Source organism: Bidens hawaiensis, unplaced genomic scaffold (assembly GCF_021521415.1).
Source record: "Bidens hawaiensis isolate Kalapana, Puna unplaced genomic scaffold, B.hawaiensis_p1.1 tig00003356_1, whole genome shotgun sequence".
Classification (NCBI taxonomy): Eukaryota; Viridiplantae; Streptophyta; class Magnoliopsida; order Asterales; family Asteraceae; genus Bidens; species Bidens hawaiensis.
The window spans coordinates 1015269-1272800 of record NW_027491185.1 but is presented as its reverse complement, the minus strand read 5'-3'; the positions used below and the strand labels follow the sequence as shown (position 1 = coordinate 1272800).

General features: G+C 36.0%; 18 protein-coding genes, 1 long non-coding RNA gene and 1 other non-coding gene across 22 annotated transcripts; 10 read left to right on the top strand and 10 right to left on the bottom strand.

The window, feature by feature from the left end:
- Positions 1 to 11009: 11009 nt before the first annotated feature.
- On the bottom strand, positions 11010 to 16657 carry LOC143623265 (homeobox-leucine zipper protein HDG1-like). Its single transcript, XM_077094218.1, has 9 exons — positions 16417 to 16657; positions 16089 to 16327; positions 15901 to 16018; positions 15078 to 15788; positions 14875 to 14976; positions 14595 to 14801; positions 13330 to 13504; positions 12866 to 13233; positions 11010 to 11898 (listed from the first exon to the last, which is right to left on the bottom strand). Exons 1-9 carry the CDS (start codon positions 16555 to 16557, stop codon positions 11521 to 11523), a joined length of 2439 nt encoding a protein of 812 aa, XP_076950333.1. The 5' UTR covers positions 16558 to 16657; the 3' UTR covers positions 11010 to 11520.
- Positions 16658 to 36996: 20339 nt separating this feature from the next.
- Positions 36997 to 42584, bottom strand: LOC143623264 (putative pectin methyltransferase QUA3). The gene is made up of 7 exons (XM_077094217.1): positions 42114 to 42584; positions 40650 to 40853; positions 40352 to 40562; positions 39997 to 40258; positions 38415 to 38789; positions 38225 to 38320; positions 36997 to 37521 (listed from the first exon to the last, which is right to left on the bottom strand). Exons 1-7 carry the CDS (start codon positions 42549 to 42551, stop codon positions 37311 to 37313), a joined length of 1797 nt encoding a protein of 598 aa, XP_076950332.1. The 5' UTR covers positions 42552 to 42584; the 3' UTR covers positions 36997 to 37310.
- Positions 42585 to 44187: 1603 nt separating this feature from the next.
- On the top strand, positions 44188 to 44290 carry LOC143623289 (U6 spliceosomal RNA). The gene has a single exon (XR_013151866.1). It is a non-coding gene; the product is annotated as a U6 spliceosomal RNA (small nuclear RNA).
- Positions 44291 to 45784: 1494 nt separating this feature from the next.
- On the bottom strand, positions 45785 to 50336 carry LOC143623263 (COP9 signalosome complex subunit 1-like). Its single transcript, XM_077094216.1, has 6 exons — positions 49928 to 50336; positions 47429 to 47749; positions 47225 to 47341; positions 47064 to 47149; positions 46130 to 46364; positions 45785 to 46046 (listed from the first exon to the last, which is right to left on the bottom strand). Exons 1-6 carry the CDS (start codon positions 50306 to 50308, stop codon positions 45870 to 45872), a joined length of 1317 nt encoding a protein of 438 aa, XP_076950331.1. The 5' UTR covers positions 50309 to 50336; the 3' UTR covers positions 45785 to 45869.
- Positions 50337 to 53031: 2695 nt separating this feature from the next.
- On the bottom strand, positions 53032 to 200248 carry LOC143623262 (calcium-dependent lipid-binding protein-like). 2 transcript variants are annotated; one of them, XM_077094214.1, is made up of 12 exons: positions 200024 to 200211; positions 198920 to 199021; positions 198757 to 198807; positions 198558 to 198678; positions 198374 to 198495; positions 198192 to 198290; positions 198039 to 198119; positions 197877 to 197962; positions 197587 to 197812; positions 197328 to 197492; positions 196236 to 196597; positions 53032 to 53044 (listed from the first exon to the last, which is right to left on the bottom strand). In XM_077094214.1, the coding sequence occupies exons 1-11, from the start codon at positions 200126 to 200128 to the stop codon at positions 196241 to 196243; spliced, it is 1515 nt and encodes a 504-aa protein (XP_076950329.1). In that variant the 5' UTR covers positions 200129 to 200211; the 3' UTR covers positions 53032 to 53044; positions 196236 to 196240. The 2 variants fall into 2 exon arrangements, with proteins under 2 accessions (XP_076950329.1, XP_076950330.1); XM_077094215.1 differs by lacking the exon at positions 53032 to 53044 and adding an exon at positions 200231 to 200248 and having other exon boundaries at positions 196069 to 196597; positions 200024 to 200153.
- On the bottom strand, positions 71915 to 83769 carry LOC143623162 (uncharacterized). The gene is made up of 10 exons (XM_077094130.1): positions 83750 to 83769; positions 83569 to 83674; positions 83471 to 83475; positions 80795 to 80930; positions 80683 to 80715; positions 80539 to 80594; positions 80307 to 80427; positions 72426 to 72605; positions 72279 to 72323; positions 71915 to 72172 (listed from the first exon to the last, which is right to left on the bottom strand). Exons 1-10 carry the CDS (start codon positions 83767 to 83769, stop codon positions 71915 to 71917), a joined length of 960 nt encoding a protein of 319 aa, XP_076950245.1.
- On the top strand, positions 105786 to 113548 carry LOC143623209 (F-box protein PP2-A13-like). The gene is made up of 2 exons (XM_077094167.1): positions 105786 to 106112; positions 112830 to 113548. Exons 1-2 carry the CDS (start codon positions 105786 to 105788, stop codon positions 113370 to 113372), a joined length of 870 nt encoding a protein of 289 aa, XP_076950282.1. The 3' UTR covers positions 113373 to 113548.
- LOC143623208 (F-box protein At4g00755-like) lies at positions 115557 to 117970 on the top strand. Its single transcript, XM_077094166.1, has 6 exons — positions 115557 to 115668; positions 116332 to 116461; positions 116557 to 116946; positions 117017 to 117191; positions 117272 to 117382; positions 117457 to 117970. Exons 2-6 carry the CDS (start codon positions 116335 to 116337, stop codon positions 117734 to 117736), a joined length of 1083 nt encoding a protein of 360 aa, XP_076950281.1. The 5' UTR covers positions 115557 to 115668; positions 116332 to 116334; the 3' UTR covers positions 117737 to 117970.
- LOC143623161 (F-box protein At4g00755-like) lies at positions 118867 to 121838 on the top strand. The gene is made up of 6 exons (XM_077094129.1): positions 118867 to 118969; positions 120138 to 120267; positions 120383 to 120772; positions 120841 to 121007; positions 121511 to 121629; positions 121709 to 121838. The coding sequence occupies exons 2-6, from the start codon at positions 120141 to 120143 to the stop codon at positions 121836 to 121838; spliced, it is 933 nt and encodes a 310-aa protein (XP_076950244.1). The 5' UTR covers positions 118867 to 118969; positions 120138 to 120140.
- LOC143623160 (phospholipase D beta 1-like) lies at positions 123601 to 127793 on the bottom strand. The gene is made up of 10 exons (XM_077094128.1): positions 126765 to 127793; positions 126578 to 126694; positions 126257 to 126451; positions 125896 to 126144; positions 125689 to 125757; positions 125467 to 125614; positions 125218 to 125366; positions 124991 to 125152; positions 123998 to 124195; positions 123601 to 123894 (listed from the first exon to the last, which is right to left on the bottom strand). The coding sequence occupies exons 1-10, from the start codon at positions 127791 to 127793 to the stop codon at positions 123601 to 123603; spliced, it is 2610 nt and encodes an 869-aa protein (XP_076950243.1).
- Positions 140359 to 144943, top strand: LOC143623261 (lysophospholipid acyltransferase LPEAT2-like). The gene is made up of 14 exons (XM_077094213.1): positions 140359 to 140948; positions 141494 to 141674; positions 141766 to 141825; positions 142736 to 142899; positions 142978 to 143041; positions 143132 to 143200; positions 143278 to 143373; positions 143456 to 143500; positions 143612 to 143682; positions 144006 to 144072; positions 144159 to 144209; positions 144283 to 144393; positions 144503 to 144550; positions 144627 to 144943. Exons 1-14 carry the CDS (start codon positions 140518 to 140520, stop codon positions 144798 to 144800), a joined length of 1632 nt encoding a protein of 543 aa, XP_076950328.1. The 5' UTR covers positions 140359 to 140517; the 3' UTR covers positions 144801 to 144943.
- LOC143623207 (MADS-box protein SOC1-like) lies at positions 177318 to 182141 on the top strand. Its single transcript, XM_077094165.1, has 7 exons — positions 177318 to 177815; positions 180874 to 180955; positions 181058 to 181125; positions 181227 to 181326; positions 181442 to 181483; positions 181758 to 181799; positions 181931 to 182141. The coding sequence occupies exons 1-7, from the start codon at positions 177634 to 177636 to the stop codon at positions 182060 to 182062; spliced, it is 648 nt and encodes a 215-aa protein (XP_076950280.1). The 5' UTR covers positions 177318 to 177633; the 3' UTR covers positions 182063 to 182141.
- LOC143623206 (putative fructokinase-7) lies at positions 182262 to 183749 on the bottom strand. Its single transcript, XM_077094164.1, has 5 exons — positions 183560 to 183749; positions 183287 to 183484; positions 183077 to 183217; positions 182850 to 182966; positions 182262 to 182692 (listed from the first exon to the last, which is right to left on the bottom strand). Exons 1-5 carry the CDS (start codon positions 183746 to 183748, stop codon positions 182558 to 182560), a joined length of 780 nt encoding a protein of 259 aa, XP_076950279.1. The 5' UTR covers position 183749; the 3' UTR covers positions 182262 to 182557.
- On the top strand, positions 187521 to 192882 carry LOC143623260 (polygalacturonate 4-alpha-galacturonosyltransferase-like). 2 transcript variants are annotated; one of them, XM_077094212.1, is made up of 9 exons: positions 187521 to 187653; positions 187776 to 187959; positions 188678 to 188775; positions 188853 to 189021; positions 189110 to 189156; positions 189895 to 190229; positions 190936 to 191293; positions 191791 to 192378; positions 192466 to 192882. In XM_077094212.1, the coding sequence occupies exons 2-9, from the start codon at positions 187818 to 187820 to the stop codon at positions 192739 to 192741; spliced, it is 2013 nt and encodes a 670-aa protein (XP_076950327.1). In that variant the 5' UTR covers positions 187521 to 187653; positions 187776 to 187817; the 3' UTR covers positions 192742 to 192882. The 2 variants fall into 2 exon arrangements, with proteins under 2 accessions (XP_076950327.1, XP_076950326.1); XM_077094211.1 differs by having other exon boundaries at positions 187773 to 187959.
- LOC143623205 (glyoxylate/hydroxypyruvate reductase HPR3-like) lies at positions 192939 to 194564 on the bottom strand. Its single transcript, XM_077094163.1, has 2 exons — positions 193945 to 194564; positions 192939 to 193463 (listed from the first exon to the last, which is right to left on the bottom strand). The coding sequence occupies exons 1-2, from the start codon at positions 194446 to 194448 to the stop codon at positions 192939 to 192941; spliced, it is 1029 nt and encodes a 342-aa protein (XP_076950278.1). The 5' UTR covers positions 194449 to 194564.
- A 4484-nt stretch (positions 200249 to 204732) lies between the features above and the next one.
- Positions 204733 to 205300, bottom strand: LOC143623159 (early nodulin-like protein 18). The gene is made up of 2 exons (XM_077094127.1): positions 205267 to 205300; positions 204733 to 205169 (listed from the first exon to the last, which is right to left on the bottom strand). Exons 1-2 carry the CDS (start codon positions 205298 to 205300, stop codon positions 204733 to 204735), a joined length of 471 nt encoding a protein of 156 aa, XP_076950242.1.
- Positions 205301 to 208126: 2826 nt separating this feature from the next.
- LOC143623204 (uncharacterized) lies at positions 208127 to 209939 on the bottom strand. The gene is made up of 2 exons (XR_013151851.1): positions 209067 to 209939; positions 208127 to 208959 (listed from the first exon to the last, which is right to left on the bottom strand). It is a non-coding gene; the product is annotated as an uncharacterized LOC143623204 (long non-coding RNA).
- Positions 209940 to 229143: 19204 nt separating this feature from the next.
- LOC143623203 (uncharacterized) lies at positions 229144 to 233576 on the top strand. Its single transcript, XM_077094162.1, has 3 exons — positions 229144 to 229342; positions 229557 to 229632; positions 232917 to 233576. The coding sequence occupies exons 1-3, from the start codon at positions 229151 to 229153 to the stop codon at positions 233444 to 233446; spliced, it is 798 nt and encodes a 265-aa protein (XP_076950277.1). The 5' UTR covers positions 229144 to 229150; the 3' UTR covers positions 233447 to 233576.
- A 9086-nt stretch (positions 233577 to 242662) lies between these two features.
- LOC143623202 (WRKY transcription factor 22-like) lies at positions 242663 to 244276 on the top strand. Its single transcript, XM_077094161.1, has 3 exons — positions 242663 to 243212; positions 243462 to 243572; positions 243910 to 244276. The coding sequence occupies exons 1-3, from the start codon at positions 242776 to 242778 to the stop codon at positions 244241 to 244243; spliced, it is 882 nt and encodes a 293-aa protein (XP_076950276.1). The 5' UTR covers positions 242663 to 242775; the 3' UTR covers positions 244244 to 244276.
- Positions 244277 to 252481: 8205 nt separating this feature from the next.
- On the top strand, positions 252482 to 254002 carry LOC143623201 (late embryogenesis abundant protein Lea14-A-like). The gene is made up of 2 exons (XM_077094160.1): positions 252482 to 252761; positions 253595 to 254002. Exons 1-2 carry the CDS (start codon positions 252556 to 252558, stop codon positions 253848 to 253850), a joined length of 462 nt encoding a protein of 153 aa, XP_076950275.1. The 5' UTR covers positions 252482 to 252555; the 3' UTR covers positions 253851 to 254002.
- The last annotated feature ends 3530 nt before the right edge of the window (positions 254003 to 257532 follow it).

Genomic DNA, 257532 nt, shown 5'->3' with positions numbered 1-257532 from the left:
ATATGAAGTATGAAATAAAGAATATATGAAATATGTTTTAGTTAGCAAATGAATAAATAAATATGATTGGAAATGAAAAAAAAAAGTGAAACCAATGCCAACCATCCCGTCTATTTCGTTGGTTAATATAACCGACAACCAACATATTCAAGGCAATTCAAATGGACTCAACTAGGCCGTATATATAGTTGCTCCAGATCATACAGTCGTTCAGATTCCAACAACTTTGCAAAAAGACCAAACAAATCGTAGAAAACTAGAGGGTGAATACCTCACTAAGTTCTTCATTAAGCCGATAATACCATAGTCTTTACAAACCTGTCTATATAAGCTTTGCACATGGATACATTCATTACTCCAAAAACGCTTTCGGTTTTTGATTAGTTCTAAAAAAATAGATAAAATTTTGCAAACACATCCGTCGGTGCAATCTTTAAGTTATCTTAAGATCAAATCACATTAACGTTAAACAACATCTTGTATTCTTAAACCAATGATCATATATTCAAGAAGACAAAGATGAGGTTTGGACTTGTTATGAGGTGCATTAATTGCATGAAGCCAAGACACACCGAATACGAATCGACCAACAAACACCTTCTTCGCATCTGCATTTTCTCATTAATTGCACCTCAACCCCACCCCCATTCCCTTGCCACCCGACCACACTGCTCCTTTCTTTGTCATAAACCAATTACATTATTACATTTTGTTTTATTAAAAAGAATAATTTTATATTATCACTATCATATAGGAATTACATTGCATACTTTATCCTATAATGTGTGTTTTCATGTAGAGATGCATTATAACCAGGGCCGGCTCAACGAATGTAAAAGCCTAAATCAAAACAAGATTTTGGGGCATTTTCAAAACAATTGTTAAGAAAAAAAACTGTTTATTACAAGTTTTGAACTCATAAGATTTACGTTAGTAACAACCAAGCTTACCACCACACTATTACATTACTTTGAGTTTACTATACCATTATAATATATCTATATATAATGTTTTTTTTTTTATTTGGAGGCCCTAACCAAGTGTGGGCCTAAAGCCCTAACTTGTTTTCGCTGTCCTACGAGCCACCCCATTTATACCGTTATAGATTAGTTAAAGACAGCCGCAAAATATTAGGACATAAGTTCAAGCCTTCATATCAAGTCAAACGAAACAACTTAATTATTTGATTTTGGTATTACAGAACTTTACGTAGACTCAACGTTCTCGAAGGCATAAAACTAACTAAAATGTTTAGGCTTTTTTATTTTCTTTTTTCTACGCGTATAACGCTAAAGCGTATACAAGAATAATAAAATATGGATGATATGTAGTGATAATGGATATAAAACAATCTTCCTTGGCTTATAGCTCATCAATAAGTTACTAACTCAAAAGAACTCTAATTTCAAAATCTCATAATACATAACTCCTATTTTAGATGAAGACCCTATAAAACTAGATGTCTAAAGGGTAAAGCTATGACCTCATTTAGCTTACCCACGAGACAGCTCAAAGTAGATCGGATTTGGTTCTGCTTATTATATCTATTTAATGTGAGGTGTATACAGCCTTTTCAAAATGTATAAATTCGTCGGCACATGTTTATATTTTCTCTTAGTAAATATAGTTGTGACTTGTGAATACTCACAAAATGTATCAATGTCACTACACATGTAAACATGTCCCACACGAAAAATAACGTCCCTATACAGATAAATATGTCCCACACGAACAAGGAAACATTTTTTACTGAATAGATCATTTTAATTAGACAGAATTACAAATTTTGTCCTTTGAAAAAAGCCAAATTACGGTTCGTGTCCTTTTTTGAGTTTCCTTGCAGGCGATGTCCTTTAAACATTTTTTTCCTACACGTTATGTCCTTTACGCTAATTGGGTTAGAAAAACTCAGTTAAATGACATGTGCATGGCATGTGAGGGCTTTTTGGTCATTACAACGAAGTAGTTCAAATATACACACACGCTCTCTCTCTCTTCTCATCTTCTTTCTCTTCTCGTCTTCTTCTCTCTCTACACCACCACCACCACTACCAACCCCCTTATCTCAGCCGTGACCACCACCAAACCAACCCCCTTTCCCGTCGTTGTCTACTTAGATTGAAGGCACAACCTCAATCGTTAAATTTCGTGGTGGTTCGAGATCTACCCGGAGCTCGACGGAAAATCAATGGTGGTTCGAGATCTGCCCGGATTACCACCACCACAAATCTCAGCAACGGTTTCCATTAACACATCCTCCTCAGCAACGGTTTCCATTAAACACATACCCGTTATTAACCACTGCCCGCCGTAAAACACTGGTTCCGGTGGGTAAATTGACCGATAAGTTGACCAATTTTGACTTCCACCCGTCGGATGAAAGCTTGAAGAACATGGCGTCAAACTTGTTAATGTGACGGACCCACATGATTCGTATACCCGGTCGGATAATAACCGGAGTGATGACTCGATTTGGGACTTGGATAGTATTTGACTCGGGGGGCTTTTTGGGGATTTCAGATTCGTATACCCAGTCGGATAATAACCAAGCTCCTTTGCCTTTGATTGCCTTTGTACGGACTATTACGAGTCCTTCGTATCGTTTGGTGAGTGTGTTTGCCGCCGTTGACTCTGTTGACTCCGATGGTGGTGGTGGTGACTGTTGTGTCGCCGTGGACATTATTATCTAGAGGTTGAAGACTTTTTGATTCCGACAAGGTGTAAGTTTTTTAAGTTAGCCGCAATTGAAAAGTGAAGGTGGCCGGAATCGGAAGAGACGGCGGAGAACCATGGTGGCTCCGACGGGGTGAAGGTGTGGTGATGGTGGCTCCGGCGGAAAAGGGTATGTTGGCCGGAGTGGTTAATGGAAACCGTTGTGGAGGATGCGGAGGATGTGTTAATGGAAACCGTTGCTGAGATTTGTGGTGGTAATTTGCAGGTGATGGTGTGGTGATGGTGGTGGCTTAGAGAGAGAAAGAAGAGAGAAATGAGGGGAAAGTGTTATAAATTTGCAGGTACTGACGAAAAGACAAAATGCCATCACATGCGTCTCACGTGAGGGTATTTAACTGAGTTTTTCTAACTCAGTTAGCGTAAAGGACATAACGTGTAGGAAAAAAATGTTTAAAGGATATTGCCTGCAAAGAAACTAAAAAAAGGACACGAACCGTAATTTGGCTTTTTTTAAAGGACAAAATTTGTAATTCTGTCTTTTAATTAAATATAAAATGATTGATCCATTTTATGTCACTTTCATAAGTTTCCTTTCGTTATATCAATTTGTGTGCCATTTCTTTTTGGTGATATCATTTTGAAAGTTTTAATCTCGTAATTATTAATCAATTTATTAGCAAACGTACTAAATCATTATTATTTATTAATCTTAAAACAAATATTTAAACTAAACTATAAAATCCATGCTTTTGAAATTAATAAGCTATATTCAATTCGTTTCTGAAAAGAATTAAAAGAAATTAGCCGTTTACTCGATTAAAAACTTATAAAAGATTTGTGTGTTTTTCTTTATCGATTTCAAAGTCATAATTGAAGGTCGAAATAATCAAGTGGTCCTTATAAGTGGTCAATAAAAAGTACATTAAGTTGAAGAAATGCAAATTGAGCCGATAAAGTCTTGTAACGTACTTGTAAGAGTTGTGGAAAATACGATAGGTTGCTATCTTTTTGGAAAATATTGATACATTATTAGCATTTAAGTACGTAAGCTTTTACAAGTGTAAGATGAACTATAAACTCTATCCAAATGACATATGTAATGTATTAGTTTTGTAATTAAATAATCAATATGTGGTTAGTGTTTAGCTAAATTATCTAATTAATTAACTATGCTGACGTGATTTGAGGATTTTTCATGATTAGGTAAAACAATAATAAAATTTAGTTATGGGAAAGATATTAGATTTAAACGTTTTTTTTTGGCTAAATACATCCTTTTATATATAACACAAACCGAGCTAAATCTGGATAATGAGTAAGCGAGCAACAAGCTGCGCCGCTATCCCCTTTTGAATGTAATCTCCTCCAGGTTTCAGATTCTAGGTTTACACAAAACTCAATCTAATTAATTAATCGGACACCACATAGACATGGTTTGTTTATTAGAATAGATAAATAATTACTAGACACGTTAGTTTGGTTATGATGATTCACAAAACCTAATTCGACGAATTGACACATCTGAACGCAGTCTACCTAATTACCAGCTCGTTATTATAGAACATAGCATCTATCAATGGTTAATGGTAAACGGCTCAATGACGATAATAACTTAATCATAAATGTTGATAAACAAAAACCAAATAATTGATTATAAACGTAAATTCCAGAAAACATATGTTTAACCAATTCAAACAAACATATAGATTCAATCAACCAAAAGATTAATCAAAACTAAATCCTAAAACCGGTAACAATCATAATTATTCAGTCCATATGCAAACCCTACACTTGAAGTGGTCATGAACGATTTAGCATTGCCTCTACATCATGATTAGCTCGATTATGGATTGGAAGGATGAAACCATCGATGAATTATTGATGAGGAGGTGTTAAGATGGCAATGATTTGCTACAAAATCGTCCAAGACGGATAGGGTATGAAGATCTCTCGGTTTAGGGTTAAAATGGACTTAAATATGGTACACAACACTGAAAAATGCCATTGTGCGTTGGGCCCGCCGTAAGCTACAACTAGGCCATCATAGCTAGATTTTTTTAAGCGATCTCGGTTTGGTTTGCACCGATACCATTATGATATTGGTGCATGATGTAGAAACCAAAACATACATTTGAATTGAAATTCAAAAATCGAATGTTGATAACGGTTAAGATCATACAATACTAATACCAATATATTTTGTAGTTTTTTCCCATGCACAAACTTTATGAAGGATTTAACTAAATTATATTGAAACTACAACATAACCAAAGTTGTAAATCACCTTAGAAATATAAAATCTTAGCACATATCAGGTTTCGAACTAAGGACTAAGCCACGCCAGTGAGGTCCTTGATCAATTTTTCTCTAGTCATCCCACTAAATCATTTCATTGTTTTAAATGATAACCTTTTAAAGTATATATCAAAAATAAAACTTCAAATATTGCAACATTGTTGCGTCACATCGAAAAGTTATCGAGAACCAACCGAAGTGCCTGCGCAAGCCTTAACAACTTCAATCTAGCCACTCTACCAAACAGTTTTACCTTTGAATATATACCAAAAATGAAGCATAAAATATTCCAAGTGTTAGGATTAAACACACACGAACCGAACACAAACACGAAAGCAATAAACGGACACAGGGATTTAACGTGGTTCGATCTAAACTGGCCTACGTTCACGGGTGGCAACTAAATATTCTTTATTGAGTGACAAATTGTTACAAGTACATAGCGTTGGTTAAATAGAAATTGAACTAGAGTTTGTAAATTATTGAACAAGAAATCCAAACCGGGCCGGGCTTCGGTCTGGCCACCCTACACTCGTCTGCCCTTTGGACTTCAAATAATAAACCGGGCCAACAAGGCCTACGAACCCAACAATCTCCCACTCGGAGGCCTTGAGCACTCTCGTCTGCACTCCTGATTGTACTTCTGTAATTTGAACATTAAAACATCTTCTCATCAATTAACCTGAAGGCTTGTTGAAGCTCCCTGGAGCTCCAACATCAGTCAAGGATAAAACTGGCTCTGACCCGTTCTCTGTCCCTACCGGCTCCCACTGAAACAAACTACCGGATCCTGAGATACACTGAGAACAAACACTCTCCATATTCAGCAAGTAATCAACTGAAGAGACTTCTACAACTGGGATACTGTTTTTCTTAATCCACTGTCGACCTGGAACTGTAATTGAAACACGACCTCTGCTCCCACTGTCACGATGTCCTTTGACTGATTTAACCTTCCTAGCTCGTTCATCTTGACTCTTCACTTTGGCTCTGGGTTTTTTACTTGCAAAGTTGAGGGTTTAAAATGAAAATTCTGGTTTCTTGTCCTATCGCGCTACGCGACGGGGCAAAAGACAAGCCCATCGCGTACCGCGATGGGGCTTGGTCAAAGCTTCTAGAACGGTCAACAGCGATACGCGATCACTGTTAAACCAACGTCATCGCGATACGCGATGACGTGGTCTGACACGTTGTGACACGTGTGCCACGTGGCGCAACGCCTGCCACGTGTCACCACGTGGCAGGCCTACTATATGACTCAGCCAGCCTACGTCGCGGTACACGACGGGCTAGCCAAGGGACCCATCGCGTACCGCGATGGGACCCCAAAAATTGTCTATAAATAGCAGGTCCGGGATTTCACATTTTCACATCCCAAACAGCTCTCTTACTTCTCTCTAACCTTTCTCTAAAATCCCAACAATCATACCCTCGATCCACCTCGACAAACGTGCCATAATACCTCGATTAACGTGTCCCGATCCTCGATTTCCGTGTCGACATGTCCTCGAAGTGCGTGCCACCCTCCACCCACATATCAAGAAGGTGTTTGTTATTATGGCGACGCGTCTCGATAAGCGTGCCAACGAGTGTTGAAGATTGGCGTTATCGTTTGACGACAAAGGAGATCAAGCGGCGTTGAGATGTTGCTCAAGTTCCTAGGGTTTCTAAACACCAACAAGGTTAGGCGTAACGACAAATGAATATAATATAATATTATATTAAAGGCTTAAGCCTTAAGTCGAGGTTATACTCGATACCTCAATAAAAGAAAAGAAAAGAAAACATAACAAATAAACAAGAGATAAGAATATGAGAATTGATAAATATATATATGTGTGTAAGTATATATGATTATATTCTTTGTTATGAAATAATTATTTAAGTAATAATGAGTATTCTTAAATAATAAAAAGAAAAGATTATGTTTCTTGGAGAAGAAGAAACGTCGGGTTTTTTATATAAACTAAAGGTTTATAATTGCTTTTAAACTAAAGGTTTTCAAGTAAATAAGATATATGAATTAAAGGTTCATCGAGGTATAAAACAAGACTAAAGGTCTTAAGCCAGATTGTATATCCGACTAACAAATATTTATACTCGTACTATAGGTGCGAGATAAAAAGGGAAAGACCCTCGGACGGTGAGTGAAGCCGATCCCAAAGAGAAAAGGTGAATACGCCCCCAAACTTTTAAACTAATTTTAAAATGAGTCAAACGTGTTATATGAAAATTGTTTACAAGGAAATATGTGTTCCTAAAACCTTTATAATTGAGAGTATAGACTTAGCCCTCAGGCTGTGGTATACGTGTGTTAGGATCCTTACATAGGTGGTACTACACGGTGGGCACGCCGCACCACCCTAGGTCGTAGGACGCTCTACTGCAGGGAGTACGACCTTTTGTGTATATTTACGGGTACTTAACTAAGTCGAATGTTGCGGTGTTTGCTGAGGTGACCTAGAGTAGAGGCTCAAGTTTATAATGTGTTGATTTAACTTTGTTATTCCTAAGCCACGTTGGGCCGAGGCAGGCGTAGTCTCGAGGGATAATAAAGTAAAAGAAAAGATTTTGCGTCAGCGTGTTCATCAGCATGCGTTGCTGACGTATTTTCTTACATTTTGCAGGTGAACAATATTAGCGCTTGGAGTGACGAAGTGCTATGAATATCCGATGGCTCGGATTTGTTTTGTAATAACTTAATATATAAATGGTGGTGGTTTTGTAATGTAAAACAAGTAATCTTTTGAAACTAGTTCGGGAATCTTTTAAATTCCATACTTTTGTTTATGTAAATATTTACAACTTAAATCCACAAGTTTTACAAGTCTTCCGCTAATTGAACATAACTCTTATTTAATTACACTTGTGGTACCAACATATGCGTCGCACTCCTAGGCCGTGTTTTGGGGTGTGACAACCGAACTTTGTCTTTCACCAAAACTGAATTCACTCCTTTCGGTGACATATCGACCATATACAACGAAACCATTTTCTTGCCACGAGCAACCACGAGATTCCCTTTGACTACTTTCCACTGCCCATTCCCGAACTTAACATCGTGCCCCTGGTCATCCAACTGCCCAACTGAAATCAAATGTTTCTATAAACTTGGAATAACCCTCACGTCGTTCAAAGTCCAAGAAGTACCTGCTGAAGTTATCAAATCAACATCTCCCATACTCGTAACCTCTAGAATATCATCATTCGCAAGTCGAACCTTTCCAAAATCCCCAACCTTAAGATTCTTCATCGTTTCACTACAGTGAGTGGCATGAAACGATGCACCGGAATCCATCACCCAAGCATCAACGTTACCCTCATCTGTGTCGTCTTTCTGTAATGTTCACCTCTTTCTTTCCATTCGGACACTGATTCCTGAAGTGTCCCTTTTCTTTACAACCCCAGCATTCAATATATGTGCGAGTCCTAGACTGACTCCTCTTCATGCTCCCATTGCCTCGTTGTTTTCCCCTACCTCTACCTTCTATGACTAATATATCACTTGATGATTCACCCGAATTTCTGCGTCTTGAATCATCTCCAAGAATAAAATCTCGAATCCCATCAAAAGTAATTTTTGTAGACGAACTACAAACTGCAGTCACTATTTGCGACCAACTGTCGGGCAAAGAGGATAACAATAAAAGACCTTGAAATTCATCATCAAACTTAATGCCGACTGACACTAAGCTGGAGAGGTTCGAATTAAGATTATTGATATGCATTGTAACTGACCCACCCTCTTTCATTCTTGTATTCACTTGCTCTCGGATAAGATAGACCTTATTTGTTGCCGAAGGCTTCTCATACATGTTGGATAGTGCCTCCATCATACCACAGACTGTGGTTTCTTTCATGACGTTAAACGCCACATCTTTCGATAACGACAGTGTAGTACAAGCCCTAGCTTTCTTGTCTAACTTCTTCCACTCTCTTCTGACAACTTTTCTGGTTTTTCATCCTCAAACACTACATCCGAGTCTTTTTGACAAAGTAGCGCTTCAATCCGCATCTTCCACCAACCAAATTTCCTTCCATCAAACTTCTGTATCGAAGCATTTCCGTCTTCTTCCATGACAATGACTAAAAACGAAAAACTGGATAAAAACAGAGACATACACATCAACGGCACGGACTTGAACTTAACGACTGTTCTACTGAACTCTGTTAAATAATCAACCTATTTAAACATGCAGCGGAAAAACGAACTAAAAAAATCAGAAAAATGAAACGAGAGAACCTGACAAACGCGGTTGGCACCGATTCTCCGTTTCTTTAATGCTTCTTCTAACAAACAACGGTTCTTCGCGAAAATAGGATCTTGATTTATTTGTTCTTGACTCGTTCTTTGTAGAGTAGGATCTCGACCTAAATAATTCTAGGCTAAACTGACCGCTCAAAAAAACTTTTGCCCAATCAATTAAACAAACCGAATATAAATCACAACATGAACAAAACTGGTCGGCATTGACCCTTCTTCCAACTAGATCGATGGTTGGGTTTGACGGCTACGTGTGCCAGCGACTAACCCTAATTGACCAACTCTTCTGCGATCGTATTCACTGGTGTGTAACGAGCATAGGCTTTGATACCACTTGTTAGGATTAAACACACACACTAACTGAACACAAACACGAAAGCAATAAACGGACATGAGGATTTAACGTGGTTCGGTCTAAACTGGCCTACGTCCACAAGTGGCAACTAGATATTCTTTATTGAGTGGCAAATTGTTACAAGTACATAGCGTTGATTAAATAGAAATTGAACTAGGGTTTTGAATTATTGAATAAGAAATCCAAACCGGGCCGGGCATCGGTCTGGCCACCCGTCTGCCTTTTGGACTTCAAATAATAACCGGGCCAACAAGGCCTACGAACCCACCACCAAGAACATCTATGGCGCCATGATCCTCACTTACTTTATATAGATAATTCACTACTCATTCCTTATCCTTAACCTTTGATCCTCACTCATACTATATACTCGATTAAATTAAGTAATATTTTTATTATTATTCATCTTTCTTCCACTCACATTCACCTAATAAAAACTAGAAAAATATATGAAGGATGAATAGTAAGAAACAATTTTAGGGTATTGGTTTGATTTCCCAAAAAAATATGAGGGTGGAGATAGGGGCGAGATGTAGATATATTTTCTATGATTTTTAATTGTTTTTACGAAAATTTTAACAATGGGATGGTCTTGAATACAAGTGAATGGATGGGAATGCTCTAACACGTTCTTATTGCAGTCTCTTTCTCATTCTTAATCCAAAATATAAATAAAACTTAAATAACTAAAATCTACCAAAATCATTCTTACATCTACTTTCTATTAGGGATGTTCAAGAAATCCAAAAAAAAAACTGAAATTCGAACCGAATCCGAAACCCAAATAATCTGATTTGAATTCTTATTCGGATTCGGATATGGATTACATAAATTCTGGATAGTTCAGATTATTCAGATGTCCGAATAATTCGAATATATAACATGTTATTAGTGTACACAATCATGTCCATTAATATTTACAATTGCCTTATAAGTTATAACCATAACTTCATTATTCTTTTAATAAAACTTAAGTGTGTATATTTCTTATACGGATTATTTAGGTCGGATAGGAATCTCCCTAATTCGAATCGGATCAAATTTTGAATAATGTTCTAAAATTTTCAAAAAAGTTGAAATCCGAACAAGCTGAATTGAATAAACCGTAAAACATTTTACCCAATTCGATGAACAACCCTACTTTCTATACAGCATTAAATTATAGTGGTTGCCTTGCGTAGTAATGAAGTAAGACGAACGTCTTAGGCTAACGCCCTTAGCCGGTCTGACGTGACAAAAAAAACACCCCAACATGATGCCGGAGCGGCATCAACACCGGGGGCAGTATTGGGATAACGATGCAAGGAGCTGATGGGGGTGGGCGGGTGGCGTTATGGTCAGGGGCCAGCGTGGAAGGGTTAACACCCCAAGCATCCACAACAGCCTCATGCAGTAATTTGGCCCAACTGTATTAAGATATGATTACCAATAATATATTCATATATAACATGTTACTTACAAAATTAAAGATACCAAAGACTGGACTTATACCATTAAAGGTATTAACACAAAAACTAATACCCCACAAATTAAGATTAGTCATAATATTGAAACCACATGAATAAGCCTTTCATACAAAATAAACCAAAAAGACTGATCAATACCCTTCATGACACTTAACAATTATCAACCCCACATCCCCCCACCAGACCCGACCGGGTTGACCGACTCAATACCCGAACCACCACCTTTGTTTTGCCGTAAAAAGCCAGGTGTCGACCCAGACATTCTTATGACAAAGCAAGGGTTGGGTTCGTTCTTGACTCACCAAAAATCCTTCAAAAAACTATTATCAATTTATCATTCACATTTCACCGCCTTCACCGGAACAACCAACATTACCACCACCATGAAAATTATAAGGTATGGCATTATTATTATATATCATACCCAATAATTTCCATATCCCAAAAAGCCTAAAATCACCATCATATTAGTTATCAGATGGAAGGGCTGCTTTGATCTTCTGAACAGTACATAATATCAAATTATTAACCGTCTCCACCGACTCCACCGTAAGCTTAGCCGTCGGAAGGCCGTTCACAAGTATCTGAAACGCGACGGTCAAAAGCGATCCACCACCGCCGCCACCAACACCTCCATTTTCCGTCTCCGACACACCACGATTCCCACCCCCATCCGGAACTATAGCAAACCCTGATGGCAAAAGCGCCACGTAAGCCGAATCACCGCCATTCATCACCACATGCATGGCGGGAATATCCACCGGGGCGTACACCACCAACGACCCAGCCGAGTCAATACACGTTTCTTGTAAAATCAGCATACTGCTTTGGTTAGCATTCATTGCCTGTAACAAAAAAAACAAAACATTTTTTTAACTTTTACCAAATGAGTCATGAATAATACAAAATCTTGGAATTTTTCTCACATGTATAAGAAATATGTGAATAGATATTTTAAAATATTATTTTGTCGATATTGGTAATAATAATAATAATTATAATTATAAAATAGAATAGTGATTGTGTGGTCACTGTCCAATGGAGTCAACTGCTTTGGAAAGCATCCAAAAAACCAAAACGGTGACGTACGGTCTGAAACCAGAAAGGTATCTACTGTCCCCTCTCACATGCAAACAGTGTGTGTGTGTGTGTGTTTTGACTTTCTGGATTTTCTTTTCAGATAAAAAAAATTACTTAAAAAACTTTTTATAATAAAGCCTGTACGTTAGATCTGAAATAGACTCTTCTAAATATTACACTTTTGCCCTTGCCCTTCATTTTATATTACCTTACCACTTTTGTTTCATGCCGACTTCTCTTTCCATATCAACCATTATACTAAAAATATATACATACATAATATATATATATACACACGCAAGTTTTTCTCTCGTTTCAGAACTAATAATATGTTAAGAAATGTGATAACCGTATAATACGATTTAGTTCTCTAACATATAAAATGGTTCTAAAGTGATCACTGTGTGTGTGTATGCACACATTATGCGTTTATCTTTATTATTTCATAACCAAGAATATGTTAAGAACTGTATAATGCACTTGTAGACGTGTTTTATATGGTTGTCACAGTTCTTAACATATTATTGGTTACGAAAGAGATACATATACACATATGTGTGTGTACACACACATATATAGTGTGTTCATATCGTTCATAGCCTATAATATGTTAAGAATTGCGACAACCATATAAAACACGTCTACAAGTGCATTATACAGTTCTCACAGTTCTAAACATATTATTGGTTACGAAATGAAGGTACATATTATTTGAGGGGTAGGAAAGATTACACTAGCACGGAGGAGGGAGACACAGTTGCCATGATCCTGGCCCTTGGATATATGAGCCATTTCCTGCATGGGTCCACCGTTAGATAAGATATCCCATTCACTTCGTAGCTGTTCATCACGAAGGAAATCAAACAGCCGTTGAGGGGACACCGGCAACCAAACGGAAGTTGCCGCGCTCAAAACAATGCCCGGTGGCTCACCGGGATCGTCAACATTTTGTCGGGTCATAACACGAACGTCCTCATCAACATTGTTTGCACGTAACTTGTTCCATTTGTAAATCGTGGACGCGCAAACCCCGGCACAAAAGTTATCTGTCATCCGTTGTGCTAGTTTTAGCATGCTCTTCCTTCCACCAGCGGTTATCGCTGCATATATATTATATAGATATGCATATATCATGATAATATTCTAACTACATTATGCATGTAAAGATGTACTATTGTAGACAACGACAAGCGAACCTGTATTACCTCTAGTAGGCACTGCTGATGACATAATAATGGCGAGGCACTCGCATTGTCGTTGTAGGGCCGCCACCCACCGTTGTGCCCCAAACCCCATCCCCGCACGGATCAACGGACGGTAAAGCTCGTGAACAACACTTTCATCATATTCAGCATGCTCCACCCATGTAACCTAAAGGAAAAAACATATAATATAAGTTATACATAAATTAATTGAAATAATTCCTGAAATTAAAATAAGTTGAATCAATAGTAAAAGACAAATCTTGAAAATGGGCTCGATGAGCGACATAATATATTCATAGAAACCATGATTTAAGCAATAAAATACAAATAAAATGATATAAAAATGGCCAAAGACTAAGAATAGAAGCATCAAACAATTGTTTTATACTAACGATGATATTAACTATTAAAAGTAACCAGGATCAAGGTGATTTGAATAATAAATGTGTCTCAAGGTTCGGAAAATCAAGCAGTTAGATGTTTCTATTCTATATAATAATTTAAAGTTGTACGAACAATATTAAATAATCGAATCTGATTTCGTATGCTTGATTTAAGGAGTATCGATACTTCTGTAAGTCAAAATAGCATCTAATATGAATAAAATACACCATGAGAAGGTTCCCTTTCGTGTTATAAAATTCATCTTGTTGATGAAAATGTGGTATTTTATGTGATTAATCACTAGACGAAAAAGAAGTCACGCAAATCAAGAGCTTCGGGTACGTAAACTTGTAGCGTGCGCATGATGAGATGTACACCGAGATAAGAGTTATTTTGTTTTTCAAGTTCTAAGATTTTAGTTAAGCAATCATATCTCTCAACTAAGTTTTAAACTTTGAATAGTAACAAGACTTGTATAATGTGCATCTAAAGTTGTACACATACAAGCATGCATATTTTGAAACTTGTACATTATGCTTAAAGAGTTATCATATGTACATTTAAAGTTGTACATTTAGGTAAGCATTCATATTTCTGAGCTAAGTTTTAAGGTTTTGAGTGATGACATGTGTCAACTGAACTCATTAAAGACCAAGGCCAATCACACCTACTTGATAAACTCCATAAATGCTAACGAAGCGTTAAAACTACTTTTAATAGTCAAACCGATCAGTTATAATTTAAAAGGAACGACAATCACATTTTTCTACAGAAATCCGTATATAATGCAACACATTTCGAGCTAAAGAAACTATAAACACCAATATGGAGTTTCAACTTTTGAAAGTCAAAAGTGAACTTGATATTATTACCTTAGAGTAGCCATTTGGCATATCTTGTACAACACACCCCGATGGAAGCCTTCGACAACTCATAAATGCCGATGTGTTGTCACGAATTGTATCAATTGACACGTCAACCACCGCCCACACACCCTCAGCGTGTTGCTTGCAAAATCGAAGAAAATTTACTTCCCGGACCGGAACTAATGGAGAAAGAACTTGTAGCTCGGCGTGCATCTAAATATATATAAATTAATAAGTTAATTGTGTGTAATTAAAATAAAATTTAGGGTTTTGAACCGAAAATTACCAATTGAAGTGCACCGTTTCGTGTTCCTCCCATACCGGTTGCAATCACATCTGTTGTTGAAGCTCTAGCAATCATACAAGGAAACATTTCTGCCCATTTGTTCTAAATAACAATAATCAACCATAAACATAAACTAGATCATAATTTATAAATGATTTAATTCACAAGAAGCAATAATTAAAGCAAGTTCTACTCGATCTTACCGAATCCATAAGTGTTTCCACAAGAGCCAAACTATTAATAATCACCATTCCCGTCTCCCTCGATGCCTCGGTGACATAATCATTCGGTTTAAGCCCGATGCACGGAGTAATGATCCGAGAATACTCGTCTTGGTTCATAACTTCACGGCCCCCTTCAATGGACCGAATCCAAAGCGGCTCGTCGGTTTGGGCTAACTTAACCAACTCATCCATGGCAGTTAAAGCAAGCTCGAGATACATTGACCGCTCAAGAGAATGATCAATTCCCATTACAGTATTACTAGCCCTCGAAGACGGTACAACCGACGACACACTCGAAATCCCAACCCCAAAATCCGGTGGTCCAAGCGGCAATGCCGATGTAGTCGAACTAAGCACACCACCACTCCCACCACCGCCTTGAAGCTGATGAAAATGGTTCCCACCGACACCGAGCTCCAAACTCGAGTTCGGCATCGGTTGAACCATCGTCGAGACGGGTCGGCCGAGAAACTTAGTAGCCAGTCCACAAACGCGATCCAATTCGTCTTTTAACCTAGCATTCTCAATCCTAAGATGCTGTTCTTCTAAAGAAATATCACCAATCATAGCCGGACCACCACAATTCGAGCACATAGGGTTCCTCATTGCCTCTCGAATCGACATGTTTTCCGCCCGAAGCTTATCGTTTTCTTGCCTCAGAATCGAATTCTCGTGCCGCTCTAGTTGTGTCTACAATAATAAAAATCAAAACTTTAACATAAACTCCAAATCTTTAGACTTTGAAAATAATAATAATAACATTATTATTAAAAATTAAAATATTAAAAAACTTTAGACTTACTTTCATCTGTGTACGACGGTTTTGAAACCAAAACTTAACCTGTCTGGTTTCTAGACATAATCTTCTGCTAAGCTCCAATCTTTGTTTCTCATCAGGATGAGGACACTCTTTAAACAATCTAAACACAACCCAAAAATAATAAATAAATGTTTTCATTTAAACAAAATAATAATAATATTAATATTTACGCTTCAAGTTCTTGGATTTGTTGAGGAGTGTGCCGGTGGTATCTTTTTTTCCTCGGTGGCTTTCCGTCGTCTCCGTCGGGATCGTCACCGGAGCCGCCGCCGTCCATGTTATCACTGCCGGATCTACTCTCATGCTCCTCTTCACGGCTCCTTCTACCACCACCGCCGCCGCCGGTGTCGTAACTCTCCGGCATTCTTCCGATCTCACCAACCCCACCACCACCTTCCATCGTCGTTTGCTAAAAATAAAAAATATTAATATTATTAATATTAAAAATTATAAAAATTATAAGAATAATATTATACATAATAGTAATAATATTATTACAAGAGCAAGTGAGAGGCCAGGTGAGTTGAACATTGATTTAAAGCGCATATTATAAGGGATATCGGCGACGATTCTAGCGCCACCGCCGGAAGCACCACCGTCGCCGCCGTGAGAGTTATCAAGAAACCCACCAAAACTCATTCACTAGAAATAAATAAAAACCGACTTTTTTTATATAATATAATATAATAAGCAAAACCCAGTTCAAAGATTGAATCTTTTATGGATATGATTACATAAACTCCTCTCCTTCCTTCTCTGACTAAATATTTGGGTTTTGTTTTTAAGGATTCTCTCTTTCACACAGTAATGGGTGTACTGTAGTATTTGGAACTAACTAGTGTTATGGAACCCTAAGTGTGTGAGTTGCATGTTTGTGTTTGGGTTTTGGATCATTGAGGTTATAGAGAGAGAGAATAAAGGGAGTGAAGAAAATGAAATGATATTTTGGTGTAATTTGAATAGAAGGAAGGAGAGGAGATAATATTATGTACGTGGAGCCTTGGAAGCCTTAGGCTGAGGGGTGTGGGGCTTCAACGGGGGCGCTAGAGCCCCTCCGCTCGCGCCCCCAGGCGCTAACACCACACCACCGGGGCGCTAACGAGGCGTTAACACGAAAAACAATGCAGGCGTGAGCTGGTTAGCGGGAGAAGAGAGAGAGGAGCACACCTTTTGAGGTATTTTGGACCGTTGGGAGCCGAAAAAAACAAAAAAAAATATATTTTCTATATAGGTTTACGGAAAAGAGCCATTGAGCTAATATTAAATTAAAAAAAATATATTTTCTTAAACTATAAATATATACATTTATAAAATATACTTCATTTCACAATTATACACCTTCCTCCTAAAATCCTCTCAAAACTAACACAAAAAAATGCCGTTGTTTGAATATATTTATAAAAAAATAAAAATAAAAAATTTCGCTGGAGCCCCTCCACACCAGGGGCCAGGGCTCCAACGGGGGCTCCAACAACCCCCTTATCCAGTTTCTCTCTCTGTCACACGTCATAATATTATTGGTTGGAGCCCCCACTAAAACCCCCATTAAAGCCCCTCACACCCCTCTGCCTTACAAATACAAAACAATCATAAAAGGTTTCACAGTAAAAAAGGGTCGGTTGGTTGACTCTTCACTTATTTCATTTCACACACATATTTTCTTTTTCTCTCAATATGTATATAATTAGTATAGATGAAAATTGCTAAAATGACTCATTTATTGAAAAAAAAATCAAAATATGTCACTTTTAATTCAAGTTTCAAGTTTGTTCATAGGTAATCTCGTCTTTGATGACCTGTTAGATTATCGAGATGAAGAGTTAATTATCCAATGGTAACGCGCCGTGGTCTGCATACTTTAACTACTAACGCTTCGTTGGATAATTAACTCGTCATCTCGATAATCTAGTAGGTCGTCAATGACGAGATAGCTTAGGGACAAACCTAGAAAGTTAAATTGGGAGAGACATATTTGGAATATCCTTTAATAAATGGGAATTTTCCCATAAGTATAGAGGTGCTTAAGTGACGCGATGGAGAACCAGGAACAACATGTTGTTAATGAGTTGAGATGAGAAGATTCCAGGGTTGGCTCAAACTCGACTAAAATTTCATACTGAGCTGTCTTGGATCGGTTCAAAGTTATTATTGAAATTGGAATCTTAAACTCGAACCCAGGTAGATTAGGAAATAAGTTTGCTAGCTCGACTCAGTTCGAATCTACTTTACAATGTATATTTTTATACATGTCAATCATATAACTTACTTTTATCAAGGTGTTAAAAATAAAATTTTACTTGGCCAAATGACAACATGTAAATTATACTGTTTATTCATTTTTGCATTGTTCTACCTTGTCTTTATAATAGTAGATGTGGTCACTTCACTTTGATTTGCGTAACTTCTTTTTCGTCTAGTGATTAATAAAAAGGGAAAATTCTTAAAATGGGCGTTTATGAAAACGTTTTTCAGGTTTTATGTGTCATTTGCAAGAAGTTTCCAAAATAAGTATTATAAATTAGTCGTGAAGAGTAGTTTATTATTGCACACGATTAGTTTGTAGAACCAGTTAAAACTTGTCACGTGTCCTTAAACTAACCATAACGAGCAGGTTCACCAATCATTTGCTCGTCACGACTAAATAAGTTTCATGCCTCGTAATCAACGCCCACGAGTAATTCATAAGTCATTTAGACGCGACGACTAGTTTACCTGATTTACATTCATTACACGAGTAGTTTACTGGTAGTTAACTCGTCGCGACTAATTTAACCTTACAATCTACTCGTCGCGACTAAAGAACTTATGAATTACTCGTGGGCGTTGATTACGAGGCATAAAACTTATTTAGTCGTGACGAGTAAATGATTAGTAAATCTGCTCGTTATGGTTAGTTAAAAGACACGTGTCAAGTTTTAATTAGTTATACAAACTACTCGTCACGACTAGATTATAATACCTATTTTGGAATTTTTTTGCAAATGACACCTAAAATCTGAAAAACGTTTTCATAAGCGCTTATTTTGGGAATTTTCCCTAATAAAAATGTAATAATAATAATTATTAAAGAAAGTTTGATTATTCTACGCTAACTTGACTGAAAAGTTTAACAATGTTAGATAGTAAGAACCATCATGTTTATAAAATTTATATATCTGGTCAATCTTAGTAATAAGTTTGCATCTATTAGGATCAAGCACTTAATTATTAAACGTTAACGACCAACTATACAATATCCGCAAAACACAAAGATCAATCAAACAAATAACTCTTTATAATATACTATGAAGCTTCATAAATATATGCAAACCTTTTAAAAGTTAATATTCAAATCATTACATATATATAAATTGCTAAGATTTAATTACAAAACAACTTAAGAAAATAAAACAGAGCTAAAAAACAAACACAACAATTAAATTTCACATATATGTTAATAGACAGAGTTTAATAAGAAACAACAAACAAATTGTAACTTTGTTTAAGTTGTGTCCATACTTGTCCATATCTGAACTTCTTCCTTGGACCGCTCTTACGAACGTGAACCCAATTAATGTTACAAACGCAATATAGTGTTCGTCATTTGTCATGTCGCCAAGAGTGAAACCTTGACCTTACTTTTATAAGTCAAGTTGTTGGTGCTCTAATTCACACTTGCAACATAAATTCATATGTTTTCTTAATAACTATAAACATGATTTCACTCATGTTTTCTTAATAATTATAAACTTCATGATTTTACTTATTTTTATTCTTATTTATTTAAATATAAGACGTATCTATTCTTTTAATGCAACTTTATTTTTGTCAATTTTCTAACTTTATATATTGTAATTTAAAACATATATGTGGTTTATTTTTGTAGAAGCAAATGTTTTTGGTATATTATCTTCAAATTGCTTTAAGGTTATTAAAATCTGAAATTGAACTATTGAGCGTTTCTCTTAGGCAAATTATAAAAAGATTAAATGAATCTAAAAAGCTGATATTCACGGGGGACTTGAGTTATGAACATTAAAACTGTTGTCATGGAAATATACTTGGCTTCATTTATTGTAGAGCCATTTATATTCTTTTTTCTTTTACTTTATTTATGTTTCATAAAGGTGGGTGATATTTAATATTTTGTTTCAAAAGGTTATGATGATAAAAATAATCCTGTAACATTAAAAATTACAGGATTATGATGTTAGACCGGTGAGATATAATATTAAAAATTAGCAGGTGGTGGAGTGATACGGAAGAGAATTAGTGTTTCATTGTAATCCATGCACGATTCATGTTTCCGTCATTTAGTTTTCAACGACACTAGGTTGATATGGGAGACTAGGAGCGTCTAGTTTGATCATTGAACTGAATAAGTTTTATCACACCGTACTATCGTGCATTCGGACAAGTGTTCACTATCGTTAGCCTTAGGTGATTTTTTTCTAGAATCGAAAGACGAGTGTATCCTAATTTGATGAATTTAGTCAGTGACTGATTTAAGAATTTCGTTGACCGCTAAAAAATAAAAATAAAAAATAAACCTGCAAGATATGTTAGTGATATGTTAGACTGGTGAGATTTGATTAGGAATATATTATTTATGTGGTAGGGTTATATTATCATTAGTTGCGTTCATTAATTGTTAATTATTTATTTTATGACTTAAAAAAGTTGTCATTATTAAGTTTGGTTAGAGGACAACGTAAATTTAATTTATTATTTTAAAAGCGTACGTACTCATTTAAATTCTAGCATAAAAACATAAATTGCTTTAATGTTGTTATATATAAGGTGACGTTCAATTGTTGGATCCTTGAACTGAATGAGTTTATCTTATCATACTGTCGTATCTTTTGGCGAATGTTCATGAGCTATCGTTGGTCTTAATTACTAATTAGTGATGGTTTTCACCGGATAAAAAGGCGAGCGTATCACAATGTGAATTAGTCATTAACTCATTTAAAGGATTCGTTTACGTTAAAGAAAATGTTGTAATCTAAGTCATTTAATATCCTTAGCTGTTAAAATATTTTTTTTCTCGTGTGACGTTCATGTGACTTCTAAGCTCAACTTGACATATGCATGCTTTTATCATCTACAAAACAATACTTTACTATTAGTAGCTAGTAACACCTCAGTTCCGATAACAAGGTTTAAGAATCCTAAATTGAAAAATAAAAATTGATATTGTTGTTACTATAATATTATATATGAATACTAGCTTTTGAACCCGTGTATTACACGGGATTTGTCAAATGATAAAAATAAATTTAAATTCTGTTATTTAAAAAAAATAAATAAAATGAAAGGTAAAAATAAATTAAAAAATTAGGTATGATATTTTAATTGTGATTCTTAAAATACTTTTCATGATTGAAATTGTGTGTAGCTTAACATACCATATAATAAATCTAAAAGATTCATTGATGATGATAAACTGAGTTGCTATAAATGTCAGGTCCTACACAAGCCTTTAAGACTATATTAGTTTTTATTAAAGTTGTTTTGAAATGAACCAAAGTCACCATTTTTTAAAATGATCCATACGTATTCGTTGATTGTCTCATGTCAAATCAGAACGAAACATGTGATACAATTGTAGTCCGAAATGCGAAAAACACAATTTGGTAATATGATTGCATGTCCAAAAGGTGTCTTCACATTAAGCGCAACATGTGCTACAAATTTTGTATACAAAGAAGTATTTTCAAATTTGTAAACATCATTTTTAAGGTCTCATTTACCATGCAAATTAATGTATTAGACAAAGTAAACGATTTATGAATTATAAATTTTTCACGTTCACGACTTATAAAATGTATATTCTTCATTTTTCACTATATGTACTACACATGGTGGATAATATGAACTTAATGTAATTTTTTCGTGTAATAATGTTTAAAAGATGATGATCAATGTTCACATAGACAATAATCTATAATATAATGTCATCAGATTACATATATGAACACCTAAATATATACTTTATGCAATGTTGAAAAACCACAACCAACCCAATAATTGATTATATTTAGCATCAATTCTTCTTGAATGGTGATTATAAACATGACATTTATACACCTTTAAATAGTTAATAAAATCCATCTAACTATGCTATAACCCATTGATAAAATGGTTTTGACTGATGGATAATTAGGATGAATGAGATGAGATATTATGAATTATGATAAAAAATTAGGCTATGAGTGAATGTAGGCTTGACACCTAAGCATCAACACTTTCTTTTATTAGTAGAGTAACATAAGATTTGTTTTGTTGAAATTGATTATGTATAAAATGTTTATGAAATAAAAAAGCGAAATTTTACAGTTTCTAAAAACAAAGAATTCAGTTTTATAACTTTTTAGAAAAAATCTAAATTACAGGACTCCAAATTTCTTTAGGTATAAATGATCATTGTTTCAATGTTTAAAATTTTTTTAGAATGACTGCGTTTATAATTATTAAAGATACAAAATTAATAATCACATTAATTGGAAATTTAAATTAAATAGCATAATTAAAATTTTATATATATAAAGTGAGAAGTCTCGCATAATTCAAACTGAATTTATGAGTCCTTATTGTTAAAACATGTGTTGGCATGTTTAATAAAAAGTAATATATACATTGAGCAAAATTATGTTTTAGGTTTTATATTATTGTAAATAGTCATTAATGTATACATTATATATTGAGATGTAACTCATGGGTACCATTTTCACCAATTACCCATGGATAACATGGATCAAGGAGAAGAGAGATTAGAAGATTAGTATGAAATTTTTATCTAGAAATGAATGTGGTTATGACACATAGACATCATTATTTTTGTTTATTAGTACTGTAAGTTTAACAATTGTCTTAGAAAGAAAATAAATGAACCGTTTATTTATTACATTTTTTCGGTAAAAATAAGTATACAAACAATTTTACAAAAATATTTAACCGTTTTCTTAATAAAAAGTTATAGTAATATTGTGACAAATCCATAAATATAAACGCACGTAAAAGATAAAGTTTTCAGTTTCGTTTCCCAAACGTAGAGAGAAAGATGGAAATGTAATGAATACATGGAACCATGATGGAAAGGTTGTGTTGTGACTTGTGAAGTGACAACTATACGTAAGCATAGCGACGGCGTACGTTTCTAAAGGTTAAAAGCGTGCTAAAAAGTTTGAGACTCTTTTATTTTTATTTAAACGGGTGTCTGTTCATATCGCAGCTGGGCGCGCCTAACACACAATATCATCAGGCATTGAACACATATTTATCGGCCATTAAAAATGTAGACTATGTTATCCACGTAACTGATGTATGAATGCACGTAACCAATGACAAAAATCAAGAAATAAAGATGAAATATATAGCAATTTCAATTAAATCATTTTTTAAACCAACATGTTTTACTCGAATCTCATTCTAACCCAACGTTGTTCTACCGAAAACCTGTTCTGAACTGACCCATTTCAATTGAAGTTGTACCGATCGGACCTGCACCAAATTAACACTTTTTTGTATCGACTCGTTCCGACCCTAATCTGGTCTGACACATGACCTGAGCCCGCCTGACATGATCTGTTGTCAGTCCTAACTGGTAATTATGTAATATGTTAACAATTTAAAATTAAAAAGTATAGGCATATCATACACAATATAAAAAGAATAAAATGCTCGTTTTTATTGTGTAATTAAAAAAAAACAGTATTAACATGTGATAAAAGTTATGGTCGCTAAAAAATCATAGGGGTAGTGTGTTTAATGTTTAAAAGAAAATGTAAACGTGTAACTATTTAATAAGCTAACAAAAATTTACTAAATTTGAATGACTATTATTGCGAGTATATTTTGAAACTATATTGTAGTGTAAAATTACCATATTACTCTTAGATCCTCAAAATTATATGCTTTGTTAATTGCACTTATAGCAATCATACTTATATGTTTTTCATATTTGTTCTTACTTTCATTTTCTATTTGTTGTTGCTAAAAATGTATTTGTTAATTTTCCATTGTAATTACGGTTTGGCTTGCTTGCTTTCCTTTTGTATTTTTTTGTTCATTTTTCTCTTGTTTGATTTGTCTGCTAGGCTTTCTGTGTTTTGGTTCTAATATAATCGGTGTTAAAAAAAGGTTAAAATAAACGTACATTCTCTACTTGTGATGCTCCCTTTCTTAACTGTCAACTTCTTTAACAAATTTATTAACATGTTTCCAACATTTTTTTTTCTCATTTTATAGTTTCCTTTATAATAAAAACTATAAAATAGTTTTATTTTTTTATTCACATAACTTTGGATGGATAAATGAAGTGAAATTTCTTTTCAATTAAACTAATTTTTTAAATGCTTTGCTAATTAGTTTTATATTCTAAAATAAAACTATTTCTATGTTAAGAATATAAATTATCAAGCCTATGACTTTTTTTCCAAATAAACTACCTTTTAAAAAAAATGCAAACTATATATAAAAATTAATTAACAGAATACTCTCTAAAAAAGTATTATAGAAAAAATGTATTTTAAAATAACAAGAAAATGCTTATTTTATAAGAAAAAATGTTTTCATCTTATTTTATAAAAATGTAATGACTTTATAAAATATAGGGCGCTTTATAAAAAAGAGAATGTGAATTTATACAAATACGATACAACTTTATAAAATACAGGATAATTTTATAAAAGATATAATGTGACTTTACGTGTCAATTAATTGTTGACTGATAACAAACTCATATGACAAAAGAAATGAGGTAGGGGGGCAACAAGATTTACCATGGACAATGTAGGAATTTTTATTGGTTATCGATATTTATCTTACTAATCTATTAAATCAATACAATTTGTCACATGTCATTCTATTAGGTTATCCATTTAAGCTTCCACTTCATCAAATTTTAATTCTAAGAGTCTCTATTATGATGCCATGTGTCATCTCACATACTATTTAAACCTTAGAATTTTCCACCATCATTAATTTCTCTCACACTCTCTCACTCTCTCTCTGCTTAATTACTAACTCCACCATCTTCTATATTCCGGTAATGTATATCGAGATTAATCGTTTTCCGGTAAGGTTATGTATTATACTTTAATGCTCGACAATGTTATATGATTTTCCGGCAACATCATATTTTCTTCCGGTTATTGTAGATCTAACCTTTTTATCTTTATTTTCATTGTTAAGGTTCTAAATCAAAAACGGCGATGAAGCTAATATTTGTACGTATTTACGTTATTCCGGTAAGTTTTCTGTTTATGTGTTATATCTATAACAATAGGCGTTTTATATTTATTTGAAGTTTAATATTTTTCCTGTTTTTTTGTTATACATGTTTTTCTTCTAGGTTCTATATAAATCAGCTTCATCCATATTCAGTATCATTATTTCGTTTTTCCGGTAAGACACATTTAAATTATCAGTTTATAAATTATAATTCTAATATTTCATAATATCAATGTTATAACAAAACTTTATTATTTCAGGTAATTTACCCGATTGATTTACGGAAAATTTGATTATAGTTTCTTAATAAAAAACGGAAATACCATGGTTATTATCATTATTTGTTATTTTCCGGTAAGACATTTAAATTTTTTGGTTATAAATTAAATATCAAATGTTCCATAACATAAACATTAATATTCTACTTTATAATTTCAGGTAAATGTCACGAGTCATACAACCTAATTTCAATTTAAATTTTACGAAAAAATCCGATATACCATAGTCATTCTCACAATTTCGTTTTTCCGGTAACACCATTAAAACTTTCCGGTTATTAATTATAATTAAAATACTTCATAATATTAATATTAATATTTGATTTTATTATTTCAGGTTATTAATACAATTGATTTAGTTTGACTTTCCTTATTTGTCTAAATAACCGAATTAAGATAAATATGGTAATTTAAATACTTTAATTATCTCAATCACACTTTAATTAACATCAATATTGAATATTGATTTTCCTTATAAATAATTGTCCATAATAATAATAATTTGACTACAATATATTATTTTATATAGATTTAAATTTTGACTAAAATTAAAACATAACTTATATTACCGTATTTTTATAATTTACAAAATTATTTGATTTCTATTTATATTCTAATTTAAAAAACTTATTATCGTTATAAATTTAATCACCATATATAAGTATATATAATGTATATATGGTTATGCTCTAATAAACATTAATATTTTACTTTATAATTTCAGGTAAATGTCACGAGTCATACAACCTAATTTCAATTTAAATTCTACGAAAAATCCGAGATACTATAGTCATTCTCACAATTTCGTTTTTCCGGTAACACCTTTAAAATTTTTCCGGTTATTAATTATAATTAAAATACTCCATAATATTAATATTAATATTGATTTTATTATTTCAGGTTGTTAATACAATTGATTTAGTTTGACTTTCCTTATTTGTCTAAATAACCGAATTAACATGAATATGGTAATTTAAAAACTTTAATTATCTCAATCACACTTTAATTAACATCAATATTGAATATTGACTTTCCTTATAAATAATGGTCCATAATAATAATGATTTGACTACAATATATTATTTTATATAGATTTAAATTTTGACTAAAATTTAAAAAATAACTTATATTACCGTATTTTTATAATTTACAAAAGTATTTGATTTCTGTTTATATTATAATTTAAAAAATTTATTATCGTTATAAATTTGATCACCATATATCATCATCATCATCGTACTCAGTATATCCCACCAATAGCAATGCTATGGTAGGGTCTGAGGAGGGTAAGATGTAGACAGCCTTACCTCTATCCCATAGGGATAGAGAGGCTGCTTCCGGTGAGACCCCCGGCTCGATAGTAGTTTTGCATCAAGCCTTGGACATAAGGCACATAGCACTCAATCATCGGGACACCGGCTGATCGGTGCATGTGCCCTTGTCTTTCGGCTATCAACGCCACCACATGATGCCTGATTAACCTTCCGCCACTTTTAACGTTATTTTCACGAGATTAGTAAAATAACGTCAAAATTAGTGCAATTTTACTTTTGCCCACCCGAGGGTTCACACATATATACATTATATGCGCGCACCGCAAGCAGGGCGTTTTGATCACCATATATAAGTATATATAATGGATAGTCATAAAATTTATCACGCACTCAAATTTGACCTTACATATTTAAGGTCAATGTAGGTCAATGCTTTGAATATGGTAATTCTAAACAATTTTGGTATATGATTAATCATTAATTTATAATTAATGGTCCATAATAATAATAATGATTTGACTAAAATATTTTTTTATATACATTAAAATTTTGACTATATTGTTACATTTAAATAACTTAATTTTATAATTAATGATCAATAATTTAAATAATAAGTTGACTAAAATTTTCAAAGATAAGTGATATCACCTTATTTTGATAATATTTTGATAATTTACAAACTATTTGATTACTATTTATATTCTAATTTCAAAATTTTATTATCGTTTATATTTATATTATATCTTACATAATATAAGATATGCAAAACTCGGCATATCATTTCAAAATTTTATTATCATTTTTATTATTGTTTCTAATTTCAAAATTTTATTATCGTTTCTATTTATATTATATTTATATTATATCGTCAACCAACTTTTCATTTGTTTATATTTGATCATTTTAATTACGCCTAAATGTTAAAAGTAATGTCTAAAAATAAACCCCCAAATTAATAATTTCAATATTTTATTCGAAATTCAAATTAGAATCATCATTATAAGTTACTTTTAAGTTACTAAAAATATAATAAGTTGTTGCTTAAATACGAAATTTAAATAAATCATTTCGAATTTATATTTAAATTTCAAATTTTAAATAGTCACCATAATTGCTTAATTTATGGTTAACAGTCATAACATAATTAAACACGATTAATACGTAATTTTACAAATTAAACACACACTTTTAAAACTTTCCATAATTTTCAATCTCAACAAACTTTCCATTTTTTTATATATGACCATTATTATTATGTCTAAATGTAAGAATTAAATTCTAAAATAAACCTTCCGTGTTTCAAAAATAGAAAACATTTCCATAATTTTTTGAAGTTGACTAATTAACCATTTTTTTAATATTTTATAATTATTTCGAAACGTGTTGTGTTAATTTAAAAAAAGTATCAAATTTGTTCGGTATGAATTCGTGTCGTCACAAGTTATTTTTAAGTTATACTATTTTTTAACTAAAAAGGCATATTTATTTTTCATCTAAAAATCATTTAGTAACCAAATTTGACAAAATATCAAATTTGTTCGGTATGAATTCGTGTCGTCACATGTTTCATATACATAATACATTTAACAAAATTAATATTATCTAATCCTATTATGTTTTAATTTGTTGTCAAAATTTTGAATTTTAAATAAGAACAAATTAAATTCTTGATTGTTTTTACAAACTATTTTTGTTAAGCAGTCAATAAATTAGTTTAAAACGGATTTGACATTTCCATAATAAATAATTATATTTTAAAACTTTTTAGAGTTAAATACGTATTTTTTAATGGGTCAGCTCGGGTTTGATTTTCCTTTTAACACACACACACACACACATATATATATGTATATACACACACACACACACACTTATTTAGCAACCGATTTTATGATAAAGTTAATCTTTCCAAAGTTATTTGAAAATCCATTTATTGTAAAACGTTTTTAAGTTTTGAAAGTTTAACAAAATATTAATATTAATGATTTAAAAGTTTGTTGCAAGATTGGTCAAAAATGAAAAATAAGTGTTCAAGATGAGTTTCTTTTGGTAGAATGTTTGAAGAAGTTTACAATTTATTCTAATAATAGTATTATTTATTATAATATATTTAATTTGGATGCTATTATTTTATTAAATTTTCAGGTGGTGAATCAAAATGAATTTATTTTGGTAGAATGTTTGAAGAAGTTGACGGTGGTTTAATATGAAAGAACATGTTTATGTCTTTTGTTGATGTTTTTTATTTGTTCGGTGTACATTAACTTATTGTAACTTTTAACTTTTAATATCTAGACAAAGTAAATGGTTAACGTTTTGGTCTGAAAGTTTGATGAAGTTTTGTGTTGTTTGAATTTGTTATTTAAATTTATTATATTTGTTGACATGTTTTTCCAATCGCGTGTTACGCGGGTATATACCCTAGTTGGACATTATGTTCTTTTACCTGTCTTGAATAATTAACGTATTTTCGGATTTGATTTTACATTGTTTTTGCTTATCACCTTAATTAATCAATCAATAAATCATGAGGTATTAACGTTGGAAACAATACATGTGGGTTGTGTAACATGTGTTCAGAGTCATCAGAGCATATTATGATTCATTGCCGGGCGGCTAATTAGGTTTGGTAGATTATTCATGTATGGGTTATATTACCCATGTCTGATAACTTTGGCATCGTGAGGGACCTGTTGGAGTATCCAAATAAACATAAGAAAAACGAGGAGCGTGAAGCGATCCAAGCAATTTCGTTAGTTACGTTACTTACGTGTTAGATGATTTGGAGAACCTGAAATGATATGATTTTTAATAATAAACCATTCTCGATGGTATGTTTGGTGAATGACATCAAGACAACTTCCTTTCTTTGGTTCAAACAAATGAGAAAACATGTGGGTTTGAATTGAGAGAAGTGATGAAAGTTTAACTTCGTTAACATTTTTATTTAAGCAGTTTATAAAAACTTTTTAGCTTGATGTATGTTCATTTTCTTTGTTTATACGTTCAGGCTTCATACAATTTGGACCTTTAAAAAAAATCAATGAATCAAGTATCAAGTAATTACTATTTACTTTATTAACTAAATTCTTATGAGCCAATAAGTTGATAATGGAGTGATAAGGAATAGACTTTGTGTTTCATGTGACCTAAGTTTGATTAATGCCCCTATCATTTAGTTTCAGCGGCACCGGATGATAACGAGAGACTAGGCGAGCAAGTGACATTCAATAGTTGGATCATTGAATTGAACGTGTTTTACCTCACCGCACTGTCGTGCCTTCGGCGAGTGGTCACTGGCGTTGGTCATAGGTGAGGGTTTTCCCCGAATCGAAAAACGAATGCATCCAGTATAATGAATTTAGACAGTAGCTCATTTGAATCATTTGTTGGCAATTAAAGAAAAACTGAGTTCTTATAAAGTATTGGTTTGGGCTAGTTTTTTCTAGTTAAAATATAAGTTGCTGTTAGAAAAAGTATTAATACGAATTCAACAAATTTAATAAAGTATTACCTAAATTCAATCAGATGAAGTAGAGAACAACATTCAACAAACAAGTTAAATAATATTAAATCAATCAAGAACATTACAACATTTAACAGCATATTAAACAGTCATACGGATTGAACGAACGTGAATTACTAATATAGAAGAAATTGAACGAACTACAACAAAAAGAATAAGCATATCAAACAAAGTCACGATTAAGGAACCCCGAACAAGTAATTGAAATGATCAGATTGAAGATCGACAACATCACACACATATTGAATAAGAGACTGGAAAGAGCATAATGAAACGGGCACATGGCACAACAGCGTGTATTAGAGTTGTTTAAGAGTTTCGACTCTTGTGCTGTTTTAAATCCCAGTTATTTCATAACTTCCCTAATGCCGAACTTGGCGTCCAATTCGCTTGAATGATGAGGTATTTGCGTCCAAGTAAAAAAACATATCATTAAAAAAATAAAAAAAATAGTTTACACTTATGATTAGTTCAGCCTGTAACATGTTATCATATTACATAAAATGTATAAGGTATGTCACCTATATTGTGATTTAAACGTGTATATGTGACTAGATAAAATGAACATAAAAAAATGCCTCTCTTATTTGTGAAATGTATGACTTAAAGGGGGTGTTTAGCTAATATCTATAATGCATGAGCCAAATGTAAATGGGTCATAAAGAGGGGATAATAAGTGGGATTTACTCAATTTAAAGAACATGAAGTCTTGTGTGCCATAAAAGTTAATCAAAGTTTAGCACTAAATGTCATGCCCCCACCCTATATAGTAAGGGTACTACTTTTAAGCATGTGGCACTCTTTAATACCATGAGAGCAACTTATAAACAACAAACTTTAACCGCACTATTTTCAAATTAGTACAACTATTATTACAACAAGTACAACATCATCAATATCTATCTATACATCATTTATTGTAGGTAATTATGTAAGATCAATGACATTGGACCTTTATATGACATTTTCAAGTAACCATGAATTGTTTGGAAATAAAATTGAGGAGTGAAACTTTAGTTCATGCAATCACTATGATTCATTGAGATGTATCCAAGGTGTTGTATATATTAGCGTGACTGGTTTTCATAAAACTTCAGTATACAATGTATTAGTATGATGGTGAGTTGTATGATATAACTTCCTTTTGTTATCAAATCTTACTTGCCTAATCAAATTCTATGAACGTATGACGTTGAAAGTAGATACTGAGAGAGATGAAAACTTTTATGTCGGATGTTGTGTGATTAACAAGTGATCACTAAGACCGTGTGTAGTGGGGCACTTTCCCACTCAAAAAGCCCACAAAAGCGCCGGGAACACCGCTCTCGGGGCGCTTTGAGGGGGGGGGGGGGGCGCTCCCCATACAGCGCCGGTTGGGGGAGGAGAGAAGGAATATGATTGGCTGCTTTATTTTTTTCTTTTTAATACAAAAAATAATAATAATAATATATTAATGAGAAAATGATTTGAATGAGCTCCATCCACTACACTCTTTTTAGCAAAAAAAACCCTCATATTGACGTGACGTCACATGGCGCAAAACGCTTCCCATAGAGGCTTCATCCAGCACACACGGTCTAAAGTTTTATTTATACAAACTTAATGATAATTTAAATATGGCTAGTTTCCGATTATAACCTTTTGATTATGGTGGTTGATTCTCTTATGTTATTAGTTTCTTCAACACATAATAGAATGTTGGTCAATTTGAATCCAATCTTACATCTAGAAAATATAACATCCCAAAATCACTTTATATGAGCTTATGTGTTGGGCATTTAGGCTTGATGTCATTTGAGTTAACTAGCTATCTTAACAAGTGGTATAAAAGATACAACTCAATTGTGATGCTGATGAAGTTACCAGATGGTGCAACCTCAATTTGACCCAATTCATTGATCACACAATTTAATGCATACCACGCGATCCAGTTAAAATATAGCGCGTGCCTCAGTGGCATACTAGAATATTAGGTACAACAGATAATTTGCAGCTTAATTATGAGCAAGTAGAATTAAATTAACTTCATCATCGTGCATTGTATTGAAAGCCATCATGAAGTGTTTGCATCAAACACCAAGTCCTAGGAACGGAAAACTAACATACATATAGGTCGAAGCAAATGGCCTAGTGTAGGCTTGGATTTCATAAAGTCGATATAGAAGTTTAACGTTATACCATTTCCGTCACTAGCTGTCTTAAAAATAGACCCTCATTTAGTTTACGAGTTATACTTGATGCTCGTGAGCTAAGCTGTCTTAAAAATAGACCCTCATATAGAAGAAAATGGACAAACTTGTTAGAAAGTTGCTACTCGGAGACTGCTACACATTGATGATGCTACCATAATGCCAACAGATAGTAATAATCATACATTATGATTTAACGACTCTCAAACACATGACGACGTACTGCTCAAATATTCAATGTAGCTCGGCTGTGACGAGTCATGACAATTATTATGGCTCTTGGAAACTATTGGGGGCTTGAACGTCGTTGTATTCAAATGAAATTATAGGTGTAGCAAGTTGAATGATCATATAGGACCTAGGGTGCCCATATTCAATTAAGCATAAATGACTAGGGGGTCTACATACATTTTATTACACTAATATCATCTGTGGTCCAACATAAGTGCATCTGCAATTCAAATGACTTTGCGTGTTAACACATGAGAGGAGTCTTTGTCGACTTTATTTAGATGTTACGTCTTATTTCACTATAACCTTCTCTTTCATCGAACTATCTAGCCATAACTACTAACTACAAAAACATGCCATCTACTTGTGTAACATAGTGGTAATGCATACTGATTCGCTATATATAAGACGCTTGAGTCATAAAACCTATACATTTCTTTGCAAATACTTTAACCCAATGCGACGATTTACATTGAGAGTTTAATAGCATTCCACCATCCCTAAACGATAACCAAAATTATCCAATAGTCGTTAGGACTTTAACAATACCCTAGTTCAGTAGTTTGTTATACTCATTACTCTTACATAAGTAGAACAGTAAAATCATATCAATCACAAGCACTAATAATTAATAATAATAGAATAATATGATTTTTAAAAACTTATGATCTTCACACATTGCTTTTATAACACCATCCATTGTCTATGTGCAATAAACATACGTTATATCTGATAAACCTTATTAAGTGAACATAGATATGGTAGGGGCTTGGATCATACATCTTGTATAATAGAGTGGTCATGCATGGCAATGATCAACAAAGAGAGAACTTAAATTAGGGCTTTAAAGTGTAATTTATGGGGTCAACATTCTAATATTACATATTTACACGTGCTACTAATCTATGCAAAAGAATAATTAAAAGAATAATTTAAGGAGATATTTCTAAAATATTCAAATAAGAAGAGATTTAAAAAATAACTTACCCTATTGAAAAACTAACGAAATGATCGGTCCTAATTCCATCTTCATAATGAGATTCAGCAACCAATAACATACTGACACGTGACTCTCTGATCTCACTGTCACGATGAGATTGGTCTCAAATCTCATTGTGAGAGCCTCATGTCAGTATGTTATTAGTCGTTGAATCTCATCGTTGGCTTTAAAATTTAAGTGTGAAGATTAAATTGGAGGGTCATTTTTGGAATCTCTCTCTTTATTAGGGTTATTTTGAGAGTTTTTCCATCCTTTAAGTATATTATTATTGTTTTGGTATGTGTGCAAGGGTTTGTATCAAATACAAGTTAAATTAACGTTATAATTGTGTGAATCAAGTAGTGTAATTATATATACAACATAACGTAATTATAGTGTAGTGTAATTACAACATAGTATAATTACATTACGATATGTAATTACACTGTTTGTATATATAATTACAATACTTGATTCACACAGTTATCGTGTTTTTTAAGTTTGAAGGTTAACTTTCCTTATGTGTGCCATTACCAAGTAGCGTAATTATAATGTAGTGTATTACTCGAGATTTTTTAAATGATAAAAATAATTAAGGTTCATTACTTGAAATAAAGGAATAAAATTAAAGATAAAAAAGAAATGAAATATATAGTACAAACAATAATAAGTTTAGAATCTTAAATTTATAAAATTGAGAAAATCTATTTATATACAACATTTGTTGTTTTATCATAACTATTCCTATCATCGTTAGACCACGTTTGCTAGTTACCATAGATAATGAAACATATATTGTTAATGTGAAACTAGACATCGAATGAATAAATTACCAACTCTAGAAAATAATTGTTCTTTGTTAATTTATACTTGTTTAACTCTCATATTCCTATCGTCGTGACCTATAGATAGCTAGGATGAATGAGATGACAGATCAGATGAATATGAGGGAAATTTAACTGTTTTATAACCCAACTGCCAAAATGGTTTTGACTCATGAATAGCTAGGATGAATGAGGTAGAGATTAGAAGAATATAAGGGAAAATTGATTATTTTATAACACAATTACCAAAATGATTTTGACCAATAACCCATATGTAACTAAGATGAATGAGAAGAGATTAGAGTTTATGAGGGAAACTTATGTTAGAATTGAATGTGAGCTTGACATTTAATCCTATTATTTTACTTAATTAAAAGAATACGATAAAATATTGTACCGTATAACAAAAGACAGTTTTGGCGTCAATGCAATTCATCCTTTAGGCAACGTAGCATGTCTGAGGTCTTGCTTGTGGCGATAGTGTTTTAAAAGTTTAAAAACTTATTTTTTGATTTAGTGTCGATACCGTGACCCATGGACTTCAAAACGACTTCGCTATGTATTAATGCATCTTCATTTTACAAACTAAGTTATGCTATATATTTAGTAAAAGAATATATATACGTGATATCTGCTCTAGCAATCTCTTAATATACTTTTATATTTAAAGAGCAATCTAGTCTGATTCTCACGCCGGAGGGTGGTCACAAGGAGGAACCCCCCCCTTCTCAGTGACGAGCTCACGGTGTCTGTTTTGCAGGTTATCAGAAGAACCATCTTCCAAGGGTCTAACCCCTCGTGGGAAACATCTCTCCAACCCCCAGGTTACCAGTAATCTGCCCGGGGTCCGGTTAGTGTTTCTTCAGTTATGCTATATATTTAGTAAAAGAATATATATACGTGTAATAACTAAATATAAACCGCAACAATATATTAAATTATATTAAACCATTGCAAATGTGAAAGACGAAACATGTAAATAATATTTAAAACAGAAGTATACAATAAGACAAAATATAAAATGATTACTATAACGATTAGTTCTTATTTATACTTAAAGAAACAAGATGATAAACTTCTTTTCAATAATTTTTAAGATAAATTTGATAAATATATAAATGTTAACGTTACTCTATATATTATATTGTACTATTAATATTATTTAAAGACAAAAGTACATATCCAAGCTAAAGAGGATGAATCAAGTTGGATGTGTTTCCACGTGACAATCTATGGTGTGGGCCGATGCATGATCTTTCAATATCCAACTGTAATTACTCTTCTTTTTATATATTTTCTTACAAAGTGTTAACTTAAATACAATAATATATATATATATATATATATATATATATATATATATATATATATATATATATATATATATATATATATATATATATATTTTGTTGATCATATTTATGTTGTAAGTTTGATTAATGCTAGATTTTTCTATATCAAAATAATTTCTCGGTAGACCACTGTCTATAATAAAACAAATACAAATGTTAACTTGTAACTGAAAATAAACAAACTCACTAACTACATATTCTCTAAAAATATGCATATAAATGTTAAACTTATAGTTAGTTTTGGTTGGTCGATCGGTCTTTCAGCCTAGTCTAGGACCGACGACTGCCATGCTATAATCATGGGCTGGGTTGGCGGGTTTGCCAATCTATTTAAGGGCATGATCAATATTACACAGGTATGAACCCAACCCGGTTTTTGTGTGCTAAGTACGCTCTGGTCCATACCCGTTATAGGTGTATAAAACTTTTTTTTTCCCAAACCGAACCGTTTTTGGGTTTTTGCATGGTCAAAACCAGTTTCAACGTAGAACTTGTCAAACTGATCAAGACCAGTTCGGTTCGGTTCGGTTTAGAGCCGGTATAACCCAGTTTTAGGGAAAAAAACCGGTTTTAAAACCATTTTGATTGTGAAAGGGCCGAACTGCTATACGAACCGGCAGTTCGGTTCGGTTTGGCAACTGGTTTAACTGGAGCTGGTTTTAGATATGAACTGGTCCAGTTCGGTTTTAGATGCTTTTTTGCACAACTCTAATGTCCGTATTCGGGTATGAACCCGTATCCGATTTCTAAAAAGACCCCAAATATACACCACCACTTGCACTCTTGGAGTTTGAAGCCCATTATACTTTCCGATCACATAAAACGATTTTTATACCGAATCGTAAAGCATGTAAACCAATTCGGAACCAGTTTTAATGCTACTATCCTAAACCATACAGAACCGATACCAAACTTGTACCGTATCTTGATTTTCGTTCAACTCGGTTTTGTGCCATTGTAACCTAACCTAAAAACACATGGCAACTATCCAACGTGTTTTTAAAGCAAACCCATGTTGAACATACATAATACCCAAATGATTTATGTTTGCAATAACTCAATAAGTTCACATGCTTTGTTACACTAAATTAACATCAATTACACGTTTCAAATAGAACTAATACACAATACCCAGTACATTGAAAGTATACGAGGATCATATATTAATATTCCAAGTTTTATAAATGTGAACAGCCGAGTTCAAACTCAACTTAGTAAGCTAAGCTTGGCTCGTGAACAGCCTTAAATTCACATAAATTCACGCTTATTTCCATCATAATTTTCTTACAGGTATCATGTCACGCGCAATCTAACTAATGAAACATATATCATTGACAACAGGCGACAATAATCAAGTATACTAAGTTCATATTATCTTTACTTTCATACATTTTCTTCTCGTTCTAACACGACTATTACTTCAACAAAAAGGATTAAAAACCGGACCCGCAAGGAGAAAGCTACAAGAACTTTCTGATGAATAACTTACATAACATAAATCTAAAGAACATGTGCTAACCGTATGATTAAGGTAACGTCCAATAAGTTTTTGTGGCAACCAAGATTCGGTCCCTTCCTTGAGATTCGGGTTCCTTATTATGTATGGTAGATTTCCATCTTAACGAACTAGAAATCCGGTCTACTTTTGCTATAAACTCAGGGGAATCGCGTACCAAAACGGTTCCTTCGGGTCGTAATAACCGATCTATTTCCACCATCACATCCACAAGATTACATCTGCAACAAAAACAAGAAACCAGTTCATTCGGCTTTACAACTCAACATTATTTATGCCAAAAACACCCCACTTAAAACCGTGTAACCCGAACACGACCTGTTTAACTCATTTTTTTAAATATGTAAAACGAATTGGCGGATGATAACCAAGTTGCAAGCGTGCTAATCGAGTCGGTGGTAGGGGGTTGCAGACGAGCCAAGCTGCTCGTGAGATACTCAATATCAGCTCGTTAAAAGCTTAAATCAAGCCGAGCTTAAACAAGCTCGATTCGAAAAATAAGTTTGTTTAATTAATGAGCCCAAGCTTCACTTAGCGAGCTCGAGCCAGCTCGCGAGTCTATAATTTATATAATTTTTATTTAATATATCAAATATAGTTTTATGATAATTATTATTGTATATAAAATTATGAAAAAATAACAAAAAAATATATATTATGTTATATATAAAAATTATTATTAAAACATATACAAAAAATAAGTAAGTATAAGTAAAATACTAAAATAATTTATAGATAACAAACGGGTTGAGCTCGAGCTTAACAAACTACTCACGAGACGAGCTCGGACTTGGATCGTTTACACCCCTATCAGTGGGTTGTAAGAAAATGGATTAAACAGGTCATAATTGGGTTCGTGGGTCGACATGTTTAAGTAAACAGGTTAAACAAGTCAATCCGAACATGACCCGTTTTCTAAATTACCTGTTTTTGCCAGTAATCGGGTCCCTAATGAGGGATTCAATTCCAACCACATGAATGAAGTCGTAAGTTCGAGGGTAACTTGAGAATGGTTCACACCTTTAGACATCACAATTAAATGATGTAAAGTTATACAATGATCAAAAAAATGAATCCAATAGTTAAAAGTATAAAACGAAGAATAATAATTTACCAATCGTGATAAACACCAATAAGCCCTCGATCATAAATGACACCTAAAGTTGAAGGCTTGCGGTCTGCAACAACATTCATGACCCACAACGGGTCTGATGATAATGCAGCAGCAAAACCACCAAGAAATGCATTCATGTCCATCACATTTCTTACTGCAGGAGTTCCCAGTTTCAAGTTTAATGAATTTTTATAATAGAATATCCTTCTTTCCCAGCGGTGTGTGTCGGCTTCAAACACATCGTTTCCATTTTTAATCAAAGTGGCCCGTGCTGGAGCTTGTTTTAGTCTTTCGGGCCATTTTGGAATTGCACCAACAGTAATTTCTCCATTGATTGCAGATGTTTGACTCACACATTTTTTCAGTTTCACATACCTGCCATCATTAATGATATATTGTTCAAACTTTCATATAAATATATAACAAAAGTTGCATTTGCAGCTAATCAAAAAGCTCGCAGCTCGATTGATAAATTCTCGAACAAAACTAGCTAAAAAAACTTATTTGAAAAGACCTGAGCCGGGCTGGCTAATTTTTGTAACCGAGCCTAGCTCAACCCAAGCTCGGCTTGGGACATGGCTCGGATCGTTGGTTCGATCTTAGGTTCGTTTAACTTCAAGCTCGAGCTTGAGCCAAGCTGCCTCGTTTAATTTCGAGCTCGAGCTAGAAGTTGCCCTGGCTCGACTCGTGAACGGCCCTATTTGCTACCCGTTTACTTTGGCATGAGACCATTTTGGTTGCGTTTCATCTCAAAAGGGCCAAGTGTCAAGTTGGCAAGTTGAAATGTTCAACTCAAACCCGACCCATATTTTTATTTGTGTAAAAAAATAACTCTAACCCATACATACTTAAAAAAAATATGTAACACGGAAATGAACTTTTAACCCATTTATCTAAGCATATCAACGGGTTGACGAGTGACAATCAAGTTGTCAAGGTGCTAATTGGGTTGCTGAGTTGTGTATATGGGTTAAATGGGTCATAAACGAGTTAGGGGTTGAAATGTTTAACTTAGCAAGTTAAATAGGTCAACCTGGCTGGACACAACCCGTTAGATAATCAGGTCAACCTAAACACAACCCGTTTTTAAGCAGGCTAGATATGCCAACCCAAAACATGATTATTTTCATGTCTTGTTCGGTTCGTGTTTAGGTTTCGTTAAGAAAAATAGCTATAGGGGTTAAAGGTCAAATGGGCTGCAAATCACCCAGAAGATTCAGATTACAACTAACTATTGTTTTTCTAAAACCATAATTAACACATTAAGGGGCTGTTTGGTAGCTTTTAATGATTCCATCAAGAGGCTACCTCTGAATCGGTCAGAAGTAGAGTGTGTTTGGTTCACTAAAAAAAACACCTCCTAATGGTTAAGTTTTAAAAACATGCTGAATGATTCAGAGGCTTCAATCAGACCTCTTAATGATTCAGCACAAGATTGCCAAACAGCCCCTAAGTATTTACAAAATCTTTTTAAAATAACACATTAAGTTTTTGGTTCAGTATGATCCAGCCCGTTTCATCCCAAACTTGTCTAACAAACTACTTGCAATCTATATAAGAACAAAGATTTCAGATCACAAACCAAGCAGAACTCGGGTCATCAGACTCATCACACAATTCAAGCCCAACTTCATTTTGGGCCTGTAGACACGATTCACCAACGGGCTTTTTCCAAATAACAGTGTTCCCATCAACAACAATTAACTCATAGCACAATGCTCTAGCCACTGCTTGCAGATCGGCCCATTCTTTATCTTGTTTGGCCCATTGGACTGGTGGGCCTGATATAACTAAATACCCACCGGGTCGAAGTAATCGATCAACTTCCATAAAATATGTTGCATCTGCAGATTATATAATAATGCTCTAATTGTCAAAATCAGAAATGTGACATGTCAAGCATGGCATAAAGAAATTTATAAATTTAATACACTTACTATATGCAGTAAACGGTATTAAACAACGAGAGCAGTGAATTAAGTCAAACGATGCTGCGGGAAACGGAAGACGGCGGGTCCCAAGCATTAAAACCAAAGCAGGTATTCCTCTTTCCAAAGCAAATTGTATTTGTGATTTATGTGAATCTCTTGGAGCAAAAGAAAGAGTTAAAATGTTATCTTCTAGTAAGTGACCTCCAAAGCTAGCAACCTGAAAACAATATTAAAGACATAAAAAATCATAAGCCTAATTGACAGTTTCAAAAATGAAGAAAAGAGATAATAATACAATGCTTACCTCGCAACCCATATCAAGAGCCGTCCTGAGGGCACCACCAGAAATAGGAATATACTGTTTAAGTTTAGAGATATATTGTGTGGCTCCATCTGGAAACATTGTACCACCCCCGGGAAATATGAAATATGGACCGTCTTTTTTCATCCATCCTTGATGACCTTTCCTGTCAGCTAATTTATTATATGGCATGTTTTCGTGCCATATCTGCGCACAAAATAAACCACTTTTTATAATATATTTTAATACAAATATGAAAAACCATAGAAAATTAGAGAATCTAAAGCCATATTTGAAAGTGGAAAAATGACATGTAAGTCTTTTATTGATGACATAATGAGCTTCTAGTTTACGCATAGAAAAATATGCTATAATTAACTTGGAGAAACAGCTTCAACATCATTGATATTATGTCATAAAGCCCTAAATTTAGAAAGCCAATCAAGAATAACGTTAAATGTCATGCCTACGTTGTCAAAAGCCCTTCAAGCGTGCACCTAGGCTCTTATACTAGGAAAGGCTCAGAAAAAGCATCTTGCTGCCATCCAGGCAACCTACAGGTGAGTTTCCGGCCAAATCCCAGAAGTTTTGTCAAAATTTTGACAATTCCAGGCAAACTGGTCTAAACATCCAAAAATGACCTGGAACCAGCCTAAAACCCAGGACACAACCAAAAAATGAAATGTTTATGCTTTGCGTCTTGCTTATCTAGGGCCCTCTCTTTCTATGCACCTTACACCTGGGCCCAAGGTTCAATCTTGCACCTTGAGTGCGCCTTGCGCCTTTGACAACTATGTGACATGCTACAGCTAAACCAAATGCTATCATTCAGCATTTGTAGATCAACACAATCATGACCAAATTGATCCAAATCTTAACATAAAGAATCTTCAAAGAAGATGTTTCGGCATCTTAGTCAGCATTATAACAAAGTTCTCCTGTTAAATCTGCTAACTCTATGTTCAAGTCTAGAATATAAACTATTAAACTTAGAGAAACAACAAAACAGCTTAAACATCATTGATATCGTGTCATAAAGCCCTAAATTTAAAACTCCAATCACAAATAAAGTTAAACGCAATGCTAAAACTCAACCAAATGCTATCATCAGCATTTGGATATCTAACAAAATCATCATAGCCTCATACACATAAAGATCAGCATACAGTTACATCATTGATCCTAGTCTTAACATGATGAATCTTCAAAGTTAATCTTATCAAATCCACTAACTCTTAAGCTCAAATTCACAACACTAAAGTAACCCTAACTAGATCAATCAACAATTAATTCCGGGCACTGAATCCGAACACGATAGCCACACAATATAATATTAAAATAAACAATCAAACATATCACATAATATAGTATAACACTGACCAAATGCTCCTCGTGGATACGATACTGTACCTACTCTAACTACCTAGTTTAATTAAGTAAATTAACAAAGTAACCAACTTAATTCACCTTATGCAAGCTCTCGGGCCACTGAATCGGCACGTGGTACCCTTTCGGGGGTGGGATCAAGCACAACGGCGTCTCATCCACAACCGGGCAATGCCGTTCCCTATAATAATTCATCTCCCTACTAAGCTGACTATTCCTCGTCGGATCCTCACACGGCATGTAATCGACAGTGTCCGGAGCGCAGGAGTCGATCTGAGGATGCTTGCCGGATTCAATTAGGTTAACGAGCGAGTGTCGTTGCTTGGGATCGGCGGTGTTGGACCGGATTAAAGCCTGTGTGCCTGAGGCGGCGAGTGAGTCGCCTAAAGGAGTGAAGATTAAGAGGAAGAAGAGGATGACGATGGCGAAGAATATCATGGAGATGAAGTCCAGAAGCTGCCATTTGCGGGTGGGTGTGGTGCGGTGGTGTTTGGGGGAGCTTAGGTTGATGTGACCCATGGAGGACCTGTGAGATCTGCTTATTATTATTATTATTATTATTATTATTATTGTATTTACAAGTGAGTTTTAAGTGGGAGTGTGAAGAAGAAGAAGAAGAAGAAGAAGAAGAAGTTGTAATGTTGAGTGAGATGTCGGTGTGGCGTTGTTTATAAATCACGTCGCAAAGGTGTTAATGACACCGTGCCTAACTGGTATAAATTTATGTAAGTGGTAAATGACCAAACTAATATAACTATAGGAGGGTAATTCGATTAAAAAATGTATATGTTCGTATTCATTTACGTGAGTTCATTCAAAATATAATAAACAATTCACGAACATAAATTAACATATGTAAACAAACAAATATAAAACATTAAGTAAAGGAGTCCCTCAACGTGGTTTTTAAATGATTGGGCTTTGCGGTTCAAAAATAGGCTAGCAAATGGGCAGTTTGTGCCCATTTGCCTTATGTCTTGATGTAAGCATTATTTTTTTGTAAATGAAATATTTTTAGTCATAAACGAACGAAGAAAATTGAACGTTCTATTGGACGTAATTTCCTTTGAATCAACTCATCGAGCCTATGATGAGTTGGTGTCTTATTTATCAAGTTGAGCACATGACTTGGTTTACATGGAATAAATTACTTGGTGAACAAGTCGAGCAAATGACTTAGACAACAAGAAATTTATTAATTAATTATTATTTAAATATGTTTTTACTAATTAGTATTTAAGTACGATAACGAGTTTGTATTCTAGTCTAATTAGATTTTCTTGTTTAAACTATTATATATACTCGAGCTTGTGGGTTATATCATTAAAAGAATTTAGGTATTAATTTTCGAGCTAATGAGAATTACAAAGATCGAGCTTATGATCTAAATTTCGTTTTTGTGTTTATCGATTCTGGTCACCAAACTTCACGTTCACAAACATAAATGAACGAACAAAACATGTGCTCATATTCGTCATTTAATTAATAACACAAACTTTTTGTTCATGTTCGTTCGCTTATTAAATGATCAAACTTACAACCGAACAATTCACTTACAGGTCACTGAGCGTTCGATTTGTTTATAGGCGTATACAAAACCATACCTCTTTTTGTGTGTAATAAAAGTGATTATTGATATCCAGGCATTATGGCATATTTTTGTATGGGAAAGGTGATCTGATTGTTCATATAGGAAGGAGCTTAACAATTATTGACATGTCATAATACTCATATAGTCATACGTGCCATATGACACCTACATGCCTTATAACATGGAGAAAGTGACAAGTGACTGTATGAAATATATAAGAGTAAATCATACAGTCTTACGGACTATAGTTTATGACTATCAAGAAATGTGTGATGTGAACCGTCAAAAGTCATGAACTCATACGAAAGAAAATAAAAAGAAACTAAAACAGTGAATTAGTTAGCGTAAAGATATGTTAGAAACCAATTCATCCCACTTGGTTTTTTTCCTTTCTTTTGCAGGAATCATGTCATCTTATTGCATAATCTCTACCTGCAGATCAAATCCTCCCTTCAATTCTGTTTTTTGATAAAAAGAGTAAGTTAAGTTCATATAAGTTCATCCCACATCGAAACAGAGAAGAAACCTGGTCCACTTCAAATACAGAGGTCAATGGCAATAATCGTCCCTTCGGGGACATCCGATAAAATTGGAACGATACAGAGAAGATTAGCATGGCCCCTGCGCAAGGATGACACGCACAAATCGAGAAATGGTCCAAATTTTTTTTCTCTTCTCAATCCTTTTTCGCACAAACGCTAAATTCTCTATTTTTTTATTTGTACTTTGGGTATTTGATTTGAAGATGATTGTATCGGGTGATCTGCAAGTTATGGTGTTGTCAAATATTTATAAACTAGCCACAGTAACCTTGAATCAACATGTTAGGTGACCATAAAGGGAGTAACATTGATGTTTCTAAGCAATTATTCTCGCTATTATTTTAAAGCGTTCATTTGTTAACGGCATGTGCATCATACGAACATATGCATAACACTTGGTACTAGGTTCTAACATTCCTTATCTTAAAAAGGTTTGCTGTAAAACATCAGTGGCGGTCATGAAGACGAATCCTTAACTTGATGTATGTGATACTTTGATGCTCCCCTATGTTGATACAGACATACAGTTGAATGTTGCCATTTTAACATCTTGCATTTTTATATATTATAGAAATCATATTGATATATATTAAATTAGTAGACTTTTGTGCACATGGTATTCAAGTTAATCTCGCATTTTACTTCCCTTTTTGGTGTAACTAAATATATATTTGATGAATCTCTTATGTTCTTGCTTCATGAATTATTTGTTTGTGGGGTTGTGCAAGTCCATGTGTGATGGATCAGAATGTCAAGTCTTCAAAATCTATATCATATTGCCAAAATCGGAGACATGATCGATCGCAACAAAACAATATTTGTAATATTTATCATGTGTTTATAAACAAAAGTTTACGGGGCCTGGTTTTCCATGCTAAACACTGATAAAAAAAACAAGTATTTACTACACACGGGAAGGTGATGCATTGGGCGATTCTAACTACATGAGCTGTTAACTCCAAGAGATTTGTGAGACGAAAGTCACGACACCTTGAAACCATAACCTCTATTATGTAACGTTCAGTAAACTAAACCTTTGGTAATGATCTCATAACTAATTACAAATGCTTGTCATGATACATTTTTGTTAAAATTGTTGATCCATTTTATAGTTGCGTATCTGATCTTTAAAAGGTCTTATAGTTACTTTACAATTACTTATCTTGATACAGACTTTGATGTACAATTTGGTATTGGAAAGGATCCGGATGCAACTAATGGGGTCTGAAGCTGATCGGAGATTTTTTTTTATTATTTTCGACTTTAATAATAGCTCTATGGCAGTTCACAACTGCATATGCTTCTTCGTTTGAAACATAACATAATGACCCTACCACCAAATACATCCAATTCAGTCAATCAAATCATAATCGATCGATTGAACAGCTTTAAAATCGATAAAGTGTTCTCAGCTAAAAAAAACAAGGGTGTTAACTGTTCGGCATGATGGATTATTACTTAGAACCATGCTTCAAATGGTTTGCGTTCGTTATCATACTTTACATTTCACAAGCTGGCTCGTTATCAGATTCATATGGGTTGTGTTCCAGTTCGCATGACATACACGTTTAACATAAAGATGAAAACCTACATGTTAACCACAAACACCCAGTCACAGACCACTCTGTATTGAAAACCAGTTCCTTTTTACATAAAAGGCTACTGTAAATCCAGTGCAAATTTATAAACACAAATCTTAAAATTTTAAATCTTCCTTGATGCCTTGAGATTATAATCATGCTTAACAAGATTCGCCCTTATCAACATGGCCCTAACATCACGATCAAACTCAACCCCAGTCTGCAAGATCCTTTGAAACGTGACTTTCCTTTGATCCGCATGTCGAGCATACAGGATCTTGTTGTGTGAGTCAATTCTTGCCTGCAAACACATCGATCAATAGATTAGTTATAATGTTGACTTGTTGGCCAATGCATGATTTAGTTAGTTAGTTATAACAGTACCTGAATTTGGTTGTCTGTAATTAAAGCTTCAAGTTCTTTTTGTATACCAGCAACAGTGGTTTTAAAGGCATTAGCCGTCATGTTCAAGTCGACTGATACAAACGGATGTGTGTACTGAATTAGGGCTTTGTTACGGATATCAGTGTAAAGCGTCTCCACATGATCATGCAAATGAATGTCAAGCAGCAGGTTTGCTTTAAGGTTCCCAAGGTAATCTAAACACGAAGCATAGTGACTGCAAAAATGCAAATTAATACAAAAACTTTAATTCTAATGGTTTACTCATATTAGGCTGTGTATTGGAGGGGCTACAAATTGGGTGAATTACGACACGTGGCGCCCAGTCAGCAAAGGGTAGGAATTCGTTTTTGGGGTGTAACGGTGTTGTAGGCTAATATATAATTCTATACACACACATAAATATACACCACACAAACATATATAATAATATTTAATTATTATTTTCACCACATTTCGCCCGACAAATAGTTGCCCCCCCCCCAATTTCGCCCGAGGGGGGGGGTTGTTGTCGCCCCTATCGCCTAAATTTCGCCGGAAGAAGTCGCCCACTACGGGTTGCCTTACAGATTTAATAAATTATTTTCAAAATTACATCTTTGGTCCTGTAGTTTTAAATAAGTAGCACATATAGTCCCCGGCCATAAATGGAGTTATTTTCTGTTAAATAGGTGTTAAATGACTAAAATACCCCTTTACTACTAAAAAAAGTAATGAAAAATTAAAGTCATTTTTAAAAATTGAACAGAAAAAGATAACCCATCTGTGGATGGGGGTTAAATGTGTTCTTTATTGAAAATCACTAGACTGAAGGTGTTAATTTCAAAAACAATGTATCAAATCCACAAAATGGGTAAACTATAAGGACCAACTGAGTAATTTCTAATAATAATCAGATCGCACAAATCAAACATACCTTGAATAAAAATCATTGATAAGCTCCCTTACTTCAGGCACCAACTCTAAGAAGTTACGAAAGTTAATATTGTCTATTACTTTTGCCTGTAAATCAAGTATACAGTTTTATTAGATAGTGTGACAGTAGAGTATTAAATAAACTATAAAATATAATATTGCCTTCAACTCTGCTCGGTCAAAACTTGCAAGAGCACAAAGTCCACCATATGTTGCAACATCTTGAGCTGCAATAACTTCCGAGTAGTTGTTCCCTAGTTCTGGAGCCGTTTCCAAAAACTATGAACAAACCCATGAGGTTAATGAGGTTGTAACTGTATACCAGATTAATATTTTTATATTAAATATGGTTAAAAGAAATAAGACCTTGCGGGCGGCTTGTTTGTATTTCCTAGCTTCAAGGTGAGCAAGTCCAGCAGCACATTGTAGTTTTGCAATTGTGATGGGATCTAGGTCAGTTTTGTTTTGTTCTGCTTTACTGACATAGCTTGTGACATGTGCAAACTGTCCCATTTCAATGCTGACCAAAATTGCATTTAAGCACATGTGTATGATGTGTTTTGCAGTTGTGCAATAGTCACGGGTGCGAACATAATTCTTAAACGCCTCCCCAAGTGTACCACGAGCGTAGTAAAAGTCTCCAAAGTCGTTGTATCCCATTCTAATGCTCTCTTTAATCAAATTTGTCTGCAATAACAGAAACAAGTTAGCCAAGTAGTAAATTTGTAATCTCATGACCAAATGAGTTTATTTGGGCTAAAAGTGAAGACTTTTATCCTCACAAGTTGTAATAGAAAACAAATATTTTCACAAACTGGCATTGAAACTGTGATCATCACTTAAATGCATTAAAGTAATTGATTTTCTCTAGGAGTGCAGACAAGCTTAGCTGCTCGTGAGCTACTCGGAAATGGATCTTTAAAAGCTAGAAACAAGCCAAGCCTTATCAAACCCAAGCCGAGCCCGATCCTCAAATACAGCCCATTTAGTTATCGAGCCCGAGCTTGAGCCATGCATGGGAAGATCATCTAGATTCGTCAAGCCTTGTATTTTTTTTCAATTTTAACTCTTTTGGGCTTCTGTGTATTAATTTCACACTGCACAGCTGAGCTTTGGCTCGTTTAAGGTACTGCATACGAGCTTGAGCCTAGTTTAGGCTCGTTTAAGGTTTTGCTCAACATATAATATTATTAAAAAAGTAGACAGATTAATTAATAAACAAATGAGCCCAAGCTGAGCTCAAACTATAAAAAAAAAGAGCTCGAAACCAGCGAAGCTCAAACTCTCAAAAATCAAAATGAGCCAAACTCGAACCTAATCGAGCTCTGGCTCAGCTCGTTTGCTCCTTCAATTATGACTAAAAAAGTATATTATTGCATAAACCATGTGTATAATTGTGTAAGTACCTTAGTTAAATTGCCATTAATAACTAACTATGCACAAGGTTTGAGTTTCCTAATCATAAGTTTAAGTTGTTAAAAGTTGAATTAAGCTATCACCAAAACTACTAAAACTGCTACATAAAAAGTACCAAAATCATGCAATTAGCAACATGAACTGAAGTAAAAAACTTCAATAATATTCAATTAGAACAATAAATCATAAAAATGGAAACATATAACGAATAATAAATTACTCATTAAGCATTGAAGCTCACTCTCCAGCTTCTCAAGCTCAAAATCCACAAGTGAAGCTCGGGCTCACTTATCAAACAACCTTATTTTTAAGCTCAACTCTATTCAAGTTTCTAGTAAGCTGATCTCGAGTACCTAACTCGTTTACACCCCTAACCACTAATCACAACCTTCGAGTTTCCTCAGCACAATTCTAACTTCACTATACATCATAACAATCAGCAAAATTATAACAAAACATAAAATCATAAACTAACAACAAACAACTTATTACTCTATAAGCATCAAGCTTATTCTCCAGCTTCTCAAGCTCAAGCTCCACAAGTGAATCTCCGGCTCACTTATCAAACAGCCATATTTTTAAGCTCAACTCAATTCAAGTTTTTAACAAGCCAATCTCAAGTCCCTAACTCGCTTACACCCCTAATTTAAATTTCCTAATCACAAGTCTAAATCCTCAACATTATAACAATTAGCAGATTTACAACAAATCACAAAATCATAAACTAACAAACAATATATTATTCTATAAGCATCAAAGCTCATTCTCCAGCTTCTCAAGCTTGAGCTCCACAAGTAAAGCTCAGGCTCACTTATCAAAACAACCTTACTTTTTAACCTAAACTCAATTCAAGTTTCTAACAAGCCGATATCGAGTATGTAAGTCGTTTACACCCCTAACAACTAACCACACACTTCGAGTTTCCTAATGATAATTCTAACTTCCCTAAACATCATAACAAATCACAAAATCATAAACTAACAACAAACAACATATTACTCTATAAGCATTGAAGCTCATTCTCCAGCCTCTCAATCTCGAGCTCCACAAATGAAGCTCTATCTCACTTACCAAACAACCTTATCTTTTAACTCAGCTCAATTCAAGTTTCTAACAAGCCGATCTCAAGTACCTAACTATCTGACACCCCTAATAACTAAACACAACTAGAAACACTACAACAACGAATCACAAAATCATAAATTAACAACAAACAACACATTACTCTATAAGCATCAAGCTCATTCTCCAGCTTCTCAAGCTCGAGCTCCACAAGTGAAGCCCTAACTCACTTAAAAAACAACCTTATTTTTAAACTAAACTCAATTCAAGTTTCTAACAAGCCGATCTCGAGTACCTAACTCGCTTACTCAACTAATCTAATCACAATCCTAAGTCCTCTAAACATTATAACAATTAGCAACATTATAACAAGGTATAATAAATTACTCTGTAAGCATTAAGTTCATTCTCCAGCTTCTCCTTCCTGACATCGGCTCTACGGTCCACCGCATCCATCCAATTGACATCATTCCCATACTCTAACCCTAACCGTCCATCAATCTTCTGCACAACTTCTCTAAACAACTGCGTGTTCTCTCCTTTCTTAACCTCCACATACGCCATCCGCAGCGCCTCTAGCTTCACGCTCACGTTATCGCATTTGTCCGCGATGAATAATAGCCTGGATATCTTTGTACGGCCGGTGTATAACGCGGCGTACGCCTCGATGTCGAGCTGTTCGCTGCTGATGATTGGACGCCGTTGCTGTTGTGGTGGTGGTGATGGCTCGTCGTCTACGCCGTTGGTGAAGATCTCGTCCGTGTCCATTGCTGGTGTACTGGTGGAGTTCGTTAGGGTTAGGGTTTGGGTTTGGGTTTGGGTTTGGATTTGGATTTGAAGTGGAAAGGAGTTACGACGACGACGTTTTCATTTGTTGAGTTTATAGCTAATTAATTAATAGAGTAAAAGCCTAAAGCACATGACGATAACATATTGGGTTTTTTAAAACCCAACAACCCAGTGCGGCAGAGCCCAATAACAGGAGTAAAGTATAGGAGCACAGAAAACTCGAACCCTGAACCGGAACCGTGTTTTTTATACCCGGGTTTTTTTAATACTCGACCTTAACCGTAGGGTGCGGATAGGGAATGACTTTCAATGCTGAAACCCGAACCCGATGTAAACCCGATAATACCCGAAACCCAGTTCTAGTTATACTCGAAACTCGATTCTATTCATACTTGAAACCCGGGTTTTTTGCATACCCGAACTGGATTTTTTTGTATACCCGGATATTATTGTTTGTGCGAATGTGCTTGTGTGGCACTTGACAGTAGTTTTGTGGCTACCCCATAGATTTACAGTCGTTCTCCAATGGATCTTTTTTAAACACTTATTTAAAGAAGCGTCTTTTGATATACCAAACAACAATTTAAAACACATAAAATATATGTTTTTTTATATCAATTGTTTAGTTGTTTATATATGTTTGAATGAACTTTGAGTTTGTATACAAAAAAATTGAGTAGGGATAAAAAAACAAAGCAGACTCGTTAACATAAGAACGCTACAAAAAAAAAGAGTTTTTTTAATACTCGAAAATAGGGTATTCAAATATCAGGAAAATGTGTTTTTTCAATACTCGAAAATAGGGTTCAAATACCCGAGTATTGAAGACCCGGTTCAATATCCGCCCGGACCCGACACATAGGGTATGGTTTTTCAAGCCAATACCCGGACCCGACCCGAGTATTACTAATACCTGAACCCTGGTTTTTCTAATACCCGATTTGTACACCTCTATAATAAAGTGCCGAAATCATCTTTGATGGTCAGTTATGTGATTTTCGTTCAAACAGTTTTTATACAACTGGATCATTTAGGTTTCTCACGTATTGCCAATTCAGTCCAAATCATTAACTTTGTTAATTTTCATCGTTAACTCAAGGATAAAAGACAAATATATCCTGAGTTAACAGATAAAATTAGCGGAGTTATCGATTTGAGCATTGAAGAAACGTGGATCGACTCACTGGTAGACGATCTACTTTCCTCGGATGTGATTATGCTATTCCACCGATGGTTCTCTGGGATCTGGGTTCTTCCACCTACAAAATGAACAGCACCGTAAACTTACCCCTCAGAAAGGGACAGAGGGGTCCTCTTTGGGGTAACCCTCCGGTGTGAGAATAAGTGTTTGTAGGAGAAAATAATAATATGAGAGTAAGGAAATTTGGAGAGTATTGCTTAATATAGCTGAATACTGTGTAGTTAAATGTGATTGTGTCCTCTTCCTTGTGGAGTTGATGTGATATTTATAGTGCTAGGGTTTCCAATGATTGGGCTCAGACCCAATTAGGGCCTTGCTGGCCTCCTCCAATTGTTTTGCGCCACGTGTCCTCTGGGACACCTGGTGCTTTTTCATTGGTTATAATCACGTGGTAGCACATGGGTTTTGCTGAGTTGTCCACCTTTCATTGGCAGCTGTCAACATCAGCATATTCTTATTCCTTAAAAAGATACCTTCTGGAAGGTTGTCTGACGTGCACCATCAAGGTTGCCCTAATCCTGATTTGGATAAGGACGAGGTTGATTATGTGCATGTGTGATACGCGCCTATCCTGAGGATGCGCGAGGTCTTCTCTTTATTCTCACGCGCAGATGTTTCATGCGCAGATGTGATATGCACAAGCATGTGATATGCGCCACGCGCGGATGCGCCACGCGCAGATGTGATATGCGTGAGCATATGTGATGCGTGAGCATGTGTGATGCCTGAGCATGTGATGCATGAGCATATGTGATATGCGTGAGCATATGTGATATGCGCCATGCGCATAGGTTTTGGCTTTGTGCCTTCTTGATTTCAAGCCTCTTGTCTATATCTTGTGGGTTGACCCGCCTCACTCGTTGTTGAGGCGGGTACATACCTCTTCAAGCCCCCCCAGTCTAATGTGTGTCTTGTCTCGCGCGAGCGAGGTAAGATAGATATTAGACTTAATAGGTTGCTCTTTTTAATAGGGTTTGTCTTTTCTTCTTATTACTCATCGTTGCGCGAAATTCTATCCTTTTGGCTGAAAACGAATCGTCCCTGTACGTGGTTGGTTGTTGCTGACATGCGTCAGTGATGGAGACGTGTCAGACCTTTCGTGTGCTCGAGGTGCTACAGTTGCCTTTCGTGTCTCCTCACATAGTGTCAGGAACACGTGTCGCGCTCGCGTTGGTCCGTACCTGCGAGTGGTGGCGCGTGAACTATGGTAGCAGCTGTATCGTTTCTTTTCGTGTCCCCTCACACAGTATCAGGGACACGTGTCGCGCTCGCGTTGGCTTACACCTGCGAGTGGGGGCGCGTGAAGTCCGTTCAGTGCCAAATTTTCTCTCTCCTGGGCCTATAAAAGCAAGCCCTTAGAGCTTTTATTCTTCATCTTCTTTGTTGTTTATTCGAAGCTTTCCTTTCTTTCGTTCTTTTCCGATCACCGTCTTCTGCTTCCAGATCTCTGTTCTTTTAGAGGCACCCTCCGTTCGTTTTTACAGTTGTATGTCTGATAGTTCAGACAACACAATCTCCCCTATCCATCGCCGTGTTAAATCCTTAGTAATGTCTACGTTGAAGAAGACCGGCAAGGGGAAGAAGGCTGCTGAGGCCTCATCGGAGGATGTAGGGAAGACCAAGACGGTGAAGAAGTGGGATGAGATCCCCTGCAAACTGAGGCAGGCCGATTTTGACAGCCTTATCGCCTCTTAGGGTTTTCTCCCTGAGTATGGTTGCATGCTGCCGGCGGCCGGGCAAACGGCGGCGGACCCGCCCACCGGCTATATATCCCTTTATAGCCATTTTTTCACCCACTGCAACCTTCGTCTCCCGATGACAAGGTTTGTGGGTGCGCTGCTTAAGTTTTATGGGATTCATATATCCCAAGTCCATCCGTTTGGACTTGTGCGCATGACTCACTTTGAGTTCATGTGCAAATCCCAGCGCGAGGAGCCCACCCCTCGTCGCTTTCAATTTTTTTATAAGCCCAAGATCCAAGATTCTTGGTTCTCATTTATTCCTCGCAGTCAGAAGGTCAAGTGCTGCACTGTTTCATTCAAGAGCCTTCATGACTGGTCTGAGAGATTTTTCTATATCAGGGCTGGTGTGATCCCCATCCGCATGACCATGCGCGCGATTTCTTCTGCGCCTGCGGATGTGGGTGTCCTCAAGAACCCAACTGGCGCCTGGGTAAACAAGTTGACTGCCGAACCATCCCCCGCCAAGAACATTTGCGAGGAGGCGCTGGTGGGGGTTGGCATGAGCAGGAGGTGGGCCGACAGCGCGACTGAGCCCGTTATCCAAGTTGACGGCTTGTGTAAGTTAATCTCATTCCATTACCTCTGCGCTAATGTACTTCGTTTTGCTGATATCATTTGACTTGTTTTGTGCAGTCAGCAAGGAGTATGTCCATGCCGCCTATGACGAGCATATGGAGGGTGGCTCCGTCGCGCTGGGCGCTGGGGAGGTTGGTTTCCCCGATCGCTTCGATGACATGTTCATCCCTGTTGATCTGGGATTTGTCTTTGACAGCGATGCGCCTGGTAAGCCTTTGTACTTATGCTTATGCCTTTATACCAAATTTGGCTAACATTTCCTTTGCACTTATTGTAGATGTGCTCGAAAACTACGAGCTGGAGCTCGCGGAAGAGGAGGAGGAGGAGGAGGCGCTCTAACTAAAGCGTAAGGCTAAAGGGAAAACTGGCGCAGGGGCCAGTAAGAAACAGAAGAAAGATGATGCCCCTGTTGCTCAGGATCCTCCTACCCAGGCGAAGGGACTTGAGAAAACCCAGGTGTTTACCACCAAGTTTTCCTTGTCTTCCCTGCCTCAAAAAGTGGGCAGACCTCCTGTCCACACGAGGTATGGTGGCGCTACCTCCTCCCTTCGCGCGGCGGAAAAGGGAAGCGGTGTTGCGCCTTCGACAGGTATACTTTGCTTATCCTTTGCCTATCTTTTATGGTTCTATGAGCGCGATTCTGATAGAATTACTAACGAATCTTTGCTCACTCAAATGTGTGTAGAGCCGGCGACCTTGGTGGATCAACCTCAAGCGCCACAATCTTCCGAGGCTGCGCCGGAGGTCCCTTCGAAGTCCCCCGTTTTACCCTCAAAAAAGGGTAGAATGGACTTCATGGCGATGTTTGCCTCGCGAACGGAGTTGCGCCAAGGTATGTATTGCGCTTTTATTTTCTGACTTTTTTCTTTTAGATCAAGTCATGAATCATTTCTTTTTGTTGATTTTTTCATAGGAGTCATAGCTGGCGTACAAGCTGCTGGTGGCACTCCTGGCACCGGTGCCAGCGCCGCTGGTTCTGCTCCTGCTCCTGCAAGTGCTGAATCTCCCCTCATCGGGATTACTAAGGAGCAGGAGGCCGTTTTACGCGCCGACATGGCAGCGTCGAGACCTCCTTCACCTCCTCCTGCGCACAGCCCTCCTCGCGAGACTGATTTTGGTTCTAGGTCGCAGGAGAAAAGGCCTGTTTCCGAGGAGGATGAGGAGTTTGAAGTTGAAGACTCCGACGGCGGCCGCGCCAGCCCTGCAGCGCCACGAGGTTTCGCGGCGGAGCCTTCTCGTGGGGCTGGCGCTGACTTTTTTGCTTCATCCCCGCAGGTATAGGTTCGTTTTTGCTCCGCTGCGCGGACTTCCATCTTAGTGTTTTGTTGACTTAGATAATTACATTGTTTTTGCAGGAATCCGATCACATTTACCGCCCGAGATGGAATATTACTGAGGACAGCACATTTCAGTCCATGGGTGTGTGTGCGGAATTCTGGGCTCATTCTGTGCCTCCAGCTGAAAGGAGGTTCCAGGAGGACCGCGCTCGCGATGACTTGCTCAACGATCATCTGTTTGCTGGGTCGGCCTTCTTTGCTGCCTCCCAAGAGCTTCGCTATGATTACGTAAAGGTACGTGATGCTCTTGCGGAAGCCAAGCAAGAGGCTAAAGTGTCTGCTTGGCATCTTTCTGATGCTCGAGAGAGAGCTGAGAAGCTCCAAGCAGAGCTCAGTGAGAACAGAGCAAGTGCCAACAGCGCCTTCGTGAAGCGCGGGCATGAGCTTCAGGCTGCGCGGGAGAAGCTACAGGCGGCGGAGGCGGACGCGGCCAAGTACGCGCGTAGAGCGCGCGACTTGGAGCTGGACGCGGAGGCGCGTGACCAAGCTCTTGTCCAGTCTATAACTGAAAAATCATCACTGGAGAGTGAGGTTGCGCGCCTGAAGAAGGAGCTGGCGGCCGCGCAGGCCGAGAAGGATGAAGCCTTGGCGACGGCAGCGTCTAGCCAGGAAGCGCTCGAGCTTGCGCGAGCGGAAAAGGAAGAATCCTTGGAGGCAGCAGCGTCCGACAAAGAGGAGCTGAAACAGACTAAGGAAACTGTTGAGTTGTTAAACTCTCAGATTCCTGCTCTTGAGACGTCTGTTGCTTCCCTCGCGCAAGATCGCCAATGGCTAATCTCACAGGGTATGACTCGTTGCGCTTACGCGATGAAATATTCAGACGAGTTTCAGGCCCTTGTGATGGATTGCAACGCTGCCGCGCGCTTGGTGGGTCGAGCTGAAGGGTTTAAGGATGGCTATGAATATGGGATGCTGAAGAAGAACCCATCCGACTACCCTTATCAGAGCGACGTTGCCTGCGCGGACATGGCCGAGATGGGGGAGAAGTATTTGAATACTCCCATTCCTATCCTTGCGCAGGTATTTTAACTTTAATGAGATTACTTTGATTTATTTTCCAAGTATTTTTGTACTCATATTTTTCCTTATGATTTGCAGATATCCGCGCTTGCTGACCAGCCCGACCTCGGCGCGCTAAAGAAATTGCTTGACGAGTGCGAAGGGGCTGGTGGCGGCGATGATGGCGCGGGGAATGCTGCTCCTGCTAGCGGCTCTGGCGTGGCCAAAGGATCCGCTCCTGACACTGTTGTGATAGAAGACTCCATTCAGGATGAACAACTTGACTATGGTCAGTTTGGAGATGACGAGGAGCGGGCTGCGCCAGATGCTGAGGGCGGTGATGAGGACTATGAAGAGGCTGACGTCGACGTGGAGACTTGAGAAGCCCTTCATGTTTTTTATTTTTATTTGTAGTTTGTATCTCATCATCTTGTAAACTTGTAAATTTCAATGTTTTGGAATGAAATTTTGTTTTTCCCTTCTTCGCATCTTGCGCATTCCCCATTCATCTCTTTATATTGCATGTTTGCTTGTTGAATATAAGATATGCTTACACGTTGAAATAAGAACAAGGTTGTAATGAAATTATTATACTTAATCCTTGTCATATTGTAAGTGATTTTGCCATATCTTGATTATGTTGACACGTGCCTTGGCGTTTTCATTATTCCTCTTTTGCGCGACGTTATCGCGCATCTATTATATGGAATTATGAGTTTTTAGCCTTTACGTGTCAATGTGTGTTACTCAGATATCCATTACAATTTCATGCGCGACCTCGACCTGAGACCCTAACAACTATGTTTTGGCATTTGCTTTGCCTTAGTTGTGCTTAGGTATTTTTATGGTCAGTCTGCGCAGCATGTAGGATGGATGTTGTGAGTGATTTGAGCTAAGGCTCACATTATTGGGCTAAGGCCCTGAGCTAAGGCTCATAATTTTGGGCTAAGGCCCTGACGTTTTAGAGTTAAGACTCGTTAACGCGTTTGCGCATGTATGTTTTACTTCGTTTTATTTTGTTTTGATGTCAATACAATGTTGTCATATTGCTCAAAATTAATAAAGGGAAGTGTGAAACATGTATGCAAAAGGTAATAGAATCCACATTAAGAGAAGATAGCGCGTATCATTATTCATAATGGCTTAAAAAGCCTTGATTACAAACTTTTCCTTTTTTACATGAAACATTTTCTAAGCTGTGCTGCGTTCCATGCGCGCGGGATCTTCTTTCCATTCAAATCTTTTAAGGCGTATGCGCCTTTTCCCAATTCTTCCAAGACTTGATAAGGTCCCTCCCAATTGGGGGACATTTTTCCCGGGGGTATCGCGCGGCTAGCTTCATTGTTTCGAAGGACAAAATCATTTTTCTTGAAGTGGCATTCTTTCACGCGCTTGTTGTAATATTTTTCCAGTTTTTTCTTGTATTTGGCTTCACTGATGATAGCCGCCTCTCTGCGCCCTTCAAGTAAGTTGAGATCCAACCTTCTTTCGCGCCCGTTATCAATCTTGCTCATCATGAGCACTCTATGGGATGGGCATCCAATTTCTGCTGGAATCATTGCCTCTAATCCATAGGTTAGGCTGAACGGGGATTCGCCATTGCTGGTTTTGCTTAATGTCCTGTGTGCCCACAGGACATTAGGTAGCTCTTCGACCCAAGAATGGGATTCTCCCTCTAACCTTTTCTTCAGCCCATTCAGCAAGCTTTGGTTAGCGCGTTCCACTTGGCCATTCCCCTGAGGGTGATAAACTGAAGTGAAAATTTGGTTGATGCGCAATTCCTTGAGCCAGCTGGATATCTTCTTGTCAGTGAATTGCTTGCCATTATCGCTCACAATTTCCATGGGTAAGCCAAAACGGCATATGATGTGGCTCCAGATAAACTGCATCATCGCTTCGGCTATGATTTTTGCTAGTGGCTTGGCTTCAACCCATTTTGTGAAATAGTCTACTGCCACTACCAAAAATTTTACTCGCCCTTGCGCTTGCGGAAGGGGACCCACAATGTCGATTGCCCATTTGTGGAAAGGCCATGCAGAGGTCACTGGAATCAAGTTGTTCTTTGGCCGCATGGTGTTTGGCGCATAGCTCTGACATGCTTTGCATTTTTGGATCTCTTTTAGAGCGTCCAAGTACATGCCTGGCCAATAGTAACCTGCGTTCATTGCCTTGGCAACCACCATGCGCGGGCCAGCATGTATTCCACAGATTCCTTCGTGTATCTCTCTGATCACATAACTTGCTTCCTCAGCATCTAGGCATTTCATGAGCGGCCCAAGATAAGAGCGTCGATATAATGTGCCATCAAGGAGTTCATAGTTCTGCGACTTGTGTCTTATCTTCCTCGCCTGTGCGCGATCATCTGGTACCTTTCCCTCCTTCAAGAATTCCATTATTGGAGTTATCCATGATGAAGGGGTTGTATGAGTTACAAGGACAGGCTTCGCTACCACCGACGGGTTGCTCATTACTTCTACCCTGACATCTTTGCCAAAGTGATCGAAACTGGTTGATGCCATCTTACTCAGCGCGTCTGCAGATTTGTTTTCACTGCGCGGAATATGAATGATTCTGAAGCAGTCAAATTGCTCGATGAGCTTTTTCGCCTGCTCTAGATATAGAGGCATGGTGTTCTCCTTGGCATCATAAAGGCCATTGACCTGTGCTGCTATCAAGTATGAATCAACATGGGCCTCTAGCTTTTTAACTCCGAATTTGTGCGCTATGCGCAGCCCAGCCAGCAGGGCTTCATACTCAGCCTCATTGTTGGTGCTCTTGAAGTCCAACCTGATGGCATAAGTATATTCATGATTCTCTGGATCCACCAGTTTGAGACCTGCGCCGGACCCTTCGTTGTTTGAAGCTCCGTCAGTGAACAATCTCCAAACATTTTCTTCATCATTGGCTCGCGGAGGGTCTACCTCGCGCTGAGCCTCTTCAACTCTTCCTTCGGGGATTTCTGCGATGAAATCAGCTAAAACTTGCCCCCTTATTGCTGGACGGGCTTATAGGCGATCGTGTGTTCACCTAATTCCAGGGCCCATTTTGTCAGCCTTCCCGAGAGCGCGGGGCGCCGCAAGACTTGCTGGATGTTGTAACCAGTTAGAACTTCAATAGGATGACCATTGAAATATCTATGAAGCTTGCGCGACGCGTGTGTTAGTGATAAAACTAACTTTTCCATGATGGAGTAGCGCGTCTCAGGATCTGTCAGCACCCGACTCACATAGTATATTGGCGTTTGGATTCCCTTGCGATCCACCAACAATACTGCGCCGATGGCGCGCTCTCCTGCTGATAGGTACAATGTCAAAGTTTCACCAGGAAGTGGAGCTGTGAGCGCGGGCAGATTTATCAAACATTCTTTAATCTCACTGAAAGCTTGCTCGGCCTCAGGAGTCCATTTGAATTGGCTTTTCTTTAAGCAGTTTCTCAATGTATTGACAAATGGGGTAGATTTGCTTGCATGGTTCGCTAGGAACCTGTTGATTGATACCAATCTACCATTCAGCTTCTGAACTTCTTTCATGGTGGATGGCGTGGGCATGTCAAGGATGGCCTCCACCTTCTCAGGGTTCACCTTAAAACCATCCTTGGTGACCATTACACCTAGAAATTTTCCCTCTTGCACGCCGAAAGTGCATTTGCTCGGATTGAGCTTCATGTTAACTTCCGTTAGGCGCCCAAGGGTTTCTTCGATGTCTTTGAGCATTTGTTTTTCCTCCCTACTTTTGATCACCAAATCATCCACATAGACTTCTAGGTTTCTTCCAATTTGCTCGCTGAAAACGGCATCCATAAGTCTTTGGTAGGTGGCTCCCGCATTCTTCAAACCAAAGGGCATCTTTGTGTAACAGAAAACACCCTTGTCGGTTCTGAAGGCGGTCTTGTCCTCGTCTTGTGGTGCCATTTGAATCTGGTGATAGCCCTTGTAGGCATCCAAGAAACATTTGAGCTTGAATGGCGCCACGGAGTCCACCTTTGCGTCGATGTTTGGGAGGGGGTAACAATCCTTTAGGCATGCTTTGTTGAGGTCCTTGAAGTCAATGCACATCCTCCATGACCCGTTACTTTTCTTTACCATCACAGGATTGGCTACCCACGTCTGGTATCGTATCGGGCGGATGATGTTTGCGCGCAGTAGATCCTCAACCTGCTCATTCATGGCCCTCGCTTTCTCATCCCCCATGACTCTCTTCTTTTGAGCAATTGGCTCTACAGACTTGAACGTGTTGAGAGAATGTTGTGCCAGGTCTCGCGGAACCCTAGTCATATCAGAGTGTTGCCACGCGAAGACCGACATATATGCCGTGAGCAATCTTTTCATTCTCAACCTCGTGTCGTCTGATATCGTTGCGCCAATTGTGATCTTCTGCTCCGGGAATTTTGGGTTGAGAATCCATTCCTCTGGCGCGTTGTCTGCCATTGGAAGTTTCATTCTCCCTTCCCGCGGAGTATTTGTCACTGCACACAAATGATCTCGGTATACAAAAGTTACACCTGTTGGTGTTGGGAACCCCAACGCGCCGTGCGCTGGCGACGGTATGGCGTTAAATTGGGCAATCGTTCCTCTACCCAAGATCATATTGTGGCAAGAAGTGGTGGGCAAGACCAAGAAGTTGACAACTTCGGCTCGCTTGTGTTTCTCATCCCCCATAGTTAGCTCAAATTGTATTTGACCTAGGGGATGAATGATTTCATTTGAAACACCAGAGATTGGTGCATTCACAATTTCGAGCCTTGCTTGGTCTGCCGGATCCAGTTTTCTGAAACATTGCTCATACATGATGTCCGATTCGCTGCCAGTGTCCACCAGGACTTTTGACACTTCGTAATGAGCAATGTGTGTAGTGATGACAAGAGGACTGCTGATAGAAGGGCCTCCCCTGATTCTTGGGAAGATTACTTGTTGCTCGCGCCAATCTCCTTGGATTTGCGCGCTTCTCTTTCTTGATGTTTGCCCTTGCCTTCCTCCCTCGGCTACACAGATTCTTTTGTACTTTTTGCTGGCAGAGGCTCCTTCTGGTTGTTCACTTTCTGGTCTTGGGTTTTTCACCAGGTGAGCCAGCTTGCCTGATTTCACATCTTTTTCAATTGCATCCTTCAAGTGATGGCATGCATCAGTGTTGTGTCCCGTGGACTTGTGAAACTCGCAGTACTTGCCACTGTTTGATGGTCCCTTGTAGTGTAGTGGCTTGGGGCTTTTGAACTGGACATTCTCAGTGCTTAACACTTGTGAGGGTGTTTTAGTGAGGGGAGTCCAGATTCTTGGCAGAGGTCTGCTAGGATCTCTGCCGCCTTCCCTCTTGTCACCCTCCCCGCGATTACGAACGTCTTTTTGGGGCTGGGGTGAGCTTGGTTGCGCCTGCTTTTCTGCGGAAGAAAAACTGGTTGATTGCAACCTGGACCATACAGTGTTCTGTTTGCCCCTTCTTTCGCTGCTGCGCGGTGCCTCTGCTTGATGCCCTCTTTCTCTCACTCTATATTGGGCAATTTGTTTTTCATTTCTCGCGAAGACTCGCGATGCTTCCATTAGTTTGGCCCAAGTGGTTGGCATGCCATCTTTGCTTACGAGAGCTCGGCGGAGTTGATCACTGCGCGCGCCTTGTATAAAGGCCACGCGCAATAGTTGCTCAGTGATACCTCCGATTGCCAGAGACTCCTGATTGAAACGAGTGATGTAGTCTTCAATCGTTTCATCATTCCTGCGCACGCAGTGCATAATGTCATCATGGTCGCGCGTGTGTCTTCGCTGTTGTACGAAGTGAGCTTGGAACTTTTCCAATAGTTCCTCGAACCCATCGATTTGCCCAGTAGGCAAGCTTTCAAACCAGACACGCGCCGCGCCCGTGAGGCAGCGAGCAAACATGTGACACCATGTTGGCATCGTCCAGCTTTCTAGGTTTCCAGTGTTGTAAAAACCTTGTAAGAAATCGTCTGGATCTGTTGTGCCGTCATATTTGCCTAAACCACTTGGCATCTTGGTCTTGTGCTGGATGGGGGCCTTCGCAATGCGCTCAGTGAATTTTGAATGTTTCACCAAGATAGCTGGCCTGTATGGGGTGGTTACATCCACTTGCCCTCTCACTGGTGGGCTGTATGGTGTGTGCAGATCCAGATCGGTTCTGGCTCTAGGCGCCATGTTCATGTGCGCGCGGAGCTGTGAGCCTCCTGCCTGAGTATCTCGCGTCTTCCTGACGCTGTGCACTTCTTCATCACTAAACTCAGCGTGTTCAGTGTGAACAGAGTGACCCTCTTCCGGCGCGCGCGCCCTTTTTGTTCCCTGAATGGCTTGCTTGTCAAACGCTAGCCTTTGTGTTAAGTCGGCTAACTTTTTCTGTTTGACCATCTCATTGTACTTGTCCATTAGACGTCGTTGCTCGTTTATGAGCCATTCCTTAGGGTCATTTGTTTCATCTTCTGGACCCATTGGTCCTTTTTGTTTCGCGCCGGCAAGATTTTGTAACGTGAGATCGTCTGGAGGAGTTTCAGTCTGTCCATGAGGAGTTGTGATGAAGGGACGGTTACTGGTGGTGCGCGTAGAATCACGCGGCACTCTCAGAAACTGCTGTCCCTCATTAACATCCTCACGTTCAATATCCTCCAGAACTTGATCGACATTACGAACGCCAGAAACCATGGTGAAAATTTGTTTTTTAGAGATCTGATGAGATCTTGTTGCCGTTGTAACAGTGGATGGCGCCAATGAAGAAACGTGGATCGACTCACTGGTAGACGATCTACTTTCCTCGGATGTGATTATGCTATTCCACCGATGGTTCTCTGGGATCTGGGTTCTTCCACCTACAAAATGAACAGCACCGTAAACTTACCCCTCAGAAAGGGACAGAGGGGTCCTCTTTGGGGTAACCCTCCGGTGTGAGAATAAGTGTTTGTAGGAGAAAATAATAATATGAGAGTAAGGAAATTTGGAGAGTATTGCTTAATATAGCTGAATACTGTGTAGTTAAATGTGATTGTGTCCTCTTCCTTGTGGAGTTGATGTGATATTTATAGTGCTAGGGTTTCCAATGATTGGGCTCAGACCCAATTAGGGCCTTGCTGGCCTCCTCCAATTGTTTTGCGCCACGTGTCCTCTGGGACACCTGGTGCTTTTTCATTGGTTATAATCACGTGGTAGCACATGGGTTTTGCTGAGTTGTCCACCTTTCATTGGCAGCTGTCAACATCAGCATATTCTTATTCCTTAAAAAGATACCTTCTGGAAGGTTGTCTGACGTGCACCATCAAGGTTGCCCTAATCCTGATTTGGATAAGGACGAGGATGATTATGTGCATGTGTGATACGCGCCTATCCTGAGGATGGGCGAGGTCTTCTCTTTATTCTCACGCGCAGATGTTTCATGCGCAGATGTGATATGCACAAGCATGTGATATGCGCCACGCGCGGATGCGCCACGCGCAGATGTGATATGCGTGAGCATATGTGATGCGTGAGCATGTGATGCATGAGCATATGTGATATGCGTGAGCATATGTGATATGCGCCATGCGCATAGGTTTTGGCTTTGTGCCTTCTTGATTTCAAGCCTCTTGTCTATATCTTGTGGGTTGACCCGCCTCGCTCGGTGTTGAGGCGGGTACATACCTCTTCAAGCATCATTGGCAGGAAGTGGGAAATCTCAATGGCCCAGTTGCAAAACAAATAAAAAAATAAAAAAAAATTATGAACGAAATTTGCATAATTGACGAAACATCATGAACGATTTTAGCACTTTACTCCCGGTAACCAACTAATATTATCTGTAACGATTTTGAAGTAGTTTGGACAATCAAAAATAAAGATGTGATCACTTTGTGTATAAAATAAACAATATGATGGTGCGAGAGGCGGATGCTGCATTATCACTTTTCCCTATTAAAAAAATTATTTTCAAAATAATAGTGTTTTAATCTTATTAGAATGCTTGTGATTCACAAATGTTTACCGACTATAATACCTTTTAAAGCGTGATCTCGTATTTTATTTTGGAAAGAAGGTGAGGAAGAGTATATTTATTTGACCCCCTTAAAACGTAAAACTCATAACTTTGTGTTTACTATTAAATTCGTCTAAGCATCTCTTAATCCTAACAAAAAAGACAAAATTCAACTATCAAGTTTAAGTGTTATTAGTTATCTACACAATTCACAAGCACGCAAAAATATTAACACTTCAAGGCATCTTTAATGTTTAGAGTAAAACATGTACGACGATCACAAATATGAAAATATAACGACATACAACAAAACAACTAAATACAATTTGATGCTTCAAACTCCAAATCTGACCATTTTGGTAATTTTTATTTTTATTGTTGGACTTCATTAAACAAGCAACAAGCTTGAGAAAGGGAACAAAGGAAAACATAACGGCGTACAACAAACTTACAACTGATTTGCATATAAATGAAATTTAAGCACCGTCATTTTCCCAATCCAAGCTCTTGAGATCCGCTGTATTCTTGATCCAAAAGTAAGAAATTAATTTTAATCTTCCTACCAGACATTATATCTTTATGATTGAAAATAGTTTCATTTCTTGTTCTCCAAATAATCCAACGTGTGGTTGCAATTATTACTTTGTCCAGTTGCCCTTTTCTTCTCCGTTGGCTTCAAAGTGACTAGAAATTCCACCAATTGTTTAATCGTTTAGCATTGAGTTTCTAATGAAAACTTTAACTAGCAAAAAATGATTAACCACGCTCAATTAGATAGCTTACAGAAGATTAAAAGTTGGTCCATGGTTTCCGTTTCCAAACCACACCAAACACAATTTATATCGACTGAAATACCCCTTATCGACAAAGCGGGCCTAGTTGCACTCCATATGAAACAATTAGTCTTGATCGTGACTCATTTGATCCAAGTGAACGCGTCACCGTTAGCGTCTTGTACGTTCTCATATTTTTCCTAGTTGAATTCTTTCAAAGCCACATGTCACTAATATACTAGAGAGATTAACCTCATTTGAAATTTCTAAACAAGCTGACCACCCAACTAGTCAACTTTTTTTAACCCTATCCAGTTACTCGGAATCAAACAAACACAGTCAATCTTTGTATCTCTGATTTTAACATAAAAAAATAAAAATGTGACTTCTAAGTTTGTAATATTAAAGAATGAATATTATTTTTTTAATTAATGGTTATCAATTTTTAGAATACTAATGTACTTAAAGATGTATATTTTATATTTATATATACGTAATTTGTTATAAATATTTATAAACTTATGATATTTGACGTGTGTATGATTTTTTTTTAAATTAATTTTCTTATAATTTACCATGCCAAAGTACTACACGAGTACTCTCCGTTTAGATCGAGTATTAGCAAATCCCAAGTCAACCGACTTGAAAACCCTTATAAGCTTCTGCAACAATGATTTTAAACCAGCCTTAACGGTTCAAAATATTATAAATTGCTTATGTGATCGTTAGTGTTATGATTCAGTTGACGAGCTAATAAACCAAACATAAAGTAGTTGGTCTAATTTTAATGAATCAGACTAACATGACAAAAACCGACAAAACTTGTGGTCTGCTTTTATTGGTCGACCGAATTTTTTAGACTAGCATTGAACCGATTAACCGAGGAAGATCGGCTTTCAAAAATTTTGTTTGTTTTCATTATTAAATTTCTCTGATCTGATTTTAATCCAATCTAGTAACATTAATAGTCGAATAAAAACAAAAGGACAAGAAAGTCGGTTCTCTTCTTATTGGATCAACACTTAAAACACTAATTTCATTAATGCCTTTATATTTTAAATATGGTCATAGTTTTTTAGTATACGATAAATTATAATAATATTTTGGGGATATTATATTGTTTTCTTTTTAAATAACATACCTTTATATTTTATAGGTAGTGTCGACACTTCTGGATGTAATAACATGATGACTAGGTGACATGTGTGATTGAGGGTGTTGTATAAAAGCACCTGTGGACTTGTGGAGTCAGTGCCTTCTGATGACTCAGCTCCACGTTTGCAACAATTTATATTAATCCATTTACACGTGTCACCAATAGTAGTGGTCATTTTTTAACGTATTATTAAAACCTTTTCTTTTTAATAAGTTTTAATTCATAAATTTATTATATCTTAGAAAATGTATATGTTAAGTTGTTAACGGTTAATTGTATGGTGTGTTGGTTCTAATTTCATTAGAGATATGAATGAAATAGATGGAAAAACAATTAGCTATTAAAAAAGCATATATTATAAAATTGTTTTCTTTTCCGAGTACACGCATTGATTTACATTATCGGTATCGTTAATATTTTAAGATTTCAATATTTGGGATTTACGGGTACATTTTATGTATTTAGTATCCGTTTAGAATATGTCGAGGTTTTATTAGGAAGTCTTCATATTTAATAACTAAAAGTTGGTATTATGGTTTGTTATATGTCGGTACCATTCTGGTACCCGTACCAATTTACCGGTTTAACTTATCTGTTACTTGTATTGTTACCAGGATTATTGGAATTTTGAGAAAATAAGAAAGCGGCATCACATCGGGAATCGTGCCAAAATATCGGTACATGTATCGTACATGTAAATTCAGTATGGTATTCAATACCCGGTTTAGTTAATATGTGATACCGGTACAGTCGTACAGATATTGTAGCGATCTCATCCCTAATATATCTTATCCTACTCTAACTTGAAAATTCGAAATTCTTGTTGAATCGAATTTTAATTATGAATTTAATTGTGTTCTTATTTCTTAACTCGGCCGATAAGCTTTAGCTCAGCTAACATTGGAGGGAAACTAAAGATTTGAGTTAGAATCACTAGACTTGTCAAAATTGAATTATTGATCAATGGATGAACAATATCACTATTTTTGTTCAATAAGATACCAAAGTGGCTGATTGACTCATTCCATACTATAAATAATTGCAGAAAATCTTTTGATAACACGGACTCCTATTTCTCAATGATATTCCATGATCCATACAATTAATACAATTTGCTCAATCCCGATGCAAGGTCTCAAGTTCGAATTTGATCTCAACCGAATTTTACCACAATCGGTGATGGTTTGCTTCGGAATAAGAGATGGTGTGCTTGGCTACCCATCTCTATCTATGATTGTGGACGTATGATGTTGTCTTTTACCATCGGGTTGTCTCAAGTGGTCGAACTTTTATTTGTTGATTGTTAAAAATATTAACATGGGAATGAATCATAAAATGTATGAGATGGAGATTGTCAATTGTAATTGTTGGTATTTACTATTATTATTCTTTTGAACGGCATTGTTATTGGGCTAAATTAAATTAAATGATTACTTTTTTATATTTATAACACGTATCAAGCATGAGTCGAGAAACCATTGGTTGGATGAAAGCTAATTGATGAATCACTTTGTCGAGTTTAGTCAGTCTTGCCACATAAACATAGTATAATGTAAACTTTTGACAGATTGAATTGACCAACTAGTCTCACATCAAGAATAAATATTGATTGTAAAAATTGACAATTAATAATTCCAGAATGTTACACGAAAATTTGTTTTTTGCATAAGTTCCATTTGCATCTTCGCATTTGCTACAAATCTACAATCCAATGGGTGTTTAAAGATGCAATTTTAAAAACTTTAAATAAATTATAGGAGTATGTAATTTCTGAAAGATAACCTTAAACGAGTTAAAAGAAAGTTGAAATGGTTAACTTCAACTTAAGGTTAATTAATTAATTAGTAACTTAATGTTTAGAGTTATGTAGTTTGATTTAATTATTAGAGGTAATTTTATCATTAGATTATAACTTAGAGAAGTATTTGATTAAGATCAATATAGTTTTCTAGTATAAATAAATTGTTTATGAATTGTAATATATGGTTCATTCTTGATAACATAAAAGAGACATGATGAGTTACCACAGAATTATCAGTGTTCGTGTTACTCGATGCAATTAAGTTCAACAATAATTTAGACTTAGAAAAAATAAATTACGATTGACGAGGCCTTTTTATACAATTGTGTGTGTGTGCACACGCTTATGATAATATGTTTGTGGATGTCATATATGAGTTTACAATAATACTCTTGGGTTAAAGAGTCGAAGTTGAACGAGAACAATCTATAGTGAAACTATAATGACGTTGATTTATTAACTTATGTGGATCACATATGTGTTCCACAACAAATATCTGGTTAGAGTTTAAATATATAGTTTTACTCGCTTTTATAATCATGATCAAAGTTGAAAAATCAAACTTTTGTATAAACATTATGATCCCTAACTCTATCGCTTGATTGCATTAAAGTAAAATAACATAAAATATTTCTTTTGATATTTTGGTCTAAGAAGTAAAATAACATATCTGTTGAATAATATAAATAATCTGACAGATAACCAAACTAAACCGTGATTTATGAGTGTATGTAATCCATTTTACATTTAAGTTGTAACCCATGACCATGTTAAGTATAAACTTATTTGGACTTAACTATAAAGTGATCAGTGGTCAAGCAGTTTTAATTTGTAGTCGTTGTCTTCTGTGTCATTTCTAGAGACCCGCATGTTTTTCTTAAACAATAGTTAGATTTTATAAAAGAAAGCTGACAAACCTCACTGCTTTAGTAACGGGATAAACATAACATTTTACTTAACCCCTTTGGTTACGACCCCAAAGTAGCCATCGACACTTGATTAGTTATCTATGATCCCATATATACTTATAATAATAACTTTTTTGTAATATTTTGCAAATACAATACGTAATTATTGATATATGCAAGTATGCAGCAAGCGTCATGATGTAAAAATACTAGTTAGTTCTGTTTAAATTAGAATTAAGAAACGTTGGTCTATGTTGCACTTAACTGATTAAGACATTTTAAAAAATATAAATATGAATAAATGAGTGTCGCTTTTACGCAATGATTAAGCATAGAATATATTCAAATGGAAAAAATGTGGGTCCATTATTAGACATATTAGTTAAATAAATAAAATACATGGTGTCAATTTTTGGTTGTGGATAAGGTTGAAAATTATATTAGTTTTGGAGTATCTATCAAATTTGGTTTAACAAAGTTAGCGTTGATTTAAAATTCTATTAGAAATTAATTGACTGTTTTTATAGAAAAATATGCCATGCTTATTTTTATGTTGAAGTGTGGTTCCGTGAAGCCCTCTCTTCATGTAACGAGACTCAAAATGCTATTCATTTTGCAGATCTATTTCACTCAAATAGATTTAAGGTTTTTTAGTATCCTTTACTTTATGGAAATACTCATCTAAACTCCGGGTTTGATTCGAGTTTTTTCATTTAAATATAAACATATTTTCTTACTTAATATACATGAGATATATTAGTAAAAAATGAGAGACAAAATATATTAATTTGAGGGAGTAAAAGCTGTGGTGATACTGACGTGACTAATGATAGAAAATGCGGAGAATGGTTCAGTGACGGCCCTGAGAATTCATGTGTCCGGGCTGGGCCGGAAAAAATATGTCTCTTAGGCCTTATCAAACTACAATATTTTAAAACGATGATTAAAGTTATGACAATAAATATAAGAAAAATTGGTTTTAAATAACCCCAACTATGTATATTGACAAATAACAGTCCTAACTTAACACTTAGCTGGTGGTGGTTTCAACTTAAGGTGTATTTATTTCTAACGGTCCGTGACTAACGAAATGTTAACTCCATTAGTTTGATGCTTATGTGGCACACCTGGTTATCAAAAAATTCTTATGTGGCAGCTTGCGTGGATGTCTCTTCCCACTATCTCTTTTACAATTCACTCACTACCATCACCCACTACCAAATTACTGCCACTATCACCAACCACCATATGTCGGCTACCACCACCAACCCCCTAGCAAGGCCACCACAACTGTTGGTTCCATAACTTCAAATAATTGAAGCCCTAAAATTAAGGCATAACGTAAAATTGCAATGGTGGTGGTGACGGTCCAAATGTAAACAAGATTTGCTGATTAAGATTAGCAATTATACACCTCTGTAAACACCATCAATGAAATTATATTCATACTTACCCCTACAAAATCATTATATTACAATAATTTTATCACGACGGTTGACTTATTAGTGTTCGAGTATCTACAACTAAACATAAAATGTCTAATTTTTAAAAATTTGTGCCCTGTTAAAAATATGCCCCGGCAGGGCAACCGCATTGCTCCTCTCAATGCCTCCCTTAAAATGGTTTATAACACATATAGGGTATGTTTGGCATGGAGCTTTTAAGAGCTTCAAGCTTCAAGCTTCAAACTTTTAAGAAAAAACTTCCACTCAATTAAAAGCCTTATTTGGTTTAAGAAGCTTGAAGGTTTTAGGTCAGGAGAAAAGACTTAAAACTTAAAACTTCTACTAGTAACGTTTAAAAAGAGCTACAAGCTTTTAGTATTTTAATTCACTTAAATAATCTTTCAAAATAAATACATTTACTATTATTGTTTTTAATTATGCTTATTTTAGTAATATTATACATTTTATTAAAAGCTCCAGCTACTCTGCCAAACATCTAAATACATCTAAAAAGCTACAACTACCATCTACAGCTTCTAGCCACCAGCTAGTAGCTTTCAGCTACAACTACCAGCTAGTTTTGCCAAACATTCATTTGTTAAGTTTAATCATCACTTATCAATTTAATACAACTTTCTTATATAGTAAACTAGGTTATTGACCCGTGGGCGCCACGGGTGGAAATAATTAAATTTTGTAACATCAAACGATAATTTGCAACTCAAAAACAAAATTCATACCTATATATGGCGACGATAATAGAATATACAATTTATAATATCGTTTGTATCAAAATTAAATCTTTATTAAACATCACTTTCCAAGGAAAAATAAAAGGATTTTTACAATAATTCCATCGATAAAAGACAACAACTTCATATATTACTAAACAGTTCCTTATAAACCACATTTGTAGTTTGATTTGTAATTTTACCCTCCTTATTTAAGATAAGCATTTTAACTCCGGCTCTACTCTTCACTCTGGATAAAGCCACATATAACTGACCATGTGTAAACACCGGATGTCGAAGATATATTCCAACTCTTGCTAGGGATTGGCCTTGAGTTTTGTTAATTGTCATTGCAAAACAAAGCGCTATAGGGAACTGTCTTCTTTTCAACTTGAATGGCAATTTTTTATCTGCAGGAGTTAGTGTACTACGAGTTAAGTAGGTGCGATGACCAATGTTTGTACCCGAAATAACCTTTACTTCGATAAAACGCCTACCCAATTGAGTAACTTGTAATCTTATTCCATTGCATAAACCGTTTTTCTGATCAATATTCCTTAGCAACGTTACTGGCACACCAACTTTTAGAACCAATTTAAAATTCTAAACTAACATATAGCAATGATAAAGATTCCATAAGTGAAAGAATAATCACAATGATGAAGATTCCATAATTCAAAGTGTTATAGTAAAATAAAAATGTTATTTGTAAACAAATAATAGAGAAAATAAAAAAAGTTGTTGATCTAAAATTTTAACAAATTAAAATAGAGCAAATATTAAACAACACATAACATAGGGAAAACACAAGTTCATTGATATCCATATCAAAATCAAGCAAGATAAATAAAACCAAAATCACAACGTCAAATTAAGAACAAAAATGTCATTAAACACATCCATAGTCAAACAATTAAAAAAACAAAAAATGCATGCAAGAAGCTGCTTTTATTACGAACTTGCGCCCTTGTCCATTTTATATGTTTTTCATTTGAACGATATCTCCGTCAGCAACATTAGCATCAACAGTTGGTTGTTCATCAACCTTCGTCTTGGTTGCAGACATACCAGTGTCATCCTGACCATCATAAGTGTCATCCAACTTCCGCTTGAGTTTTACATCAATCATAGGTAAAGAAATATCCTTTCCGTCAAGCGATGAAAGACGATCAGGAATAACATCTTCAGAATTTGAAAGAGGAGTGAAGTGGTCGGACAAAGGCGTCAACAACTCCTACGAATCAGTTTATCCTTCATTTTTAGTATACACATTTTGATGTATAAAATTATTATATTAAGAGAAACGGATTAATAATCCATAATTATGTTTTAGGTGTTACCTTTTCGGTTGATTTCAGGCCAGAGGTTGATCCAACTGTTAAAGACTATTGCCATTAGGCTGCACATGAAGTTAAATTTAATGAAATAAATACACAATTTGGTTATGTACATTTGAATAGTTTTAAAAATGGAAACAATCATCATACCTGACCATTAGCAAGCTGTTTATCAAGATCATTAAGAACGTCCTCGTCATCTGTTAACTTGGTGACACCGTATACGTCATATGAGTTTCTGATATTGTAGTCACTAACCTCAACAATGAAAGCAAACTTTTTCTCTAATATAATATTGAGTTCTTCAAGAAACGTGTGCATCGGTTCAAGCTTCAACATAACAGTTAAGAAAATGATGAGTTGTAAGGCCCCGAACCCGGTGACCCTACTTTAGCGTCGGATTTACTCATAAACACAGTTCTTCAAATCAGAGTTTATTAAAACTTTTCGCGGAATATAAAACATCAATCATTTGTTACAAAACATTAAATCTTTTCTTTGATACCATAACACAAAACTTTATATTTAAAACATCTTTACTTCTTTCTTCAGATGCCAGCCGTTCAATCCATGCCGTGTGTCATCCTCATGCTAACTCTATAATCAGCTCACCTGCGTGCATACTAAAAGTCAGCTACGCTGAGTGAGTTCTAGTTAATCGAACGCCATACGATACATACACATACATACATATCTGTAGATACATATCCATACTTCACTAGTTACCCTTCTGTTCTACATACATACTTTCTACCATACATACATACATATCTACAATCACTAACCTCAGTCTACCGAGAGTACGTTCATAGTTCACCGTCTATACCTGTACTCAAGGTCGTGAACACGTACAAGGTTCGCAGTCCTTACCTATGTTCACCATTTATGGTACGTACAAGGATCGCGGTCCTTCCCTATACCATAGTACATCCACAACACGTACAAGGTTCGCAGTCCTTCCCTATGTTGCAACCTAATTCATAGCACGTACGAGGTTCGCAGTCCTCCCCTATGCTACAAAATCAGCACGTATAAGGTTCACAGTCCTTTCCTATGCTGAAATACATCCACAACACGTACAAGGTTCGCAGTCCTTCCCTATGTTGCAACCTAATTCATAGCACGTACGAGGTTCGCAGTCCTCCCCTATGCTACAAAATCAGCACGTATAAGGTTCACAGTCCTTTCCTATGCTGAAATACATCCACAACACGTACAAGGTTCGCAGTCCTTCCCTATGTTGCAACCTAATTCATAGCACGTACGAGGTTCGCAGTCCTCCCCTATGCTACAAAATCAGCACGTATAAGGTTCACAGTCCTTTCCTATGCTGACGCCTATCTACATTACGTATAAGGTTCGCAGTCCTTATCTACGTTTACATATATCATCTACTTCACGTATAAGGCTCGCAGTCCTTAACTACGCCATCACCAGCCGAGTCTATGTCCGACAGAAGCTAGAGGGATTTGCCATCCTAACTTACTATGTCGAACGTAGAACTCACATGCCATTCGTGTACCTATATACACATACTTACATTATAACATAAGAACACTCTAGGCATTCCTTACCTCATTCATTTAACAACCATACCCCTTGTCGTTACGTGCAATATCCGAAGATCGTTCACGCCCCGACAAGTATTCATTTGAAATATTCATACATCTTCGATATATAATATTCGTACCTTTATTTTTAACCTGACAGTACGCGCAATATCCGAAGATCGTTCGCGTACCGACAAACAATCATTCCTATCTATCACACATATCACATATGACATACACTTATCACTTAGGATAAATGTATTAACAACACATCGAGTATGCACACAGCCCCGAAAACATAACAAGGAATGGGGCTAGAAACTCACCTGAATTCTGCTTCTTTTTCTGATAGCTGTAAATCCCTTCTCTATCTGAGCTCGGCTGACTGTACAAGTTACACGTATCAATACTCGTCTGATCTAATCTGGTGGCCTAGTATTAGCTTACTTTAACTTATCGCTTGATAATTTATTTTCTAATCAAACTTGGCTTTAGGCGAAGTTAACTCTCGGGCGAACTTGGCTTCAGGCGAAGTTAAACCTCAGGCGAACTTAGCTTTAGGCGAAGTTAAACCTCAGGCGAACTTATCATCAGGCGAACTTAAACCTCAGGCGAACTTGTCATCAGGCGAACTTAGCTTTAGGCGAAGTTAAACCTCAGGCGAACTTATCATCAGGCGAACTTAAACCTCTGGCGAACTTGTCATCAGGCGAACTTAGCTTGCAGGCGAAGTTCATCAGGCGAACTTAGCTTGCAGGCGAAGTTCATCGCTTGAAGGCGAAGTTGCCCAGATGAAGGCGAAGTTGCCAAGATGTCCGCTGTTTCGGTTTCTGATCAACATTTCGGGCGATTTTAACACCCTTGTTAAGGTTCAATACCACCCACTACACTTCCCGACCATTTTCGGTCACTTAAACACTAAAAAGCTTGGATCTTTAAACTTCAAAGATCAAGAATCATACCTTTTTGGGCTTGTTTGGATCTCCTTTAACTTGTTAACGCAACTAGTCGCCCTCTCTCACTCTCGGATCAGTCCGATTCTTCCCTTGGCTCGGCCTGGTTCCGGCGAAGTTAGTGTATGTGTGTGTGGAGTGTGCTTGGATAAAGATAGAATGAAGATATTTTGGGGTGTTAGGGTATTTATATCCCTGAGATCCCATGGACCTAAGGCCCATTCTCATTTAACCCATCCTAATTAATCCAAGTCCACAACCCACATCCATTACCCAACACTAGCCCGACCCATACCAACTCCTATTCTTTTATTTATTTCCTGATAACCCGAGTAAACTTTCCCTCTATTATTAAGAAATATAATTAATATTATCTTGAAATTTCGGGATGTTACAAGTCTTCCCTCCTTAAAGAGGTTTCGTCCCCGAAACCTAACTTATTCCCTATAAAAGGAAAAACTTCTTAAATTTACACGCTTTATTGAATCGCCTTCGCTTTCTGAGTTATCCTTCTTACTTCCGACTTTGCAGTCATCGAATGGTGGTCATGTGTTTTAGCTATTTAAGGTAGCTTGTCCATGAGACCCTCGATGTACCACAACTCATCTCATACCTCCAAGGGCTTCGATTAGTATTTTTAACACTATTGTCTAAAACAACATTTCATCATAACATAATAATCATTCATAACCTACTCAATATATTACACGTCACTGATAACCATAAGTTTTAAACCTTAACACACAACAAGTCCTTAAGCAAAAGCAACTTAATAAAACCATTGCATGAACAATTATTCCTTCATCAAGCGTTCCTCTCTGCAGTTTCCCCAAGTCTTTATCTTTCCGCACCTCCCGCCCCTGATTCCTTGCAATCCCTAGCCATGTGGTCAGTTTTTCCGCATTTGTAGCACTTTGGACGATCAGGGCAGTCTCGAGAGTAATGCCCACCCTTTCCGCACCGATAGCACCTGTCTGTCCCAATCCTGCATTCCCCCGGGTGCACTCGCCCACACGTCTTACACGCATCCTTGTTCCCAACCTTGGTCTTCCTCTCATCAGTTGTTGTCACCATCTCGCCAGACCGCTTAGCAGAGGTAGCCCATTTCTTCTCCTTCTTTTCCCCCACCACCACATCGTCCTCAGCCAGGTCAGCATAAACCACTTCTGCAAGTTCAACAGCAGAGTCAAAAGTAGCAGGTTTATTTGCCCTGACCAACATGCGGACTTTTTGTGGCAATCCCCTCATATAACATTTGATTCTTTTGACCTCAGTGTCAACCATATCAGGCACCAACCTAGATAGTCGGTTGAATTCAGTAGTATACTCACGATGCGTCATCATACCGGCCTTTAAATTCAAGAACTTCATCTCCGTCCTTTCAACCTCGGCATCTGCGCAGAACTTTTTCATCACCAACTCCTTCAGATCGTCCCATCTCATCGCCTTGATCTCATCCCTAGTCTTTCTCTGCTCCACACCTTCCCACCAATACATAGCTTCTTCCTCAAATAACTGAGTAGCATAACCCACAGCTTGGTCGGGACGGCATTCGCTAATGCGGATAACCTTGTCCATTGTGGCTATCCATTGGAGAGTAGCGATTGCGTCTCCCAAACCAGTCAGCTTTGGCGGGTCGCATCCTTTGAAGGACTTATAGTTGCACCCACCTTGGCATCTTCTCCTATCATCGACTTTCGTAGACTTATCCTCACTCAAGGCCCCTCTTTCTCCTTCCCCATCCTTCCTACCATCACCACCCGCCCCTTCAGCAGTTCGTTCACGGCTTCCAGCAGATCCTTCGGGATTCAGGTTCTTCACAGCAGCAACTACAGCTTGAACAATGGCTGCTTGAACTGCAGGGCTAAGTTGAACTTCTTCGTTGTTGTTCTGGTCTCCTCCAGCGGCGCTTCCTTCATCTTCGGTGTGGGAAGCTTCTTCTACCGAGGGTTGCCGGACAAGACGAGGCCTGCCACGACGTCCAGTGCGACCCCCAGTTCCCACAACTTCTCCAGCTCCAGCCATCAGTATTCTTAAAGGGACAACACAAACATCATCACTCAAGGAACTATTTAGTACAAGGATAGCAAGGCTAACAGGTAATAACAGTGGCCAGCTGTGACTAGCTGATCACGTTGCTTTCCGTGTCCTATTCGCTTCCCTTTATGAGTCTATTTGTGCTGGTTCTACTTAAGCAGTTAGTCAAATCAAACAATCAATTACTTCTATCCTTATCGTTCACGTATCTTTTCTTTCTCATTAACATATATCATTTAATCATACACCTTACCTTTACTGATTTTTTTTGCTTGAGCGACACATGGCATTCTTGAACTGGCATCTTCTTTCTTTTCTTACTTAAATCCCATTCTCTGTTCGAGTCTAAGCATGTAGGATGCTTAAATCTCTCGAACTTATGCTCTGATACCAACTTGTAAGGCCCCGAACCCGGTGACCCTACTTTAGCGTCGGATTTACTCAAAAACACAGTTCTTCAAATCAGAGTTTATTAAAACTTTTCGCGGAATATAAAACATCAATCATTTGTTACAAAACATTAAATCTTTTCTTTGATACCATAACACAAAACTTTATATTTAAAACATCTTTACTTCTTTCTTCAGATGCCAGCCGTTCAATCCATGACGTGTGTCATCCTCATGCTAACTCTATAATCAGCTCACCTGCGTGCATACTAAAAGTCAGCTACGCTGAGTGAGTTCAAGTTAATCGAACGCCATACGATACATACACATACATACATATCTGTAGATACATATCCATACTTCACTAGTTACCCTTCTGTTCTACATACATACTTGCTACCATACATACATACATATCTACAATCACTAACCTCAGTCTACCGAGAGTACGTTCATAGTTCACCGTCTATACCAGTACTCAAGGTCGTGAACACGTACAAGGTTCGCAGTCCTTACCTATGTTCACCATTTATGGTACGTACAAGGATCGCGGTCCTTCCCTATACCATAGTACATCCACAACACGTACAAGGTTCGCAGTCCTTCCCTATGTTGCAACCTAATTCATAGCACGTACGAGGTTCGCAGTCCTCCCCTATGCTACAAAATCAGCACGTATAAGGTTCACAGTCCTTTCCTATGCTGAAATACATCCACAACACGTACAAGGTTCGCAGTCCTTCCCTATGTTGCAACCTAATTCATAGCACGTACGAGGTTCGCAGTCCTCCCCTATGCTACAAAATCAGCACGTATAAGGTTCACAGTCCTTTCCTATGCTGAAATACATCCACAACACGTACAAGGTTCGCAGTCCTTCCCTATGTTGCAACCTAATTCATAGCACGTACGAGGTTCGCAGTCCTCCCCTATGCTACAAAATCAGCACGTATAAGGTTCACAGTCCTTTCCTATGCTGAAATACATCCACAACACGTACAAGGTTCGCAGTCCTTCCCTATGTTGCAACCTAATTCATAGCACGTACGAGGTTCGCAGTCCTCCCCTATGCTACAAAATCAGCACGTATAAGGTTCACAGTCCTTTCCTATGCTGACGCCTATCTACATTACGTATAAGGTTCGCAGTCCTTATCTACGTTTACATATATCATCTACTTCACGTATAAGGCTCGCAGTCCTTAACTACGCCATCACCAGCCGAGTCTATGTCCGACAGAAGCTAGAGGGATTTGCCATCCTAACTTACTATGTCGAACGTAGAACTCACATGCCATTCGTGTACCTATATACACATACTTACATTATAACATAAGAACACTCTAGGCATTCCTTACCTCATTCATTTAACAACCATACCCCTTGTCGTTACGTGCAATATCCGAAGATCGTTCACGCCCCGACAAGTATTCATTTGAAATATTCATACATCTTCGATATATAATATTCGTACCTTTATTTTTAACCTGACAGTACGCGCAATATCCGAAGATCGTTCGCGTACCGACAAACAATCATTCCTATCTATCACACATATCACATATGACATACACTTATCACTTAGGATAAATGTATTAACAACACATCGAGTATGCACACAGCCCCGAAAACATAACAAGGAATGGGGCTAGAAACTCACCTGAATTCTGCTTCTTTTTCTGATAGCTGTAAATCCCTTCTCTATCTGAGCTCGGCTGACTGTACAAGTTACACGTATCAATACTCGTCTGATCTAATCTGGTGGCCTAGTATTAGCTTACTTTAACTTATCGCTTGATAATTTATTTTCTAATCAAACTTGGCTTTAGGCGAAGTTAACTCTCGGGCGAACTTGGCTTCAGGCGAAGTTAAACCTCAGGCGAACTTAGCTTTAGGCGAAGTTAAACCTCAGGCGAACTTAGCTTTAGGCGAAGTTAAACCTCAGGCGAACTTATCATCAGGCGAACTTAAACCTCAGGCGAACTTGTCATCAGGCGAACTTAGCTTTAGGCGAAGTTAAACCTCAGGCGAACTTATCATCAGGCGAACTTAAACCTCAGGCGAACTTGTCATCAGGCGAACTTAGCTTGCAGGCGAAGTTCATCAGGCGAACTTAGCTTGCAGGCGAAGTTCATCGCTTGAAGGCGAAGTTGCCCAGATGAAGGCGAAGTTGCCCAGATGAAGGCGAAGTTGCCCAGATGTCCGCTGTTTCGGTTCCTGATCAACATTTCGGGCGATTTTAACACCCTTGTTAAGGTTCAATACCACCCACTACACTTCCCGACCATTTTCGGTCACTTAAACACTAAAAAGCTTGGATCTTTAAACTTCAAAGATCAAGAATCATACCTTTTTGGGCTTGTTTGGATCTCCTTTAACTTGTTAACGCAACTAGTCGCCCTCTCTCACTCTCGGATCAGTCCGATTCTTCCCTTGGCTCGGCCCGGTTCCGGCGAAGTTAGTGTATGTGTGTGTGGAGTGTGCTTGGATAAAGATAGAATGAAGATATTTTGGGGTGTTAGGGTATTTATATCCCTGAGATCCCATGGACCTAAGGCCCATTCTCATTTAACCCATCCTAATTAATCCAAGTCCACAACCCACATCCATTACCCAACACTAGCCCGACCCATACCAACTCCTATTCTTTTATTTATTTCCTGATAACCCGAGTAAACTTTCCCTCTATTATTAAGTAATATAATTAATATTATCTTGAAATTTCGGGATGTTACATGATTAACTAAACATAATCATAAATGATTTAAGGAAGTTGAAAACTATAACGAAAGAAAAGTAAGATATTCTATGTAAAACTAAATTAGCGTATAGTCAAAGATTTGAAAATAATGTTCAATCGGAAAAAAGTATTTTGCGTTTTATTTTATGTATATAAAATATGAGAAGTTGATGTTTCTAAAAAATGAAACAAAAAAAACAATATAATAAACACAAAAGTAATATAGTGAAGTCAACTGTGTAGATGACTGAAACAAAAGACATAAATGACATTTTATCAGATGATCGTACGAACGTGGAGTTTGATAAAACATGGATGCTATAACAAAATATAAATTGACTTATTATCTAAAAAAGATCATACCTCAACATCACTGGTAACAAATTCATCAGCAGCCTTATTGAACAACTGTCTAGCATCACGATCAAACAACGTAAGCGAAACAACACCGATGGTATCTTGGACATGTATTGGAATACGAAATCTGTAAAATAAAGAGGATTATTTAAAAAAGTCTTCTAAAACCCCTTTTAACTTTAATATTATTCACTGAAAAAGTATTAGTATTTTAAATTTTAAACATATAAAATTCTACCTTGGTCCAGCGGTTACGCCTAGAGAATTACAACTTGAATTCTTACATTCATAAACCTTCACTCCATCAACAAAAACAGAAGTAACCTTACGACTACGACGTTTGCATCCATTAAAGTACCATTCCTTGTTACCTACTATTTGCCTTAACGGTACCAATTATGATGACGTTTTTAGCCTACAATAAAAAACATAATGAACTTTTTAGTAAAAATAAAACTGAACATGAGTTTTTATAAATACAAATGGTTATATACCTCCAAAATGGTACAAAGATCACTGATTGAATAGAACAGAAACTTCTTCAAAAACTCATCCTTAATAATTAGCAGCATAGATGAACCAACCGGTTTAGGTACTTCGACATCGACTTTAGAAGATATTTCAAACAACCTATTATTTAAGAAAATTAAGTCATAAGGTGTTTTAAATAAATAATAATGTATACATGTAATGTCACACCCCGACCAAAGGCGGCGGAACATGCCGGGGTGCAACGATTGCTCATAAGCACATGACACTATTTAAAGCGACAATATTTAACAAACTCATTTCATTTCACAACATCGAAAATGTCACATAACCAAATATTCATAACTCAAATACAACAAAATATAGCAAATCAAATATTGTTCATTTTTGCTAATATCCTAACGGTATTTGTGATGTTTTCTTCACCGAACTCCATAATCAACCTAGATGCAAACCTGTAACATTTCATAAAATAAAGTTTATCAACACAAAGGTTGGTGAGCAATTCATAAGTTTGAACAATAGATATATAGTATGAAAAGCCACAAAACTAGTATACAAAACCATAAATAATAGCTATAAACTTGGATAAATAGTTATCGCTAACAAGTTAGCGACACCTAACTATAAGGGGTTGCCAAATAGTCTAGGATTTTATAGTTATCGTTAATTGCATTACGTTAACGACACCTTGCCATGAGGGGTTGCCAAATGGTCTAGGATTTATAGTTCCACCATCCAAAAGCGATAAACACATAGTCAAATAAGCATAGAACACCAAATCGAGCAATTATTCAAGTAAGGTATACAACAACGTTTGTGGTTTAAGACCCCAAGTATAAAACATTTAGTTTAGATAAGTTGAAATGTCACCCCCAAAATAAAAGATAGAAAACGGGGTATGAAGTTACTCACGTTCAAGTAATAAACTTGAAAGATTGATTATTTGGAGATTTGCCGGAACGACGAGTTTAACGTATGAAGCCTAAATAAAAGAAAGTCTTGGATTTAGAAAGGTTGTCTTGAAGATCTTTAAATAAAATAATTGTTGCAAAAACTAATCAATTAAAGTTCAAGGTTTAAAATGTAACTATTTAAGAATTTATAATAATAACCCTTTTAAAAAATGTAAGTTTGCTCAAAACCGGGTTAAAGTATCTAACCTTAATATTTACTTAACCAATGTTAAGTAATAAGGTGGGGAAAATGCTAAAATGCAAGTTCCATTAGGCTAAAGATACTAAAACGGGTTTTTAACGAGTGTTCGGGTTTTCGGTTCGGGTCTTGACAAATGGTCGAACCCAAAGTCAACTTTCCAAAATATTAATTGTTATGTGATAACTCATTAAAACATACTAACACTTAACCAAGTACGTAGATCTATTGTTTAGAACTAACAACGCACGTTAAGCGAGTGTTCGGTTTTGTCGGTCCAAACTATGTTATGAGATCAAGTTGGATCCAACTATTCCAAGTACTTAAGAAAAATAATTAAAATCAGTTTGTAAACTATTTTTTTTAAAGAAATATACAAGTCTTGATAACTAAAAACACACTTGTGTGTCTTAAGCGAGTAAAAGTCGGTATAGTTCGGTCTCCATCTCACAAATAGTTCATAGATGGTTTCTACATGCCCAAATATCATAGAACTTGTATATTGGTTTATAAATGAAGAAAACTTAAATTTTACAACAAAAAAAGTTAACTAGAAGTCTTTTAAGCAAAAGTTTTGGTTTAGTTCGGTTTCCATCTCCCAACGAGTTCATAGATGGATTCCATATGCTTAATATCAAAGAACTTGTAAAAATGATTTTTGAAACTCAAATCTAGCAATAAACATGTTTAAACAACTATTTTAAAAAAACTAGTAAACAAAAGTTCGGTTTTCGGTTTGGACTAGTTTCGGTTAAACCGAGGTTAGTCTTATACAAACCCACACCATGGAACTTGTAAATAAGATGAACAAACTAAAGGGTTAGAAGTTAGTCATAAGTGATATGTATAATAAGTTATGTGTGTGTAAATATATATCAAGAACACGAAGTCCTCCATGAAGCCTTGCCTTATGGCATTCGAAACTTAACCAACCAAAGTCGGTGAAGTAACAAATAAAGGAAACAAGGGGTGTGTATTATATATATGTTGTACCACCATATTCAAGAGTTAGTAATGTTAGATGAACAAGTTAGAATGAAAGACTATAGTTAGTTTGACTTGAGAAGTCAAAACTTCAAAAATACATAAGAAATAACAACCTTGAATCTATAGAGTTTGAGAGAGTTTTTTGGAGATGTAGCAAGAGTAAAATGAAGAAGATGGGTATGTATATATAGGGAAGGAGTGAAGGGTTGGGTATAAAGATTCTTTTATGGTTTGCATAAAAATGGGTATGTTTAAATGGTCAAACAATACATAATATAAAAAAAACAATATTTTATATGTTTTATATATTTTAAATGACAAGATCCAATATTTTATATATTTGAAATGTTCGGGTTACAAACGGGTCGGGTTTACATAACAAAAGTGACCCGAAATTAACGAATGTCACATGTAATGAAATTAGATTATAGTTAATTAGTTATAATAAATTACCGTTTCTTGTAATCAATAACTTCATACAAGTAATCATTGATCATCAACCTTGAAACAACGTTACCATAAGAGTTTTGGACATATACATTTCCTGGAAAAATCATACACACGTATGTAAAATTAGAATTATTAACTATATTGAATTTTAAGGATAAAATATAAAAGATACAATTGTTAATGATACCTCCATGATGACGATAATGAGATACTCCTCATTCGGGTTGTCCGCAACATATTTGGTAAGTTGTTTAAGATAGTCATCCCATAAGGTGAGATAAATCTTATTGCCACTGACAAACAAAATTATAAGTTATCAAAAATTAATTATTTGATTATACATGATAATATATTATTATTAACAATACCTCAAGTCAGCAAATTCCATTGTTCTTCGATTCTGGTGTTGTGACTTTGGGAAGAATAAGTTTTTATTGGTAAAAACTTGCTGACATGACCGATTACATCTGGGAAAAAATTGATAATGAGGAATAAAAGATATATTAAATGATCCTATTTAGCTGTCGTCATTTAATGTATAGAATTTAAAACTAAATTTGTTTAAAAGATGCAAAAGAGGAAACCTATTGTTCCATTCTGAGTTATGTTCTTGGCTTTGATATCGTCAAAGGTAGCAAACGACAATCCATAAATGTGACCTTTAAACTCATCACAAATCGAAAGTCGAGTTTCTGATGTGAAACAGAGCTTGTGTGGGCTGTCAACATAACGGTATGTTGACAGATTTGCATCAAGGGAAGGTTTACGAACAATTGATGACCGATTCTCAGCTAGCCAAACATCATGTTTCGGTATGCAAGCTTTCCTTACATACGCCTGCAATCTATGACCCTGTCACATTATTAATAAGACAAACATTATAACAATTAATTTTATATAATGAGAAAGAAATAAAAAAAATATAAACAATTATAGTTGTATAGTTTGCATACCATCTCATCTTGTAAAATCATTTCGATGTACCAGTCCTCTCCCGGTTTATTGTTGTCCTTCAAACGCCACAGTCTAAGTATACGAACCTTCAGTACACAATCGTTGTTCGAAACATCCAAACCGTTGAACATGGTAATGTTTGATGCTTCCATGTTGTTGTTTAACAAATAAAAAATTCAAGCAAAAATTCAAGAATTAGTAAATAACATATAGATGAGTGAAAAGAAATATTAATGCGTATGAAAGAAAATGAAAAACCTTGACAATGATAAAAATATGAAACGAAGACTAAGAAAGTGAGAAGTGTGTGAATATGTTTATTCTGGTTATAGTATATATTCGTTACAAAGTTTGAATTGTTCAAAAAAAGGAAAGGTCGATATACAGTTAATTTAGGGAATACAATCAGGGATTTCATAATTAGTATTGATATCTACTTATTTTGGTACTACTATTTTGCTACAACTAAATTTAGTAAAAGTAAAGAATATATTAGGGATTTGTATTTGAATAATAACCGATTTAATAAATATAGTAAATTTGCAGAATGTGATTAGGGATTTATTTATGGGCAAATCATAATAACTCATAAGTCCCAGCTGATATAATTCATGTTTCCAAAATTACAAATGAAGTTGACTACGAATTCCAATTCGAATTTGAAAAGTTGTTAGGTATTATTAATGATATGAATCTGTAAGGCCCCGTTACCGGTAACCCTACTTTAACGTTGGATTTACTCATAAACGCAGTTCTAAATATCAGAGTTAACAAAAACTTTCGCGGAGTAATAAAAACTTCATCCATAACATTTTACATAACCATCAAGTCATGTCTTATAAAACATTCGTAGTCAATTAAAACAAAACATAGTCATTAAAACATCACAACATTTCTTCAAGATGCCAGTATCTTCGATTTCCATGCCATGTGTCTTCAGTCACGCGAGCTGCCTCAACCTATTTGCCTGCGTGCATACTAAAAGTCAGCTATGCTGAGTGAGTTCTAGTTAATCACGTAACTTACTTTTCATACACATATACGTACCCGAAGGTACGCATTACAACATATCAAGATCAGCATTCGTCCATACACATTCATATCTAACCATACATTATAAAGGGCGTTTCGCCCTACATACCTCGGATATTTTTAGGGTCCGGTACCCTCCATCCTCGGATATTATTAGGGTCCGGTCACCCTTCATCCTCGGATATTATTAGGGTCCGGTCACCCTTCATCCTCGGATATTATTAGGGTCTGGTACCCTTCATCCTCGGGTATTATTAGGGTCCGGTACCCTTTCTTCCATAGCTTCACACTATACCTGTCCTTAAATACTTTTCCTGACAATACGTGCAATCTCCGAAGAGCGTTCACGTACCATTAACTTATCATACATACATTATGCATACATCATAAATATTCATACATGCATCTTATCTTACATCATACATAGCAATCACGTCTTTAGCTACCACCTGACGGTACATGCAATATCCGAAGATCGTTCACGCACCGTCAAGCAATCATCATACATACATCATACAAGGCAGAAAATACGTGCAATCTCCGAAGAGCGTTCACGTACCATTAACGTATCATACGTACATTATGCATACATCATAAATATTCATACATGCATCTTATCTTACATCATACATAACAATCACGTCTTTAGCTACCACCTAACGGTACATGCAACATCCGAAGATCGTTCACGCACCGTCAAGCAATCATCATACATACATCATACAAGGCATACACTTACCACTTAAGGTAAGTGTATTAACTATCACATCGAGTATGCACACAGCCCCGAAAACATAACAAGGAAGTGGGGCTAGAAACTCACCTCAATGCGGTTGCGTTCACCATTTACGGTTATTCCCTTCTTGAGCTGTGCCCAACTAACTGTATAATAATTATACGTTTCAGTAAACTATCACTACACATATCGTCTTTCTAGTTTAATTATTACCCTCAATGAACGGGGGTCCGGGGGTAGTGCCCCTGGCAGCAGGGTTCTAGGGGCGGCAACCCCTAGCGGGGTCCAAGGGGCAGAGCCCCTAGCTGGGGTTAAGCTGCCAGGTCAGCTTGGAAAAATTTTATTTTCATTAACTGCCTTAACACATTTTCCATTAGGGTTTTGAATCCTTAAATAATTTGCTACTTAAAGTCCAAGGGCTTCTTTGTAATTAAATTGTTCTTTTCTAAGTCCAGGGACTGTTATTGTCATTCAGTTAAACTTCTAATTCGTTATTGGTTCATAGCGAATTGGATTATCCCAGCGAACTGGTTCTTATAACGAATTGAACCCTTAACGAACTGGACTCCTTAACGAATCAGTCCATATAGCGAATTGGACCTTCTAATTCGTTATTTCTTTTAACGAACTAATCATAACGAATCAAGGGTAATTCGTTACCCTTTTCCCTTAACGAATCAGAGACGAATCATAGACGAACTAGAGCTAGCTCGCTGTGCTCCCTTAAGCGAATCAACTAACGAATCACCTTCAATTCGTTAAGTCCCCATATAGCGAACTAGGGTTAGGTCAGGGAATGTCAGAACATTCCCTGACATTCCTTATCCTCGTACCACTATTCCGGCGCCGCCTTTTCGGCGCCGCCTTTGCCGGAAAGCCGCCGGAAAACCACGAACACGTCGGAAAAACGATTTTTAACTTGTTTTTCACCGTTTTTCGTCCCGTTCGATCCAGATCTGAGCTAGAGTGACCCCTAAGCTCATCATAGGTTCGGTTTATACCCGATTCCACCCGGATCTCGTGACTTAAACGGTTTAACGGTGTCGGCTCGTCGTTTAGTGACCATAACTAACGGATTTAAGCTCATACAACAAAATACTATCATACCTTGGGTCGGGATTCGATTCTTCTTCTATATTTCGGCTAGAGAGAGAGAGAGAGCTCAAGTGTGTGTGTTTGAGAGGTGTAAGGGATATGTGTAAATGAATTAAATGGAGGATTAAGGGTATATATATTTTTGATCATGGGCTTAAGCCCATGGTCTTTCCTTCATTCCTCCATAACCCAAGTCCATAACCCATATCCATTTACCCAACACAAGTCCATCTCGTATTCTATTCAACTAAACCGATAACGACCCGCTATAAAATAAACGAACTTTATTTTATTAATATAACCGAAAGTAGGATGTTACAGAATCAATACAAATCAAAATAATATCATTGTAATTTGGAATCAATTACACATTAAAAATTTAATAAATACCAAAATTAAAAATTAGTAACAATGATATATTAAAAATTTAACAATGAAATATTATGTAATTGAAATTAAAATCTACAATGACATATATGATAACCATAGGAAACATAGGAATTATAAATTATAAATCTCAAGTAACATTAACAATTAAGATTAACAATATAAAATACTAACCTAGGTAAATTACACATACCTTAACGAATAATATAAAATACTAACCTAGGTTAATTAAACATACTATCATAATCCTAACAATATAATATACTAACCGGAAAAAACATGGAATGACGGCAGGGCAACAGTGTCGGAAGATCTGATTAACAATCGACATGGATCTACTGAAATCGTATGATTGTTTCATATAATTGAGGATTCCGTGTAACCACAATCAACCTTATTTAGACGGAAGACGGTGTAAATTGAATATGTCGGATGCAGAACTATCATTGTCCGATTGAGATGAAGAATTATCATTGTCCGATTGACATGCAAAATTATCATTGTCCAATTGAACTGAGAAATAATAGCCGATGGTTGATTTTGTTGATTAGGTAAGGGGGAGTATGAAGAAAGGGGGTAATAAGATGGAAAAGATTGAAACCTAAAAACCAGTAATATATTGAATATTGAATTAAGGTGCTGTTTGTTTTTTCAGAGGTAAAATGTCTGCAGTCTGCGGACCACATCTGCCAACATCTGTAGCAGAAGAGACGGACCAAACCTCTGCAGTCTGCAACAAGAAGACTGTTTGTTTTTTAACATCTGCAGACTGCTAAAATAAACTGAAATTTAAATAAAAAAGATCTTAAACAAATTGTTTGTTTCTTCCTCATCATCCTCTTCATGTTCATAAGCTTCTCATGGTACTCCACCTACGAATCCATGTTTGAGGGTTTATTTGATAGGGGCATTTACATATTTCCTTGATATTGATATAGAACTTTGACCATATACTTATTTTATTTTAAGTTTCAGGCTAATCGAGTGAGAAACAAAACACTATTGCAATAAACAAAAATTCGATACAAACCAACAAGATATTCAATATTACAATAAATAGTAGTTCCATTAACTAATGATAAACATTTTGTCGTTTGTGTACAAGAGGACTAAAAGAAATAAAAACAATTTTCTAATGAACCTATACATCTGCTTGAAATACAACTTTTGCATCAGTTCCATATATAGCCAAGAAACAAAAGAGACGAAAATTAAGATCAATTACAGTATTACACATACAACTTCTAACACAATTATACTGAGCACAAAAAGTCAAATCCCAACGAATGCATACCGTCATTTCACAGTTCTCGTCCACAACTCCCGTCCTCTCCATCGCATTTTTCGATTCAGAGGAGGTTGTGGCGGTGGAGACAAAGAAGTAGAATTAAGTGTGACGGGGACGGATTTGGTGGTGGTGCTGGAGAAGTAGCAAACCTAGACAGAGAGTAGAGAGGTCGGCGGTGGAGGAGTGGAGCAGCGGCGGTTGATGAGTGGAGCGGCGGCGGTGGATGACTGGAGCGGCGGCGCTGGATGAGTGGAGCGGCGGTGGTGGAGGAGTGGAGGCCGCCGGGTTGCGGTGGTGGAGGAGTGGGTGGTTGGCGGCAGTGGAGAGGAGGGTTGGAGTTAGGGTTTGGAGTTTGGAGTTTGATGAAGGAAACGAAGAAAAGAAATAACAAAAGGGTAGAAGAGGTGAGAAGTAACATTAACAACACTTCTGGGAGAAGAGGGCGCGAAGAGGTTTTTTAATGAAATGTCTTCGAGAAAACAAACACACTGCAGACCATAACGTCTGCGCGTGGTCTGCGCGGTGCAGACAAAAGTGGTCAGGAAAAGATTTTGAGAAAAAACAAACAGCCCCTAAATGAATACATTAACTATTTTAAGTATTAGGATTGTAATTTCTTTTTGATTTATTTAAATTATAAGAAAAATAGAGAAGTGGTAGTTATATTTGGAATATAAGGAAAACGTCCAATAGGAAGGGGCCATGTGGCACAAAAGTAATTTGTTTTAATAGTATAGTAGGATAAACTAAGTTATTGACCCGTGGGCGCCACGTGTGGAAATATAAAAATCGTCTAATAAACACATATAATTTTAACCGACAATATTGCCCGTTCTTAAAAGTAAGTTCATTGAACTTGTCTAAAATCGAAGGATAGACAAAGTCTATTAAATCATATATTGGATATAATGAATTGTTAATTAGAAGATCATCGAAAATTTGTACATTCATTCGTCGTCATTTGGACCCCCCCCCCCCCCCCGAACATTCCCTTCACATATATCCAATAGTTAATTCGCAAATTATTTTTTTCTCTTCAACATGTAAGGTTTTGCATTCAACTGTGAGCCTCGTGTTTTTTTGATAGTTCAAGTACCTTTCACTTTGACAAGATGTAGGAAGAACTAATTGAAGTGTAATTTCAAATAAACATGAACAAAAGTCTGTACAATTTAACTATTTATTTAACAAAAGTATCATAAATTTAGTATTTACAACTCTCTAAATACTTCCTTGTATACAAGGCTGTAGTAATTCGTTGTTATCAAAGATTAATATAAATAGGAACAAACTGGTTTTTTTAATAGCTAATAACTAAACACTTACAAACATCAATTGGCTTATATGACTTGTTTAACGATTCATAGAGCAATAACTTGTATACACTCTAATATTGACATGAACTTGTTATGACTTTAACTCAAGATGCTAATAACCCATATTAGCTAAAACATGTTCTAAATCATGACACAAACTTGCACAACAATACATTCTGGCAACCCTAACAACATATCCACATGGCTGCTAATAACAGTTCGGACGTGGCAACCATTCGATATTGTTACGTATTTTATTTTCCATTATTAAGATACTAATAATGTATTCATATTTTAATACATACAAAAGGAGAATAAATTAATTTTAGTGGTTCTTAAATATTTAGTTGTTCTCATTGAGCCCAACATTATGTATAAATCTTAAAATATTGGTTTTAGTTATTGATCTGTATTGATAATCTTTATATCCACAAAGACACGTGTCTCCAACATATGATGTATTGATAATACAAAATCAAATTGCACAATGATCTTGGCTAGAAAATAGTTTAATGTATTATAGAAACAGAGCTTTCTCTTTTTATAGTATTATTTGGAAATGAGTTTAATAGACTTTCCCTAAATCTTGTCCATATGCAACCAATCTATTTTTTCCTCCTACAAAGTCATGCACTTGGCCATTAACATCTTCTCCATCTTATTTTTGCTGATTGACCTTGACTTTTGTTAATGGTAATTGCAAAACAGACTACGACTGAAAAAAATACTTTCTCTTCAATTTGAGCGAAAGTTTTTTAGCTGAAGGTGTTAGACCACAATGAATTATATAAGTGCGATAATCAGTATCAGTACCTGGAATAACTTTTACTTCAACAAAACGCCTAACCAAATTAATTACTCGCAATGTAGTTCTATTACACAAACCGTTCTTCTGATTCATATTCCTTAGTAACATTATTGGCACACCGATTTTAAGACCCAATCTATGAGTCAAAATGATTTTGGTCTTTTTGATTTTATTTAGTATAATGTGTTTATGAAAGTTATAGTTCAAATTAAATATGAAAAAATAATTTGTATGATCTTACTTAAAACCAAAAAACTGATTTTTATATGGACCACAACAAAATTTGTGAATTTTGTTGCTAAGTATGGAAACAATAAAAATTGAGTAAACCAAATATTAGTAAAAAATAATTGAGAAATAAGTTTTAAATTTATAGTAAACATTAAATTGGTCAAATAACATATTAAATTGGTCAAATAAATTAATGTGTATTTAATGCAAAACATATTAACTTTCTAGTATAATCAAAATTAATTATTTAAATTTCCAGTGTACATTAAATTTGTCATTTATACTAATTAAAAATTGGTCAAATATAAAAGATGGAAATTTTTTTAACATTGAATACTATTAAAAACTATAAAAGATTGTTGCAAAAGTCTTCAATTTCGATTTTGTAAAACCAGAAATAAATAAATGTAAATATTATTATAAATTTTCTATTTTTCTTGGAAATTCAGTAAATAAACAATATACTATTAATTTTTTTAATTATCACAAAATTATTGTCAACACTTTAGCATCATTACCTTTTTTAACAATAAATTTCATTAGCTAATTATTTTTTCAATTTTATACATTAATCTTGACATTTAGCCTAATTAAAATTTGACCAACTATAAAATACGGAAATTTTTTTATTTTTTGTTTAGTTTATTAGTTTACTTTTTTAATTTTGCCCGAATAATTTAGACAAATCGGTAATTCTTGGCATTTATGTCTAATTAAAAATTATTCAAATATAAAAGATGGAAAGTTTATTGAGATTGGAGACTATTAAAAACTACAAAAGAGTGATCAAAATTCATTTCTCAAAAGCAGAAATAAATAAATGCATAAATGATTGGAATGTATCATTAAAACAAAAGATGAGCAATAATTAACATAAATAAGTAATTATAGTGAATATTTAAGATTTTTTAAATATAAATTCTAAATAAGTAATAAGCAGCATATTAAATTCGTCAAATAAGTTAATGTGTATTTAATACAAAACTTATTAACTTTCGAGTATAATCGAAAGTAAATTATTTAAATTTTCAGTATACATTAAATTTATCATTTATGTTAATAAAAAAATAGTCAAATATAAAAGATGGAAAATTTGTTGACATTAAAGACTATTAAAAACTACAAAAGATTGTTGCAAAAGAGGTCAATCTCGGTTTTTAAAAACATAAATAAATAAATGTAAATATTATTATAAAAACTTTCCATTTTTAAAATGTTTACTAACAAACAATATAATATTAATTTTTTTAATTATCACGAAACTATTGTCAAGATTTTAGCTTCATTGCCTTATTTAACAATGTATTTCATTAGATAATTCTTTTTTATCTTGAACTTTATGCCTAATTAAAAATTGATCAAATATAAAAGATGAAAAGTTTTTATTTTCTATTTAGTTTATTAGTTTATTTTTAATCTAGCCGGAATAATTTAGATGAATCGGTAATCTTGACATTTATGCTTAATTAAAAATTGGTCAAATGTAAAAGATGTAAAGTTTATTGAGATTGGAGAATATTAAAACTAAAAAAAGTGTTCAAATTCAGTTATTAAAAACATAAATTAATTATTTATAAGATTGATTATATAAAAATCAATTAAATTACATGAATTGTGAAAAATACATAAATACATTAATAATAAAAAAAATATACATCCAATCTTGTACAAAAAGTAAGACATTTTTGCAGCAAATACTCCATCCTTGACATTAGCTATTCTAGTTTGAAGCCATAAGCTGAAATGATAAAATCAAATAAATGTTAAACAATATATTATTTGGGCTAAACGGAACTTTGGTCCGGGCTTTGAATATACCATTTCGTCTTGCAAAATCATTTCTATCGACCAATCTTCTTCGGGCTTTGAATTGTCACGTGACGTGTAAGGCCCCGTTACCAGTAGCCCTACTTTCGTGTTGGATTTACTCATAAACACAGTTCTAAATATCAGAGTTAATTAAAACATTCGCGGAATATAAAAGCTTTCATAAAACATTTCATAATAAAACACGTCTTGTCTTAAAACATCATTTTGTCTTTCAAAATAAACGAAACATTAAACTTAAACGTCTTGAGTCTTCCAATGCCAGCCTCTTATTCAGTGCCACGTGTCTCCTCAAGCGAGCTGCCTTATCCTACTCACCTGCGTGCATACTAAAAGTCAGCTACGCTGAGTGAGTTCTAGTTAATCATACACTACGCAATACACATAAACTTATATTCTTTCATTCATACTTTCATACTTTCATACTTACTTTTGTATTAACTTACTTTCATATCTTACGTTATAAAGAGCATTACGCCCTACATTCCTCGAGTATTATTAGGGCTTGGTACCCTCCTTCCTCGAGTATTATTAGGGCTCGGTACTCTCTTTCCTCGAGTATTATTAGGGCTCGGTTCCCTCTTTCCTCGAATATTAGTAGGGTTCGGTTCCCTAGTTCTCGACTATTAGTAGGGTTCGATTCCCTCTTCGTTACCGTACATCCATCCTTTCCTGCTTTTATTAACTTTATCACATTCATACACATAAGCATACATATCATACTTACCTTATACTTAGCGTTACAACCTAACAGTACGTGCAATATCCGAAGATCGTTCACGTACCGTCAAGCCATCATTCATACATTTCACATTATTCACATAAGGCATACACTTATCTCTTAGGATAAGCGTATTAACAAACATATTGAGTATGCACACAGCCTCGAAAACATGACACATAATTGGGGCTAGAAACTCACCTGAACACGGTTACGTTCACCGTTAATCGTAATCCCTTTCTTCAGTTGTGCACGGCTGACTGTATAACAAGTATACGTATCAATTAACTATCACTTCTCATATCATCTTTCTAGTCTTAATTAGTACCCACAACGAACGGGGGTCCGGGGGCAGCGCCCTGGCAGCAGGGTCTAGGGGCGGCAGCCCCTTGCAGGGTCCAAGGGACAGAGCCCCTGGCCGGGGTCGAGCTTAGCTTTAGGAGAAGTTAAACCTTAAGCGAACTTAGCTTTAGGCGAAGTTAAACCTTAAGCGAACTTAGCTTTTGTAACATCCCGAAATTTCCAAAATGATATTAATTATATTACTTAATAATAGAGGGAAAGTTTAGTCGGGTTATCGGGAAATAAATAAATAGAGTAGGAGTTGGTATGGGTCGGGCTAGTGTTGGGTAATGGATATGGGTTATGGACTTGGGTTATGAAAGAAGGAAGGAGAGTCTATGGGCTTAAGCCCATGATCCCTAAATATAAATGCCATTAATCACCATTTAATCCTCATTCTCACATATTCCATACACCACCAAAACACACACGACCCGAACCAAGATCCGAAGGTGAAAACCCGAGCTTGTTGGTGCTGGAACGTTGTGACGGACCAAAACAACATCAAGGCTTAACCGTGTTCGTAGTTCGACTCGTTCAAGGTACGTTTATAGTTAGAAATCGTTCGTGTAGGTTCGGGTTGATTTGAGAAATGATAGATCTGAGTTTGTATGGTAAAAACGAATCCAACAAAGCTAATCTTACTGAAAATGGTTATGATTTGATGGGTTAATCGATTGATAAAAAGAACCCGTAACCTATATGCCTAAATCGCACCCTTTAAACATCGATGTTAGGTCGAATTGATGGTTGGGGTTTGTAGGCGCTGGTCAGACGATCCCGTGGGTACCTAAATCGAGTTATTTGGTTAAGAAACGAAGGTGATTAATAGATTTAAGAACGAACAGTAGCTGCAGACGACAACTTCGCCTGCAAGCTAAGTTCGCCTGATGAACTTTGCCTGCAAGCTAAGTTCGCCTGATGACAACTTCGCCTAAAGCCAAGTTCGCCTGATGACAACTTCGCCTAAAGCCAAGTTCGCCTAATGACAACTTCGCCTAAAGCTAAGTTCGCCTAAGGTTTAACTTCGCCTAAAGCTAAGTTCGCCTAAGGTTTAACTTCGCCTAAAGTCAAGTTCGATTAGAGAATAGATTAAAACGATAAGTAAAAGTAAGCTAATACTAGGCCACCAGATTAGATCAGGCGAGTATTGATACGTGTAACTTATACAGTCAGCCGAGCTCAGTTAAAGAAGGGATTTACAACTATCGGAGGAAGAAGCAGAGTTCAGGTGAGTTTCTAGCCCCATTCCTTGTTATGTTTTCGGGGCTATGTGCATACTCGATGTGTTGTTAATACATTTATCCTAAGTGATAAGTGTATGCCATATGTGATATATGTGATGGATATGAATGATTGCTTGTCGATACGCGAACGATCTTCGGATATTGCGCGTACTGTCAGGTTAAAAATAAAGGTACGAATATTATATATCGAAGATGGATGAATATTACAAATGAATACTTGTCGGTAGAGGTGCACAAATCGGTTTTTTTGAAAAAACCGGTTCGGTTTTTAACCGGACCGGTTTTTTTTATCCAGAAAAAAACCGGTTCGGTTAATAACCGGACCGGTTATTAACCGGTTATTATTGCTGAAAACTCAAACCGGCCAAACCGGTTTGGACCGGTTTAGAAACCGGTTAGAACCGGTTATTAAACCGGTTTTTTTTATAACCGGTTATTAAAAACCGGTCTAACCGGTTAACCGGTTTTTTTTTTTTTTTTTTTTTTTTTTTGCTTTAGGGTTTAGGGTTTCGTTGTTAGCATTCTTTGCTTGGAAGATTAAAAACACATAACTTTCATTTATAGCTTTTACATTAAAAATACAAACATTAAATCGTTATCGCATATTCGTAACTCAAAAATACAAACATTAAAGAATGTTTAGACACGATTACATTAACAAGTTGATGTTTGTTACTCATTTTCTTCGCTACCCGATCCCGAGCTATTCCTTAGGTAATCGTCGTACGCGGCTTCTTCATCGGTCATTGGTTGAGTGTGTCCTTGATTGACCTCGTCTTCATACAAGGCCGCCTCATAGTCCATTTCCCCCTCGAGTGAGCGTTGATGTTGTGCCCTGTCTAAAGAGTCCAAGTAATCCTTGTAGCAAATCGACATCTCTACAGCTGGTGGAGTGAGTCGAGTCCTCCTAATCGATATAACCCTGCCAGAAACAGAAAAAGCAGACTCCGAAGCTACCGTGGAAGCTTGGACCGTTAGTAAATCTTTGGCCATGGCGGCGAGGATCGGAAACTCATCCTCCTTACCTCTCCACCAAGCCAGCAAATCAAGACTTCTAAATTCATCCGGAGTCATGTGTTTCACAAAGTTGGTACCACCATACCTTCCAAGTTCACTGCTTGGGGTGTTTACCCTTTGACGTTTACCGGCGTCTTCCCAAATCATGTAGTACATCCCCATTTCAAGGTCGGTTTGGGATTGGGATTGGGCAACAGCTCTTAACGAGTCATGAATTTGGGAAGACGACCCGTATCTTGTAAGGTAAACATCATACATGTTTGCCAAGGTGGTGTTGAAATCATTCTTTAAAGTTTGGCTATAATAGGGGTTTTGATCGTCGTTTAACCCTAGCTCATCACAAATTTTTTCTATTAAAGCTTCAACACCACCAACATTGATGCAAGGGTTTAACGCAGCAGCACAGGTCAAAACAGCGGGTAGTTCTTGAAAATATTTTTTAAATTTTTCTTTCATTTTTACACCCATATCAAAATAAGGTGCACCACTACAATGAAGGTCACTCAACTTTGTGCACATGACAGCAATTTTTGGTAAAGCAATGGGGCTTGTTGGATAGTAAACCCCGGATAAACTACTTGTGCAAGATTTAAAAATTTGAAGAACCTCCGTAACGATCTCAATCAATAACCAGTTTCTAGGATCGTACGGTGCACATTTACCCCTATTTGACAAAATTTGATGAAACGCAATTAACGATTGTTTTTGTTGGATGGCTTTCTCAAACATTTCACAAGTCGAGTTCCATCTTGTTGGACAATCCCAGTTAGGCCCCAACCATTGACAGTTAGCTTCTTCACAAAATTTTTTGTATCTTGAAAATGTTGAATTGTTGCTAAAAACATCTCGTAACATTCTTTTAAAATTGTTTCTTTGCGTTTCGATCACGTTTAACCCATCTTGCACGGCCAAGTTGATAATATGTGCAATGCATCGGCTATGAAAAAACGCTCCATCACAGATAGGTTTATACTTTAATTTTAAATGGCCAACCGCGGCCGTATTGTTGGACGCGTTATCAAACGATATTGAAAAGATTTTATCTTCAATCTTGTATTGTCGAATGACTTTATCCAAGAGTTTAAAAATATTTCTACCCGTGTGCGGGTAATCAAACAATTGAAACGCAACGGTTCGTTTCATCATTTGCCACGACCGGGGGTCAACCCAATGAGCCGTCACACAAATGTATGAGTCGGGCGAACCATTAGGTACCGACCACACATCCGTGGTTAAGTTCACACCAGTTTGTAAGTTTGAAAAGTATGAAATTAGTTCGGATTTAGCGTTTTTCCATGCTTTAAGCATATCTCTTCTAAGGGTCGAACGACTTACGTGTTGGTAGCGTGGTTGAACATACGTTTGCATCATCTGCGTGAATTGAGGGTTGTCGAAGTGGTTGAAAGGAAGTGATTGTTGAATCACAAAGTTGCCAAACTGTTGACGTACCGCTTCAAGGTCGTACGTAAACACCGTTCCTTGATTCGTCATCTCCGGCTGCGAACTACTTCCGGATTCGTCCTTCAAGACCTTGCAAGAGGGCTTTTCTACATGAGCTCTTAAACTGGAGTTTGCTTCTTTGTTATAAAACTTCAAACAATGTTTGCATCTAGCTTTTTGGGTTCCGTTAGACATTTCGCATAGGTCGAAATGTTGCCAAATATCTTGGTTTCGTTTCGTGGGGATGACCCGAACGACGGTTTCTCCCGTGTTCGAGGCACCCATGTTGACCGATGAAGCAGCACTTTGGGAGGCCATGATAATCGACTACGAATTAAGAGTGGTATACTCGAGTATGAAATAAACGACTACGAAAGAAGAGCGTTTGGAGTTGTATAATCGCGTATGAAATAAACGTTTAGAGCTTTTGGAGTTGTATAATCAAGTGTGATCTAACCAATACCCAACCTAAACTATATATAGATGTTTGTGGGGGTAAAATTGAAATAAAACAAAAAAAAAACGGCTAAAAAACGGTCAAAAACACAAAAAAACGGCTATAAGGCCGTTTGGTAACGTTCGAAAACCGGTTAAACCGGTTAACCGGTTATTAAAAAACCGGTTAACCGGTTTTTTTTATAACGGTAATAACCGGTTATTTTAAAAACCGGTTAACCGGTTTTTTAATAACCGGTTATTAAAAAAAACCGGTTTTTTTTATAACCGGTTATAAAACCGGTTTTGGGTCCAAAACTTATAACCGATACGTAAACCGGTTACGTAAACCGGTCAAACCGGTTTTTAAAAAAACCGGTTTTTAAAAAACCGGTTTTCGGTTAAACCGGCCAAACCGGTTCCGTAACCGGTTTTTTTGACCACCTCTACTTGTCGGGGCGTGAACGATCTTCGGATATTGCACGTAACGACAAGGGGTATGGTTGTTAAATGAAGGATGTAAAGAACACCTAGAGTGTTCTTATGCTATAATGTAATTATTGTATATGTGAAGTATGTGTATACTGGTACACGAATGGTATGTGAGTTCTACGTTCGACATAGTAAGTTAGGATGGCAAATCCCTCTAACTTCTGTTGGACATAGACTTGGCAGGTGATGGCGTAGTTAAGGGCTGCGAGCCTTATACGTGATGTAGATGATAGATGTAAACGTAGATAGGGACGGTGGGCCTTATACGTGTTATAGGAGATAGACGCCAACGTAGATAAGGACGGCGGACCTTATACGTAACGTAAATAAGGACTGCGGACCTTATACGTAATATAGGTAGGCGTCAGCACAGGAAAGGACTGTGGACCTTATACGTGCTTTAGCATGGGGGAGGACTGCGGACCTCGTACGTGCTATGAATTAGGTTGCAACATAGGGAAGGATCGTGGACCTTGTACGTGTTGTGGATGTATGATGGTATAGGGAAGGATCGCGGACCTTGTACGTACCATGAATGGTGAACATAGGTAAGGACTGCGGACCTTTTACGTGTTCACGACCTTGAGTACAGGTATAGACGGCGGACTATGAACGTACTCTCGGTAGACTGAGGTTAGTGATTGTAGATATGTATGTATGTATGGTAGCAAGTATGTATGTAGAACAGAAGGGTAACTAGTTAAGTATGGATATGTATCTTCGGATATGTATGTATGTGTATGTATTGTGTGGCGTCCGATTAACTAGAACTCACTCAGCGTAGCTGACTTTTAGTATGCACGCAGGTGAGTAGGATGAGGCAGCTCGCTTGAGGAGACACGTGGCACTGAATAAGAGGCTGGCATCGGAAGACTCAAGACGTTTAAGTTAATGTTCGTTAATTTTGAAAGACAAAATGATGTTTTAAGACAAGACGTGTTTTGTTACGAAATGTTTTATGAAAGTTTTTATATTCCGCGAAAGTTTTAATGAACGCTGATTTGTAAGAACTGTGTTTATGAGTAAATCTGACGCTAAAGTAGGGCTACCGAGTTCGGGGCCATACAGCTTTAGGCGAAGTTAAACCTTAGGCGAACTTAGCTTTAGGCGAAGTTATCAGTTAGGCGAACTTGGCCTTAGGCGAAGTTACCAGTTAGGCGAACTTGGCCTTAGGCGAAGTTATCAATTAGGCGAACTTGGCCTTAGGCGAAGTTACCAGTTAGGCGAACTTGGCCGTAGGCGAAGTTAAGCCTTGAAGGCGAAGTTATGCTTTGAAGGCGAAGTTACCGTTTTGAAGGCGAAGTTGCCCAGTTCGCAGGCGAAGTTGCCCAGTTCGCTACGGGTTTAGTTTTATCACGCATTTTGGCGATTTTAATACCCTTGTTATGGTTCGACATCACCCACTAACGTTCCCTAACCATTTCGTTCGTATATATATCCCGTATAAACTATAAAGCTTGGATCTTTAAGCTTAAGGACATTCAATAAAACATAAACTTTAAAGGTCAAGAACATACCTTTTGTGCTTGTTTGGATCTCGTTTAACTTGTTTAATCACAACTAATCGTTTACTCTCTCTCGGATCTTGCTCGTTTCTCTCCCTCGGCCGCCGGCCGTATATGGCGGTGTGTGGTGTGTGTGTGTGTTTTGGAGTGTGTTAGAGAATAAGATGGAAATGAATGATGGTTTAGGGTTTAAGGTTGGTTTAGGGGATATTTATATCCCTTAAAGCCCATAGACCTAAGGCCCATTCTCATTTAACCCATCTCAATTAGTCTAAGTCCATGATCCGTTCTTTACTCGATGTTAATTAATTAATAACGCGAAATCACTAAACGTAACTTTCTTTATTCAACATTATAAATTTTAGGATGTTACAAGACGCCATAGTTTCAAGATATGCACCTTGAAGACACAGTCACTGTGTAGCGCATCCAATTGGTTCAACATTGTGATGTTTGTTGGCTCTATCTTCCTGGTGGTGAAAAAAAAAACAAAACATTAATTTATGAACAATAACACTTTTAACCAAAAACTAAAAAACAAAATGAATGATATAAACAACCAAAATACAAACCTTAGAAACCAAGAAAATCGTTTTAGCTCAATTTGGTGTGATAGTGTAAGAATTCTTGTGTGAAAGTGAAGTATTTATATATAGTTCATAGTAAAGGATTGAATTTTGGGAGAAATGAATAAAGAAGGAATGTATATACGGAATTAATTAAAAACCTAAATTTAGGAAACTTCAATTACATTAAATCATGAACGAAAATTAGGAAAGGAGGATTAAGGGATTTTCAAATTTTGAATTCATAAAATGTAATGTTGTTAAAGTATATTATAAGTACAAAATAATTCAATTCAAATCTTTAATTATAGACTATATTTAAATATACGGAATTAACTTTTTAATGTGGAAAAATAAGTTACTAATTTTTTTATTTACATGAATATAATTAATCATCAATTCAATCAATTAAATAATTACCGTATATCTTGAATGATTATCAATTACTTTATATCTAATATCTAAAATTATAATAAATTGTGACATATTTAAATTGTGAATTATATGGTTGAAATTTATAACAATAGTCAACATAATATAATTAATAAGCATATGAATAATTAAGTAACTGATATGTAAGGCCCCGTTACCGGTAGCCCTACTTTCGTGTTGGATTTACTCATGAACACAGTTCTAAAAATTAGAGTTAATTAAAACATTTACGCGGAATATAAAACTTTCATAAAACATTACATAATTCATAACTTGTCTCAAAACATCCTTTGTCTTTCAACATTAAAGCATCATAAGTCTTCAGATGCCAGACTCTTATTCAGTGCCACGTGTCTCCTCAAGCGAGCTGCCTCATCCTACTCACCTGCGTGCATACTAAAAGTCAGCTACGCTGAGTGAGTTCTAGTTAATCACATAATCATACAATACATTCTTACATTTCATACTTAACCTCTTAACTTTCTTTCATACACACCTAAGTGCTTTTACTTTCATTTTTATCTTCATACTTTCTTTACATACATGATCATACGTTTTAAAGAGCCTTTCGCCCTATAACCTCACAGATATTATAAGGGTCTGGACCCTAGTTTTCGAATATTAGAAGGGTTCGATTCCCTAACATCACAGATATTATAAGGGTCTGGTCCCTAACATCACAGATATTATAAGGGTCTGGTCCCTAGTTTTCGAATATTAGTAGGGTTCGATTCCCTCTTCGTTACCATACAACCATACATCATACCTCGAGTATTATTAGGGATCGGTACCCTCCTTCCTCGAATATTAGTAGGGTTCGGTTCCCTAGTTCTCGAATATTAGTAGGGTTCGATTCCCTCTTCGTTACCATACAACCATACATCATACCTCGAGTATTATTAGGGCTCGGTACCCTCCTTCCTCGAATATTAGTAGGGTTCGGTTCCCTAGTTCTCGAATATTAGTAGGGTTCGATTCCCTCTTCGTTACCATACAACAATACATCATACCTCGAGTATTATTAGGGCTCGGTACCCTCATTCTTCGAATATTAGTAGGGTTCGGTTCCCTAGTTCTCGAATATTAGTAGAGTTCGATTCCCTCTTCGTTACCATACAACCATACATCATACCTCGAGTATTATTAGGGCTCGGTACCCTCCTTCCTCGAATATTAGTAGGGTTCGGTTCCCTAGTTCTCGAATATTAGTAGGGTTCGATTCCCTCTTCGTTACCATACAACCATCCTTTCCTTCTTTTATTAACTTTATCACATTCATACACATAAGCATACATAACATACTTACCTTATACCTAGCGTTACAACCTGACAGTACGTGCAATATCCGAAGATCGTTCACGTACCATCAAGCAATCATTCATTCATATCACATATATCACATATGGCATACACTTATCACATAGGATAAATGTATTAATCAACACATCAAGTATGCACACAGCCCCGAAAACATAACAAGGAATGGGGCTAGAAACTCACCTGAACACGGTTACGTTCACCGTTAATCGTAATCCCTTTCTTCAGTTGTGCACGGCTGACTGTATAACAAGTATACGTATCAAACAACTATCACTACTCATATCATCTTTCTAGTCTTAACTACTACCCATAACGAACGGGGTCCGGGGGCAGCGCCCCTGGCAGCGGGGTCTAGGGGCGGCAGCCCCTAGCAGGGTCCAAGGGGCAGAGCCCCTGGCTGGGGTCGAGCTGCCAGGTCAGCTTGGAAAAATTTTATTTACATTAACTGTCTTAACACATTTTTCATTAGGTTTTTTTTTTTTTTAATTTAGTTTCTAATCGAACTTGGCTTTAGGCGAAGTTAAACCTTAGGCGAATTTAGCTTTAGGCGAAGTTAAACCTTAGGCGAACTTAGCTTTAGGCGAAGTTGTCATCAGGCGAACTTGGCTTTAGGCGAAGTTAAGCCTCAGGCGAACTTAGCTCCAGGCGAAGTTGTCATCAGGCGAACTTAGCCGTAAGCGAAGTTATCAATTAGGCGAACTTGGCCTCAGGCGAAGTTATCGCTTTGAAGGCGAAGTTGCCCAGTTGCAGGCGAAGTTGCCCAGATCAGCCGCTGCTTTGGTTTTTATTGAGCATTTTGGCGATTTTAACACCCTTGTTAAGGTTCGACATCACCCACTACGCTTCCCGACCATTTTCGGTCGTATCTACACTATAAAACTTGGATCTTTAAACTTCAAAGATCAAGAATCATACCTTTCTGAGCTTGTTTGGATCTTGTTTAACTTGTTATCACAACTAATCGCTCTCTCTCTCTCTCGGATCTGGCTCGGTTCTTCCCTCGGCCGGCGGCGGTGTTGTTGTGTGGTGTGTGTGTTTTGGAGTGTAAGAGAATATGGTGAAATGAAAGATATTTTAGAGTTTAGGGGATATTTATATCCCTTAAATCCCATGGACCTAAGGCCCATTCTCATTTAACCCATCTCAATTAATCCAAGTCCATGATCCGCTCCTTACTCGATATCCAATAATTAACGCGAAATCACTAAACATAACTTTCTTTATTCAACATTAAAATTTTAGGATGTTACATGATATAAGCTGTGTAATAATAAATAAGTTATTTCTTTTTTTATGTATTAAGAATAACACAATTTTAATATAATAAACAACAATTTAAAATTGAGTCGTTGATATAACATATGGTGAGTAGTCATAATTATATATTAACATATATTTCAAATTAGAATTTGCCTCATATATTAAAATCTTTGATTGACTAATTTTGAATTAGTCAATCGGTCAAAATCTGTATTTATAGTAACCCTTAAGGATGCTTAATCAAAACCTTGATCAAATGATATATCATAATTTATTAAAATATAGAAATTCCGTATTAAAGAATTCCTTAACCAAATGGAAAATCTATCCCTAATTTACAGAAACTGATTACAGATATTGATATTTCATAAATATAAAATTAGAAACAATTATAGTAAAGTTAAATCTGTAATCTCTGTATATTAGGTTGTTTTATATTGAATTCAATGGATGAAATATCAATAAATAATCTCAAATAAATTAAACCTGGAAGGAAGCCTGATGATTAAACTGACCGGAGGTAACGTTGACGGTGAGCACCTTCATCGATGGTGGACCGTGAATTTGACAGATAAATGAATTGAAGGTAGTGATAGGCGGAACAGGATGGAACCGTCAATGAGAATGGAGGCGTGAAAGAGGAAAATTGATTTGGGTTTCTAGGTTAAGTTATATTATAGTACATAGAATAATAAAAATAACATAAATAATAAAAATTGTAATTAATTAATAAATAAATTGGTTAATCATTATTAAATTAAAGATTAAATTAAAGTTAAAGAGAATCATTAAAGAGAATTGATTGTATCTTATTTTAATTTAATTTTGATTTATTTTATTTAAATAAAAATTAGAGAGGTGGTAGATATAGATGGAAAGTTTAGGAAACGGCCAATAGGAAGAGGGGAAGTTGACTTAAAGCCTATTGGTTTAATAGTATATGTAAATGTAAATATATGTTCATCATGATTTACAACAATAATCAAGAATAAATTAATTAAGATTCATTTAATAAAGACAATAATAATTAGATTACGTCTTTGAGCATTAAAATTTAGTCGATAAAAATTATCAATTATGTTTCAAAAACAGTGTTTTAAGTTGACATGAACTTTGTACATATTTGCATATAATTATAGATATCAAATACAAGTGAAATTTTCATACTCAGTTTGGATAGTGTTACATCAAACTTTTCTAATTGAATGCTATTACATATAACTTCTTAAATAGTTTAGATTGAGAAGAAAACAAAGTTAAAATTAATATTAACTTTACTTAGTTAATGAAACAGATTATATTGCTAGGTTTTTGTTTAAATGCATTACATCATTTTCCTAACTTTAAACAACATATATATACTTTATTATATTTGTTAAAAAGTTAAAAACAATATCAAATATTTATCATCCTTATTCCTTAAAATAACTTTTTTTTAATATTAATGGGTCTCGATTATAAATGGCCTGTGTAAGCAGTAAATTAGTCATAAAAGTATATCTAAGTTGTTTAATAACTTTAATTACAACAACACAATAAAGTTAATTGTAACGGTATGTTTAAACCAGTCACACACAACGGTGTATCTAGTACATGTCAGACGCATGAATCAACCAGTTATAAATATATATCCAGACAGCTAAAACGTCACGACAACAACACATCACTCTAGTAAGGATAAACACATGACACCACTAAATCAAAACTCATGAATCCTCACCTATACAAATACATAACAACAATGATTATCATGAAAAAGAATTAGTAAGTAGATTTAAATTCAAGCCTCATAATATAAAGTCCTTTCTCTATATACAAAAATCCATAAATCCACGTCATTACACTATTGTAATGGATAAATGCAAAGAACACCTCACCATTTCTCATTCCACTTCATACCCACACACTTATTATAACTCTCCAACCGAACCACCGCTACCTTTAAACCAAACCATGGGTGCCAACACGTCATTACTAAGTACAGAAACAACCTCAAACGGATCGAAAACATCAGCCGAGGTTAACCTCGGAGACATACCAGAAAACTGCATAGCTCATGTTTTGTCATATTTACAACCACCAGAGATATGCAAGCTAGCTCGAATTAACCGAGCATTTAGAGCAGCTTCTTCTGCTGATTTCATATGGATCGATAAACTGCCGGCTAACTATCATCATCTGGTGGGAAAACTGGTGGTTGATGATGATAAGAAGAAGTTGGGTGTTAAGGAGATGTTTTCAAGGTTGAGCAGACCGGTGTTGTTTGATGGTGGAAATAAGGTTCGATTATTCCTATGATCTGAGTTCGTTACACTTATGAACTGCGTTTGAAGTAGTGGCGGTGGTTCAGTTTGGGTCGGTTTTGACTAATATTTTGATATTTTTTGAATTGTTAGGTTTCTGGTTTGGGTTCAGTTTGGTTTTTGGTTTGGGTTCGAATTTTTCGATGTTTTTTCATTTTAAGCTTGAAATTTTTGGGATGAAATTAATTTCAACCGGGTCTAAATTATTTTGTTTAATTAATAACTAATTGAATATTATGTGACTGACATATAAGTTACAATAATAACTAATAATTGAATATTATGTGTTTAGACTTAAATTTGTTTAATTAATAACTAACTAATTGAATTTTATGTGTTTAGACTGAACATGAGTTACATATATATTAGACTAGGTTATTAACCCGTGTATGACACGGGTGGAAATATTTAAATTTTCGAACAAATACATGTCATTTGAAAGGACAACATAAGTTGTTATATGTTATTCGGGACGGCAACATACTTTAAGTTGTAATAATATTGGTGCGAAAACCAATGATTGCGAAATACAATGATAAACCCAAACAACATTCAAATTACAATATTTAAAAACATAATCAAAAGTTAAAAATGTAAAATTCATAAACTACTAAAAAGACTTCCTTATAAACCATATTTATTTTTTATTTGTAATTTTATCTTCATTTTTTAATATAAGAATTTTAACACCACTCTTCGCTCTTGATAAAGCTACATAGAGTTGTTTACGTGTAAACACCGGGTCTCTGAGATATATGTCAACTCTTGCTAGAGATTGACCTTCACTTTTGTTAATGGTCATTGCTAAACAGAGTACAACTGGAAGAACTACATTCTCTTCAATTTAAACGAATGTTTCTTATATGAAGGTGTTAAACCATAACGAATTATATAAGTGAGATAACCAGTATTAGTACCTAAAATAACTTTTACTACAACAAAACGCCTACCCAAATTAATTACTCGCAATCTAGTTCCATCACACAAACCGTTCTTCTGATCCGTATTCCTTAGTAACATTGTTGGCACACCGACTTTTAGAACCAATCTATGAGTCAAAATAATTTTGGTCTTTTTGATTTTATTTAGCATAATGTGTTTATGAAAATTTTAGTTCAAATTAAAATATAAAAAAATAATTTGTATGATCTTACTTAAAAACCAAAAAACTGATTTTTTATATGGACCACAACTAAATTTGTGAATTTTGCTGCAAAGTTTGGAAATAATATAAATTTAGTTAACCAACTATAAGTAAAAGATAATGGAGAAATATCTTTGCGCATCTAATTAATATAAATTGATTCGGATACACCGAACCAAAAAAAAAACATTCACAAGGACTAACCTTGTTCTTTCATATTAACCCACCATCAAGTTCTTCAACATTCTATCAAAAGAAACTAATTTTGTTTCACCACCTGAAAATAAAAAAAAAATAGCATCCTAATTAAATATACACCATATATTTAAAATCATAACATATTTAATAAAAGGATAATACATGTGTTACACACGGGTGGAACATATTTTAAAATATAATATATACATAACATCATATAAATTTAATAAAATGCAAATGTTGTATCTATAAATAAATGATAATTTTACATGAATTATAAAACATCCTAACTTATTTGAATCAAATACAAAAAAATACAAAGACTAACAAATAGTTACCATGCAAATATGCATTTATAAATAAAATGATAATATTACCAGGTCATACTGTAATATTAAACAGAAAATAGTTACCGGACGACAAATAACTTAATTATCACCATAGAAAACAAACAAATAGAAACAATGATGTTTTGTGGTTACATTAGTTACTTGCTAATTCAAACAAAAAATAATAATGATAATAATTTGCAATGTGAATTCAAACATATATATTTAGAATATTTAGAATTGGTTATCGGAAATATGTGGGTTTTATTTAAGGCATAAATCTTGAAATTTAGACATTATTTACATTTACACATAAATAAAATATAAAGTTTGATGATATTGAAAACTATAAAATCATATATATGTATCTATTATAATTTTAGAGAAATGTAGATACCAAATTCAAAAAAAAACATCATTTTACATTAATTACAAGACGTAGCATTGTTATTTTAATTCAAATACAAAAACATACAAAGACAATCAGAGATAAATGAAAATTTAAAACATGTTTATAAATTATGCCATGAGTACAAATAACACATGTTAATTAATACATAATACTCTAATGAAATCAACATAAAAATGTATTGTCTTATACACATTTAGCATAACTAATTTGACAAAAAATATAAACAACGTGTGTGTATAATTAATGAGTATCATAGATTTTTATGATACTGGTTTTTGTAATCTTCAATTCTAAACAAATAATCATAGATAAACACACTACTGACAGCTGAGCCATAGGAATTTGAGACATAAACTTTCTCTACGAATTAAAAATATAATAAAAGTTAAAAATTATTATATGTAGTACGTAAACGTTTGAAAAATCTGAAAAAAAATCCGTTTTAAGAATTATTGAAAAAGTAAAACATCTAATTGTGTCATAAATGCCCTCCAAAATTGATTTTAAAGAAACGACATAACTCATAACTAATAAATTAATTAGTGGTCAACATATATTGTAAAAGCTTAAAATCAAACGACTTACATATATAGAAAGTATAAATGGTTTTGAAGTTGGCAAAATATAGTATCATTAATTATGATTATATCATTTTGGTTATTATAATATTTGAAATCATTCTTAAAATACAAAAATCTTTGTAACAATATTATTAGTGTAAATTAAAATAAATTAGAGGTTAAATGATTTAATTTGACTTCCATAATTACCCGGATGTTTTGGAAAGCGTTAATAGTTAAAATCATTAGATTTATAACTATTTTGGAAATCATTAATATTTAAATAATTGAAATTTTGTTAATATGATCATAATATAATGTTAATTGTGTTAATAATAAACGGTTTTTGAAAATATATCGAACAAATAATATGGAAAATGACAACAACTAATTTATAAAGTGTAAAAATCTTATAACTTTCGTTGAGATTGGTGAAATAATGTTTGCTAATATTAAAAATAAATAATGATGATTGGTACCTTCTTTAACAATCAATTTCATTACATATTTTTTTTTTCAATTTATACATTAATTTTGACATTTATGTCTAATTAACAATTTGTTAAATATATAAGATTAAAAGCTTGTTGAGATTGAAGAAATTAATATTGATAGTTGTGATTAGAAACTATAAAAAATATTTTAAATTTGTCAATTTCCATATTTAATAGGATCTAAATTTGTTATACATAAGACTAAATTGATAGTCAAATTTCGTAACTTATTAGGGAATCTGAATTAATTTCCATAATCAAATGTATTAAATATTTTGTTAGAATTCAAAATTCAAAAAGCTTTCCATTTTTTTAAGTTGACTAACTAAATAATATATAGTTAAAATAAATAAAAGGTAAAGATAAAGTTTGATGATATTGAAAACTATAAACATCTTTTAAATTTTTATAATTGCGTATTTAATATGGTATAAATTTGTTATGCTTAATAGACGGTTATATTAATATAATACATTTAATATTAATAGGAAATAGTATGTAGATAATATAAAATTTTAAAACACCATAGGAACTTCATTTAATACAATAATCTTTTAAATAGAATTTGTCCAATTATAAAAATCATGAAAATGTGGAAATAAATGAAAATCATGGAAACTTTATTATTGTATTTACGTAATTAAAATCATGAAAATATATTAAATAAAATTTGACCAATAATGAAAATCATGAAAATATATTAAATTGGATTTGACAAAGATATTTTTTAACAAATTGTGAAATTCAAACTCAATAACATATTTTTGTAAATTTCATATAAATAATGAGAATTGAATTTTGATATATATATATGACATTTGAATGGGGAAAATCGGTTTCTAAAATGCCATATTAAATGTGTATAAATCTAAAAATGTAACGTAAGATAATATTGGAAAGTATAATAACGTTTTAAATTGTGTTGACATTTGTAAATTAATTGGACTTTGACCAACAAGAATTCAATTCATTATCTTACCATAGATAATTTAATGTCTTATAGAATAATCAACTAAATTTTATTTCCGGATTATATAATAATCAATTGAATTACATAAATTGTGAAAAATAAATAAATACATAAATACTAACAGAAATATACATTAATATTAAACAAAAATAAAAGTCATCTTATCAAAAAATCCTCAATCCGAAATTAATTAGCTATATCAAGTTGGGGACAATAACCTGAAATGATAAAATAAAATATTAATATAACATAATTAATAAATTACAAATTATGGAAGATTTGAATCATGTGAACAAAAATGTAAAATTGATGTTAGAATTTACAACCGGAAAATTTGAATTGCGTTACCAGAAAAACGAAATAGTGAAGATCTCCATTGAATCTTCAATTTTGATATATAACCTAAAGATATTTTAAGAAAAAATCATATAATTATTAATATAAATACAAACATAAGCATGATATAAAACATCATGCTTGGGAATGCAAGACTTCCGTACGTAGGCTTGAATTATATTAACCTGAAACATTAATATTAGCATTAGTAAAAAATTGTATGAATGATATAGAAAAATAATGAATGTGTAAGAATACCATTTCATCTTGCACAATCATTTCGATCGACCAATCCTCCTCGGGCTTTCAATTGTCATTCAAACGCCAAAGTTTCAAAATATTCACCTTCAGGATACACTCACTGTTAAGAACATCCAATTGGTTCAACATGGTGAGGTTTGTTGGCTCCATGTTCCTAGTGGTAAAAATTAAGAATAAACAAAACATTAATGTATTAAAAATAACAGTTTTAAGCCAAATACTAAATAACAAAATGGACGATATAGACACAAGACAAAATAGAAACCTTGGAAACAAAGACAATTATTTTTGCTAAGATGGTGGGATAGTGTAAGAATTGTGGTGTGAAAGTGAAGTATTTATATGGATTGAATTTGGGAGAATGAAATATAGAATGAATGTATATATGGATTTAATTTAAAACAAAAAATTAAAGACTTTCAATAAATTAAAGTATGGACGAAAATTAGGGAATGAGGATTAATTGATTTTCCAAAAATTTGAATTACTCAAATGTAACATGATCAACTTAGATTATAATATTATAAATACAAATGAATTAAATTCATATATTTAAATCTAGACTATATTTAATCAAATGATATACCACCTTTAATTAAAATATACAAATTCAGTGATTAAATAATTCCTTAATCAAATGGGTGATTCATTCCTAATTTACATAAATGGTCTACAAGTCAGAATTTAAACTCCAATTGGTCAAATTTGTATTTCTCAAACGGTCAATCTATATGAAGTTATAAAAAACATATATCAATTACATCAATTACATTTTATAATACTCAAATGACAAAATTTAAATTTAAAATCAACCTCATATATTTAAATCATTAATTGCTAAATTTAGAATTAGTCAATCGGTCAACATCTGTATCTATAGTAAGCCTTATGGATGCTTAGTCAAATAGTTAATCAAATAATAATTAATACTTAATTAGAATATAGAAATTCCATAATTAAATATTTCCTTTTGTTAGGTTCTTAAAAGGTTTTAAATTTAAATTTTTAGAACGGTATACATGACGAAATTCACATTTGTGGATGGTTCTTATTATTTTATTCCTAAAGGTCTGGTTAATAATTATACATAGTATAATTGTTGATATAAGTAAAATTTCATATTTTTGTGAGTCAATCGGTGAATTTCATAAATTTTCAGAAATATAATATTAGAACCAATTATACTAAACTTGAATCCGTAATCTATGTATATTGAATCCTATTGATGAAATATCAATTAATTATCAGAATTATCTATTATCTAAAATACATTAAAATTGAATTGTTAATGTGACATGAATGTTCTTTTTCTAGTAATACACTATTTTAAGAGATATGTTAAATAGTAACTACCTCGGTAAAATGAATGAGTATTTGACCTGTAATGAAATAACTGAACTATTTTAATATGATATAATTTAGTAGTGATAATTTTGTAAATATCAATAATTGCCTAGAAATCTCTCAAAATGAATTTAATTAGCCGTAGTCAAATTATGAATTATAATTATTAACTTGAAAGATAATTATAAAAGATTCAAGATTAAAATTAAATTAAATATGAAAGAGAATGATTAAAGAGAATTGATTGTATCTTATTTAAATATATTATTGATTTATTTAATTAAAATGGAAATTAGACAAGTGATTGATATACATGGAAGGTTTAATCAACAACCAATAGGAAGAGGGGAAATTGACTTAAAAGATATTGCTTTAATAGTATAGTTAGATTCTTATAAATTATTTAAAATAAAAACTAAAAAAACAGGGAAATTTGTAAATTTGATTCGGTTTCGTTCCGTTTTATGGGTTTTATTACATGCAAAATCAAAACGGAACCAAAATTATGTTTATTTTAACAAAAACATAAAACAAAACCGTCGGTTTTTGTCTTGCTTCAAGTTTTCGGTTTTGGATCCGTATTTTCAGTTTCATGCATTCCTCTAGTTTGAAGCCAGATTTTTAACATTTTGGCATTATGATTCAGGAATTTTGGATGGACAAGATAAGTGGAGGCGTTTGCGTATCAATTTATTCAAAGGCATTAACAATCACCGGAATTGATGATCGAAGATACTGGAACCATATTCCTTCGGACGAGTCAAGGTTCCCGACGGTTGCATACCTAAAACAAATCTGGTGGGTCGAGGTAGACGGCGACGTTGAGTTCCCACTTCCTGCTGGCACTTACACCTTGTTGTTCAAGCTTCGACTAGGAAAAATAATAAAAAGAAACGGACGTCGTGTGTGTAACACTGACGACGTCCATGGATGGGGAGTGAAGCCAGTGGAGCTGAAGTTGGCCACTAGCAACGGTCAACAGTCAGTCTCCAAACAATTTTTGGAGACAACTGGAAAGTGGGAATACCATCGTGTCGGAGAGTTTGTTGTCTATGAATCAAACACTCCGACTAAAGTGAAATTTACTTTGACACAAATTGATTGCACCCATACGAAAGGTGGTCTTGCTATAGATTCGGTTTTTATATGTCCTACCAACTTGGCACAAGGTTTCAAAAATTTATTATAAGATGTGTCATTTGAAGGTGGTACGTCTTTGGTTGAAATTTAGTGGAGATTTTAGGGATCATATTTTTTTTGTTCAATTTGTGATTTTTTTGTGTAGTTGAGCATTCATTATACTTGGTGAAATTGTAATATATGGTGCACATGAGCGAGTTGGTTTGAAGTATTCTTTTGATGATTACACTAAGTACAAATACGTAGATAGGATTGCTTAAGCTTACTTATATTCCTTTTTGTACAAATGTTTGTTGAAGCATTTGTAGCGGAGTAAGTGTAGGAAAAATGCCAACGTGGTTATACGGGCTTTGAAAACCACAAGAGTGTATATAAGAAGCTACAACAAGCTCACAAGTATGAATCCAAACATATTATAACAATCCAACATGCGCTTTATATATTTCGTCAAAAACATTTAAGAAGAACATATTTTGTCAAAAACATCAAAGAAAACCACAAAATTAGTCACAAGTTCACAATGACTCTCACTCTCCCGGATGGCTATATATTCCTTTACACCAACCAATCATGTCTTAGTTGAATATGACATTTACTGCAAGTCCAAAGTATACCCAAAACTTTTGATTAAGCCAATACTAATTCTCACGTCAAATACAGATAACTTTTCACGTTGAATACAGGTGACGAAACTTCTATACGACAAGGTTAACAGAGACGAGAAAGATAAAACTATTCATTTGATACACAAAATAAGATAGAAGCAACTAAATTAATATTTTTCTTTCCAATCAATGAAAGCCAAAAATATTCACACCAACAAAGTCATTCTAATTTCTAGGTGGGAGTTAAGTTATGTTTTCGTTTTTTTTATTATTTTTTTTTATCTTTCATCAAGCAAATTATTGTTTTTATATTCATTAACTAACACATATTTTTTTTGATCAAAACTTTCACCAAGCATAGCATCATTATATACATAAAACTTATAGTAACATTAGAATACTTATAGTAACATTAGAATAATGCAAGTGGACAATAACCTTCGCTTCTCAAAATTCATCATCAACTAGAACAAGCAAACGGATACTTTCAGTTTTCGTCAAAGGATAACGACATAAGTAAATAACCACATTGGTGTCATTCCAAATTTAATTTTTTATATCACAAAATCTAAGTTTACAATATTTTTAACAACTTTTTGTCCAACTTTACCTGAACAGTACTAAATTATTTGACGCTCATGGCCGACTTGAAAACCGACTGTAGGTAGAACTCCTAACAACCGGGTAAAAGTTAAAACTGCCTCCAATTTTGTTTTTTATTATCACAAAATCGAAGTTATTTATAAATTTTTAACAATGTTTTTTTTCCGTGTCTACATGCAGGGGCACAACTCTTTGTGGACCCGGGGTGGCCCCGGTCACTACCATTTTCTCCGTTATTAGGGTAAATTTCGTGATTTTTTCCGAAAATTTTTATAGGTATTAAGCGCGGTCACCCCCGATGTGTTTTTCCAATATGCTACCGGTCACCACTTATTTATTTAAAAATATAATACCCCATTGTATGGTTTTTTTTATAAAAACTCGTAGTATTTATAAACAAAAGTTACAAAATATTAATCGAGTAGAAAAAGATTTGTTTTATAAATATTTTAGGTATTTGCAATTCTTCTTCTAGGTATTCACCTTAGGGATGAGATCGGTACCGGTATTAATATCGAATTCGCTTATCCCTACTCATCATTCCTCTCGTATTATCATGAATATTTTAGGTATTTGTTGGTTAAAAAATTATATTGTTTTTTTTTATTGTAAGAACAATCGTTTGAATAAATGAAAAAAAATTAGATATATAGATGTCATATTGTTTGATCCGACCTGACCCAAATCACTGACATGAACCGAGTCGTCGACCCGAAATTTTTTTTGTACGTGACTTCGGTCACCCCCGTGACTAAGCCTAAGTTTCGCCACTGTCTACATGTAGAGGGGATATTAACCGCCCCCGCTTATTTAATGCTCAAGTACAACTCAAAAACCTCCGTAGGCGAACACCACAACAACCAGGTAAAAGTGTCATCCGACCCAGACGTCGAGAATCAAACAACTACCCTCTCCAAAAAGCAAGCAGGCTACCACAAAACCCGTGGTGACGAATCTAAGTTTTTAATTTAAATGGCTAAATCGTATATTTTTTTTAATTTATGACAAAATATTTTGTGTGTATAAAAAGTTGGTAAGAAATAATAACCCGAGTTTTCTAGACCTCTCCCGCAAACGCCATTACCTCCGTCGGCCAATCAATCGAATCACCGTCTAGGGTTTCTATTCAAGCAATCGGTAATTTTTTCTTCATGTAATTTATATCATTTCCTCAATCCGTATGTGGGTTTTATTTAATTTCATAATAATGTCATCGATCCTTTACAAAATTTGATTTTGAACCATTATTAGTATCGAAATGGGTGTGAATCTTGTTAATTTTAATGGGTTTAACGCCAATTAATTGCATATCTTTTGTGGGTAATTGTTGGTTTAGGGTTAGGTGAATTCAATAATAATTAGTAATTACAATTAGTTATTTTTTTGAATTTGATTGAATATAAGTTTTGGGTGTAGGCTGAATTTGCTTGTAACAGTTGCAGATTACATGTGTTTGATCAGTTACTACTAGGATATAGATTATTTGAGATTGCCCACCAAGTGTTTGATAAAATGCCTCTTAGAGGAATACATCGCGCGGAGCGTATTTTCTTAGTAATTGATGTTAGCATCATGTTGCAGGCATAGGAAAAACTCAAAAAGGAAGAAAACTTTATGTAATTATTTTTTTATGTTTGTGTATGCGGAATATTCATTTTTTTTTCAGTCGAATGCGAATATGTTATATGGTTACAGCTAATGATTCTATACTAGAATCGCTTTATCTGCATAAAAGTAAAAACTTGGGGCACCGAGTTATGTCAGTTGACGATAATTTGTGATGTTATTGGTTTGCCACAGAACATGGAGACTCAGATTGATTTCTTGCAATGGCTTGAGCCTGACATGGCACTTAAAATACTTACGTGTCTGGACGACTCAGCTGACCTCATTCGTGAGTCTGCTGTTTCTCGATGCTGGCAAAACATCGGTAAGTATCGACTATCGTTGAACACGCATATTCTTATTTATTCATATTATTCTTTACAGTTAATGATATGGCGTGTTAATTGTCTCTATATGAAGTGGTCTCTAATGGACTTAGCAAGGAGCTCTGTGTTAGAAAATATCCTCATCTTGCTGCCGTCACTCGTGTAGTCAAACAGAGTTATGACGACTCGGAACCGAGCCACGACTTGGGGGAGATAGAGCACCGAGCCTACGCTTCTCTTTTCCGGGCCCTCAAATCATTCCCACAAACTTATTGCATTGCTGATCCAGTGAGTGCATCGAGCACCGACAGGTACCCAGAAGAAAGCATCATGAATACTCTCGACCCGAGAGACAAAATTCTACATCGGGAATCGTATTGGTCTAGTAGAGGAAGTGATGATCTGGAAGCACCCGAGACACTGATATATAATTTAACAGCTAAACTTTGTGTTATCACAGAAATAATCTTGCATCCATTCCAAGGTTTATTTATTTATTTACTTTTAAATTTCTTTGCTTTCAACATATTATCCAACTGCATTTGTGTATACAGCTTTGTTTCAGACGGATTACCCAATATACTCGTCGAAAGCCGTGAGGTTCCGAATGGGTCATCCGAAATCTTGGAGCGAGTTGGATTATGATTTCATGGAGGCACAAGAATGTGCAGATGACAAGTTTATTTGGACTTACACGTCACCGATTTTTCCCGTTGCATGGCTGAGTATGTGTTTCGTTTATTATCACTCTTGTAGAAATTGAATGGTTATAAAAATCATTAACAAAGTTAATGGCAACAGGAGAATAGGTTACAAAGGTTTAAGTTGCCCGAGCCGGTAGTCTGCATCGGTGGTTTTTTGCAAATCGAGTTGTTAGGTCGGGTTCAGGTTCAAGCAGCTGATGGCAAATATTATATATGGTCAGTATAATATTTTGAATACTTATAATTATCAAATTTTTCGAGTAGTCGGTTAAAGTTTCTCCTTTTTACAGCGTGGCTCACGTGCAAGCAATAGGGCGGCAATTATCGCCTGCGTTTGGTCTTGAGTTTTCTGAATCGTCGGACAGTGTCTCTCTGAAATATGATGCTGACCAATTTGCACATATTATGAAAAATGGAAATAATAGTTCACTTAGTACAAGTTTACTTCCGGTACAACCGCCTAGACAGCTAGCTTGGGGCAATTTACAAGACTTTCTGCACATGGTACAAGCGCATCCAGATGGTGTTGAATATGAATGGGTCGATGATGACGAGTTCGAGATGGTTTGAGACGTGTGGTGAACATGGTACAATGTGTTTTTTATTTGTGTAGCGTAACCTAGTAGTAAATAGTTTCTGGTACTAGAAGCTTCTTCGGTCTTGATTTCGTGTTGACTTAAGACTGTTGTTTGACTTCGTGAGTTGAATCCGTACAAAAAAGAATAAAAAATTATGCGTTGTTTCTAAGTTTCCCGACGATTTTTGTTATTGGGAAACCATTTCAAGTTTTGGTCTTTGTTGGTACACCTTTACAGAAATTTAAGTTGTTAACTCCATAAACTGAATCTTACATTTAGTACCTAAATCGTCGGAGAGTCATAACCAACAAATAGACCAGTAATTGACATAGATGGGATTGTTGTTAGCATGGGTGTTCACATCATGGTTTGGTTGGTTTTATAGAAATGTTTGTGCCGAAATACGAAGAAAACGACAAACAAACCTGGTAAGTTGATTTGGTTGCTTTGGCCGGTCAAAACGGTTTCTTTTTCTTAGATGGCTTAAACTGTTATGTTATTTTACTTAACATTGTTAGATATAACCATTTATCAACTCTCGAAACTATACCATTGTCCGCACATTATAGGACGAGCAAATTAAACGTTTACAAGTAAGCGAAGAAACGGGTATCCGGTTGTGAATCGATTTCTTGAAGAACAAGAAACTGGTATCCGGTTGTTATCAAATCATAACAAGTGATGTAAAGTATATCATGTCTCATAGTCAAACGAACATCCTCAGCAGTTAACACCACCATCATTAAAATATCATAATTACAATATTTACAGAAGTTTTGAAGAATATAAAAAGTAAACAAGCACTAGAAAGTTTATGATACATTGGTCGTAAATGGACGACCTTTTAATTTTCCTAAAGATCTAAGGGTAGACAACGCTTTTCGTATATAAATGTTTTTCCCTGACGTAGTATTAGGGTTAACGACAAGATATTACGCCCAAAGATGGCAAGTGACATGTTTTGGTGGTCCGTCTAGCCAGTCAGCCAACGTATAAGCATTCGGTGTTAAATATTCCACGTGTCGTTTTTTAATTGGTAGTAATAGTGAAAACTTAGAAATTCTTGTATATTTATTAACAGTCAAACATTAATGAATTTTCTAAAGCATAATAATATATTAATGAGTAAACTCCAATTTTCCACCATAAGATCAAATCACAAAATTTCTTTTCTAGTGTTTCTTTTGGAGCAAGTTTATCATTCTTACCTCAAAGAACTCTCAAGGTAACTTCAGTTAATTATTTTTGTTAGATTTGATGGAAATATGAATTCTAGTTGTGGGTTGATCATTTAACTTGTAACAGTTGCCTGACTATATGTCTTTGTTTGTTTAATATTAATGTTGCTTATGAATTTAACCAGGTTTTTGATCTATCACAACCTGTTGTTTCTCTAATAACACTAGATTGTCCTCTTTTAAGTGTTTGATATTTTTTTTTTTTTTTTTTTTTTTTTTTTTTTTTTTTTTTTTAATAACAATTCTGTTTTCAATTTTCAATTGAAACATAGATATTACATCAATATAGCAGGTAGGCGGGCAGCAAGCTGCGCCGCCACCCCTTTCTGAAATGCAAACCCTAACCTGCTAAAGACATACCCCTGCCCCTTTGGAGTCGACACATTGCTATGCACAACCTGTTGGACCCTGGTTAGAAAACGGATAGCTTCCGGTGCCAAGGAGCCAAATGTATCAAAAGCCAGAGGGACAAAAACATTAATGACAAGATATTAACAAAAAAAACTATTTTGATATTTAACAAAATATCAAAAAAAACTATTTTGATATTTTAAAATGAACAAGTGTTTGATTAAAAGGATATTTAACAAAAAAAACTATTTTGACCAAGAAAATTAACAAGTTTGGCCATTGACTTTTTATTTTAACAAAACATTCATTCAGTACCATTATTAAGATTTTCAGACACTTGTTCATTTTAAAAAGCTCGTGTAACTCATCGCTTATTGCTATAGAAGGTGCACGACTGCACCCTGTCCAAAAGGCCCACCAAAAAAACGACCCGAGGCGTATTGTTGTACAACAGGCTTTTTAGGTTGTACATACAGATAATTTAGATACTAAACCATATATAAAGCTTATTTGTGTCTAAAATCTAAATATTGGGTAAATAATGCTAGAAACATATAGGAAATGTATAAAAGAGTTATGCAATATATTGCGTCTCGAGTATGAAAAGCTCATCGCTTTTGCACTTCACGCCTTGGTTTTAGAACCCGTCATTTTCGTGCGCTTCACGCCTTTTAAAACCAAGTTAGACCCTGGTTCTTTAAAACTTAAAAACTTAATTTTTAAGGCTTATTAATACTTCTGGATGTCCATAAAATTATTTGGTTAAAGAGCCACTAAGATGTTCAAATGCATAACTTGTCACAGAACATGGAGACTCGGATCGATTTCTTGCAACGCCTTAAACCTAACATGTCACTCAAAATACTTACATATCTAGATGACTCAGCCGACCTTGTTCGTGCATCTGCTGTTTCTCGACACTGGCAAAATATCGGTACCACACACATATACTTATTCAGTCATATTATTCTTCACAGTTTACGAAAAAAATATTATGATGTGTTAGTTAATTACCTGTCATATTTGTATCTATATAATTATATTTGAAGTGGTCACAAATGGACTTAGCAAGCGGCTCTGCGTTACAAGATTTCCTCAGCTTGCTAGCATTACTCGTGTAGTCAAACCGAGTCATGACAACTTGGAACCAAGTCATGACTTGGGGGAGTTAGAGCACCGAGCGTATGCTTCTCTTTTCCGGGCCCTCACTGCATTCCCACAAACTTATTGCATTGCTGATCCCGTGAGTGCATCGAGCACCGACAACTACCCACAAGAAAGCATCATGAATACTCTCGACCCGAGAGACAAAATTCTACATCGGTACTCATATTGGTCTAGTAAAGGAAGTGACGATCCAGAAGCGCCCGAGACACTGATATATAATGTAACAGCTAAATTTTGTGTTATCACAGAAATAAACTTGCATCCATTCCAAGGTTTATTTATTTATCTATTTAAATTTCTTTACTTTCAGCATATTTTTAACTGGCATTTGTGTATGCAGCTTTGTTTCAGAGGGATTTCCCAATATATTCATCGAAATCTGCGCGGTTTCGAATGGGTCATCCGAAATCTTGTAGTGAGTTGGATCATGATTTCATGGAGGCACAAGAATGTGCTGATGACAAGTTTATTTGGACATATACGTCACCAGTTTTTCCCGTGGCACGGGTGAGTTTGTTTGTGTTTTGTTTATTATTGGGAGTACAAGTTAAATGTTACACATAAAAAATCATCTTCTAGCATTGAAAAAATTTCATCATCATCATCATCATCATCATCATCGTACTCAGTATATCCCACCAATAGCAAAGCTATGGTAGGGTCTGAGGAGGGTAAGATGTAGGCAGCCTTACCTCTACCCCATAGGGATAAAGAGGCTGCTTCCGGTGAGACCCCCGGCTCGATAGTAGTTTTGCATCAAGCCTTGGACATAAGGCACATAGCACTCAATCATCGGGACACCGGCTGATCGGTGCATGTACCCTTATCTTTCAGCTATCAACGCCACTACATGATGCCTGATTAACCGTCCGTCACTTTTAACGTTATTTTCACGAGATTAGTAAAATAACGTCAAAATTAGTGCAATTTCACTTTTGCCCACCCGAGGGTTCACACATTGAAAAAATTTGATCTTGCGATATATTCATGAACGAAGTTTATGGCAACAGGAAAATTGGTTACAAAGGTTCAAGTTGCCCGAGCCTGTAGTCTGCATTGGTGGTTTCTTGCAAATCGAGTTGTTAGGCCGGGTTCAGAAACAAGCATTTGATGGCAAATACTATATATGGTCAGTATTATATTTTGTACATTTCAATTAATAATTCATAATTTCATATCATAAGTTCTTAAGTTACTATTTTTTACAGTGTGGCTCACGTGCAAGCGATAGGGCGACAATTATCACCTGCGTTTAGCGTCGAGTTTTCTGAACCATCCAATAGTGTGTATCTAAAATACAATGTTGAGGGGATATGTGACCTAGCTGATGAAAAATAACTAATAACCTAATATATGATTTTTGTCTTAACAATGTTATATAAGTATCAAAATAAGACGAAAATATTAAAAGATGAAAAGTTAAGATAGTGGAGAATCAACAACGCATATGCAGCAACTATATTATATATGCTGCTTATGTCACTTCTGTACACCATGTCACCCATCTATCAAGATCCCATTTTACCTTACATCACCTCAAAAGCCACTCTATATATATACATGGTTGTGTTCAATAAAAAACAACTTTACGTAGAGAACCGTATAAACATGTGTATGAGCGTTCTGCGCACAAAATAAATTTTAAGTAGACAATTTTTTCTCTCTTTCAATAAATATGCATAACACCGCGTGCATACTTCTATGATATTCTGGTTTTCGGTATTCTTTATTTAAGAGGGTGTTTGGGATTCCTTATTTTACCTCCTAAAACTTTTCATTAAGTTAATAAGTTATAAAATTGTAACTTATGAAACTTTTCCTCTCACAATATAAGCAATCTCAAACACCTTATTAATTTTCAAAAAGATAATAAGTTATAAATTGATAAAAATAAGCAATCCCAAACACCCCCTAAAATTGATTTTGTACTAGACACATCTCTCCGTGTCAATAAATATGCATAACAATGCATACACAATTATGTGTTATTGACTATTGTGGTTCTCATCAATCTCTACTTATAATTGGTTTTGTACTAGACACATCTCTATATATACATGCATGACTACAAAATTACACACACACATATATGTGTGTGTGTGTGTGATAGCATAAGTGTAAGAAAATATTAACTCAAATATAATTTAAAAAAAACATGTAACAAATTTATATATACTTAGAATTAAATTATCTTGGCTAATTAAGAAAACAAAGGAAAAAGTCACTAGGAATGCACTATGATACAGAGGTATGATTTTTGAAATGTTAAAAACTGTCATAATAATAAAAAAAGAACATGGGCACCAACTTTATATGTTGTCATAACTCATAAGCATATCCTAAGGAAGATACTAAATATGCCTTAATTCTTCACATTCAAGAACACATAATAATACTATTTATACATGAGATCACTTCCCCATTTTCATTCCTCAAATCACTCCAATTTCCCATACTTCATTTTCTTAAATAAGTCAAGATGTTGACGCTGGAGGCAACGAGTGGTGGTAAGTGGTGGTGGAATAACGACTATGCGGTGGTGGTGTTCGTTGTCATTTGAATGAAATAACCTTGATTTGGTGGTTTAGTACCAGGGCAACCTCAATCTTTGGCAAAATAGTTTAGGTTTTTCGTTCATGTAGTATCATAATAATCGGTTACATTTGTTTGTAGTTTTTCTATTTGACGACGAATATCTTGATTTATGTCAAGAGTGGTTTCAATAACAAGGCAACCTCTATATTATATCCTTTGACATAATTGTTGGGTTTTCTTTGAAGTTACTTGTTATGTTATGTTATGTTATGTTATGTTAGTTGAGTCGCATTTAGTTTGTTTACAAACTAACTACTATAAGTTCTCTATTAGAACATTAGAACCGTCGAGGTAGTTAAACAATGAATATCAACATCATGTGCATCATAGACCAAAACAAAGGACTTATTTGATTACATTTTACAACATTTTATAGATCCGTCGGTATCACTTTTACAATTTCATCTCGCTCTCTAGTACGATAATACAAAATATAATAATTTCAAATGTTACATGACCAACACTATTGTAAGAAGACTCATTCAAAAAGTCAAAATCGCATTACTCAAATGGTCAAATTTTCTTGAATCCCACGAAACGACCCGACAATTTGACCACCTACATCCAAAAACTCTTCACATCCATCAAGAGGGTGGACCTTACCCATCCGGTCAACCCTGACCGGGTACTTCATGAGATGACCTGTCATATCTGATGCCTCGGTCGAAGCAAACTGGGCCCAGTTTGCTTCTGCCATTGATCTAACTTTTCTTACACACTCAAGTGTCTCGGGATAATAGAATGATCCGTCAACAGTCCCGAGATGCTCAGCCCATAATGACATTCTATATCCGTAAATCTTCAAAATAAAAAAAACCAAAAAAAAATCGAAAGTGTAACAAAATAATTTGAGGTGTAACACGTTGCACAAGTCGAGTGACAAGTCAAAACTGGTCAAATACCTGTCCACGCGGATCCATTTGTTTCCTTGCCCAAGTGTTATGAGGTTGATAAGCTCCCATTGCAATCTCGGTGTCACGAGTTCCTTCCATTGACCGCTGATTAATATTTGCAGATCCTAAAATCACATATTCATCGTCTACTATCATTCCTTTTGAATGTACATATATCATGAATCTCCGGTTTTTACGTGTGAGTGCCTGAAATATATAAATAAAAACTGATAAAAAAAAACTTCAAATCAAAGATGTTAGTATAAAACTACCACCTTCAAAAGTAGAGTTATAAGTTGACTTAAAAAGTCAAACATAGTAAACTTCAGATTGAAGTTATTTGCAGGATATCTGTTCTCAGACTCTTTAAACTAAAAAACTTAAAACTGTAAACGAACCGAATGTTTAAACAGTTCCTGTGCAGCTAAAAATTCATTTATTTAATAAACGAAGAAACATGAACAAGAAAAATTGTTCATTTAGTTAACAAAGGAACACTAGCACATGTTTGGTTCGTTTACATTCGTTCATTTACATATGTTTATGTTCATTCGTTTACGCTTGTTTAAGTTCGTTTGTTGACGTTCATTAACTCATTCATTTAATTTGTTTGGCCCATTACAACTTAGTATAGTTTCAATAACTTTTTAGGCCCAACGTTGCTTTTCACGTTAGTTTTAACTACTTTTAGCTCACTTATGTTCGTTCATCTATGTTCAGTATAAACGAATGGTACACTATTATCGTCTACTATCATTCGTTTATACTGTTAGCAAACAAACATGAACATGTTCATTTTCTTAATGAACGAACACAAACTAGAAAACTCAATTCGTTTAATTTTCCGGAATCATTCGGTTTGATTAAAGTTAAACGATCGCTTGTTTATTTAAAGTTAAACAAACCAACTCGAACATACACCATTTGTGTTCATTCGGTTCGTTTACAAGTCTAAAAAGCCTTAAAGGTTTGACCACATTCGAAGAGACAATGGGAGTTGACCTCAGGAGAATAGTCAAAATATGTATCATCCTTCGGGCTCGCGTCTTCACGATTCCCAAGACAGAAAAAATTCAAATAATCTTGCGGCGAGTGTGCTTCCTCAAGCCCAACTTCCACCAAAGCTTTGTAGATAATATCATACATCATTTGCATTGTTTTATTCTGTAAAAGTCTTCTACTTTGTTATTATTTTAAATATTTGAATAACTGTACATGATTATATATACCTGCCAAAATAATATTCTTTGTGTAGCAGAACCTGTCGGGACACCCTCGGGCCACATAGGGATAACGATATACACTGCAAATCTTTCGTGCGATTGGATTTTATTAGCAATTTTTAGTGCAATCTCCATTGGAATCAAATTGTTGGCACCTGATAATAATAACAATAATAATCATAAAAGAACATGTTACAAAATAATAAACCTTTGTATGAATAATTAAATTTCACTTTAAGACATGTTTTTTTTTACCTAAGTCTCTATAAGAACTCCAGTTAAATGATGATCCGAGAAAGTACTGGTTTTCGATGTAAATGAAATGCTGTGCAGCACGAATAACGGTTACGTATGCAGCATGTATGCTCATGTCAATAAGCACATTCTTCCCACAAACCAAATTCTGTTTATACAAATTTAGAAGATCAATTTGTTTATCGAAGGGTATTTAGGTCATTTTTCATCAATATATTTCACCTTGGCTATAGCTTCTTTGGGATCCTTAGGAAAGCCATTAACCGAATTTGAATCAATTGAACGAAAAATCTGCAGAAAATATATAAAGAGTTAATTACACGGATTGTCCTCGAAATGAATGGGCGTCGGTTTTTCTAGTTAAGTGGATGTGAAATGACTAAAATACCCCTTCATGTCAAAAATGAAAAATAAAATAAATTTATTAACCTGTACATGCCACCCTTCAGGATCCTGGTCACTAAGGCAAGGCTCATCATTTACAGTTAAAAACTCTGGCATACTTTCTATATTTAGTAAAGATTCGTCACGTGAAGCCTTTAACTTTTTTAACCCGTGGGCTTTTGACGCTTTTAACCACCGTTCCTCAAAGTTTTTCAAAAGATCATATGCAGCCGGTCCATCAATCTTACTATGCAAGTCATGCCATGGTTCTCGTGGACAACCCGCAACACTACCCTGTTAAATGTAAGCCATTAATAATCTTAACTTCTTAAGTCTTAAATAATAACATATAATGATATTATAAAAAGTTTTAGCTAGAAATAAAGAATGAGATACGAAATGTCACCGTGAAAGTAGGATTATGAAAGTCGTCTGAATGTAATGTTTCTAGAGTTTTAAAAATCGGATGCGTTGGATTATCATATCGACCATTACATAAGTCGAGTCCTCCAATAAATGATATTATTTTCCTCCTACAGTTTCCAGCATCCGCATCTACCATCACAGTTTTCTGATGATGTGTATAGATTGTTCCAACTTCCTAAAAAAAACCAAGAAAATAAATAGTAATAACAGCAGCTTATTTAGAATAACCAATTCGGTTTTCAGTTATGCAAATATTTTCTAGTAAACTTGTGAATTTGGTTATTGTAATATTATAGCATACCTTCTTCTTGGCCCAACTAAGTTTCTTCCCCGCTACACGGAGACAAAGCATCACTTGAACTGCAGAATGCTTAAAGAAACGCCGAGTCTCTTCATCATGTGTGGCCATAAATCCATCCTAAAAACACTAATCTTTATGCTAAAACAATTAACTTTCAATAACACTTAAATATGTTTAAAAAACTTACCACATTGTAACCCATGATACTCGTTGAAGTAGGATCGTCCCAAACAAGAAGCAAAACTCTAACACCTTCTTGCGACTTAGTTTTCAAAAGCTCACCAAGTGTGCAGCTCGGTGAATCCTCCGTCTCACGAACCAATCTCACTTTATGCCATATAGACCAACCCGTGATATAAACAAGATGTTTAGCATCCTTAATCGCGTCAAATATGTCAATCCAACACGTCCCATGAACATAATGCATATCACCATCAAGCTCAATATCCGGAAGACCATGATTATCACCGACATGTGCATCTTGATACAATGTAACCTTCCCACCTTTCCTTAACGGAAAATAAGTCCCCGGGATCCCATAATATCGTGGGCCCGCCCCAACCCCGTTGAGATATAAACTCGCCTTTTCAACGGGTGTGTATTGTATTGTAATCCCCAAACTAGCTCCATTCTTGAAAGGTCTTCCGTTTGTGTTCAACAACGGAAAGAAACCGTCAACTTTGGATCCGTTATGTATGTGTTCAACCGGGATTGACACAACCCCTATAAGTTGTGATCCCACTCTATCATTATCCTTAACTAAAAAATGCACTTCAGAAGCATTATACGCGACATGAACATTAAACCGTTGATTCCAAACCGGATTCTCAGTGTTCTTAATCACATAAGTCCTTCCAATCACCGCACTCGTTATAGCAATGGACACATACGGGTCGCTAGTATTCCTCTCCCTATAAAAAACCTCACCCATTGTTTTAGTGAACATATCCATATTCGGAAGTGACTTCGCTTCATGGATTAATATGTTCAAATTGCCATGCAATAACAAGACTCTAAACTTCTTCTTGTGTGATCCGGATGGCGATGGCATGGCCAGTATTTGAGTATCGGGTGAGTCAACCAGCGAGTCGGAGTCATGGTCATGTGAGCCAAATAGTGAACGATACTCGGTGGCTCTCGAAAGAGTAGGAGTAGATTGTTGGCTACTTGACTCATTATGTATACTTGATGATGTTGATGCTTCATTCTCAGGCATAAGCAAATGATGTGTCCAATAAACGTATCCGATAAATGTATCCGAATAATTTCGTAATTATTAAGTAATGATCAACAACACAAATATGTGTCAATATGAATACAAATATTTGTACACAAAGAATTTATGCATTTAGGTTATATTCAATTTTTTTCAAAAATGGAAACCCGAACATGAAACGATACACGGGAACAGACCTTTGATGGATGAATCTTGAAGATGTTGGTCGATGATCGGAGATGGAAACCGGAGGAGCAAAATTGGGTTGTGATTTGAAGGGACAAAATTTGGGCATTTTGTTACCGGTTTTAGTGGTATAAATGACCAATGGATATTATTAGGAAGTTTTGAGGTTGTTTATGATCGTTAAATAACCCGCCAACAACATTTCAAAATCTCAAATAAATAAATAAATTTTTAATTGATTGTTCATAGCACGTAACACTATTAAAAGTGGCAATATAATTTGTTCATATTATTAATATCGAATTTATCACGTTACATAGTTCAATAAAACATATTTGTTAATTCAAATATCCTCAAAATCTCTACTAAGCGATCTTCAATCCCGAGAAACTTCAAATTGTAGCATGTATAAAAACAGATTTTGTCAACATGAATGTTGGTGAGCAATCATAAGAGTTCTATTTATATATAATATGAAAAGTACGAGTCATATGTGACGGTGAGGTGTCTTAACATAGATGTAGATGCATAGAATAACTTGAAATAGATTACCATGGACCGTAGGTTCGTCTTAAAAACAATCCCACTATCGAGGCTTGAAATAGAAACCACCACCAATAAACCAAAATTAAACATGTAAGCAAGTAGCATATAACATGAAAAGCATGGACACATATGGATAGAAAAAGCATACATTGACATTAGTATGAATCGTATTTGAAACTTGACAATTTGAAACAAATGACTTGTAGTTTGTACGTATACATGTCACACCTAAAAATATGAAAAAGATGAAAAGGGGGTTATGATAAACTCACCTTAATTGGTGAATTAAAAGATTAAAATCTTGGTTAAGCATGGGCGAGTCACTTGTTTATTTTCAATATTCGGTAATGTAATTAATATTTTTTAAATGTGTTTGTGTTTCGGATAAGTAAAAGCTATAAGAAATTTTGGGAATTGATTTAAGATATTGTTAGTTAGAATAGAAGGATGAATTGAGATGAAAGGTGGATATTATGGAATTAGGTTTTAAATGGTGACTTGTTTGAAGTATTATGGTGCTATGAACAATTCATTTGCTTTCGTTTTTTAAAAGTTGGTTGTTATGTAAACAATTTCAAAGGTAAGCTAAAGTGTTATCAGTGTTGGGTTTATTGTTATTTTTTCTTTAAGACGGGTCGCAATGGGGCTACACAGGAGAGGTAGCGGGCGTCGTTGGGCGCTCAACACCACCAAGGGGCGCCCTTGATGGTGGGGCGTGGATATGCCCGGCGTTCCAACGGCCGGCGTCGTTCTTCAAAAACTGCCCCCCCCCCTCCCCCCCTAACGGCTAGTTCAATGGCTCTTTAAGAAAAACTAATTTTCTATATAATACAAACCATTTTATCAATATTTACTCAAACAAATATCAAATTTCACTCTAAAAATCTCTTAAATCTCTACCATGGATCCTTTCTCAAATTTCACAAGCTCGAGCTCAAACTCGAACCCAAACCCGAACACGAGCTCGAGCTCAAACTCGAACCCAAACCCAAACCCGTGGGATCCGTCTCAAAGGTGGTGGGCTAGTATGCTCGCAAACAACAATGACGCTACCAACTCTTTCTACGCCAACCAACATCTACTCGTAATGCCTCCAACCATAAAACCGTTTCCCAATGATATGTTGTATCGAATGCCAATGCCGTTTAACCCAAACCTAAACACCCCAAACCCCCATACCCGAAACCCAAGTTCCCGAAACAAAGCCATAAAAAGAAGGTTGATGTTTTATTTTTATGTTTTTTTTTTTATTTATATGTTTTTTAGTTTAATTTTGTTTGATTTTTATTATTATTGTATTTTAAGTTTAATAAATTTGTTGGTTTTATAGAAAAAAATAAAAATTTAAAGGGGCTTCAAAGCCCCCTCACCATAGAGGGGCATCTTTAGGGTGAGCTAGGCTTTGAAGCTCCCAGTGCCCACGTGACGCTGTGGAGGAGCTTCGAAGCCTCTCACCATAGAGGATGCTCTAATATAGTGGTAATGCTTAAATTGGATTAAAAAAAATTTATACCTTTTGTTTAGAATGATTATGGATTTTGATTGGTAAGGTAATTTGAAATGTTTAATATGTCTAGTCATAGCGTCTTGATTGGTAATTTGGTATGCCCATGTTTAATGGTGTAAACTAGTTGAGCTCGAGCACAAGTTATTTCGAGCTCTTTTTTAAAAGCTCGAGCTCCGCTTCTAAGTTGTTTTTTTTAAGCTCGGCCTCGGCTCGTCTAATATTTATAAATTTATTTTAATACTTTTTTCTATTTTATTTTTTTAAGTATTTTTGCATATTTAGATAAAAACTTTAAATGAACCTAAACTCAACTCGAGCTTGGTAACACATTGTAAAAATAATACATAGAACTCCAAAAAAAACTTGAAAATACACTGGCTCGTTAAGATTTGACAAGGCTAAATGAGTTTTTCTTCCCATACAACTATACAAGGCTCGATAACCAAACGAGCTCTATACCGATCCTTAGCTCGAGTGGCTTGCGAGTTTGCACCCCTGCGCCTTGCTTGTAAGACTATAAGATAAGAATCTAGTCACTTTTTATTCGAGAGAAAAAGAAATTGGTAAATGTCATAGATTTGAGCGTACACGTTTGATATTACAATTCTTGTCCATATTATAATGATATTACGTATTTACGTTGTGTTCTTAAATCACTTAATAGTCTAATCAAACAAGATATGTTAGCCGGTTTGAGAGTTATATAATTCGGTTTTACAAATTAACCATTCGACTAATGATTTTGAGAAACCCGCTATCTACTTAATCCATCTTTTTATTTTAAATTTTGAGAATATACAATTACATATATCTCTTAAATTCATGAACTATCTTCATAGTTTTAAAAACCAAACATGGATTTTTCATTACAATTCTACTTTTCGATATGGCGAGGCTACTTTTCAACCACATGTTTTTTTAAAGGAGTCCTCTTTCTTTAATTGTGTATGGGTGTAAACGAGTTGAACCGGTCAGGTTTGACCCACTAAAAACTCGAATTGAGTTAAACTTAAATGAGCTCTATAAAAAAGAACTTGGTAAACAAATGAGTTTGAGCTTCACGCATCGAGTTATCGAGCTCGAGTACACTCACAAGCCTAAACGAACCCATTATCGCCAACTAGAACTCTAGAAGGTCACTTCTTAATTCTTTAAAATGGCAGGATTTTGTTGAACCCAAGTGCCCATGATACAACATACGTGATTGTTACTACTGATATATGATTCCAATAGATTATACACCGAACAATCATTTTATGTGCATGTTTAAACCATGTTTATTATATAAAGTCATTTCTTATATGTCAAGATAATTATCATTAAGGTAAATGATAATGTTTTGATTAAATCACCAAATATTGTTGTTATCACATGCTATTATACTAGATATAACATAGACACAAACACACATATATGATATACTAGCAGAGTGTCCGCGCAATGCAGCGGGGCGGGCACGCACTACTCAACATTGAACGCATAGTGTGTGTTAGTACATACGTCACCTGATGATAGTGCGCACGTAGCCTAAAATTGGGCGCATAACTCATGCAAAGCCAGTTGCGTGTAATCAAAGTGAACACGCGTAACAGGACGGGATGCACGTTACTGACATTAAAACATACTTAACCAATATACAATAATATGAAATATACAGTAATTTGAAACAAATCATTTTTTTAAACCAACCCATTTTAGCCCCAAACCCTTTTCAAGTCGACAACGTTCTGACCTGGCCCATTTCTACTCGAACCCGAACCATAACCATTTTTTATGGACTCATTCCAACCCTATTGTACTTTTCAGTGACCCGAAGTCACCCGACTCGACTTGTTAACCAATTCTAAATGGTAAGCACGTAACATGCTAACTTTTTAAACTAAGAACTATAGCAATATTATACCCAAGTTAAAGAGAATAAAATGTTCGTTTTAATGATTTAAAATTTTTGAAAACAATATTAACGTGTGAAAAGGTTATGGCCGTTAAAAAGTCGTGGGGTAGTTGGTTTTGAATTATGGGGCATATGTGTAATTATTGTTAAACTTTACAAAAAAGATAATGAAGTTGAGGGACCAAAGTTGTAAGTATATTTTGAAAGAATAAAAGTTAATTAATATTTGTGAGTAAAGACTTAATTACCCACAATTTCTTATTTTGAATGTATTATCTGTTGTATGTAAAACAATGAGTTTGGTACCTCTTAAAATTTAAGAGGTCCCTAACTCATGCTTTATATATATATAGTATAGATATAGTTCATAAATGAATATGTAAATGGATGGTTTAATCAAAGGAGATTATGATCGGTGACAAATAAACCTTATGACGTCCTTTAATATAAGTTATATGAGAGAAGATCAAATAAGAAGTTTGATTATATTAAGAAGGCTAGGAAGGAGGGTATTTTTGTCTAATACCTTAATATTGAAAACCCACTTAATTTTATTTCAAAAACCCACTTAATTAAAACTCACTTAAATTTTCACTTATCTCCTACAACCACCGCCACCACCTTGCCGAAAAGTCTTCGGAAATTTCGTCGGAAAATAAAACTCTATGAAAAACACAATGAAAAAGACACAATGGAATAAACACTATGAAAATAAAAACACAATGACAAAAACACAATTAAATTACACAATATAAAAAACACAATGCAAAAAACACTATGAAAATTTAAAATACACTTGTATAACACAATTTTGTAAAACACAATTTTGGTAAAACACACTTTGTAAAAAACCCACGAATTTTTTTTATTTTTATGTAGCAATATGGTACTCATATAAAAGATAAAAAAACACTCGTTATTATGGTGAAATTGTTTTGAAAAAAAATGTCGTATAAAAAAGTTATGAGCGTTTTAAAATGATGGGGGTATTTGACATGTGCCTTGCATGTGGAGAGAGAAAGTCAACAAATGTGTTATCCCTATTATGCTCTTACCCTTATTTTACACTTTATGATCTCTCTAATCTAATAACAACCATTCAGTTTTTAAATAAATGGACAAGATTATTTCATTCAGTTTTAAAATAAAAAGTTATGAGCGTTTTATGATCTCTCTAATCTAATAACAACCATTCAGTTTTATTATAACTCAACCCTAAGTTATATTTATGTAAATTTATTTTCAAAGGCTTTTAGAAGGAACAAACTACACATGTGTGAACTATGGTTTGGGTTAATTGACTAAGCTAGTACACCATCACTGTCAATGTGTCTCTCCTCTCTCTTGTTTCTTGTTACCGATTCACCAAATGTCATTTTAGGCTTGCATTGAGAAGTCTCCTTTATAAGATCATGATGTATCGTTGTGCATAAGATATGCGTAGTAAATAGACTATAAAATAGGACGACTTAAGTTAGCAAATGATGAGTTTTTATATTACGGGTGTAATTGTGTTGTATCTCTTAATGCCACACACTTCTTTTTATTATTTTCTTTTTATAATTAAATTAAATAAATACAAAACCTATTATACATTATTAAAATTTATTAAATTAATTAAATAAAAGAAAATTAAATAAAAATAAAAAACACACAAAAAAATACATATAAAAATACTAATTTATTAGCCATCTTCGTCTTCGTCCTCCTCCTCGTTCTCATCTTCGACTTCAAATTTAGCGGGACGATTATCTCAAACATGTTGAACCAAATCCGCCTTATGTTTGTTATGTATCTCACTTGATGTGAGCTCGTGAATGTTTCGTGTTCCTTGTTCGTCGGTTGGTTCAGGGAATTGTTCTTGAACGCTCCATGATATATAGTGTTGGCATATTGCTCTTCCATTGTCTTCTAAAATCATATTATACAATATGATACACGTATACATGGCATCACTCAATTTTGCCTTTGACCATACACGACATGGGTTTTTCACATAATGCCAACGTTTTTTAGAACCCCAAAACACTTCTCAATATATTTTTCGCGCAGACTCTTGCTTCTTCTTAAAGTATTCTCTTTTTTCTTCGATCGGGTCTTGAAACGTTTTTACGATAATCGAGTACTCCGAATATATCTCATTTCCCAAATAGTATCCATGACGATAGTAGATACCGTTGGCATAAAACGATAATATCGGTATGCTACGGTTGATGTAATACTCTAGCACGGGTGACGCGTTGAGTACGTTTATGTCGTTATTGGACCCGACAGAGCCGAAGTAGGCCGACCAAATCGAAATGTCGTGTAAACAAATGGCTTGAAGACTAACCGTTGGTACTCCATGGTCACCACGAGTGTATTGACCTCGCCATGCGGTTGGACAGTTGGCCCACTCTCAATGCATTATACTCCCGAACATGTCGGGAAAAGAATATTTTCTTTCGTGTACATCGTATTTGCGAGTTAGGTCGTTTGAACTATTTAAATTTTACCATCTTTAAATACTCGTCATTGATGTCGGTCGTGTTACCGTATGCGAGTATGCGTAGCGCCGAAGTACACTTTTGAATGACGGGGAATCCTAAATATCCTCTTGTGTCGGGTTTTTGTTGAAAATACGTATACTCCCGCTCCAACTCTCCCGCGATGCACAAATAAACGTCTAGACATCCAAAAACAACGTTCAGACTTAATGTCGTCGAATCTAGGTATCTCGTTGACGTAGTCTTTCATCAAATGATCGTTCGCATCCTCATGATCTCAAATAATATACGATCACCTACGGTGCGACAGAGAATTAGTAGAGCCATATGTTATCTTATTGGCGACAACCCGCATTGCGCTCATGACCTCATCTTCCTCCTCCAACGTCTATTGGTTGATATGATCAATCTTCTTCATATCATGAATTAGTTGTTCCCAAATGTCGGAAGAGTTCGGGGAATCCATTTTCCAAAAAATAATAATAATAATAATAATAAACCTGGTGAAAATAGGTTTTGACCTGATGAAGAAGTATGAAATGGTGAAAATGGTTGAATTGGTTTGGTATTTACTCGGTATATGAAATGGTGAAAATAGTTGAATTTGTTTGGTATTTATATTAAGTTTTTTATTTTCTGACCGTTCAATGGTCACATTATTTGCATATTATTATTATTATTATTATTATTATTATATGAAGAGGGTATGTAACACCCCAACCCGGAATGGGCTGAAGTGTCATAATGTACGGAGGTATACAGAGATGGAGGCATAATTCCACTAGATAGCAATCTTCATAAGCATCCTGAAGTTTAATTCACTCTCTCCATCCCGTCTAAAGTAACCTGTGAACCTGTGAAGGAAAAATGTTTACGGAATGAGCCGAATGCCCAGTACGGAATAATAGGCTCGAGCATTAAAAAAAAACATTTTCGATAAATTTGGTAAGTTTAAAAACATTATTACGATGACAATGACAAAACAATTTTAGTAACAATAAAACAGTTTCGATAAGCGGTGCACAGTTTTAAAACATTACGCGTAAACAGTCAGCCGAAGCACTTTCGGATAGATCAGAATAATAACTTCGAAGTCAGAATAGTAAAAGATAATTCAGAACAGTAACAGATGATTCATAACGGTACAAATATTTCATAATAACGGATAATTTAAGTAGTAACAGATAGTTCATATCATACGGATGTACCCATGAGCCAAACAGTAACAGAAACAGAGGTGATGATATACAGGGGGCCATTCCTGTATACCAATCACATGGAATGGGGCAGGTTGGCACACCTACATCCATTCCCAGAAACAGAAACTGAAACAGAGCTAGGATTGATCCATACGCCTCCTAGTAGCTTTGTACCACACCTGTACCTAGGGACGCCATGAACTAATCTCTCCGTCACGGAAGGAGCACATGTTGTCGGTGCCACAACAACATGCTCGTGGGACACTCCACGAGAAGCGAAGCACTCAGGGTAACAGAGCATAAAAATATATATATTTGAAGCATTTAAAAATTCAGTATCGGAACATGCGGTAATGAGTAAACTAAATTTAAATCTACCACATGCTTGTTTTATTAAAACGTGACGAACAAATAACATACTACTGAACAAAGTACAGCATATCGTTAAACTGAGCGTAACATGAAACCCACACATCTTGGTTAACGGCACCTTGATAATATAGCCGGGCGTTTATTATAGGAAGTACCGCAATGAATCCACCACGCCCAGATATGTTATCTAAGTTTTGTTTACCATGATAATCGAAATTCATATCACTTTTTCCCGGAACATACAAGTTTCTAGGGTCTTGTTGCAGTTAAACAAAATAATCTCGTAAAAACATGAAACGGACAGAAAGCCAAAGACGTTAAGAGTTCCGGGTGTTAGTCAACAAGGTTTATCACAATCGAAACAGATAACAAAGGAGGGGTAAGGATCCGTACATTGTGTGTTGATTAAGTTATCATTGGAGACGGTGTCCGTGGGTGGCTAAGGCGGAGACGATGACCGTTACAGTTGCCAGAAAATGACAGTGGTGGCGGCGTATTTATTGTTGTCGTCGGAAAAAAAATGGTGGCGGCGTGTAGCCGAAGGTCGGGACTGAGTCGTACGACATTGTGCTCGGTTAATAGCGGCGATATCCGATCATATTTGGTGGCGTTAGATTGGTTGTTAGTGGTGGTCACTGAAAAAACGAGTAGAGTGGCGGTGATGGTAGTTGAAATGATCGGAAAGGACATGGTGCAAACGTCTAAGGTCCGGTGGTGACCTGTAAAGCAAGGCTCGATTTTTATAATGGGTATTCTTTCATTATTATTATTTGTGTTAGAAAAAAAAAAAAATTATGATTGAGGAGTAGGATATCTTGTAGAGGTGGTGAAAATATTTTGATTTATTGAGCTTATAAATAACAATTGAATGTTCCAGATAAATTTCGTGATATTTTGTATGTTTCATCCCTCTATTTTATTTACATATTTCTGGCACTTGTTGGATGCAAGAGATATGCATACTTCTTGCAAATCACAGTTATTATTATCATCGTTGTTCTTTGTTTTTTTTTTCTCAAAATGTATAGACGACCCTTTTATTATTATTATTATTATTATTATTTTCAAGGTTATTTCAGGGTAACATCTTTAGGTGATCTTATTCCAACACAAAAGAACTAGGTTTTAGCATATTGTTTGTTTTGCCTAACGCTAATTAATACTTTTAGTGATTGTTATTAATGTTGTAAAAGTTGTTAGACGGACCTTAAACAGCTGCCTAAGGAGTTGAGTGTTCTCGGGCATGATAAGTATAAAAAAATTAATATTTAGATCAAATATATATATCAGATATTATAAGTTTACCAATATTTATAACAAAATAAATGAATAACAATATAAATAAAAGAAATACATTTTTAAATACTAAATTATTCTAAACATTGTTAGTCATTAATTAAAACAAATGACATTTGTTTTTTTTATTATTATAGAAACACGAATTATGTTTTATTTTGTTTAAGTAAAAATAGGCTCAAGTTGATCGACTAGATGCGATTACTGATGTAGACAACCTTTGAACAATTTTTAATAATCAGACGGAGTTAAAGAAACTTCACTCGGCACCATACCTTGTAGTGAGTACTCAGAGAGTACTCGACCTTGTAAACCTACTTTTACAACATTGATTATTATTATTCTTTTGTCGAGATACCTGAAGTAAAACATATGAACTTAAACATGACACAAGTTCTTATGGGTGACACCGAAAACGACCCGTTAAACCCGTAGAGTTATGATATTCGATCATGACCCGTCCTGAACATTTTTTGGAATTTGGATAGACCGTGTTCTATAAAATTTAGTATGAATTCTCATAGTGTGATGTGGGACATATCCTTCTGAAGAAACACTAAGTGACCCAGTACAGATTATAGATAATCTGGGGGTTAAGTAATGTTTCCCACGAATGAGGTCTAGCTGAGAAGGCTGTTCTTCAGGAGACCTGCAAAACAAACACCGTAAGCTCGTCACTGAGAAAGGGGGGGTTCCTCCTTGTGACCACCATCCGGCGTGAGAATCAGACTAGGTTGCTCTGAATATAAGTATATATTAAGAGATTGCTAGATAACTGGATAGCAGATGATCTTACCATTCCAAGATGTTGGAGTATTTATAGCCGAAGGTAGGTTTTCTAGAAGGTATAGCCGGCTGAATAGTATTCCTGTTCAACCAACAGTGGATTACGCACAGGCCATACTGGTTGGTGGGTAGGTTACGGCCAACAGTAACAAAGTCGGCTGCACTATTCCACCAACTGTAGACTATGCACGTCCCACTTACTGTGGATTGTACGCAGGCCATGCTGGTTGGTGAATAGGTTACGGCCAACAGTAACACTATTCCACCAACTGTAGGCTGCGCATGCTCCACAGTAAGGGTTGGTGAGTAGGCAGCGGCTAATAGTGACAAACAGTACTAGAGGGTGCTCCTCCTCGCACTGTTGTCGGTGAGCTGTCACCCTGTGATTGGCTCATGGGCTGTTCTGGTCAGATCGTCTGTCCTATCCATACCTTGGTAGGTATGGTACAAAAGATCTTTCAGAATCAGACTGGCTCATTTGGGCGGGATTGTTCCCGCCTTGCTCATTCCTTCACGTGACTGCTGAAGTAGCTAGTGTCTTGTGCGTGTAGCCCTGCTGTCTGCGGGTAGCCTTCCCTGATGGCTTGTATCCGCAACTGCGGGAACAGGCGGGGTACTTCACCATTGGGAGGCTTTCCCTGCGTGTACAGCTTGCGTACTGCGCGTAAGATTCTATGAGCATGGTGGGTCCTGCGGGAGCAGATGGCCTTTGCGCAGACGTCCCTGTTCAAGGTGAGTCTTGCGGGACCAACTGGTCTCTGCTGGGACCTACCTCTTCACCTTCCCAAAATATATGTGGAGAACGGATCTAAGTAAATCCTGACCACTAATGTGTTCGTTTTAGTAACATCACTTATGCCATTGCAATGTGGGACATATCCTTACCACTTGTGTGGTTTTTTTAGTAACATCACATGAACTTGAATTAATTTATTTATAAAACTAGTAAAATCATGTAAAATCCGTTTTCACCTCTAGTAGTAAAGTCATTTTAATTTTTTATGAAGGCTGCAAGTCAAACCTCAAACCTGCTTTATGGACTAAAAAAAAAGAACCAAATTATTTCATATGGATTCAACTAAACCGTTATTGTAATCTAGTTGACTGTCCATAACACATGAAAGTTTATGACGGCTTGTAGACAATAGCTTGGAGTCTAGCAGCAATTAATGGCACATCTAAAAACCTCAACACAATCAAATTATTTTAGTAGTTAGACGAATAATTACTTGAATAGGTACATAATCAATACTGATGTTCGACTAGTATTACAACTTTTTTGAACGGTAATTTAGATCATTGACGGATTCTTGACCTGCTTGATTATCTTCGTTCCATGAGTGCGAACCATAGGGTGATAGGCTGGCACGTCATTGAAGGGAGCCTCATATGTAAGCGTGCCTCATTATTCCTGACATGGACACCACCCTCAAAAGGAAACACACTATAAATGATACATTGTTTAACTTGTAACCTCTGTTTTTTAATTTTTATTTTTTAGATGTGAGACAAATTTGGTTAATTTAGTTACGTATCAGTTAATTTTTGGTGGTTTGTATTTTTTGGGTGTGTTGGGTTTAATCCGGGTCTAGTGGCTTGCTAGTTTGGGTTCTTCTCTTTTATATAAAATTAATTTTATTGGTCGTTAAAAAAAACGTATCAGTTAATTTTGTCCACTCGTATCACATACCCAATCTAATATAAATCCACGAGGATCTACAACATCCACCACTTTTTTAACTTTTACAAATTCAACACCAACCACTTTCACATGATAACGGAATGTTCTTGAAAACACACACTTTAATAACAAGTATGGCATCATTTATTTTTATTACAAAAAAAAAAGTAAATTCACACACAATCATCAATATTCCTTCTTTATTTAGTAACAAATATATTTTCTTCAATTTACCAAAATCACGAATCTCGTCGAATACGTCATAGAGTTTTGATTTTATGGTAACACAACGACTATCAAGTGTCATCCAACGATATGGTAATTCGAGAAACGTTCAAGTCAAACTCTATAACCAGTGTGATTCCGGTTAAAAAACATAATCTAGACAGAATGAAACAACAGAGCTTTCCAAATCAAAGAATACGATGGTCTGACACACAAAAGAGTCTGTCGTTAAATCTAGTTGATGATATCTTTTGGACACTTTCACATGATTGGTACACAATACACGACCCAATACAAAACAATCACGCCTTCACCACGCCCCAAAATCTAACAGCCAGGTGATACCATCAAATTGTCCTAATTTAATGCAACATTATTATTATTATAGCCACGCATTCTTATATTTCACGGCCTAAATTGCTCAACTCTTCAATTCAATTCCACCCTCAAATCCCTAAATTATAGCTATCTTTGTATAAATCCATCAAAAAAGTAAATCAATTCAACAAATTAAAACCCTCAAAACCCCAATTCTGCACTCAATTAATGTCAACAGTCACTGATCTCAAAACCCCTCTTCTCCGGCGACCGCCGTCGTCAGATTCCGATGTACCCGAATTCATCTTAAATATCGACAATTGCTCGATTCCAACCAATACCCAGTTCGAATCTGACCAAAACCCATATGGGTTTCTCGGGTCGACCCGGTTTGACGTACCCGGGTCGACCACGGTTGACCCGTTTAGGAACCATACGCCTAGGATTGAAGGGGTTTATGAGTGGGTTAAAGTGGTTTTATGTGTGCCTATAGCTTTGATTCGGTTGTTGTTATTTGGGTTGTGTTTATTAATTGGGTATGTGGCTACTAAGACTGCTTTACAAGGGTGGAAAGATAAGCAGAATCCGATGCCGAAATGGCGGTGTCGGGTTATGTGGATCACCCGAATGTGTACTCGGGGCATATTGTTTTCATTTGGGTATGCTTAATTAACCTTTTTTGTTACTTGTATGCATCAATTTCCATTAGGGGTGTAAACGAGTCAAGTTGCTCGTGAGCTACTCGAGATAGGCACATTAAACGAGCCTAAGCAAGCCTAATATTTATATTATTTTATTTAATATATAATTTTATACTAAAGTTAATATTATATATAAAATTATGAAATAACTAAGTAAATAATAGATGTTATGTTACATATTGATGTTTTGATTACTCGCTCATCAAAGAAGTATTTTCAAATTTGTGATGTCATTGTAAGGTTTCACGTAATGTATTGTGATACGAATATGACTTATGAATTGTATTTTTTTTCCAGGTTACTCCATGTAACACACGTGCTTAAAGCTAGTATATAACTAAACTAGATACAAAAAAATAAGTATTAATATAAGTAAAATTATTAATAATAAATAAACGAGTCGAGCCCGAACCGAGCTTGAGCTTGAAAAACTATTCACGAGCCGAGTTTACACACCTAATTTTAATAATATTTATAGATATCATAATTATCTTTGTTTGCAGGTATCATTGGATTAATAGGAAGGGAAAACCGGCTCCTCGGGAAATTGCTCCGATCCTTGTATCGAATCATGTGTCGTATATAGATCCGATATTCTATTTTTATGAATTATTTCCAACAATTGTTGCATCTGAGTCCCATGATTCCATGCCCTTTGTTGGTACTATTATTAGAGCCATGCAGGTGTGTGCATAATTGTGTGCTATATGTTGCTGTGCTTTAATAAATATAGTAAATGTCAATGCATATTTTTATTCGGTTTTTTAATATGTAGGTGATATATGTAAATCGGTTTTCGCATCAGTCTCGGAAGCATGCTGTAAATGAGATAAAGGTATACTGACTTAAATTATCTCTCCATTCACATGTTTGAGTATTTATGAGACACACGGGGACTTTCTAAATATAGTGTGTGTTTGGGGCATGTTTTGAAACATATTATGTGATATTAAATGCTTTAAAGAATTAGGTAGGCAGCCGTCTAAAAACGGCGGTAAAAACGTGGTTGGGATGTGCTGCTCTTGTAAGAAAAATAAAATCATATAATGTTTTACAAATTCTGACTATTTAAGATCAGTGATAAAAAACACCACTGAGAGTCCGACACACTATCCAGACACCACTTACGTCTTGTATATGCCCGTATGATAGGGCGAAAAGTAGTCAAACGAGCTGTAAAAGTGATCAAACGGGCCGTATGGTAGTCATACTTGGTTTGTGATAGAGAGAAAAATGGTCACATAGGTCGTATGTGGGCCAAACATACGGCCTGTATAATGCTTTGATTCATAAAGATATTGCTAATGTGACCATTGACAACGGCATAGCCCTTATGGTCTTGTTCGCCCTATTATACGGCCCGTATAATGCGACACGTGATCTGGTGCACGCTGAGAGAAGAGGGGGGGGGGGATGGCCACGCCCTTTTAGTAGTTTAATTAAAAAAAGACCAAAAATGTCATTTTGTGAAATAGTAGAGACCGATTGTAAAATGGATTTACAACTAAATGAGGGTAAATAAGTCATTTCGGTTTGCCTTTAAATATTTAATTAAAACCTGAGAAGCAAAATCTGTCTATTTATACATTAAAATCACTCTCAAAATGCAAATCCAAACGCCCTTTGAGAAAACTGGTTGTAAATGAAGTATTTTCCCGTGAAATACTTAGAAAAATAATTTATTTTGTATTCAATTTGTATAAGCAATTTGATACAGAAATGTGCCTTTAAGGATGTAAATACAGAGAAAGGCCTCAAGTGACAAATTTCCTCGACTACTTTTATTCCCCGAGGGAACTACAACCAACGGACGGTCGCTTATTAATTTCCAACATGGCGCGTTTATTCCTGGTTATCCTATTCAGCCGATAGTAGTTCGTTATCCACATGTACATTTTGATCAATCATGGTAAGATCACTAATCAACCCGTGAATTTACTTCAACAGTTTATGTTATTCTAAATGGGTGTTTTCACATGTTTTATAGGGGTCATATATCTTTGGGGAAACTTATGTTTAGAATGTTCACACAGTTTCACAATTTCATGGAGGTATATTTATGCTTTTATTTTTAGATGTTTAATATTAATATGCGCGCTGGTTTTTAGAAAAGGTCGTAATGCTTGGTTGGAACTTGTCAGATTGAATATCTCCCAATTGTTTCACCTTCGGAATTTGATAAAGAAAGTGCTGTTCGTTTCGCTGAGAAAGTGAGTTTGTTATATGGTTTTTTTATAATAATGGTTGAATTAATATTTAATAGATATTTGCTTAATTATTAATGTAGACGGGTAGAGCAATGGCTCGTGCTCTAAATGTTGTACAAACGTCACATTCGTTTGTTGATTACTTGATTCTTTCAAAGGCGGCTGATTCCGGACAGGTATAATACCTGCTTTTGTCACACGTGCAAAATTTTAGAACTTTTGTAATTGATTTATTTTTTTTTAAACTTATTTTTGCAGGAAAATCCATCGCTCTTTGTGGTAGAAATGGCGAAGATTCATCAAGTGAGTTTATATCTTTGATTCATGTTTTGTAATTTTATTGTTTCTTCTGTTTTACAATTGTTTATTTAATTCTTAAATTGATATGAATTTATGTGGTTATTGTGGACTCAGCTATACCATTTGAGCTCCTCGGACGCGTTAGACTTCTTGGATAGGTTTCTTGCCATGAATCCGGATTCAAGGTATGCTTTTAATTTTATTATAAAGGTTATTCTATTTATAGAATATACTATTTTAAAAAAAAAAAACAATTTCTAGTTATGACTATGCATACGAGGAACAAATCCTATGGTGATTTAGGTTGCAAATTTCTAGAATTACCGATTTTCCCCTTGTAACATCTTCATTCTACATGTGACAAATTTTTCCGATCTTATTATTAATGGATGATATATATATATATGTATTTAACAAATTATGTACATGTATATCTTTAATTTGCAAAATTCTACTTCTACATTCTTGTTTGTAACAATCTCTTTTCTAACTACTATTGTATTCGCAGTGGAAGCGTTAAATTTCAAGATTTCTCAAGGGTTTTAAGATTAAAGCCTTGCAATCTTTCACAGAAGGTCAGCTACAAGTTAAAATTATGTAATTGCCCTTGTATTTCATATATGAATTATTAAATAGTTTTCTGATTTTATTTTTATAACAGATGTTTGAGTTCATTGACGTGGACAAGAACGGGAAAGTCACATTCAAAGAGGTAAGCGCGTGTAAGTGGAAGGGTATTTTCGTAATTTTACATCAAAATCCGCTGATCTTTTATAATCTTGCAGTTCTTGGTAGGATCTGCTCATATTCTGAACCAACCATTATTCCGGCGTGCTTGTGAAGCAGCCTTCTCTGAAAGTGACAGTGATCAAGATTATTACATTTCCATCCAAGAAGTAATCTTTCTCTAAATTATAATATAATCTATTAGTTTTTGAAAAATTTCCTATTTTGACCTTTTAGGCTGTTACCAAACCTTTAACTATTTTCTTGAATTTGCAACAGCTTGGTGCTTCATTGATGCCAGCCATGGGAAGCTTAAGTGATGATGAGGTGAGTCACTAAACCAAATATTTTCAAATACCTAAAGTACCCCTGAAAAGATAACGAGGTGATGACAATATTGTAGGTACACGGATTGTTTGATCTATTTGATGGAGATGGTGATGGTCGGATTAGTAATGGCGATTTTGTAAATTGCTTACAAAGGAATCCGTTGCTCATAGCGCTTTTTTCTTCACATTTCTTGCATAGTGACTCGGACCCGAACACATCAGCTGGTGTTTTAGAGGAAACAGTGTGATGTGTTTTATTTTATCTCCCTCATATATGTGCCATTGTGTAATTTTGTTGGTTTTGTGGGGTTGAATTTATGCTATTAGTTTTTACTCCTATACTATGGGTGTAATTTGTGTTTTATCTATGTGAACACTTAAGATACTGATTTATGTGGGTTTTTTTGTACACTATGTCTTAAAACAATGCCATTTTATTAACCTTATGGATAAAGAAAAAATCGAACTTTACACTTATGAGTTATGACAAAAGATTACACCTATTTCTCAGAGTAAAGGTATCAAATAAATTTGTTTGAATTCGGTTTAAATTTTCACTCGTTTTTGGTTTTGGTATACTTCGGTACGGTATCTATCTCGTCCTTAATAGAGTTGAAAATTCTGTTTTGATATATAACTGGTTTAAATATATAAAGAATTAGGGGTGTTAAAACTTTGGGCTAAAGCCTTATCAAAAACTCTGCCGGCCCTGCTCATAGACTATTTAAACTTACTTTTTATTTCTGACTGGTTCAAGAATTTAGTGATTTGTAGGCATGTAACGAATCAAATGTTCGGTGAACTGTTCGTGAGACGTTCGATTGGAAGTTCGATTATTTAATAAACGAACGAACGTGAACAAAAATTTGGTGTTCCTTTAATTAAACGAACGAATATCAATGCATGTTCCGTTCGTTCATTTATGTTCATAAGCGTTCGTTTATTTATGTTCGTTAATGTATTGATAAAAAATAATTAAATATTATACACGATGAGTCATCTAATTAAATGTTTTATATTTGTTAATTTTTATTCATTCAAGTGTTTTTATTTATGTTCGTTTATATTTGTTTATGTTTATTTACATTTGTTCATATATGTTCGTTTATTTTTGTTAAGTTATATCCGTTTAGATTTTAAAATAAAATGAACACAAACGAACAAAAATGTTCATTTTTATTTAAATAAAGAGAAAATTACTGTTTGTGTCTCTGTGGTTTCAGGGAGGAGACACAATTAGTCCCCAAAAGAAAATTTGGATTGGTTGGGTCCCTGTGGTTTCAAAAATGAACCATTTGAGTCCCTGTCAAATGTGGAATTACTAGTTTACCCTTTTTATAATCCATATGAGTGCTTGTGGTTAAGTGATTGCTCAGTTTTAGTCCTTCTTTAAAAATTGCCTCTAAATTACATAATTTTTTTTAACAAAAATAAGAAAACGAAACTTTTTTTTAACGAAAATAAACGGACTGAACTAATTTTTTTAACAAAATTGACGAACCATACTTTTTTTAACAAAAATAAGAACTGAACTATTTTTTACAAAAATAAACGAATCGAACTACTTTTTAATACAAATAAACGAACCATACTACTTTTTTAACAAAAATGAACGATCGAACTACCTTTTTAGCGAAAATAAATGAACTATTATTTTACTAAACTAAATGAATATAAGTACTTATAAAATACGCAATCAAATCGCACTCCACCTTAGCACAAGCTACGACGATATTTTCGTTAAAAGATAAGTTTGGTTTGTTTATTTTTATTAAAAAGAAGTTTGGTTAAAAGATAAGCTTGGTTTGTTTATTTTTGTTACAAAAACAAGTTTGATTCGTTTATTTTTGTTAAAAAGATAGTTTGATTAGTTTTTTTTTGTTAAAAAAAGTTTCGTTTTCTTATTTTGTTAAAAAAATTATGTAATTTTGAGGTAATTTTTAAAGAGGGACTAAAACTGAGCAATTACTTAACCACATGGACTCATATGAATCATAAAAAAAGGGTAAACCAGTAATTCCACATTGACAGGGACTCAAATGGTTCATTTTTGAAACCACAGGGACCCAACCAGTCCAAATTTTCTTTTGGGGACTAATTGTGCCTCCTCCCTGAAACGAACGAACGTGAACAAAAATTTGGTGTATGTTTAATTAAACGAACGAATATCAATGCATGTTCCGTTCGTTCATTTATGTACATAAGCGTTCGTTTATTTATGTTCGTTGATGTATTGATAAAAAATAATTAAATATTATACACGATGAGTCATCTAATTAAATGTTTTATATATTTTAATTTTTATTCATTCAAGTGTTTTTATTTATGTTCGTTTATATTTGTTTATGTTTATTTACATTTGTTCATATATGTTCGTTTATTTTTGTTAAGTTATATCCGTTTAGATTTAAAAAAAAATGAACACAAACGAACAAAATTGTTCATTTTTATTTAAATAAACGAACATAAACATAAATATTTGTTTGGTTAAGTGTTCGTGTTTTTTTGAAGTTAAATGAAGTTACAGGCTTTCATTATTCACATTGATGAATACATCGATCACAATCTCTAAGCTCTGCCGATTTTATTGTGTTCGTGAACATGCTCATTTTCTTAATGAACGAACACGAACATAACCGCTCATGAACACATTATTTCCTTAACAAACGTGCATGAACAATGCATTGTTCGTGTTCGTTTGATTCGTTTACGGCCCTAATGATTGGTAAGTTAGTTGCAACTTACTAGGTATAGAGTTTTAATACACTATGTAGTTTAATGATTTGCGTATCTAACTAAAAAAACAAATCAAATTTATTAAAATGAACACTAGAATCAATTTAAAATTAAACTTGATAAGGCTGGAATCCATAATTCTATTTCTTGGTATACTTACTCAAATAATAAGTAACAACATTTTATAAGTAACAATTTTGGGTAAGTTTTAGCCCAGTATACCTAAAATTCTTGTTCTTTGCCTATTTAAGTAAATGGGCCACTCACCAAATAATCACCACCTCGTTACTTCCCTAAAAACATACAACGATAATAATACTAATACTAATACTAATAATAAATACATAAATAAATATAAACTAAATTAAAAAATGATTAGGGATATCTACTTATGTCACTAATTCAATATCGGAAATTATGCTAAAAGTCTAAAATAAGATATGGAAATCACAACTGCTGCTACTTTTGAAAATAAAAAATGATTTTAGTTATATTCCAAATCTAGAAAGGGCATTTTTAGCAAACTAAATATTATTAGAGAAACATAATAAATAAATAATTGGTGGATTTTGTTTGGAATCTGATATCTAGAAATATGGGGAATAATAAAAATATTTATAGGAACAAGAAATTGGTTTCAAAATTTCCACTCTAATCAATGATCCAAGGACCACATCTAAATCAAGTTTAAAAGATCAAAACCTTAATTATTTATGGAATAATTGTATTGCACGCCTAATGGTCCCCTTGTATACAAGTTTTGATACCAATACAAGATCTATGGGTTATATTGAGAAGACTAGTTGGATAACTTTTTAATAAATAATAATCTGTCATATGTTATTACAGCTGGAGTAATGTATTATATGTAAAAAAGGTAGGACCGTTCTCAACTTGCAACTTTATATATTTTTGGATTAAAATATATTCAACTTGGTTACGGGTTATATTTTCGTAAATTTATTTTTTATCGGAAAAAACACATGACGTTTTATAGATTAATATTTGTCACATCAAAGGGTACATGAAAATTACTATATAGAATTTGGAATTTGGTATTGCTGATCATCTATGCTACATTGCTATGTCACTAACAACCTTTCATAGTCAAATTGTACTCATTAACTTTATAAAAAGCTCATGTTTTCTTCATATAATAATGTAGTTTTAGTTCTAAGCTTTACGATACTTGTCACGTTGAGGGAGTGGTAGGAAAGATAGGAAAAGATGAGGTGACGTGTGATTTTGCAATAGCGGGTTGGAAACCCGATGGGAAGAAATAGTTGCTAAGAATTCAGGATCAAATCGAGATAACGGGTTGAACAACCATCGACACTGACCCAAAACATCATTCCCCTCGTGGTACCGACCAAATTTCCTTTCCAAGTGAAACTTTCCGCACGGTCACACACCACTCCGTCATCCCCTAATCCAACTCAAATTGGGGATCATGAGAAAAAGGCTCAAATAAACTATCAAGAATCTATACTTCAATTGTGTACATAAATACACTCAATTTATAAGATATATAATGATGATGATGTATATTTTAATCAACGCATTGGTCCCAAACGATAATGATTTGTTAACCAAAGGTATCATGTCCTTTATTTATCTAAACTATATACAACAATATTTTCAGTACTATATAGCAAAATAATTGCTTTTTTTTGCAAAGTCAATAACTTTTATTGGTAATTAGTGGGTGCCACATTTATCTGTTATATGAATACATTGAATTTGATCTACAATAATCTTTGATTTTATCATAATTATGAACTCTAAATATTTTAATTAATAAAGCAGCAATGCCAAATCAAATCATAAAGGCACTTAAACCATGGTTACATGTACATGATTAGTGGTTATAATTATATAATGTTAATCCCATGTCATAGTCCCACCCCACCCCACCCCACAAGTAGCTATAAAAGGAATGAAGCTAGGGAACAATTAGAGAAAGGTGTCCCATTCATAAATTATATTAATTATAATATTATAAACATTTTAAATAATAATATGTAATGTTATTTTTTTCTAACCTCGCGATTCATGTCCAAACCTTTCCTTTTAAAACAACTCAATTATCATTTTTAATAAGAAAATTAAGACGAACCCATAAATTCTTTTTCTTTGAGGTCGGTGTACAAAAACTTGGGGGAGTGGCGATCAAAAATTTGGGTTATTCTAAGAACGATAACATACATAACGTATAACAAGAGAAATTGTTGGGCCACTTGACCCTGCACCTTATATACTAAGTTTGTCACTGGTTGTAGTTATATACTTTACGAGTTAAAATGTCGGAAGCTTAAAACATCTACCGGTACCCTTACCTACTCATAACCACAAGAATACATAAAATTCATAAGCTACAAGCATGAACTCCCGAGTAAAGAAAATGATAAGCTAAAAGCTTTATAACGAGGACTTTGGAGCTCACAAGTTTAGTAGCATCTTGCTATAGTAAGTCCAAAAAGTCAACTATGACAAGACATAAAGCAAAAGTCTGCTGAAAAGTAAATACGAGGACTTGTAGACGCATCTTCATGAAAAACAGACTACACCTTTCACCAAAAGGGAGATAACTCACCTTCACAAGTTAAGCCGTGGAGATTCTTTACCACATGTAGAAGCCAGACTGACTCGGTTAACCTATAAAAGGAGTCCCAAACACTTGGTAATATTCATTCGGTTCCTCTCACTCTCCCCTTCTCTATACTTTATAACACTTAATCATATTTCCTATTTATCACCTCTCGATCCAGTATCTTACTCTCACGTTGGAGGTTGATCCCATGAGACCCCCTCATGTGGTGAGGTTAACGATGTTCTTTGTTCCTAGCAGGTCCAGGAAGCTCTAAACCCTTACTAAGTCGTATCCTTACTAAGTCGTATCCTTGTTTTAACAACATCTAGAATAGCGCCATCTAAACCATGAGACCCCCTCTTAAAGGATATCATCTATCCTCTCGTTGTCTTATTTATTTACATAAATTTGAATTTGTGATACAAAATACTCAGTTTCTCGATGAACTTAAAAACACCTACAATTGGCTATAGCCTGGACAACCTAACAAGATGAGTAAGGGACGTCGAGGAACCATGTGGATACCCCCTCCACGTACTTCATGAAGTTGAGTAGGTACACCGCCGCTGTCATTACGGGTACCTAGTTAGTATAAATGGGGATGCGGGTTGTGATACCCATTAAAAGATGAACGTTGAGTGATAGCTATAAATCCGTTAACAATAAAAAAATATTATCATTTTAACTATTTATAAACTACACTTTCATCATTTAACTAAAAATCTCATCCATTTTATATTAAAATTTAGTTTCACAAAACAAATGACACCTAAAATACCAACAAGAGTGTGGACCGGATAAGAAACGGCATTGGAAGCGATTCGTCAGATAACCACAAGGTCCTAAATTGAATGTTGGACGAAAATTTTAGCGGCATTCCAACAAAATTTTGGTGATGCAGCTCGCACAGTACAATCAATTTAAAGTGGAGGGCATATTCAACAAACTTTACAACAACACACATAAAGAACGAACGTTCTAAAAAATTACCCCCACGTGCATGGGTTGAATCAATTAACGGTGTGGGACGTACTAAAATATCATGTCATCATTCAAGCGGTTCCATTGCAACATGACAATTCCAATACTGGCTCTTCGGATGTTGAGATTTATTATTTTTTAAATTAATATGCAATTCTATGTTTTAATGAATTTAGTATTTTATTTTATCCTTTGTAATAATTTTTTTTATGAGTATGTATTTTATGAATTCTAATGAAAGTTTATTAAAAAAATGGTTTATCATACTTGAAAAGAGTGTTAGCATCAATTAGGGTAGTTCAACAGGCCTTAGTTATCCAGATACCCATTTTGCTATTTACACCCATAGTTGCCTACACAAGTCGTATAGATTCATACTACTCATATACAAATCAAGTAGTATAGAGTCATATGACTCGTTTATGATTCTGGTCAAACATGTCTTCTGGAAAGTTGTTTTGTGTCGATGTACGAAAAAACATATGAGACTCATATAAGCTATATGAGTCGTATGAAGGGTGTATAAAGGGCGTCTGAGTATTTGAGTGGAGTGTCTTATTAGTAGCTCCTTTTCAATATAGTTTTAAGTAAAAATGCTATGATAGTACACGATTGATGGAGGCTTAAGGTAAATGAGAGCACCCGCATAAACACAAAAATTCTACTACAATTTGTTTTTTACTTATATTGTACCAATAGATTATGTAGGTGTGGCAGGTTGAATAGACATAAATCATAAATGCAAAACAACTTTAGTTTTTATCAATAGATATTTCATGTTGTTCTATTATTCGTTCAAAATTTTTTGCATCAAAAGTTTTGGGAAACAAAATTATTGATAAATGATTCAGTAATATATAATTAACAGAAGACAATTTTGATACACAAAGCTGTTATTAAGGCCGAAGGATATACCTTAACGTCCAGTGTGTTAAATCTGAGTTGACAAGAGTTAACGAGTGGCATAGGGGTATACCTTAACGTCCAGTGCGTTAAATCTGAGTTGACAAGAGTTAACGAGTGGCATACCACTCCTTCATAGGTTAAGGGGCGTTAAATGCAAGATGAATTAAAATGTTAACAAGCTTTAAATTCTTCCACACACATACACACAAAATAATGTAAGAATCAATTTTATATTAAATAAAGAGAGGTAAATCGGGGTTAAACAATTTTCTTAGTGTGAGGCATAGTGAAATGGGGTAAAATATGTGACGTGATTAGGGCCAAAATTTAAATACCTTGGCCGAGTAAAAATAAAAAGGTCTGTATGCCTTAACCAAAATTTTTTATTCACTAGCGCATATAGATAAAACTTTTATCGACCGATTTATTATAAGTAGAAACCATTCTGATCATGTACTTATCTCATAAATCATTGCAAATAACTTTATTTTTAACACCAAAAAACATATATATGTAATATGTATGAAAAAGTTTGTGCCCCCGAACCTTATGTGCCCCAGCCAATGGTGCGACTCGCATACGTACCCTCCGAGTCTCCCCTGGATGTGATGCATACATGAAGTTAAGGAACGTGAATGCATACCTCCATGGCCTAAAATTAAGCATATACAATCCTTCGTGAATCATTTAATGGAAGTCGGTTTAATTATGTTTGTATAATGAATCTAACATGTGTTGATTCAAACCAAATTTAACCTTTTTTAAAATCAGCAAGTTCTAACTCGTTTCCCTACTCAATCCAACCTTTGTTTTCTTAATATTTTGCTATAAAATTAAGATGCATAAAATTACCGCATATAGTAATGTAGTGAAACTCTGTTAACATGATAGTTTTGAGGTGACTAGAAAGATTTACGCAAGTCAAGTATGAGAATGATACACCTTTATTGTTCCTTTGTATATAATGTGTGTGTAAATTTACTATGAAAATACATATATACATAATTTCATTTAAACTTTCAGTTTATTTTTAACGTAGATGTCTAATAGGATTTGAAAAGGATGGCGTGTAGCCTATAGACAAACCATACACCTGTCTCATAGAATAGATATACAATACCTGAGTTTCCTTTGGATAATCAAAGAATAAACAAAATCTGTAAAATCGTATGATTGGTGTAACTTCCTCTAACTTTGTTTTATTTTCTTGGTGATGGACTACGTATTTGTTTGGGTTTCCAGGCGAGTTTCATTTTTTTCAACGAAAAATGTTGCATCTACTTTTAAATTACACAAAATTTACTCTACACTTCAATCCTGATACCTTTCAGGCTAGTTTCTAGATACTTTTTTTGTAATGATGATTTTCTTGTATTTAGGCTACTGCATTCTCCAAGTTTGAAAAGCCCTAATGCCCACTCTGCCAGACTATGTTGTTTTAACCAGGCTCACGCTGACTTCAGAGTTTGGCTTGGGCGTTATTGTAGGGAACCCATACCGCCGACTGCCACTTGACAATCGTTGTGCCGTAAAAAACATAGAACTATCTGGCTTAACACACGGTAGGACAAAAACCCGTGTGACACGAGTTTTGAACTAACAACATTGTAGAAGGCTTAACTCAAATCCTTTATTATCATAGTTCAACAAAAATTACCACTATATTTCTTTTATTCTTTTATTTTATTGTTCTTATTTTTTTATTAGTGAAATTAGCCTTTAAAAGGAAAAAACCAAAGGGTTTCAGATGTGTTTTCGATTAGTGATTGGTTGCTTCTTTCCTCTAGATTCTCCAATTTATTTCCTTGTACGGACCACACCGTTGTTGAACACCTCTACTATACCCATTTTCCTTTCTTGCCCTTTTCTTTTCTTTTTACCATTTAACACATATTTAATCTGATTATTTATTTATTTTTTCCATTCTTGGTTTACAGTTCAGTATATGAAATTCACAAGTTAATAAAAAAAATTTCAAATAACTTTATACGATGATATTTATTTTAATTTAAAACAATTATAGCATATATAACTATATAAGTTTCTTTTTTCTAAATTGAGTAATATTAATCTAACCATTATAGTGAAAATATATATAACTGTGAACACATAAATTATGCCGAATTTACCCGTATCTGAATTGCCCACCCGATTTGATCTTACTTGAACTTGTATTCAAACAAAGTTTTTCCCTGAAAACCAATTAAGCCAAGTGTTATTACGGTCGTGTTTCAGTTATACTTTCAAGCTAACGTTACTATGTTCCTTACAATTAGTGACTAGAAAGGTACAAGATTATATGAAATAGTAAGAGATGTCCTTTGAGAGCATTTGATTTGATAGAAAATGAGAACTTAACATCCTTTGTGCATATGCGACACATAATTGTATTAACTATGAGGTGAAGAATCGCTTGAGTTAATAGCCTCATATAACAAGAGAGTAAAGTGAAGTTATCCGATATTTGTCATGATCAAATTTGAAATACAATATTTTTTACGATGTGTAATGTTGTGCTAATAATAGATTATTTATGTTATTCGATATCTACTTCCGTTCAGCAACATTGGACGTCATTTTCTATACGTTTAGATAATTATTCATTGACATTTGGAACCTATACCATATCTACAATTTAAAGTTCGATTCCAAAATGTGAGACTCACGTTGTAACGCTAGAACCCAATCTAGCTCTTTAGGTATAATTATGTCTTTAACTAAAGTTAGAAACACTATCAACTATATAGGGTTATATATAGGATATATATTGCGCGCGTCAACAAGGCCATACATGCTCAAAGTTTTTGCGTATGTCTTATAACAAAACATTATATATACAAAATATATTGTATACATATGCATATGAGAATATCTTATAATTTACAATTTATTAGTCTGAGCCACGGGTCCAAGTTAGGTTTCTTGGTGCTCATACTAATAAACCATAAATAATAACATATTCTAATAACACATATATAATATATTAGATTTCTTTTTTAATTTATTGTTATATAATTGGTTATAAAAAAAAGTTGCTTAAAAATAAAAGTAGCAAACTTTGACAGATGTTAGCATTTAATTGGTCTTGTTAAACTATCCATTGAGTTAGTTTTTAACATGTAACATTTCCAAAATTTCCAAAACATATAATGGGTTCATCCCACGTATAAAATAAGAAAATGGATATACCCTACATTGAATAAATGAAAGGATGGGTTCATCCCACATTGAAAGATGGAAAAATATGAAATTTTCACATGGGTATAAATATGGAATGGAATTTGATACCACATGGAAACTTGCAAGAAAGTGGAAGCTCTTTATAAGGAAATGAGTTTTCATAATAATATTCTTATATGATAGGTCACTCTCAAGTGGTCATGGCAGAGGGTGCGTAAGCACCCGAACGCGCACGGGCTCGGGCGAAGTGCGATGAGCGCAATGTGGCGCTTTGTTGGCGCACTTTGCACTTCGCACGCTCGCATCGCCGCTTAAGGGCCGCCTTAGTATTTTTATAGAAAATTAAAATTTTTATAAATCCACCCATCGCGATACGCGACAGGTTTAGCTAGCCTCATCGCGTTACGCGATAACGTGTAGTTTATCCAGAAACTTACGTGTCCATCGCGATACGCGATGAACTCCCAAAGTGACCCGTCGCGATACGCGACGTGGAAGTTACGCAGACGTTCCACGTCACCTGACACGCGTCATAAATGGGGATGACTCATCAACCCATCGCGATACGCCAGCTATAAATAGGTTGAGAACTGCACATTCATTCTTCGTCCAAAATTCTTCTTTCTCTCTGAATTTTCACACACACACACACACACACACACACACATATATATATATATATATTAAGAGTATAGTATAATACCCGAGTGTCGTAACGATATCCTATCCGATCGAAAGAAGCTTTTTATACACGAATCCAAAAGCTCTACCTGGATAAGGTAAGACATTGTGTCATCGTGTAAAGTTTCTAATCTCGTGATTATCGTTATGATTATGGGTTTATATTAACTTAGCTATACTACATGGTCTTTACTCTTTAACCTAGGTGCTTAATACCAGGAAGCTCATAAGCCGTAAACTTGCAAGGTGAGACATTCGAGTTTTTATACAACTCACATTTACGTGAGACAACTATTTTTCCGACATTGCCATGATCATTTCAAAACCCATAAAACTCATGGCAAATGGTCTAAATGTTTTCAAATATATTTTTAAAGTATTTTAAATACATTACAGTGATTAAGTCTCTATAGACTTACGGGATGGTTACTACTGGTATTGTGGGGTTTTGTATACAAGGCTTGCCTACTGGGCTATTACACTGTAACAACGTGAAAATTTCGAGTTCAAAGTATCAACTTTTCAAAAGTCTAGGGACTAAAATTGCCCAAATCCAAACTTGAGGGTTGAAAATGTAAATTCTGATTTTCCTGACCCATCGCGGTACGCGACAGGTCAGAAGAAACTCCCATCGCGATACGCGATGGGATGTCTGACAAATTGTGACACGTGTGACACGTGGCACACGGTGGCACTAGGTGCTGCCATGTGGCAACACTGCCGCCACGTGTAGCGGTGCCTGCCACGTGTCGACACGTGGCAGGTCTATACCTCTGCGTCATCAACCCTACGTCGCGGTATGTGACGAGGTTCTTGGGGGACTGGGCGCGGTACGCGATGGGACCCAAAATGAGCTCTATAAATAGCGGCCAAGGGCAGGTCATCTTCATCCATCCAAACACAGCTCTCACCTCTCACTACTCTCTCTAACCCTACCTCGATAAGCGTGCCATAATACCTCGATAAGCGTGCCCCGATCCATCAAATGTGTATCAAAGTTTCCTTGAAAGTTTTCACCACTTCCCACTCTCATACAACCAAGACGGTGTTGGTTCTTAAAGTTCGTATCCACAAATATTGAAATTTGGCATATCTCGATTCACGTGTCAACGAGTATTGAAGTTTGGTGTATTCGTTTGGCAATCGAGAAGTGAAGCGGCATCGGAGTGCTGCTCAAGTCCCTAGGATTTCGGTACGCCACTAAGGTTAGGTGTAAGATCGAATTCAATATAATCTAATATTATATTCAAGGCTTAGGCCTAAAGTCGTGGATATACTCGATACCTCGATAAAAGAAAAGAAATACAAAACATAACAAAGAAAAGAATAAAGAAATGATATGATAAACATATATATGTGTGTAAGTATATATGATTATATTCTTTGTTATGAATATATTATTTATTGAATAATGAGTATTCGTAAATAATAAAGAAAAAGATTACGTTTCTTGGAGAAGAAGAAACGTCGGGTTTTCATATAAACTAAAGGTTTATAATTTACTTTTAAACAAGAGGTTTTCAAGTAAATAAGAATTGAACTAAAGGTTCAATCGAGGATTGAGATATAAGACTAAAGGTCTTAAGCCGGATCGTGTATCCGACTAACAAATATTTATACTCGTAACTATAGGTTCGAAATAAAGTAAGGGAAAGACCCTTGGACGGTGAGTGAAGCCGATCCTAAAGAGACGAGGTGAATACGCCCCCAAACTTTTAAACTTGTTTTCAAAATGAGTCAAACATGTTATGTGAAATTGTTTACAAGGAACTATGTGTTCCTAAAACCATTATGACTATGGGTATGAACCTAGCCCTCAGGCTGTGGTATACATATGTCTGGATCCTTACATAGGTGGTACTATGCGATGTATGGGCATGATCGCACCACCCTTGGTCGTAGGACGCTCCCCTGCAGGGAGTACGACCCTATGTGTATATTTACGGGTACTTAATTGAAGTCGAACGCTACGGTGTTCGTGAGGTGACCTAGTGTAGAGGCTCTAGTTTATAATGTGTTATTTGACTTGATTATTCCTAAGCCACGTTGGGCCGAGGCAGGCGTAGTCTCGAGGGGTAATTAAGTAAAAGAAATATTTTGCGTCAACGTGTTCACCAGCATTCGTTGCTGACGTATTTTATTACATTTTGCAGGTGAACAAGATTAGCACTTGGAGTATCGAAGTGCTATTAATATATCCGATGGCTCGGATCTCTTTTGTAAACTTACTATATAAACATGATGGTTTGTAAATTATAAACACATAAATGTTTTGTTAACTCAACGGGTAATTTACTATTCCCGTCTTTTGAATATATAAGTTACACTTTTGATCCTGAAGTTTTATAAGTCTTCCGCAACTAAAACGTAACTCTGATACATTTACAATAATGGTACCAAACTATTGGGCCGCACTCCTAGGCCCTAGAAGGGGGTGTGACATACACGTTACTTATTGGACAAGTGTTAGCCAATAAGTAATATGACCACAGTCATAGATACGGTCGAGTGGCAAGTACCTTTCGGTAATTTGTAAGCAGACAGATGTAAAAACATCTTAATGCTGTAATTGTATATATGCCATTATAAATGAATGTACTCATCAGTATTTTCCGCTGATCTAATATTTTAAAAACATGTTTCAGGTGAGATGATAAAGATAAATGAATGGTGTCTGCGGGCCTTCCAGCTTAAATGAGTGGCTTATCACCATAATAAAGAAACAGTTTTTTTTGTAAAATAGGGTTGATCCCTATAAAACATTTGTAAGGATATAAATGAGTTTTATCCAACCAGATGAAATGAAAATCATGGTGTTTTACACTCTGATGATTTTTCCTAACTACGGTCCTAATGAAGTTTTCCGCTACTAAATAATAAACACCGATACCACCACTCGTGTTCACGGCTCCCCTCCCTGGGTATGGGTTCGGGGGCTGTGACATAATAAGTATACAATAATATATAATTGCATTACCACGTTAAGGTAGCATTTAATAGGCGGGTATGAGATGGGGGAATGAAATGAGTTATTACGAGATGATGAAAAAATGAGTATTTAGTTGGTTAATTGAATAGAATTAACGATTACACAAGTAATTTCATACATCAAATTCATTTTTTCTCACCACTGTTGCCATCACCTTCACCGTCATACTACCACCACCGCCACCACCACCTGACAACCACCGTCATCGCTGTCACCACCACTGCAGTTTCCACCCCCATCACTGCCATACCACCACCTCTACCATCACTGTTGTCACTTGACCTCGGCACCACCACCACTGTCGTCGCCGGCGCCACCACGCCATTGCAATTTTTTATTTTTGTAACTTTTTTAATTTAGATATATGAATATTTTTATCATTTCTATTTCATTTATATGTTTTTTATTATATTTTTTTGTTACCAAATAACATAAATTATAAATTATTTCATTCATATAGTTTAATCAAACACGACAAAAAAACAATAATGAGTTATTTCATTGTCCATTCCATTCATTATTCTATTTCATTCATATTTTTTACCTCTAATTAAAATACCTTTATATTTAAAATTAGTGAAGAAACACTAAGTGACCCGGTACAGATTATAGATAATCTGGGGGTTAAGTAATGTTTCCCACGAGAATGAGGTCCAACAGAGACGGTTGTTCTTCAGGGGACCTGCAAAACAAAACACCGTAAGCTCGTCACTGAGAAGGGGGGGGGGGTTCCTCCTTGTGACCACCCTCCGGCGTGAGAATCAGACTAGATTGCTCTGAATATAAGTGTATATTAAGAGATTGCTAGATAACTGGATAGCAGATGATCTTACCATTCCAAGATGTTGGAGTATTTATAGCCGAAGGTAGGTTTCCTAGAAGGTACAGCCAGCTGAATAGTATTCCTGTTCTACCAACAGTGGATTATGCACAAGCCATACTAGTTGGTGGATAGGTTACGGCCAACAGTAACAAAGTCGGCTGCACTATTCCACCAACTGTAGATTATGCACGTCCCACCTACTGTGGATTATACGCAGGCCATGCTGGTTGGTGAGTAGGTTACGGCCAACAGTAACACTATTCTACCAACTGTAGGCTACGCACGCCCCTCAGTAAGAGTTGGTGAGTAGGCAGCGGCTAATAGTGACAAACAGTACTAGAGGGTGCTCCTCCTCGTACTGTTGTCGGTGAGCTGTCACCCTGTGATTGGCTCATGGGTTGTTCTGGTCAGATCGTCTGTCCTACCCATACCTTGGTAGGTATAGTACAAAAGATCTTTCAGAATCATACGGACTGGCTCATTTTGGCGGGATTGTTCCCGCCTTGCTCATTCCTTCATGTGACTACTGAAGTAGCTATTGCCTTGTGCGTGTAGCCCTACTGTCTGCGGGTAGCCTTCCCTGATGGCTTGTATCCGCAACTGCGGGAACAGGCGGGGTACTTCACCATTGGGAGGCTTTCCCTGCGTGTACAGCTTGCGTACTGCGCGTAAGATTCTATGAGCATGGTGGGTCCTGCGGGAGCAGATGGCCTTTGCGCAGACGTCCCTGTTCAAGGTGAGTCTTGCGGGACCAACTGGTCTCTGCTGGGACCTACCTCTTCAAGTCCCCCCAGTCCAATGTTCTTCTCATGAATGTTTAATGAAGTGAGGTGAACTTTTGGACTTTAAGCAAGGGGTTTTGAAAAGGGTTTTTAGTTTTAAGGTTCTCCGTGGGGATTCTTCCCGCGGGTTTCCTAATGTCACTTGCAAAAATTCCCGATTTTTTTGCTTGATCTTTGGGTATGATGCGGGTAGGTATGTAACCTTCTCGCAAGTCAGGAGCGTTGAGTCTCACTTGTGTGGATTCTCCTTGAGGTTTTAGTGGTTTTGAACATAGTGATCAATTATGTTTAAACCACCAATTCCATCCTGGAGCCTCAAACAATGTAGTTCTCGACGTTCCCGCTATGCGGGGATGTTATTTCCGTTTCCGCAAGCATTGCCCAGAAGATCCTTCTTGGTTTCAATTCCCTGCGGAGCGCTAGGTATGTGAAGGGTTTTGCCTTAACACTGTACCCGCGCTCGTTTTACGGTTACTTTACTTTCAAGGTACCCCTGGCGTCAATTCCCTGCGGGTGCTAGGTATGTGAAGGGTTTTGCCTTAACACTGTACCCGCACCCGTCTTATAGTTACTTTGTTGCCGGGGTATTCTTGGCTTCAATTCCCTGCGGGTGCTAGGTATGTGAAGGGTTTTGCCTTAACACTGTACCCGCATCCGTCTTATGGTTACTTGGTTGCCAAGGTAAGGGGTATTTTCCCGCTTACTTTTGAATCTTTTTGAATTTTGAATTTTGAAATTCGAAAGGTTGGTAAGGATAAGGACAGTCCAAACATCTGAAACGTCGTGCGACGGTTTCTTCTGACTGTGTCAGGACGTGCAGGAAGTTATGGTGACGTGACAGTACATGGTCATTCCAGACGCTTTTTCAGGCGCGTGGGCGCGATTTTTCGGGCGCGTGGCCGCGAAATTACTGGCACGCGTCCTTTTGACAGCTGTTGCCAGGTTGCTTTTTGCCACGCGTCATAGTTTCATTGCACCCTCGATTTCTCTCTCCTCCGCATTAAATTCACCGCATTAATTGCGATTAGTATATAAAGGGGGAGAGGGTCCTTTGTAATTCACACCTTCACCCTTCTCTTCTTCTTCTTAGCGATTTCCGGCAAATACTCCCCTTTTCAGGCAAGCATTTTCCCGAAATCGCTCTTTCTGCAAGATGTCTTCACATGATCTCGAGTCTACCACCGATGACAGGAGTACTGCTGGCGAGTGCCAGTGTGCTCTGCCCGGCGATCAGTACCGGTATGTTGTTAGGAAGTTCATGCTCGATCCTCTCGAGCCTGAGTTTCCTGAACCCCATCAGACCGTGTACGATGCCCCCAGAGGCAAGATCGGGGTTTATGCAGCATTCTTTGTCTATGGGAATCTTAGGTTCCCATTGACAAAGTTTGTTTACCGTGTCCTTGAGAGGCACGGTGTTCATTTGACCGAGCTGCACCCTATGGCGGTCGCCAAGATTCGCCACTTCGAGTGGGTGTGCCGGATTTTGGGCATCGAGCCCCATGTGGACCGCCTGATGACCTTCTATACTTGGAGGTGCATCCAGGGGTGGTACACCCTGACAACCCGTATTAAGGGTTTAAAGATTTGCGCGACCGAGCGCAGTCTCCGATCGTGGAAGCAGGAGTTCTTCTACATATCCGCCCGCGCCGTCCCCCTTGCCATGAAGTTTAAAAATGGCCAAGCAATTCCGAGCCTTCACGCCCCCAACTACCAGGAGGCGGAATGGTTCTCGAAGATATCCCTGGTCCAATCTCCGGTTTACCGGTTTGCGGAGTCCGGGATGGTGATGTTGGGGTTGAGCCGGGTGTGGAAGGAGGCGTCTCAGGTTCCCATCCTTCTCGAATACGGTTTGAACTCTATTCCTTATGGTATGTCTTGTCTTTTTTACTGATACGAGTTTGTCTTCTAACTGTTTCTTTTCTTTCAGAGGGGAATAATTTGGAGTCGCTCCTGTACCCGCGGGAAGCTGACGGTCCCGCGCGGATGGGTACTCGTGCTCTAGACGAGGGCGAGTTGCCCATCCTGGAACAAACGGCGGATCGGTTTGTGGAGGTCTATCCGCTGGGCCACGAGATCCTGAGCCACCAACGGCCAGGTAAGGCGATATTCTACCCTCAACCCCTCAATGCTGTACCCGCTGCCAGAATTCATGACATCTCTTCTTCTGAGGAATCCGCAGATGGTCCTTCGCTGGTGCGGAAGAGGAAAGGTGCCGGCGGAAAGGGGAAGGAGAAGGTGGCCTCCACAGCCGATCCAGTGCTTCTATCTGACACTGAGTCAGATAGTGAAGAGGTGGCGGGGAACCTCGGTGGTGAGAAGACCACAGTTCCGGAGGCTACGACTGTTACCTCCGGAGAACCAATGACGACGACGGTGACCGGCATCAAGAGACCGGCTCCATCGGGTTCGTCCCCGCCCGTCCGTACGTTCAAGCTCAAGAAAACCCGTAAGTACAGCTCTTAGCTTTTATCTTCGTAGTTTAATCTTCAAGTCTTTTTAACACTTTTCTTCTTTACGCAGGTGTGGATGTTGGCGCATTCCAGGGTGAGGGGCCGAGTACTACCTCTCCGCCAATGACGGTAGGCTTGGTCAGCCTACCTGAGGCGTCGACCCAGGCGCCTGCCCCTGCTTCCGCTGGTTCAGTTGCTCATTCTGAGCCGACTGTTCCAGCCGAGATGACGTCACCGCCGGCTGTGAGTGCAATTTTTACAGCATCCTTCACAGAGCCGGCGGTTACTTTTGCCGCGGATTCTGCGGCAGCGACCGCGGCGGCGACCACGGCGGCTGCTACCATGCCCCCGGCAACGACGGCCGGACCCTCAGGTACGCGTGGGGCTTCTCGCATCTTTCCGCCACCTTCCCATCTGCCTGACCTCTTGGATGGATTTCCATTGGGTTCAGGTGATGGGTTCGGCGGCTATCGGCCTGTAATTGACCCTACAGGTGCGTAGGGTTCCTTTGGCCCTTTTTCACTTATATATTTTATTATCTTTTCCTAACTGCTTTTTGTTTTCTGCAGTTTCGGATTCCAATGAAGTGTATGTTCCGCGATGGAACATACGCCGAGGAACAACCCTTCGTACCCCTGTGGAGTGCGTGGAATGGGCTCGCCACGCTGCTCCCCATGGTGCGTTGGGGGAAGCCATGGCTAGCTACCAGGAGGGTAGGCTAACCAACGAGCTTCGAGTTCTCCAAGCCCGGATGCAGCCGCGCGTCGAGCTGCTTTGTCGTGAAAATGACAAGTTGAAAGCAGCTCGCGCCAAGGAAGTATCCCAAGCGCGGGCTCTTCGGGAGGAGAACCAAAAGCTGTCCGCAGCTGCTGCGGAGAAGGAGAAGGCCTTCAAGGCCCTCGAGGTTGAGGTTCAAGCGCGACTCGAGGCCCGCTCCAAGGCTGCCCAAGCTGTTAACGAACAGCTTCGGCTAGCTAAGGAGACTGCGAGGAACGCGACCGAGAGGGCCTCCAAGGCTGAAGCCGTTGCTGAGCCTTTACGCGTGGAGAACGAGGAGCTCAAGGCCAAATTAGAGGCTCTCCAACGCGCTCATGATGCCTTGGCGATGGAAGATGCCAAGAAGCTCCAGGAGATCTTGGACCAGAGGGGCGTGCTTGACCATACCGAGCGGAAGCTTAAGGGCGTCGAAGAGGCTGCCGCAAAGGAAGTGCTACTTGCCAACCTTAACAAAAGCGAAGCCGAACGCGCCTGCACCCAAGCTCAAGCCGCCCTTAAAGAAGCTCTGGTTGCCAAGGAATGGCTTCTTCGAGAAGCGTTGTCTCAGGTAAGTCTATCTTCATGTCTTCACGCTTTTCTTTGTAGATAGGGTGCTGACACTTGTATATTTTCTTATGTAGGTTGTGCATCGGGTCTTTTCAGAGACATCCTACGACGATGCAATGAGCGCAGCCCTCAACGCTTCTCACGAGGATGGGGAACTGGTCGGCTTCCTGCTTGGTCTAGGGTTTGTTGAGAAAGGCGTCCCGCCATCCAACTTCCCTTTGTACAATGTAGATACCGAAGCCATATATGACCAAGCAGTAAATCAATACGCCGCCTTCCCGCATCCGGTGGTGGAGAAGGTGAATGAAATTGCTGCTGCTGATGACGGGCTACCTATCCTTAAGGCTTACCTTGAACAGCCACGCTCTACTGACGGCGCTGGTCCAAGTGGAAGTGGCCCTGAAGCCTGATCCTGAAGATCCCTTCCCGCTGCTAGGATAGATTTAGTTTGTATAGATTTACTTTCTTGTAGGCGGGTAGTCACCCAGCCATTGTAACGAATATTTATGAAATGTAAATCTTTGTGCGGCTAAGACCGCTTGATTCATTGGATTCCTTGCTTTATAAACTTTATATGACTTGCATTCTTTAGTTTAAATTAGCAATTTTCCAAGTGTTTAGGATAAGTTAACCTTTGAACGTGGTAGATAGGTGTGAAGTTTTGCTTCCTCCTTCGTGATTGTGCGGGTATGACCGTCACTTGCACTTGGTAGGATGGCTAAACTTTACCCATATCTGACCTGCGTGTAGGTTTTCCTCATCTTTGAGGATAAGTTAACCTTTGAACGTGGTAGGTAATCGGTGTGAAGTTTTGCTTCCTCCTTCGTGATTGTGCGGGTATGACCGTCACTTGCACTTAGTAGGATGGCTAAACTTTACCCATATCTGACCTGCGTGTAGGTTTTCCTTTTTTTTTTTTTTTTTTTTTTTTTTTTTTTTTTTTTAGGATAACCTTTGAACGTGGTAGATGATAGGTTGAAGTTTTGCTTCCTTGTTTGTGATTGTGCGGGTAAGACCGTCACTTGCACTTACAAGGATGGCTAAACTTTACTTACATCATACCTGCGTGTAGGTTTCCCTTATTTTTAACGTTGTGTTTATGCGGGTTTTGCCGCCTTACACACGTAACGACTTACTTCTCCCCGTTTATGCGGTAAATACCGGCACCAGTGGGAAGTTCATAAGGATAAAGGTAAACACATTATGAAAGGAGAATCATTTCCATTAGAAGTGGCTCTAGGCCTTTTCTTTACAAGTTTTGGAATTGATCTACATATAACATTTGCGTAATTGAGCTCCATTCCATGTTCTTGGGATGGGAGTGCCATCGAGCCTTTCGAGCCGGTATGCGCCCTTTCCCAGGACTTCTTTGATAATGTATGGCCCTTCCCAAACCGGGGCCAGCTTTCCCGGGCGCTCTTGGTTTGAAGCCTCGTTGTTACGCAGTATGTAGTCTCCTATCTTGAAGTTGCAGAGTTTTACCCGCGTGTTGTAGTACTTTTGCATTTGTCGTTTGTAGTTCTCTTCACGCACTGCGGCTAAGTCTCTGCGTTCCTCGGTTAGCATAAGATCCAACCGTCTTTCCGCATCATTGTCTTCTGGCTGAATCAAGACCCTTGGCGAGGGTAGACCAATTTCGACCGGGACCATGGCTTCAGTGCCATAAGTGAGGCTGAATGGGGTTTCTCCCGTACTGGCCTTCTTCAGCGTTCTGTTTGCCCAAAGGACGTGCGGAAGCTCGTCCACCCAGCCGGATCTGTGTTCCAAGAGTCTTTTCTTTATGCCATCGACGATGCTCTTGTTTGCTCTTTCCACCTCACCATTACCTTGCGGGTGTGCCACTGAGGTAAAGGTGTGGGTGATTTGAAGTTCTTTTAGCACTGTTGTAGCTTCTTGTCAGCAAAGTTGGTGCCGTTATCGCTCACCAAATTTTGTGGAAGTCCAAAACGACAAATAATAAATTCCCAAATAAATTTTTTGATATGCTTCGCGGTTGTTTGGGCTAAAGGTTTTGCTTCTATCCACTTGGTGAAGTAGTCGATGGCTACCACTAGGAACTGAACATTTCCTGCTGCTGTAGGAAATGGGCCTGTCACATCGATGGCCCATTTCTGAAATGGCCATGAAGAAGTGACTGGAACAAGTTCATTCTTCGGGCGGTGCGTGTTGGGTGCGTAAAGCTGGCAAGACCTGCATTTTCTGATGTATGCCAGTGCATCCGTATGCATCCCCGGCCAAAAGTATCCCGCGTTGTTTAGCTTGGCTACAACAGCGCGGGGACCTGCGTGTACCCCACAGATGCCTTCGTGTACTTCCCTTAGGAGGTAGTCAGCATCTTGGTTGTCCACGCATCTTAAGAGTGGGCCAAGAAAGTTATGTCTGTAAAGGATGTCATTGACGAGTTGATAATTCAGTGCTTTACAGCGTAGTTTTCTTGCCTGTGTTTTCGACTCTGGTAGTGTTCCTGCTGCAAGGTAATTTATTATTGGTGTCATCCACGTTTCTGTACCGGTTTGGATGACACAAATTTCCTTGTGCGGGACTGATGGTGCTTCGAGGAGTTCAATGCGGATGTCCTTTCCCAAGTGGGTGAAGGCTAGTGATGCAAGCTTGCTTAACGCATCCGCAGATTTGTTTTCGCTGCGCTTGACGTGTATGACTTTACAATCACTAAAATCACGCATAAGGGTTTTTGCCTGGGCGAGGTACAGGGCCATTGTGTCGTTCACAGCCGTGTACGTCCCATTTATTTAGTTGGCCACCAGCATGGAATCCACGTGGGCTTCCAAGTTTTTCACTCCCATCTTACGCGCAATTCTCAAACCGGCCAAGAATGCTTCATATTCGGCTTCGTTATTCGTACTTGGAAAATCCAACCGAATAGCGTAAGTATATTCTTGGCCTGCTGGGTTGGTTAATTTTAACCCTGCGCCTGAACCCTCGTTACTGGCGGCTCCATCAGTGTAGAGTCGCCAGACATCATTGATGTCCTGTGCTGGGGAGGGTTGAGCCTCCTCCTGGCACTCTTTCTCCCGCGAAGCGGGGACTTCTGCAATAAAATCGGCCAGGACCTGGCCTTTTATGGCTGGTCTTGGCTTGTACTTAATTGCATATTCTCCCAATTCAATTGCCCATTTGGCTAGACGTCCCGATAATTCGGGTTTGCCTAGAACGTTTGAGAGTTTGAAGTTGGTGAGAATGGTGATTGGGTGGCCCTGGAAATATCGTCTTAACCTGCGTGAAGCGTCTATAAGTGCTAAGACTAATTTTTCGAGGGTAGAGTATCGGGTTTCTACGTCTGTTAGTACACGGCTAACATAATAGATTGGCATCTGGATGCCTTTTCGTTCTATTAGCAGGACTGCCCCGGTTGCTCTATCTGTTGCGGAAAGGTATATGATTAACTCCTCTCCCGCTTGTGGTGCTGTAAGTGTTGGGAGTTCGATCAGGCGTGACCGAATCTCCTGAAAAGCTGCTTCCGCTTCTGGTGTCCAGCGGAAGTGCGTTTTCTTTAAGCAGTTTCTCAATGTTGACACGAAAGGAAACGACTTATCCGCATGGTTTGCCAGAAAGCGATTAAGTGCGACTAGTCGTCCATTCAGTGTCTGAGCCTGTTTGATGGTGGTAGGTGATTCCATTTTAACAATGGCTTCGACCTTTTCAGGGTTCGCTCTGAAGCCATCTTTAGTAACAATGACTCCCAAGAACTTCCCTTCTTCCATCCCAAATGAACACTTGCTCGGGTTGAGCTTCATGTTTATCTTTCTGAGCGTGTTGAAAGTTTCTTCAATGTCTTTCAACATCGCTTCTGGCTCAGGGCTTTTAATGACCAAATCATCCATATAGACTTCCAAGTTTCTCCCGATTTGGGCATGAAACTCTTTGTCCATCAGTCGTTGGTACGTGGACCCTGCATTCTTAAGTCCGAATGGCATCATTTTATAACAAAATGTACCATCGGGCGTCCGAAATGCGGTTTTGTCCTGATCATCCACGGCCATGTGGATTTGATGGTACCCCTTATACGCATCCAAGAAGCATTTAAGGCGAAATGGTACCAACGAATCCACCTTAAGATCAATTTCTGGTAACGGATAACAATCTTTGGGGCATGCTTTGTTCAAATCTTTGAAATCTATGCACATGCGCCATTGTTTGTCATTCTTCGGTACCATTACGGGATTTGCAACCCATGTTTGATATCTGCTAACGCGTACGATGCCTGCGTCAAGGAGTTCCTTGATTTGGGTTCTACACGCGTTAGTTTGTTCAGGCCCCATTACTCTGCGCTTTTGTACGACTGGCGTAACAGCCGGATCGCACTTGAGCTTATGCTCCGCCTTACTTCGGGGTACACCAGTCATGTCAGCTGGTGCCCACGCAAAGATGTCAGCGTTTTTCTGCAGTAAGCGTTTGAGTAGGGTGCTTGTGGGATCAACGATTGTTGGTCCAATGGTAACGGCCTAGTCGGGGTATTTGCCATTGAAGGCCCATTTTTCCGGTTCAGTGATGGTTGGTTTAGCCTTTTTCGGTTTGGGTTTAGATGAGACAGATGCGATGCATACCTGGGGAACGCCAGAGATCATCGCTACACCCTCAGCTGTTGGCCATCCCATCATGCCGTGGACTGAAGATACCACGGCGTTGAATCTTGCCATCCCGTCTCTTCCGAATAGGATGTCGTATGTGTGGTGTGGCTTTTTCATCACGACAAAATCCACGTCTTCTGTGCGTGAATGATTCCCATCAGTAAGAGTAACGGGGAAAGATAGGATACCCATTGGGGTTTCTGTACTGCCGTCAAACCCTTCCATTGAAGCGTAGACCGTTTCCAAGCGTTCTTTGTCTTCATCATCCAGCTTATCAAAGAACTGCCTGTACATCACTGTCGACGAAGCGCCGTTGTCAGCAAGAGTGCGGGAAGTGATGTAATGCCCCAGCTGGCTTCTGATGACGATGGGGCCTTCTTTGCTGGGGCCTCCTGGCACTCGCGGGAAGTGCACCTCAGCTTCCTTCCACGCGCATGGTTCTGTCACCCGTCTTTTTCTTCCTCTGACCTTGCCGTGAACCATGTTGATGCTGATGTCGACGGGCTTTCGTCCGTTACCTCTGTACCGGTTGTCATTCCTTCCTCCCTTCCTGATCGATGCCACGAGATGTGCAAGTCTTCCATCCTTGACAAATGTCTCAATAATATCCTTCAAGGATGTGCACTCTTCAGTACCATGACCCTTTGTCCCGTGGAAATCACAGGATTTGCTTTGATCCGCATTAGGTTTCTGCCGGATCAATGGGGCTTTAGGCCATGACAATTTTTCCGTGGCAAATATCTCCGTGACGCTCTTCGTGAGTGGCGTCCACCGGTGTTTTCGGCTTGAAGGGTGTGTGTTGTCCCTTCCGCCAACAAGAGGGCGAGAGCTGGATGAGGTGTCAAAGTTTACCCTTGACTGCCAAATACCTAGCTTCCTCTTTTTGTTCTGCCGGGCGATCCGGACATTGTTCTCTCTTGTCCTCTGCGTATAGAGGTGTGTACTCTGGGGAAGATCCCTTCCCAGTTGCTTTTCCGTCTCGGCAAAGCGCTTTGCCGCCGTCATGATGGCATCCCAAGTTGATGGCATGCCATCCTTACCCGTCAATGTGCGGATAAGTTCTGGGTATTCGGCGCCTTGGATGAAGGCGGCGCAAACCAGATCCTCACTTATGTTGCCGAGACTTAGCTTTTTGGAGTTGAAGCGAGTGATGAAGTCTAGTAAAGATTCATCCTCCTCTCTCACGCAGTTGAGGATCGTCCACTGCTCTTCAGTGTACTTCCTCTGTTGGCTGAAGTGCTGGCTGAACTTGTTCTGAAAGTCCGCCCAGTCATATATGTGGTGGATCGGTAAACGATCGAACCATGCCCTGGCCGCTCCGACCAGAGTCATCTGGAACATGTAGCACCACGTGGGTTCCGTCCAGTTGCTGACGGTAGCCCCCGCAATGAACCTGTTCAAATGGTCGTCTGGGTCGGATAGACCATCATAAGTGCCAATGTTGGACATTTGTTTGGCACTTCTCGGGGCGATTGCTTCCGCAATGTCCCTTGCGAATTTTGACTTTCCTGCATTTGTAGCAGTTGGTCTAAAGGTTTTGGAGAAGTCACGCGGGTTTCTCTCCGCGATTGGTTTAAAAGCTTCCCCAAAATTCCTTTTTGGTTGGACGTCCTTTTCCTTACGCTTCCCTTTCGCCTTATGGCGAGGGTTCGCGTCGGTATCGGACTCCAACTCGTCGTCTGAGTACTCGCAGTCACTGCTCATATTGAGGTGTTGGCGAGTACTGCCGAATTCGTCAGCCTGTTGAGCTGAACGCAAGCGTTCATCCAATTCGGCTTGGAATTCTCTTTGCCGTGCTTCGGCCCACGCCTTCACTTGATCTAGTGTTTGGCGAGGGACCCTCGTTCGTTTTTCCAGCTGGGTATCGGTGAACCCCAGTGGAATATTTACTGCACTTGCCCCGGCTTGGGTAGTCGGGGTAGTGTTCGTAAGGATTGTATAACCGCCGGTGTTCCCCCCAGTTGCTGGGGTTGTTACCGGGGTTTCTTGGTCGGTTACAGGCCTTTGGACCGGAGTAACGTTAACCATTTCTTCAGAAATTGTGAAAAAACTAAAATAGTTCTAGCTTTTATGCACGGATGGCGCCAATGAAGAAACACTAAGTGACCCGGTACAGATTATAGATAATCTGGGGGTTAAGTAATGTTTCCCACGAGAATGAGGTCCAACAGAGACGGTTGTTCTTCAGGGGACCTGCAAAACAAAACACCGTAAGCTCGTCACTGAGAAGGGGGGGGTTCCTCCTTGTGACCACCCTCCGGCGTGAGAATCAGACTAGATTGCTCTGAATATAAGTGTATATTAAGAGATTGCTAGATAACTGGATAGCAGATGATCTTACCATTCCAAGATGTTGGAGTATTTATAGCCGAAGGTAGGTTTCCTAGAAGGTACAGCCAGCTGAATAGTATTCCTGTTCTACCAACAGTGGATTATGCACAAGCCATACTAGTTAGTGGATAGGTTACGGCCAACAGTAACAAAGTCGGCTGCACTATTCCACCAACTGTAGATTATGCACGTCCCACCTACTGTGGATTATACGCAGGCCATGCTGGTTGGTGAGTAGGTTACGGCCAACAGTAACACTATTCTACCAACTGTAGGCTACGCACGCCCCTCAGTAAGAGTTGGTGAGTAGGCAGCGGCTACCTCTTCAATTAGTTAACGAGTGTTAAAGTACCTTTTGTATAAAAAAATTAATGTGTGTATTACGTCTTAGCATGTCATGATTAAATCTAATAAATTAAAATGCGAGGTACGATAACATTTTTCTTATTTGGGGTGTGACGAATTCCGTAGTTACCAAAACAAGCAAAAGAGTGAGGCAAGTTTCTCCACATCTAATATAACATTAAGGTCTAATATCATTATTACCTGTTTTATTTCTTGGGAGAGGTTCATTGTATATGATCAGAGCTGTGGAATCACGTGTGCACACATATGTATGCCTATATCATATATTCTTTAAACAATAATATCTTGCAAAGCTTTATAAATTTACATAATTAACATTATTTGACATAGGGATGTCACTTCTACTCAAAATCTGAAATTTACCCTAAACTTGATAAAAGACTAACCGGAACCCGAATCAAAGTAATTTGGGTTGGTTTTCGGATTTAATTTATAAATTTCAGGTCAACCAGAAAAACCCGAATAAACTTTTAGTTTTGAAATTAAATTTATTTTTAGGTATAATAGACCTAGTCTTAGACACTAAAGTAATCAGTTGTTGACCTTAATTGATTATTGTCATTCCAACTATTATTGATCGATCGTTTATTGTTAATTTGTGTTTTCCGTTTAATACTAATGGGTATCGTAATCAAACAACCAAATCACGTCCGATTGAAGAAGATTATGGTTCGAGTTAGTTACTTACTTTTATTCCTCTTTTGAATTGTTTTATTAAGTTATGTTGGTTTATTATTTGATTATTTGCGTTACGAGCAAAGAAGAATATGTTGTTCTAATTTTAGCATTAAAGTTTTTAATACTTTTTTGTTTTTTGTTTTTTCTTTCTAGGATACTCGAAACCCGATTAACCCAACCCGAACCGAATTACTCGAACCCGATAAACCCATGAGAGATTTGGGTTGGGTTTCGGGTTATGATTTAAAACTTTGAAACTCGAAGACCCCGACCTAAAAAACCCGATACCCGAAAAATGAACCTAAAGAACACCCCTAGTTTGACATATACTTAACATAAAATTAGGTGGTCAGTATATAAACTTTCACTTGGCATATCACAACATAAAGTTTAGCAAATGAGTTTGAAAATTACTGAAATTGGAATAAACCCAATTTTGAACTCGGTTTGGAAGGGGTTAGTTGTTTTATGAATTTGGTACTTACGTATGAGAAATTAAATATTAGTAAATCTTCATACCTAAACGTGTGCTAGCTCTACTCAGGAGACGTATATTTATGTGATCAGGAAAGCTAATTTGGCTAAGGTGTGAATTAAGGTCCATCTCAATTCCAATAGCAAGACCTATATGCTAAGAAAATCGTCGATTTTTGAAGCTTAATGTCACAGAGTTATTTCTTCGCTCTCGTGCGGCCTTAGAACTTCATCTAAGTAAGCCTTGATGATCGGGGTTGAAGTGTTGTGGCAGCGGAAATCTTAGTAACGTAGTATTGCCTTGCAAAGTTGCAAGTAATGGTGCTTGTGTTTGAACAAGATGGTGATGCTTGTAATACTTGAACACAAGTAAAGAGTTTATATTACTAGGAAGATAGGTTATAAGGGTTTATGAGTACAAGAGCTTGGGTGATCTGAAATGAGACCCAATAACACCTATTATACTAGTTACTTAGTATAGAGTACTCTTACTCAAGAGTATTCCATACAAAAGATCTTGGTTTTCATTCTAGAGTCTTCCTATCAAAATATCCAGCATCTTGATCTTTGTGGGCTGCTCTTGAAGCTTCTTTGTTGTCCTAGAAGCGTCTTAGGTCTTCCGGGCTGATGTAATATGTACCTGGCTGTTCAAAAGAGATCCAAAGAGGGCTGAGCTGTTCGAGAGAGGATCGGGTTGTTCCGGATTGTTCCAGGGAGTACCGGGTTGTTCCGAAGTGTTCCGGAGTGTACATGGCTGTTCTTGAAAGGTACAGATTGTTCCAGAGTCTTCTAGGCTGCTCGAGTTTGTTCCCGAATGATCCGGATGTTGCGAAAGATGTCGTGTACTTTGGCGGTGCGTGACATCCTCCCCCACTTGATTTCGCAACGTCCTCATTGCGAGTCTTTGTCATTCAGCTTGGATGGATGAGTCTTATAGCGGTTATGGTCCTCTCTTGTTTCGTTGTTCCGGATTCCATGGTTACCGAGTATACTTGATCCTCCTTGACTAAACAAAAGAGTGTTCATGCTTGGTGCAATGGCAGCCCTCGTCTGTCTAAAGAAATCCATCCCAAGTATGATATCATAATCGTCTATTGGTGCCACCGAGAGGTGTATTTTGCCCGTCCATGCATTGATCTTGGTCCTTACGCCCCAAGCCACTCCTTCGATCAGTTAGGCGTCACCGGATGCATGCTTAAGCCATGCTTCTTGTGAGGTAATTCTTAAGCCAAGCCTCCTGGCTGTGTCAAGAGTTATAAATTTATGACTTTCTCCGGTATCAACTAGCGCCTTTATTTGCTGCCCTTTGATTTCTATGTTGACGAAGCGAAGTCTTTTTCGTTTTCCTTCAGCTAGTGTTGGGTTTGATGGCTTTTCTTGCTAAGCGATTAAGGTGTTCAACAATTGTAGTTGCATTGTCCCTAAACGAACTTCTTCAGTTTCGTCGGGTTCTTCTTCGGTTCTTATTAGTGCTGTTAACTTGGATTTCTTTGGGCAATCTTGTGTGTCATGTGGTCCGTCGCAAAGAAAACATTTTTTGCTTGTGGTTTGATCATTGCCATACCTTGGCTGGTATGTTGATTTTCTATTGTCATTTCTTCAATTGTAATTGCTGATGGGTTTGGCTCCCCCACCAGTTTCGTTGTTGCGGTCCACGGGTGTGGGCCTTGGTGATCGTTGCTTGTTACGCTCGACCAAATTTTCGGTAGCAACGATGGCTTATGATAACTCTTGAACACTGCGACGTTCAAGTTCGATTTTGGCCCAATATTGTAAGCCATCGATGAAGTCTATTAGAGAATCTTCAGGTGAAAGATCCAGAATTTCGAGTACGAGATTAATAAATTTCGGTGATGTACTCCTTAATTGATCCATTTTGTTTAAGGTTTCGAAGTCGGATATTTGCTTCGTGTTGGGCCTTTTCCAGATAAAATTGTTTCTTGATTTCATTAGTGAAATCAGCCCAAGTAGCAAGGGTGCTCGTACCTTGTTCAATCTCCTTATGTTTTTGTCGCCACCACAATGCAGCAATGTCTTTTAGATAGAGTGTCGTCGTGCTGATCTTCTTGGCATCGTCTTTAATATTCGTGCCCTTGAAGAATTGTTCGACTTCCTAGAGGAAATCATCAACTGCTCGGGCTTCTCTTTTGCCAACAAATGGTGTTGGTTTTTGGTGATCCACCTTGGTGGTGCCTCCATTGTCGCCTCCATTTGCAAAGGCTTGTTTCAGTATCGTTAATTCTGTTTGTAGCTATTTAAAACTTTCTTCATGTGCCGCAAGTTTGCGTTCAAAGCTTTCTTGAATCTGCCCCAACTCGTTCGTTAGTAGTTCTTTTATTTCGGCTTGCATCACTATGATTGCAAGTTTAAAAGCTTCTCGTAGTCCTCCAATGTTGCTTTCAATGGAGACCATTCTGTGTAGGGATTCATTGACGTGTTTCCTATATGTGTCGAATTCAGCTTAAGTGCATCGACATGCATTTCGATGTCTTCGACTTGTTTGTCTAAGGATGCAATCAGCTTCTTAGTAGACTTTTTGTCCTTCTGAGTTTCTGCTCCCGTAGTGAGGATTAGATCTTCGACCTTCTTTTTAGACGTCATCCCAATGAATTGAACGCACTTTGATACCAACTGTCACGGAGTTATTTCTTCGACTCTCGTGTGGCCTTAGAACTTCGTCTGAGTAAGCCTTGATGATCGGGGTTGGAGTGTTTTGTCAGTGGAAGTCTTAGTAACACAATGTTGCCTTGCAAAGTTGCAAATAATGGTGCTTGTGTTTGAACAAGATGGTGATGCTAGTACTACTTGAACACAAGTATACAAGAAAGAGTTTGTACTACTAGAAAGTAGGTTACAAGTGTTTATTAGTACAAGAGCTTAGGTGATCTCAAATGAGACCCCATAACACCTATTTATACTAGTTACTTAGTCTAGAGTTTTCATATTCTAGAGTATTCCATACAAAAGATCTTGGTCTTCATTCTAGAGTCTTCCTATCAAAATATCCAGCATCTTGATCTTTGTGGGCTGCTCTTGAAGCTTCTTTGCTGTCCTAGAAGCGTCTTAGGTCTTTCGGGCTGATGTAGTACATACCGGGCTGTTTCGGAGAGTTCTAGAGAGTGTTGGGATGTTCCAGAGAGGACATGGTTGTTCCGGATTGTTCCAGGGAGTACCGGGCTGTTCCGGAATGTATCATGCTGTTCTTGAAAGGTCCGGGTTGTTCCGAAGTCTTCTAGGCTGCTCGAGTTTGTTTCGAAATGATCCGGATATTACGAAAAATGTCGTGTACTTTGGCGGTGCATGACATTAAGCTTACTATACTCACAAATACCCAAAAACAAGATGTGGCATGCATCATCATTCAGAATCAATAGACCACAATCCAAAACATAACACAACAAGTAAAAAAAATCTTCAAGGTATTAATTAACCAGTCGCAATTAGGGGTCTAAACAAGACAAATCATTCATAAGTTACTCAAGATGGACTCTCTTTAAGTTCGAACTAAGAAGAGGTGAAACAAAGTCAAGATTAAAATGGATTTCATTTTATATAAGAGCTTGAGCTTGAGTCCAAGCTTCATATTACCGGGTTTGACAAGGCTCCCGAGTTTAAATGAGTCTAGTATATATGTAAATGTAAATGTTATTTTATAGAATAAATATATATGTATATAATTAAAATTTAGTATATATAAAGTTATGATAAAAATAACCATGAAATTTATATTTTGTTGTGTATAATATAATGTAATGTAATGTAATGAGGTAAGTTCATCGGAAACAATAAAGTTACGAGAAAACTAGTAGCCAAACATTTTTTTCATTTATTTTAGTTATGAAATTAAAAATGTAAATAATAATAATAGTAATAATAATAAAAAAAATTGTAGCTCACGAAGTTACATATATGTACTTTGTGAGATCTTTAAAAAAAATCATTTTATCTTTTCTACATTTCTAACCATATAACAAAAAGAATAAAAAATAACTAGTAGTAATTTTTTGATTTGTCGTATCTTTATAGTTTTCTCACGTTTTTTCCCATAAATAACATATTTAATGCATAATGAACGAGCTCAAGCTTTCGACTTAAAGTAAACAAGACTAGCTTGAGTTTAGTTAAGATTATACTGGGCGTTTCCAAGAATTATTAAAAGTTTTTGTGAAAAAAGACGAGTAAAATTATGGACCCCTAATTAGAAAAAAAATATCATTTTAAGGATTTGAATCCACGTCTTTTGTTTTCATATATACTGAACTTTGAATAGAGCTATTTTGTAAGCTTTTATATATATAAACTATATATGACAATTTTTTAAACAACTATGGGTCTGACGGTCACCCACCTCGACTCTCCTCCAAAGTGACCCAAAGATTATGCCTGGCTTGTTTAGACCCATAGATGCAACACATTAATATTCCAAGCATACCAACTCCAAAGCCAAACATGAATTAGCAAGTACAACACAAGTTGAGGTTCCAATCAAGGCAAAAGTAGAACCATCAAGAATATGATCATACCTGAAGAATACATCTCCTATGTTTTATTTTTAACACTTTGTCGGGTTAAATTTAAATGGTGAAGATACATGATCGGCAATTATAAAAAACATAATCTATATTTTTTTAGAACGACTAAACTTTTATATTTTATATGATTTGAACTCATTACATTTTAATTCACACCTTACCCCTAGTAAAAACGAGGATAGTGAGAATGACATAGCATTATCTATATTTAAAATATAAAAATGAGAAGGTGATTAAAACTTGTAAATAATGCAGTAACATTTGTACATATAAATTGAAACCCCCAGTCTAGAAAAGGTGTTTGTCCTCAAAGATTGAAGAGATTAACCAATCAATAAATTACTTCAACAAACCTTTATATTATAATAAGGCATACTACTCCTACTCTGATCATCACACCTTACTTCTACACACACACATCTCTCTCTCTCACACACACAAACACACATACTCTCTCTTCTAAAGAACACCAATCTAGTGTTTTGCTTCTTTTGTAAGTTCTTTCTCTTTCTAAACATATCTCCTTATAGGAATACCCATATTTAGTAACAAAGTTTGCATCTTTTTACACTTATGAGAACTTCTGTTTGTTTCAAGAACTGATTTTTATGGATCTTGATTATGGATTCTTGTTTCTTGAAATATTAGGTCAATCTTCAAGAAACCAAAGATGGTGAGAGGAAAGACCCAGATGAGGAGGATAGAAAATGCTACAAGTAGACAAGTTACTTTCTCCAAAAGGAGAAATGGTTTATTGAAGAAAGCTTTTGAGCTTTCTGTGCTTTGTGATGCTGAAGTTGCTTTAATTATCTTCTCACCAAGAGGCAAGCTATGTGAATTTGCAAGCTCAAGGTTTCATCTTTTTTCACTCCTTTTTGATTCTTGATTGGTTTAACTTTGTGGGTTCTTCTTCCCTTTTGATTTCTTTCATGCATATACATGATATGCATCATATACATACACATATACATGGTAGATAATATGTATGTGCTATATAATTAACTTGTATTCTAGTTTTAGGGTTTCTTCTCCTTCCCCTCCATCTATCTCTCTCCCACACACACACTACATGATTTAGATCTGAAACTTTGTTCTTGTTTTTAACTTACTTTTAAGGAATTAGGGTTTACTAAATGGGATCTATATGCACACTAACAAATTTTGTTGTCTATTAGGATTCTTGATTATTTAACTTGCACAATATTCATTCTATTGAGATAAAATAATTAAAAACTTACATTAACTTAATTAGGTGACAATCAGCAATGTATTCAAAACTTCTGACAGTATTTCACATATTGTATGTATTTCACAAACACTCACACTCTTTGCAGGCATGTTTCAGTCAGATTGTAACATGAAGTGGTTTGTTTCATATATTCCAACTTCTTTTCTACAAATGGAGAAAGTGATCAGCTTTAGCTTTTCTTCAGATTTTTGCCATAAAAAGAATCAACTTGTAAATATATATTGTGTTCATAGTACGAAATATATACACATTTATATTATTAACATCTTCTAATATTTGTAAATGTTTTGCACCAAAACCAATATGTTCTAATGATTATAATAGTAAAACAACCAAATTTAGCTTCAAAGTTTACAAATAAAGATAGATTTCACTTGCTCTTTCTTTCTAGATATATACAGAAAAAAGTACGAAAAAGTATACTATTCGTTTTCTAACCTGCAGTACAAAAAAAAACTTTACTATTCTTTTTCTAGTCTTATAAATGTTTTTTTAGTACGTATTTTTGCTGCAAGGTGATATACATGTACTTGTCATGAATTCATATCAAAATAGACAGTAATTAACATATATAGTTGTATTATTAAAACCATCAGCGTACACTTGATCGAATAGAACATCTAGCATTTACCTATATTAATTAGAACATTAGAGACTAGACACATGTAATTTATGTTCTATATATAAACTGTATGATGTAACCTTAATCTTACAATAATACAATCTTAAAAAGATTTAATTACATATAATCCTCATATATCTATATGTATAATATTTTTAACGTCTAACTGATTGTTCTTTCTCACTCTTTTACATAAGATAAGACTTAAAAACCTCATTAATTGACCGTGTATAGCTTTTTAAAAGCCACCCAAGAAACAAGGAGGATAGAAATATGAGAAAACCAAGGGATCGATGTTAGCTTAACGATATCAAAGTGTGTCTAAGATGTCTATCAATCAAGCAAGTTCTTGTAAGCTCAAGTACGAGAAGAAAGTTTTATGGGCTAATTATTTGTTGTTGAAAATTAAATTTGAGAGAAAGAATGAGCTATTAAAATCAAGAAACAACAGACAGAAATGACCCATGGAAAAATGGCGCGTGTCTATGGACATCACCAACATATATAAATTACCGACTGATTCATCACCAACGAATCAGTGTAAAAATATCAAGGACGTGGTTCGCATAAATAAACGATAATTGACTTATTAGCGACAGATATACCACTCAATTAGGATCACCATTCGTCGATGATTTATTCATCGCTAACAGCCGCTTTTAAATTCTAGTAGTAACGGCGTGCTTTGTTGTTTAATCTGTACGTTACACTGTTACATCATTTTGGAGGTTTACTGGTTTAAATCATCATTGCAGTCCAAGGAGTACTTTTGATTTAGTTAGCTGATGAAATGGAAACCTACAATTCGCAAAAACATCATCATCATCTTACTCGGTAAATCCCACCAATAGCAAAGCTATGGTAGGGTCTGAGGCTAAAACATGGTAATAACTAATAAAACCTAAAATAAGAGAATGCATATATTATGCATAGTCTTTGCATTATTAAATATAACATCATTTGTTTTTTTACCCCCAATACCCGAGTGAGCCTTCCTAAAACATGATTTCAACTGTCCATACTAATTTTGACACCATCAAGGAAGTAACTCACCACTAAAAGTCCTCTAAAACATCAACCCAACATTTTCCTAAAGCATCTTCCTGTGTAGTCAACCAATGTTGAGAGTCCATCTTTCGCTTGCTTGTTTCTCTTGACGAGTTGTGACGTTCCTTCAATTCTTGGGTTTTGGGTATATATTGATTGTCAATCAAGATATGGCTGTGATTCGGGTAGTGGTGATAGTTGCAAATTGGGTAGTGGTTGTGCATATCGGCCAGTCGTATAAATCAAAATGTTGGGACTTGTGATCGATATTCTTTTGGGTTGGAACGAGTTTTCATGTTAGTTTGGATCCATGGGGGTGTATGAGAAGATTGAATATTAGATAATATGATTTTTTTTGGTGTGAAAGTTATAAAATAGTTAGGATTAATTATATTTTTTTTTACTAAAACGATAATATTTAAAAAATAGTTGTTTTTTTTGTTTTTTTTTTAAGTTATGCTCTCACCGTTGCATGGAGAGACCCACAAGCGCCATTATTCAACGGCGAATTTGGCCCTAGGGCGGTGTTTATACAGCTTATGCATGGCGCTATCACCTCAGCCACGTTTGTGGCAATTCGACACGACATATTAATATTTCGCTAGAATACATAGTTTAACATATATCAATTAATATTTGATGATTACTCACATGTTATATAAATTTAACTATCCATAAAACATAACACTTTTGACAATCGATTTCTAAATGACAACCAGCTCCTTAAGAGTGAAATTAATACACATTTCATGACAGCATATGACCTATCAGCTGCTACTTCTGTATAGTTTAAAAGAGAATTTTTGTGAAAGGTTTTAGATAAACAAGGTCTTTTTCTGAACTAACTAAATAACTCACTTATTTCAGGACACATATAACTCCTAGTCAAATACAAAGATATTAATATAAATTTTGGAAATATTTCCCAGCTTAATGTTTTCTCAAAAAAAGATATATATTTATCTAACGTTTTGTGTTTTGAATTTGTTCAGCATGGAGGAAACCATTGAACGATATAGGAATCACGTAAAAGAAGTTCAAACCGAAAATTCTTCGAGTGTAGAAGATGCTCAGGTTTCTTATACATGATCTTTTTTGTTCCTACACTCTAAACCATTGCTTTAACATTTTAGTCTTATAAAGTGTCACTGACAGACTGATATTATTTTACTTCAGTGGCAGCATTTGAAGGATGAAACAGCAAGCATGGCAAAGAAGATAGAGTCCCTAGAACTCGCAAAAAGGTTTGAATCTGTGTTCTTATTCCCTAGTTTAATCGTAAGCCTAAGACGGATGTTCTTACAAAGCAAGAAAACATTTGTAATTAATATGTTAAAATGGGCAGGAAACTTTTGGGAGAAGGTCTGGGATCAAGCACAATTGAGGAACTGCTACAGATTGAACAGCAACTGGAGAGGAGTGTATCTATCATCCGAGCTAGAAAGGTTAGCTTTTTACGCATGAAATATAGAATTTTGATTCTCAAGAACTAGTTTATGAATAATTGAAGAAGTTAAAGTTGAAATTTTTTTAACTTATTTTGATTTTGTGGTGTTTTAGATGCAAGTTTACAATGAACAGATTGAGGAGCTACAAGCAAAGGTACAATCTTGAAGTTTTAGATTGTATATATGTTTATTTAATTACAGCATTTTCAATTGCATGCCTCAATAAATAAACTTGCTAATCACACATTGATATTTTTAAAACATATATATATCAATTGACCCTATTTGGCTATTTAGGCGAGTTTGAATAAAAAATTGTGTCTATAACCTAATAAATGTAGCTTTTTTTGCTTAAATATATCTATTATTTAATCAACTGTATATTCTTATAAATTCATGAAAATGTCATTGTTTTCTGAATATTTCAGGAGAAATTGCTAGCTTATCAAAATGCAATGCTTAATGGAAAGGTATGTATGTTCATTTATATGAATTTTTTTAAAGTGCAGTCATTTATATGCAATTATGCATATAGTCTTGTTAACTGTAGATTAAATTGAAAATGGTCTAATTAATTACTAACCTCAAATCTTTGTTTCAGTGTCTTGGCCAAACTAAAGAACAGATGGAAGCAAATTTACCAACTGCGGACTGTGGGGAGAATTCTGATGTTGAAACAGAATTATTCATTGGATTACCCGAAAAAAGGACGAGGCAAGATAGACAAAAATGAGCACACTTAAAACCAGCCTAAAATATGTATTTGTATATCTATGGGATCTATTCTGCGCGCAATAGATCTTATTTGTGTTCAGTTTTATGGTTACTGTTGATTTGCAACAATGTTATGTTACACTAAACATAATCTAATTCTTCCGTCCTTTGTACATACAAACATTTGATGGTGGCCACGTCATGGGTTTCATGATTGCGTGTTGGCTGGTTGCATCTTTAACTTGTGGAGTTTAAGAAATGCAATCGTTTTTGTGTGTACATGCGTGTATTATATTGTCCAGTGAAAGTAACAAGTGCATTCTTTTAGAAGATCATATTATAAGAAGAAAATAGATGCATATATGAAAGAAAGAAATAACATTTTAATTTACATCATGTTTAATGTACAAGTATATAGGAAAATACAAAAATGATGCAAAATTTAGCTGGCTTGTGTTTCTTGTTTTAACTTTAAAAAGTTTTCTGAAGTAGATAATAGTATGATACAGCATATTTAGGCTCCGGTTTCCTGCAGCTTTTTAAGAACAACTTCCTTTGTTGGTAATGAAGGAATTGCTCCTCTCTCTGTCACGGTGATGGCACCGCAAACATTTGCAAACTTTAGCGCATCCCTCAGCTTCTTCTCATCCTAAAAAAGGCGCATAATAAGTTTCTAAAGAAATTATATGGATTGTTTTTTAGTATGTTCATTTGTCTTTGCATCGGTTATATTGGCAAGATTGGATCATAACAAGCTTGGGCTTAAGCGGGTCGCTCAAGTTAGGATTATCAGATTTTGAAGTTACCTTAAGGAGTTGAGGATTTGAAGCCAAACTGTTTAGTACTCCACCAACAAAAGCATCACCAGCACCGGTTGTATCAACACACTTGACCTTAATACCACCAACTTTCCCATGGAAATCCTGCAAAACTTATTCAAGTTATTATATCGATCCCAATGCCAAAATGCTACGAAAAATCACATGAGATTTACCAAATTCTTAAGTTTTCAAACAAATGAGAGTAACCTAACCTTGGTGTAATACCTACAGCCGTTAGGACCTTCAGTGACTATCAAAAGTTTCGTATTCGGGTAAAAAAGCTTGGTCATCACAACCTTGTCATCACGGGGATCATCGCCTCGGGTCAAGAACTCAATTTCTTCTTCACTAATCTACATTTCCCAAAAATAGCATGTTCAAGATTTGAGTCAGCAAAGTCAACTCGCTACGAAAGGTTGTACCTTGATAACATCCGCTAGCTCCCAGATGCTCATGATGCCTGTTCGGGCAGCGTCGGCTGAGGGCCAAAGAGCAAGTCTCAGATTAGGGTCGTACGAAAGAATGCAGCCTGCTTTTTTGGCAACTTGAAGTGCAGCTAAGTGAGCTGATTTGCATGGATCATGAATCAAACTTATAGACCCATAATGGAAGATCATTGACTGGTCAAACAACATGCAACGAAAATATTAATCGATTTATGACAACTTTATCAAGTTGTGATGGTCAGAGAGTACCTTCTTAATCAAATCTTTATCAAGTTCTGCTTCGGTAAGAAGCATGTCAGCACTCGGGTTACGAAAAAACATAAATTCACGTTCTCCATCGGCCCTCAAGGTAACAAAAGCTAATGCAGTTCTTGCTTCTTTGTCAAACCTCATTCCTGAGTTATCCACATTGTTTTGTTTAAGGATGTCCGCCAACATGTAACCAAATTCATCGTCGCCAACCTAGTGACAAACAAAGAAATAGTAGATAAGTAGACCATAACCGAAATATTGATATCAGACAACCTAACCAACACTTAGATTTATATTAAAAACCAACCATCTAAAAATAAAATCAAAATTGTTAAAAGAAGTCTTATGATTTATTTTTCTGAGTTATGGATCGTTTTTTACCCTTCTTCCACATTCCCACAGTTCCACAAACGATTTGCTCATTCGAATTATCAATCCCCTGTCGTGCTATAGGCACACCACCCCCAATTTGCATACCAACTTGCTTGTCACCATATGGTGTTATATGGCTCATATGGCATTCATAGACAAGCCACATTTGTCACATCATATGACTATAGTCGAATAAAACAAATTTTTACATCATTCAGGCTATAGAGCAGAGTAAAGTTGTATGGCCCATATAATAGCTTGTATAGAACCATACACGGGCTTGCATATATGTCCCGTATGATATGACGAAAATGTCATACGACCCGTATAACTTGCAAGTGGCAAAAACAACACACAAGATATTATAATGTACCTTGCCAAGAAAAGCTGATGACCCTCCCAATCTGGAGACACCAACAGCTACATTAGCAGGAGCCCCACCGGGAGCTTTCTTGAAACCTGGAGCATCCGCCAAAGAAACTCCAGTGACCGTAGGCACAAAGTCAATTAATAGTTCCCCAAAGCACAACACAAGCGGACCGTTCTTTCTTTCTTTTCCCTCGGACGAACCTACATTGCCAAAATACAAAATTTCAACCAAATATTAGAATTTCAAGAGGTGAGGCATATATAAGGGATAACAGATTAACGGATAACGGACTGGTCGAGGAGCTATCAGGAGTTGCATGGGCCATTTTCTTTTTTCAGGGAGATGATTTGAATGAGAAATAAATCTTCTAATATCTACATTGGTTGCATGATTTGAATATTAACAAAAACTCCATTTTTTTAAAAAACTGTTGGTGAGTTTGTTGATTTGTCATTTAATGTTCTAATTCGGTTCACCATCAACAGATGGTCACCATTTTCTTGCTAAATATAGATCAAACCAAACTAGTTTTCTATCTAATAACTAATTCATTGTTTTTTATAACGTGTAAGGACAAAATATATTACTAGGGATTGGATCTATTTGATATAATGTAGAAGTAGAATTAAATTGTCGTTAAAAGAAGTAGCAAAATAAGGCTATCGCTTCGCCACGGGTTAAAGTACGTACAAGATTGTGACGATTTTGTTTTAAATATCCAAACGTACACGTTTGTTAAAAAAATAAAAAAATTCTTTACGAGAGAAGCCTAGCTATTCATATTGGCATCTAAAGTCTGCCTCATGGGGCTTTGTCAGATATTTTCATTATGAAGATGAATTATTAACATTTTACAGAGATTCCCAGTATGAATATGGAATTTGCTTTATTACTTTGATTTTTTTTCTTTTTCCTTGTCGGGTTTGCTTTGGGAAGATTCCCGGGTTGATCTATGAATTAGTCGTCAAGTGTCTCGATTACAATGTTTGTTAAACAGAATAGAGTGTAGTAGTGTACCTAAACAATAACGCTTAGATGCTATTTATAAAAAATGATTCAAGAAATAACCTAGGTGACAAATAATTAACCACCAAACAATAGAAAGGGAAGTCATCTTAACAAAATAAATGAAATGACAATTGTACAAACAGTAAAGAAAATACAACCATGACATCATCAATGAAAACATAAAATAGACATAATAATGACAACAAGAAATGAGTCATCTTAACAAAACCACAAAGGACAGATGCATGTCACAAAATTGGCTGGATGGAAATGGGCTGAGAGATATGGCGTCATGGAGTTGGAAAAAAATAAAGAATACGTAAGGGTAGGATTTATATGATTCCTTAATGTATAAAACATTGATATAAATATAATGTTTCCCATGTTTATATAATTTATTTGTATCGAATCTATAAGAATTAAGTTTTGGTTAGGTTAATTTTGTTTTGTTAAATGACTTGATCTAGCATATTTAAATATTTAATTTGTACTATATATTAAAATGGTTAACGTCACTCATTGTCACCATTTGTTGCCATTAACTATATATCTTTGACGAAACTATCACTATCACCAACGCTACCACCACATACTAGACGTTGTCACCACTACCTCCTCCGTACTGCTATCACATACTGCTCCCCTGTTGTCAGCATCTCCCGTTGCCGCCATATCTTGCCATGACTACCATTGTGTCGCTCATGGCCCATTATCATCAATGGCTTCCGTGAACACAAATATACACATTTTAAAATTTATTTAAAAATGTTTTGAGCCAAAATATATTTTATTTTACCTAAATCGATTTTAACCCAAACCAAATGAATATTTCCAAAAACAACCCATGGTGATCTTATTTTGACCTAAACATGGTTATCTTGTTACCTAACTCATCAACTTGCTTTGTCGGCTTATTTGAACATAACATGCCACAACATTTTGTTAATGTTAAGGAGCGGATCCATTAATTCTTTTTACGCGTGTTGCTAACTTTTCATGCTAAAATAAATTAGAAATTCAAAGCATAGTATTATTTAAATTAAATTTTTAACAAGTTGTTACTTAGAGTATGTTAGGTATTGAGCTTCAAAACAACTTATTGACTTTTTCAAAATGTCATTTTGAAAAGTTAGAATTTATGGCTTTTAGAAAGCAGCTTTTCAACTTTTTCAAAAAGTTAAAATAAGAAAGTTTTTTGTGATTGTCAAACAATTTTTTAACTTATTGTTTTTTTGAAAAAACCAATAAACCAATAAGTTGTTATCAAACTCAATCCCAAACACGCTCTTAATATGTTAGATAATAGTTATATAAATAATAGGTTCATTAGCCTACTTGAGTTTGATAAGTGAAGCTCGAGCTCATATAATAAACAAGCTTATTTTCAAGCTCAAACTTGAGCCAAAGCTCACTTACTCGATTCATGCTTTTAGTAAGTTGATCTCGTTTTAATCTCTATCTTGCATCAAGGTTGTATTGTTATCTTTATAGCATGATTAATATGTTGTATATTTAGGGGATACTGGATGCCTACCACCACCACGCTAGTAAACCTTCCAGTACTGATACCCAGGATCAATGTTCCCGATTTATTGTTATCTCCCTTTCGGATCCTCGCTACCACACATCTCGATTTCTTCTCTGTTTATTCTCATAATAAAAACCTACTAAAAAATTCGTCCATGCCATTTGCACCTTAGCTGCGTGGCCATCGGTCTCATCTCGCCCCATTCCATCCTCAACGCCATACCTTCCACCCTTTTTATAATAACTCAACCCATTAACCTCATAGTGCACTAACTACTAATATGTGATGTTAATGCGTTCTCTCATGAAATATCACAATAAAATGTTAACAATCAATTTATTTTTTATGTCCATTCCATTTCTTTACATCATACCAAACAAAAGATAACTAAAATTTAGTGGGCGTCCGAGATAACCGTTCTAAACTCGATAACTTTTCATCAACCACATTTTCACATAAGGTTTAAACTCACTTAAATCCAAACTTGAGGGGTACAAACAAAAACAACACCAAACAGAAAAACTCAACCTAAAAAACTAGTCTTATAGGTGCGAGAATCCATTTGATTTATAAACCCACATCAGTTGGCCGAGAGTCCCGTACCTAGCAACGGTTTATGTCACTAACAATATCTTAAAAACAAATCACTGGCATAAATGGCGTCTTTGTGATGTTAAAGATAATAACCAAGAAAGAAATTTATACGAATTACAGTCAAGAAACCCTTCAAGATTCGCTAAAAATCTAAACCCAGATCAAGATTCACAAATCCCAGTAAGCAATTACCGATCTTTACTCAACCCAGTTGCATTGGTAAGTCTTAGGGCTCGTAAAGTCTCAATCTTTATCTTCAATTTCCCCAAATGCAATACAATTTACTGATACTAATAATATTATTATTTATTATTATTGTTATTATTGTCATGATCAAGTAGTTGTATACTGAGATCTGCGATTAGGGTTATCCTTAATCGAAGATGGCGATCAAGAGAGGCGGATCAGGTGTTTATTATAGAACCCGAGGCGGTGGCGGTGGAAACCGGTTTCCGGTTGTGACCCTTGTGTTGATTTTGGTTCTTGTGCCTATGGTGTTCTTCATTGGCCGTGGGATTTATTCAAGTGAGTTGATTGCTTACTCATTGATTCATAGTGTTTCAATTTTGCCATTTTACCAATTTCTGGTTTGTAAAGTTGAATGTTTGCGTTGTCGGTAGGGGTGTAAATGAACCGAATTGAGCTGAACTGAACAAGGCCTTGTTCATGTTGGTTCGTTAAGCTTTTATCGGAGAAGCGAACGGTTCACGAACACCTAACTGAACAAAAAGTCTTGTTTGCGTTCGCTTATTGAGGAAACGATATTGTTTGTGAATGGTTCGCGAACACCAATGGTCACAAACAATGTTTTATTTGATTTGGCTAAGTGAGAATGGTCAGTGTCAACAGTTCAGTTCGGTCGGTCCGGCTACCAAGTTTGTGCTGGTGTATTTTTAACATTCATTACAATTTATATATAAATAATTTACAAGATACTCATCTATAACTTTGTTTTATAGTTAATACTTTTGCTTGTGTCTATAATGAACGAACAAAAACAGATGTAAACGAGGACATATCGAACGTTCATGAACTTAATTGAACGAACATGGCCTATGTTTGTGTTCTTTCATTTAGTTAATCGCACGAAATTCCTTGTTCATGTGCGTTCATTTATTAAACGAACGGACATAAACATACATCCCGCTGAACAATTTATGAGCGGTTCATCAAACGTTCGGTTTGTTTATTGTTTATATTTATACTTGATGAATTACAATTGGTGTCGAATTCTTCTACGCAGATCAAAATGATTCAATTAGCAAACATCAAGAACTGCAGGATGTCGATTGGAGAACAAAGCTTGCTTTGGAACATGTCAAATCTCTTTTCTCAAAGGAGGTATGATATTGAATAAGTCTTAAACCGTTATTATTTTGTTATTTTTAGTTTTAGTAACCTTTAACTGTTCTATTTAGGTTATTGATGTCATCAAGGCCAACACAGAGGATATGGGACTGTTGAGTCTTGATTCGTTTAGGAAAAACAACTTTTCGGCTTCTTGGAAGTTTGACGGGCAAGAAAATGTGGTTGATAGTGTGAACATACAAGAGACCACAATAGCCAAACAAGATACTCTTTTAGATGGTAAATCATGTTTTTTTACTAATGTTTTGGAAATAAGTTTAGTCGTATGTAAGTCTAATGATGTTTATGTTTATTTTTTTTAATGCAGTTGATCATACTCAACGTGATGATTCACCCGCAAACCTTGCTAGAAGGGTATTTGAACTTCTGAACAAATAAATTATATTATTATATTGATGATCATGTCTTTGAATAAAATGATTTAGGTGTTTGCATACATCTAAAGTTCACTTTGGATGACTTTTGATCAATTTGACCCAAATCAACCGGTTTATAAAAAAAACAGATTGAAATTGCCACCTCTAATATTATTATGTTAATGATCATGCATTTTTTAAATAAAACGATTTCGGTGTTTGCATACAATATAATACACTTTGACAACTTTTGAGTTTTGATCCATTTGACCCAAACCGGCCCATTTGTAAGAAAATGGGTCGAAGTTGCAACCTTTAAAACTACATCGTTATATTAATGAACTTGTTTTTTTTTTTTAATTAGACATTTTAGGTGTTTGCATGCATTAAAGATTACTTTGCATGACTTTTGACTCGTTTTGACCCAAACCAGCCCATTTATAAGAAAATGGGTCAAAATTTTCACTTTTGAAACAATTTTATAATGTTAATGATTATTTGTTTTTCAGTAAAATGATTTAGGCAAAATTCACTTTGGATGACTTTTAAAACTATACTGTTATATAAATGATCAAAGTTTTTTGAATAAAATGATTTAGGTGTTTGCATACATCAAAATTCACTTTGCCCAACTTTTGACCCATTTGACCCAAACCGACCCCCATTTATAAGAAAATAGGTCAAAATTGCTACCTTCAACAAATTATTAAACATGGTCTGTTAATCTTTTATGTAGCAACTGAGAGAACAAAGACGTGAAAAACGAGCAGCTGATTTATTGAAGCAAGATGATGATGTATCTATAAAGCTTGAAAATGCAGCCATTGAACGGTCCAAATCAGTTGACTCTGCTGTTCTCGGGAAGTACAGTATATGGAGAAAAGAAACCGATAATGAAAACATAGACACAACCGTACGGTTAATACGGGACCAAATGATCATGGCTAGGGTTTATATCAGCATTGCATCTATGAAGAACAAGACCGACATGGTTCGTGAACTGCAAACCCGAGTCAAAGAAAGTCAACGTGCTTTAGGAGATGCAACAACAGATAATGATCTTAACCCTAGGTAAGTATGCCACTAGGCTTGTAAATGAACCGAGTGAACATGTACGGAGATGTTTGTGTTCGTTCGTATCGATTTAACTGTACAAATGATCAAACACAAACAGTTAAGAAACGAGTTTTCATGTTCGTGTTTGTTCGCTAAGAAAATGAGCATGTTCATGTTCGTTTATGTCTGTTCTAACAATGCAAACGAACGGTTCACGAACGTAAACTAATGAACATAACCGAACATAGATAAATAAACATAATTGAGCTAGAACCGGATTGTTGGTCCTAAAAAGTTATTAAAACTAGGCTATGTTGTATTGTTGTAACGAACCAAAATATTTTAATGAATATATTAACGAATGTAAACAAATGAACGTAATCAAACGTAAACTAACAAACACAATTGAACGAATATAAATGAATTTAACTGAACGAACGTAAACAAACATAAATGAACGAGTGAGGCATATGTTCATATTCATTTGTTTAACTGCAAAATTTGTGTTCATGTTCGCTCGTTTATTAAATAAACAAACATAGACGAGATTCCCGCCGAATGGTTCATGAACTGTTCATTGAATGTTTGGTTCGTTCACATGCCTATATGTAGTTTTTGGTCATTTTATTTATTAATTTTGTAAATAACCAAAAATTGCTAAATAACTTGGTCCAAACATTATTTTGTTTTTCTAATTTTTTTGTCTTGTCATTGACTATAGTGCCCCTGAGACAATTAAAGCAATGGGACAGTTATTGTCAAAAGCTAGAGATCAACTTTATGACTGCAAGTTAGTTACGGGGAAGTTAAGAGCCATGCTTCAATCAGCTGATGAACAAGTTCGCAGCTTGAAAAAACAAAGCACGTTTTTAAGCCAATTAGCAGCTAAAACAATCCCAAATGGAATTCATTGTTTATCAATGCGGTTAACAATCGAGTATTATCTTCTTCCACCCGAGAAAAGAAAGTTTCCTAAAAGTGAGAATCTTGAAAACCCGAGCCTGTATCATTATGCTCTCTTCTCTGATAATGTTTTGGCTGCTTCGGTTGTTGTCAATTCCACAATCATGAATGCTAAGGTAAATATTTATTTGGTTTCATTAGGCTTGTAAATGAACCGAATGAACACGAACGGAGCATGTTCGTGTTTGTCTATATTTGTTCGTTAACAATATAAGCGAATGGTTCATGAACATAAACGAACATAACTTGTACAAAAAGGCTTTGGACCTAAAAAGTTATTTTAACTATAGTAAACTGTAATAGGCCGAAAGCTTTAAATTTATATATTAACGAACGTAAATGAACGAAGTTAAATAAACGAATATAAATGAACGTAAACGGACGAGCGTAAGCTAATTTAAATGAACGTTCACGAACATTAATGAAGATTGAGACGTGTTCATGTTCTTTTAATTAACTAAATGAATTTTTTGTTCACGTTTGTTTGTTTATCAAATAATCGAATATAAACGAGCTTGTGCGGTTCGTTTACAGGCCTAGGTTTCATGGTTTGACTCGTTTGCGGTTTACAGTTATTTTCATGGCTTAATTATTTTTTTTGGTGGAAATGTAGGAACCAGAGAAACATGTTTTTCATCTTGTCTCTGATAAGTTAAACTTTGGAGCAATGAATATGTGGTTTTTATTAAATCCACCTGGCAAAGCTACTATTCATGTAGAAAATGTTGATGACTTCAAGTGGCTAAATTCATCATATTGTCCCGTTCTTCGACAACTAGAATCAGCCGCAATGAAAGAGTTCTATTTCAAAGCGGATCATCACACAACACTCTCGGCCGGATCATCAAATCTAAAATACAGAAACCCTAAGTACCTTTCCATGTTAAACCACCTTCGGTTTTATCTTCCTCAAGTTTATCCCAAATTAAACAAAATACTTTTTCTCGATGACGACATTGTTGTCCAGAAAGATTTGACCGGGTTGTGGAAGGTTGACCTTCACGGGAAAGTCAACGGTGCTGTTGAAACGTGTGGCGAAAGCTTCCATCGTTTTGATAAGTATTTAAATTTCTCAAATCCTCATATTGCCCGTAACTTTGACCCGAATGCTTGTGGATGGGCTTACGGGATGAACATGTTTGACCTCAAGCAATGGAAAAAGAGAGATATTACCGGCATTTACCACAAATGGCAAAATATGGTCAGTAAATTTTTTTTTTTTTTTTTGTATTTTCAATTTAATATTATCTTGTTCTTGTTATAATGTTATATATTTGTTGGATATCAGAATGAAGACCGCGTTTTATGGAAGCTTGGTACTTTGCCACCGGGGCTAATGACGTTTTATGGGCTTACACGTCCGCTTGACAAATCTTGGCATGTACTCGGTTTGGGATATAATCCTAGTATCGATAAGAGTGACATCGAGAATGCAGCCGTTATTCACTACAACGGTAACATGAAACCGTGGCTCGAGCTGGCTATGACTAGATACCGATCATATTGGGTCAGATACATCAAGTTTGACCATCCATACGTCCGAGGATGCAAGATTAACGAATGACCGACAATGATACGTTCCCACATTGTTTATTCTTCGATTCTTTGCTATCTACTTGTTTTAGCTCGTGAACTGTTGTTAGTCCCTTAAGCCCCTTAATCGGGTAGTTGTAGCAACGAACGTTATAGTTGACTTTTCTGGTATACTTTTTATGAAACCAAAGTTGGATTATCATAGAATTGTAAACCATACATGTTCTTTCACATATCTATAACTTCACACTCTAAAGGTTTGTTTGACAAGAATGCATCAAGATTCTTACATATATGATCATAAACATCCCTACACGCCTCCTCTGTCACTGCACCATGATGCGGTGTCAATACAACGTTATCCAATTCGAAAAGCTCTTCGGGAAACTTGGGCTCGTTTTCAAAAACATCCAAACCAGCACCACCGATCTCCCCTTTAACCAGACATTCAACTAGCTCTTTCTCGTTAATGATTGCTCCTCGAGCAATGTTAACGATAACTCCTTCCTTTCCAAGAACCAACATCACTTCTCGATTGATCATGTGATGTGTTTGCTCCGTTAATGCACAAGAAATGATCAAGATATCATTGTTGGCCGCTAGTTCATGAATTTTAGTATAGAAAGGGAATGTTGCGTATGGTTTCATGGTTCTTGATGTGTACGAGATGACGCAACCCATTGCATTAAGTCTTGTTGCGATATGATGCCCGACGTTTCCTAGTCCAACAATCCCAACTCGCTTTCCACCTAGCTGGAAAATTGGAAACCATATCCGAAAAGAGAAACACTAAATATTTTCTTATAAATAAACTCTTGGGGAATTTAGATATTGAAAACTTGGATTTTCTGAGTCTAGTTTAAGCAATTTCATATTGAAATTATTTGGTGGTTCTCCCCAAATATTCAACTAGATAAAACTCGAATGAGACAAGATCGTAGCATGATTTGATTGTAAAATTCGTGAACCAGATACGAGAGCATAAGCGTCCAAAATGAACCAGATCACCATTTTACATTTTGATTTTTTTTATCAAAAGCCGTCGATATTTTAAAGTGTGATGGTAATGTGACAAATTCTAAAATTCATTTTCTAATAAATTTTTAATGCAACACCAATAGTCAGGGAACATCCCCCCCCCCCCCCCCTCTCTCTCTTCTGAGTTGTTTAATGTATAATGTGATTACATTGATTAACAAGTCAATCCAATTACACTAAAATATGCAACACAAACCTTATGAGTAAGAGGGTAGTATCCTTCCGGAGGGCAAACCCTATTCTTCACAAGTCGATTACAAGCACTAATCTTTCTCACAACGTCAATCAACAACCCTACCGCCATGTCGGCTACATCCTCTGAAAAGGTTGACCCGGCATTGACCACCATAATTCCACGGCGTTTGCATTCTTGTAGGTCAATATGATTAACTCCAATGGAACTAGCCAACACAAACCGAAGCTCTGGCAGGCTTTGGACGATCTCACCGGTCACTGGGCTGACGGCTGAACATAAAATGGCTTTGACGTTATCCGAATGAGTGGAAATGAATTGGTGGAGAGGAACATCGGTTTTCCATGGCTTCAGGAAGTTGTATTTCTTTGTAAATTCGCTTTCGTAGGCTTTGAAAACGAGCGGTGGACCAAGGACGAGAATGGCAGGGGCTAACGGTGTTGTTTCCATAGCGATTAATCTCCGGTTAGAGTATATGGCGTGATTTGTGTATATAGGTGTTTGCATGGAGTGATTGAATTCTTGAAACTGAAGGTTAAGTTAGAAAGTTATAAGAATAATATTAATATGGTGGACATGATCCGTTTTAGTTGTATTTTTATAATCATATAATATTACTCTTTGGATCCCTACAAAATGGAACACTATATACATGATACATCGATATATATGTTGCATTGTTGCATGTATATATAATATTTTTGTTCTTCAAGAAATGTTATTATTTAATGTCTAAACAGGCCAATTTTCAATTTTGCATAATTACACATTTACTCTTTACATTTGTTAAGTAAGCTGTGAATGAACCGGATTTCGGAAGCATGGGTTGTGAACGAACCGGATTTTCAAAATGTGCACGGTGGAATTACACTACTTGTAAATATAATTACACTGCTTGATTCTCACACTTAACACGTTAATTTAATTTGTACTTTAATTTTTCCGTTGTTTTTATTTAAGGTTTAAAAGTGTGATGGTGTGTTGGCCTTTGCTTCTAGTAGTGATATAAAAAAAAAGGTTTGGACGTTGTTTATTGTTGAAGTTAGTGTTGTTCGATCCATGAAATTAAATGCATATTCGATCAAACGTTTGTATATTCTATGTTTGAAAGTCTCGATGCATAACTAACATAGATTAATAAACGTATATGAGTAATTTTGGAATTTATTTAGTACCAAAAGAAAAACCTTTACTAAAAGTACGAGTGGTCCATCCCTTATGGTGTGATGGTAAAGGTGTTGGTGTTATCTAAGACTAAGGTTTAAACCTCACAAAATGCTTAAAAGGTGGAGAATAAAAATGACGTGTTAAAAAAACATAGGAGTCCATAGAATATACAAAAGTTTGATCGATTGATCGAATATGTAGTTAGTTTCCTGGATTGAACAACGAATAACTGATCGTTATCTCAGTTCCCCGACTTCCTCCGTCGTTTATGTTTATTATAGGTATTTTGGGTGTAATTCCTGATTATGGATTTGAAGCTATGCATATTTTCGAATTAATATGCCATCGTTTATGTTCGTTAGTGTCGATCTGTTCATTTTCCCGTTAGGGTCGTTTATGTTCTCTGTCCATTAATGCCCGCTATCTTTCTTTAGCGTCCAGTTACGTTGTTTATGCCTGATTGTGTTCATTGATGTTTGTTTGCCTTCGTTTACAATATTAATGAACTGATACGAATGAACATGAACAAGCTCAGTTTTTTAATGAAAGAACAAGGACACGAATTTTCGTTCGATACGTGAACCGTTCGTTTATTCGACAAAAACTTAACTAACGAATACGAATAAGGTCTCGTCTAGTCCGGTTCGTTTGCAGCCCCAAGTCTTGCATAACAAACCTTAATAGTAGGGACGAAATATTCAACTATTCACTAGGCTATTTATAGTTTTACTCACCTCCATAAACGGAAACCTTAACTAACCTAACTTCTCAATTATTCTAGTTTTCTAATGCAAAAGATTATCAATCAACAGCTTCATCCAATCATCCAAATTTTCATTTCAAGCAAATTAAGGTATGCTAATTCCTGTTTTTTACACTTTATTATTTTATGATCACTGCATAAGAATAAGATTTGCTCCTTTGTTCTTAAATCCTAATGCATGTTTACATCCATAAAAGGTTACAATTCAACACTCACTTTCCTGAATAACAGTATCATTCAAATATCCACAATTCCCACATTAACAACCCATCAATGATTTACAGTCGATCTACTTATTAATATCGCGTAATACACAAAACAAGTAAATCACTTTTAACTTTTAATAAACAACATATTAACCGACACCGGTTAACGAGGTTTAGCCCCACCGTTTTCTTCAACCGTGTTCACTGGAGTCGATGCACCGCTCTTTTTCGAACCGGTTCCCGTGATGGTCCGCCCCATAAACTTTCCAGCCTTGCTTAGCCCGCTACCAACTGCCCCGAGCCCACCAACAACCCCACTTCCAACCAGCCCAATCCCGCCAACAACCCCGGTGCCCACTAGTCCGACACCTGACCCGACTAACCCTGCGGCTCCGTCGATGGCATCCATGGTGCTTCCAATTAATCCTTCTGCTTTGAGTCTCTTTTTCTCTTCTAGAATCTTCTTTTCTTGTTCTATAGCAGCATCTTGTTCTTCCTTGGTAAACTGATGATACTTGATCTATATGCATGTTCCAATGTATAATTAGTGAATTTATGATGTATGAAACCAAACCCAAAAAAAAACCGACAGTTTAGTTTTATGATTCTGCAAAAACTGAATTTTCAGTTTAGTTTTGGTGTTGCGTGTAATTAAAACCGAAAAAACTGAACCCTACCCAAACAAAATCCAATCTTTTCTGTTTTTGTAAACAATGAACTTTCATTCCATCTAGTCGAAACCGAAAAAACCAAACCAACCTAAACAAAAACCGACAGTTTGCATTTGTGTTTTCGTAAAAGCCGGACTTTCGATTCGGTTTCAAGATGCATGTAACTAAAACCGAAAAAACCAAGCCAAACCTAAACAAAAACCGACAGTTTGCTTTTATCTTTTTGTAAAAGCCAAACATTGCAATCGGTTTCGATATTGCATGTAATTAAAACCGAACCCAAACAAAAAGCGACAATTTGCTTTTATGTTTCTGCAAAAACAGAACTTTGGCGATTAATTATTAACTAACAAAAAGATTTACGCCCAAATACATTATTATGAGCCAGTTTTATTTTCAACCCGAAATTTTCAAGCCCAAATAGTAAAACCAAAAAACCCGAACCCAAACCAAAACCGAAAGATTTTCAAGAACTCTAATTCCAAATTTTTCAGTTCAATTTTGTTTGAGTTCAAATCCGGCTCAAGCACTCATAATCCATAATAATCAAATTACATATAGTTGTTACTAACTACATACCTTGATTGTAAGAGTTCCTCTATCTTTCTTATCTTTTATCTTGAGCATATCAAGTGACGGTTGCAATCTCAATTCAACTTCTTTTTCAACTTCCGGTTCAAGATCAATAAGAGGCAATCTTGCTATCCCCAAACGCTTGTCTTGCCCGATATCTTGATCCAACACCTGTGTGGGAACCACCACATATAATCATATTATTATTCAACTAACAACGTGTTATGCTTGATTCTAAACAGAACAAAAGGTTTTAAGCTTTGACCTCAAATACAGCAAATTGTGTTTCCTTATCTTCTGCAATCAACTCAAGTACATGATTCCAGACAGGGTTAAGGTTGTTATCAATAACCTTTGTTTTGAACTTTTCAAGCGGTCGAATGTATGCAGTCACATAAGGATCAGATTTTCCAATCATTTCCATATTTTTCAAATTATTCGCCTTAACGATTGTTAATGTGACCAGTCCTTGTGGCTTAAGCTCCAGGTCACTACATAATATTAAAATAATTAAAATTTGCATCTTTTACAAACCAAGAACTAAACTATTATTACCTTGTATCCACATTTACACCACCAATTGGAACAACAATCCTATGTGGCCATTGAAGCATGTCTGTAACTATCGTCTTCACAGTATCCTACACAAATTACAAATAAAACATGAATTATGATGATGTCTAAATGATATCAGTCACATGCCATACACAAACTTACATCAATCATATCAGAAAGTCCAGGAATGGCAGTCAAACTTCCACCAATAGCCTTCAATGTATAGTCAATTTTTGGCGGTGGCTGATAAATTATACAGATTATTGTCAATAAGCATCAAGTATCACATGTTTCAAAATCAAATATAAGTAATACCTCAGAAAGTAAAGCAACAACAACAGCAGATATGCAGGGTATCTCTTCACAGAGTTGGAAAATAACACGAACAACTGTGAACACTTGCAGATCCTTCAGCTGCAAACAGTACAAGAACACATAATATTATATTAGCACAATGATTCATAATAAACATTATAAAAGAAGATGATTAATCTAACCTGGATAGGTAAATTAGCAACAACTGCAGCTTCAACTCCCAAAACAATATTTGGATCACCGCCCCATCGCAAATCTATGTCCATTGTTATTTGACCTTTCTTAAGGCTCTGAACACGAATACCTGCACATTTTAAGTAATTATAAACCCTTTAAAAACAACAAAATTGAAGCCTAAGATAGTACCATCAATCTTTGGTGGTACCGTTCCAAGAGAAAGTTTATTAAACTTCAATGATGTAATTCCAGTTGGGCGATAATCTTCCAACAGTGGCTCAACAGATTCCTTAATTATAATACGGGCTGCCTAAACATATATCATTTAACAAAACTTCAGTAAGCCTGCAAGGTTATATATATTGAATACTGAACATAAAGAACTTACTTCTTCAACATATGGCCAAAGTTTGCTCAACTGTTTATTCAGCCATTTCACCTGACACGTTCAAAACAACGATTTAAATCATTTTATGATAGTTTCACAGTTAAAAAACAAGATAACAATGATGCAAAGCTAATGTAATTATGTGTATATAGAAAGTACCAACCTGTTCAAAAACAGGGAAAGATATCCACTCTGGAAAGTTGTCACCGCATATTTTCCTCAAATCATCTCTGTTGAGACATCCAAGGAGTTTTATGTCAACTGCCTGAGGAAAAAACAAAGCATATCAGATAGGGATGACATCGGTACCATACCCGTACGGATTCCAAATTGCGACAAAACTGGCTACCGAATACCATACCGGTATCGGTACCCACTTTGGTTTTTTTTTCTAATCTTCATTTATTGTATAGAATTCATTCTTATCTAAACGTAATCAAGAAACCAAAAATCGAATCAAACTCATTCATAATCAAGAAAACATAATACCAACACCAAAAACCGTATCAATTTCAATAGAAAAAAGAACGAAAGGTATGGTCACCGCCTACTGGTACCTAATACCAAAAGAAACTTTAGATTTTTCAATCAGTAGTTCAGTACCAAATACCGAAATACCAAAAAAAGTACTAGTATCGCTACCCAAAAAAAACACCGTATCGGTTCGGTATGGGAAAAAATCTGATCCCATTCTCATATCCTATCACTAAACCTAATCAAATAAAAAGTGAAAAAAAAAAACCTAATATAACATTTCTAGGATAATACCAAATTCAAAAGTCAAAACATACAAAAAAAGTCCCAAAAACCATATCAATTTCTACAGAAAAACAAGAAAAAAAACGTACTAGTAACGATACCTAATACCCAAAAATACATTTTTCAACCAGTACCAAATACCAAAAAAAATAACCGGTATCAGATACTGAAAAATACCGAATACCAAATACCATACTGTATGTATCGGTTTGGTATCGGTATTCCCGAAAAAAAAATCTGATCCCTAATATCAGATCCTATCATTAAACCTAACAAACTCAGCAGTGTAAGTAAATAAACCCCTAATTCAACATTTCTCGGATAATCTATCATCACTGTCACATATAACCACAATCATACAGGCATACAGCTCATACTGATGCTAATTAAACCTTACAGTTGCAGATTACCTAAACCCTAAGTAAGATCCAATCAGTACTGAAACAAAACCCTAGAAATGAAATTGACTAGCATATAATAATATTACCAAACCCTAGCAATTAATTACCTTGGCGACTCGTTTACTGCTTCGGTATCTCATCATCTGCTTCCAGCCGGCCATGATTGCAATCCCGAATATGGTGCCCATGAGGATCCCAGTAATCAAGCCCATTGTGAATCAAGTTGTTTATATTAATCTGTGAAAAGCAAGAATATTAATATTATTAGGATTAAGTTGAAGAGATAGAGATGAGTGATTAATTAGTTAGTTTACCAGCGATTGATTGATAGTTGTAATTAATTGAGATGGATCAAGTGTTATTATTATTATTATTTGGGGTTTTGTTTTGTTTGTTTCTCTCTCAAAAACCCGTAATCGGCTTCGTTGTTGCTTTTACCGTTGATGGGGTCCGTCGGTGTTGTTGAAGCCACCAATTGCTTGCTTCAGTTGCAGAATTTGAGATGAGAGAGGAAGAGGTGGTGAATCATCGTGTAACGTTCTTTCTTTTTATATTATTATTACTAGTTTTTCTCCCGGATGTTTTATATTGTTTGCTCTAATATTTATTTATTTTTTGAATTTATATTTTTTTATTGTATGAAAGTTAATAATATACTTATGGTTTGATAATAATTTGTTTTACAAATAAATGCAATGTTATAACTCAGTTTAAAAGTTATATGATTTTGATGAGACTCAAGACCCGTTTATTTTGTTTTACTATAAAATTGGTTTTTTTAATTATAAATAATATTTATGAAAGTTAATATACTTATGGTTTGATGAGACCCAAGACCCGTTTATTTTTTTTACTATAAAATTGGTTTTTTTAATTTAAATAATATATATATTTTTTAAAACAAATAAGATATTAATTTTTATTATATCATATTTTATAAGATTTTTACATCAATAATTTGGTGAGAATAATTTTTTATTTAATAAGATGTTATAACCCGTTTAATGAATATCTGGGTTTGGTAAGACCCATACCCATGAATTCGGGTCAAATGAATGAGAAGCCTCTATTTAAAAATCAAGCAAATCTAGTGACTTCAAAAAAAGAGGGAGCGACCACATCGCGACACGTAGGATTTTTATATCTTCGTTTATATATATTATAGATTATTATTACTATTACTATTATTATTATTATCGGTAAAAATAATATTTCGATGATCGTCATAAAGAACCATTATTACTACTATTATTATTATCGGTAAAAATAATATTTCAATGATCGTCATAAAGAAACATTATTATATGTGTGTTAAAAAATCTGAATTCGTGTCTGTATTCAAAATTTTTGATAACTCTTATCTAAATTATTCGAAGAAATTTTGGATATCCAAACCTCGAATATTCGAATTTTCATATTCGGATTCAGATAGTGAGTTTGAAAATTATCGGATACTTTGGATATCCGAACTATCCGAAATACTTCTTTTAATTATTAAATAATAAATATTATTTACATGTTTCGGATAACTTTTTGGAAATTTCGGACAATTTTTCATATATCCGAAATATTTTAAAAAGTAGTTCTTTATATTTTTTTTAATAATAATTTTTTCTCGGATATCTCGAATCCGAAAAGTCCGGATATCCAACTTTGAACACCCCTAAATTCAATACCGGAGTAAGTATTTTTTTTTTTTAGCTTGGATGTCAACTGTACATATTGATTTTGATCCTTTAATCTGACTCGAACAATTAACACTATCAATGAGAAACCCACCACTGTATAAAAACTCATTTGAGGAAGATTTCGAACCTAAGACCTCAAAGATCTCAAGCTTTAATCATCACCCCTCGTATCATTGGACCAAACGGCCAATTGCATTGGCTATCATCATATAACATACATGTACCATACCAATGAAGTCTCTTATGTTAATACCCGTTTCATGACATGTTTTGAAAATTTTGGGTTTGTGTTTGCCAGTCAAGTCTGTATTTAGCATGAGTAGTTCAACCTCTTTTTAGTATGAGAGAGTAAAGCTAGGCAAGCCACTTAGTGGTTTTAGAGTGTAGAAATAGAGAGGACGGTGTTTCCGCGCCTACCATCATGTCACGTGCTACTCAATCATGATTTTCATTGCCGCTCCTCCCCTCCCCTTCTTTGTTTATGCCCTATTTGAGTGTGGCGTTGTTGCATAGCACAATGCAATTAAATGATTAACATCAGTCATTGTCAATCTGTCATCTCACTCACTATCTCTGTTCCTTTCTTTTTCATATTTTACATCAATCATCTAGCTCCACCTTATTGTTGTTGGATCAATTATACACGCATATGCTATAAAATATCATATGCGTGTTTTTGAGTTTTTTTTAGATAAAAGTTAAAAAGAAATGTCATGATGTGTTTTGTGAACTGATTTAAGGAGATATTTGTTATTAAATGAAGTTTAACGTTATCAAAATCTTCATGCCCCTTACCAAGAGTATTATTTTTGTAAGGATATGAAGAAAATTTCAACTAATAATTAAATGTAGCATGAGTGAATGCACATCATTGTTGGCCCGCTACATGACTTTGATTTTGGGTTTCACTGCACCCCAAAAAAAATCACGTTATGTAATGGGTACCCACTTAGGCCACACCTTATAAACTTAATTAATTAATTATATATAAACCATTTTAAGAAAAATAACTTGTTATAGATTGCATCACATGGATATGTTGTCTAGCATTACATGTGAAGTCATTTGACACACGACTTTGTTGAATTCTTTTACATAGTCGTAGTCGTGTTGCACAAAATTTAGTAAAACATTGTGAAACCATAGTGTCTCAAAAAAATAACTGATAACCACATTTGCATTTCCATTCTAATACCTTATTCATTAGCTCTTCGCTAATTGTTCATGTAATATATATTTTTGGAAAATTAAATTTTGAAACCAGTTTACGAAATTTAGTGTGTAGGAAGTCCAAACTCCAAGCTTGTTATAAATTTAATTTTATGCATAATTTTGTAACAAGTATAGTAACCCACAACTAGAGTTTATCTTTTGGTTTGTTTTGATTACTAGGTTGTAAATCAAAAACTTTATAAAAACTTGTGAATTCCCCTACTTTAACTTGAAGGATGTTATTATATTTCAATAAAACCTACTTTAATGTGTTTTGAGTGCTACAATTCTTCCAACTTCCGAGTTACCAATTTGCTAAGCCTTTGAAATCTCAACACGTGGTTGTCAAAATAAATGATATTTTGAGGTTATTTATCATTGGTCTATGGTGATTCAGAATCTCTACAGTCTGCAAGATAAAATTATAAAAAAAATACACCGGCAACTTGTTGGTGTTTGTTCTAAAAGTTAAAAAGCATAATATGCCAGGATTTAAGAGTTAAAAATTTGTAATTTACTTATATTTTATGGATTGATCCACAAAAGAAGGAAGCATAATAACACATTTTCTATATATTTTGATACTTTATTTTGTATATTAATTATCCTTTAGCTTGTAACTTGTTACATGTATTTTAGCTTTGATATTCTAAACTTGAAAAACGGGTTAGAAAAGATGTCGTGACACATGTACTCTTTTATTTATTTACATGAAAGGTACATGAACACTTTTCACATGACATTGCACAAATTCTTTTCTTAACTTATTTATAAATAATAACACAAACAATTTCATTATATATAACACAAATCAAGCTACATCTGGATAATGGATAAGCGAGCAACAAGCTGCGCCGCTATCTCCTTTTGAATCGCAAAGCCTATTCTACTAAATATAAATCCTTTATAAATTAAATTTTTGTTTTAGATTCTAGATATTTATTTTCCGATACCATTTATATGGCATGTGTCGATCCACAAAAGGAACCACATTTGATGGATGTAGATAGGTTTAAAAGGGTGTGGGGTTTTGGTCAATATGGACCAAATATATAACATTTTGATAACAATAATCATAATGTGAGAGTCAGTTTCAGGTATGGAGCACACTTGTCACATGACCACCAAAATAACTTGTTTTATATGCTTTGTTTTATTTCATCGTACATTTTCAGACTATAGCATATATAAACTATGACATGTGACACTTTAAATCCGTAAATTATTTATTTATTTATTTTGTGTAAAGTCCATCCCATGCCGTGAGAGGTTGAATTGTGTGTTGAGTTAATGAGTTTGCTCTTTTGGTAAGGTTGCTTTTTAATTGAATTAATTACTTATTGTTATTTTTTTAAAGACTAATATTATTAAAATAAAAAGAGAAATCACTTGCAAAAGATAAACAACCAAATAATACAAAGGAAAACAAATAAAATAAAATTTAATCATTTTTTCTTTAGAAGTCTATGATTTTGCCTTTTTTTGGTTAGTAATATAATTTTTTTACTCTTATCTAATCTTCCTGAATCCCGACTATACTATAAATTAGTTTTGATTAAAACTATTATCGTTTAATCTGGCTAAACTGATATCTACATAAAGATACACAAGCAATAGAGCATGGTGAACGGTTAGTTGAATCCGCATATTATTAGTGTGACCCAACCTGACTTGATGAAGAATAGTTCTCAAGTTTATGGATATCCGAATATCAAAACACTATCACACCATTAAAAAAATTAAAAATTTTAACTTAAGATATCCAACAAATGTTATTTTAAGTTTTTAACCACAAAGGTTCATATAATTATAACTCAACTCCATCAATAAAGTTACTTTCTAACTCTTTATCACCTCAAATTCTCAAAACAAAACATTTTTCCAATACCAAATTTAACCACCATTTTCCTTTCACACTAAAAAAACAAACCAAATAGTCCACATGACATAAGTGCATAATACACCACCCTTTGCACATTATCAGAACCACTTAATCCAGTTCCACTTGGCTGATTCGTCACCGTTGTCGTATCACTTCCGTCAGCGTTCGATGGAGGGTCAACGTACGGAGGCAGTGGAGGCTGGTTAAGGTTCGGTGGAAGTCCGACGCCATGAGTCACGTTGATTCCAAACGCCAACCCATTCTTGCACTGAATACCATCATTCGCGTCCGAGAAAAAGTAGTTTGGTCCTTCGATAGTCAAGGGAACCGCGACGGTCAAAGGCTGTCCGATCACGTTCCCTTGGGTGTACACGAACGTATCGGAATCAGAAGAGTTATCGATGCTGCAGCTATGAAACGTTGTTTCGTTGTAGGTTAGAATCACCGTCTGGTTCGAGTTCGTGTTGAATACTGCACATTAATTTCAGTTCAAAGTCAAAATCATTATAAAACTGAACAAGGCCATATTCATGTTTGTTAGTGAAGCTACTGTTCACGAACAGCTAACCATTAAGGAAATGAACTTGTTCGTGAACAGTCATGAACAAAAACGAATGAACACGAACAATGTTTTATTTGATACGACTAATAGAGAATGGTAAGTGTCAATAGTTTGGTCCGGCTAGGGGTGCAAACAAGCCGAGCCGCCGGTGAGCTACTCGAGATCGGCTCGATCGAGCCGAGATTAAACGAGCCCGAGCTCTAGCCAAAAGTAAGCTCGTTTAATAAACGAGCCCAAACCCGTGCCCGAGCTTTACTTATTGAGCTCGGGCTTCACTTATCAAGCTTAAAAAAATGTATATAAAAACTAATTAATAAATAGTAAATGAGCCAAGCTCAAGCTTGAAAAACTACTCACGAGCCGAGCTCAAGCTTTAGAGAGAGAGATTGAAACGAGCCGAGCTCGAGCTCTGTGTAAGTTATCACATTATCATTATTATTCATATGTTAGTTTGACGCATAAATTATCACATATGTACTTTTGCGTATTAATCTAAATAAAAAAAATTATAAATAGCTTTTCAAAGTAGATATAAGATTGTTGGAATTATATATAGGGTAAAGTTAAAATACAAAGGGATTAAAAAATGAGAAGGATGAGAAGGAATAGGATTATGACACATGGTAATCTTCCCATCAACCTGATTATAGGAAGGAAGGGTATTTTTGGAACTTTATTGGTTTATTTTCTAAACTCAGATCGTTATCAATTTACACCATATATATCACAGGGTACCCATATATCACAATCGACCATATAAGAATCGATCAACAAATCTAAACAAATTGTACATATTAATCGGTGAAATCAAATCGAAGATTACGAACTCAAGCTATGAACGATGAAGGATTTGGTACGAATTCATATACAAATTCTGCCATGAACGATGATGGATCTGGTACGATTTTTTCTCCATTTATTTTGATTCAATTGATTGATTCAGTTTATTTTCTCATCCGATTTTTTGATTCAAAGTGTATTGAATCGATTTAATGTTTTTGCTTCAATTTGATAAATCGATTTTTATTGTATTATTTGATTTTTATTTACAAGTATTGTGCCTTTTTGTAACATCATTGTGTCTTACTTGGTTTTTGGTGATGTTGTAGGGTTTGATGCGACCTATCGATCAAACAAGTAAGACTCAAATTTTCATTGTGTCTTTCTTCATTCATTGTGTAATTTTTTTTTGTTTTTAACTTTTTGATTTTGTTTTCTAGGTATGATATGGTGTTTGTCCCTTTCACCGGTATAGATAACCACAATAGGAATATTACACTTGGTGCTGCGCTTCTTGGATCTGAAACTACTGACACATACAGGTGGTTATTGAGGGCATATGCTAATGCTTTTTGGTTCTGCACCTAAACTAGTTGTTATTGACCAAGATGCTGCTATGAAGAGGGCTATTCAGGATGTTTTTCCAAATAGCCGACATAGATTATGTATGTGGCATATTTGGGAGAAAGTGACTAGTAAGGTATTGTGTCATATTTATGCATTACTCTGTTTCTGTATTGTGTCATATTTGTGCATTGTGTCATATTTATGCATTACTCTGTTTCTGTATTGTGTCATATTTATGCATTGTGCCATATTTATGCATTACTCTGTTTCTGTATTGTGTCATATTTATGCATTGTGTCATATTTATGCATTACTCTGTTTCTGTATTGTGTCATATTTATGCATTGTGTCATATTTATACATTACTTTGTTTCTGTATTGTGTCATATTTATGCATTGCGTCTTTTTTTACTGTTTTTTTTCTTTTGTAGGTTGGGCCAGCGACGCCTAATGTTGCTGAGTTCAAAGAAAAATTAGCTCAGATTGTGTGGACAGATTCTGTTACAACGGATGAGTTTGAAGAGAAACGGCCCTCAATTCTTTCTGAATATGGCTTAAGTGATCATGAGTGCTTGGCTGATCTTTGAATAGAAATGGCCCTCAATTTTTTGAAGTTTGAAATTGAGGATTTGAAGCATCCATGCTCTACATTTTTTGAGGTTTCAGTTCATGTTTCTTTTTATTTCTGTTTTTTCTTATATTTGCTTTTCATTATGTAATATTAATGTTATTCGTCTTGTCATTATATCTTTTCTTTTTTTTCTTTTGTGTAATATTAAGGTTATTCATTGTGTCATTGTGTATTTTTGTTAATCCTTTTTGTTTGTGTTCTTTTTTGTGTAGGTTATGTATCGAGGTGCAGATCAAACAATATCATGTAGCTGCAGAAGATTTGAATTGTTCGGATTACTATGTAGACATATTTTTTATGTTCTTAGAATTAGTTTCGTAACAGAATTTCCGAAGAAGTATATTGTTAGGCGATGGAGAAAGGAAGCTATTTCAAATACGTCACTTTCTTCTTTTAGGCCCGAAGAGTTTGGGGAAAATCGTGTAGATGTTGAAGCTGTTCTTCGTCAACTTAGGTTTGCTCACCAGTATAATATAAATAAATTGGTTAGTAAGAAAGAACAATTGTGTCTTTATAGAGATTATGTCAAAGATTACATAAATGACTTGAATGAAAGAACCATGTAGTGTTACAATCAGAAATTCTGTTAGAACAAGAACAAAAGGTTGTGGGAGTCATAAACGTTTCAAGTCAGCTCGTGAGATAGCAATTAGTAAAGCTGGGGACAAACAAAGGGGATGTGGTTTCTGCAAAAGTGTTGGTCACAATATACGCACTTGCAAGTTATACTTACAAAGCGTTAAAGAGAAAGAAGCAACAACCAGTTCAGGAGTTTCTTGTTTGCAAGATTCGGAGTCTGAATAAATTTTTACTTTAGTTTATTGTGTAATAATGGTCATTGTGTCTAATTCTCATTGTGTCATACTGGAATTTTTTGGTCTGAATTGAGTGTCTTACTTTTAGCTGTTATTGTGTTATAATGTTCACTGTGTCATATTTGATATATTATGTTATAATGGTCATTGTGTCATACTGGAATGTTTTTTAGTCTAAATGTTAAGCATTAAAGAGAAAGAAGCAACAACCAGTTCAGAAGTTTTATTGTGTAATAACGGTCATTGTGTCAAATTCACATTGTGTCATTGTGTCATATTCATAGCCTCAGTAAATTTTTTGTGTCTGAATTGAGTGGTTTACTTTTAGCTTTTATTGTGTTATAATGGTCACTGTGTCATACTGGAATGTTTTTTAGTCTAAATGTTAAGAATTAAAGAGAAAGAAGCAACAACCAATTTTAAAAGTTTATTGTGTAATAATGGTAATTGTGTCAAATTCACATTGTGTCATATTTCTAGCTTTTATACTTTCAGTTGTCATAAACCATTCAAACTAATCAATTTTTGCATCATAAACATAGTGATATTAAAATTGACAAATACGATCATACAATGCATGTTTCATATAATATTCGAAACGAACCAAAATACATACCAATCATACCAACCATACATTTTGTCTTCAATAACACATACCAACCATACATTCCAAATCTGACACAATAACACATACCAACCATATATTCTGTCTTCAATCAATCCACCTCTCTAGCCAACCTTTTTAGAACTCTCTTTTTCGCCTTGCTTTGTAGCTTTCTTCTTTCAGCTGCCGATTTTGCGCACAATAACAGGTAATAATCTCAACAGCCTAACCGCACAAACGACACAATAATCTCAACAAACTCTCAACATAAATAATCTAATATAACACAATAACACAACAGCCTGTCAACAAACACTTGCACAAATAATCAAATATGACACAATAGCACAACAGCCTCTCAACACACTCTCAACACACATAATCTAATATGACACAATAACACAACAACCTCTCAACAAACTCTCAACACAAATAATCAAATATGACACAATAACACAACAGCCTCTCAACAAATTCTCAACACAAATAATCTAATATAACACAATAACACAACAACCTCTCAACAAACACTCAACACACATAATCTAATATAACACAATAACACAACAACCTCTCAACAAACAACACAAATAATCAAATATGACACAATAACACAACAGCCTCTCAACACAAATAATCTAATATAACACAATAACACAACAGCCTCTCAACAAACACTCAACACAAATAATCAAATATGACACAATAACACAACAACCTCTCAACAAACTCTTAACACACATAATCTAATATGACACAATAACACAACAGGCTCTCAACAAACACTCAACACAAATGAAAATTAAAACCTAAAATGTACCGTCGTTTGAAGTTGCTTTTCGCTTCTTCAGAACGTATTTGCTTGTTGCCTTTCTCTTTATAGTTTCAATCGGTTGTTCTTCAAGTAACGAAATCGGAAGCGTAGCCTACGGTGACGGTGGTTCGGTTGGATATACGATTGCCGCTGATGGAGATGTCGCCATTGATTCTAGATGGAGGTTATTTGATATTGAAATAGCTTAATGGAGATGCTAGGGTTTGTGTTCAGAGGAGAAAAAATGAAGAATAGTAGTGAAGAGAATTGAAGAAGACGATTGGAAAAACAGTATGTATTCTTATTTGAGATGTGGGTAAGAGTTTGCCCTTGATTGTCTCTGATATTACAAAATTGCCACCGCCTCTTTTTCAACCATTGATTTTGTTTGGGATTTGATCCAATGGGTGATAATCTTTCTCACAATTTTCATTTTTTACCCCCTTTGTAGAATAACTTGACCCATTATATATATTGTTTATGTTTCATAACAAATCCATGTATTACACGGGTTTTAAACTAGTTCGATTATATAAATATGGTGATTAACATAATAGAAAGCATAAGATTATCCATATAATTTTGTGATTGAATTTAAGATTATGGAATTCAAATAAGTAACTTACAACTAACATTCCACATAACCGGGAGAAAGGTTAACCCGTTACAACAATTTGTGATGCTTAAATACAATTGTGTACCTCATGATTTAATCAACATTTTCTTTCCATTGAAACCATAGGTGATGCCAGAAAAATAAACCACCAAACAAAAGAAAGCCACCAGCAATTCTGTTTCTCCTTCACCTAAACATCATCACAATTGCTTGTCTTCTAACAACGGTTTTTGTTAGTTTGGTAAATATTTGTCAATCAGGTGAAGTGAAGTTAGTGGTAGAGAAACAGTTCAATTCAATCTTTATATGTCAATCATGATTTAATTGTCAAGGATAGTCAAGATAGTCTAGTCTAGCACGATTAAGGTTAATCTTAATTAAACATTTTCGGTATTAATTAATCATAGTAAAAACAAACAGAAATATACATAATATCTATCATGACTCTTTTAACATATCATGACATGTTAGTGTTATATGAATGCTTAATATATAATGTGAATAATAGTCTAGAGGTGTTAAATGGGTCATGTTCGCAGGTCGGACGTTAGCCGGTCGAACTCCATAGGAACTCGAAAATCATGAAAGGTACAAGAATCCAAACACATGTATAGTTTTTTCGGGGCTGACACAAACACGACCAGTTAAGTCAATGGTTTATTTTATTTTTAGTACTCTTAAATGTGTAATATGATTATTATAAAAAGAAAATTAGATAACCCATTAACTTGCCCCATTAAAGAAACCTAGTTGATTACTGAGTTGTATTTTTGTATTTGAGTACTGCATTTTAGTATTTTACTATTTTTGGGTTTACACTGTATAGCTCGGAAATAAATGGGGTGAATCTAAATACATGCCTCCGGAGCCCAGCCCACGAACCACTTAATTATGAAGATCCAAAGCTATGCAAAGCCCAATATGATTAGCTTCAAATTTTAATAACAGCAGCCAACCAACCAGCCACTAACTAATTTCCTATATGAATATTTTAATTGAATAGAATACATCTGAAACTGGACTAATAAAGATAAATGTTTATAATTTCTCAATGGTTTCTATTAAATATTTTAAAAAACATAATTTATTTAGACCATCATAACTCTTTGAGAACACAAGACTATATTAATTAATACTATATTTAAAAAAATTACATTATAAATCTATGCATATAACCAGTAAACAAGGAATTACTGTTGAAGGTGATAGGGTTGTACTTTTGTTTAGATGCTATGTGTTTTCCAAATTTATGATAATACTCTGTTCTCTTGAACAGTGGTTATAATAACAGTTAAGTCGTCGTTCATCACTTTTGCATGCACGTCACCAGGTTATTTATAAGGGCTTACAGTTAATGAGCCATCAACCATATTCAACCTGAACCCGGTTCGACCTGTTATCCAACCATGCAAGTAAGCAGCATTGTAGACAATACTAGACATTGCGCATTGGTTGGTGTAGGATCGAAGGCGATGAATTACCGCATCAAAAACATTAAAACATTTCTTTATTTTAAACAGATAATAATTATGAGGCTACAAAACAATTTCTAGTGAATGGACTACATTATGAGGCTAAAGATTGTTGTTGATGCACAAACTATATTGTGAGGCCAAAAGTTAAAAATTCCAAGTAGTGATTATTATTGGGCAAAAAGATAAGCATACTAAAAATGGAATTTATGTGTTACAATTTGGATAAATAAGCATAGATGACATTGCCTTTTCTTTTGGTCGGTTTGTGTTGGTATAGATATGTAACACTTACATTGATGTGTTTGTTGTTCAAGTATAATCCCTAAGTTTATTTATATACTAATACTCTTGTTTAACTAAACAAATTTCTAAACAACATTCAAAGAGTTTTGAAATGTTATATAAATATTTAAACTATGCATACATAAATAAAGTTAATGGAAGTTGGGAACTAGGAAGTTAATGAGATGCTATAGGCAAATGATTGGTATATGGTGTGTACTTTAAACTTTAAAGTGTCTTTTGTAGCATTTAGAGCATCCTTTTAGCTTTTGGTAAAGCTTATCTAATGACCAATTTGACGAGGCATGGTGATTACACTTTCTCCCTTTTCATCGTATTGTAGCCAACTTGGGTATGAGCTTCAGGCACGCGTATTCGTAGTGAGAGACGAAAGATGGCGTTGAGTACTTTCAAATGTTTGTATTTTCCCTCGTGTTTGAAAACAATATAGAGTGGACTACGTGACATAGGTTAATTTGTTTACAACTTTAATACAACTTGTTTTTAAGATTTTTGACTCGTTTACGACTTGTGTACTTGACTTGTTCACATAAATGTATTATTACATGCGATCATGCTCAAGTTATACGACTTTGTGGATACCCTTGACATAAGTTCATGACTTCGATCCTGTCAACTCAATATGATTGTCACCTTTAGACCATACGCTATGGGCAGGGGCGAAGGTTAGTTAGCCGTTTTCGTAGTAGTGTAAATTTATTCATTTTCGTCCGAATTTTTTATAGGTAGTGTAAATTTAGCCGTTTTCGGCTAAAAATTTGATCCCGGGCCCCATCGTTTATGAAACTTTGTATACATTTTGAGTCCCCCTGGTGTCTTATTCCAAGCTTCGCTACTGGCTATAGGTGCTCTTGGGGGCTCCAATGGGGCGCCGAAGCCTCTGCACACCGCCGATGGGCGCTCAAGGGGGGGGCAACTTTACAACGATGGGCGCCTAAGGAAAGTGGTGGTGGGGCCATGCGTTTTTTTTCTCTCTCCCCCTCTCATACACACACATACAAGACGATATGGAGAAGGGGTTCGTAGCCTATTTCTTACGTGGCGATGACATGACGATGACATGGAGGGCTTTAAAGCCCCTCCATAGTGACAACCTTAAAAAATATGAAAATTAGAAACCTTAAACTCAAATCAAAGTGATACGTTTATTTCTTTTGTTAAGTTATGGTAAATGTATGTTGGTAAAAGAGCAAAATCTACACAATTGGAGGAGTGGTTGACCCCGATCTTTTTCTCGTGTTATTAAAACTCCGTAAACTTTTATTGTTAATTTTATCTGACTTTTTAGGATCCTAGAGGTATATATAGACTTATGAAGAGACTGATAATGAAATTGATCAATAAAGAATTACCACCTCAAAAGTAAACAGTTTACAAAGAGTTACAGAGATCTATAAGAGGTGTATGAAGATTGACGGATGTAGCCGATTTAACAAGGGTGGGTACCTGATCAGTACCAATGAAGCCGAAGGGGTACCCAACCAGTGCCCCAAACATAGTTTTAAATGTTTGTACCACAAAGTCAAGCAGTGTCTACATCGTCTAATACTTAGTGACTCACTCTGACTAGGACACCTCCTATTGCCACCGCATCTTTTTTCTTAACTACAATGCCTCATAAAATTCGACGTGGTATTTACTATTTCCTATTATTATTGGTAAAATATTTTGCTTGTGTTACATATATATTTTATTCCATAAAAGAATGATGTTATATTATTATTATTATTATTATTATTTTATTGATTAGACTAAGGGGTGTGGGGGCTCCAGCAGAGCCAAGAACCAATAATATTATGACGTGTGCCAGAAAGAGAAACTGGATAAGGGGGGTGTTGGAGTCCCTGGCCCTGGTGTGGAGGGGCTCCAACGAAATTTTTTTTAATTTTTTTATAAATATATTCAAACAACATATTATTAAAAAAACACATAAATTATTAAAAAAAACACACATTAATAATAAAACACATTAATATCTAAAATTCAAATTACAAAAAAAAAACATACTAAAAATTAAACAAACAATAATACTTAATAATAACACTAATTTCCAGCCATTTTTTATAAAAAAAAGTTGAGAAGATGAATTGATTTTGGGTGATGGTGTGAAGTTTTTGTATAAAAATGGGTGAAATGGAGTATAGTTTATATAGAAAATATTTTTTTTTTTGTTTTTTTCGGCTGGTCAAACACCCCAACGGGTGAAAAACCCTCAAAAATTGTGCCCTCCTCTCTCCCTTCTCCCGCTACCATGTTCACGGCTATCCAAAACGCCTCTCTAGCGCCCCTGTTGGTATGGTATTAGCGCCTGGGGGCGCGAGCGGAGGGGCTCTAGCGCCCCCTTTGAAGCCCCCACACCCCTCTGTCTTAGTATAAGTATGGGCGGAATTTTTGACCAGGAGTAAGAGAAAGACAGCTATTAATTTTATACAATGTATGCCGACGGTGGGCGATGAGGACGACCAGTGGGTTTGGTACATAAAAGTATTTGTTGCTCGTAGGAAACTATAATAAAATAACAACAAAAAAAACAAATTATATTTATGTAGATTGTTTTTTAAAGAGTGTTGAATTCTGTTAAATGCTAAATTAAATTTTATTATTTAAAATTTAGAGTAAAGACTTTTAGCGGCTCATAAGACCACTTATTAAAAGTTTTAAGCTAGTGATCTTTCCTAAACCACATAATCATGTATTTATAGGTTATTTTTTTATTTGAAATTGTAATTTTATAGAATTATAGGGTTTACTAGTCACCCGGATTGAAGTCTTGATACAATGGTTGTACTATTTTATAACTCAACCCATCAAGATTCAAAAACCGGTTTCAAAACATTGTGTGGGCCAATTTTATAAAGTTAACTAAGCTTCTCACTAAAGATGCTAAATTAGTAAATGCAATTTATGTTTTCAAACCCACGACTTGAGGCCGGTTTGACATATACGTTTGCTATTAAAAGAACTTAAAAAATATCTTTGTGATAATAAATTCTATTTTTTAGCTATATATTATTTTTACCTCTGTGCTATATTTTTGATTTTTGACATTTAATAATAAATTTTGAAAATTTCATCAAACTAATTAAAAACTATTAGAAGTTCAACCACAAGATAATATATATATAATAGGTATTATCAGTTTATAATGAAGGTCTCGTCAATAAGTTTGAAATCGAACGACACAAATATTGACCATCAAAAAGTATTTATTTGATAAAATCTGCCAAAAGACAACAGGATACATAAAACCTTTACTTTAAAGCCAGAGACTGATAAAATTGTGTTATTCACTATTTTCATATTAGAACACCCGTAGTGGAGGTGATATTCCAAGCATTTTCCTTCATAATGTCAGGGAACACCGCCCTCTAGGTGTTTTGGGGAAGCGTTTTTTACATATCGTGTTTTCTACATGAATTTGTGTGTGGAAAGAGGAGAGATAGGGGAATACATGTAATTATTGTTGGAGAGTTATTACGTTTTGCCCACTACACCACTATTTGCAAAACTCTCAATTGATGATGGGGATGCCACATGGCGCATAGGGTGGAGCGTTTTGACCATACATGGTCTTAGACTATATATAAAGTCAAACCTAAAGCTACAGTAAATTGTTGGAATGTTCAATACTTCAATCTGACAGCCACTAAGTTCCTTTTTTTTATTTAATTTTTTGAAATCTGTTGTTTGAGTATTTATTAATTAAAATTTAAAACTTACATGTGTAACAAAGATGAAAATTGTTTTGGTAGTGGTGTTGAAACGTGCATGTCGTGAGTTCAAGTCTCCTCTTCACCGGTTTTTTGTGTTTTCTTTTTTAAAATGAAAATAGATTTTTGTATTTATAGATTTCATACTAAATCGATCAATGAAAAAGTAAGATGGTGTGGTGATAAAGTTATTACAACATACTATGTTTTATGTGGGTTTGAGTCGTGTGCACGGTGCAGCGCGCCGAGGGCAACCTCTAGTATATATAAAGAGGTATATGTTATATGAATTTTTTTATATTTTGTAAAACATGTATTTGGTAAACAATTTTAATTTAGCAACTAGAGAAATAAAATAAAAATGTAAAAACTAATGAGACACATTAACACAATCAAGGTAAGAAGGCGTGGAATTCGTAGTGAAGACCCAAGTTCGATTCTCATTTGTATAATTTTGGATGAATATTGGCAATGAATTATTTGAGTTAGACCTTGTGAGGTTGTCAGTTCGGATTCCGGGTCCACCCAGGTTTCGTCTCATCGTGTGTTACACCAGAGAGTTAAGCTATTGTGACGGCACAAAGACTGTCAAGTGACAGCCGATGGTATTGTTTCCTGGGGGAACGCTCAAGCCAAACTTTAAAACTAACATGAGCTCGATTAAAACAACATAGTCTGGTTAAAGTAAGACAATAAAACTCTCCAAATTAGAAAGTGTGATGATTTAAAAACAAAAAATTGAAATATTTTCCAAAGCATATGATATACATTCCTTTTAGTGTCTCGTCACCGTCCTCTATTTGTGCCCCATCTTTTAAATAGTTTCAATCAAGAAAATGCCCATCATTAATAACCATTCAACCTTTTATACTTCTTTTTTATAAACAAACATTGTTTTATACATATTAAAAAAAATGCATATAAAAATATGCATAATAAAAACTACAAATAACACCACTAAAATACCCCACATTTTTTTTTGGCAATTTTTGTCTTAAAAGGCTTTGATCGCTTCGCATTGAGTTCCAATTAGTTTTTTAAATCAGTGTTACTCATCAAAATTTCAAATTTGACCATCATTTTAAATCTAGGTCCCTTCACTTTGAATTGGTAGGATCTAGTGATATTGATCCGTAACCTAGTGGCAAACAGAAAATAATATTTTGTGTGTTACCGGTTATCCGATCATGTGGCACGTCGACCCAAGCATGTGCCAACGCCTCTTACTTCGTTGAACTCCAAGGCTGATATTAGGCACAAGCATTTAATTAGTATGTTTTTTTTTGTATACAATTCTTTTTCAAATCAACTTAACAAAACGTAATTATTAATGTACATAATTTTAAACACGAGTTGTGTAATTATGAACACATGTTACGTCATAATTATATTGTGTAAGTACTTATATAAGTTGTGTAATCAAGTATATATGTTTCATAACTTGTGTGTAACTATTTCAGTTTGTGCGTAGTTATGTCGTCGACAAAAATACCCTTTGACCAAGGACACGTGTCGCATGCTAATAAGTTCTTACGCTTTGCAGATTATACATGGACCCATAATCTGCAAAGCGTAAGAACTTATTAGCATGCGACACGTGTCCTTGGTCAAAGGGTATTTTTGTCGACGACATAACTACGCACAAACTGAAATAGTTACAAGTTATGAAACATATATACTACCAAACTAGGTGCTTCACATTAAGATGTCTAATTGGAATTTGTTTTGTTGAAAGGGTTGTTTAGAAAATTAAATTAAGTGATAAAGTGAAGCACCTAGTTTGGTAGTAGTTATATTCAAAATCTTGTCTAGAATCCATGGGTGATGGTACGCTTGAAGGCGAAGTTACGCTTGAAGGCGAAGTTCATCAGGCGAACTTAATCTTGCAGGCGAAGTTATCGCGCTGCAGATCTGTTTGCCCATAAATCCTTCGTTTCTTAGCCAAATAACTCGATTTTGGTACCCACGGAATCGTATGATCGGCGCCTACAAATCCCAACCATCAAATCGGCCTAAAATCGACGTTTTAGGGGTCCGATTTGGGCAGTTTGGGTTTCGGGTCCGGTTAACCCATCCAATCCTAACCATTTTCAGTAATATTAGCTTTGTTGGATTTGTTCTTACCTTACCAACTCAGATCTATCAACAAAATCTCGGGTCTCGGCTTCGAATCTTGATCGGTTAGAATGTGTGTGTTTTGAGTGTGTGGAGTGTGCTTGGATAAAGATAGAATGAAGATATTTTGGGATTTTGGGGGTATTTATATCCCTGAAATCCCATTCCTATTTAACCCATCTCAATTAATCCAAATCCATAACCAACGTCCATTACCCGACACTAGCCCGACCCATACCAACTCCTACTCTTTTATTTATTTCCTGATAACCCGAGTAAACTTTCCCTCTATTATTAAGTAATATAATTAATATTATCTTGAAATTTCGGGATGTTACATAGTTGGTGGGTAGGCAGCGGCTGATAGTGACCAGGCCTGCTGTGTACTATTCCTTTTCCACCAACTGCCGGCTACGCACGTGGTATGGCAGTAGTTGGTGAGTAGGCAGCGGCTAATAGTGACACAGTACAGGAGCAAGCTGCTCGCCATACTGTTGTCAATAAGCTGTCGTATCTTTAGTCAGATCTTTTTCCCATACCTCGTCAGGTACAGTACAGAAGATCTTCCTGTATCGTACGGACTGGCTTATTTGGGCGGGAGTATTCCCCCTCCCGCCCTTGTGCGGGATTGTTCCCGGCTTTGCTCATTCCTTCAGGTGACACTGAGTGATTGAGAGCTAAGTGCCTTGTGCGTGTAGCCTTGCTGCGCGGGTGGCCTTCCCTGATGGCTTGTATCCGAGGCTGCGGGGACAGGCGGAGTCCTTCACCATTGGGAGGCATTTCCTGCGGGAACAGCTTGCGTACTGCGCGTAAGGACGTCACGTCTCTGAGCATGGTTGGTCCTGCGGATCCAGTTGGTTTCTGCGCAGACGTTCCTCTTCAAGGTGAGTCTTGCGGGTCCAACTGGGCTCTGCTGGGTCCTACCTCTTCAAGTCCCCCCAGTCCAATATTCTTCTCATGAGTGTTTAATAAAGTGAGGTGAACTTTTGGACTTTAAGCAAAGGGTTTTTGAAAAGGGTTTTTTAAGGTTTTCCATGGGGATTCTTCCCGCGGAAGTCCTTGTCACTTGCAGAAATTCCCGAGTTTCCTGCTTGGTCTTTGGGTATGATGCGGGTAGGTCTGTAACCTCCTCGCAAGTCAGGAGCGTTGAGTCCCACTTGTGTGGATTCTCCATGAGGTTTTGGTAGTTTTGAACATAGTGATCAATTATGTTAAAACCACCAATTCCATCCTGGAGCTTCAAACAACGTAGTTCTCGACGTTCCCGCTATGCGGGGATGTTATTTCCGTTTCCGCAAGCATTGCCCAGAAGATCCTTCTTGGTTTCAATTCCCAGCGGAGCGCTAGGTATGTGAAGGGTTTTGCCTTAACACTGTACCCGCGCTCGTCTTACGGTTACTTTACTTCCAAGGTATTCCTGGCGTCAATTCCCTGCGGGTGCTAGGTATGTGAAGGGTTTTGCCTTTACACTGTACCCGCACCCGTCTTATAGTTACTTGGTTGCCGAGGTATACTTGGCTTCAATTCCCAGCGGGTGCTAGGTATGTGAAGGGTTTTGCCTTAACACTGTACCCGCCTCCGTCTTACGGTTACTTGTTCGCCAAGGTTTTCTTGGCTTCAATTCCCTGCGGGTGCTAGGTATGTGAAGGGTTTTGCCTTTACACTGTTCCCGCATCCGTCTTACGGTTACTTGTTTGCCAAGGTTTACTTGGCTTCAATTCCCTGCGGGTGCTAGGTATGTGAAGGGTTTTGCCTTAACACTGTACCCGCATCCGTCTTACGGTTACTTGTTTGCCAAGGTTTACTTGGCTTCAATTCCCTGCGGGTGCTAGGTATGTGAAGGGTTTTGCCTTAACACTGTACCCGCATCCGTCTTACGGTTACTTGTTTGCCAAGGTTTACTTAGCTTCAATTCCCTGCGGGTGCTAGGTATGTGAAGGGTTTTGCCTTAACACTGTACCCGCATCCGTCTTACGGTTACTTGTTTGCCAAGGTAAGGGGTATTTTCCCGCTTACTTTTTAATCTTTTTGAATTTTGAATTTTGAAATTCGAAGAGTTGGTGGAAGGATAAGAACAGTCCAAACCTCTGAAACGTCGTGCGACGGTTTCTTCTGACTGTGTCAGGACGTGCAGGAAGTTATGGTGACGTGACAGTACATGGTCATTCCAGACGCTTTTTTAGGCGCGTGGGCGCGATTTTTCGGGCGCGTGGCCGCGAAATTAATGGTATGCGTCCTGTCAACAGCTGTTGCCAGCTTGCTTTTTGCCACGTGTCATAGTTTCATTGCACCTTCGTTTTCTCTCTCTTCCGCATTAATTTCATCGCATTAATTGCGATTAGTATATAAAGGGGAGAGGGTTCTTTGTAATCCACACTTTCACTCTTCTCTTCATCTTCTAAGCGATTTCCGGCGAATACTCACCTTGTCAGGCAAGCATTCTCCCGAAATCGTTTTCTTCTTCTTTTACAAGATGTCTCGTGATCTCGAATCTACAGCTGATGACAAGGGTACCGCTGGCGAGTGCCAGTGTGCTCTGCCTGGCGATCTGTATCGGTACGTCGTCAGGAAGTTCATGCTCGAGTCTCTCGAGCCTGAGTTTCCTGAACCCCATCAGACGGTGTACGATGCCCCCAGAGGCAAGATCGGGGTTTATGCTGCATTCTTTGTTTATGGGAATCTTAGGTTCCCATTGACAAAGTTTGTTTACCGTGTCCTTGAGAGGCACGGTGTTCATTTGACCGAGTTGCATCCCATGGCGATCGCCAAGATTCGCCACTTCGAGTGGGTATGCCGGATACTGGGCATTGAGCCCTATGTTGACCGCCTGATGTCCTTCTACACTTGGAGGTGCATCCAGGGGTGGTACACATTGACAACCCGGATCAAGGGTTTGAAGATTTGCGCAACCGAGCGCAGTCTTCGTTCGTGGAAGAGGGAGTTCTTCTACCTCTCTGCTCGCGCCATCCCCCTTGCCATGAAATTTAAGAACGGGCAAGTACTTCCCAGCCTTCACGCCTCCAACTACGAGGAGGCGGAATGGTTTTCGAAGATATCCCGAGTCCAATCTCCGGTTTACCGGTTTGCGGAGTCCGGGATGGTGATGCTGGGGATGAGCCGGGTGTGGAAGGCTGCCGATGCGCAAAAGATCCCAATCGTCCTCGAATACGGTTCGAACTCTGTTCCTTACGGTATGCTTTGTTTCTTTTTGTTGATTTTGAATTTCTTCTAACTTTTTTCTTGTTTATTTCAGAGGGGAACGACTTGCAGTCGCTCCTAAACCCGCGGGAGGCTGACGGTCCCGCCCGGTTGGGTACTCGCGCTCTAGACGAGAACGAGTTGCCCATCCTAGAAAAAACGGCGGATCGTTTCGTGGAGGTCTATCCGCTAGGCCATGAGATCCTTAGCGCCCGTCGGCCAGGTAAGGCGCTATTCGACCCTCGACCCCTCAATGTTGAAACCTCTGCTGGAATTCCTCTAATCGTATGTTCTGATGAGGAATCCGCAGATGGTCCTCCGTTGGTGCGGAAGAAGAAGGCTGCCGGCGGGAAGGGGAAGGAGAAGGTGGCCTCCACTGCCGATCCAGCGCCTCGGTCTGACTCGGAGACCGAGAGCGAAGAGGTGGCGGGGAATCCCGGTGGTGATAAGATCACCATTCCGGAGGCTGTGACAACTGTCACCGAAGAGCCCAGGATGACAACGGTGACCGGCGTGAAGAGGCCGGCTCCATCGGGTTCATCCCCGCCCGTCCGTACTTTCAGGCTCAAGAAAACCCGTAAGTACAACTTCCTTTAGCTTTTATCTTCATAGTTTAATATCGTTAACACTTATCTTCTTTACGCAGGCGTGGATGTTGACGCATTTCAGGGTGGAGCGCAGAGTGGTACCTCTCCGCCAATGACGGTAGGCTTGGTCAGCCTACCTGAGGCGTCGACCCAGGCGCCTGCGCCTGCTTCCGCTGGTTCAGTTGCTCACTCCTTTGAGCCGACTGTTCCAGCTGTGATGACGTCACCGCCGGCTGTGAGTGCTATTTTTACAGCATCCTTCACCGAGCCGGCGGTTACTATTGCTGCGGATTCCGCGGCGGCGACCGCGGCGGCTGCTACCATGCCCCCGCCATCGGCAACGACGGTCGATCCATCAGGTACGCATGGGGCTTCTCGCCAATCTCTGCCACCTTCCCATCTGCCTGACCTCTTGGATGGATTTCCCTTGGGTTCAGGTGATGGGTTCGGCGGCTATCGGCCTGTTATTGACCCTACAGGTGCGTAGGGTTCTTTTGGCCCTTTTTATATATTTTTTATCATCTTTTCCTAACTGCTTTATGTTTTTTGCAGTGTCGGATTCCAATGAAGTGTATGTTCCACGATGGAACATTCGCCGAGGAACAACCCTTCGCACCCCTGTGGAGTGCGTGGAATGGGCTCGTCATGCTGCTCCCAGTGGTGCGTTGGGGGAAGCCATGGCTAGCTACCAGGAGGGTAGGCTAAGCAATGAGCTTCGGGTTCTCCTGGCCCGGATGCAGCCGCGCGTTGAGCTGCTTTGTCGTGAAAACGACAAGTTAAAAGCAGCTCGCCTTAAAGAAGTGGCTCAGGCGCGGGCTGTCCGGGAGGAGAACCAAAGGCTTTCCGCATTGGCTGCGGAAAAGGAGAAGGCCTTCAAGGCCCTCGAGGTTGAAGTTCAGGCTCGATTTGAGGCCCGTTCCAAGGCTGCCCAAGCTGTTAATGAACAGCTTCGGCTGGCTAAGGAAACTGCCAGGAACGCAACCGAGAGGGCCACCAAGGCTGAAGCTGTTGCTGAGCCTCTTCGCGTGGAGAATGAAGAACTTAAAGCCAAATTAGAGGCTCTCCAGCAGGCTCATGATGCCTTGGCGATGGAAGACGCCAAAAAGCTCCAAGAAATCCTGGACCAGAGGGGGGTGCTTGACCATGCTGAGCGTAAGCTGAAGGGCGTCGAAGAGGCTGCGGCTAAAGAAGTGTTGCTTGCCAACCTCAACAAGAGTGAAGCCGATCGCGCCCGTAACGAAGCTCAAGTTGCCCTCCAAGAAACCCTGGTTGCCAAGGAATGGCTTTTTCGAGAAGCGTTGTCTCAGGTAAGCTTTTCTTGTCTTTACGCTTTTCTTTGTAAATAGAAAAGGTTTTGACACTTGTATATTTTCTTTTGTAGGTTGTGCATCGGGTCTTCTCAGAGACCTCTTATGATGATGCTATGAGCGCAGCACTCAACGCTTCTCACGAGGATGGGGAAAAGGTCGGCTTCCTGCTTGGTCTAGGGTTCGTTGAGAAAGGCATCCCGCCTTCCAACTTCCCTTTGTACAATGTTGATACTGAAGCTGTTTACGACCAAGCAGTGAATCAGTACGCCGCCTTCCCGCATCCGGTGGTGGAGAAGGTGAATGAAGTTGCTGCTGCTGATGATGGGCTAGCTATCCTTAAGGCTTTCCTTGAACTGCCACGCTCTACTGACGGTGCTGGTCCAAGTGGAAGTGGCCCTGAAGCCTGATCCTGAAGATCCCTTCCCACTACTAGGATAGATTTAGCTTGTATAGATTTATTTTCTTGTAGGCGAGTAGTTACCCGGCCATTCTTGTAATGAATCATTGTGAAATATAAATCTTTGTGCGGGTAAGACCGCTTCTTTTATTGGATTCCTTGCTTTATAAACGTTATATGACTTGCATACTTTAGTTTAAATTAGCAATTTTCCAAGTGTAGAATAAGTTAACCTTTGAACGTGGTAGATAATAGGTGTGAAGTTTTGCTTCCTCTTTCGTGATTGTGCGGGTAGGACCGGCACTTGCACTTAGTAGGATGGCTAAACTTTACCCATATCTGACCTGCGTGTAGGTTTTCCTCATCTTTTGAGGATAAGTTAACCTTTGAACGTGGTAGATAATAGGTGTGAAGTTTTGCTTCCTCTTTCGTGATTGTGCGGGTAGGACCGTCACTTGCACTTAGTAGGATGGCTAAACTTTACCCATATCTGACCTGCGTGTAGGTTTTCCTCATCCTTTCTGAGGATAAGTTAACCTTTGAACGTGGTAGATAATAGGTGTGAAGTTTTGCTTCCTCTTTCGTGATTGTGCGGGTAGGACCGTCACTTGCACTTAGTAGGATGGCTAAACTTTACCTTTATCTGACCTGCGTGTAGGTTTTCCTCATCCTTTTGTTAGAAATTCTGTTTTGAACCGTTCGACGCGCGGTTGTCAATAGGTTAGTGTTCAGTTCTCTTTTTCATGATTCATGCGGATAGACCGGCACTTTCATTTAATGGGACTGAACTTTTCCCCTTCAACTGACCTGCGTGAAGGTTTGTCGTTTTTTGGGTTTATGCGGGTTTTGCCGCCTTCCCCACGCAACGACTTTCCACGTATTTATGCGGTGAAAACCGGCATATCCGTGTTGAATAAATTAACCGTTCGACGCGCGGTTGTCAATAGGTTAGTGTTCAGTTCCCTTTTTCATGATTCATGCGGATAGACCGGCACTTTCATTTAATGGGACTGAACTTTTCCCCTTCAACTGACCTGCGTGAAGGTTTGTCGTTTTTTGGGTTTATGCGGGTTTTGCCGCCTTCCCCACGCAACGACTTTCACACTTATGTATGCGGTGAAAACCGGCATTAGTGTTGATAGTTCATAAAAGTATAAATGTAAAATCATCAGCATCGATGTTTTAAGGAGAATCATTTCCATCAGAAGTGGCTCTTGGCCTTTTCTTTACATATTTGGAATTGATTTACATGCAAACTGTGTAATTGAGCTCCCTTCCATGTTGGGATGGGAGTGTCATCGAGCCGATACGCACCTGGTTCGGGATCTCGTTCTTTACGCAGCATGTAGTCTCCACATTGAAGCTGGAATTTTATTCGTGTTTTCCCCAGCTGGGGTTCTACACGCATCAGCCTGCTCAGCGTTCATTGCGCCACGAGGTGCGCGAGCGTCCCATCTCTGACAAATGCTTCGACCATGTCCTTTACGTCTATGCATTCTTCGGTGTTGTGGCCTTTTGTCCTGTGAAAGTCACAGTATTTGCTCCGATCAGCATTGTGACGATGTCGGATTATTTGAGGCTTTGGCCATGGGAGCTCCTCGGTGGCGAATATCTCGGTGACGCTTTTGGTGAGCGGCGTCCATCTGGAGTTCTTGTTTGACTGTACGTCATCCCTTCCGCCTAACCGATGCTGCAAGCCGAATGAGGTGTCAAAGTTTACCCTTGACTGCCAAATGCCTAGCTTTCGCTTTTTGTTTAATCGGGCGGTAAGGACGTTGTCTTCTCTTGTTTTCTGGGTGTAGAGGTTTGTGCTCTGTGGGAGATCTCTACCCAGTTGCTTCTCCGTTTCCGCAAAGCGTTTAGCTGCTGTCATGATGGCATCCCATGTGGATGGCATGCCATCTTTACCTGTTAAGGTGCGGATGAGCTCTGGGTCGTTCGCGCCCTGGATAAAGGCAGCGCGAACAAGATCTTCGCTAACGTTACCCAGACTTAGCTTCTTCGAGTTGAAGCGAGTGATGAAGTCTAGCAAAGATTCATCTTTTTCTCGAATGCACTTGAGGATTGTCTATTGCTCCTCAGTATACTTTCTTTGCTGGCTGAAGTGTTGGCTAAACTTCTGTTGGAAGTCAGCCCAGTCGTAGATGTGGTTGACCGGTAGACGATCGAACCACGCTCTAGCAGCCCCGACCAGTGTCATTTGGAACATGTAACACCTTGTAGGTTCCGTCCAACTACTGACGGTTGCCCCCGCTATGAATCTGTTCAAATGATCATCTGGGTCGGATATACCATCATATGTGCCTATGCTGGACATTTGTTTGGCACTTTTTGGGGCAATTGCTTCTGCAATGTCCCTTGCAAATTTGGACGTTCCCGCATTTGCAACGTTTGGTCTGAATGTTTTGGAGAAGTCTCGTGGACTTCCACCTGTGCTTTTTGGTTTGAAGGCTTGTCCAAAATGCCTTCTCGGTTGGGAATCCGTTTCCTTACGCTTCCCTTTTGCCCTATGGCGAGGGTTCGCGTCGGAGTCGGATTCCTCCGAGTCATCCAAGTAATCTTCGAATTCGTCAGCCTGTTGGACGGAACGCAAGCGTTCGTCCAACTCAGCTTGGAATTCCCTCTGACGTGCCTCCGCCCATGCCTTAACTTCATCGAGTGTTTGGCGGGGGAGTCTTGTTCGTTTCTCTAACTGGGTATCGGTGAATCCCAGTGAGCGATTATTTACTGCACTTGCCCCAGCTTGGGTAGCTGGGGTAGTGTTCGTAAAATTTACTTCACTAGCCCCGGCTTGGGTAGCCGGGGTAGTGTTTGTAAAAACTGTGTTGCCGGTATTCCCCCCAGTAGCTGGGGTTGTGGTTACCGGAGTTTCTTTAACCATCTTGGAAGTTTGAAAAAACTGGAGAAAAATGTTCTAGCTTTATGCACGGATGGCGCCAATGAAGAAACACTAACCGGACCCCGGGCAGATTACTGGTAACCTGGGGGTTAGATAGATGTTTCCCACGAGGGGTTAGACCCTGAGAAGATGGTTCTTCTGATAACCTGCAAAACAGACACCGTGAGCTTGTCACTGAGAAGGGGGGGTTCCTCCTTGTGACCACCCTTCGGCGTGAGAATCAGACTAGATTGCTCTTTAAATATAAATGTATATTAAGAGATTGCTAGAGCAGATATCAGGTATAATATGATGATAATATGTTAAGATAAGATGATCATACCATTCGTGGTATTTATAGCCGAATGTAGGTTTCCAAGGAGGTGTGGCCGGCTGCAACAGTGTTCCTGTTCTACCAACAGTGGCCTACGCACGTGCCCTGCTGGTAGTTGGTGGGTAGGCAGCGGCTGATAGTGACCAGGCCTGCTGTGTACTATTCATTTTCCACCAACTGCCGGCTACGCACGTGGTATGGCAGTAGTTGGTGAGTAGGCAGCGGCTAATAGTGACACAGTACAGGAGCATGCTGCTCGCCATACTGTTGTCAATAAGCTGTCGTATCTTTAGTCAGATCTTTTTCCCATACCTCGTCAGGTACAGTACAGAAGATCTTCCTGTATCGTACGGACTGGCTTATTTGGGCGGGAGTATTCCCCCTCCCGCCCTTGTGCGGGATTGTTCCCGGCTTTGCTCATTCCTTCAGGTGACACTGAGTGATTGAGAGCTAAGTGCCTTGTGCGTGTAGCCTTGCTGCGCGGGTGGCCTTCCCTGATGGCTTGTATCCGAGGCTGCGGGGACAGGCGGAGTCCTTCACCATTGGGAGGCATTTCCTGCGGGAACAGCTTGCGTACTGCGCTTAAGGACGTCACGTCTTTGAGCATGGTTGGTCCTGCGGATCCAGTTGGTTTCTGCGCAGACGTTCCTTTTCAAGGTGAGTCTTGCGGGTCCAACTGGGCTCTGCTGGGTCCTACCTCTTCATGAAGACTCCTTAGGGCGATTATAAAACCTTGTGGCTTATAAATGTGTATGACTTTATTTTAAAATTATATTGAATAAAGAGAGGACATATTAAAAGAATGTTTTGTAATCATGAAAGGGTGTTTTAAGTTCATGTTAAAATGAAATTATGTTTTAGTCAGCTATCAAGTTGATTTTATCAAAAGAAAATATCCCAGATGTGCAATAATCTGACATGGTACCAATGACCCAAGGCCAAGCTACGTCATATATAGCCAACGATGGTGTCCAATGATGGTTAAATATGTCAGCTCAAGTATCAAAAACATTTTTTTCGAAAAGTTTCTCATAACATTGTCAAGTACAGACATGACATGGTTATATCCATATCCACAAATAGACATGACACACTCACTTCAATCGTTGGCTGAAGAGGTAGGTCCCACCAGAGCCCAGTTGGACCCGCAAGACTCACCTCAAAGAGGGACGTCTGCGCAGTTGAACCCGCAAGACTCACCTTCAAGAGGGACGTCTGCGCAAAGACTAAACTCGCAAGACTCACCTTGAAGAGACGTCTGCGCAAAAACCAACTGGATCCGCAGGACCCACCATGCTCAGAGACGTGACGTCCTTACGCGCAGTACGCAAGCTGTTCCCGCAGGAAAAGCCTCCCAATGGTCGACGTACTCCGCCTGTTCCCGTAGCAACGGATACTAGCCATCAGGGAAGGCTACCCGCGCAGCAAGGCTACACGCACAAGGCACTAACTCTTAAATAATTCAGCAATGTCACCTGAAGAAGGAGTGAGCAAGCCGGGAATACTCCCGCCCAAAGCCGGGAAAACTCCCGCCCAAATGAGCCAGTCCGTACGCTACTGGAGGATCTTTTGTACTGTACCTGCCAAGGTATGGACAAAAGATCTGACCAAAGCTGCGACAGCTCACTGACAACAGTACGACGAGCAGCACGCTCTACTACTTAATGTCACTATCAGCCGCTGCCTACTCACCACCTGTCGTAGCACGTGCATAGCCTGCAGTTGGTGGAAAAGGAATAGTACACAGCCGGCCTGGTCACTATCAGCCGTTGCCTACCCACCAACCACCAGCATGGCACGTGCTTAGCCCACAGTTGGTAGAACATGAATACTATTCAGCCGGCTGTACCTGCTTGGAAACCTACCTTCGGCTATAAATACTCCAACACCTTGGAACGGTATCATATCTTATTATCATATCTTCATATATTATCTGATATCTGCTCTAGCTATTTCTCTTAATATACACTTATATTCAAGAGCAATCTAGTCTGATTCTCACGCCGGAGGGTGGTCACAAGGAGGTACCCCCCCTTCTCAGTGACGAGCTCACGGTGTCTGTTTTGCAGGTCATCAGAAGAATAACCATCTTTGCCGGACCTAACCCTCGTGGTAAACATCTACTTAACCCCCAGATTATCCGTAGTCTGCTCTAGCTATGAAAGGATGTTTTAAGTTCATGTTAAAATGAAATTATGTTTTAGTCAGCTATCAAGTTGATTTTATCAAAAGAAAATATCCCAGATGTGCAATAATCTGACATGGTACCAATGACCCAAGGCCAAGCTACATCATATATAGCCAACGATGGTGTCCAATGATGGTTAAATATGTCAGCTCAAGTATCAAAAACATTTTTTTTGAAAAGTTTCTCATAACATTGTCAAGTACAGACATGACATGGTTATATCCATATCCACAAACAGACATGACACACTCACTTCAATCGTTGGCCAAGACAAGCACGTTGTGGCTTGTGTGCTTGAATCCTTTGGTCGACATGGTTATATCCATATCCACATGATTGAGTCGGACAGAACTTCTCAAGAAATTCATTTTCGTGGCTTTTGTCCACCATGGTCATGTCTAAGATTGACATGATGAATATCATCTCTACTTTCGTTTCACCTTCTTAGTCACATCTTTATCACATTTTTATACTACATACTATGTACCACTATGTCACATAGTAAAATCTTATATTAAAAAAACACTCCTTTTATCCTATTTTATTATTTATAAGTTACAAAATATAAATGATTTTATATTCTCTCTCCTCATTTGCAAATTCTTGTTTGATTCCAATTTCTCATTCTTGTGTCCATAAATCTTCTACCCTTTTCAACAAATCATTATTCATTTCCACTTCCTCTCTCTCTCTTTATTTCTCTCTCAAGTCTCAACTTGTTTTCTGGGCTCTGATCCCAAATTCTCTCAACCACATGAAGGTACCATTCCATTGATTCCTTTTTTTCTTGTTACATTTTCATTTTACTTTCCATGAATCTTTAGATTGCCAACACATGTTGTTTATGTCTTCTGGTTACAAAGTGGATTTCAGAATCTCCTTTCAACTAACTCACTTTCTGTTTAAGGTTGTTTATGAATTAATACTTTTTACTTATTTTTGTATTATTATTATTATTATTATTATAATTTCAGAAGTTCATAATTAAATTGGATTTGCATGATGATAAAGAAAAGAGGAAAGCAATGAAGATTGTCTCTGCTCTCCCAGGTAAACCAACTAATCATTTATTAATATTATATTATTATAGTTCAAACTTAGCTTAGTCTGGTGATAAAATGGTTGTGAGTTCTAGTCTCAACTGAGACATGAGGTAAAATAGAAGGAAATTAAATTTGGTTGTTGAAGAAATATATTGAATTTCAAAATTTGTTTTGAATTTATTAGTTTTTATATATTTTTATGTGTGTGTATGAGATTGTTCATTGTTTAAAATTGAAGGAGGGTGTTAATTATTAGCTCTATGCAACATGAAATTATGTTAAATTTTCTGGACTAAAAGTTTATTGATTTGACTATTGAAAGTCAAATTCAATATGTTCTACAAGACAAGTTGATTTGATCTTTGCTAAATTCATAGAAAAGTTAAGTTTCTGAGGATTTAGTTGAATTGCTTTTTCTCTACTCCACATGGACTTGTCATATCAGATCTTATGTCGCATTCCCAACAACAATTATACATTAGGCTGAGGGGTGTGGGGCTTCAACGGGGGCGCTAGAGCCCCTCCGCTCGCGCCCCCAGGCGCTAACACCACACCACCGGGGCGCTAACGGGGCGCTAACGGGGCGCTAACGCGAAAATCCATGCAGGCGTGAGCCTGTTAGCGGGAGAAGAGAGAGAGGAGCTTGTTGAATTTTAGAAAAAGAGCCGTTGGGCTCTTATTAAATTAAAAAAAAAAAATTCCTATATAATACCCCATTTCACCCATTTTTATACCACAACTTCAAACCTTCACCCAAAATCAATTCATCTTCTCAACTTTTTTTTTAAAAAATGGCTGAAAATTGGTACCCAAACCTTGATTCAGATTATATTGACGACGATTTATGGTCGTCACCGCACCAACCGATGTTTTATTCGGAGCCGCAAGAATCATCCGGCTTTCAACCATCCAACACACAACCGTCTCCTAACTTTGTTGTTCCGGAGACACAAGAATCACACGGTGAAGCTACGGGACCAAAAAGACGCGTCCACCGGAAAAAACAACTTGCAACGGACGGGTCGGGACCGGCTTCGACTCCGAGGACGAAACGGAAAGCCACTCCGTGGTCATCGGATGAGAAGGAAGCCTTGTGTCGGGTTTGGATAGTCATTTCTGAGGATCGGCGTTGCGGTAATTGTTTTAACGTTTTTAAAAATGATTTTTAATAAAAAAGTTAAATATAAAAGTTAAATGGAAATCTAATTTATTTATTCATTTTGCAGCCGACTACCAAAAGAGCAAGATTTTTTGGACAAAGGTTAGGGAGACGTTCTACATGCTCGTTGGGAGTACAGAGCGGAACGCCGATATGATTTCGGGTCGGTGGTCCGAAATCAGAAAATTTGTCGGCTTGTTTACTAATCTTTTCAACAGGAACATCGGTCGTATGAGACCAAGTGGCAGTGATGATTTGGCGGTTTACAATTTCACGGTCGAAGAGTGGAAGCAGGAGTGTTTGCGGAGGTATGGGATGGTGAAGACGTGGAACGATTTATTGTTGTGGGAGAGGTTAAAAAGGTGTTCCAAGTGGGTTGAGCTGGTGGCGCCGGACTTTGATGCGGAAGTAAGGGCGAAACGGACTAAAACTAGTTCGTCTGGAGCGTATAGCACTTCAACTGGGTCGAATTGCCGCGTTGGATTCGACCTAAACATTGCGGAGGAGGAAACGTCTTCACCGCCGAGGAGGCGGCCATTGGGAAGGGACGCCAAGGGGAAAAAACCGGCTGAGGGGGAAGTCGTAAACATCGCTAATCTTGTTGAATCCCTCAATAAATTCAACAAAACCATGGAGGTGGTCTCTAATGACAAAAAGGAAAAAAGTCGAATGAGAGATTTGGACTTTCTTACTAGAGACTTCAGTAACCTAAATCCGGTCGATCAAATGCTAATGGAAAAGCAAAAGAAACGTATCCGAAAGAGGTTGATCGAAGAAGACCAAGCCGAAGAATAAGAATAATGTTTTTTTTAGTACTTTAATTTTTATTTTATTTTTAAATATTAATGTGTTTTTTTTATTAATGTGTGTTTTTTTTAATAATTTATGAGTTTTTTTAATAATACGTTGTTTGAATATATTTATAAAAAAATAAAAAAAAATTCGCTGGAGCCCCTCCACACCAGGGCCAGGGGCTCCAACGGGGGCTCCAACACCCCCTTATACAGTTTCTCTCTCTGCCACACGTCATAATATTATTGGTTGGAGCCCTCATTAAAGCCTCCATTAAAACCCCCTACACCCCTCAGCCTTATGCAATACCAATGGTACAACTACTATTGAAAGTTTGTAACATGAATTACCCAAAAAGCAAATAGAATAAATTGTTTATAATTCATCATTTTAGTTTTATTTTTATATTATTTTTTTTAGTTTTGACACATGTTTCAACCTTCAAGTAACAAGATATATATAATTGCCCCACTAATCATAGTCCTAAAATAAAAAGCACACTTTTCAATTCATTAGTTTTATATGTTTAGACAAAGTTTATTGTAAAAGATATTGATTGTATATACAAAGTGAAGATAATGATTTACAAAATCACCTTTAGAAAATAAACACAATCTTGTTTCAAAAACTCATTTGAATTTAAATTAATAATGTACTAAATATATGTAAGTACTGCTAGTTGCCGTATGAATATAATACCATCTTAAAAATAAATAAATTTAACTATTAACAACCATTAAATTGCATTTGTGAGACCCATTAATCATTTTTTGTTTTATTAATAAGTGTTATTTGATAAAATGAAGTATAATAATTGATTTTACAAATAATTAATTAATACAATAAACATGTGACTAGTATTATTCAAAGTGATTTTGATAGGACAAAGTGGGCTTATTTGACACAATTTGTATAGCCTATATATGTACTGGTTATTAATAATAGTATCATTAACTTGTAGTTGCATAAAAAGATTGGTTAAAATAATATATTACCTTGGTTTTAATGTTTTATGACAACTTGTTAATATTAATATATTTTTTTATTCTATTTTCATTCTTTTGTGTAAGAATGACGTGGTTCATTGGTCCTATTTGGCATTCTTTTGGCCCCTATTGTATTGGCGGTGGGTGGGCGAAGCTGTCTCTTTGACTCTTGAGAGTTGTGAATCCATCGTCACTTTGTCACTTTTGCTTTTATATCCTTTAGATTATGTTTTCATGATGTGAAATTTTATTCCTAAAAAGAATAATAATGAAATGATGTTTTATTTACTTATCTTTTCTTCCTTATAATTTCATTATAAAATTAAATATAACAAAATGATCATGTATTTGTAGGGATTGATTCAGTCGCCATAAGCATGAAGGACAAGACACTAATAGTGGTTGGAATCGTTGATCCAATCAACATTGTTAGCAAATTGCGTAAGTTTTGGCCGGCTGATATAGTATCAGTGGGCCCCGCAAAAGAACCGGAGAAGAAAGATGATGCAAAGAAGGATGACGGTAAGAAAGATGATGGAAAGAAGGATGATGATAAGAAAGAGGATGGAAAGAAGGAAGAAGGTAAAAAAGATGACGCAAAGAAGGAAGATGGCTCAAAGGAAGAACCTAAGAAAAAAGAGGGTGAAAAGGAAGACGAAAAGAAGAAGGTGTTCATACCACAACCAATGCCCGGGATGTTTATGCCTCAACGACCACCATATTACCCTCCGATAAACTATTTTAACTACCAACAACCGTATCAACAAATGTATCAACCATATCAACAACAGTATCTGTATCAACAACAATATAATCCGAGTCACCTATATCAACAACGTCAACACAGTATAGAGGAGAATCCAAACGGGTGCACTATTTTCTAAAATACTTTCACATCCAACAACAATTTCCCGTTCACATTTTTGATGAGGGAGGGACTCTACATTATCACAACATTCGTCAATACGCATTCACCTTAATGCGAAAGTTAAGCCAAGCAACATACACTAGGCATAAAAAGGAATGGTACTTTTATTGGGTGGGAACATAATAGAAATTTTGATCCGTATGTTTAATAATGTATGATGTAAAGATGTAAATACATTATGTTTGAAAGTATACTATGAGAGTAGTCTTTTCACATATTAATATATTATTATAATTTATGTTTGCTTTAGATAACGATTAGTAGGCTTGGCATTTTGTCCCTTGGTTAAGTTGAAAGATGTGTCTTTCTTAACTTCTTCTGCACGGTTTGGGCAAAACAAGTAATTGTCATGCATGTTGGCTCAACCGTTCAAGTCAATGTTGATGGGCTGTGACCACATGTTCAATTGTTGATTTGTTGTCATCCACTACTACATTAACATGTATTTGTTACAATTTAATCCGTAGCAAATATAGTAAATACTCAGTTTGTTACGGATTTTATCCGTAGATACAAGTCATGCAGCTAGCTTATTTATTATGGATTTTTGCTACAAAATTGTAATTGATTTTAGCTACAAAAGTGAAGTTATATTAGCTTTGTTAACTACGGAATTTTGCTACGATTTTTCTTCAATTTTCTCCAGCATGGCATGAGTCTTGACATTTTTTCATTCCAGCTCCGCTATTAATATAGTATATTAGACGATTCGCCTTATATTAATCAACATCTTTCATACTTATTAAAAGAACTTATGAATTGACTTTTGTTACCCAAGTAAAAATTAACTTCTCAATAGATCAAGTTTCATCTAAGCACAATTATAAGTTAACCTTATAGTTCTCATCTCTTGATCTCATAAATACTCCAAATGTCCAATACGTCCAAAAGAAGTTGTAGTATTTGGAATCGGATATTATTTTTAAGAATTGCTAAGATGTCACTGATAATATAATTATATATACAATAAACTGAGTGTAGTCTGACAATGCAATAGACAAGAAGGTACAATTGTTGTTTTGCATGATTCCATGTGAGAAATAACGAGAATGAGTTGTGTTACTTGGAGTTTTTATAATATATGGCATGTGTCATGAGCATCCAAGACAAATATTCTTATGTACTTATTTAAATGTTAAAACATTTTAAAAATGATCAAGGGTACAAAATAGAGTAAGAAAGTAATATTTAAATCATATAATAAGACTAGTTATATATGTAAAAGGTAGGTATATTCTACTACTTTATGATGTGCGTTTAATTGTTTGCTATTGGGAGTTTATGCAATAATTGCTTATGTGCTTATAACTTTTTAACCTCCAAATTTAATAATTAAAAATGAATTGTTTGTATGCAAAAGGATGTATTATGTTAGAGATAATCTTTTTTTCCTTCTTTTGTGAAATTAATAATTTTATATTATATATTGCTTTATTTTAATGTAATACAATCATGTTAATTTCAGTAATATATATAGGTTTTACATTTACATTATTAACAAACTTATTATTTATTATTATTTATGTAACTTTGAACGAATTTAAACAAGTCCAGACCAAGCGGATCATACTGGGTCGACTTGGCTCATTTACACTTCTACATTTCTACTAAGTACTACCCATCTTAGTTTTTTTTCCTTCTTAACTGGCGATCATTATTTAAAAGTAATCTATCTGTGTTAAAACCTAGGTATGAACTAGTCTATATACAATCTATACCACTAATAAGAACTAACCATAAAATGGGTTTACCACCACCATGTTCAAAGAATATAAGTTGGACCAGACTTTTGGTGTGCAAAAGGTTACTTTTTGGGTGCACATCTAATGGTGGTTGTGGATGAAGACTAAAAAGAAGATTGCACAATCAAATGTATTTTAATTTCATGTTTGACCACTACAGTTTTGACTTGCTATCTATCACTAATCACATAACTAAAATCTTTTTAGAGATTTGAAACTTTACATATAATAAAAAATAGGGGCAATTTCATATAATACTAACCAAGTTTAAAAAGTGTTTTAATTAGGTCACTTAACTTTAAAATGTGTTCCAATTAGGTAACTAAACTTTCATATTTTATTAAATTAACACTGTATTCTTGAGTGTTTTTTTTCCATGAGATAAGAAAGGAAATGATAAAATTTTAGTTTGAATCTTTATTTCTTGAGTTTTTTATAAAAGAAATGATAGGAAATGACAGAAAAACTGTTTTAAGTCCCAAAGTTTTCTTGCCAATTTGGCATGATTTGGAAAGAAAGGAAATGATAAATATTTAAAATTACCACTTTACCCTTCAATCTACATCTAATAATTGTTTTAAAAAGACTATATTTGTAAAACTACACATTTTTTTCTTTTCCTTTCATTTAAACTAAAGAATGTAATTAACCATTTCTTTTCTTTCCCTTTCTTTCAATTTTCATTAAACTTGAGAATGCATTATATGCATGTACTTTCTTTTCTTCTCTCATCCTATCTAATCTTATACTTTCCTTTCTTTTAATTAAAAACTCGAGAACGCAGTGTAAAGGTTTTAACATGTTTTTTTAATGTTTTTGTTTTTTGTTTTACATAAGAAATCATTTTATCTTTTTTTTAACGTTGACGTTGAGTGGCGATATGGATTTTATTTTTATTTTTGAATTTTAATATAATTAACGTTTTTTATTTTTTTTAAATATAACTACATATATTGCAAATTCCGACCCCCGCATCTTATCCTCCATTCCTTTCTTAACAAACAAAAAAAATCGGTGAGACTCGATTTGAAGATTTAGTGACCTGATTTGAGAAAAATATGCATGAGTGAACTAATTGGAACACTTTTGAAAGTTGGTTACTATTCTATAAGATATTCCCTAGAAAAATAATATGTGATCGTGTTAAAATGTAGTTATCGTTCACAAACCATAGTTAGCAATCAAATCGAACCACAAACTTGTAAATGCGTATATTATTATAGTTAAAGATATAATATCTATTATATTATGAGGCATTGCGAAAATTATATCAAATTTATCGTGAAATTGGCTTATTAGCTCATCTTATCATGATGATGAAGAATCTGCAACCAATTTTAAACGATAAAATACTATCATATGTTGTTCGTTTAAATACTTATCTAAAATAATTCTATAAATTCTTGATTATGTCAACGATAAGGTTAGCTAAATTTGGATCGGTGTGAATAATGCAAACATGACCCAAAGTTATAACATTTAAACATCTTTATTTATCATTTTTAGAAAACGTTAAATTAAACATATGATATCAATACACTACATTAGTTCTTTCGTATATGGTTGATTTAAATAATCCAAAAATTCTTGATTATGTAAGTGGCTGGCTGGCTGGCTGTAAGCTAAATCAGGAAGGCATGACCCATGAGGCATACAAACGTTACCCAAACTGATGATATGATATTATAAACTAATACGAAGTAATATTTAATTTGGGTTGTACTTAAGTGAATTTATAGTTTTTGTAATATATTATAATTATGTTTATAAATTATAAAGAAAAATTAACTTTTAAACAAATTTTGATATGTATAAAAATTACAAATTACATGGCGGGTATAAATACGCAGTCATCCCGGACACATATTCGGTTCCAATACTCGATTATACCCGAACCTGATCGTACCCTACCTAGGTATATATGGTTGAGTTTTTCTCTTCAATGCCTGTACTATAATCCTACCCAGTTTTTGTCAGTAAATACCTTATTTCCAATACATGATCATACTCGAACCCAATTCCAAACTCAAACCTGAGTATTAGAAAAATCCGATTTGTTGAACACTAGTTGTGATATGTGACTCAAAACAATTAGTAAAAACAGAAACTAATCAAACAGCTTGAGAGGTTGAGAATCGTGGCTACCAACTACCACTATACGAATTAAGATGATTTAAAACAAGTTCCATTTAGGCCCGGCAATGTTGACCCACAACTATTTGGGCTGATTTGGACACTAAATATAAATAATGGGCTTCATCTCAAGTGTGGCTGAGCTGAAACTTAGGGAGTTTGGACTTTTGTATAGCCCAATGACCAGGCCCGACAAATATGGACTTGTAAAATTAATGAGATTCTTGTTTTCTCTACCTACAATTCTTTACAGATCTCTAAGGCGGTGTTTGTTTGGTTGTTTAATTAAATGGAATCGCTTATTACCTTTTCTATTTCATTTAATCTAAAATAGTATGCATACTTTAAGGTAGAGTTTGGTACGAATGAATTATAAAAGTAATAGAATATATCATTGTGAGGGAATGAAAAAGTTGTTGTTTGGTTGGTAAATATAACTGAATAAACGATTACACAAAAATCTCATTCTATCAAAATCTTACCTCACACCCCCGCTCCTTTTTTTTCATTCTATTCCGCTTTCGCCATACTCTATTCCCTGATCATCACCGCCATGGTCGTCGCCGCCTGCCCACCATCGCCACCATCACCACTGTCGCCGCCCGACCACCACCACCATCGCCAGTGCCACTAGCGCCACCACCACTGTCGTCATTGCCATTTTTTATTTTAGTAAATTTTATTTATTTGAGGTTGAGGAATTTTTATCATTTTTTTTTCATTCTTGTGTTTTGTATGTAGCTATCAAACAATATAACGTAATAATTCATTCCCATTGGTTAACGAAACAAGAAAAATGAATTGTATTGGTTTATTTCATTCATTTGTCACTTTCTATATTCTATTACACCATAACAAACAAACCTTAAATTCATTCCATACACCCCTTTTTTTTCCATTATATTCCTCCTTCACCCTTTATCACCTCTACCACCCTTCCACTATAACCACCGACCACCACCATACCCACCACCATTGCTAGCTATCGACAACAGCCAACACTACCACCGCTCGACAACCGCAATGACAAACTGCTCATTTTAGGAAAGAGGGCCACAAGATTGTTCCCGCCCAGTAACCACAAATTATTACTCTAAACTTTATTTTTTAAAAGAAAAATGTTTATCACATTAAGAATTAAATGTGTTAGGGTATCCGTAGTGAAATGACTGAAAAATACGTCAACACTAAATAAACTATTTTATTATCAAAGATTGAACTTGAGAACTCCATTTAACAAACATTTGGCGCTCTACCAAGTTAAATTGAACTTTTTCAAAGGCACATTATGTGTACTTTTTCTTTTTTTATAGGAAAACATTAATCTATAAATATGCAAGTTTACCATAGTTACTCCTATAATAAGGGTGGAGGGAGTGGGGTGACGGATATCACTTAGGAGTACTATTCCTTGTGGGGAACCCCGCCGTCACCCCCTTTATTTTTGCCAGCGGGTGTTTGGCTAGGGCAGGGCCGGCCATGGCCTATGGCAGGGTCGTCGATGGCTATAGGCCCGACTACCCGCTAAGCCCGAATTTTTTTTTTAAATTTTTGTTATGTATTTTTATGAAAAACGATGTGTGTATTTAATGTTTAAACTTAATTAGATAACAACTAACTTGGTCTATCGGCAAAGGGGTATGACTTCCAACTCAAAGGTTGCAGGTTCAAGTCTAATTTGAGGCATTTTTAAGCCTATTTTTTATACAATAGTTTTTTATACAACCCAAATCATAAATCATAACTAAGGAAGCCAAATTAAAAATTAAATTGTTTAAGCCCAAAAAAATCCTCTTTTTTACTTAAGGCCTAAAATATTTTTCGCCTTCAGCCCAATTTTTTTTTTCAATTCTCGGAGCCGGGCCTGGGCTAGGGTACCAAACCCCGTGAGATGTGTGTGAATATAGTCGTACAAAGGCTATATTTTCAAATTTAATTCCACTAAAATAAGTACCCATATTTTCTATACTTCTATTTAAATCTCCATCTCTTCCAGTTTTTATACACAATACCAAGTTTTACACCATTTCCTATCTACAAAATACATTTCCTTACTAGCCAATGGATCCTAACAATTCGAGAGGTAGGCAAGGTGCTAGTAGAGGCGCCGGTGGAGTTGTCGGTTATAGTTCGGTAGGCGTCGTTTCTAGTCAACAATTACAAGTTTACCACCTTATATTTTTTAGCCAACCGCCACCTTTCGGTATGAGACCTCCTACTATAGTTACACCCTGACAATACCACTACTCTATGGAGGATGAAATGGTGTTCGATCCGTTTTCAATGAGAAACCGGATTATAGGTCCCCTCGAGACACCGAAGACCGACCACTCCCATTGTATGACGATAACGAGGATGATGAAGAAGTCCCGAAAACGCAAGCATTCTATGAACCACAATTTCAAAGATATAATTTAGGTGATGATGATGAGGCAGAGAATGATCAAATGGAAGTTCAAGAGGAAAAAACCCGACCAACAACAAAATTTCCAATGTCGGATGACGAGTGTATCATGGACATCCGATGAAGAGGAGACGCTGGCGAAAGCATGGGTGCATATTTTCGAGGACAAAAAGGTTGGAAACCAACAAAAATCCTATAGCTTTTTGGGAAGAGTTCTTGAACATTTCAACCAACTCGTAAGCGGAAGTGAGTGAAACGTTCATCAAGTCAATTCATAGTGGACTCCAATGCTTACGAAAGTTACATTTTTTAACGGATTATGGCAACAAGCAGTAAACTTTTTTTAGTATACTAGTTATGTTTATTTGTTTATTACTATTTTATTAATTCTTTTTTTAACCATATAGGATTGTGTGAGAAAGAGCGAGTGTAATGAACTTCAAGTGATGCAAAACGCTATAAAGTAATTCAAGAAAAACATAAGGGTGGGATTAAACATGTCGATTCATGAGAGGTTATGAGAAAGCATCCTAAACAGTCATCGGAAGTTGGAAACTACCCCAAGCTCCACACCCGACAAAGAGTTTATGCCCGAATGCTGGACCTCAATGATGATCCCGCTTCTTCAAGATCAACCCGAAAAACAAAGAAAAAGTTCGAGACTTCAAGTAAACAAAGTTTCGCTGACACACTTAATTCCTACACCTCAATGAGGTAAGAACATCACAAGGAGACCATGAAAATGAAAAGGAAACAAGGAGAGCAATCTTTGCGTTTAATTGAGGAGCAACGATAGGCGGTGGTGTGACAATATTTTGACAACAACATGAAGGCGTTTAGGAAGTCACGCGAAGGTTTGTCCGGCCTCTTGTTGGATTTAATTCTTGACCGCAAACGTCAAAATGCGAAAAGATACGGGTTGTCTTGTGATTTTTAGATTTAGTTTTACTATGTTTATTTTTGTTTTCGAGTTTGATAATTGAGGATAATAAATGATATGACAGTTCATAAATGGTAAATGTCAAAGTTAATTTTACTACTCTTCTGTGATCACTCTCTCCCCCCTAAGTGTCCTCAAACTGGTTATGATATATGAAAATAATTCCAAACAAGGTTAACCATTCATGTAATTATTTTAATAGTAATAAAAAATTTGATATCGCTCGTCATATGATAAAAGGAACAGTATTACCTGCCGACTGAAGGACGACTAGATGAGGACACAAAGTGGCCATTTTGCCTTATTTTAATACTCATGTATTATTTTACCTTTTGTCGGCAGCTCCCAAAATTTAAAAATTCACTAAAAATACTCATGGGCACGAGTAACAGTGCGCCAAAAAAGTAAAAGATTGTGAAAGTATCTAGGGCCCGTTTTGACTTTTTCTTTTTGTTTTATAATAAACAATTAAATATCCTTTGACATTTTAAAAGTCAATCATCATCAAAAGTATAAATAAACATAAAAAAGCAGGCCCCAAAACATAAAAAAAAGGGGAACTCTATGTTTCTTATAGTTATTGGAGTTTGGAATTATATGTTTTATTTTTCTAGAGTTTAAAACGGAACCCTTTGTTTTCATTAGAGGGAGAAGGGACGTTTATGAGTATTATCTATGCATCGGTCAATCTTAGCCTGTCACCTCATTTTTACACTTAATAACCCACAAACCACAAAATTACTCATAGCACATACCCACAAATATGCTATAACTTTATTAATTCTTTTTCATTATTCAATGGTCAATAATTAATCAATTTTGTTTGACAAATATTTGTCATGGAATGAAGTCATGCATTTTACTCACATGGAATGGGGTGATGTTCCCACGTGGTTTGGAAGCTATGCACCCTACGGCCCCTACCCATATGGATGCCTCGTACTCTCTAATTTAATAGGATTTATGCATCGATATTGAGACTTAATACCATTTTGGAGACACTCTACCTTAAGTACATACAATCTCTTTGATGATATATGAGATATCATAGATGAATGTATGTTTAAAAAACGGATGAAGTCATAACGAATTTAAAGCTTAAGAGACATTTTTAGAGATTTACAATTCAAAAGGTCTCATAATATTAAACTTAACAATCCAAGTTCTATTCCAACAATAGAACTTATAAATTGTGCCCACATATCTTTTTAATATGCTTTTGATCCCAAAGCCTAAGCCAAAAAGACTCCCATTCAATTTTAGCAATGTCATACTAAGGCTGCATAACTGTTTTCATCCAGGTTACAATAATCATGTTCATTCTTGTTATGTATAGCCTTAATACAAATAGGTCACAAAAAATTCCTTCTTTTTGCATTCTCTACGACCACTTTACACAAGGCGTCAAATTTTACGACGAGCCTTAAAAAATATATTTCTCATTAGCCTGCGCTATAAGAGTTTTTTTTTCTACAATGCTTTAACAGTTTAACTTATCAATGACGCTTTTTGGAGTCTTTGTAGATTTTGTGATAAATAAGGTAGTGAGCTTAAAAGGATTAAGTAGCATCCTATGTTTTATCTAATGAAAAATAACATGATAAATTAATAAAAATAAATAAATCAAATTCACTTTTTTCCTTTTCCATAGAGTTGGCTATTCGTGTCTTAACGGATTTAGCATGTTAAAAACAACGCGCTTAACACAAGTATCAAACATGGATGCAACTCGTTTAACTAATTTATATGTCACAACTATAATATAGTTTAAGGTTTCATGTATCAATAAGGAAATATGAAGAAGCCTAACATACTAATTTCAATTATTTTAAAAAAATAATAACATAATCGTATTTTTATATTAACAATTATTATTATGTCTTAAACAAGTACCTAATTACGAACTTTACTTTTTCATTTTACACCAATTATTTTATAATAATACCAAAAAAGTAATATGTAACCACTTTCCATTTCTCACCCAATATATATCGTCTTACACACCCTCACATCTCTCATCACAACCAAAAGTCAGCGACTTGTTTTGTCTTCATCTTCCTCTCTACATGGATTCCGATTGGGACCTTCATGCGGTGGTCAGAGGCTGTTGCTCCGCCGTATCCTCCTCCTACTCAGCCACCACCACCACCACTCCACCACTTGAAACATATAGTCAACAAAAGTCAACTCTTTATGAACAAGATTACATGAGTTTCTTCCTAGATCTATGTCAACCAACAAGTGACAACAGTATAGAAAAGTTTTTGAATAATCATTATCACCCCTTGCACTTTGCAAATCTACATAAACCACCTTCATCTCCACAAAGTATCCCAGTTTCACCCCTCTCTGTCCCTGGAGGACTTCAAGATCCACCATACCACCACCACCACCAACTTCAACAACACCATCATGAGAAACATGTTATGGGAAAGCAACAATCTTTTGGCATCACTAGATGTACAACTACTCATGCACAGAGTACAACAAAGTTCAAGAAAAGGTAAAAAGATTGCATTTTTCTTTAATTTCTTATGGATCCAATTGTGGGTTTTGTTTAACTTTTAAGTTTATGAAATACCCTTGAAGGAAATTGATTTTTTTTAAGTGAAAATGTAATTTTTTTTTCTTTTTAGAGGTTATTTGAATGAAAATATAAATTTTGGGACATACCCAAATGCAGTAAATTTGAAATATTTTTATTTGCGTATTTTTACCCAAAGTGATTAAATTTTAATTATATTTGTTACAGGAAAAATATGATTAAAAAGGTTTGTCAAGTGCCAGCTGAAGGACCATCTTCTGATTTGTGGTCTTGGAGAAAATATGGTCAAAAACCCATCAAAGGCTCTCCATACCCAAGGTAATTTATTTGCTTGCTCATTTCTATTTTTATGTTTAAATACCTTTTTCTTGATTCATTTAATTTCTTAAACCATTAACTCAAGAAAAATAAGTGATTAATATTTTTAATAATTGTTTCTTATTTTTAACTTGATAATTACTTTAAATAAAAAACTTAAAAACATATTTATGGTTTGTTATATATTTTAATTTATTTGTGTCACATATGGGATTTGATCCCTCATTGTATTAAAAATTAAATTCTTATCCAATACATTGAGATAGCATTAGACGAAATACCCTATGGTTAAATTGATTTACTTGATTAACATTGTGTGTGTTTTTTTAAATAACAGGGGATATTATAAATGTAGCACATCAAAAGGTTGTTTGGCCCGAAAACAAGTGGAGCGAAATAGATCCGACCCGGGTATGTTAATTATCACGTACAACGGCGAACACAACCACGCTATGCCAACTCAACGGAACACTTTAGCCGGCAACTCCCGAAGCAAAACAATTACCTCTAGTGACGATGCCAATGGAAAAAATTCTCCGACAAAGGAAAAGTTGGAAGAAAATGACACGGGTGTTGTTATTGATGAAGATATTCTAGATGGGTTGGATGACCTTGTCGGTCCGACCACCGAAGACATTTTATTCGATCACCATATTACTTGCGCGCATTGACATATGACAAATATCTTGTTTCTTGAGATTTGAACCCAGAACCTTTAGACGATTAAAAGGCTTATCTCTATGTCACAAACTTCTTGAGTATAGGCATTGTCATTAAAATATTTTAGATTTTTTTAATTAGTAGTTGCTGACGTCATCATGATTATATTATACGTGTTTATTCCACGCTGACTTTTGTTACGTAGATTTACCAGAGCAAAAGTTTATAAATCCAGAGTTAATATGCTTTAGTGAATTGTACGCTATTCTTTTGGCTTTGTAATTACTTTGGGTTTAATATAATCTAGCATTGGAATGAGGGTATATCTTTTTTTCACTTTTTGTTGTTTCTGCCGTTGGGTTTACTTTTGATACGTTTTATGAGCCGTTGGTAAAGTGAAAGAGGCTTTTGTCAAAGATAATGTTTGTTGTTTTAGCATGTGCAGTGAGTGTTGTACGTTGTGCATATTTGGTGTATGTATGTTGGGAAGTGTGTGTTTTTGGCTCATAGGGCATGTAAAGTTTTTGTAGCTCATAAGATTTAGGATTCTTTGTTTATTTTGATTCTTTCTTTTGCAACATAATCTACTTTTTGTTTTCTATTTAATAGTTATTTAATCGACATCTAATGTCAATTATAATACTTGAATCCTTAGACTTTCAATAAAAAAACATCTTAAAACATATCAAGATACCATTTAATCAAATGTCATTTATCATATTTTGATAACACTAACATATTGATGATAATATCCCTTCCCCATTTATGTAAATATGACGTGGAAAGGTGAATAGAAACTGTGTGGGAACGACGTGATTTTAACATGATAGTCTTCACACCAACTTTTTGGACCACCACAACCCATGGTGTTACACGCCTTTACCTGTGTAATACTTAGTTTGCGATTCTGTTAGTGTCAAATTTAGTTCGCTGTTATGTTAGTTGTACAGTTTATTTAGAACCACGACACTTGCATTAGGAAAATGACTAGTAAGACATTTGACAAATTACAAGATACAAAGTGTTGGGAAAACAATGGTTTAAGCTTTAATCAACCTTAATGTTTCGATAATAACTTAATTAAGACAATGCGACATAAAATAATATTACTTCATCATTGATGTTATATATCACACAAATACACAAATGGAGCCAGGCGAACCCCCGAGAAAGAATTATACGGTGGGGGTCCGTTAACACCTGATAGATCATTATTAGTCATAATTAAGCAACACATAACTTAATTAACACTATGCACACTCAAGATCAAAGATTACAGATTTTATCAATTAAGTCTACAAACGTTAAATCAAGATCTCTACACCAACATGAAGGTGAAGAAATCACAAAACTAAATAAATGAAAATAAATTAACAGCTTAGTCAAGTTAAACTGTTAGTTTATATAACTTTAGGATAAGTTTATAAAAATATATTTAAACACAATTGTTTTTAAATATATAATATTTGAATATCAAATATTATATGAAAGTCTTGTTCCACTGTGGGCGTGTCTTCCATTAAAACCATACATTAAACAACCGACCTCACCAAAAACTCTTAGAAGGCAAGGGTTGAAGCATTGGATAAAATTCATAAAGGATGTTTAACTAAATTGGTGAATACTTGGTTTATATTGTATGAAGAAGTGAGAAGCGAAATGGATATCTTCTCACATGTGTTGGTCAACCCAAAGAAGCCAAAATTGAAGACAATGACTGCACATTACGTTTATATTGACAAACCCAGTGTGAAGTGGACTGGGTGCCCATAGTTGCTTGGAGCGATCATGGGATCGACCGTCGGACATCCAGTCCTTGTCTAAGCATCTCACATGATTGAATATAAATAACAAACTTAAGCAAACTAAATCTTCACCCATTTGCTCTACAACATTAACATACACACTTCAAAGCTAACATCTTTCGTTGTTAACGTCAAATAAAGCTTCAATTATTAAGAGAAGTGATCAAAGTGTAAAGCAAAAAAAAAAAAAAAAAAAGTTTTCCAAAGCTACCAACCTACTATCTTACTTGTATATTGAGGGGTCAACTAGAGGTTATTCTAGAGTTTTGACAAGTGAGGATTCATCATTTTGTTGATGATTTGAGAGGAACAAACTATCTTGACATATTGTTGTTTTGTATCGAGTTTGGAACTTTATCTTGATGTTGAGTTATTTAATTATTAGGAGAAGACTCATTATCTTGACATAGTGAGATTAGAAGAATTGTAAAGCTAAGTACTTGGTATACTTGGTGAAGAACGTGAGACGTTTGTATTGGTGATCCCTACCATTTAAAAAAAATGACTAGTGAAGAAAACTCTTGATCTGGGGATCAAGGAGAGGACGTAAGATGAATTAGTTAACATCCACTTGAACGTCTATAAATTCGGTTGTCTTATCTATAACCGTTAAACTCTTTACTTATTTGTGTTTATTTTTATAAGTTGTGAAAAGAGTTTAAGAAATCATTAGCTCATTTAAAATTGGATTAAAAACTAAGAAAAAATATTTACCCCCTAATTTTCTACACAAAGTAAGGTCGGAGAACAACACCATTCCAACCAAAAGAACTTACTTGGGTAGTGTTTGGTATGCCGAGCAGGTTGATCAATGGAATAAAATTATTTATTTCATAGGGAGTCTCATTCTCTCTAAACTCATCAAAAGTACTAGGATAACTGATTGGAAGATGCATCGATTAAATTTTTGTTTGAACATAAAATATAAATTCTCGGTCTGTCACATTTTCCTCTAACGACTAAATTGCCCATTTCATTACAAAGTATATGGAGAACGAGATTAAAACTCAATATATACACATTCTATGTATCACTCGATCAACGTGGTGGCAAATCCGTTGGGCTAAGTGTTTGTGCCGACTTAATCACCACAGTTATTGCCTAATGGCTCTAACAAAATGACTCACCACACCAAATTGTCCAACAACTAGAGTAGAAAACGTGAAAAACCTTTGAGAAAACATCCATGTGACATATTATGTGAGATATTCAGGTGCACTGCTTGAACTACCAATCTTAACCGCAATTACGCAGACACAAACAAAACAATTAGCATTTATATTAACTTGAATTAATTGAATATAAATAACCATGTCTAGAGTTTATGAAAAAAAATATATTTTTATGCTTAGTCATAAAAAGCTTATTTTTCAACATTATATAGATCATAGCTAACAATATGAATGAGTTGGATTTGATTGGCTGATGAGTCATAATGAGTTTGAGTCAGAACGGGTATGGATCAAAATTGTGTGTTTTTTTAAAGGTTAGGATCAACCCATCTTGACCCAAGTAAATGTTAAAATAGTGTTTCAAAAACCACTAAAAATCATAAAAAATAATAACTCAATATATAAATCAAAAACGAAAAAAGTAAAACAACTAAAATGTTTCCTCCGTTGTCCTCACTCAAGATAAATAAATAAATAAATAAACCATGCTTCGTCTTGGTTCAGGTTAGGTTTTTTCAGCTCGGTTTTGGGTTTTTTTTGTTTCGTCTTAGTCGTTTTCAGTTTGTTTCGATTTTTTGTTTCATTTTGGTCTGGTTACACATTACATGTGTACCAGTGCCCGATTAAACAGTTTTTTTTACCCATTTTCACCCATTTTTGTCTTCGGCCCATCTTGACCAATTCTAATTTTTTTCTTCTTTTAGTTTGACCAATTAAACATTTTACTTAAACCCAAAATTACCTACATTTACCGGGCCTAATTTAGATCTTAACAAATAAAAGAAACACGGTGTTTCGTTAATTATAATATTCGAATTGGCTAAATCATGTAAAACTATGTGCTACTCTGGTCTCTGGCCTTGATTATGAATTTATGATAAATACCGCTCAAGTGTTCTCATGTGTTTCACTTGATGTCGGTGGTTGTGTTGGACCACAAATTGTAGTCCTTTGCCCGCAAAAAATATTATAAAATAAACGTAAATGATGCTTTATTTAACAGTTTGTTAGATAATAATATTTTTAATTATTAAATACTTGAATATAGTTAGAAGAAATCTAGCTAACCTAAACTAATATAGCTAAACTACTACTAATAAAATATAAAGAGAAATTTGAATGTGAAAATGAAATGAATTCCTTTTAATAAAATTAAAAAATATATATCACCTTATAAAATGTAATTAAATACTTGAATGTATTTAAAAAAAATTTAACAAAAAAACTTATCTGAGTAAAAGAATATTGAATGTGGAAACGATATGAATTTATTTTAATAAAATTTATAATATGTACCTCAATTCATAGATGTGTTTTACAAACAAATTACTCCACTATATAACCACATTACTAAGAAACAGCTAAGTGCAATATACTATATATTATTCATTTATTTTATTTGAAAGCAAAAGGTTATTCGTAGTATACTTTAAACTAATAAATTTAATCTACTCACTTGTTCAGGGTTAAACACAAGACATTCATTCTATGAGACATGTTCTTTTATCGAGTGAGCTAGCCTCATATTAACAAATATTATTCATTTTAAAAGAATATTGACACAAAATATATGGTGGTGTAACCTAAGAGTTACAAAATTTGGCCTCATTAAAACTGGTAACCAACATTTACTTATGAAGTGTTTTCTCGTCTATTTTCTTGTTTGAATAACCAAATAATATACTATACAAAACGAGACTTGGCTAAAAAAAAGCTAGCCAAACAAACAATACCTACACTAACATAGGATTTTGAAGTCACTTGACCTAACTAGAGTTAGCCTTACGGTTTCTATTAACAAACCAAATGAAAGAATAATTAACATCCGAATCAAAGATTATATTATCTATGAACCTCCAAATGATCCACCAAGCCATGAAGACACTGGTTTCGACCAAAATTTTCTTCATCTAACAAAAGTTCACGGAGTCCAAAGATCAGTGATCGACGTCCTGATACATGCCAATTCCATTGCCACCATGCGGTCCATGCATGCCGGTTTCCCAGGTTTCCAATATATTACTCATTGCTAGTGGAGTCCCGGGTAACTAGATTACGGACATATTATTAAAAGTTTGTGGTAATAATGGTCTCATTCGATGGAGCGAAAGTAATAATCCAAAGCTTTTGAGAGTGTACGTTGTTGCGATCGGTAACCCAGCAGCCCAGACATATGGCCCATTGTCTCAACAGAAGCCCAAGTTCGAATAGAGCAGCTTCTTGATTTTACTTTATTTTTGTACTTAACGTTTATGCTTTTAATTTGAAGTGATATATTTTAATACTTTATCATGTAATGTTTTGAAAAATAATATTTTATTTTATTAGAGATGGAGGACTGTGGTCAGGAGTGGCTCGTGTGACAGTGAAAACAAGTTAGGACTTTAGGTCCGCACTTAATTAAGGTCTCTAAGTCCAAAAAAAAACATTATATGTAGATATATCATAATGGGTAAATTAAATTCAGAGTAATGTATTGGTGTGATGTTAGGCTTTGTTGTGACTAAAGTATAGGTTATGCGTTCTAAAACTTGTCATAAACAATTTTTTTCTTAACAACTGTCATGAAAATGCCACAAAATCTTGTTATTAGGCCTTCAAATTCGTTGAGATGGTCCTTACTGTGGTGACGTAATATTAATGTGACACACGAAATGCTTAATGGAGACCGTGAAGTATAACATATAGTCTTAGATATAAATATATGATGGCCAATTGGCTGCCATCCCACCTATGGCGGTGAACTATCCTTGGCTCTTTACTACCTGTGGCGGTGAAGAATCAAACAACAAAGTACGTTAACAATGAAACCAACATACGGCATCGAAGGATGGCAACAACGAAATTACCGGTGTAAAATTACATGGCAACATTACAATATAGAATCAACAAATTTCGTTGTAATCGACAATTGGTTATCTCACAACAATCTAATAGAATTTATGCTAGTTAATATTATGGATCAAAAGTGTAAAGTTTAAATGAATTGATGATTATGAATGTAAAAAAGATAAAAATAAAATAAAAATTTTGAAGCAAAACCATAATATAAACTTAGTCACGTGAATCACTTAATTAATTAACTCTTGATAAATATATAATTAAGTTTTGATCAGATTAATCAAGAGTCAGTTATATGTGTTTAGTGTTAATAAGAAAAAGTTATACATGTTTAAATAATGGTAACTATGAACTTTAATGATGGTATTAAGTTTTAAATATTTATCCAGATAAATAAATGTCTTAATACCATCTTCAAAGTTCCTCCTTGTTTTTGGATCAGACTTCGTGCCTTGTGTGAGGTGAGCTGGGAGTTGGCGGATCATATCACGACGGGATGTTGGGTAGCAGCTTTTGGAAACCCATTAGTCGATGATGTAAAGTTCCCCTTTTTTTCTGGTTTCTTGGTTAGAGGTGTAATCACGATCCACAAGACCATCAAGCTCGAAGTAATAGAAAAAGAGACGTTTCATGAGATCATTATAATTGCTTGTTGAAAAATATGAAAAGCAAGAAACAAAATGTGTTTGAAGGAAAGAAGGTAAAAATGAAAGACATCATCGTAGATATAAAACCGCTCGTTTTCTTTGCCTCAAGAACATGTTAAAAAATAGATCATGGGTCGTCGTGTGTTTGTTGGTGGCGTTAGATTGTTTATAATATCTATAAAAGTTCATAATTATCATTAAGCCATCAAGATATAATTTAATACTAAAACTATTATGAACAAATATATCTCACAACATATATATAATTTCTTTTTGAAAGAAATATATATATATATAGAGGGGTGAGTTAACGTACAATAATGGCTTATAATATATTAGGTTTGCGACATTTCAGAGCGTTTTATTAAAAAACGCACGTTGGCAATTTCGTAAATAACCCAACAGTAGTTCGCGATCAAAATTCGTCGATTACAAATCAACTCTGATTCAAATTCGGAACTTGTCGCTCAATCTAATCCAATTTCTAAACTCTAATCACAGCTTAAAGTATGAAATCTCTAAAGTAAAAAACCAAAATTGAAATAGAATGTCTTTGAATATTAAAAATCTTCAAATTGATCAAAAATTGATGATTTAATCAATCGAATTGATATGTAAGTGGCTTTAGAATCATCAATCTATTATGAAAATACAAATTAACACACTTAATTGAGCTATGATTAGGGTTCATGTTTAAACGTTCTGCTCAAAGTTTAAACGTTCTGACCAAAATAAACACCAAAATTGATGATTTAATCAATCGAATTGATGTGTAGGAGGCTTTAGAATCATCAATCGATTATGGAATTGCATAAATAAGAGCTCTGATTAGGGTTCAAAATATTATGTTTAAACGTTCTGAAACAAAACTGAATACCTATAAACGTTCTGATACGTTCAATGAAGTTTTGGGTGTTCAAAAAAAATGAAGATCTTTAACGTTCTAATACTTTCAATGAAGTTCTGGGTGTTCAAAAATTGAACATCTTTAAACGTTCTAAGAAGTTTTGGGTGTTCAAAATAGTTTAGAAGTTCTGAACTTCCAAACAGAACTTCTACACAGAACTTCTAAACTAACAAAAAAAAATTAAACACCAGAAGTTCAGAACTTTTAAACAGAACTTCAAATGTTAAACCTTTAAACGTTCAGGCAAAAAAGTTTAAACGTTCAGGCATAACCCACTAAAAATTGAAAAAATTAGTCAACCGAATCTTCAAATTGATGATTAATTAGATCAATTTAAAGGTTAATTGATGAATTAGGTTCATCAATTTTAATTTCAATTTCAGTTTTATCAAAATATTAACAAACCTGTGAACAAATAATAGACGACGATGCATTATGATTGTGGATGGTGGCTTCGACAGTCGACGAAATCGTTGTACGATGAAGATTGTTGAATGGTGGCGTTGAAGGTGGACATAATCAATGGGAGCACTGGATCAGATTTGATAAAAATTACAAAACTGCCACCACATTAAATTGAAAATCGACGGAGATACGAGTTGCGTACGTATTATATGATAAACCATTATTGTATTGTATCTTTATCTATATATATATTCTTTTTAACTTTATACGGAAAAAGTGAAAATGGGCCGGTGGCGTAACGCGGAAATTCATAATAAAGAGATCTGTACAATAAAAAGTAGCAACACGTGTCGGTGTTACCCGATCACACGGCCCACCCACGGATGACCCAAATACATATTATTCCAACCATGTAATATATATATTCACACATATATAACTCCATTCAAACGAATAAACATAATCACATTCGTGTTCAAAACCAAACAAAATCTCTCTTAACGTTGTTGTTTTCAAATATATCATAATTATAACCATCGGATAAAAATGGCGGGATTGCTTGATCAGGCAAAGGAGTTTGTGGCCGAGAAGGTGGCAAACATGGAGAAACCGGAAGCCAAAGTCACAAATGTCGATTTAAAAGATGTTGCGTCCGATTGCATCACGTATAAAGCCGACGTTAACGTGTCCAATCCTTATAGCACCGCTATTCCGATTTGTGAGATTACGTATACCTTCAAAAGCGCGGACAGGTACCTCTTTTTTTTTTTTTTAATCTTTACCGGGTGTGAATGGGTCGGTTTGGGTTGATTTAATGATTTTTGGCTTAATCTATGATAGTTTTTTGTTTTCGTTTTTGTTTTTCGGTTTTACCTTTTCGGTAGAAAATTTTGAATACGATTGACAAAAAAATATTTTGGGCCAAAGTAATTTTGATTTGTTTGGGATTGAGTTTGAAAACTGTTTATTGGTTTTTTGACTGTTTTTAAAAGTAATTTTGAAAAGTCAGGATTTAAGGTTTTTTTTTATTTCCAAACATCATTTAAACTTTTTAAAAAAATAAATAAGCCAATAAAATGTTTTCAAACTTAATCCCATGTTCATGCTCTAACATATTAGGTTATGATATTTGTTAAATAAACTTATACGGAGTAAATTATTTAAGACTCATAATTAAAAATGAAAATCTACAAGTTTGGATTAGTTCGATTTTTTGTTTTTGTTTTAATTGCATGTAAAACCGAAATTCGAATGTGTGGTATTCATGTAAACATAAAAGGTTTCTTAGTTAGCTAATTTCGGTTTTCATGATTATGGAATTTTTTAGATAAGATAAATATCTGGAGTGGTTCGAGAGGAGTGAAATAAAGTAATGGCTTTAGGCCCCTAGTTCCCTAGGGCCCTAAATTAACAAATTATACGTAAAAGAGGTTTTGATTAAAACAAATTTTCTTATAAAAAGGGCCCGAGTTTTACTATGCGCGTTGGAAAGAAAAAGATTGAAACGAAAAGTCATGATTATTTTTCGATAAATTCGTATATCGTATCATAAAAGTACTCGGTGCCTGAATATTGAAATGATCAGGGTGATTGCTGAAGGCAAGATACCGGACCCGGGTTCGCTAAAGGCGAATGCCGACACGATGCTTGATGTCGGGGTTAAGGTGCCACATAGCGTGTTAGCTAGTCTCGTGAAGGACATTGGTGCGGACTGGGACATAGACTACGAGCTCAATATTATTCTGACAGTGGATCTTCCGATTTTTGGTAACTTTAATATCCCGGTTAATAGTAAGGGTGAGATTAAACTCCCAACACTATCAAGTTTATTCGGATGTTAACTAAAATACCCGTTTGTGTTCGTGATGTTATGTTACTTGTTGTATACGTAACTACTTTAAAGGGTCATGTGTAGTTTGTTTCAAAGGATGACATGTAAGAATAATGTATCGAGTTTGTTTGATTATATCTTATAAAGTTTGATGTTTGTTTGTGAGTTGTGACGTGTGTATTATAAAGTTGTAACAATCAATAAACCAATCGAAAGGTTCGAATGAGCATTTGGACCACACACGTAGTGAAAATTTGGTGGCAGTGGATTGAAACAGTCCAAAAGTAACAACATTTGCATAACTTTTGTACCCTGGAAACGACACCTATGGTATCGAATCAACTATTAGGTAGCGTTTGGTATGCATGAATGAGAGACGAAATGGAATAGATTATTACGATGGAATGAAAACAGATATGTTTGGTTGATTGATGGAATTGAATCACTCATTATCATGTCCATTCCATTCCCCCTAAAACACCTCAAAATCATTCCATCCGCCCCCCTTTTTTTTCATTCCATCCATTTTCACACTATATCATATCCACCACCCTCCCACCACCACCACCCCGCCTACGCCTCCGACCACCACCACCACCCCGCCTACGCCTCCGACCACCACCACCACCAACTGCCTCCGCCACCTACCCACTTTCGCCGCCACCCTCCACCACCTATCAACGTCACCCACTATCACCACCACCAATCGACCATCACCGCCCGCCACCACCACCCACTATCACCACCACTACCAACAATTACTCCCGGTTCCCGCCCATCGCCATCGCTGCCCACCATCCGCCACCACCGTTACTGCTCGCCGCCTACCGCCACTCACTATCATTTTTATTTTATTTCGGATTTTTCTAGCTTAACAAAAAATAAAAAAACTAATAATTCATTTTATTCCTATAAATCATTCTATTTCCTCGTCCATTCAATTCTTTCATAAAAATACTAATAATTCATTTTATTCTCACAAATCATTCTATTTCCTCGTCCATTCTATTCTTTCGCTCATTCTATTCCACCGACGATGACTTGTAAGAAATGGGCAATCTTAACTAGAGGTGTGTGTATAGGTTCCTAAAAAAACCTTTAATATCAGACTGACATGTGAGTAAGTGGCTTTTTAGCTGTACACAAATATCTAAGCCCATTAACAATAATAACGAGCCCATATGAGTGACAAAGTGCACCAAAAGTGACCAAAGACATCAATATTGAGTCCGATAGCCGATAACAAAACCCACAACAGGTATTTGTTATTAATTTTTATGGAAATTATCTTTTAGAGGGGTGAAGTAAGGCCGTAAGGGCATCCGTTTCACGTTGTCGAAGTAGATTTTCAAGCATTGCCTTGTCCAAGCCGACTTTCAAGCAGATGCCCCGGTAGTTGTTCAAGCAAATCGCTGAAGTTATGTGACTTGTGTCTTAGGTATAGTTGTACAACTGTTAAATTCGTTGGCGTAGGTCCAACCAACGAAAGATTGTAATTGACCGCAATTACTAGAGATTGTTTTTGAGTTTTGAGAGATGAGAGCGTGGATTCACATAAAAGTGATAGGTTTCTTAAACAGGTTTCACTTAAATCGGTCCCTATCCAATCCAAACAGGTTTCTATCGGTTAGAATTATTTTTCTAGGAAATAGGTTTCAAAATGATTTGTGCATGTATAAAATTGAAAATTAAATATAATAATGTGTGCGTGTATATATAAAACTGAAAAATATACATTAAAGTTCGATCCGAATCTCCATAAATCCTGATTAATCGCTAGTCCTCACCCCACCGCCTGACTAGCGACTAGCGATTTTTACAACACTACCTCTAGTTACACATTGCATTTTTTAAATTTAAAAGGCCGATGATTTTTAAATGCCTTTAAAAAATATGATCTTTAATTGTAGGCACTTTGGTAGATACCTAGGTCATGCAAAACAATTCAGGTTCAAATAGATATTTGAAGTGTCATAAAATCATTTTGCGCAAATATGATTTACCAAAGATTAAACAAAAATAAGAATAAGTATTGATACACCTTATAAAGTGTGAGTAAGTACTCGTCATGAGTACTCTTATTTCTAGTTGCCTAGTCAGCGAGTGGCAGTCATGCCATACGACGATAAAAAATTCATGTTACATTATTTGAATACCATTGAAAGTTGCTTCAAATTACCATTGAATTCGTATGAAACACTTGTTATATTCAAAGAATCGCTTAGAAATGAAAGAGGCTCACTTTTCAACACAAAACACTCATTATCGTCGGGTATACTTCAATTTTTTGACCCCGATTATTTCTCCCGATGTGCATGGTCTGGTGTTTCCAAAATACCGACCCGGTTGGGTATTCGAATTTGCCCCATACGCCCATCTATAATTTAATTCATATGAATTATTGGTAATTAAATTGGCTACTCAAATCATAATACATAGTCAAAGGTCAAGAGTATTGGGCCACATTTCGTTACACATCACCACTAACAAAGACACAACCACCATAATTAATTCGTCTTTAATGTTTTAGTTAACGGTCATAGACTCGTATGCTAGTCCTTACAATTAGAATCAACAATGACAAATAAACATTTCATATGATGATGTGATCTTTTTTTACATATAATAAGTACTTAACGGATTATTTAATCATACACTTTATTCTTAGTTGGAGTATAACAAGCATCCTAATTAGTTGTGTGAATAGTTGTTGTATGTGTTCTTACTATATATTATTTAAAAGAATATGAACACCAAAGTCAACCAAACGTTCAATAAACAGTTTGATGAGTAGTTCGTTTATTTGTTATCACGTAATGTAAACAAGAGCCCACGTCCTTTAATTCAGCCAAATGAGCAAAGATGAACAAGTTTTTCGTTTGTTCATTTACATTCATGGATGTTCGATAAAATGTACGTTCAAATTGATTTCAGGTCGGGTTTGAACCAGGTTTAGAAATTGTCTTTTGCTTACCTCCTCTAGTTCCATGTAGGGCTTCCCTAAAACCACCGGCAAAGTGTTAGATTAAACTAATGTAAAATGATTTGATTGATTTATCATTAATTTTATTTATACTATTTTCTTCATTCCAGACACGTGTATACCAGCATATAAATATAAATAATATTATAAATAAGAAAAAAACTAAATACAATATTAATGTGGACGACTTCTACACACCACCACCACCGCTAACTAATGTTCGTTTATCTAATGTCTACATGTGGAAAGTTTTCTGAAATTATTCAACTAATGTTATTAATATCTTTTGGTCCACCTTGTTGACTTGCTAATTGGTAAATAGCTAAATACTAAACAGAAATCAAAATCATCTTTAAAACTCCATGATGCATATCTGTTTTTATTCAAATGGTTTTACGATTCATAATTTTTTCGTTACTAACTATTTAATATTTATTTTATTCAACTCGTGTAATATATGATAGTTTCTAACCAGTGATAAATTATATCTTTTGTAATACGAATATATCCTTATAGTATTATCTACGTTAATGTCCCGTGTCTTAGTTGAAGCTCAAGGGCTGGTATATGTATTTTGTTCATCTTTAGAACATAGAACTTCATGCTTATATTGTTTATGTCATGGTTTCACATCTACGTACCATACTTATTGTAACAGCTAATATACACACATTTTCATTACTTTTTCAAAAGATTCATATAATAACAT

Bases quoted from the DNA above. Each gene is read 5' to 3' on its own strand.
- LOC143623265 (XM_077094218.1), bottom strand. From the start codon at position 16,557: ATGAGTTTTGGTGGGTTTCTTGATAACTCTCACGGCGGCGACGGTGGT. The intron at 14,802-14,874 runs GTAATTTTCGGT...ATATATATTTAG, and splicing joins GAAACGGTGCACTTCAATTG to ATGCACGCCGAGCTACAAGT. The intron at 13,505-14,594 runs GTAATAATATCA...TTTTTCCTTTAG, and splicing joins TGCCAAATGGCTACTCTAAG to GTTACATGGGTGGAGCATGC.
- LOC143623264 (XM_077094217.1), bottom strand. From the start codon at position 42,551: ATGGGTCACATCAACCTAAGCTCCCCCAAACACCACCGCACCACACCC. The intron at 40,854-42,113 runs GTGAATTAAGTT...TTTTGTGCGCAG, and splicing joins GGCCCGAGAGCTTGCATAAG to ATATGGCACGAAAACATGCC. The intron at 38,790-39,996 runs GTTTGTGATCTG...TAATGATGGCAG, and splicing joins GATGACCCGAGTTCTGCTTG to GTATGTGAAACTGAAAAAAT.
- LOC143623263 (XM_077094216.1), bottom strand. From the start codon at position 50,308: ATGGACACGGACGAGATCTTCACCAACGGCGTAGACGACGAGCCATCA. The intron at 47,342-47,428 runs GTCTTATTTCTT...GTTTGTTCATAG, and splicing joins ACAAACAAGCCGCCCGCAAG to TTTTTGGAAACGGCTCCAGA. The intron at 46,365-47,063 runs GTATGTTTGATT...GCATTTTTGCAG, and splicing joins ATCAATGATTTTTATTCAAG to TCACTATGCTTCGTGTTTAG.
- LOC143623162 (XM_077094130.1), bottom strand. From the start codon at position 83,769: ATGGAATTTGCTGACTTGAG. The intron at 80,595-80,682 runs GCAAATAGTAGG...GATGGAGTGAAG, and splicing joins TCATAATTGGTACCGTTAAG to GTTTATGAATGTAAGAATTC. The intron at 72,606-80,306 runs GTATGATCTTTT...GTTATGTTGAAG, and splicing joins TTGTTACCAGTGATGTTGAG to CTTGAACCGATGCACACGTT.
- LOC143623209 (XM_077094167.1), top strand. From the start codon at position 105,786: ATGGGTGCCAACACGTCATTACTAAGTACAGAAACAACCTCAAACGGA. The intron at 106,113-112,829 runs GTTCGATTATTC...ATTATGATTCAG, and splicing joins TGTTTGATGGTGGAAATAAG to GAATTTTGGATGGACAAGAT.
- LOC143623208 (XM_077094166.1), top strand. From the start codon at position 116,335: ATGGAGACTCAGATTGATTTCTTGCAATGGCTTGAGCCTGACATGGCA. The intron at 117,192-117,271 runs GTGTTTCGTTTA...ACAGGAGAATAG, and splicing joins CCCGTTGCATGGCTGAGTAT to GTTACAAAGGTTTAAGTTGC. The intron at 117,383-117,456 runs GTCAGTATAATA...TCCTTTTTACAG, and splicing joins GATGGCAAATATTATATATG to CGTGGCTCACGTGCAAGCAA.
- LOC143623161 (XM_077094129.1), top strand. From the start codon at position 120,141: ATGGAGACTCGGATCGATTTCTTGCAACGCCTTAAACCTAACATGTCA. The intron at 120,773-120,840 runs GTTTATTTATTT...TTGTGTATGCAG, and splicing joins AAACTTGCATCCATTCCAAG to CTTTGTTTCAGAGGGATTTC. The intron at 121,630-121,708 runs GTCAGTATTATA...TATTTTTTACAG, and splicing joins GATGGCAAATACTATATATG to TGTGGCTCACGTGCAAGCGA.
- LOC143623160 (XM_077094128.1), bottom strand. From the start codon at position 127,793: ATGCCTGAGAATGAAGCATCAACATCATCAAGTATACATAATGAGTCA. The intron at 126,695-126,764 runs GTAAGTTTTTTA...TAGTGTTTTTAG, and splicing joins GTATCATGGGTTACAATGTG to GATGGATTTATGGCCACACA. The intron at 124,196-124,990 runs GTCAACTCCCAT...TATATATTTCAG, and splicing joins ATTTTGACTATTCTCCTGAG to GCACTCACACGTAAAAACCG.
- LOC143623261 (XM_077094213.1), top strand. From the start codon at position 140,518: ATGTCAACAGTCACTGATCTCAAAACCCCTCTTCTCCGGCGACCGCCG. The intron at 143,374-143,455 runs GTATAATACCTG...TTATTTTTGCAG, and splicing joins AGGCGGCTGATTCCGGACAG to GAAAATCCATCGCTCTTTGT. The intron at 143,501-143,611 runs GTGAGTTTATAT...TTGTGGACTCAG, and splicing joins AAATGGCGAAGATTCATCAA to CTATACCATTTGAGCTCCTC.
- LOC143623207 (XM_077094165.1), top strand. From the start codon at position 177,634: ATGGTGAGAGGAAAGACCCAGATGAGGAGGATAGAAAATGCTACAAGT. The intron at 180,956-181,057 runs GTTTCTTATACA...ATTTTACTTCAG, and splicing joins CGAGTGTAGAAGATGCTCAG to TGGCAGCATTTGAAGGATGA. The intron at 181,800-181,930 runs GTATGTATGTTC...TCTTTGTTTCAG, and splicing joins ATGCAATGCTTAATGGAAAG to TGTCTTGGCCAAACTAAAGA.
- LOC143623206 (XM_077094164.1), bottom strand. From the start codon at position 183,748: ATGTTGGCGGACATCCTTAAACAAAACAATGTGGATAACTCAGGAATG. The intron at 183,218-183,286 runs GTACAACCTTTC...TGGGAAATGTAG, and splicing joins AGCTAGCGGATGTTATCAAG to ATTAGTGAAGAAGAAATTGA. The intron at 182,967-183,076 runs GTTAGGTTACTC...TAAGTTTTGCAG, and splicing joins GCTGTAGGTATTACACCAAG to GATTTCCATGGGAAAGTTGG.
- LOC143623260 (XM_077094212.1), top strand. From the start codon at position 187,818: ATGGCGATCAAGAGAGGCGGATCAGGTGTTTATTATAGAACCCGAGGC. The intron at 189,022-189,109 runs GTAAATCATGTT...TTTTTAATGCAG, and splicing joins ACAAGATACTCTTTTAGATG to TTGATCATACTCAACGTGAT. The intron at 189,157-189,894 runs GTATTTGAACTT...TCTTTTATGTAG, and splicing joins CCGCAAACCTTGCTAGAAGG to CAACTGAGAGAACAAAGACG.
- LOC143623205 (XM_077094163.1), bottom strand. From the start codon at position 194,448: ATGCAAACACCTATATACACAAATCACGCCATATACTCTAACCGGAGA. The intron at 193,464-193,944 runs GTTTGTGTTGCA...CCAATTTTCCAG, and splicing joins ACTACCCTCTTACTCATAAG to CTAGGTGGAAAGCGAGTTGG.
- LOC143623262 (XM_077094215.1), bottom strand. From the start codon at position 200,128: ATGGGCTTGATTACTGGGATCCTCATGGGCACCATATTCGGGATTGCA. The intron at 198,808-198,919 runs GTTGGTACTTTC...TGAACGTGTCAG, and splicing joins CTTTCCCTGTTTTTGAACAG to GTGAAATGGCTGAATAAACA. The intron at 197,813-197,876 runs GTAATAATAGTT...AATATTATGTAG, and splicing joins GGTGTAAATGTGGATACAAG to TGACCTGGAGCTTAAGCCAC.
- LOC143623159 (XM_077094127.1), bottom strand. From the start codon at position 205,300: ATGACTGTTCACGAACAAGTTCATTTCCTTAATG. The intron at 205,170-205,266 runs GTTAGCTGTTCG...ATTAATGTGCAG, and splicing joins ACAAGTTCATTTCCTTAATG to TATTCAACACGAACTCGAAC.
- LOC143623203 (XM_077094162.1), top strand. From the start codon at position 229,151: ATGATTTTATATTCTCTCTCCTCATTTGCAAATTCTTGTTTGATTCCA. The intron at 229,343-229,556 runs GTACCATTCCAT...TTATAATTTCAG, and splicing joins ATTCTCTCAACCACATGAAG to AAGTTCATAATTAAATTGGA. The intron at 229,633-232,916 runs GTAAACCAACTA...ATGTATTTGTAG, and splicing joins GATTGTCTCTGCTCTCCCAG to GGATTGATTCAGTCGCCATA.
- LOC143623202 (XM_077094161.1), top strand. From the start codon at position 242,776: ATGGATTCCGATTGGGACCTTCATGCGGTGGTCAGAGGCTGTTGCTCC. The intron at 243,213-243,461 runs GTAAAAAGATTG...TATTTGTTACAG, and splicing joins ACAACAAAGTTCAAGAAAAG to GAAAAATATGATTAAAAAGG. The intron at 243,573-243,909 runs GTAATTTATTTG...TTTAAATAACAG, and splicing joins AAAGGCTCTCCATACCCAAG to GGGATATTATAAATGTAGCA.
- LOC143623201 (XM_077094160.1), top strand. From the start codon at position 252,556: ATGGCGGGATTGCTTGATCAGGCAAAGGAGTTTGTGGCCGAGAAGGTG. The intron at 252,762-253,594 runs GTACCTCTTTTT...TGAAATGATCAG, and splicing joins ACCTTCAAAAGCGCGGACAG to GGTGATTGCTGAAGGCAAGA.